The 252008-nt window shown below is 39.2% G+C and overlaps 1 protein-coding gene across 1 annotated transcript; it reads right to left on the reverse strand.

Moving 5' to 3' along the window:
- Window positions 1-4302: 4302 nt before the first annotated feature.
- Window positions 4303-215075, reverse strand: LOC118850956 (contactin-associated protein-like 2). Its single transcript, XM_036760566.1, has 6 exons — window positions 214853-215075; window positions 203590-203723; window positions 146831-146924; window positions 35345-35575; window positions 9265-9339; window positions 4303-7232 (listed from the first exon to the last, which is right to left on the reverse strand). Exons 1-6 carry the CDS (start codon window positions 215055-215057, stop codon window positions 7033-7035), a joined length of 939 nt encoding a protein of 312 aa, XP_036616461.1. The 5' UTR covers window positions 215058-215075; the 3' UTR covers window positions 4303-7032.
- Window positions 215076-252008: the final 36933 nt, after the last annotated feature.

Raw genomic sequence — 252008 nt, forward strand, 5'->3', positions numbered from 1 at the left:
CATATAAGAAATGATTCCTAGAGATTATGTTGACCAAGCCCCTCCTTTTTCTAGATAAAGAAAAACTGAAACCCAGAAATGTTGTTGTCACTTGCCGAAAGTTGGACAGCTAGTAAGATGCAGACTGGGGACTAGAGCCCAAGTCTGTGAGTTCCTATCTAGTAGTTTCTGTACTACACATAGGTGCTTCCCTCTTGCCCTTATTTGTGTTGTCTTCTTAATGAACTTTTTATAGTTGTAGTTTCTTTTTAATGAGAGGCATTACCCCCTAGCGAATCGTGTATATAAAGGTATAAATCCCAATATAGTATGGCTCTGGAGGACTTAATTGAGGCAGACAAATATAGTTATGGTTCAGAAATTTCATTTATTCTGCACATTCAAAAAATATCTAGAGTTGATTAAAAAGAAACCACTAGCAATGTAAGGCTATAAAAAGATTTTGGAATGAAACTAGTTTTCTAGACTCTTGTGTGTCTACTGAAAAATGCCCTCTTCCATACTCTAAATAAAGGGCAGAGGTTTCTATGGACATTACCCAACCCTGTGTAACCAACATTTTAATAAGCAGAGTATAAAAGAATCAAATTTAGAAACCCAATTGCCTTTAAAGCACATAAAGAAAGTGAGAAAAGATTATCCAAAGAGTTCCAAACAGCCAAGAGGGAAGAAGGATAATAACCATTGTTGGCTCCAAATGAGATATGAATTTCCCACCTTTTGATGTAACCTTTGGTGAGCAGATAGATCTCTGTTTCTTTTCAAAGGAGAACATTCTCATTAGACGGTGACCTCAGTGATTTGTAATTGATATCCTTTTGCTGAAAGAGAATGGTTTCCCCAGCCTTGTCACCCTCCCTCCCTACGAGATGGTACAAAACACAAAGAGACAGCTCTTAGGATAATTAAAACTATTTTGAATTTTTTTATTTATCAATCTGGTTTCTAATAGAATCTTAGTTAAAATGAAAGACATTCACAAAGAATATCAGGCATAATATAACATACATAATGTCCTTCTTTCCTTCTAGTTTACATGCTGTTGCTTTTAGAGGGTGCAATTATGTGCTGTTTCACTAGGATGGAACCCCCCAATTGCCTGCCTTTTTTTTCAGAACTAGAATTTAGCTCAGCTTTCCAAAATTGTAACCCCCGCTGTCACCATGCTCATTACAAAATAAGAAAATGAAAAAAAAACCTTCCCAACTCAATGGAACTTGGAAATGGTGATGCTTTTGAGCTGAAACCTTGGTAGAACTGAGAAAAGAGACCTCTTTGTTTTCCCAGAGCTAGATTCTGGGTAATCTATAAATTAACTGAGATTGTGTCAGTTTGAGATGTAGATGAGGTGAGCTCATTTGCTTCTAAGGGGAACTTTTACCTAAATGTCAAGCTGGAAAATACCACGTTCTTTGGCAGTCTGTGACAAGGAGTCAGCACCCTTTCTTCAGGCTTGGTTGGACAAAAAATTTTGAAATTCCATACGGCTTAGATAGCTGTGGCTGTAAGGGCAATATAACGAGAAAGGTTGGAAATAACAGTGCATGTCAGAGGGGCTCCAGGCTAAGCTAAAATGTTGCATTATTTCATACAGATTCTTCTGAAAGGTTGCATGTCAGGACAGCCAAATATAAAGCGAGGGACCCTGGGATGAGTAGGGAAGAGAAGCAGTAGCAGTCCTAGCCTGGGTTTTCAGTTAAGGGCCTTAATCATCTCACAGGAGATTTAACTTCTCCAACTCTTCTGGGAGGACATCTTGGCATGGTCTCAGCTTTGCCCCTGTGCTCTCTACTGGATCCAATGTTCAGCAGATGCTCAGCCATGTCCCATCAGTTGCCTCTTGACCTATCACCAGAGAGGGAGGAGGCTGCCTCCCACTTGGCCTACATCCTGCACACTGACTAGACATTTGTAAAAGCCTTGTAGTCAATATGCAAGGACACCTCACAATTCCCCTGGGAGGTAGGTAAAATCTGCTCTAGCTAAAAAAAACATGGGAATGGAGACTTAGCCAAGGTCATATAGCACACCGGTGACAGAGAAGAAGTTAGGATTCTGGCTTTCTTAGTCTTCCTCTGTCTGGGTCAGAAGAAGGTAGCATGGAAGCTGTCTTCAATACTAAAATGATGCTTAAGTGATACTGGCATCCCAAGCTAGTGGAATATATCCTTCTGGTTTGTTTTCTCACATTCTATGGAAAGGTTTTTAAGGGTTAGGAAGAGGGGCCACTTATGTTGTTGTTGGGTAGTTTGCTTTTATGTGGTCTAAACTTCTTGGTTGCTAGTCTACTTGCAATCTACTCACCGAGAATACCAAATTAAATGTGCACATTATTGCGGTCATTTGGGAAAATACTTTGTCACTGAAGAAAGGGAAGGACAACCTGAAAAGGTTCCAATTAGAATCCAAATCTTTTGTGGGGCTAACAGGGCTTAACTTGGCCATTTGGACTTAGGCATGTTAAGAGTGGTTTTTAATTTTGGAAAGAGAGGGAGAAAAAAAATTGGTGGGATGAGAGAATGGAACAGATGAGGCCAAGGAAATTAAGCATATTCCTCCTTTTTGGTGATCTACTGCAAGTTTGGATTTTAGCACTCTGTTGTCTTTCTCCTAAGTTACTTTGCCTGCCCCTTCTGATATTGTTTTGCCTCATCTAGTGACCTAGATTAGCCAGAGCAAGGACCAAATGTGGGCCCCATTGATTGTCCTGTGTACAGACGGTTGGTGCTCAATAGATGTTAACTCCTAAGGGCTTACTGTTTGGTTAATGCTTGGGTGGTTAGAGCCTCTTCCTGTTGCGTGTGTGTTCATCGTATGCTTATGGATAGAATCCCAGCAAGGGATAAGCATGATGATGATGATGACAAAGATGCTGATTGCAGCCCTTCCGTGTTAGTGGTAGGACAATTCTGGGCAAGTTTTCCCACAGAGTAAGCCTCTGCTTTCTAAGTGACTTTTTCTCACGAGCAATTGACGGGCTAATGTGAAGGCATGCAGGCCAACAATAAAAAATTGAATTCCCATCAGCACAGGAGGGTTACAGGTCAAGAGCTAGAAGAGACCTTAGTGGCTATCTAGCCCAACCTCCTTAGTTTTCAGAGGATGACATTGAGGCACAAGGAGATTGAGTGATTTGCTTGAACCTAAACCTAGGCAGAATTTGAACTCAGGTCCTCTGCCCCTACTACTTGCTGCTTCCCTTTGTACATACTTCAAAAGGTCTGTCATTTCATCATCAAGCTATTCCCTAAAACAGACTGTGGCCCTTCCTGGTCTTTGTTGAAGGTTTCATGAGCTGCTGTGGTGAGAACAAAATTCATCGCTGTCTGGGCCACCCTTCTGGTGATGAGTCACTCTGTATTTAACCAGACCAGCCATCATCAGCACTTTCATCAGGTCTGTGCTCTGAGCCTTTCAAGCTCGGTGGGACCTGACAGAGTTGGAACTCAGCTGGCATGGCCTTCAAGAGCTTAGGGTTACTTACATGACTGGAGGAAGCATCAGAGGAAGGTTTTAAGGGAAGGCCCTTCATGGTTGCTTTGTACTTAATGAGACACTTAATAAACGTTGAATTCAATATTATCACGAGTTTTGACTGAGAGTAATAAATCTGTTCCAACTTGTTGATCTGCATCACTTCTGGCTTAAAGGAATGTGCTCTTTATAGGTACAGCCTTAGAATGGCACTGATTTACATGCACAAACCAAACAAAGCTATTGAAAACCTCGATTCTCAGGTTATAAGTAATGAACCTTCCTCTCCCATTCCCATGTTTAGCCAAAAAGATTCCTTTTCCTTATTTCTGAAATCTTTAAATTGCCTCTTTGTTATCTGCCCTGGTATTCTTAGGCAAAATAAAAAAAAACCCCATTTTATTTTGTCATCTGGGACCTTTCATGTATCAGTGAGTTTTGTGGATTATAAGGTGGTAAGGTGAGGTTAGGTACTAGAATTGGACCCTGCTCTTCAAGGATGCTTGGGTGATAGGGGGTTCTGTCCTCCTTTCCCCCAAATCAACACATTGCTATTGGGAAATTAATTGACAATGACCTTTAGAAAACACTTGGGAGTTCTCAACTCTACAACGTTGAGAAACCAAGGATTTTTTTAAACTATTCATTTGGCACTTACCTACCCTACTAACTTTGGGTGGTTGCTCGTCTTCTTATGGGTGGGTATGTCCTGAGTATCCAACTAGATTATAAATTCCTCAAGTACAAGAATTGTGTTTTGATGCATTTGTATCTCCTCTACAAAACAGTTACTTGATAAATGTGAACTGATGATGCAGATAAAGGCGAATTCAACTTTCCCATTCATTTAAGATTCATGGCGATTCCCCAGGGTCAAAATATCTGGAGATATTGGTGGAATTCTCTTTTCTGCCTGCTGATATCAGAAGGAGATATGGAGAGGTTAAGGGAAATGAGAAAATTATTTTGCTATTCATTGCTGGTTTGGGCCTTTCTACAACCAAATCCTCTTGGACAGAAGCCTAAGGAGGCAGAGAATTAGGTGTGTGATGAATAGAGCTAAGGAGATGCTGGAAATACTTTTCACATAGGGCATATTATCTGACATTATTTGTCATTAGCAAAACCATACCTTAAAAATAGGTCAGATTTTAAAATACTTCTGTGATTTAAGATCATTTTAAAAAATGTGGTTTTCATGATTTAAAGGGATCCAGTGAAGCAGCCGAGAATAGTAGGCAGAGAACTTTTTAAAGAGACTGATGAATTTAATTGCTGGGTTCTTTTCATAGAGTACTGAAAAATAGTCATTCTTGTTGCATTGTACTTATATGATCTTATGTGAATAATGCTAAATCTTAGTTGACAGACTTGACAGGGAAGCAAGTTGTTTAGGGAAGCAACCTGAAATAAAAATATTCCCTTTAAAAAAAATCTCTCTTCATTCAATGTTTCTTCAGATTTATAGTCCACATCAACTCTTAGTGGTTACATTCTAATACTTAATTACTTGAAATGCAACATTTAGTATATAGCACATATATTCTTGTAATGTGCTATCCTTCACCTTAGATCATCATCTCTGGATAAAATGAATCCAACCACCATGAGCGCACCAGTAGTCTGAAAAAGTTGTCATGGAACCATTTCTGAATACATTTCAATACGCATTTTTTTGAATAGCATCCAACAGAACAGCAGTGTCCTTACTTCTCTACCTTTTTACATCCCCTTTTAGGAAAGAGAGCCAAAGAGTTAACAGGTCTGGCTAAGTGATTCATATTTGAAGTGTATGTCATTAGCAGAGGCTATGTGGGAGAGGGCTACTTCACAATGATCCTAGATGTTGGGATGTAATTCTGGAAATAATCTCTATGCCAACCTTTTGGATGCATGGTAAATGTCTTAGTCAAAATATGTAATTATAGTTTGCTATAAAACTTCTATGAAAGGTTAATTTTATTAGGCAGAAGGAAACTAGTTCTAGGCAATCACATCTCTTCTTGTCATCAACTAGCTTTCATGCCACATTCCAAATAATTATCCACTGAGTCTATGGATGGGAACTCCTAGCTATTATGTTTGTGACAAATGCAAGGTTCAATTGTATTTGAGCCTGTGTAATTCCTGAATTACTTACTGGGCAGTGTGTTTGCTTTGGCCGGAAGATTGCTTGGATGACTTTAAAAAGAAGATGGTGTTTTCCAAATGATTCTTATGTATGGACGTGAGTCAATAACTGAAGTGAATTTTCATAGACATCGTTTTAATCCCAAACACACTCACCACATCTTCCTTACCATGAAACCCAGTGCTCACCTTTTCTGCAAGAGAGAGCTGGCCATGTATTTGTTCATACTTCTGAAACACAGAATTTTTAATTCACTTCAATGATTGGCTCACCCTCATAGCAAAAAGGAACCAGGATCCAGTAGGATGAGTATTGGAAGGGCATAGCCATTTGGGCAGGTGTTTGTTGGCTTCAAAAGAGGAAGGGCCTGTTAAGGACAGTGACCTACTCTACGCATTCACTAGGCAACATGACAGGATTGCTACTTTTACTACCATCTATAAAAGAAATAGAAGCAAACAAACCACAGCATCTGGCTCTAATTCCCTACTATGATGCTTATGCCTACATACAGAATATGCCAATGTATCACAGGAAGAGTGGAGCATAAATTCATAAGTGACATCATAGCCAAAGAGAGAGAAACAGAATAGAGCTAAGACTATGTACTTGGAACAATATTATTTCTCAGTGCTTAATGAAAAAATCAAAATCACTTCTCATAGTTCAGAATACTTCCCTCCCCCCAACAGTGGTAACAATGACGACGCGGTTTTACATCACTGCTAAGTTGTACAGTCTTGTCCTTCAACAGCCTGTGTCACATGACAGCCCTCAAAGTGTGGGCACAGGTACATGAACCTGTGGACACTGGCAAAAAGTGAGTTGTTTCCCTATGCCCCTTTGTTCTCCTCCCAACTCCCAATTTACAAGACGCCAAATGAAATGTGATGTAAACAAGCTCTAGATACAACAATAACCCATTAAGAATTGACTAAATATGAAAAAAGATTCATTGGAGGCCATATATGTATATATATTTGTCAGTAGTTCTCAAGACAGAAATATCCAAATTCTAAGGGCTCCTAAAAATGTAGAAAATGGGCCCTGTTGCCATGGGTATTTAGAACACCTCTAAACACACACAAAAAAAGACAGGTATTACTGACAGATTTTAACCATGTGGAAACTCTAAAAGCATTTTCTTCTCATTGTTTTGTTTGGATACAGAAGGAGAGACAGATCTGTGAATGAATATTAAAAAGTTCTCATGTTTAAACACCTTTTTGTTTTCCAGTCCCAAGGATTCTGTCTGTCCCTTGCTTCCCCGAGTTGTGCTGATCTTTTAAAGATGTGCTCAAGAGTCTGAAGCAGAGTGCTTTCCCCCTTCTTTGAGGTCCCCCTTGTGCCCTCTTCCCTGCTTAGCCCCGCTTTCCTTCCCTCTCCCCTCCTCCCCCCACCCCATTGCCAAGCCCTAGCTCTCTCCTTCAGATAAGCCACTCTTTTTTGCTCTCATCAATGGTCTCCGTGAAGTTTGGGTCATGGTTCATGATGGCGGCATCGGCGCTCTCAGCAGACTCTGCTCCCTTGGCTTCATTGGTGTGGTAGGTGCCCTTGTGACGGAACATGTAGCGAATGAGGAACACCAAGGTGCAGAGGATGGTGAAGATCACCACAGCAATGACCCCTGTTGGAAAGAGGAATGGTGGCAGAGGTTACATAAACCCTAAACATTCTCTACTACCTCTGGCCCATCCATCTTCCCGATTCCTCCCCAACTCCACCTCAAAAAAGAAAAGAAAAACAATCATCATAGGGTCATAGAATTAGAGCTAGAAAGAATCTTAGAGATCCCAGAGTCCAATCTCCTCACATTATGGAAAAAATAACAACTGAGGCCTAGACAGAGAAAGCGACTTGTTCATGGTTCTACAGGTGGTGAGAAACAGACCCAAGACTTGACCCAGGCTCCCAATTCAGTACTCCTTCTCCTACACACCTTGCCTTCTAGTCTTTATTGGATTTTATTTTGTGCAAAGAGAGCCAGAGGCAATAGTATTTGATATGGCTGAAACATCACACATAAAAGATCATAGTCTCAATCGTGTTTTCATATAGATTTCTCACAGTTTCTCCCTCTTGATTAGGAAAATAAAAAAAAAACCCAATTGCTGATAATAGAGAAGTTAATTGGCTAAAGACCAGGGTAATAACCTTGATTCAGCCAAAGATCCTCAGAGAACAGAATAGTCTTTACAGGAAGGGTTTGAGGGAGAGTTATTCCTAGTGGTACAATAATATCTTGGATTTACGTAGCCCTTTAAGGTTTGCCAAGTGCTTTATGAATATCATTTTGTTTTATTCTCACAACAATCCTACTAGAAAATCCTATTTATTATGCCCACTTTAGAAATGGGGAAACTGAGTTAGACAGAGGTTAAGTGCCTTGATCAGGTCACACAACCAGTAAATGTCGGAACTCAGGGCTTCTTGAGTCTAAGCTCAACCAGTAAACATTGGAACTCAGGGCTTCTTGAGTCTAAGCTCAATGGTCTATCCACTGTACCACCTAACTGCCTTGATACAAAGCAATTAAATGACTTTATAAGGCATCCTTAATCTATATGTGACTTCTTCTTTAGATACTTGGGAAAGTCGACGAATTGAAATGGAAAAAAACTTGGTTTTCCGGGACTAGAGGATGGGAGGAGCCTGACAGCAAGTAATTGTATGTGGGAACCTGATTCGAGAGAATTAAACTGACCTGCCAGTCAAAGCCGGAAAATAATTGTTTTAGGACTGGTTTACTGTAAGCTTCTGGATGTCTGCTGTTAGACCAGCATATCTGAAAGTTGTAAGTTTTTTCATTGCAATTGCTGCAGCCAGCGCAGTCCAATGGGGAAGCAACTGCGGGCTGATCGGCGTTGAAAATAAGGTGACGGGGATGCTGTGAGCAGGTCAAACAACAGGGCCGTTTATTCAGTGGGAGACAGGGTCTAATATACTAAAGTAAAAACATTACATACATTGGAATGTACTGGGGCCCCTAAGTCTTTGCACATCAGCCAAGATCCTGTTTTTCCGAGATAACTAGAGAAAAACACAAGGTCTGCAAATATTTGAGCAAAGGTCAGCTTGACCCTGAGAAAATCTTGCAGACTGTGGTAAGGAAAATAACAGGTGTCAAGGCAACAGCCACGGGCCATGGGGAGGGGAACTCAGGGGCCCGTAAAAGGCCAAAGGTTCTCTTCATGCAATAACTCTTCTAATGCATATGATTTCCCCACTTTTCATTGTGTGCCACCTAAAGGAAACTCACTCCTGAAGAGCCAGAAGAGGTGTATACATGCCACTGTTAATGTTTTCTCCTCATCTGTCTATACCCCATACTGCTTTAGGGTTAGCTCAAAATTTTTAAACTACTTCTCACCCCTTATACAGATCAAAAAGGAATGAAACCGTTATTCTACATTGGTCAACCAGTGAAAAGTATTTCTTATATTGAGAATTGGTTGACTGAATTCAGTAGGTTGGTTTTAGAGGAATGTCCAAAGCTCAGAAAGAGACGTGCCTATGGTCACACAGCTGGAAAGTGTCAGAATTGGGATTCAGATGCAAGTCTTCCTGACTCCAAGTGAAGCATCATATTCACTATCCTATTCCACTTCTTGAATTGCTGAGGAGATGGTTTGTGAGATCGTCCAACATGTTATACCTACCTCCAATAATTGCCGAATTTCTGTTAACTCCATCTCTTATAGCTTGTCCTGCATTGTACGGAAAGTCAGCACTGGCTGTAAAAGGAAAAAAAAAGACAAATTTAAGTTTAAGCATAACCTGGGAAGAAAAATCTGCCAAAGTCTTATAATTAACACCAAATAATTTGTGACACAGATTTCTTTGTGCAACTGGTCTCGGTCTTCCTTTCCAATCTTGCCTTCTACTACTTGCCCACATGACACCTGTGCACAGGACTGCCAGCATGGCCTACCTGCATCAAAGAAGGCACTGTGCTCTATAAGCAAAGCAGAATTGCAGTAGATCAAAAGAAACGTGAAATGTGCAACTTTAGAGACATCTCCACTCAAAATATTCATATGGACTATTTGTGCCCAACATGTGGTAGAGTCTTCTGAGCTTCTTTTAGTTTTCCTAGTCACAGTTGGACACACTGTACCTTGACCCTAACATAATGATGCCATTTTGGTCCTCTTTGTGAGTGAAGGACAACAACCAACCAACACGATACCTATGTTCCAGGCAAAGGAATAGCTTCTACCATTCTTAAACTGTACTACAGTCATTCTCACCCCTGTACTTTTGCCCTGGTTGCTCCCCTGAGCCCTTTGTAGTCTCTCTGTCTTTTTTTTTTGACTCTGGTAATTCAAAACCTACACTTTCTATGTGGCCAAGTTCAAGTTTCACAGTCTTAAGGCATTCTATAGCAAATTCACCTAGTCCAATATCGATGCCCTTGTTGGAATGGAATCTTTAAATGACTATTTCCAATAAGAGATAATACAAACTCCTCAATCTGGCTATTAAGGCCTTCCAAAATCTGGCTCCCACCTACCTTTCTAGGCTTCCTTCACATTATCCCCTCTTGCACAATTTATGTTCTGGCCTCCGTCCTACCTCTGGGCGTATGCTGTCCCTCAGGCCTGGAGAAGACCACTCCCAAAAGCCTCATCTTCCTTCAAGGCTTAGCTAAGGTGCCATTGCTGATGAAGCTATTCACTCCATCATAGAGCACTTGGTCAGTATCTCTTCCACAGCAAGCTCTGTATTAACACTTCCCTGTGCACATATTCATCTCTTTCCTTCCCCTCTCCCCTTTATGTTGTAATCTCCTTCAAGGTAAAGATAGTTTTTCTTATCTTTGTATCCTAGGCATGTAGTGTGGAGTCTTACACTCGGTGCTTAATGTGCTTTTGTGGGGGGTGGTGGTGGTGGTGGTGTCATATTTGATTAGTTCTCATTGGAAGCAAGTTCTTTATATTGACCTTCCAGTCTTTCTGAAACTCCCACAGATTCGATTGTGAGCACCTTGAGGGCAGGGACTGCTTTTTGCATCTCTGGCACTTAGCACAGTGACTGGCACATAGTAGGGACTTGATAAATGTTTACTGATTGACTGACTATATACAGGCTTGTTCTCCAGAATAACCTAAAACATATCTAGTCACTCTTTCAAAGTACTTTTCTGATATTTACATGCGACCATCATGCCCCCCCAAATTCATAGGCTTTTAGAATAGAAGAGATGATTGAGCATCTAATCAACATCCTCATCTTTACAGATGAGGAAAATGAGGCCCTGATAGGTACAGTGGGATGGTCAAAGTCATACAGCTAGCAAATAGAAGAACCTAGAGATTCCAAGCTTATCATACTTTGCACTATCCCTGTTGCAGCCTCTTCACCAGGCTAAACTGTAATTTCCTTAACCATTCCTCAGACTACTTGCTTTCAGGATCTCTCCCTGTGTTGGCTGCCTTCTTCTCAAGGCTCTCCAATTTGTCAATCTTTTTTTTTTTTTAAAGTGGCATTCAGTACTGGACACATTACTTCAGATTTTATCTAACAAACAGTAATAATTTAACTTTCAAAAAGTATTTTTAACTTCTCTGTTTCAGCCTGGCCCCTACAGTCATCACTGAAAAGAACAATCCTTGTGGAGAAATGCCTGCTGTCCCCACCACCGCCAACAGATATGCATAAGAACCCAAGCAAGAGCCGTGCCCCTCAACCACCAGCCCTGCTTCCATCCTGACCCTGGCAGCCATCATCTAGGGGAGTAATGCTTGTGGAGTAGGTGACCTCCATCCCTGTTACCACCAACTGCCAACCAACTGTCACCAACAGCTCAGGCAAGCCAGCCAGGCTGGAGTATCAAAGTGTGCTGAGCGATCAGGGACAGAAAGGAAATAGGGGAAAAAGAAGAGACGTAGCAGGTAGAACTGGTGGAATTTAACCCCGTTCAAGAAAGAAAACATTATGACCACAGAGAAGCTTATGAGGAGAATAAGCATCATCCCAGAGGGAGTGTCTAGTGTCTAGTGTCAACCTCTTAATGGGGGCCAGTGAAGACTCATTATAATGATGGCTTTTCTATGCACTAGTGAAGGAAGGAAGGACTTTAACCATCTTAGCATACTTACCACTAGTTATTGTTTCTGTTGTAATATTAAAGTACAGTTGTGTTTAAAAAATACAGTCAAGAAAAAAGTCAATAATACAAGATGCTGACTTTGCAATTTGTAATCAGTATGCAAACATAGTTGAATATTTTTAATTATTTCCTTATGGTAAAGAAATCCCCAGGCATTTTTTCCAGGCCTCGAACTTTTCTGTTACAACGTACACATATGCAGTAGCTTACACTGGGGTTTGATTTTTAATTGACTAAGTGTACATGAGCAATCATAACATTTATAAATAAAAATTATAGAAATTATGATATTGCTCATCCCACCCACTCACTTTTCCTGTTTCTAGATTGATCCCCAGAGACCAACACAGAGGTGCAGGGTAATCCTCGAAGAGAACAGGCTCCACATCCCTACTACCACAGATCACTGGACCAGCCGCTAATGATGGGCAGTAAGTCTAAGCACCCTAGATCTGGTAGTGCCCTCCCAGACCACCAGCCCTAGGCTATATCCTGCAGCCATCATCAGGAGAAGCAATCCTTGTGGAAATGTAACCAGGCAACTACCTCTGCAAGTGGAAGCTATAACTACAAAAGACCAGAAAAGAACCTTCTCATACTCGAAGTCCTGGAGAACTGTTAAACAGTTCAACATCAGGGATGGAGACAGTTTTTATTAGTGATCATGACTCTGAGGATATTGGTCAATATTATCTGCTTTGCCTTTGTACCCTCTTTTTCTATCACTTGTCTCTTCTTAAAATGCATGTGGATTCTTACTCCCTATTACTCAACCTAAAGTATGCTGATAGGGGAAACAGAAGTTGTTATGAGAGAGATATTTCAAATGATTCCACTTTAGCAGTATGTTCTTGCTTACTGACAGCGTTCATAGAATTGCAGAATCTCTGAGTTGAAAAGGACCTTAGAGATCTTATAGTCAAAACCCCCTCATCTTTTAGGGTGGGAAACTGAAGTGCAGAGAGGGGAAGTAACGTGGCCCACCTCTATTCCCCCCAAACGTCTAGATTAGATTCTCTAGAAGACAGTCTTCTCTCCATTCAAATGAATTTGTCCTTGGTGCCTGAATTCTTAGGTACTGCTGTATCTAAATCATTGTATTCACAGATCTATATATAGATGCATAGAATTATGTTTATGTATTCTATTTTGTGTGTTCTTTGGCCTTTTTTCACATGTGCTTGCCCTAGCTCTTCCATTAAGCTGTAAACCTGTAGAGGACAGAAGTCTCTATGTCTAGTCTTTCTTAGTTCTTTTCCAAGAGTAGGTACCCAATCAATATTATTGGCTGACTGCCACTGGTCAGGTCATGGTCTTTTCCTCTCCGAGTCTGCATACAAACAGCCCCAGCAAAGGCTAAAACCAGTCACATACACATTCGTTAAACCTGTGATCATTCATGTGGCCACATGCTTGCCCTTCTTTCATTCTGTTTTCTATGGAAAGCTTGTGAGGAGATTTTGACCTTCTAAAGCTTAATATAATCTATAAAAATACCTTGCCATTGTTAAGAATGTTTAAAAAAACAAAATAAGACCTTCTATGAGTTTTCAAAGATGAAATAGTCCATCAAACCACCAATGGTGGTGGATTAAACTACAAATTGTTCCCACAAAGCTCTTTGGGGAATAATTTAGAATGGGCTTAATCAGATTACCAACAGTTGACCAACTAATTGCATTTGCTATCTGAGTGGATCATCCAGTCAGCATGGTGGCACCTGAAGTCACCTTGGTTTTGCACAGAATAGAGAGGGAAATGTGGGCAAGGCTGGTTTCTGGAAGTTCAGTGAAAAATCTGTTTTCCATAACAAAAGGTAAGTTCTAGTTGGTGGAAGTAAGATGTCACTTTGACTAAATTCAGCTCCTGGGAGACCAGAACACACAGAGTATCCCAATAATAATCACTATAATGGGCTTGTATTAGCAATAAAAGTATTCACTCAGTAGAGATGACTTAGTGAGTTACGCTGACCTAGAAGTAGGTGACTCATCAAGTGGTTAGGCAATCATGAATGGTGCCAGTTATGCTGAATAATTTTTTTTTCTTTTTTCAATGAAAATTTCATTTATCTTTGGAGAATGTGAAAAATCACAGAAAATGTTGTAAGGACAAGTCTGAATCAATTGCATATTACAGAAGGCAGTTTATACAGTACAATTTTATCGAAGCCTAAAAGTGCACCAAGACTTTTGGGACACTCCGTGCTAATGAATCTGTGAACAGACTGGCTAGAATTCCCTTGTTCCTTTTTGCCTTATTTTGACTATAAAGAGGAAAAATGAAAACAATTTCTCACTGAAGGAGAGGAAATGGATTTTCTGTGTGTCCATGTGTTGAGACATTCTTCTTATTTGTTGTATAAATCTTAAAAATGTATAAAATTCTTGTCTTTAACTTGCTTCATAAAGCAAGCAAAAACCAAACAGGCATCAAGAAAATATGAGAAGACAAAGACTATTTAATATTTGAACAATGTAAAATGCCACAAGAATATTAGTTGTAGACTGTGGTGAGTCAGCTCAGACAGGATATTGTGCTTATCTCCCTTGAGAAAGTTTTTCTGCATAAACTGTTCTATCTTTAGCATCTGATGCAATAAGATGAGAATCTTAAAAAACAAAACAAAACAAAGTAACTGCTCTCTTCGTTATAATTTCATTTTAGGATCATAAGAATTTAGGGATCATTATGAGACCAGCCAGACCCAAGCCCCTTACTTTATAGATTGCTGAGAAGTTGAGACCTTGGCACGGTTAAGCAGCTTGCTAAAGATGACATATTGGTACAGGTGGGACACAATACAATGCATTAGGACTTCAAATCTTGTGCCCCTTCTAGTCTGTGATGAAAGTTTTATGGTTTAGGTGTGTCTGTATTGGTCCGGAGGCCCTTCTCATGGCAATACTTCAGAAGGTTCTTTGTCAAATGCAGGTTCAGCCTGACGTGTATGATCAAAAAAGGCTTTTCTCAAATGACTTGTTTGGAAAATTCACCTCTGACTCTTGTGTGAGACATACATAGCACCTTGGAGCTGGGACTGTAGACAGAAATGCTCTAGGCAACGCCTGACAAGAAACAATCGACATTTGTGGCAGGTGCTCACCCAGCTTGTGGTGTAGGACTTCCAGGGCCAGGGAACTTCAGTGTCTTATTAGGTAACCAATCCCTACCTCTTTTAGATAGCTTCAAGTGTTAGGAAGCTTTTCCTTATGTCAAACTGAGATCTTCTACCCCACTGTCCTCATTTGACCTTTGCAGAAGAAAGTACCTGTATGTGACCTTTATTTTCTTTTCTTCCAAATTGTCTATGTTGTAGACATGCCAAAATATCAAATATTTATAAATCTTGCCTACAAATTGTCTCTTCCCTTTAATAGTTGTTAAAACAAAACCTTCCACAAACTATGATTTAATCCTCACAGTCTAATTATTAGCCTTTTAAAAAACAAAAAAAATTCTCTAAAAGAATATTAGTTATCAATAAAAATTCCAAGTGCTTGCATTTAGTTATCAATAAGAGTAAAATTGAAAACCTTGAAAAGTTTATAGAAATTAGATTTCTCTCCAAAGATATTGTGTATGTGTATGTGTACACACATGTGTGTTCTCAAATTGTATGGGTTTGGGGTTAGGTGGAATGAGAGTAAGGGGAAATTGTCCTTTTCATATCTAATCTTTCACACTATTATGTTCCCCTTGGTTTCTGGAGTGGGCTAGCCAGTCAGCTAGAGTTGGATCGTAAATAGAGAATAGATCCGGCTACGTGTACTTAAGCAGATGTGCTTTATAGGGATGGGGAAAGTTATGTGGGAAACTATGCATGAGGGTTAAGTCAATAGGTCAAAAGCATTTATTAAGAACTTGCTATGTGCCAGGCACTATGCTAAGTGCTGGAGCTACAGATCCAAATCCAAAAGATAGTCAGACCTTGAACTCAAGGAGTTTACATTCTAGAGGAGAAAGATAACACATAAAAAGGAACTGATGAGGTGGTGGGAGGAAGGTGGCCACAGTGGATAGAGCACTGGGCTTAGAATCAGGAAGCCTCATCTTCCTGAGTTCAAATCTGGCCTTAGACGTTTACTGGCTGTGTGACCCTAGGCAAGTCACTCAACCCTGTTTGCCTCAGTTTCGTCATCTGTAAAATGAGCTGGATGAGGAAATGGCAAAGCACTCCAGTATCTCTGCCAAGAAAAGCTCAAATGAGTTCATGGGTCAAGGACAGCTGATCTGGGCCCTTCACCAATGTGGAAGTATCAGGAAGAGAGGGAAGGAAGGAGAAGGGAACTTGCTGTGTTAACAAACAAGATTTTTGTAGTGGTGAACTAGCTATTTGGTCTTGATCAAGTCTTAGAGGGAAAAAATGATAGAAATGAGGTCAAATCTGAATATATAACTACCTTAGGTCCACGTGGAATAATATAACTCTGAGACTTTTGGTGAAGATTGAGAGAGTGTTGTCCCACACGGTAGCTGCTGCTAGGTGGTGATTAGATGATCTTAACTGTTCAAGCTTTTGCTTGGGTCCCTGGATCATCTTTTCCACTTTGTGTGTCCCTTCCAGACTAGGTTACCGAACTTTATTCTCAAGGGAGACATGTTTGGCCTTGGAGGTGATCTTTTGAACTCAAAATGTTTGGAGGTTCTAGATTCACTGGGCAGAGCAGTGAAGGGAGTTTCTTCATAGGAGAAAATGACCAGTCAGGAGGATTAACCAAGCCATGGATTGGATAAGCAAAAGACACCCACCAGGAGTTGTTTGGATAGTACAGAGTTGAGATGAAATGTGGGATGCCATTCCAGTAACCCATAAACTGCTTCATGTTTATGATGCAGCCTCTCAGCAGAATCTTATAGTAATGATTATTATAAGTTGCTCATAAATATATTAATATTTCAATAATTAATTTATTAATATTATGTACAAATCATTGATATATATATTGTGAGTCTTTTGTGTTCTTTAGCATTTCTTTCATATGTGGGAAATAAATATCCATCCCATACCTGATTTATAGTGTAGAATGAGTACCTTTCTATTCTCAGCTTTGGGGATACTCTTGCTGGAGCCCATACCAAAAAGCCTTAAGCAATTTTCCCCTGGGATGCCAGGGTGGGAGTTGAAATGAACCAGAGTTTGAGAAGAAGGAATACAGGTCCACACTCACTTGAGGCAGGCCATATGTGTGGGTCCAGAGCAGATGAATCTCAGTAGAAAGGGGATGGGCAGAGAGCGTGTGTTCTCTGAGATTAATTGTAAAACAACTCTATGAGTTGCTTGGTTTATTTCATTCTATTCAGAGAGTTATATTTTATTCACTCTCTTGGTTAATCGTTTGACTTCTCACAACTACCATTCAGAAAGAGATACACATTTATTCTGTAGCTATATTGTCCTTCTTATTTTTGATCTCTCTGAGTAAGTGCAAATAAGTGTTTTCATCAGTATTGACTGACCTGCAATAGTCTCACAGGATCACAGCAGTGTACAGTATAAGACACACCCATGCCATCTTATTATTTCTAAGTTGGGGAAACCACTTATTTTTTTCCTGTTTGGTCAGTAACTTATCTTAAAATCTATAGGGAAAGATTTTGGGTGGAAAAGTTAGACATTTATAAATGCGGGTGTGTTGGTAGATGTTTAACAACCAGCCCCTCCTCCCCAAAGCATGACATTTTAAAATTTAATCTGCATGATTAACATTTTCTCTATCACTTTTGTAAGTCTAGACAGTCAACAAAACAATAAATCAAATCCTGGTTTATAGTGTTTGCTGATTTCTGATATGTTAATGCTCACACTGAAAATGAAACAGTTGTGAGCCAGTAGGAGCTAGCTCCAGCATGACCCTATTTATAGACTATAAATTATTAGTCTTAGAAAGGACCTGAGTTCAATCCCCTAATTTTATAAATGAAAAAATGAAGACCCAGAGACCTTAAATGACATGATCCCTACTTGCCAGGATCTTATATGCCAATGTGGAAGACAAGTACATATGAAAACATATGGAGCATAAGTATCAAGTGAATCTATGCTAATAAATGCAAAGCAGTTAAATACACAGTAGTTTAGAAGGGAAGGAAACAGTATTTGGGGTAACTGGGAAAGAAAGGTTTCATGTAGAAAATGGCGCTTGAGCTGACAATCTTAAAAGAAGAGAGGGACGTCAGGGGGCAAACGTAAGGAGAGAGTGCCTTCTGGGCATGTGGGCAGCCAATGCAAGAGCACAGAGATAGGAGTTTGGGTGTGAGGAACACAGAGGAGGCCAGTTTGGCTGGATTGCAGAGTACAGGAGGGGAGGAAAGTCCAATGAGGCTGAAAATGAGCATGAGGTCAGGCTGTGAAGGGCTTCACTGGCAGATAACAGCGGAGCTTAGGAGCGGTGTATCCGTTATCTCTTATTCTTGCCGCTGGCCCATCTTCTCTTTCAAAGGCTTATAGAACAAGAGCTAGAAAGGGCACACTTCCTGGGTGACCTCCTTTGTTCTAGTTCTTTGTGGCTCCTTACAGCCAGTGTCCCCCCTGCCATGTATCTCCCTACTGCCTGCTGAATCATACTTTTAATTATCTGGAGACTCACAGACATGTGGTACCACCAGAAGAAGAGTGGTATTAAAATTATAGACCTTTGTCTCTGGGACAAATATAGGGTTATTAAAGGAGCCCTTTCTCCTTCTCCTATTCAATTCTGAGACCAACTCATTGTCTTTTAGCAGAGTCTATCCAAGATATACACACTGATGGGTTAGCTCTTTATATTACTATTTTTTGGGGGTATGAGGGTGGAACCAGACTTGTCATTTCGTTGGTATAAAGAGCACCAGGTGAGGAAACTACTTCTAAATGCTGCAGATCTGCAACTTAATGCCTTTGGGAATTGCTTAAAGTACTGAGGCATTAAATGTTTTACCCAGGGTAACACAGCTTAAACTCAGATTTTCCTGCCTGCCAGGCCAGCTTTCTATACATTATGCCACACTGCCTTTCACATTAGATTCCTTTCTTTCTTTTCCTTTTTTTCTTTCACTCTCCCATGGCTTCCTCCTAAATACACAACACAAAGAAAAATAAAGTCCTTATCAAAGATGTTCGTAGTGCTGCAAAACAAATTCCCACATTGGCCACGCTCAAAAAAATATGAATTTATGCATTTTAACTTCATCATCTCTGGCAAAACAAAACAAAAACAAATGGCATTATATGCATTAAAAATGTGTCCTGAAGTTGAAGGGGAAGAAAAAATGGAGAAGTCCTCAATTGGGAAAACAACAAGTATTTTAGAAAACACATTCCGATACTTCCAACAAAGAAAACGCTCTGCTTCCCCTCACATCTTTTCCAGATTGTGCCCAGCAAGAGCAACATTCCCCTAACAGGGCCTGTCACTTTCAATTTGGAGCAAGGCACTGGAATTGGGAAGGGAAAGGACCATCCAGGTATGGAAGTGATGAGCTCCATGACCTTGGGCAAGACACTCCATTTCTTCTGTTTTTTTGTCTTTCCTCTTTGCACCTCGCAGAGTTCTAACTTTGCTTTTCTGTTGTTGCACGGAGTGGATGGGAAATAGGAAGTATTCCTGAACAGATTTCGGTGTGGTCTCGCTGAGCCTACTGATGGCTCCACAGTCCCCAGTTTCAAAAAACATGGTGAATGAGGGGGGATTGGAATGATTTCCTCTGAGAGCCCTTACTCTATTACTGTTGAATCATTTGTGTCCTAGCAATTATTTGCATGCTGGGATGCCTGTGAATGGCACTGTCCTCACCATATTTCTCCACTGATGTAGGGTCTATAATAAAAGTCGGAATTACATATGTTCATTCTTTCCAGTACATTCAGGGGATTTGTTCTGTGAAGTCTGGATTTAGTCAAAGAGCCAGACTTGAGGACCTAGAGGGCCCCCTGTGGCCTCAAGGCCACAGGTTCCCCACCCCTGGTAGGCCCTGCAACGACATAGTGCATGGGCAAGAGCAGCACAAGATGGGCAGGCATGGATAGGTTATGACTGAGATCATTGGAAGAAACACTCAACTTGCTTAGTCATTCCCTAGGCAGTTATTAAGCATGTATAAAGTGCCAGGCACTGTGCGAGGCAGTGAAGAAACAAAAACAATGAAATAATCCTATTCACTAGGAAATTACATTCTACTGGGGGGAAGGAGGATAGTATGTACATACACGGATGGAAAAAATAGTAAATGAAATACAGGGAGGGAGGGCACTAGTTGATTAGATCATAGACACATTTGAATATAACCAAAAAGTGGTCACAGTTCCAACTTACACATAATGGGCTGGTAGTGGAATTTTTATATTGCTATAATTTCCAAATACATTTCTATGCAAATGCATTTGTATTTCTTAGTATTTGAGGCAATGGACCAAGAGTCAGGCACTATGAATAAATTTCTATCGCTGAAAATTGTCTTTGGTTTCCAAGGAGAGTGTGATTAAGGAAAAAAGTTGTGTCAGGAAGAAGAGAAAGCCACCTTTGTGAAAAAAATCAAATCTATCCACTTGTAAAGACTTCCCCTTAACCGCTTCATGATCACATTGTCTCATGGTTGTTGCTAGGGCCTGAAATAGTCTCTGAACCCGAATCTCTCCAGGGGTGCTATTCTCTTCATTTTCAGACTCCTCTCTTGTAAGAGCATCATTGGAATTCCACAGAGCATTATATGACTCTCTGGAAATGCTTTAAACTTTCAGAAATTATAGCTTGGGGGTAAGGTGAACGCCAACACCCTAATACCTCAACAGGAGATGAATGTGGAACTGTTTGTGAGAAGGAAAAGTTGTGCATAAATGGCTTGAGGAAAGTGGAGAGGGTGAAAGGGTCTCCTTTTACTCTATCAGTATAAATTTATAGGCTACCTGTAAAGCAGTTGGATACTCTTGGGTCGTAGGTAGATGTTCTCTTTAATCATCAAGCTTCTTCCAGGGCAGAAAAATGAATAATATAATAATTTTATGAATCTTTTCATCTTCCACTACATCATCGATATTTCAACTTGCAGACAATTTTATCCTCAGATTTAGAGTCTGGATACCTCATCGGGTGACGGGCTGTAGGAATACAGCCTCCTGCCTGTGAGCGGGGCCTGTCAGGGTTTTGAGATGACTTTCTTCCTGCAGGTAAGGGCTGACACTGGTTCTGTCGATGTCTGGTTTTTCAGAGGCCATTGGACGAAGAAAGTCCCTGTGACCAAAGAAGAGCGTCCTTGAATCTTACGCTGATGATAGGATGATCTCGTGTCTTCTGTGTGGTACGTTCACCAGGGAGTACGAGGAAACCTAAAGTGTTTTTAAAAATTAATTCTCTGTGTATTTTAAGTCTCTTGATAGATAACCAATGGGGCACTTAGTTGTGAAACGCTCTTTTCAGCTGCATTTGCAGAAAATGTTAAGTTGCCAACTTGAATCCCAAGACAATGTCTTTTCCTCCGAGAGGTCAGACTTCAGAAAACTTAACAAGAAGGCCGTCGAATGAATATTCGGGCTGTCTTTTGAACTTTTCTGCATTTGAATTAACCTTTGGCAAAACAGGATTTCAAAAGACAACTTGCTTTGCTTTCAGGTGGAATGGCTAATGGCCATCAGAGAGCACTCTGGGAGGCCAATTATCCTTTACTCATGATAATTTTCTGGTGCTGTTCAGAAAGGAGATTCCCAGATGTTGACATTAATTAAAAGGAGCTACATGGTATACTGAATAGAATACTGAATTTGGAGTCAGAAAGATGAGTTCAAATCCTACCTCAGATACTTATTTGCTTTGTGGCCCTGGCCAAATTGCTGAACCTCTCTGGTCCTCAGTTTCTTCATCTGTAAAATGAAGGATGTGGACTCAATGGCCTCTATGATCCTTTCTAGCTCTGTCTAAAATTAATTTATAATCCTATAGAGTTTCTTTGGAAAAAAATGATTATCTATTTTTAGTTCCAACAATGTAAAAATCCTTTTGTTGTTTCATGTTATCAGAACTTTGATCCTCCTAATAGCCTGGCAGATAATTGTGTTTAGCTCAAAACCTGAAAAAAATATATTTTCCTATCGAGGATTTTGCATGTATACAGGACATATAGCTTTCTTTGTTAGTTATTTACTTTTTTTTAAATGACATAAGATGGTAAAACATAAGATAATCCCCATATCCTTAACCTGAAATAAACTTACTGCTCAAGTTAAAAAGAGAGATTCTAAGAGAGGAAAATACTTTCTTTGAAAGTGGCAGCCTTAGAGAGTCTGATCTTGGTCTTGCCACTATCTGTTTCAACCTGGCCTTCTCGATTTAGAGCAGGAAGAGACTTTGGAAGTCAGCAATACAGTGCCCTTACTTCACAAATGAAGAACCTGCTGTTCCTAGAGTTTAAATGGATTGACTAAAGTCACTCAGATCTTAAGTGGGATGGTCAGCAAGTGTGCCTTCTACACAGCAGGCATGCAATTAGTGTATGACCAATGTTGTTGTTGTTGTTTGTCCTTTGTTCACGAAGTGGACTGTGATATCAGGAAAATGATGCCATGACTTACAAGTGAATTGGATTTAATGAGGCAGGGCTGTGCAAAGTCACCAGCCTCACTTTCTACTCCAGCGCCATCTGGGTTGAGTGGCAAGATATAGATCAAGACAACAAGATGTGGCCCTGGATGCAGTGGGGGACCTTGGCCTTTTAAAACTAAGGTCTTTCCCAAGTCTCAGTTTGTCCGAGGCAATGCCCATTCAGTAATTAAAGGCTAGGCAAGAAATGCGGCAAAAATAGCCTCTTTTACCTGGTCAAAAAAAAAAATCAGTCTGGGAGAAGACCCTCAGCATTTCTGGCCAAAACAGAAACAATTGCTATTTACATTTGCTCTGAGCAATCAGAGGGCTCCAATTGACTTGGGTTGGGACCTATTGGTGGCCAATCAATGAGAGCTAGAGGTGTTTGGGTTTAAGGCATAGTTCTTAAGAAAGAAATCTAGCTGTAAACCCCAAGGTATCTTGAGAGATTTCAATGATCAAAATTTACATCCCTTTTGGCAGAGAGGCACCGTAGGAAGATGGTTGCATTCTAGGACATAGAGGATCCCAAATCCTCACCAAACATGAGAGTTCAGGTTTAAAAATGCACCAAATTCTATTTTTTAATGAAAAGAACCAGTTATAAATTCCTGTATCCAATAAAAAGCTACATAAAAGGAAAACTCCCAGGAGCCTAAACATAAACAAGTCTCAATAAAAGGAAGGTATAGCACAAAGCAGACCTCTGAAATGGGAGAAAATCCCACATCAAAGCATCAAGGTCTCATGGCAGAGTGGCCCCGGGGCTTTGGCCACAGCCGAAGAAAGGCCCTAAGCAGAATTCAGGCAGCCTCAACCCTATCCAGGATCCAAACAATCTGGACCTGAGCCAGATGACCAATGAATGAATGAATAAATGAACGAATGAATGAATTTCACCTCTCTAGATCTTAGCTTTTTTATTTGCAAAGAGGATTAATCCGAGCAAACTGGCAAGAGGCCATTGGGTTTGTACCCTAGGGTTCTGGTTTCTGGAGGGGTCACACCATCTTATGGTCATCATGCTGGGACTACCACAGGTGCAGAACCTCACTGGGTGGGAAGTGTATAATCCCTCATATTGGTGCTCTGAAGGGAGGAAGCTGACACCTTTTCCCCTACTCTTGCTCTGGACCAGCCTTAGCTCTTCTATATCTCTCTATCCAATACCGCAGATACCATAAACGATAAAAGTGATATATACATACATATATGTATATTATGAAAAGGAATAATCTTTAAATCAGTTAGTAGTGATTACTTTGATTTATTTTTAGTTTTATTGAAGAATTCAGTTCCCTTCTTCAAGAAAAGTTAGTCTTAATAGCTAAGGCAATAGACATTTCCTTTAGCTTGAATAATACCTATAGATTTAGGGAAAAGATAGATTGACTTTATCATTTAATAGAGTAAGTAAAATATCTTTATAGGAATAGAATAATAATAAGTTAAATAATACAAACTTCTAAGGTTAAGTTTCCCTTTCTGGCAGCTGGAGGATGGGGGTTGACTGCTGGTTTACCAACCACAAACCACAAGTTTCTCTTAGTGGGTAAGTTAACTAAAGGTGAAGTTTCTCTTTCCCAGTCTTCCCATCCCCCTTTTCCTGACAGCTGGGAGGCAAAGATTTCTAAGGCAATCTCACTTTGACAGACAAGCTGATAGGCACAGGCCCTAATCCAATTGAATATCAGTTTTGATAACCACAATCCAAATGTTGCCAACAGTATGAATTTGGGTTAAGAAAGCCCGGGAGAAGTGAACCAGTCAGATAACCTGCCTTGTCTCACTGAATTATGTTCAAAACAAGTTTCCTAAGATTGCTGTAATTTTAACTCCTCTTTTCTGTTATAAAAATAAGCTCTGTAAATCACTCCTTTGTCTCTGACCTCTGAGGAGTCCCATTACCAGATTTTATTGGCAATAGTTGACCTTGCTAACTCAAATCATTATACTCGGAAATACGGTGCCTCAGATGTTCCTATTTCAGATAATTTTTACAACTATAGATATACTATTTATCACTATATGCTATATAGTGATACTATATATCCCTTTTGCATATATTACAAATAAAACCACTATTCCAACCCATTACAGTGAAAAAATGCACAAGATATAATTCAGGCACCTAAGGGGCACAGTGGATTGCTTGCTGGATCTCCAGTCAGGGAGACCTGTGTTCAAATCCAGTTTTCAGCACTTACTACCCATAAAACCTTGGACAAGTCACTCAACCTCTATTCAGTCATGGTTTGTGAGATTGTGAGGATAAAATGGGAAAATGTTTTTTAAGTACTTTGTAACCCTTTAAGTGCTACAGGAATGTTAGCTATTCTTATTTTTACTACAATGTGTAGAACTACTTTGAGAAATTAATGGTGATATAGTACAATGGTACTATGATTATTTTTGTCCATTTTATCCTTTCTGGTTTAGTGATTAAAATGACAAAATGACAATTGCAAATCTACTGATTTAAGTCACAAAGTTTAAATGTGCTGCTACATTTCTGGAAAAAATTTCAGAATGTGAAGGGCAAATAGTTTTTGAGATAACATACCTTGTTCTTCATTCTTTTTGAAAGGCTGTAAGCTATGTTTAAAAGAATATTTACAAATTCACATTGAAGAGTTAAATTTATGCTCATTTTAAAGCCTCCCATTTAAAAATGATTTATTAATAATCATTAACATAAACAACAAAACTAGCTTGGCAACTATTTACATTTTAATTAATGAATATTAGTGGCTAAAATGTTATAACTTTTCAGTGCTAAACATCAGATTTCTTTGACTGGTTCTTCATTCACACTGACTTTTCATTTCCTGTGGTCACAATATATATTCTGTTCTGATTCTGCTTTTTTCTGTTTGCTTTATTTTATAACTTTTCTTCTAGATGTCTTTACATTCCTCATACTTATCCATCATACTTACATTATAGTGCTCTGCTGTATTAGGGTACCACAATTTATTTATTCTCCTATTGTTAGACATTTAGATTACTTCTAGTTTTTTTTCTTTTAATACGAATAATGCTGCTATAGAAATCTTTGAACTGATAGTTCTTTCTTCCCTTTTGGTAACTTTCAAATTCCCAACAATGGAATCACAGGATCAAAGGGTTTTATGATTTTTATGCCTTTTACTGTTCATTGCCTGACTGCTTTCTAAAAAGAGTTTACAAGATTGCAATTCTACCATCAACAAAATGGGTGTACTTATTTCTTCACAACTCACTAACACTGAGTCTTATTGCTTTAAACTATTTTTGCCCATCTGGTGGGTATGAGCTGGCATGCCAGAGATATTTTGATTTGTATCACTTTGATCACTTGTGAAATTGAACATTATTTCAAGTGGTAATTAACCATTTATGTTCCTTCTTTCCTGAACAGTCTTCATATTCCTTTTACATTTCTCCCCTAGGGAATGGGCTTTGTTTTTAAGGATTCTCACAAATATATTTTAGATCTCAAGTTTCTATCTTTTATATTTTCCATATTTTGTACAATTTGTTCTTTTTCTTTTCATTATATTATTTAAGTTTAAAAACAATTTAAAAAATTTTAAGTAATGAAGGACAACTATCCTATTCCTAACAGTTGCTTTTTGGGGAAGTACAAGTCTGCCTTACTCAGTATTTTTTCCGTCCGTGTGTTTTCTTGCACTCTAGTCTCTAGAAATAGTTCAATATTTAATTTTTTCTAGGAATACTTCTAGAAATATTTAATTCTGATATATACAGCTCTTTGAAGAAAAACCTGGGTATTTTTATTCATACTGTAATAAATCTGTAAATTAATTTTGGTAGCACTGCCAATTTTATGATATTGACTTGATACATCAATGAATTTCTAATGTCCTTCCAATCATTGAAGTCTTCCTTTATTTTAATCATTATAACTTTACTTTTGTCCTAAAATAGGTCATATATGTATTTTTGTATAAATTACCAATTATTTGATAATTACATTGTGGTTAAGTTACATTCATCCTGTATATCATAGATATGCATCGTATGTGAGCAGATAGGCACATATATGCATATGTGTTGTATACACACATGCATACATTGTACACTCACATATGTATGTATGAATTTAGATAGATAGATGCACAGTCTCTCCCCAATTAGATATAAGCTTGTTGAGAGCAGAGCTTGTTTCATCTTCAATCTTTGTGTCTCTAGTGCTTAGCATACGGCATGGGACTTAGTAGGTGCTTAATAAATCCTTGCTGATTGGTTAGTTGATTATTAATAAAATCTTAGGTATTTAAGGTTTACAACTGGTGAGGTCGGTGCTATCGTAATCCCTATTTTACAAATTAGGAAACCGAGGCTACCAAAGTTTAAGTGACTTGTCCAAGGCCACACAATCTCTACGTGTCTGGAGTTGCATTTGAAGCTAGCTCTTCCTGACTCATGACCCCTGGCTGACTGTATAATAATATTTTTTTTCACCTCTTTATTTTCAATGTTAATCTCTTAAATATCTTTTCCCTATGTCATTACAAATGGAAGCTTTCCCAACACTGGGTCAAATATGAGTTGTGAACGTTGGCATTCTTGTTCTGTGCCTGTTTTTAGTGGCAATGGGTACTGTGTTTCTCCATTGCACATTGTGTTGGCTCTTTGCTTAAGATAGATTTTTACAAATCATGTTGAAGAAGAGTGTTCTATTTATTGTATTTATCAGGAACACAGTTCAACTTTTGCAAAGACTTTTTCTGCATCTATTGATATGACCACATGGTCTAAGTCAGTGCTGTCCAACCTCAGGTTTTTATTGAAACAATAGACAATATATTTTGATTTGCTATTTTAGTGAGAGCTCTGTGGTAGCTGGGCTTTGTTTACTAAAGCATTTATGTAAATTTCTATGCTTGTATGTGGGCCCCATAAATTGCACTGTGGGGCTGCATGCAGCATTTTGAATAGCCCTGATCTAAGTTTTAATTTATATGATATGTTGATTTTTCTGAGATTGAACTAGCTTCACATATGTGGTATGAACCACATATCTAGTTATGATGAATATTTTTTCCCTATGTTGCTATATTGTTAGTAAAACCCCATATTCTACCTTATACTTAATTGTTAAATTATATATGAGAAGACCAACGGTGGAAAGTGTGGTGAACCTGGAGTAAGAGCTGTTGTTTAGTTGTTTTTTAGTTGGGTCCAACTCTTCAAGACCCTATTTGAGGATAAAGATACTGGAGTCATTTGCCATTTCCTTTTCCAGTTCATTTACAGATAAGAAGACTGAGGCAAATAGGGTTAAGTGACTTGCCCAGGGTTACACAGCTAGTGAGTGTCTGAGGCAGGATTTGAACTCAGGTCTTCCTGACTCCAGGGCTAGCTCTCTATCCACTCACTGTGCCACTTCGCTGCTCCTGTAGTCAAGACCTTCGTGCAAATCCCAGGTCTTGCTTGTGTTAGGTACTTGAGCTTGGAGAAGTTATTTAATCCCTGAATCTGTTTCCTAACAAAAAAAAATGGGGGAAATAACATTTGTACTAACTCCGTCACAGGGTTGTTGTAGTAAAAGCATTTAATAAACTTGGTCATTCCCCTTGTAAACTCATTGAAGGCAAAGGACTACACATCTTTGTATGCCTAGTGTCCAGAATGGTGCCTCTCACATAAGTAATAAACAGGTACTAAACAGATATTTATTTAGTTGAAATGAATCTGCTCTAATCTGGGCATCTAGGTGGTGCAGTGGATAGAGCCCTGGGCTTAGAACAGGAAACCTCATCTTCATGAGTTCAAACCTGACCTCAGACACTATAGCTGTGTGATCCTGCACAAGTCACTAAACCCTGTTTGCCTCAGTTTCCTCATCTGGAAAATGAGCTGGAGAAGGAAATGGCCAACCCCTCCAGCATCTTTGCCAAGAAAACCTCAACCGGGGTCACGAAGAGTCGGACATGGCTGAAATGACTGAAAAAACAGCAATGGTGTCTAGAGCCTGGAACGGCGCCTCTCACGCAAGTAACGAACAGGCACTAAATAAATACTCCTTTAGTTAAAATAGATCTCATCTAATTTCAGTTGCTGAGCAGGGTTGGGCTTGATTAGCACTGAGCTGGGAAAATGACTGTCAATAACCAGGGTCTGGTGTGGTACAACAAGGTACCAGCTGAAGAAGCCGGTCGACAATTCTTATTACATCCTGACTGTGCCAGGCAAGGATTGAGCTCAGTCCCTTGATAGGCAAATTCCTCTGTTTGGCGTTTAAAGAATTGTACAGCCCGACTTCATCCTGCCTTTCTGATCTTATCACCCACAAATCCCTGATACACCATGCACAGTCCATTCCTACTGGCCTTGGTGTTTTTCATCACACAGGATACTTCTATCCGGCCCCTCCCTCATCTCTGGAATGCCCTCTTTAGAATCCCTGGTTTCCTGCACACTACCACTTGCACGTGGCTTTTCCTGCTCCAAGGTTATTTTGTATCTGCATTGTGTGCACTTTGTACGGACCTCTATTTTTTTGCATGTTGTCTTCTCTTCTGAGGGCAGGGACTGTCTTTGTGTCCTTGGCATCTAGCACAGTGCCTGGCACATAGATTCCATTAGACTGTAAGCTCCTGGAAGGTGAGGAGTGTCTTTTGCCTTTCTTTGTTTCCCTGGAGCTTAGCACAGTGCCTGGAAGATAGTAGGTGTTTGATAAATGCTTATTGACTGACTAACATTGGAAGTACTCGATAAATGCTTGTTGATTGACCAACTGCATAACTTGAGTAAGCCACTGAACTTATTTGGGCTTCAGCAGCTTCTTCCTTGTTTATAAAATAAAGGGCTTGAATTAGATGATTTGAGATCTGCTCAAGCACTAACAATTTATGATTCTCTAGCCATAGAATAATGGGCTTTGAATCAACTAAGGACTTTAATAAAACTAAATGTCACAGCAGGAGTAATTGGTCATTTATTTATCATTTGAATTCACATACTGCCTTTCCTATGAAGGGCTCAGGGCTCTCTGTCAAATCATTTATATGCGCAAAATCCTTCCAGCCTTCCAGATTACGGGGAGGGAGCTAAGGGTAAGGAACAAAAGATCTCTATTTGACAGTATCACGGCCACTGTTATTTCTGCTGGTGTCCCACTCCACCTGGGCAAGGATTTGGATTGAACCACAATTCTACTTAGAAATTCACATCCAGCAAATGCACAAATAGGGTTACAAAAGGGCCATTCTTTAGGAAAGTCTCTATATAGGAGAATGCCTCAATTCTGCCATGGCACAACAAAAGAGTGATGGTTTTAGTATTTCTCCTGCCTAGCACGGTGGCCCACTTGCTCACCTGTCAGTGCCTCATGGACAAGCTAAGACATTTCTAGCTCAGGATGCCTACTTGTCATCCAAATGCAACCTTCCCCTGAGGATGGCAGTGGGGAAGAGGGGTCATGTGAAGGGACTGACAGGTGACAAGGGAGGGGCACAGCCTTTGGATCAGCTCACAGAGCAATGATTTATTTCAATCTCATTGAGTCTCCTTCCATCACATTCCTGTTACACATGAGGCCACAGTGAACAATGGGACTTGTTGGAGATAGCTGCTCTGTCATCAGCTGAAAGTCACCATAGCAACTGGAAGGGTCTGGATTACACAAACACTTAGCAGGCTACAAATGAGAGTAGGCAATAGTTTAAGGTGAAATCAGGGACAGAACTAGGGAAAAATGTATGCCTAACTGAACTCTCTTTCTCTGGCAGCCAGGCTCATCCCTTCAGTCCCTCCATAAGCCCCTGACCTCTACCAATGTCCTCCTGGAAGAGTTTACCCACCTAATCCATTCACAGGATGTGGTACCTCCCAAGGGCTTGTCTGCTCTTCATTAGACACAGAGCACCTACTTCTTTCTCTACCCTTTGCTTCCTCCCTCCCACAACCAGTATAAAATTAATAACAGTGGTCATGGTGGTAGCAGGAAGAAGTGGTAGAAATCCTGGGCTTTTGAAATCAAGAGTTTGGGCTCACGTTGATGGGTGTCATGGTAACCTATAAATGTCACACTGTAAGTGGGAGTTTACTCCTCCTATGGTGCGGCTAACTCTCATTTAAAAGCACTAGCAATGTGATGACATTTCTTTTTAAAAGGTCATTTTGCTAAGACTGAATTTTCTGATTTACATTTGTCTTCAATTCCATTTTTGCTATCTTGACTTTTAGTGTCCTGATCATAGGGTTTAGAGCTAGAAGGGACCTTAATAAATACCAATTAAATGAAGCTGGGGTATCAAAATTATCTTTACAAAGAGCATTTAGTTCAAGGGGGTGTTGGAGGCAGCTCAAACCAGCTTGTGAAACATTGCTAAATTTTCAGTGTAAGTATTTATACTTTGGAAATTGGCAACTATTACAGCTCAGGGCTCAGTTTATTGTTTTGTTGATTGTCTAGACTTAAGAAAATGTAATAATGCAAATTAAATTTAAAGCATTGGTCCCAAGAATGCAGTTGCTAAACATTTCCCAGTATATCTCTGTCACTGCTCAATTAACATTGCTTGAGCTCAGAATGAGTATAGTAGAAGGCTCAGGGAATGAAGTCATTACCAGACTGGAGGTCTAGTAACAGCAGACTAATAATAGTAATCAGCAGCATTTCTACGACACTTTAAAGTTTGCAAAGCGCCATCCACCCAGTATCTCATTGGAGCCTCATAACACCTGTGATCTAGCCTAAACTTTTCATTTTACAGATGAATTGAAACCTAGAGATTTGCCCAAGGTCAAGGTCACATAGATAGTATTTAAAATCCAGATCTTCTTACTCTAAATCTAGTACTCTTTCTGCCTTACCACTTTGGTCTTTTATTTTATAATATTATTTTTATTTTTATATGGCAAAAATATCTCAATATGTCCTTTTCCCCTTTGGGCAGCTAGGTGGCTCAGGGCATAGAGGGTCCAGCCTGAAGTCAGGCAGGGTCATCTTCCTGAGTCCAAATCTGGCCTCACAGCCTACTAGCTGTGTGACCCTGTGAAAATCACTTAACCCTGTTTGCCTCAGTTTCCTCATCTGTAAAATGAGCTGGAGAAGGGAATGGCAAACCACTTCAGTATCTTCACCAAGAAAACCCCAAATGGGGTCATGAAGAGTAGGATATAATTGAAAATCTTTTTCCCCTTTCCAAAGATGAACTCTTCATTGTAACAAAGAAAAGAAGCAATTAAGCCCAACCAAATGATACCAGGTAACATGTAGATTGCATTTTGAACTCAAAATCCCCACCTACCTCCTAAGAGGAGGGAGGGTACCACGGGTCTTCCATAAGCCATAATGGCTAGTGTTCCCTACCATGGCAACATCAGCATGAATGTGTATGTGTTTTGGTGGGCAAAACATTTTGCTTTTGAATCAAGTAATAAGAATTCTATGCTTCTCTAACTATGCAACTCCATTATTATCCAGTCTTTAATAGAATAATTGAGGAAAACCAAACAAAATTACTTTTCCCAAATCAGAATTCAATTGGACAATCTTATCCTTCTAGAAGTCAGAGCATAATCTCTGATCCATAGAAGGTAGCTATGGGAAACTTCCTGAATTTGTGCTATACTTTTTCTCCTTTCCCATGTTTCTATGTACCAAAAAAGAAGAAAAAAAAAATCTATCATGTTACCAAACAACCACCTGACTCAATGACTGTCAAATAAATATCTCCTGTCTCATTGACCTTTCAGAAGAGGCATCGTGTGGTCTAGGGGAAAGACCACCACTGTATTTGGAGTCAGGATGACTTGGGTTCCAATCCTGTCAAAGATACTTACTGTATGGCCCTGGGAAAATCACTTAACCATTCTGAGTTTGTTTCTTCATCAAGGGTTGTTTTGAGGATCTAACAAGATAATGTATTTAATGCATCAACTTTAAAACATTATATAAATGAGCTGTCATTGACAACAACCACAAAAATAATATTAATGAAAAGAAAACGCCAAGGATAATTTTGAATTCTGACCTGTGACTTTTGTTTCACATGCCTCTACTTTTGTCTTTTGCTGTCTTACCTTCTCAGTACGAAAACTTCCCTAAATTGAAACCCGGAGATCATATATAATTCTGGCAATTGCACTGATTAGATTGTAGGAACAGGAGTGGAACATGTTTGATAAGTACTCAGAAAGTTAAAAAACAAAGAAACAGGTTAATACATTTTTTTGGGGGCGATCACACTTGATCAATGCTGAGCTAAGAATGGGGGCAGGTAGTGGGAGTTAATGAGATAACATATAAAGCACTTTGTAAACCACAAATCACTACATATATTTTGTCAGTCACCTTCATGGTTAATAACTGTGCATTTGAGCAGGGGTTATTTGCCCCTTTGCAAACAGGTAAACTTCAGGTGATCTTTGAATTTGGGAAGGACTGATAGATAGTTCTATCTGCAAGTAGGTATTTTTTTTTACATAGGAGCCATAACTTAAACATTAGCACAATGTGTATTGTATAACCTTAGTCCGATCCATATCTGGCTATAGCATGTTGAACTGTATATTTGAACATCACAAAGAAGTTTTTCCTTCGTAAGTCTTTGTTATTATCAATAAAGATAATTGAAACATGCTTTGTATAAAATATAAACTTTTCTGAAAAGACATGAAATTAACCTGTATTGATGTAGTAACAATTTGGATTTGACAATCTTTCCCACCCATTGATAGGCCATGCAACTTGCTTACATCACAGGAAGCCTAGGACACATGTGGTGGGAGGAGCTTCCTGATAGGAAAAGGAAGTTATATTATAGGAAATGCCGAGAGAGAGAGAGAGAGAGAGAGAGAGAGAGAGAGAGAGAGAGAGAGAGAGAGAGCGCAGTTATGGCTGCTAATGGCCACCCTCATGATTGTTAGAACCGAACAGGCTGACCTAGCTGTACTATGAGTTTGTTTTGGAGAAGACCCCGGAAGGGGGTTGGAGAGGTTTTGGGATGGCCAGGCTCCAGGTTGTTATATTGTGTATTCAATGTTTTGGGTTCCTTGCTGTTACGATGAAGGCGATAAATGCTTGTGGGATATGGTTCTCTGGTGTCTGAGTAAATGGTTTACTTCTTGTAAAGGTATGTGGAGAGTCTATGATCTATGAGTCTATGATCTATGTGGAGAGTCTCATATACTTTGTGATACAGAACTACATAGGCATTTTGACATTTGTCATCTATATTGTTATTATTGCCTTACTGTTACAAATGATAACCTCAATTTGTATCTCACAAGCATTGAAAACAAATAATTCATGAAGGAAGTTATAATAAAGAGGGGCAAACTCAACTTTCTCTCTCATAACTGAAGAGGGACTTCTGCGTCAGATGCTTTAAGAAGTTAGTTTCTTGGCAGCCATTGTAGCAATGTTTATGGTCTTGCGCCCACTGCCTTCTGTTAGTCTTTCACATGAACAGCAGGAGTTAACATCTGTGTATTTCAAAAGACTATTAATTGTTTCCTCTTTTATCCAGTCTGGTAATGGAAGACACTTAATCTGAGGATCCCTTCTAATTTTGATTCATGGCTTCCCGCATTTCACTTATTTCTAGTTTTATATATTTTTGTCCCAACTTCTCAGGATGAGAACTTTCCTAGGTTTAAACCAGTTAATGGAGCAAAGTCAACCCTGCTGACCCTGTTGTATCAACCTAATAACATTGTTAAAAGAGCAAGTGTTTATTAATGCCCATTAGCATTATATGGAATGCTTAAATGGAATATTTTTTATGATGTTATGTGAATCTAAAGGTGAGGGACAAAGAGAAATACTCTGTCTCATGCTAGAAGGGGAGGGAGGAAGACCTGAATTAAAATCCTGCCCCTGACACTTGCCAAATGACCCTGGGTAAGTCTCTTAATCTTTCTGGGCCTCATTTTCTCTTCTGTAAAATGAATAGATTGAGCTCAATGACCTCTATGGCCTTTTCCAACTCTAAATTTATGAACCTATAATTCATGGCCTACAAATTGGCTTTTCTGAAAATAAGAAACAAACTGGTTCCTTTCTCAGCTTCACTCTCCATGACTGAACTTAATGGGATGAAGTTAATAAATGCTAGGAGAGGTCTGGTATGTGGTTAAAGAAATTAAATGCACATTGTTGTTACTAATAAAACTATCAATTATGTCTCATTAAAGCAATGAATTTTTCTGGATATTTAAGCTGTGTAATGAAGCATGATCTGATTGTCCCATCTCAAGCTTTGTAAGATCGGGGAAGGAAAGGCAGACACGTAATGTTTCAGTGTCGAGGACATACTACAACAATGGAATTCTTTTGCCTTTAAACATTGAGCATTTGAATGCATTTAAAGTATGGTTTTATTTTAAAGCTGTGCTTTGAGGTTGACTATGTTATGATTCATCAGCCACAGTGCTGACTTGGAGAAGAATCCCCTTATTCTCCCAAGGACAACCTTGGTTATGAAAACAGGCTGGGCTTTCTCTGAGCTGGTTTTCGTGAAAGAAGAAGCTATGGGCAAGGTTCAACACTGCTCTATATCGAACTAATTCTTTTAATACTGGCACATATACCATCTGACTACAAACCAGCATAAGGAAAAAGGAAAAAAAAGACGAGGAAGCCAATTTATTCAGATCATCTGAAAGCCTAAAATAGGGGTCCTTAACTTTGGATCTGTTGACTTCGTTTTTTTTGGATTTTGATAAGCACATTTCAAACTTTGCATAGTGGATAGAGCACTGGGCTTAGAATCAGGAACGCTTATTTTCCTGATTTCAAATGTGACCTCAGACACTGTGTGACCCTGGGCAAGTCACTTAATCCTGTTTGCCTCATTTTTCTCCTTTATAAAATGAGCTGGAGAAGGAAATGACAAACCACTCCAGTATCTTTGCCAAGAAAACCCCAAATGGGGTAACGAAAAGTTGAACGTAACTGAAATGACCGAACAGATATTTCAATATAATTAATGTTTCTTTATGCTAACGAAATCATGGGTTTGGATAAAAAAAAACCAGAAATTATCATTGTTTTTGTTGTTTAGTATTGTTATTACCAGTAAAAGTAGTAGTATCAAATATTTCCTAAGACTTTACCTGAATCTAAGTGCCAAGGATCAGTGGCAGCAGACATGGGTGGGATGGTCAGCGGGGAAGCTCCGCAGTTGGACTCCACCAGCTCCCCTTGAATATGGACTTGAGAAGAGGCGTTTGTTGGCCTCAAGGCTGCCTTGAGAGGAGCAATTTGGTTGAACTGTACTCTGGAGAGACACCCAGTGAATCCTGGTGTGTTGTACTTGTGTATTTCTTGATCGATCTTCCCTGTTTCTAGAAGCAAGAGAAAACAAGAGAAATTAAGAATAGTAGCCCAATTTATTATATTGGTAGACTACGCATTTCTGTCCTATATTTATTTCCCCAAATTCATGTTCTTTACAATGCAACACTAATAACTTAATATGACTGAGGAAAAGATATATGTTTTCAGAACAGCTTATTAGAGTATGTGGTGCGATGGGAAGATCCCAACCTGCCTGAAAACTAGTTTCCAAAGAAGTAACAGCAAGCAGGATTGAATAAATCTTTCCTTTGAAATCTGATTTATAGATTCCTGATATTGCAGTATGACATAGATGTGAATAAATTCCCCCTTTATCCTGATGGTTTTCTGTCCTTTTCTTGGTGTTTGCCTCTGAAACATGTTTATTGAAGAAATTCTTACAATTTAGCCATTGGTTAATTTCCCATTTCTTTATGTGCTTATGTACTTCCCTCCTTAAAGATTTTTGGTTTAAAAACAGCAAGCTTTCCAACCTACAATAGAACATTTCCTTCCTCATAACCCTGAGAAATTTGGAGTATGAACGAATGAATCCTGAGAGGTACCCATTGGCAGAAGGCAAATCTTCCCAACTGAGCTACCTTGTTTTGCATGGGATTATGAACCACCCTCACATTTTCCTCTACTTTGTTGATATCTCTGTATATGACCATTTGAACTTGGCACAGTGAAGATTGGGAACCTATAGGCAGGAAGGGGCCTTAGTGAATATCTAGACCAATCTTTGATTTTACAGATGAGAAAACTGAGGCCCAGAGAGGTTAAGCGACTTTCCCAAGGTCACACAGCTAGTTAAGTGGCAGAACTGGGAAGTGAATCTAGGTCTCTTGATTCCCAATCCATCATTTTTTCCACTATATCATGATTAACGGTATATAAAACCTAATGTTCCTACTAATATGACAGCTGTTAGTTTAACTCTGTGTTGTTCAGCTGAATGCAGAGAACAGGTGGGTATCCACCTGATGCACTGCCATGCTGGCCCCCAAGGCCCAGTTACCCAGGAGGAATCAGTCTTAGATGAACCCTGAAGGCTTCAAAGAGCCCAGATGTCATTTTGCTCCTTATTCTAGATCAGCACAAGATAGGTAAGTGACATCTCAGACATTTATCATCTCCATTTGGATTCTAGTCAGGTATATTATATTAGCAAGGTGATTATCATTGAAAGGTATTATAGCTATTTGGAGTATTACATTTGCATTTCATCAAAGGATGAAGCTATAAGCTAATTCTTTTCCCACTTGAACTGAATAGATCAAGTGCTGTGCAGCACAGCAGGATAACTACATATTTACATGTGTAATTCAGAGCAGGTGATGTTGCCTACTGGGGAATGGATATTGGTAAAGCTATACAAGGCTTAATGCAGTCTCTTTTCTTTCTTTGTTTCTTTCTCTCTTTCTTCTCCTTTCTTTCTTCCTTTCTTCCTTCCTTTGTTCGTTTCTTCCTTCCTTTCTTCCTTCCTTCCTTCCCTTCCCTCTCAATCTCTCCCTTCCTTCCTTTCCTCTTTTTTCTTCCTTGTTTCTTTTCCTCTCTTTTCCTTGCTTCCTACTTTCAATGAGAGTCAGAACATCTACTCCTTTGGGACAAGAGAAAGAGAAATATTCATCATTGAATGAACTAAAGTTGTAAAACAGATGTTGGTCTCCACTGGTAGAGGAAAATTCCTCACTGAGAGTTCCCTACAATGAAGACATCACAAGTCCAGACACCTCCACCCCACAAACATGCTTCCAGGTAGTAAAAGAGATAGGGTGCCACAAGAAGCAATAGAGTACCAGAAATCTTTTGAAAACAAGATGTGTTCACAGGTGTGAATATCTTTGGGAAGAAAAACAATGATGCAGATCAAAGGATAATAGATCTGGAGCTGGAAGGAATTTTTCAGCTTATTCCAGGTCACTGATAACACAAAAAGTCATGAGGGAAGGGATCTAGGCCATCTAGTCCAACAACCTATAGTTTAAAAATGAAGAATTAAGTCCAGAGAGGTTAAGTGAGTTGCTCCATGTCACACAGGCTGTGTCAGAGGGGGGTTTTGAACCTAGGTCCTCTAACTCTAGAACAAACTCTCTTTCTATTGTATAAAGATGGTAGAAGTGAAAATAGGTAGGCACTGTAAACTTAAGACAAAAACGAAAGTTGAATTTGGAAGCAATGGGCCAGCAGAACCCTTGAGATTCTGTTGAGGCCTGTGATCTCTTTACACCTTTTGGCCTATGCTGTCTTGTGGCTGTTGGTAAACAAGCAGTGAGATTAGAAGGTTTGTGGCTACCATGTCTAACAGCTCTACTACCAGAAGGTGAGGGTCCTGCATGAGCCCTCATGGGCCTCTTGGACACAGGACCGATCCTGAAGCCTTGAAGTAGCCCAGGTAGAAGACATCATTTTATAGAACTTTGCCTTAAAACAACTGGGGACAGGATTCCAGTTTTCAAGGGTTTGAAGCAGATTGGGATATGACTTATTCTGCTTGGTCCCAGAGGGTACAACTAGGAGCAATGGGTAGAAGCTGTAAAGAGACAAATCGAGGCTTGACATATAGAAAGCTTACAGCCTAACAGCCAGGGCTTTCTAAAAGCCAAACGTCTGCTTTAGAAGGTGGTGAGTTTTCCCTTAGTGGAGCTCTTAATGCTGAGACTGGATGACCATTTGCTGAAACATTGTAGGAGGGATTTTTTTAATCAAGTACATTTTGGACTAGATGAGTCTCTGAGGTCTTTTCCAGCTTTTAAATTTTATGTTTCTGTGCTGTCTCTGAGTGCCTCTTGGCTAATTAACTGTTGGTTTATCAGATTGCTAATCTCAGGACCTTGATTCATTTCTAGTCTGTGCCTTGCAGATTTGACATCTTAGTGGGACAGGCCTGCTACCAAAGGAGGTGGAGTCTGCCTGCCAATGGTAACTGAGCAGCTCTGCAGTTCGTCCAGAGACACGGTCTATACATAAATAACTATAATATAAAATAATCCATAAGCGAATGAGGGTGCAAACTGCTCTGTGAAATCTAAGGGGTAGAAAGGTCTCTCTCCCTTTCTCTCTCTTACCCCAGATTCCTCTTCTTTTATTAGCCATAATATGGAACTGAAGAGTTCATTAAAATGTTTTCTTTTGTGTTCACTGAATAAAGTTTTAAGTTTCTTGTTCTTTATGTTAAAAACACAGTCTCTGGATGATTTTTATTTCTCTCACTCTCAGTCCTCTGTGGTATCACCCTCTGTGCCTACCCCTCCCCTGCCAAACCCTAACTCACTAATAAACAAACAATAAGCAAACAATTAAATTAAATTTCATTTTATTTGCATTTTACTATCAAATGACTTTTCTCTATGGGCCAGTGACTCCATGGAAAAAAAAAGAATCTCTACCCCCTACCCAACGGATTGCCGGCATAGAGATGAGTTTAAAGCCATCTACCCCACTTCATTAATGACCCAGATAATAACAGAGCCCTAGAAAATGTGGAAAGCTAATTCGAAAGCAAGATTGGCAATATCACTTACAGGAGCTCCATGGTTGGGCTTATTCCTGTTGGGGGGGAGGGAGGCGAAGGGTGGGTAATCCATATACAAGTACATCTAACAACTAATTGTACCATGGATAATCATCTCTGTATATCTGAATTCATTATGAGTAAATCATGTTAATCTTTAAAATGGTTTAGGTTATTTCCATACTAAGCTTAAATATTAAATGTCATTTTACTCCAAGTAAATACTTTGGGCATCAGATATATTGTGCAAAGAATTTTTTTTTTTTTGGTGGGGCATGGGATGAGGAGGAATTTCTGTTCTATAGAATACAAATCAAAACTACATTACAACGCCAGCTTAATTTACATGTTCAAGCTACAATTAGGGAGTTAATGCTTTCTATTCATATTGCTGTGTACCACAGAAAGAAAAGAACTCAATTCAAACAAATAGTGACAAGGTTACAGGTGAAAAAAAATATCTTAAAATGAAATGCTGATGACAATCCTTTTAAGAAGTTGCCAGTTCTATCATCAGTACATTAGCAGCCCTTCCCCGCTTCTTCTATTCAGTTGTTGAATGCCAAGTGACAGGCATGAACGCTAGGAGCAAAGAAAATGAAAAAAAAAAAAGAAGCAGCTTTTTAACAAGAAATGCTAAGATGATAAAGTCAGCTCCATTAATGACATAATGGCGCAAGAAGCCTCATGTAAATTTATGAGCATTTATTCAGAGATCTTATAAACATTTAGAGAAGCTGACTCCTCAAAATGAGGTGTTTTATCTTTGGGGCTATTTAAACCTATCTGTATTTTCTTGCTTAGTATCCCAGGGGATACATTCGTCTGAGGCTTGCTGACATGAGGCTGGTGCACTCTGTCTCCCAACTCTAAGGTTTATGATCAAGATTGCTTTTGGAACAGAATTTCTGGGGTGGGATACAAACAGCAGCACGTCTTCATCAGCAGTCCCGTTTATTTTATAAATGTTAGAGAAGAGAGCGTACACCAGAGGGGCTGGAATCTTACAGAGTTTAAGGGATGTAGAAGTTATCTAATCTATTCTAGAGCCTAAGGAAGCCCCCTCTGCAACATCCCAAACAGGATGACCTCAAGTGGTCATCCTGCTTCTGAGAGAACACTTTCATGAAGCTGGGAATTCTCTGGCTAACCAGGTCCCCTGCTTCATTTTTAGATTGTCCTATGCAGGGAGATCTTCTTTCTATTGAAATGGAATATGCCTCTCTATAGCTTCTAACCTCAATGATCCTAATTCTGTTCTTTGGGGCCAACAAAGGGTCATTTCCACAAGATGGCCCTTCAACTATATGAAAACGGACATGTCCCCCTTAAGTTTTCTCTATTGTTTAGGCAAAATGTCCCTAGGTTCTTGAGCTAACACAATATCTACCTACAAGGATTAGAGGACCATAGATTTAAAAATGGAATGGGCCTTCAGAATTATTAGGGTAGCTAGGTGGTACAGCAGATAGAATGGCAGGCCTGGAGTTAGGAAGACTCATCTTTCTGAGTTAAAATCTGGCCTCAGACATGTACTAGCTGCATGACCCTGAGCAAATCACTTTGTCTGCCTCAGTTTCCTCTATAAATGAGCTGGAGAAGGAAATGGCAATCCACTCCAGTGTCTTTGCCAAGAAAACCCCAAATGGGGTCATAGAGAATTGGACACAACTGAAAACAATGGAATAACCAGTTCAAAATCATTTTGTCCAACCCTCTTATTTTATAGATGAGGAAATTGTGACCCAGATAGGTTCATTGACTTGACTCAGGTCAGACAGTAAGTGGAAGGTCAGAAACGGAGCCCAGCTCCTCAGACTTCAATGCCAGGGCTTTTGCCACTGGATCACATCTTCTCCCAGCTTACAATCTCTTTACAGAAGTAACTCATACACATACACATGTGTACCTAACTACATGAAAGAATAGGAAACCAGTAGGAAGGTATAATTAAGGGCTAGATTGTAGTACTTCACAGGGTTAAGGGTTACAGGAATTCAGAAACCAGAAAGTCCACAGTCAGCCTGGGTTGGTTTTGAAAGTCTTATAGGTGGGTTTTTATGAAGAGGCAGGATGCTTGATTGTAAAAAAAGGAGGGGCACAAAATAGCATGTTAATATTTGGGTACCAGGAGAACATCTATTAACTTGAGTTGGAAAGTTACCTTGAAAAACCCAATCATCTTATATAATATGGCCATGTTTGAAAATGCTGTTCTTTTCCTTTTTTCTTGATATAATCATTTCCAGAGCCCAATGTAATACCCTAGAACCCCTCCAGATATTCCCCAAGAGTCCCACCCCAAAACCACTTGCCAAAGTTCGATCTCCCCTTCTCCATAGCCTATTCTAAGGATCCCTTGGCCTTACAATCAGCCCTGTCCCTGTATCTTAAGAACCAACTGGACCTTTCCATCCACCTTGGTATATACGCATTGGCTTCCCCAATTAAAATGTGAGTTCCTTGAGACCGAGGGACATCTGGCTTTTAATTTGCATTCCCAGGCAAACACATAGTAAGTGCTGTACGCTTACTTTTCCACTTCATTTTTTCATTCCATAACTGCCTCCACTCCCTAAGATCTCCAAACACAAATCAGGTTTCTTATCAAATATGGGGATCAACATTGGAACAGACTGGAGCAACTGATGGGCTTAAATCCTCTGGTGATTCTTAGAAAAGCCAGTCTGAAATCAAAAGGTCCACATAAGTTACAGGACCACAGAAAACCAAATGCATGCCTGAAAAATCTGACCAGTTTGCCAGGACAGTGCTCGTCTTAAATGGAGGCTAGTGAGCGGTGAGAAGAAAGAGCTGTGGTGAATTGAACTGACACAGTTTATATTATGGTCTGATTTGTCCAATTCTCTTGATCCAGTTGGAAGTGACCTCCAAAGCTGGCTAATTCAATCTGTGCCACATGATCTCTGAGGTCATTCCTCTCCTCCACTTTTCTCTCTTTGACCTCTTTATAATACACTCTCCCTCTGAGTTCACAAACTTGTTAGTCCTGGGGCTCCCGGAGAGACTGGCAGTGGGATACAGTGGACAAAGCATTGTGTTTAGAATCTGAGGAGCGGGGTTCAAACCTTTCCTCTGGTGCTTACTACATGAGTGATCTTGGGCAAGTCATTAAACTTCCAGGGGCCAAAGTTTCCTCATCTATAAAATGTAGGGGTTTGACTAAGCCTCTGAGGTCCCCTCCAGATCTATCTGGAATTGAACGTGGCATCTGAGATGTAAAAAGCTAAGGTCCAAAAACAGTGAACTACAAAGTAAGATCCAATGAGATGATAACATAGGTAAAGGCCTTTGCAAACCTTAAAATGCTATATAAATGCTAGATATCAGAAAAAAATTAGACCAGGAAAATATATATATATATATATATAAAATACGTTTATATATATTATATGTAGTTATATAGTTTCTTTATATTTAGATCACCCAGTACAACATTATAATTATGTGATGCCAAAATTACCTGAATAAAATAATGAAATATTCAATTATCCAGATATTTCTAAGCATCAAAATATTTAGCATCATGTTGAATATATCTGAACTTCTTATGTTTTTACCTGCACATTTGATATCATGCGGACAAAAAGAGGTCAGATTGGAGCCAAGAAATGTTTTAGCGCCCTTCTGGGGCAAGGGCTCCGCAAAGATTCTCTAGTCTCCCGTAGGGTTATGAATGAATGGGGCATGCTGGAACTAACAAAGGCACTCCAAAAATTCACTGCGCCTGCCAGTCAAACAGCACAAATTGCTGAGTCCTTGGCTTTTGTTTTCTCGCTTTAGAAAGGAAATTCTGGGCAGACCTCACCAGTTTTTATGCTAAATGCTTTCTTCTCTTCATATTTCCAAGTGCAAGTCAATTTAACTATATGCCTCAGCTGTTTGCTTTATGAAAATAGGTGCATTAAATACAGAGGCCCGGGAAGAAAACTACTTTCTTCTCACTCACTGGATTTCACTCAGCCTTCTCTCATTGCATTTTAATTTGCTTGCTGTGTAAATGGAATACAACACACAAACATTCCCAAACTGGTTGAGTGTAGTATACTTAATTTCTTCTGTGTGTGCACTTCTGTAAAAACAAGTCAATTTAAAAAAAAATTAGTCTTTGGAACAACGTAATAAACTGTGGCCGAGACCATTAGGAATCTGTCAGGAAGTCCAGCTGTTTTCCTAGGTTCCTTTTTAATGCATTGAGTTGGATTCCAGAAAAGTGCAGCAGAAAGCTTTGAGGCTTATCTCTCAAGAAAGGTATAGAAGTGTGTGCGTGTGTGTGTGTGTGTGTGTGTGTGTGTGTGTGTATGTGTGTGTGTGTCTATTTGTTTCTGTATATAAATGTGCACACACAGAGATACACACACACAGACACACAGACACATAGACACACACACACACACACCTACACATACACACCTAAAAAGAAATAGGGATAGAACTTCCAGATCAGAAAATTCTTTACTAATGAAGATTGGTCCTTTCTTATCAACTTACAGCCTTAGAGAACTGCCTAATGCAATGAGAAGCTCAGTGAGTCGTCTTCCGTCACATCCAGGACCTAAACCCAGCTCTTCTTGGCTTCAAGGCCTCTCTATTTTCTTTCTCTCTGTATGTATGAGAATAATAACAGCTAACATTTATGTAGCATGTACTATGTGCTGGGCACTGCGATGAACACTGTATAATTATGATTTCATTTGATCTACAAAAGACAATGACGACCACAACCACAATCTGATCCTCACAAGAGCCCTGAGAGGTGGGTGCTATTATGATCCCCATTTTAAGGTGAGGAAACTGAGACATAGGTTAAGTGACTTGCTCAGGGTCAAACAGCTAGTGTCTGAGTCTGGATTTGAACTCTGTATATGTATATGGACATACACACTTACATACACACATAGATACATACACACATAGACATTATGGGCAGCTAGGAGCGCTGGACCTAGAATCAGGAAGACTTCCTCTTCCTGAGTTCAAATCTGACCTCACACACTTACTAGCTGTGATTCTGGGCAAACTTTGTTTGCCTCAGTTTCCTCATCTATAAAATGAGCTGGAGGAGGAAGTGGCAAACCGCTGAGTAACTTTGCCAAGAAAACCCCAAATAGGGTCAAAAATAGGGTCATGACTGAAACAACTAAATAATACCATATATATTATAACAAAATATTATCAACTGAGAGAAATGATTATTTCTCTTTTATATTAACCAAGTATTGAATTAGGATTAAGGTTTTTCCTTCCTGTTTCCTTATTCAATCAGTCTCAGAAGGACATTGCTGATAAATAAGATTGCCCAAATCCTCTGGGTACATGCTTCTCAATCTTGCGTGGGACCCCACCCAACTAGAAGACCTTATAAACAGAATTAGGTTTACACAAGTTCTTGCCCTTAGTAAATAAGCTCCTGTCTTTGGAAACTTGCATTAGAATTTAGGATGACCTAGCCTATAAGGGGAAAACCAGTCTGGGTAGAGATGGATTTTTTTGTCCAGGTTGCTGGAGGCAGCTGAATCTCATGATAGGGTCACATTCCTAGCAAGAGAAACTGAAGACTTTTTGCCCGCCTTCTCATTAATATATTTACTCCCTCACTGATTGTTAACCAATCAGAGTTGACTTTTACCCTTAGGTACAGCCCCTTTTCCAAAGGCTTTTTAAGCATTCAGTGTTCTCCAGGGGGCATCTTTGGCTTCTGAGAGGGCCACTGACCTCATTTTATTGATTATTTGCTAGCCATAATTGGCAAATTTATTATTAATTACCTAGAAACTATATTTCTCAGACTTTTCGTTTGTCACATCAACATACCATTATGTACACATATTTGTATATGTGTAGATATACGAACATATGTGTGCTTATATATGAATATATATGAACGTATGTATGCATAAACAGGCATGTATATGGTGTGATGTATGCATGTGTGAATGCACACATCCTAATAACAATACACACTTGTATATATACTGCACATACATTTTACATATATATACTTTACATATATGTGTATGTATATGCACACACGTATACTTTTTTTGGGCAAGGATAGGGAGGATTTTGTGCGTGTGTTTATGGGGACAGGGAAACCATAATCCAAGAAGAGAAAAGACTGCTGATCTCATTTATTTTATTAGCATTGTGAGGGGAAAATGTGGTCTGGAGACAAAGATGAGTGGGTAAACTTTTTATATATATTCATAAGATGGAATGAAATGATTCAGCAAAATAGGAAAATGGAAACGTGATTTTCCTCTTCGTTCTCACATCTCTAGAAATTTCTTACTTCAGGAGTTCTTTAAAATTATTCTACCCAGGGAGAAAGAAGTCTTTGAGATCTTTAGACTGTCAAAGGGCTCACACATTAAAGGAATAGGAAATAGAGGTTAGGGAGGGACCCGAGGGAAAGGAGATTTTCTTTAGTGTGATTAGGGCTGGTGAGCAAATATGTACAACTAAAAGAAAATGGTGAGAACTATTATTTAAAAAGTAAATCAGGTGGTTCTCTGAATTTCCTCCCTTGCTTTTTTGAAATTAACATGAGAAAGGACTCAGACTCTGGGACCCTGGCATCTGCAGTAATGTTCAGAAGGCAATACATGAATAGAAACCGAATCTGAAGCTTGAGTGGATTATCAGTAAAATTTGAGCATTAGGATTTTAACCATCATAGAATGATTGGTTAACAAAGAAACCAACTGAATCTCGAGACTGGCTCTTCACAGGTACAAGTACACACACACACACACACACACACACACGCTTTTTTTCTAAGCTATTTTCATTGATAGACATCTAAAATTCATTTTAACATTTGAAATTGACAACCAGTTCACCAAGTTTGGGTTTTATTTTCTAGTCTTTCTAGAGGTGGTATCTGAGAGCTAATTACAAGAATCCAGCAGCCAGCACTTTGCCTTGAAACAGGTTTGTATTCATTCTGGAAGGTTCTCTAGTGAAAATAAAGAAGCATAAGGCCTCAAGGTCCTGAAGTCTTAGACCTCAAGGAACTTTCAAAATCATTGGTGAGACAAAAGGTAAAGGTAAAATGAGAGCTGACGTTCATCTGGTGCTTTAAAGAATACTGGCTTTGAAATTGGAGGATCTGTCTTTGGATCATGGTCTTGCTACTAACTGGCTATATGACCTTGGGATGGTCACCTCACTTTTCTAGGTTTGTAAAATGCTGGGTTTGGACTCAATGGCCCTTAAGGTCTCTTCCAGCTCTAAGGTCTAGCTCAATTACAGAGAGCTCAAATCTTCTCTAGTTACCAATGAGGAAACTGAGGCTCAGAGAGGTAGGTAATACTGTTTGTCCAAGGTCACACAAGTAGTAAGAGATAGAGGCCAAATTTGAACTCAGGTCTTCTGACCCCAAAGCCTATGATCTTTTTCATTTACCAGTCTGTCTCTCTAGATGACTCTAGGTTCCTTCTAGCTCTAAATCTACAATTCTAAGGTTTGCAAAGGTTTACATTTTCTCATTTTAGCCTCCAAACAGCTCTGGAAGAAAGGCATGCAGTTACCATCATCATCTCCAATTTACAGATGAGGAAACTGAGGCCTGTTCTTTTTAAATAAAGCGTATGACCTCTATAGCCTTCTCTTAGACAAGTGTTTCACCCCATCAAACCTCAGTAATATTTACGAAGTCAAATTTATATGCTTGCATTACATTATTTGGCTCAATTTATTACCTTTACTTTGTGAATCTGGGAGGATGTGAGGCTCTGAGTTTTACTGCAGTTTTCTTTTCTTGTAAAATATTTCTTCTGAAGTACTTAGTTTTTTAGTTGTGTTGGACTCCTTCATGACCCCATTTGGGGTTCTATTGGCAAAGATGCTGCAGTGGTTTGTCATTTCCTTCTCCAGGTCATTTACAGATGAGGAAACTGAGGCACATGGGGTTAAGTGACTTGCCTAAGGTCACACAGCTGGTAAGTGTCTGGGGCCAGATTTGAACTCAGAAAGAAGAGTCTTCCTGACTCCAGGCCTGGCGCTCGATCCACTGTGCCACCTAGCTGCCCACAGTATTCCTCACATACACTGCCCAAAGTGCTCCTCACATAGACTAAGTTCTTATACTAGCTGAACTAGTCCTTGCTTTGCCCCTAACTTATGTGATACTAAACCTTTCTAAGCTTAATTTCTTTATTTTTAATACAGTGATGGGGTGTGACTAAACAATCACTCAGATTCCTTCCAGCTTAAGGAAAAAAATCTGTTTTTAGGAGTCTATACTCAGTACATCAGTTAGATGCCACCAGCATCATGTTGCTGGTCAGATTTAATTTCCTTTTAATATAGCTTCATCAGCTAATCCTCAAGGGAGGATATATTGCCATTAGATCAAAACAAATTCATATTTAATATGGCTAGGTTCTTTGACCACCACTATGGGCATGTCTGAGGAAAGACAATGGCCTCGGGGAAGTCAGCAAAGCACCAAGATGTCATACCTGAAAAGCAAGACACCTGCAGGCCCCAAAGCCCAGAGACATTCTGCCTCCCTCAACGTGGAGCACAGGGTTCTGCTCTCTTTTCTTCTCCTAATACTATTTGCTCTGTTTCAACAGAATCACGAGGTCAAGTTTCAGGGCAATACCAGTGACTTAGGATTGCTCCTCAATGTTTAAGGATCCAGATAAATTGCTGGCAGAGGTGGAGGGGAAGGATCAATATTTCCTTGCACAGTAACCACTCCTTCTGCCTTCTCTGTCTTGAAGGTCAACTGCCCTCTGGTTACAGTTTTGTTAAAACATACCTTTAAAAAACTCAAGATATTTCAAAACAGGGTGACGTTGTGAAATAGCTGTAAATGTTTTGGAGGATTATTTGGCCCATTTGCAGGTAGGATTGGGGACTTGATACACATGTATTTAGAAAAAGTAGAATTTTGCTTTCTAAGCAGCTGAATTTATACTGCATTTGGTTATTATATACACACTGAAAAATGCAACTCATAGGAAAGTGACTGTGAGACATTCCATTTACAAGAACTTGGCACTGTTAGAGAAGTGACCGACAAGAGAACTGGTCTCTACCTGAACAGAAATTTGATTATCCTGTTTATTTCAGATCTGAGATAATAGTTTTTAATGGCTTTGGATGCCAAAAGAGCTTCCTCCAATGAGGACTGTCTCCTATATGGGTTATAACATATAAGATGATTGTAAAGTAATGAACCTGATTCTATAAGGCACACAGGAAAAACACACTCATTATTTATAGGTACAAATATACACATGGGGGGGGGAGAGAGAGAGAGAGAGAGAGAGAGAGAGTGTATCACGTTGGCATAAAGTAATTTTCCTGTTTCCCTTTTTTTGTCCACCTTTATAAGGTCTTTGGGGGTGGGGAGAATATTTCAAATCAATGACATATTGAGGAAATGTAAACGTGTGGAAATTAGTCAATGAACTAAGCTAATATTCATGTTAACAAGAAATGAAGGAATAGGGGTAAGCCGTTTTAGTTCCCACCTCAATTTGTGCACAGTCTTGTTTTATCAGTCCAGGAGGCATCTCTAAAGGTGTAAAGCACTCATTAACACCCTGTCTGTTAGTGGGATGGAAAACCACTGAATGGAAACCACTCATCATTCTAAATTGTTGTCCATTTCTGAAGATGAAATTGCTGATGGTGATCACTACCTGTACGTTTAATGGGATTGCAAAGATCTTTTCACAGAGTCTTGGATTCAGTCCTTAATGAGGCTCTTTAAGGCATTTTGTTCTTCAGGAATGATTTCACACAAAAGACAAACAATGGGGACATTTCCCCAAGCATTTTTTTTGAAATGAAATGTATACAAGTAAAATAAAATCAGTATTATACTTCATTTACATAGGAAATTTAAGAGGGCCTCTACAAGGTTTAAATTGTAAGAAAATGTAAATTGGGATACTATATATAAGTGCACATATATATACACGTACAAAATTGTCCTTTATATTCAAAGATCACATTGCTGGCAGTGATTGTTGCCTCTGATCCCAATTCAGAATCACCTTTCACTGGTATTATCTTTATATCACTGGGATACTTAAAGAGATAATGGTGTCTTAGACCTGTACCCAGTGCTATCCCTATACAGGCTTATAAAAGCCATAATAAGGATTATAGTATAGATAGGTTTGCTCCTGGGATTATAGATGGTCTGTGACATGATTCTATCACTTCTGCTCACCTTTGAGCATGCAATTAGTGCTGCATGGTATATCATCTTTATGAATTTCAAATCTTAATATATATTTTTTCCTTGAAGTAAATCCAGATCAGTTTATTTTGATTAGCAACAATCCAAGGGTTGCTAAAGGGACTCATTAAAATTGGATCAGTTGTTAAATGTTAGGGATTCCTATCACTAATGGGACCCTGGATGTTTTGACTTGGTTTACCTTACATAAGTAAAATCAAGCAATTTATACAACTAACTTATAGCTAAATAAATAGTTGCCTGGACAACCTGCTTATTCTTATTTCAATCCCTTCACTCTTGAGCTAGACAGCTAGGCGGTGCAGTGGATAGGGCGCTGAGCCTTGAGGCAGGAAACCTCGAGTTCAAATTTGACCCCAGACGTTCCACATTAGCTGCGTAATCTTGAGAAAGTCACTTTACTCTGTTTGCCTCAGTTTCCCCATCTGTAAAATAGAGATAATAACAGGATCTAACTTTACAAGGTGGTGAGGATAAAAATATAATCTTGGCGAAAATACTTTTACAGTGCCTGGGACATAGTGGATGCAATACGAATGCTTATTTCATTCTACTTTTCCCATCTTCTCCTGCCCTATGCTTTGTATTGTTGTTAAAATAATCTAGGGGCAAAGGCCTGACCACACCACTCCTTTGCTCAAAAAAACTTTTTGTCTCCCTGTTCCCCAAGGCTTAAAATACAAACTCTAGCTTGGCATGGAAGACACACCACAATCTGGCTGCGACTATCTCTAGGGATGACTTTATATTACTGTCCTTTTCACACCCTATATTCTATTCAATCCTGGAGAGTCAGCCATTCTCCCATCCTGTCCTGCATTCTTTTGCATTCAGCCTTCACACAGGTTATATCCCCCACGCCTGGAGTGCCCTCCTTCCGTGCTGCTATCTTTGAAAAAATCCTTTTCTTGCTTCAACACCAGCTCAGGTGGCATTTCCTCTATGATTCCTTCCACTGAGATTCCCTCCCTCATCAGATTTCCCTGGGGCAGCTTGTCTTAATTTTTACTCTGCCCAAGTACATCTGACCTTTTAATTCACTTATTTGTGTAATAATGATAATGATGATAGCTAGCATTTATATCGTGCTTTAAAGTTTGCAAAGATTCTCTCATTTGATCCTTCCAACCACCCTGGGAGGTTGGCGCTCTTATTAACTCCATTTTGCAGATGAGGAGACAGAAGTTAAGTGACTTGTCCAGGGTCATACAACTAGTATCGAAGGCCAGATTTGGACCACGTCCATCACTTTATCCACTGTTCCACCTAGTTGCTACTGTGTACACTACACGTTCCCCTACTAGATTATATGCTGCTTGAAGGTAGGGGTTTCATTTAATTATCAGTACAGAACTTAATTCCTTACACACAGCAGACACTTAATAAGTGTTTATTGAATTGATTTGGAATGAATTTAGGTCAAGGAAGAATAGGAGCTCAGAGGGTAAGTGTATGATATGAAATTGGGAAGCCACAAGGCTCTTAAAGCAACTAAGGCCAATTCGCTGGTTTTTAAAACCAGATTTGGGGCAGGAAGAATTCCTCTCTATGGGAAAGAGCCATAAGAGATGGAATAATAACTTTTGCATGGATGTCAATGCTAAAATAAAATGGCCCACTTCCAGAACTCAGAATGTTGGTTATTTTGTTCCTTTGACAGGCGTGGGATCTCATTTATGTGTGTATTCTGTCCCCCAGCACAGATGACAAACCTCCCATGCCTCCTGGTTCTGTGGGATTATTTTCCATGCTTTGCTATAAATTCTCCAAAGAGCATCTACTCAATGTAGCTCTGGAGCTCTTCTACCTGATGCTTTACTAAGCCAGGGGCCCTCTTCTCCCACCTAGTCTGTCTAGTTTCACTTTCTTGGAGAGATGGCCAGCTCACTCCTCTTCTCAATAATTCATGCCATAAATAATGTTTCTTATAACTCTTCTCACATTAACTCATCTTGGGGAATATATTATAAGCCCACTTATGCCCACCATGCTTCTTTTCACTGCTCTGTTAATTATTTCTAATTTTGTTGCTGTTGTTTGTCCTTTGTTCTCCAAGAGGACCATGACATCATGGAGGTGATGCCATCACATGCAAATGATTTGGATTTTAGTGATGGAAGACTGTGCAAAGTCATCAGCCTCACTTTCTGCTCCGGAGCCATCTGGGTCCAGTGGCCAAATTTAATTTTAATTCTTCTGAGATAGCATAGTATTTCAGCACAGGATTGCAGGAAGAGACATCGCCTATCTGGTCTCAACCCTTCATTTCCTAGATAGGAAACTGAGGCGTATACAAGAGCAATGACTCTGCCTCAGTTTTCACAAGTAGTAAATAGCAGGAAATCCACATCCTCTAACACCTGTTCCAGGGCTATTTCCAATGTGCCATCTTGTTTCCCAATGTCAGAAAAAATTTTTGAGGATAAATTTTCAAGAAAGTGAATATTCTAGGATAGCCAAGACTCTTGTACTTTTGGGGAACTCATGGCAATGAACACATACTTCCCTTATGACAAGCTCTGGTATTGCGAATGAGAGGCAATGTGGCCTAGGTAATAAGGAGCTGGCCTCAGGGACTAGAAGACCTGGGTTCAAGACTTATATTGACACGATGGCTATGTGACTGCTGGCCAAGTCCCTTCAGCACTTAGTGCCCAGGCAATGTTCTAAGTCTACAAGTATCAGGTGTTGAGTTGTATTCATGGAGGGAATGAAATCATAGATCTGGTCCCCAAAATATTATAAACAGTAAAAGAGAAAATGGGGTGTAATAAAGTCATAGAATATTTTAAGATAAAAGTTTATTAGTAGGAAGACGTGGGTTTCGGGAAGAGAGATCAATTTGGTATTTAGGTCTAATGTCAGCAAGTTTTTAGAAATAGCATAGCTTCTCTCAGCACCTAAGACCTGTCCTCCCTGGAACAACCCTCTGCCTCTCCTCCTTCTTTTTTCAATTGTTGAATTCCTCCTCGGGCCTCCATTTTGCGGATGGCCATTGCATTTCTGGATGATTCTGCTTTTAACTCTCAGGATTCGGATTCCTCTGGGATTTCCCCTCATCCCTGTCCTTTTGTGCTGCCTTCCCTCTTTGAGGACTCTTTTTCTTTTTGCTCATATTTGCATCTCCTGTACTTAACATAATGTCTAGCACATAGCACTAAATATATGCTCATTGTCTTGCCTGTTGCCTACTGTGTCACATCTTAATTTAGCTCCTCAAATTGATGGTTTTATGTGTCAGTATTACTGTCCTTCATATCATTGTAGATCTGGACTCTCTGTTAGCCCGGGAATAGGGCAAGTGAAGCGAAGCTAATGTTTGTCCAGAAAGGATAATGAAATTTCACTAACGGAGACCTGGCTTCTGGTCAAACAGGTGAGTTGATAATACTGAGGTAAGAATGCATTTTTAGGGAAATGGGAATAGTTTAGTGAGTCCAGAAGTGGGAGAAGATAGGGAGAAACTAGGAAAAGCAATTTAGGGGAGGTGACCCTCAGGGGCAGAGGTCCAGGAAAGAGGGAGGAAGTACTTTGTCTTCCCTCTGTTCCTTCCTTTTGGATGGCCCCAGGCTTCTCTTCTTTCTGAGTTCTGATGACAGCTCATTTCGAGGATATGGCTGTAGCTCTCCAGGAGGTCCAGCTGTGCAGATCTCTAGGGGGGGCCAGGTGTGTAATTCAGCACTATTTCCCACTCTTAATTGGATAAAAGATGTGCATAATCACTAAACTCCTCTCACATGCTACCAGTGGCATGCTGCTGCTAGACTGTGAACTCATATTCTGCATCCCCAAGTATTCATACATGACTGATATTGTAAATAGCAATAATTAGGTAGGTAAAACAATGCTGGGTTATTTTAGTCACCAAAAGGAACCACAAAATTATACGCCAGGCATGTGCTCAGAGAGTTATAGATTTAGAACTGGAAGGGAATTTAAAAGTCATTGAGTCTAATCCCCTCATTTTACAGAGGAGGAAACTGAGGTGCTTAGAGGCTAAGTGACCTGCCGAATATGACAAAGCTAACTAGTGTCCAAGGCAGGATTCAAAGCCTGCTCTTCCCAGCTCCAACTTTAGTGCTCTATCCCGGAGGTGTCCAACTTACAGCCTGACCCCAAGACAAAACTCTGGGATCAAAATGTATTTGGGAAATATTTAACAAAATAAAAATGCAACGGATGTAGATAATGTTATTTTATGGTTTTCTAGGTAGATATTGTCTATTTGAGTTTGACAACACTGACTACCATGCTGTCTCCACAGATCTTAGATTTGGAGCTAGAATGGACCTTAGAGGTCATTAGGTCCATCCCTCTTATTTTGCAGATGAAGAAACTGAAGCATTGAGGTTAAGTGACTTGTCCAGGGACGCAAAGCTAGTAAGTGTATGTGTGTGTGTGTGTGCATACACGTGCACAGCAGGGGGAGAGGAGATGTATGCTGCATTTTCGGATAACAGCATTTGTGGGCAAGGAGCCAAAACATATTTCATTTTGCTTCAGTATATTAAAAATTGATAATAGATGTGAGATTAGTTCTTCAGTTTATCACCTCTCAAGGTTTTTCCCTGAAAGATTTGATTTACTGGGTTTATCTGGGTCATTTTAAATTGCACATGTCTCCTACCAGTCTTACCATCTTGTTATTCTGAAACACATATTACTTTATTTGAAAATAGGAAGGTATTTCCTAGCTTAAAAAAACGTCACCACAAAGTAAGTTTCTGGTTCTCTTTCTTCTAATCACTAAAGCTAATATTATAGTCCTCAGAAAACAACCCCCCAACCCCAACACATTCCCCAAAGTCTAGACAAATGGAAACAAACAAAACCAAATCAACAACAACAACAAAAACCCAATGAAACTGGAAAGTAGAGTATTTTTTTCAATTTCTAATTTGTTTCATGAATTTCCAGCGACAATGAAAGTATGTCAAAGAATTTCTTCCTAGAGTGAATGTGTCTTCAAGTTAATTACATTCGACTCCTAAGTAGTACCATAACTACATAAGAAAAAGCAGTAAAACAATGTAAAATATCTTACTGGAAACTCATAGAAATGCAAATAGATTTTCTTGTTTTGCTCAACATTTTTATTAATGTACATATGATTTATAATATCAAAACATTCTTTTGAGGTCCCTTTTGAGAGGGAGTACTTTAAAGGCAATGTAGCCAAATTTAATGCTTAATAGCCAGTGGTATGATTTTTTCCTAAATCTACAATTTAGCATAATTAAATACTAAAAGGTGATTGATGGAAACACGTATATGACATTAATAACATGCCCATTTCCCTCTAACTTTTTCCTTCTCTTCCTTTCTGCCTTGAAATTTTTCTTTGAGTTGAGATCATTGTAGGTTCAATCTTAGAAGAAGCCACACTATTCCTCACAGATTACCCTGGGGTGGGGAAGAAAATTCTTTTTTAGTGTAACCCATTAACGCTCTTTGCTCAGAAAACAATCACCACCCACCTGTGTTCTGATGGCTGTTCCTGACCTCCCAGTGAGGGCCACCAAGCTGTCGAGTGTGGCTGACACATCCCAGGCATCTCCCTACCGCTCAGATGGATTCATCTACACCTCATAATTATTGTTACTATTGCTTGTCACTCTGTAGACTATCTTCTTTTAGCTTCCAAACATTTTAGAGAACTGTAAATTATATGCCTTCAGAGAAAATGTCACATCATCCACCTCTGGATTTTGGCCAGCTCTATTGGAGCCTTAGAACAGTATCACAACAGGTCTGGAAATGCTATAGAGTGGTTTTAGAGAAAGAATTTTGTGGGGGGACAGGGGAGGAGGGGGAAGGAAGGGATGGATACCTAATCCAAGACAAGTAAAATGGCAGTGAAATTTTAAGAAGGTAAAAATCTTTAGCAGGGCAGGCTTATAATAGTGAAATGTGGTACAAGTAGCTCTTGACCGTGCATCAGAAGACATGGGCTCTCCTTTTGGCTTTGCTATTACTGAGCTTAGGTCCTGGGCAAATAAGTTCATTGTTCAAAGCTTCACTTTTCTGCTTTGTAAAATGAGGGGGTTAGGTGAGATAATCTCTAAGACACCTTGCACCTCTCACATTCTATGGTTCTATCCTATTGGTTAATTCAATTGAAGAAGCTTTTATTAGGTGCCTATAATGTGCAAAAATACAGCAGAATCTATCTCCCCCAGAGTACTTTAAAACATTATTTATATCAGATGAGCACTGCATGATCCAAAAACAAATGAAAGAGTAGCAAACTCTTAATCTAGCAGCAAAATCATGACCTGAAGACCATAAAAGAAATTTTGGAGACTTAATGAATTATGGATGGTCTGGATCCTTTGAAGTGTCTTCCCTAAAATATGCTTATTAAGGAGATTACACAGATAGCAATAGTTTTCAATGAATTACCCCAAAGAAACACTGAGTTGCCATTAGCTTTTTTTCCTTTAAATGTGAGGACCCCCCCCCCCAAAACTAAGGTCATAAATAGAAAATGAAATTCAATTCACCAAAAATCTAATATGTCTCTGCTATGCATAAAGCCCCACTATGTGCCGGAGAATATGAAGGTAGAAAATGACACAGATTTGCTTTCAAAGAGTTTGTACTTAACAGTAAGTACTTCTCTTTTGGCCAGGAACCCTGAGGGTCTTTCCCTCCCAGTTTGATTTTTCTTTTGAGTTTTGATTAAAGGGGCCATCCCTTGATTAACTTCTTAAAGAGGCCTATTCACTGAATAGGCTTTACCTCACTCAAAGTGAGAACCTGAAAAGACCTTAGCCTGAAAGGGCCAGGGTCTCCCAATGCATCCTGGGCCATCTCCAGTCTTGCTGGTGAATATCAGGCCACTGGACCCAGATAGCTCTGGAGGAGAAAGTGAGGCTGGTGACCTTGCACAGCCCTCCCTCACTCAAATCAAAGTCAACTGCAGGTCATGTCATCATTTCCCTGATGTCATGGTCCTCTTTGAGAACGAAGGACAAACACAACAACAACTCTAACAGAGGGAGAAGACACACAAATACAAGGGAGAGGAAGAACAAAGATAAGAGGCAAAGAAGAAATGCAAGTAAAGTGCTATGAGAAAGTGGTGGAAAGAAAATAGGGTTGGTTGTTAGGCAAGGACCAGATCATGGAAGAAGTCCTTTAGCTGGATCTATAAGAAAATGGAGGGCGTTCAACAAATGGAGAGGGGGTGTTTATGGGGCTGGGGGAAAATATATTTTTGGTATGAGGGATAGCATAAGCCAAGTCAATGCAACAGGAAAGAGCCAGATGAGGAGAGGGGACAAAGTTGTCCAGTTTGGCTGGAATGTAGAGTACCTGATGCAGGGTCATATGAAAGACAAAGCTGGAGTAGTAGGTTGGAATTAGACTGTGGTACGGCTTGGAAGTCTCATAAGTTCATACAGCCAGGTCACGATAAGAGAAGAATAAGAAATCTTCTGAAGTGCATGTGTGTATTTGTATTTGAATTTGCACTATTTTAAGTTATAATTATGTCAAATACGGTAATTGGTTCTGGCCCAATGGAAATAGGCAATGTGAATTTCAATAATGGGACAACCTCAGGGGATTACTCATTTCCACTAATTTCGACTTTATAGGGAGCCAGTAAAGTGTTTTTGAGTAAAGGAGTGACACGATCAGAGATCCCACTAAAACCCTGCTTCTTAAAATGCCCCCTAAAGCAAACAAAGCAACATTTCTAAGTTTCTCCTGCTTTTTTGGGTGATATAGAACTGGTAAATCTATTAGTCACATTTATGCTGTGAAGCATATAGATGGGAGAGCTTTTTCTGAGGCACTTGGCAAATATATCCAAGAATAAAGCATTTATAATTACAAACCTTGCTTAGCATCTGCGGTCAAAGGGATAAGACATAGATAGAGAACCTGAAGAGCAGCCTGACCACACTATTGAAAACAAATCTGTGTGTGTGTGAGAGAGTTAAATTCTGTTAATGCAAAGAGAGCCCTGACATGAGATAGATTTTATATCTGTTAGGACTCTATAATTCATTTATGACTTTTCTACTTTTATTTCTGAAATAAGATCTCTCAGCCTCTGTGAGGAATTTAGCTAAAGTATATTTTGGGGCTGTATCTACCCAGTATTGGAGCAATGGATTGACCTTTGAGCCTAAAATGACTTAGAGGTCTGAATGACTAATTTGTGTGAATGCTTCTGTTTGTGGACTAGGTGCCTGAATTAGTTTGGTAATCGTTGATCCCATGCACAAATCTCTCTGTTTTATACACACATATGTGTGTGCATATATGGACACATGTGCACATATCTATCTGTATCTTATCACTTTGACCCCAGATTCTAAGCAAGGTTTGTAATTATGAATACTTATTCTTGAATGTATTTGCCAAGTGCTTCAGAAAAAGCTTCCCCATCTATGTGCTTCAGAGCATTTTATATATATGTACACACACACACACACACACACAGATGCTCCCCCCCCACATATACCATTTCACATACCTGATATAATTAATACATATAAAAGTCCCTTATGTGCTGTGGAACGTTATACATAAGAAGTAGCTATCTAATTTTGTCAGGCCTTGAATGCTAGGCCAAGGAATTTCAATTTTATATTGTTGGCAATAGGGATCCATTGCAGATTTAGGGGCAGGAGACTGATATACTAACCTGCACGTTCAGTTCAATAAATGCTACTAAAGTGCCTATTATTTGCAAAGTATTGATAAAGAATGTAAGTCTGGTAGCAGTACAAAAATGGATTGGAAGGGGTAGAGAAAAGAAAAAGGAAGACCTGTTAGAAAGCCATTGCTTTCCAGAAGGGTCATAATGAAAAGCATATGTGATGGCAGCCTGTGAATTAGAGAGGGGAGGAAACTGAAAGACACTGAGGAGATATTAACGGGACTCCTAGTAATGGTAAGATTATAGTAGACATGCTGGAGGAGAGAGATGCAAGAATGAAAGATAATGAGAAAGGTACTGAACAGGAGATATTGGGTGAGTTGTGGTGCCACAGATAAAGAGAGGTTGCAAGAATGGCAGGTCAGCTCAGTGAGGGACCTAGGTGATTGGCAGGGCGGGTGCGGCTGGCCAGTGGAGGCGTCCTGTGGACAACTGCAAATGCCGTTCTCACTTTTATATTGCTCTTCCCAGAGCCTAGCACCATGCCTGGCCTGGCCCGGAGTAAATGCTTAATAATCTTTGGTGACTGACTGACTTAATGAGGAGCAGTGTATAGTTGAGAAGAAGCAGTATACTTATAAGAAGGTTGATTTTGAAGTCAGAAAAGCCAGGTTTGCAAGTCCTGTCTCTAATTATTACTAGGTGTGTGACAATTAGACAATGGACTTCAGGATCACTCTGCTTCATTTTCCTCAGGTGCAAAATGGGAATAAAAATCCCCCAAACAGGAATAACCATCCTTTAGTGATGAAAGAGGCATTTTTTTTCACATGGGGCAAAATCTGTGTGTGTGTGTGTGTGTGTGTGTGTGTACATGTGTGCGAACATGCCCACATGTGCATTTGTGTAGCAGGACTGAGTAAATCAAGGGGATGGATGGAGCATCAATGGTAGAGGGGATCCTCTGATCATATGGGCAGCTGTGGCAGGGGAGAGGGGCAACATCATATAGGGTTTAGGGGGAAAAAGTGATCTGGGAGAAGGGTGCTGCAGCGAGGGCTCCCAGGCGGGTGCCGCTGTGTTAGTGGAGGATCATGAGGCAAGGCCTGGGGACAGTGGTCTAGATGGGGTGGGAGATTCCCCAACTCTGATGAGCCATCAGTGCCTGGGGGCAAAGCCCAGTTTACCCCACGATCATTATGTCTCTGCTTACCTCACAGGAAAACTGTGAGTAAAGTGCTTGGCAGACCTTAAAACACTATATAATTGTAAGCTATTCTTTAAATTGTCTCTAATAGAAGGTCTGGGCTGGGAAATGAACTAGCCACATCTTTCTGCTTGGTTCACCTTGTGACTAATTGCATACATTTGCAAGATGGATGCCTGGGGAAGCATTTTTTCTCTATATGAATCATTTTGTCAGTGTATATAGAGTTGTAGACATCTGAATATGTGAAAATAAATTAATTGCTGAGCTGAAAAAAATATTTTCAGACTTATCAAGCCAGATAGCTTTATCAACTGGCAACAACAGAGAGAGACTCATAAGTTTACTCAGTAACAGATGCACTGAGAAATATGGAAAGAAATAACTTTGGGAATGAAGTTTAGATTAAACCTCCAAAATGTCATGTTTGTAATAACTAGAAAAAAATAACTCACTTTCTAAAGAAGGCTCACTTACTCATGGGAAGTATTTGACCAGGGAAGACTCTGTACTCACTTTTTTTTAATCATTCTAGGATGACAAACAATCCAGTTCAAATGCCCCTTCTCCTTTACATGTTCCTGCCAGAAATCAGACTCTCTCTCTCTCTCTCTCTCTCTCTCTCTCTCTCTCTCTTCTCCCCCCCCCCCCATTTCTCTCTTGGGCTCTCTCTTTGTCTCTCTCATTAAGTGATTAGAGTTCTTTAGTGCTGAGGGGGCACAATTAGGTAATATGACTAAAGTTTCCACTTTTCAATTAGTTTTGCTTTCATGCAGCTACTTAAAAAGTGGCGTCTAAGATGTTAATTTCTCCCATTTCTAATCATTTGGACTGCTCCATTTTAAGCTCTGCTCCCTGGTTTATATTATCTGCCCCTGAAAGCCTTAATGAGGCATTTTTGTACTGTCTTCAGGAATTGATGTTCTCTCTCTCTCCCAGTGTCTCTCTCACCCTCTCCTTCTCGCTCTTCCCCCCTCCCCTTTCTTCCCACTCTCTCCCCCTTTCTTTCTCTTTCCTTTTTCTTTCTCCCTCCCCTTTTCCTCTCTCTTTCTCTCTCAGAACCGGGATATATATGTGGGATAATGACACTACCTGGACTCTGCTTCTTTAAATGGTCATGTAATTTGAAAAGTGATTCAGAAATATTAGCTTTTCATTTTCAAATCATGTCGAATAAGAATCACTGCAACATATCCTCATTGAAAAAATTAAAGACACAATATATAGTAGGAAAATTATTGTTATTTTTCACAAGAAAATAAAAAGCAAATAGAAGTATATTTATAATAGAAGTGCTGAAATCTCTAAACCTTTAAGAAAAACACACATACAAACCAGATGCACAAGGGGTCTTGAAAATTCTTTAGCTGGAATACACAATCAGTAGTTTTTCAGAGATTCTTGGTATTGTTTAAACCTTCTTCAGGGAAGACTAAGTGAATACAATATTCATCATAGAATCTACAATGTGCAGAGCCAGAAAGGGTCATTTTGGTGCCTAGGAAGCAGCATGTCTGGGGCAAGTAACTTGCAAATGCTTACAAATCAATTCTGTAATTTAAGATGTGAAAATAATGAAAGTAATTAAGACAAATTGAGTTGAGCAGGTGGGGGGATTAACTAATAGTTACTAGGTTAATTATTCTTCAAACCCTCTAAATTTCAGCACCCTAGGGAAAAATCCCACTCAATGTACCCTAGTTATGCTTTTGCATATGCTTTCTGAGTGATCACAATGAAAAGGGAAAAACCAAGTTTCTACATCCATCCATAATACAGAACACAGCATGTAACACTGATGTTTGAGCCACTGAAGCTAATGGATAGGTAAAGAAATAAGCTAGTATGTGGAAGAGTAACAGAGTAATGAGAGCGAAATATTAGATAATGACATCTGGTACACAGTTCTTTCAAGACTTCACATGTTATTTATGAAGTCCTTTTACATTTAAAACAATCTCTTACCCATTTATCACCATGCTATACCTCTATGTATATCATTGACATCACCATATTCTGCCTCTCAGGGAGACAGTGTGGCATAGTAGAAAGGGGACAGGGTTTGGAGTCAAAGTACTTCAGTTTGATTCCTTACTTTGCCACTTACTGACTGTGATTTGGGGCAAGTTTTTAACCTCTCTGGGCCTCGGTTTTTTTCATCTGTACAATGAGGGAGATGGATTTGATGACCTCTGATATTCCTATGAGCCTGTGAATTCATGAGATGTAACTGATGAGGTTAGGGGTAAAGGCTAGGGTGCAAGGCTTCATAACCTGACTCTAGGATGCAGAATAGCCTTTCAAGTCTCCCTTGGGATCATATAAAATAAGATGGGAAATAATTCTCAAAGACGTTGTATAGATATACATCTTACCCACGGGCTAGATGGTTGAGTGACTCTCTCTCACTTGGTAGTTAGGTGGCACAGAAGATAAAGTGTTGGACTTAGAGTCAGGAAGACCTGGGTTTGAATCGTGCCTCAGATGCTTACTAGCTGTGTGAATCTGGACAAGTCACTTAACTGTTTACAGCCTCCATTTCCTCATCTGTAAAATGGGGATAATAATAGTACCTACCACACAAGCCGGTTGTTAGAACCAAATGAGGGAATAGCCCGGGTGTCCCCAAAGTCTTAGAGTAGTTTTAAGCTTAAAAATGCAATAAGGCTTTGGGGACAATCCTGGATGTTCACTCATTGGGTCCTCAAATAGGTTATTAAAGCTTAACACTGTGCAAAGACCAAAGTCAAGACAACTTATATGTAAAGTACTTTGTAAACCATAAAGTGTTAGCTCAATACTACTATTGCTGTTACTACTACCACCACCACCACCACCACCATGATGACCATCATCACCAGCACTACCACTACTAGTACTTTCACTTTTCCCCTTAACTATTCTGCATGAGGCTTCTTTCATACTCTTTTATTGGGGTTAACTCATTGATTAGAATTTAACCTTTGAACATACAACATGCTGTTGCAACAGGGAAGTGTACAATTTATTGCGCCGCCTACAGTGGACCTCATTTCTTAGGTAATATGCCTTTATATCCGAAACTTCACTGATCTGGGGAGACTAAGTGAGTTAAAACCCAGCTCATGCCTCTATCTTAAGATTTAGCTGGCTTTAAAACCTACATCCATCTCTCTTCTTCTCTCCCGGTTCTTTGGGGTTCAATAATGTGTCTCTTTAGAAGTACAGAGGAGATAAAACTGTCCCTGCCCAGCTTCTGTGAAGAGTTACTTCCGAGACACACAAATTGTCTGTCTCCCTATGTGGAAGGTGCCCGGAAGTCTATCCTTTAATCCACAAACAGGAGAAGTGAATGAGAGTGAAGTCAAATGCTTGCCCCTCGCTGGCTGGCAGCAACTTGGTATATTGTACAATTCCCATGACCTTTCCCCAAACTCCCTGTATTGATAATCTCCTTCTAAGATACTCTCTTAGCTGAGTTTCGTCTATTCATGATTGCTTACTAAGGAAGTCTGGGAAATAGCTTCAGGGTTCAAAGTCATGGGATAGGACTCCCTATTTATATAATAGTATTGGCTGACAGGTTAAAAAAAAAGAAATACATTCCCTTTGGATCATTCTAATGTCATTATTATAACATTTTAATTAGAGTGGATGTAGTTAGGAGGCAACATTACAGTGAAAGACTGAAGGGGGTGGGGATAATGGATACATATATTTCTAATTGGAGATCAGGACAATTTCAAATCTATCAGATAATATGCCCCCCTCTGTGCTACTGACTATTATTTCTAAAGGATCAGAGCTCAGTTTATATGGCATGTGCACAGAATCCCCGGATCTGCTGTCTTTGTGGATTGGACGAGGAGCTGCAGTTTTGAAGTATTATGAAAAAAAGAATTAAAAAACCTGTCCAGTTTCATCATCTGTTAATAAACAAAGTCTAACTAGATCATCTCTAAGGTCTCTTCCAAATCTTTAGAAACAAAAAAACCCCCAATAAAACTGGTTCAGTGGTTATGGAAAAAACAGAAGAGATATTGGAAGAATAGATAATACATCACTTTCTTTTCTTTTCTCTACCCACACCTACCAACGCACATATATACATGCACATACATACACACATACATATATATGTGTATATATGTATACACAGAGACACACACAGACACAAAGGAAAACACACACACACATACACACACACACATACACATATGCTTCACAAAAGCTTTTTGGATGCATGCTGAAATAATGCAGGAAATAATTCAGGCCTTACCTATGGTTTGTCAACAATAGAATTCCTTGCCTTTTCTAATCTGTCTAAATTGGCAATGCCATTATTTGAGTTTATAAATTCACAGTAAAAAATAAATGTCCTTTTGATCAGCTAACTTTTGTATGTCAATACATGATGCCAGAACCTAGCAAAGCTGATTGACTGTCATAGTCCTGTTCTACAGGTGATGTTCAGGTATTCTCAACTGTAATAAACGACCAACCATTGTATCCTCTGGAGGCTGCCCCTGAAATTCAGACAATGTTGAGCCACAAGCAAAGTCCTATAAACTGGTTGCCAAAAAATGAGGAGAAATCAAAACCTCTTCACGCTGACCAAGCAATGTTCCAAGTTTAAAGAGCTAAAGAAAAGGCAGAGCATTTAATTTCATTTTCAATCAGATGAATTGAATTAAACAGAACCATTAATTTCTGATTGAATATACAATGTGAGCACTATTAAAACCTACCATTCATCAGCATGTTAATTGCAAGCTCATTATTCAATGCATTTTTGTGCCTAATATTTTTCCTTTTTTCTTTTCTTTTTAAAAATGAAAATATTAAGGGGAAATTGAAACTCTATCCATCTATTAGGGGAAAGTTACATAGTCTATTCCTCTGTGATTTCCTGTTTTCATTTTTTGTATTTATTATAGGGAATCCCAATTCACCACTCTTCTTATTAGCATACTTGTCATAATAACCAAACAAACAGATCTGGTCTAATTAGAAGTGGGAAGTCTTCTTCTGAAGTGAGTCTTGAAAATCCTGCTAACACATTTGACAGCTAATACTATCTACGTTTCAGCTTTGCTTTCCCTGAAGACACATGAAGGGAGATGGTCTACTTTGCCAGATGCATCTAGGTTTCCTTTACTTTCTCCTCCACTCTGAGCTTGGAGGATGCTATATTTTGCCCAGTTCCACAGCCAACTGAAACAGTACAATTTTAGTTATTAAACCTACTCCTGTCAGAACAAGGTTGTCCAGAGTCCCTATGTAAAGGCAATTCTTGCAGTAGATTCACTTTTATATGGTAGAATAAAATCCAGCCCTGGTGAGTACCCCAGCTTATCACATGGACATCACACACACACGCAGCACAGCACTCTCACTCATTCCGGTCTTTGATTCAGTGATTGGGAAACTATGAGAAACACGGGTCCCAAAGGGACAACAGCATTTCAGAGTAACCCCCGGGTCTGTATTACCTGCTCCTTCCTGTTAGCCCTGGCTCAGGTATGCCCCCTTTCCTTTGTGATGCAGGTGGATTGACAACTGGCTGAGGCAGACTTCAGAACCTCTAGGATCGTTCTTTGTCGGCACAGGCAGCTGGAATTCCTGCTCTCTGCTTTTAACCAATAGTGTATGGGACCAAACCCTGGACTACACAGAGATGCAGGTGAAGGAAGGATGGAAAATACGGAGTGGAGCCTTAGGCTGGCGTCAGCAGTAGTTTATTCTACATGCAGGAAGCAGCACGAAAAATATATATGAGGAAAAGTGGAATCTATGGACTGGAGTTTTTATTTAACCAGCAGGCTCATCGTGCACATTAAGAGAACACACAGAAAACGGGGAACCTCTGTTTCCTTGACTCTTTCAAATGACATTCCTGAAATCTAGTAAAGCCACAGAATCACAGACTTTTAGAGCTGGGGAAAGGACTGTGGAGACTCCTCAGGGACTCCTCACTTTCCTCACCAGCACAATGGTGGCACCGAACTAGACAATCTTTAAGATCTCCTCCCAATCCAAATTCATGTGATTTATAGCTGACTAATTGAACTCCTTCATTTTACAGAGGAGGGAATTGAGTCACATGGAAGTTAAGGGATTTGTCTGAGGTTATAAAGGTATTTAGTGCATATCCTAACTCCTCATTCAGGAATTTCCCCACTAAGACAAACTTTCATGAAAACTTGGTGATGCATCATAGAATACTTTGCAAACTTCATTTTGGGCAAACCACTTTCCACATTTCATAGTTCTATGCCCATGACAATCATAAATTTTCTTAGTGTAGTTCTTACAGAAGAAGAGAGGAAGCAAGCCATAATGCAGAAAAAACTGGACGTGGATAATGAAAAACTGTATCCACGTTCCACTTCTGATATATACAAACACATATATACACCATACTCCTGTACATATAAACACAGTGCATTCCTATACAAACACACACACACACACACACATATATATCTATATATCTATATATATCTATATATACATACACATATACATACACACATACATACATACACACATATATTATGTTACTATATGACCATAGGCTGGTCACGAAATTTCTGGGTCCCAACAAATTCTCTGAGACTCTCAATTACAGACAAATTGATGATCTGTATAGATGGAAGGTCTTTGCACATAGAAAAATTACAGATCCAGACTTACCCATTCCCCTTTGCCACCAAAACAAAACCCAAACCAAAGAAAGACTAAAAAGAGTAGACAGAAGACTTCATTGATTGTTTCATAAAGCAAAGAAGAAATGATTGCTTCCTACTTACGAAGCACAGAGGCAACATGTGACCTTGGGCAAGTCACTTAAATTCTTTGGGACTCAGGAGCCAAGATGGTGACTAGAAAGCATGAATGTGCCTAGAGCTCTCCCCCAGGACCCTCCAAACACCTATAAAAATGACTCTGAACAAATTCTAGAACTGCGGAAACCACAAAATAGCAGAGGGAAGCAGAGCTCCAGCCCAGGACAGCCTGGATAGTCTCTGGGTAAGGTCTATCGCACGGAGCTGGGAACAGAGCAGAGCCCAGCATGGGCTGCACCTGGACCAACCAGACCTAGTGCCCTGAATCAGTGAGCTGTGGCAGTTACCAGACTTCTTAAACACCAAAGGACAGCAGAGAAGGTTAGTGGGACAAGTTGTGAGGACAGAGTGAAAGGAGTTCATGGTTTGGCACTGCCCCAGGGGGGCAGTGGAGGTGGTGTCACTACAGAACTACAGCTGCATTTGCTTCAGGCCCCAGGCCCACCTGGTGGGAGGAATTGAGTGGCGGATCAGAGCAGAAGTGCAGAGCCTGCTCAGATCTGAGTCGAGGTCCTGGTTGGCGGTTCTTCAGGTAGGAAGAGCACTGGTGTGGCAGAGCTTGCTGTGTAGAAAAAGCTCTGAAAGCAACAGCACAGCCCCTCAAGCTTGGGACAAAGTACTCTCTACTCTACAAGCAGTCATATCCTGACGAAAAACTCAAGGGTCAAGTAGTTGGCTGGGAACATGAACAGGCAGTGAAAACAGACTCAGATTCAGCTTCAGACTTTGGAATCTTTCTTTGGTGACAAAGAAGACCAAAACCTACAGCCAGAAGAAGTCAACAAAGTCAAAGAGCCTACATCAAAAGCTTCCAAGAAAAACATGAACTGGTCTCAGGCCATGGAAGAGCTCTAGAAGGATTCGGAAAAACAAGTTAGAGAAGTAGAGGAAAAATTGGGAAGAGAAATGAGAGTGATGCGAGAAAACCATGAAAAACAAGTCAATGACTTGCTAAAGGAGACCCAAAAAAATAGTGGAAAAAAATAACACCTGAAAGAATAGAGTAACCTGAATGTCAAAAGAGCTCCAAAAAGCCAATGAGGAGAAGAATGCCTTGAAAGGCAGAATTAGCCAAATGGAAAAGGAGGTCCAAAAGACCACAGAAGAAGATACTACTTTAAAAATTAGATTGGAGCAAGTGGAAGCTAGTGACTTTATGAGAAATCAAGATATCATAAAACAGAACCAAAAGAATGAAAAAATGGAAGACAATGTGAAATATCTCATTGGAAAAACCACTGACCTGGAAAATAGATCCAGGAGAGATAATTTAAAAATTATTGGACTACCTGAAAGCCATGATCAAAAAAAGAGCCTAGATAACATCTTTCAAGAAATTATCAAGGAGAACTGCCCTGATATTCTTGAGCCAGAGGGTAAAATAGAAATTGAAAGAATCCACCGATTACCTCCTCAAAAAGATCCCAAAAAGAAAATTCCTAGGAATATTGTCACCAAATTCCAGAGCTCCCAGATCAAGGAGAAAATACTGCAAGCAGTCAGAAAGAAACAATTTGAATGTTGTGGAAACACCATCAGGATAACACAAGATCTAGCAGCTTCTACATTAAGGGATCAAAGGGCTTGCAATATGATATTCTGGAGGTCAATGGAGCTAGGATTAAAACCAAGAATCACCTACCCAGCAAAACTGAGTATCATGCTCCAAGGCAAAATATGGATTTTCAATAAAATAGAGGACTTTCAAGCTTTCTCAGTGAAAAGACCAGAGCTGCATAGAACATTTGACTTTCAAACACAAGAATCAAGAGAAGCACGAAAAGGTAAACAAGAAAGAGAAATCATGAGGGACTTACTAAAGTTGAACTGTTTTGTTTACATTCCTACATGGAAAGATGATGTGTGTAATTCATGAGACCTCAGTATTAGGGTAGCTGAAGGGAATATATCTATATATATATATATAGACAGAGGGCACAGGGTGAGTTAAATATGAAGGGATGATACCTAAAAAAAATCAAATTAAGGGATGAGAGAGGAATATATTGAGAGAGAGAGAGAAAGAGAAAGATAGAATGGCATAAATTATCTTGCATAAAAGTGGTAAGCAAAAGCAGCTCTGTAGGAAGGGAAGAGGGGGCAGATGAAGGGAAATGAGTGAATCTTGCTCTCATCAGATTTGACCTGAGGAGGGAATACCATACACACTAATTGGGTATCTTACCCCACAGGAAAGAAGGAGGAAGGAGATAAAAAAGGGGGAATGAGAGAAGGGAGGGCAGATAGGGGGAGGAGGTAATCAAAAGCAAACACTTTCAGAAAGGAACAGGGTCAAGGGAGAAAATTGAATAAAGGGGGATAGGATAGGAAGGAGCAAAATATGGTTAGTCTTTCACAACATTAGTATCGTGGAAGGATTTTACATAATGATACTCATGTGGCCTATGTTGAATTGCTTGCCTTCTTAGGGAGGGTGGGTGGGGAGGGAAGAGGGGAGAGAATTTGTAACTCAAAATTTTAAAAGCAGATGTTAAAAAAAGTTTTTGCATGCAACTAGGAAATAAGATATACAGGCAATGGGACATAGAAATCTATCTTGCCCTACAAGAAAGTAAGGGAAAAGGGGATGGGGGAGTGGGGTGACAGAAGGGATGGGACTGGGGAATGGAGCAATCAAAATATATGCCATCTTGGAGTGGGGGGAGGGTAGAAATGGGGAGAAAATTTGTAGCTCAAACTCTTGTGAAAATCAATGCTGAAAACTGAAAAATTAAATAAATGAATAAAGAAAGAAAGAAAAAAAGAAAAGGGAAAAAAGGAAAGAAAAAAAGTGAAAAAATTCTTTAGGACTCATTTTCCTCTTTTGCAAAATGAGAAGGCTAAACTGGATGGCCTCTAAGGTCACTTTCAGCTTGAAATCTCTGACCTAAACATTTTGGTTTCAATTAATTCTAAATGGAAAAGTTTAATGTTTTGGCTTTTATCTGTTGGGAAAGTAAATGGGTCTCATTTTCCTCACTCAACACTTGTCTGTTCTCTACTTAACTTTGCTAAAGGGTTGACTGTCCTTTTTTTCCTTTATTTTCCTTTCCAGCTTTCCTTCAGAACAAGCTAGCACATGTCCCTGCCATGTGGCTAAGTATGGTGTTGGTATGATGCTAGCAGAAACAGCAGCACCTGCTTTAGCCTGACTTGTCCTCTCTCCTCCCAGGGGTAGAATGAGCATTGTTCAGGATGACTGTAGAAGAGGTCTAATTTCCCATGAAATCAGATATTTTTCTTCAACACAGAAGGGTGTTCCTTTACAAAAAGCAAGAGAGAGAAGAAAGGATCAGGGAGGGAAGGCAGTTTTCTGATCCGACTGTTTAGCTGAGATAATAGAGATTGTGGCAAGTGGGGGAGTAAAGGTTGCTGGTACCACCCTTCCAGCCATTCGTGACACACTCCCTCCCCCAATGAAGTTATTTTAGCCCCTATCAGAAGCAGGAACAGCAAAGGCAGAGGGCACAGTAAGAGATGAGAAACTGCAGCTTGATCTGTAAGAAGTATTTCCATGTTCTTCTACATTTTCTTGGCTGGGGATACACAATGGTTACTTTATCTTGATTTTTCTAATAGATCACATTTACTGCAGAAAGGATTAAACAAACCACAAAAAAGAAATGAAATCAGATGATAAATGATAGAACATCAAGAAACCAATAAAGAATGTTGTACTCTCTTTCAATATGCTTGACCTAAAAAAAAATGTCTCGGTCATGACCTCCAAAAGGAAGGCACTTATTTTTTTCTTAGTTATTTTGATCCCCTCCCTAACAACAGTCTTGAGCTATGAGAGCAGTGTAGGAGAGAATGACGAAGAGATTATTAACTGTGAGGAAATAATAGACATGAGCTGGGAATTGATCAGTAATGCGTCCTCAGAGCTTAATGTACTGTGTATTCTATGTGATAAAAAAGTCTAGAGCTAGTAAGGAATATATGAAAATATATTCCTCCTCTTCTTTCTCCTCTTTCCCTTCCCACTCTTCTTATAGTAAACAGAATTATAGATTTCAAGCTGGAAGGGAGCTTAGAAGGTTTGTAGTACAACCCTCTCATTTTACAGATGTGGAAAAGAAGGCACAGAAAGGTTAAGTGATTTGCCCAAGGTCGTACAGGTAGTAAATGCCAGAGGTAGAAAACAAATACAGGTCCTCTGACTGCAGAGCCAGCACACATTCTGCCACAGTATACAGCTCCCCCTCCTTTGCTGAGGCAGAGTGTCAGTGGGTTTTTTTTTTAACCTGGAAGAGTAACAACTGGGATAGGAAGAAGAAAAATTGGGTCAGAGAAGAGCTAGATCACAGGTACAACTGTAGCAGGAGATGGGTAGCTCTTACCCCAGGAGGATTTAGGGAAGGTGATAGGACCTGGGAGTGGCACACCGCATTGTGGGATGGACTGGCAAAGGACCAAGATACAAGGTATGGGGACAATGGTCGGTCACCAGCAGGAGGCAGTACCACCCCCTCCACAGTCACAGATACTTTGCTCTGGTGCAAAGCCTCATTCATTTACTTAATGCTAGTTACTTTCTACTGGAAAGAACTAGCAGCAAACAAGCTTTGGCAATAAAAGGGAAAGGTAGATAAGAAAGGCAACAGAAGGAAAGCCCAAGGCAACAAAGGGAAAGGACAAGAAGAAAGGGGGTGCAATTGAACATAATGAGTATCCTAGATAATCTTTTTGGATTAGAGAAGCAGTGTGGCATGATAGAAATAACATTCAATGTGGCTTCAGAAGACTTGGGTTTCAGTCTTATCTCCCCCACTTTCTAGTTAGAAGATCATAGATTTAGAACCAAAAAGGATTTGAGCAGTTAGCATTGGAGATTTGGAGTTAGAAGGGTCATCAGTAATCTAGTCCAGCCCTTACAGATTAGGAAACGGAGGCCAGAAATGTAAAGTGACTTGCTGAGAGTTATATAGCTAGAGACTCGAACTTGGGTGTTTTGACTCTAAATCAAATATTCCTTCCACTGCAAGCCAATGAATAGTTACAGCTAACACTTATCTACCACTTGACTGTTTATAAAAGATGATTTAAAATATCCCTGGGAAGGAGGCAGTTTAGCTAAAGAAAGCGGCAGAACCATGGCTAAGGCTTCTGCCTCCAAGACTAGGGTTCTTTCTACCAAAGCACATTGCTTCTCACTCCTGATCCTCAGTTTCCTCATAGGTATAATATTCACTACCTACCTTGCATGGTTAATGTGAGTAAGTGCAGCAGTGTGGAGAAAACTACTGGGGAAGGGTGGAGTAGTGCCAGAGCAAATAACTGGGTAAGCATCAAGGAATGTTTGGTTGGGTGAGAAAGGTATCTTGGATAAAGTACTAAAAATGGACTAGGAGATCAAGAGATGAAAAAAAAAGAAAACTTAAAAGGGTTTCTATCAATTGCTGGGAGGCAACATGACCAAATGGATAAAGTGCCAGACTTGGAGTCAGAAAAGCCTGGGGTTAAAGTTTGCCTCCAAATCTACTAGGTGGGTGATCAAGGGCAAGCCACTTAAATTTTCAGAGATTCAGTTTCTTAATCTGCCAAAGAAGGATAATAATAGTGCCTAACTTTCACAGGGTTTTGTGAGTATCAAGTGTTATAATTTATGTAAAGCCCTTCGCAACAGTGCAATATGTGTGAACTCTTATTAATGCTTCTCATCTTCATGTTTGGTGGAATTTAAACAGAAATGGTCTGGGATTTATTATAATACTACATCAGTGGTGTCAAACTCAAACAGAAATAGAGGCCACTAAACTGTACATGAGGATCCCCACAGCTGCACATTGACTTAGAAAACTACACATTAACATTACTTATGTTGTATTGTAGTTTTATTTATTCTATTAAATATTAACCCATTACATTTTAATCTGGTTTGGGTTGTACTTGGGGGTATCCTAGGCTGCAGTTAGCCTGTGTGGCATGTGCTGGGCACCTTTGTCCTCTCTATAGGGCATTATAGTTTAGAAGCAGTGTAGTGGTTGGATCACTGGACTAGGAGTCAGGAAGAAAAGAGTTTGAATCTTGCCTTAGACATTTGCAGTAGAGGAGCACAGATCTTGTGTCGGCAGGGACCCAAGAGGTGATTAAGTCCAATCATCTCTTTTTATAAATGAGGAAATGTCAGAGATGTTAAGCAGGGGAAAGAGAAGGGAATACGTATTTACATGGCACCTACCACATGCCAGGCACTGTGTTGAGCACTTTACAAATATTATCTCATTTGATCTTCATGATCCTACCCTGGAAGGTAGGTGCTGTTATGACCCCCATTTTCAGTTGTGGAAACTGAGGAGGTAAAGGGACTTGCCTAGGGTCACACAGCTAGTAAAGTGTCTGAGTCCATATCTGAACTCAGGTCTTCCTGATTCCAGACCCCATGCTCTATCCATTGTGCCACCTAGTTACCTCTAGGAGACTTGTCCAAGGTCATTAAGGCAGTAAGCATCAGAGACAAGCTTTGAAACCAATTCCTTTGACTCTAGAACTAGTACTCTTTTTAGTGAGCTATGCTACCTCCCCTGCTGGTCATGTGATCTATTGCAAGTAAGTTAATCTCTCTGGTACTCAGTTTCCTTATCTGTAAAATGAGTGGCATGGACCAGATCTATAAGTTCCTTAGTGGCTCTAAATCTCTAGTGCTATGATCCCTATGTTAGGAAGAAGTGAATAAAGGCAAATCAATGAGCAGAAAACAGATATTCACAGCTTTTCAAGGACTATGTGGACTATTTGTAGACCACAGAAATATATGGGAGGATGGATATAAGTGTAATGGCAAATGCAACCACCTTCAAATGCATTCTTACATGGGGCCAGTCTCTTTCAGACAGCAACACCAGACAATTATTTTCTACCTTTCAATACTAGGACAAGGAAGGATGGCCCTGAGTTTTATGTTAGTTCTCCCTTAGCTATCCATGGGCAGGTTGGCAGCCTTTTATTATTTATCAGCATTTTATTTCCTCCATTCTTCATCCCCACCCATTTCTTTGTTTCTCTAGTTCTACTGTTACGCACCGCACCATTACATTAATGCTGCAGTCATGTTGTTAGAACATCAGGGTTCTGCTGATTTGCATAAAATTGGGCATAAATTTACATACTGAGTTCAAGAAGTCCCAATTCTAATATGTAAAATACAATGCATCACGCAAGCCCTCTGACACTGAGCCCGAGCTTCTTACTTAGGTTATGACATTTGGTTAAGAAAGAAAAATAAATTTTTAAGTGAAACAATTTAGTGTACATACATAATCATAGCTCACGTTTAGGTTCTACACTTCCCTTTACAAAGCATTTTTTTTCCTGATAGTTCTGTGACATAGTAAAAATCTTGTCATTCCCATTTTATAGAATAAGAACACAAGATTTAGAAGAGTTAACCTATTTTTGCAAGACTAGTAAGTGGAAAAGCCCAGATTCAGTCTAATCCCTTCAGATGCCAAGACTACTGGTTTTTTTTTAAATGTCATAGGCTGGTGGGGAAATGAGGATCAATCAACTGAAAAGCATTTCTTAAAAATCTACTATAAGAGAGACACAAAATTCCTGTCCTCAGGAATCTTCCACTGTGGGGCTGGAGGGGATAGAAACACACTTAGGGTGGCTGTGAGATCTTAGGTTGAAGCGGCATAGTAAAGTGCGTAGGGGCTTCAAAATTTTTCTTCCCCAGTTCCCCACTCCTATTACATTTATAACCTCCCTGAATACTAGTTTCTAGCAAAGAAAGGCTAAAGCATATTTCTTGACTAAAACTTTCTCTTCCAAGTAAATTTAGGTTTGTCTATGTTTAAGGATTAGGGAAAGTATGAGGTGGATGCTGGAAAGTGTTGAAAGCTGTTATTTCATAAAATCTGCAAACCTCAGGCAATGGTCTCCAAATAAAATCAGTTATTAGAGAGAAAAAAAAGACCAATTAAATGCACTAGAAGGCAGAAAATCTCAGTGCCTTTTCCATGATCCCCCAGGGACAGGTTGAGGCAGAGCCCTCATGTTGTGTCTCTTAGCGATTACTAATTCCAGCCCAACCCTTGATATCTGGTGCCTTATTAGGACCTAGATGTGGATTCCTAACAGCCAATTTAACTTGCTTGATAACAGATGAGGTTTTGCCATATCTCTGAGAAGATGCCATATTATCTGAGCTGAGTAAATCATTTCTCTTTTGAGCTGTGGAACTAGCTGAAGAGTGTCCAATCCCCGAATGGCAGAAGCTACAGGATTCAGGAGCAGGAAAGAGGAAGGGAATCTCTGCCAAAATATTCTACTTCTTGACAGCAACCTCTGCACATTGCCTCTACACACCCCAGGTTTCATTACCTCCCTTTCCCTTTTAATTAATCATAGAATCACAGCCATCAGAGAGAAGAGATTGCAGGTTTGGAGGGGAGTGCTCTTTTCTTGGTCATCACTGTAAACCCTTTCCTTCCTGAATTTTCCCAAGGGCTCTGCTGCATCTACTAGTTGGCTTAATATTTTTTTTAAGCTGGCAGAACACAAATAAGCCTAGTCATGATTTTCTTTTCTATATACAGTGTCTCCTCTGGGCCTCATCTCCCTCATCTGTGAATGTTTCCTGCCCCATCTCAGCCTCTAAACCTTGAAGAGATAAGTGATGATAAGTGAATGTAGCTTGTAAATTGCAAATAAAATATTACATATTAAAAGTGGAAAATGAAGGGAAATGTATTTATTAGCAGGACTACTGCTATCTAGAACAGAAATGGGTTCACTGTGCCATAACTTCATGAACTCCACGAAAAGCCATGCTAAGAAACTTAAAAAATATATCTGTAACATTAAGGGCACTTGTAATGTTATTGCTATTAGTTGTTATCATTATTGTAATAGTTATAATTATTGTCATTAGTGGTGTGCAAATCTTAAAGCACTATATGTCTTACTCATTATTGTTGTTAATTAATTTATTTATTACTCAAGGCTTGTACCTTAATCTTTGCTTTTCCCCCTCTATCCTCTGTCCTGCAACAGATAGATTCACTTTTGCCCCAGATTTGCCAGGAAAATGATAATTGCTTACAGCAGGGAGAGAAGGTAGAACAGCATCTTAGAAGGACCAAAGGATAATAGATCTTGAGCCAAAAGGGACTTCAGAAGGCATTTAGTCCAAACCCTTCATTTTATGGAGGAGGAAACTGAGGCCCTTGAACTTTGCCCCAGGTCAATCACATAGGCAGTGAAAGAGTCAGGATTGGAACCCAAGGAGCCTGGGTTCTAATACTGAGTCTGTGATGAATGTTCACTTATCTCTTTTGGTTTTAGTTTCCTGGTCTATAAACTGAGGTGGCTGTAGTAGAAGGTATCTGAAGTTCTTAAAATTATTTGAGATCAAGGACTGTTTCATTTTTGTCATGCCAATTATCAATAGTCAGTATCTATTAAGTTCTTGCTATGTGCCGCTTTGCTAAGCACTGGAATACATATGAGAGACAGGCCCTGCCCTCAAGAATCTCACAATCTAAAAGGAGAAGACCACCCACAAAAGGATGATTAAAAAAAAGTGTGTGTGTGTGTGTGTGTGTGTGTGTGTGTGTGTGTGTGTGTAAACGAGCACCAGAAGGGTACCCCATGGTAGGGTGGAGGTTTTGAGAGAAGTTGATTGCTCTGCCTTTGTAATATTAGTGGAATAGAAAGATCTTCCCTGTCCATAAATAGGTCTATGTGACCACATGTGTTCAATCACAAATGTCTTATTGCTTTGAGCTATGCCCTAGCTGTGATACATCCTGAGTCACATAGAGCCCATTGGGGGAGGAACTTGCTTAAAGGGGAAGCTTGCTTGCAGGAAGGCTTTCACACCTTTTGGTACTAAGCTAATTAGGCACTGAGTCGTGAGAGTTGTGATGCCTTCTGGCTCTGAGACGTGTATATGTATTCTGAGGTTGGTATTTTGCTTTGGGGATTTGCTTATGAGAAGGACTTTTTGATTCCCTGAATGGGACTCTGAGTAGCCATCTGTTCAGAGCCCCTTGACTACTCAGATGTCTGTGCTCTCTTGATCCAGTGGTTGTAGTTTGTATGTAGTTGGTTGTATTACTTTATTTAAACAGTTAGAGCCCTGCCTGTTGATTTTTGTGCTAATTTCTCTGCTTGTATTTTCTCCATGTTTAGGGGGCTGATCTTTCCCCTGAACTAGTGAATGTAATTAGAGTAAGATTGTTGACCCCTTTAAAAAGTTGTCTTTCCTTTAAAAGCAGACCAAAGAACCTGTGCTAGCAGGCCACCATGGGTGTGTCAGGGTGCTTGCTGTTACAGCCTTCTAGCCCTCCAATCAGAAAGAAGAAGAAACTGAAGGTAACGGGGGAGGTGAGTACTAAAACTGAATCAGGCTCCAAGATGATGGTATTTCAGGTATTGAGCTTATCCTGGGAGAAGAATGATATCCCTGGAGTTGGAATCTGAGTAGAGCAGCTGATGGAAAATGAAGTGTATCTTTGTATCCCCTTTGCATCATTTAGATCTATGCGTTGTCTTTGTAGCTATTGTCCTAAGAAACAGTCAGTGACTAGCTGATGACCCCAATTCTTGGATTCTACAGTCTAGGATTCCTCTGTAGTATTCAGTTTATTCCATAGGAGGCCCTAGAAGGTCTATATACTGCATTGTTCTACTTTTTTTTTTTTACTAGATCATAACCTCCCCAAAGATAGCATTTTTATTTAGACTTTGTATCTCCTCCATCACCTGGCACAGTGCTCTGCAAACCATACATACTTAATTTATATTTAGTGAAAGTATTGCAGCAGAATTGAATGTCTATGAAAAATGAACCAAACAGTATTTTGTTTTTAGGCCCTAGATCTATATTTTTGAGTTCTATCTGCTTTAAGCATTTAAAAACGTCTATTTAGTTATTGTCAGGGTTCCACTCATCACATCTTGCTGCTATTAATACACCATGATCTAGTACCCACCTTCTAACCTCTTCTAATTTGCTGCTTCTAACTTATAATGGCCCTGGAAAGCAAAGAAGCAAAACTATTAGAATTGTGCCCAAAGTAAGAGTCAAAATGCTCTGAGTAATAGTGAGCAGACTTTGATGACATCTATTTTGTTGAAAGGCATTAAATTTTTTTTTGCTTCCCTCTGAGGTCTTGGTTGTTTTCTAGATAGTAGAGGATCCCACTTAGGGGATGTTTTGTGAGTCACAGAAATGAGCTAGCATTGTGCAATGGAAAGAACACTGAATGTGGAGTCTCTGTTCTGCTGCTCACTTGCCGTATGGCTTTGGAGCAGTTGCTTAAGATCCCTAGGATTCGAATTCTTTACTTGTAAAATGAAGGGGCTGGATTATATGTTCTCCAAGGTCTTTTTAGCTCTGGACCACATGATAAATTCTACTGACAGACAGTCCTAATTTGCCCTAACCCCCAATTTTCTAATACAGAATGCTGAAGCTTCATTCATAAAAGACAGATACACTGAGAGGTAGATAAATTGATGGTCTGGTCTAATTTTAAATGACTTGAGTAATGTTGCTTCTCTGACTTCCCTGGAGAACCCATTTTACTGGCTGACTGACACTAATGTTAGAAAATGTTCTTATTTTGCAGGGAGGAGAGGTTCATTTCAGTATAGAGAACATAACCATGTGTCTTGCTGTCAGCCAAGTTCAGTTTTTAATTTCCTAGCATAGAGAATGCATATTGTGGGAATGCACATGAGTCCAACTAGGCTAACAGAGAGATTTTAATAGAACAAAGGGAAACGGGTGTCCTTTCTCTGAAATATCCAAAGGCACCACCTGGCCCCTCCCTCTCAACCTTTGAGTCAGAAGCAATGCTCATTCTATTTTTTTTAAAGAAGTGAGCAGACAACCATCCCATATAAGTGGCAAACTATAAAGTCTGAGCAAATGTGGACAGAGATGAAGTCTTGCTCACACAAAACTTCCATAAATTAATCTGACATGCTTAATGATATGCATGTTTGCCACTATGTTGCATGGTAATTAGATATAAATGCCAGCAGCTGATAGAAATGATCAGAATTAATATTATTTTTACAAAGACAAACCAGACTTTTAGTTTTTTTCTTATCTTTGATGATTAAAAACAAGCGACTTGGTGATTTGCAAAGCAATTTACAATACAATATTTCAGTTGATTCTCACAATAACCCTATGAGGTCCATGATGCAGGTATTACTATTTTCATTTGATAGACAAGGAAACTGAAAAGGGTAAGTGATTTCTTAAAGGTCACACAATAAGTGATGGAGCCCCACTCAAACCCAGGTCTTGTGATTCCTGTTTTTTCAATTATACCACAACTGCTTGCTTGTTACTTCTCCAGCATTAGCACTTCTTTTGTTATCATACATGTACATGGTAACTGTAAACTGTAGTTTAATCCCTAGCATACATGTACTCCAGTCCACCCTCACTTACAAACTTGATTTAAAAGTCTGGATCCAGCCCCTCAATAGATGGGTTTCCCATTGCTTCACCTCTGTCTTTCCCACGGCTGAGGCTGAGATTTCTGTGGTTCACCCATATCCTCTGTCTCACCCGAGAATCTGAGAAGTAGCATTTGGCTATATTTGACTGTCTCCTCAGATGCAGTTGTGAAGAATGGAAAATCTTCTCAACAGTTATAACTGATCCAAAGTGGAATGTGCTGCCTCCAAGTGAGTTCCCCATCCCTGAAAGTTTTCAAGCAGAAACTGGATGACCACTTCTTTGTGATTCTCAGGCACACGTTGGACCAGATGTCTTCTAATGCGCTTTCCAGTTCTGAGATTTTGTGATTCTGAGGGTGTGAGCGGAGCTGGGGACAAGTGGGTGGGATTGAAGGCTGGGGAAACTCTGAGGCCCCAAATTTGGCCTCTTGAGTGGGCAAGAACATGATTCCCATGCTACAAAAATAGGATAGGGTAGTGAGTGATGTGGAGAAGAGAATAGGAAGCTAGGTGGAACAGTGTATAGAATGCTAGGCCTGGAGTCAGCAAGGCCTGAATTAAAATCCAACTTTAGACACTTACCAGCAGTGTGACCCTGATCAAGGTATTTTAATCTCTTTCTACCTCAGTCTTCTCAACTGTGAAATGGGAATAATGGTAACACCTACCTCCCATGGTTATTGTGAACCTCAAGTGAGATAACATTTGTAAAGTGCTTAGCACAGTACCTGACACATAGTAGGTGCTTTCTACATGTTTGCTTCTTTCCTTCCATGGTGAGAATGAGATCTGGGAGTGCTGGGGAAAAGGGAAAGGGATGTAGGGGCTGAAAAGGTTGGTGTGCCCAATGTATGCTGAGGCAGAGAAGGAAGAGAAAGGATCAGGGAAGAATCAGGAAGGAAGGAGAGAACTGAGCTAACTATTAAGAAAAGGTAAATTCTAGTTCCAAGAACTGTGACTGAAAACAGCAGACACAAGACAGACCTTTCTTCTCTCTAGCTCCCTCCCACCCGCCCCTAGCTTTAACCCCAAGTCCCAGCAGCCCTAGGAAATACAGCCTCATAGCGCAGTAAAGGAGTTTCATTCTTTCAGGTGAACATGTGTGTTTGTGGTCGTATAGGGTGGAGACTTCCAAAAGCAGTATGAGGGCATGGGTGTCACTTACAGTAGAGACCAAGGGAATAGTCTGGCAGAGAAGATAAGCAAAAGCAGACACAATCCAATTTAGATTTAGACCTCCAAGGGACCTTAGAAATATTCTGGTCCAAGAGTTCGTATCCTTTTTTGTGTCACAGATTCCTGTGGTAGTTTGGTAAATCCTATGGACTCCTTATCAGAATAATGGTTTTAAATACATACAATTAAAAAAAACCCCATAGGCTTACGAGGGAAATTGATTATATTGAAATACAACTATCAAAATATTGAAATTTGTATCCCCTATGTTAAGGCACTTTGTTCACTTTACGGATGGAAGGAAGGTAACAAACACTTAGTAAGCACTTATTATGTACCAGGTACTACATTAAGTACTTTACAAATATGGTCTCATTTGATCCTCACAGAAGCCCTAGGGGGTAGGTGTTATTATCCTCATTGTATAGTTGAGGAAACCTAGGAAGACAGAGGTTGAATGATTTGCCCAAGGCCACACAGCTAGTAAGTGTCTAAGGATGGATTTGAACTCAGGTCTTCCTGACTTCAGTCTCAGCACTCTATGATTTCACCTTGGTGCTCAGGTGAGTATATAAGGGAGATGCCTCATTCAAGGTCACATAAACTTAATTACTCTTGTCACTACACCTTAACTCCCAGAAGCTGGATCATATGCCAGATCAGAGCCTGGAGAAGCCAAGTCCAAAAGCTAGAATGGCACTGACCCAGTGGATACCATAAAGAAGCAGTCAGAACCTCTGTCAAACCTCTTTTCTCTCTAAATGGCCCAAGAATGAGCAGGTTAGACTAATGGTATTAAAAACAGATTTCAATATGAAAACCAAAAAGTAGAAGGTACATGAGTGAGTGCAGGAAATATCTTTCCTTGGAACAGCCCCAAATATTGAAGCAACTCTACATGTAATAGAAGAACCAGCTGTTCCCAACTTGTGTAAACTCCAGATTTTGTTTGAAAAGTTTGGAACCAAGTTTGTTGGATCAAACTGTTTGGAACTCACAATGTAATTCCCCATAGGAAAACACTCTTTGGAATGGCAATTAGGTTCTTAGTCTAGCCCATGGAAGACTATTTAACACATTTCTTGTCGTTCAGTTGTTTCAGTCATGTCCAACTTTTTGTGACCCCATTTGGGGTTTTCTTGGCAAAGATACTAGAATGGTTTGTCATTTCCTTCTCCAGGTCAATGGAGACAAACAGGGTTATGCGCCTTGCCCAGGGTCACACAATTTGTAAGTGTCTGAGGCCAGATTTGGATTCAGGAAGAGCAGTGAGTCTTCCTGACTCCAGGGTGGGCGCTCTTTTACCTGTGCCACCTAGCTGCCTATTTAATACATAAGATACTAGAATTAAATCACTATTGAACCAATCCATAATGTGTAAATATGTTTCCATAGGAAAATATATTCAGAATCTTAACTTAAATTTCCAGAAACATATTTTACCCTAAGATAAACGTGGTAGTAGAATTTGGGACCACCTCTTCCTGCATGATGTACCTGATGCAATGGGCATTTTTGTTGCTGTTCAGTTGCTTTTCAGTTGTTAGAGTGCTTCTGTCCTAGAATTGGACCTGGTTTGAATGGAGAATCTGAGAAGGTTTTTCCCCTTCACATTTTCCGCAGTGCTCTACAAATAACAAGGAAGAATCTGGACCAATCTTCCCTAGCACTGAATGGTGATCCTAAACCGGAAAGTCAAAAAAAAAATCCCAAACCTGATGGTTTCTAGAAGCTTGGGTCAAGCCCGATATTGTCTGCTTCTGAAAGTCACCTAGCCACAGATGCCCATCACTTCCTCCTAGGCTAGGGCATCAATCTTGTAGCGCCCTTTTTATTTAGCTGTTCTTATTGAACAGGCCCTGAGACAGTGAAGAGGAGCAGATACTTAAGACTCTGCCTTTGAAGTACCACCATTCCCTTGTAGTGCTCCTGAGGCTCCACAGTGATTGAGTGAGATGTCAGAGAAAAGGAAGAACAGAAAGACATTCCATCCATTCATTTTAGAAGAAAGATCTGCATTTGCTCTGTCCCTGTCATTAATTGGTACCATATATATTATATATGTATGTATGCATATATGTATTTGTATATACACGTATATAAATATATGTACATATACACACAGATATAAACACACAAACATATATATGCATGTATATGTGTGTGTGTGTATGTACACTTTGGCCACACAATGAGAAGACCAGACTCGTTGGAAAAGACTGATGTTGGGAAAGATTGAAGACAAAAGGAAAAGAGGATGAGATGGATAGATAGTATCATAGAAACAATGAACATGAAATTGGGTGGGTTTTGAGAGATAAGAGAGGATACAAAGGCCTGGCATGTTATGGTTCATAGAGTCAGACACCACTGAATAACAACAACAAAATATGTATATATGTATACACACATGTATATATGATATATCTATTTTAGAAGTTGCTTATGTAACAAAGCAATAATTATTTAGAAACATATATTCTCACCTAGACCAGGGATTCTTAAACTTTTTCCACTGGTGACCCCTTTTCACCCAAGAAATTTTTACACAACCCTGGGTATATACTAGGTATATAAAACAGGTATACAAATCAAACATTTACTGATAATAAGTCATAAAGAAATTGATTTTAAAACAATTCTTTGGTATATATATATGTGTATATATATTATATATAATTTTACCATTTATTAAAGACAAAGGCAAGTTTGTATACTAATGAGATGGATGTGCTTGTTTATTTTTATATGAAGAATTAAATCTTGGCAGAATATTTGATACTGCAGGAGGTAGAGCATCTTCAACATTTTTCAGAGTTGATCGATATTTTGATTTTATAATTGTCAATGCTGAGAATGCCGCTTCGGATAAATGCATAGTACAAAATGGCAGAAATATATTTAGGGCCATTTCAGAAATTGTTGGAAATTCTGTCCTAATCCCAAGCCAAAATTCATTTAACGATTTTGTATGTACAGTAAAAATACTGCAATTCATAACATATAATATTCTTGAATCTGAGCCGAGGTGTTTCTGGCAGCGTTTGTTGGTATTGCGCGGCGTGACGGCATATGTGTTACAAAGTATTCTTGTTGTGTGTTCAGAACCAAGACTGCAGTGAAGTTGCATGATGCAACTTCAGCAAGCACTGCCAGAAATACTTTGGATTCATTATGCGTTTGATTTTGAATTAATTTTTGGTCATTGTGTGTTCAGAAACCTTTTACTATTACCAAATTTTTCATGACCCCCACATTCAGTTATGTGACCCCTTATGGGGTTGAGACCCAGTTCTAGAAGCTTGATCTAGAAGGATAGTGTTTTAGTAACATACAACCAAATGATAAGAATCCCAAATATTTTGTCTTCCGCTTCTTAGTCTAGGGGAAAGGATTATGGACCCAACAAGCAATTCCCTATTTCTACTCCCTTCTTCCAATCCATCCTTCATGCAGCTGCTGGACTAATCTTCCTTATGCATGAAATTGTTTGTGATGCTCTTCTGCCGAAAAACTTCGAGTGGTTCCCTACTGTCCACAAGCATAGCTAGGTGGTATAGTGAATAAAGTAGTAGCCCTGGAGTCAGGAGGACCTGAGTTCAAATGCAGCCTCAGACACTACCTGTGTGACCCTGTTTGCTCAGCTTCCTCATCGATAAAATGAGCTGGAGAAGGAAATGGCAAACCACTCTAGTATCTTTGCCCAGAAAATTCCAGATGGGGTTGTGAAGAGTCAGACATGACTTAAGTGACTCACCAATAGCAACAAGAACAACAAAGACAACACTGCCCACAAAGGCAAGTTCTAACTCCTTTGTTTGGTGTTCAAGGCTGCTTAAATTCATACCACCATAATTCTCAGCCTCATTTCTTGTTATCCTCTGTCATATACTCTGAAGCGTAGCCAAACTGAACTTTCTGTCCCTCCAAATATGCTCTGTGCTTTTCTGCCTCTGCGCCTTTGTTCCTGTTGTTTCCTGGTATTTCTTCATTCTCTATCTCCACTTCATGAACTCCTACCCATAGTCCCAATACCATCTCCTCTAGGAATCCTTCCCTGGTTTTCCTCTTAGTAACAGTCTTTCCTTGCTCATACTTTGACTTGCATTTCTCTTATGTAAATAGTTTGTGTTTTTTTCCCTATACCGATATTTATGTCTATGTCTTTATCTATATCCATCTTAGTGTCTTATTGTCTTCCCCTATTGAATGTAAGCCCTTTAAGGGCAGGGACTGTTTCATTTTTCTCTTTGCGACTCTAGTATGCAGATCAGTGTCTGGCAAATAGTAGGCACTTAATAAATGCACATTAATCAACTGAGTTATAATGTAACATTATAATTATCTGTTTATGTGACTTATCTCTAAATGGATTAAAAACTCCATGAAGGGAAAGCTCATAACTTATCTAAACTTTTTATTCTCCTTTCTCCGTACCTAGAATAGTATTCTTTAGGCAGTAGGAATTTAATAAATACTTGTTGAATTAAATTGAGTAAACCTCTCAGTCATCTGTCTACATCACATTCTCTTGTGGCTCCCCTTCATTCCCCAGGTTATTCCTAGTCAGCTGCTATTTCTCTAAGAAATTCCCCAGATTCACCTTGTCGTCTCTTGACCTGGTTGCCTTTCCTTGAGTCAGAAAAAAAGATGCTTCAAATGCCATTTCCTTTGCTCCCCTCATTGGATAGGTATAGCAGCTGCACAGTGTGTATTCCCCGAGGATGAGGGTGTGAAATGTTGCAGCCTGAAATATCCACCAACAAAGGGTTTCTAAAAAAATTTAAATAAGACTATGTCTGTTCCAGGCATGACCAATAGATGAGTTGAGGAAATCAGTGGCTAGCCTAGTGTCACAGACTTTTTAATGCTCCATTTTACCCCTTCTGTCAATGATGCTGACAGAGGAGTCAATGAAAGAGACAACCCTAGAAAAACCACTCCACTGTGAAGTTTTTTTCTACCTTTACATAGTGTTGTCCTTATGAAAAAAGGTGATGTGGTATAGTAAGTAGATCAAGGGCTAGCCTTGTGGTCAAATGAACTGAGTTCAAATTCTGCCTCTGACGTAGACCAGGTATGTGATCATGGGCAAGTCACTTAATCTCACAGTACCCAAGTAAATTTCTTAAGACCACATGTTAGTGAAGAGTTGCTGATTTGGATCTGTTGTAGGCAGGGAGTTTCCTTTTCTTTTTAGGTATAGCAGGTAATATAGTGCTTAATGAGTACTTGTTGATTTGCTTGAGTGGAAAATGATAAAATCTCAGGTCTAGACCAAAAACATTCCAAATTAAAGCAAAATCAAACCCACCACAAACCCATTCAGGTACATTTGAATGTGATTCTTTATTACCCTACAAAGCAGTAGAAAAATAATTCAACATAGAATAGAAAGCACTGAGGTGAACTGCTACTTGCTCCATGCCCTTCTTCCCAACCTTTGGAAAGGTGCTTTGGTTCCATCTGACCTCAAGGTTTGGCCTGGGAAAAGGTGAGAAGGACCATTCTGTCTCAAAGTGATTTCTGTTGTGTCTGATCCATGCTGGACCTGGAGGTCACTGGGGGAGGGGGTACAATCTGAAGATTGGTTGGGAATTAATGACTGTAATAAAGTGAATTGCCATGAAGAAAGGTTTAATCTGATGCCTTGGAGGGAACTTCACTTCCTGTTTAACTTTAGAATTTTACCAGCCTGCCAACTGGGCATGACATTTTCTATCTATTTATTTCACACATTTTATTCCTCATCGTCTACAGTTAGGGCTGAATGTCTCTGCAGCCCAGGGGGGATGTCTGAGTTAGCAAGAAGCACAGAAGACCCTGTTCATAACCACATCTGTCTTTAAATGTCAGGCAGGAAGAAAAGGAAGCAAGCAGCTATAATAAAAGAAATGCTGCAGCTGAATCAGCAAATGGTAAAATTCACTTGCTCTCCTTACATTTTGGTTTTCTGGTTTTAGCCACTCTTGCCATTCATCAGAGGGAGTGTGGAATAAGAAACAGAGCACTGTACCTGGAATCAGGAAAACATTAGTTTCAAATCCTGGCTCAGTCACTGTTCCTGGGCAAGTCCCTTCACCTCTATGCCTCAGTTTCCTTATCTGTAAAATGAAGAGTTTGGACTTGATGGTATTTAAGACCCCTTCCAGTTCTAAATCTACAGTGCCTTGGTCATCTCAGTACCTTGTATGCATGCAGAAGATACCCTGCTGTAGCCCAAACTGTCTTTTCAGGTTTTGCTTGCTGTCCTTCCACCTTCTACACTGCTTCTTCTTCCAAAATTATAGATCACTTGCCCAGAGTTTTGCCAAATCATGGGCATATCCTGACCTTAACATGAGTAGGAAACAGCAGGGGTAGAGAGATGTTTTTATTTTTCAGATGGGGAGGCATAGAGGCTATAGACCTGTGCAGAGTTAAAGAGTCTTTGAAGGTGTTGAAGAAAATTTGGTTGGTCATGTCTTACCCAGCTGGGCTAACTTATAAACCATGTCAAGTGATCCTAACAAAGTTCAAATGAATGTGCAAATCTGAAATCAAATAAGATAACATATGTAAAAAGTGGGGCGGAGCCAAGATGGCGGCTGGTAAGCACGGACTAGAGTGAGCTCCGTACCCGAGTCCCTCCAAAAACCTATAAAAATGGCTCTGAACCAATTCTAGAACGGCAGAACCCACAGAACAGCAGAGGGAAGCAGGGCTCCAGCCCAGGACAGCCCGGATAGTCTCTGGGTGAGCTCTATTCCACACGGAGCTGGGAGCTGGGAGCTGGGAACGGAGTGGAGCAGAGCCCAGCCTGAGCGGCGTGGACGATCCAGAGCAGAAGCCGGGCGGAGGGGGCCCTAGCGCCCTGAATACGTGAGCAGTTACCAGACCCCTCGACCCACAAACACCAAAGACTGCGGAGAAGGTTAGTGGGAAAAGCTGCGGGAGTGGAAGGAGTTCGCGGTTCGGCTTCCAGCCCCGGGGGCAGCAGAGGTGGGGCAGCTACAGCTGTTGTTACTTCCGGCTCCAGGCCCACCTGGTGGGGGGAATTAAGTGGCGGATCACAGCAGGGGTGCACAGCCTGCCGAAGATCTGAGCCCAGTCTGGACTGGGGGTCCTTGGGGAAGGAGGAGTGCGGCTCTGACAGAGCTGGCACCTCCCCCCCAAACGTAGAACATAGAACTCTGTAATCTACAAGCAGTCATACCCCACTGAAAAACTCAAGGGTCAAGTTAGTTGGTTGGGAATATGGCCAGGACGCGAAAACGCGCCCAGATTCAGTCTCAGACTTTGGATTCTTTCTTTGGTGACAAAGAAGACCAAAACATACAGCCTAAAGAAGACAGCAAAGTCATAGAGCCTACAACCAAAGCCTCCAAGAAAAACATGAACTGGCCCCAGACCATAGAAGAACTCAAAAAGGATTTGGAAAAGCAAGTTAGAGAAGTAGAGGAAAAATTGGGAAGAGAAATAAGAAGGATGCGAGAAAACCATGAAAAACAAGTCAATGACTTGCTAAAGGAGACCCAAAAAAATACTGAAAAATACACTGAAGAAAACAACACCTTACAAAATAGACTAACTCAAATGGCAAAAGAGCTCCAAAAAGCCAATGAGGAGAAGAATTCCTTGAAAGGCAGAATTAGCCAAATGGAAAAGGAGGTCCAAAAGACCACTGAAGAAAATACTACTTTAAAAATTAGATTGGAGCAAGTGGAAGCTAGTGACTTTATGAGAAATCAGGATATTATAAAACAGAACCAGAGGAATGAAAAAATGGAAGACAATGTGAAATATCTCCTTGGAAAAACCACTGACCTGGAAAATAGATCCAGGAGAGATAATTTAAAAATTATTGGACTACCTGAAAGCCATGATCAAAAAAAGAGCCTAGATACCATCTTTCAGGAAATTATCAAGGAGAACTGCCCTGATATTCTAGAGCCACAGGGCAAAATAGAAATTGAAAGAATCCATCGATCGCCTCCGCAAATAGATCCCAAAAAGAAATCTCCTAGGAATATTGTTGCCAAATTCCAGAGCTCCCAGATCAAGGAGAAAATACTGCAAGCAGCCAGAAAGAAACAATTTGAATATTGTGGAATCCCAATCAGAATAACCCAAGATCTGGCAGCTTCTACATTAAGAGATCGAAGGGCTTGGAATGCGATATTCCGGAGGTCAATGGAGCTAGGATTAAAACCTAGAATCACCTACCCAGCAAAACTAAGTATCATGTTCCAAGGCAAAATATGGACTTTCAATAAAATGGAGGACTTTCAAGCTTTCTCAGTGAAAAGACCAGAACTGAATAGAAAATTTGACTTTCAAACACAAGAATCAAGAGAAGCATGAAAAGGTAATCAAGAAACGGAAATTGCAAGGGACTTACTAAAGTTGAACTGTTTTGTTTACATTCCTACATGGAAAGATGATGAGTATGATTCATGAGACCTCAGCATTAGGGTAGTTGAAGGGAATATGCATATATATATGCATATATATATGTTTATGTATATATATAAGTGAATGTGTATGTATGCATGTATCTATGTGTATATGTATGTATGTGTATGTATGTGTATATATATATATATGTAAAAGAGAGAGAGCAGACACAGGGTGAGTTGAGGATGAAGGGAAGATAGCTAAAAGAAACATATGTAAAAAGTATTGTAAACAAAGATACTAACTTATATGAATGCCATTCCCATTAGATATTACTGTTGCTGTGATAAGTCTAACAGCTCCTTGTAATGCCCTTTGTATGACCTTGTCTGAGCACTTAAAGAATTGCGTTTTTTTTATTAGAACTGGGATGAAATGCAAGGGTACCCACTAATGGATGATTCTTTACATTTTTTACTGGTTTTATCTGTTGTCATTACTCAAGTAATAAAATGGAACTCCTATCTTTGAGGGAGGAGCAGTGTACCATAAGACCAGATATCAATGACAACTAACCTGGTTAGTTGTTATTTTATGGATAAAGAGGAAGAGAATGACACTGGGGCCCACAGGGAATCATCTAGGTAATAAAAACAAAAACAAACCACTTCAATTAGTCAAAAGACTACTGCTCATAGGATCACAGATAAGAAGTTGACAGGAACCTTAGAGATCACTGGTATAATCCCTTTATATTTAGGATTCCATAGGTAATAATCTGAGTGATATATAAAAAAAGAAACTACTGAACTTAGAGTCAAAAGATTAGGCTTTGTAATATGATAGATTGAGAATTGGAAGGAACCTTAGAGATGATTGGTCCAATCTCTTTGTTTTGAAGATGAGGAAACTGGGCACCACAGACGTAAAGGTGTTTGTTTGCTCAACATCTTATAGGAGGTAAGTGGAAGAGCTGAGGTTTTAATCCATTTCCTATGACTCTAAAAGTCAACTCTTTCCACTACATCTGTCAAACCATAGTTCTAAAACTTATATGTTATGTAACTTTAGGCCAGTGATAACTTTTCCTCATTCTTTTCATGTGGAAAATGGGAATGATACCTGTATAACTTCCTACCTCACCATGCTAGACTGGAGGTTCACATGAGATAATGGAAATGAAACTTTGAAGTCCCTGAAAACCTATGCAAATGCTAGCTTTTGCTTAACTCGATTACACAGAAGGCTCCATTTGATTCTGTGACTATTATTATGACAGCATTTCAATGAATTTCAACAAGTATTTATTGAGTACCTACTGTGTGCTCTGCATTGTACCAGGTGCAGAGAGAGGTGAGGAGAAAGGAAAGAAGAACACATCATAATCCAAAGGCTTGATGCTCTGCATACACTAGACATATAATAAATGCTTGTTGAAAGAATGGATTTCTGTACTCAAGAACATTATGTTCTATTTGATAAAAGGCAGAAAATGATTAAATGACAAACTGGATGGTGCTTAGAATAAGAATTCAAAGAAGATAAAAATGAATATTGATACTGAAAGTCCTGAAAAGAATGTATAATGAAGGAAGAGGAGGCAGCATTTGCCTTGTCTCTCAAATGGTGGTAAAGGTTTGGCTGAGGGAGTGGACAAAGGAAAGATATTTCAGACAGGTGGAAAAGATTTGGAGATGGGAAAGAACAAGGCTTGCTCAGGGGGCAGTGAGAAGACCAGCCTGGCTAAAGTATAGGGTATATATAAAGAGTGATAGGAAATTCGTCTGGCTTGGCAGGGCAGTTCTATAGAATAGAAAGCCCTGGGAGTCAGGAAGACATGAGTTCAAATCTGGTTTGCCTCAGTTTTCTCAACTGGATAATAACAGCATGTACCTTGCAGGGTATGAGAATTAAATGAGATTATATTTCTAAAAAGTGCTTAGCACAGGGTCTGGCACATTGGAAGTGCTTAATAAATGCTTATTTCCTTCCCGTTCCCCTTCAATGCCAGGCAGAGATTGGACTTCAGCCAAATAAGTCTTAGTAAAAGCAAATTCCAGCAGGTTTAAGCCATAGCAACAATACTGAGTCATGGGTCCCAGATATAGCTCCAAACTTTCCCTGGGAGCTTAGTCATCTCTGGTTTACCAGTCAAGGTGCTATGCATGGCTGTCTGTCACTTAATAGCCTTCTCAGACAGCTTTTAATAGATCTGAGAGCTGTACAATTATAATCTGGAAAGAGGCCATTTCCTTTGGCACCCTGCTATCAGAGAAGTAATGGAAATTCATCAAAGACACAATAGTTTTTATTGATGTTGGGAAACTGGCATCTGAGTGTGGGCACCTATAAATGTATGCCTATCCATGGCCAATACTGGAGGAGCCTCAGAACTTGATGGATGATGATGACTGCTAGGCTGGGAGGAGGAATGTAACTGATTTTCATCTTCAGATTTCTCCCCCAAACTTATGGGTTGAAATGCTTTGCATTACAGTTTTGACATATATTCAATATTACAAATGAAGGGAGAGCAGATAAAATCAAAAGTCCTTGAGGCTACCCTTAGTGGCTCTCCTGACAGGATAGGATTCTTAACAATGGGCCTTATATTCTGGTTCAGTTCAAAAGTGATCATACCTTACATTTTTTTTCTCCCCCTCCTCTTTACTCCCTAATCTTTAATTTCCTTCAAGAGCTGAGATTATTTGGTGATGTTAACCTTTTCATTGCTGAATTCATGATACCACCATAATGTTCCTTGTCATCAATGACCTTCAAGTTAATTATGCAATGGAAAGGCTAAAAATTCTCCAATATCTGAAAGATATCTGAAAGTAGGTACTTTTTCATTCCATCAATTTTTTTATAAGACTGGGTCTCCCCATCTCCACCAGCTTGGAGGCACTCAAAGGTCAGGTCATACTCTGATCAGCAAGGAAGTCTTGATCCACTCCATTTTCCTACCCAGGCTTGTTTGACCTTCTCTAGGCAATTTCATTCTGGGGTCACAAGTATGTCAGACTTAGTGTGGATACCTGATCAGTTTAGTTTGCTGCAGCTCAGAATTCCTAAACTCGAGAAAGTCATCAGCCTCAGCTTCCTAATTAGCAGGGACCACTGGCCTAAGCTCTTCTTCTTTTCCTTTTTTTTCCATTTTTAACTAGAACACACAGTGAAGACTAATGACAAGCCTTAGCGTGTCACATTTTTGTTTTAAAGATTAAGAAAATTGCTAGAAGGTCTACCTTTCACATGAAGTCTTTCCTGGGCTCTCCAATTACTCCCCATTTAATTTATATTTATTCTTCTCATATTTATTGTGCATATATTTAAACATGTCCTTGTTGCCTCCCTTATTAGAATGTAAGCCATTGTGAGTAAAGATTGTTTTATTCTTTATAAGAGAAAATGAGGCTGTTCCTTAAGTCCAGCTGCCTCTGGATTCATTCAGATAGCAAGTCAACATGCATTTATTAAGTGTCTACTACAGAGGTTCCCAAACTTACTTGGTCTACCACCTCCTTTCCAAAAAAATACTCAGTGTCCCCCCATCTACTTTCCTTAGCCCTTTAAGATTTTTTTTGCAAAATTTCAAAAAATATAAAATATATATATTTTAAAAATGAAGCATCTTAAATTTAATAATTTATTGTAAATTTGTGGGTTTTTTCCTGCATTGAAATTTTGATGATGCAATATTGTGTCATGTAACTGTATTGTAAACAAGCCATCACAGACGCAAATTCCTGCCGATGCATGCTGGACTTCCAAACGATACATGACATACTCATCTGCCAACACTTGCTTGTTAAGACCTGTCAGCAGACTTGACCACTGATTGGTTATAACTTGCATTTTGTGTGTTTATTTGGAAAATAATATAATCACTATGACTTTAACTCTGTTACACAATAGATGAAACGTGTGAATGGTTTTTCAAAATTTTCTTATCTTCTTTCCTTACGCTTCCACTGCTCCCTCATTTTTATTCATGACCCCCAACTGCACTCAATGCTACTATCAACCCCCCCGGATCATTCCAGCACCCCCTCGGGGGTGGTATCGTTCACTATGGGAACCTCTGGGTACCAAGCACTGTGCTAAGCACTAGGGATACAAAGGAAGACAAAAGACAGTTCTTGTCCTTAAGGATTTCACAGTTTAACAGGGGAGACAACATGAACAAAAATTATGTACAAACAAGATATGGGGGCAGCTTGGTGGCACAGTGGATATAATACTTGGCTGGGAACCAAGAAGACTCATCTTCCTGCATTCAAATCCAGCCTTAGACGTTTACTAGCTGTGTGACTCTAGGCAAGTCACTTTATCCTGTTTGCCTCAGTTTTCTCATCTGTAAAAATAAGCTAGAGAAGGTAATAACAAACCACTCCAGTATCCATGTCAAGAAGGTCACAGAGAGTCGGACATTACTAAGAAATGACTGAACAACAACAACAAAGAAGCTATGGATGGGATAAATTGGGAAGGCATCAGCATAAAGGGGGTGATATGTAAGCAAATTCTAATTTTACTCATAATTCTCAGGAGTTCTGTTCCTGCTAGTTTGTTTAGGAATTGTGTTACTCTTTTTAGAAATGTCAGCATTGGATACATCCTTAAATAAATGTGTTCCCTCCACCTCAGCAGTTTTAAAGAAAAAAGAATGTGTATCCTTACTCTTAAGGGAATAGGCTATGGCTAATAGACTTAGTTCTCAGGAAGTTAGGAAAAAAATGTAGTCTTCGGAAGGGACCCTAGAAGTCATCTAGTCTAGCCTCTCATCTTACATATAAGTATCTGAGGCTTAGAGGGACTGTCAGGTCCACGGTGGGGAACCTGTGTCCTTGAGGCCACATGGGGCCCTCTAGGTCCTCGAGTGTGGCCCTGTCATGGAATCTAAACCCCAAACAACATTCTGTGATTCAGTCAAAAGGTCGCACATGAGCACCTAGAGGGCTCCATGTGGCCTTGAGGACACAGGTTCCCAACTCCTGATCTAGCTCAAGGCCAAACAGGTAGTTAAATGGGGGTTCAGATCCTTACCAGCTATGTGATCTTGGACAAGTCTGTTAACTTCTTTAGCCTCAGTTGTGTCATCTGTACTAAGTGGTTGGTAATAGCTCTTCACTCACAGGTTGTAGTAAGGATCATAAGGGATTAAATATGCAAAACATTTTGCAAACCCTAAAGTCCTATAAAGATGATAAATGTTGTTTTTATTATAGAGTTGTAAACTTTTTAAAAAGGAAAATAAGAATGTGGTAGGGAAAGCCTAAGTAAAAACTTTTTTTCCCCTCAAAATGTTTGGGATAATAATAGCTAACATTTATACGACACTTGGATTTGCAAAACACTTTACACACATTATTTCATTTTATCCTCACAATAACCCTGGGAGACAGGTGCTATTATTATCCTGATTTTACAGACGAGGAAACTGAGAAAAACAGAGGTTAAGTGACTTGTCTAGGGTTACAGAGCTAGTAAGCATCTGAGGCAGGATTTGAACTCAGTTCTTCCTGACTCCAGGTCCAACACTGTGACATTTAGCTATAATAACAATAGTATTTACATAATGCATAAGTTTTCAGCCATTTGACCAACAAGACAAAGGACTAGACATTTTCTCTGATCCTTGACTTCTTGAACTTGTTCAGAACAGAAGTTATGCAGCAAAGATAAAGAAATTCAGCTCTCTCCATGATCTAGGACAATAATACCCAAACGAAGCTATAAAAACAAAAAACCAAAATGATCTTATTCCTACTCTGAGCTCCTACATCATCTCCTCTCCTACTGCCCACTAGGCTACTGGCAGTGAAGCTACACTTACCTACCCAAGGACCCAGTCCACAGTCTTGCAACAAAACCCCACTGCATACTCCTGTCTCCTTTCCTATTTCGAGTGCTGGGGAGATACGGGCTCCAGGATATGGAAATTTACCAGGGCTTCAGTGGCCAGGATGGAGGCAGCAAGATGAGTGTGGCCAAAGATTTCTTCAAGAGACAGAGAAACAGAGATAGGGGCAGATCACACTTGTCTATGGCTCAGCCTCACACCCTGATTCTTCCCTATCCTTCCAGAGCCTCAGAGACCCAAACTCCAAGTGGCACAACTCATTTCAGGCTGCGGTAGCAACAGTGTGAAAGTTAGTGCTATGAACTTGGGCTTGAGAACTAAGGGACAGTGTGAGTGGGACAGGACATTGGGACAGCATACCATGTGTGTAGGGAGCTATGTGGTACTTCACTAAACCTGAGGGAGCGATCTGACCCCATTATCTACCTGGGGCCAGTTCTATCCATTCAAAAGTTACAGGGGGCAGAGACCTAGGCTGACAAATTGCCCAGTATGGGAAGAAGCTGAGAACAGGGAAAAAAATTAACAGCAAAAGGAAAAAGAATCTTCAGCTCTAGTAAACAAGTTCAGGAACCTATGAATAAATACTGTAGAATGAAGTAAAATGATCCAACTTTCGATGAGATGGAGGATCCTGTGGAATTTGAATACTATCTTACAAAGAGGACAAAGATTTTTATTAGAAAGCTGCGACTAACAAAAAATAAAGACATTGAGAAGAGGTCATCTCTGAAACTATTAGGTTTTCTTGACTAATCACTGAATTAGAAATAACCTGGAAAATGCATTTGTCCATTATACACAGAATTGAGCTACCATTTTCCCCAATATATTCTTTATTCCCTAGTACTGTATTATTGCTCAGTGAAAGAAGAATATCCAACCTCGCTCCCTACTCTCACCCACTTCACTATATCATCCCTAATATAAATCTTTTTTTCTCATCTGCAGTTCCTAACACCAAAGTAGAATGCTGAATCTTGATGATTAAGTGACTTCTAATAGCTAGAAAAATACAATTAGCTATTCAAGCCACGGAGTCCATTGGCAAAGGTTAACCTTGTTTGTGCAACTTCCATGATGTGCCATCTGTTTTCTTTAAAAATGAGTTTAATTTGAAAGCTATGTGGCAGGCAGGCGGCACTCCAAGGTCTCAAATGTCTGAACACCTTAGTCCAAACTTTTTTTTTTTTTACTGTACTTTAGATTGTTCCCAGTTCCAAAAGATTTGCAAAATACTATATGAACCCTTCCCTGTTGATTTCCACAAGTGCTTCAAATAGGCAGTTTTCTCTTCTCATTTGTTTACTGCTTGTCAGAAGGTTTATTGGAAATAAATTCAGATGAGCTACACAGATGGGTTATATTCATTAACACCCATCACATTTGCACAGAGAAGTGTGAATATTCAAGTTACTGGTGAAATAGGGATTATCGGGTAAATCTATAAAGTAATCAGCAGTAGAGCTGTATCAGAAGAGAAGAATAGTACTTGTGCCTGACAGAACAGCTTAAGGCATAATTAAGTTCAACTCAATAAGCATTTATCATTCATTGATTGATTTGTTCATTTATCAAGAATTTAATAAGCACTAATTTACATCAGGCACAATGCTATGTGCTAGAGATGACAAAGACAAAAAATAGCCAAATTTTCCCAAATCTCATGGAGTTTATGTTCTGTTAGGGGAAAATAGTATGTATGCAGAAAATTAAACATCAAATTTTGTACAAAGTGATTTATGGCAAGAGATTACTAGGAATGATCTGTGGGAGTGATTAAGATAAGCTTCCCACATGAAGAACTTCAAAACAGCCACCTGTTTCTGTATCTTTGGGAGATGAGGGTTCTACATAACTGAATTTTCCCTGAAAATTAAAGCTTGCCCATTTCATAACACAAAAATCCTCTTGCATTAACTCTCTGTGTAATCAAGTTGACAATGAAAAAATATATATCCAACATCTATGCCTCTGAACATGCTGGACTATATTATATATATATATGTGTGTGTGTGTGTGTGTGTATACATACATATATATATGTATGTATGTATGTGTATATATACCTCCTTGACCTCCACTTCTTGGAATCCATAGCTTCCTTCCAAGACCCAGCTCAGGAGCCACCTCAGGAGAGAAGCCTTTCTTGATTTCCCCCCACTTGTTACTTCTTTCTCCTTCCTCAAATTATATTTTACTTATTTAGCTGTCTAAATATAATATTCTTCCAGTAGAATGTAAACTCCTTGAGGACCAGACACTTTTTTTTGTTTTAACCTTCTATCCCTGGCATCTAGGACAGTGTCTTGTAGTATCGTTTTTTCTTGTCTGGATCGGTGATTTCATTCATATAGGGAGTTCCTAAGGAGGGAATTGTGTTTAGCAATTCTGATCAGTAATTATTTTGTGACTTCTAGTCTTAGGGCAGGGGCAGCTAGGTGGTGCAGTGGATAGAGTGCTGGCCCTTGAGTCAGTAGGATCTGAGTTCAAATCTGGCCTTAGACACTTACTAGCTGTGTGACCCTGGGAAAGTCACTGAACTCTACTTCAGTTTCCTCATCTGTAAAATGAGTTGGAGAAGGAAATGGTAAACCACTCCAGTGTCTTTGCCAAGAAAACTCCAAATGAGGTCATGAAGAGTCAAACATGACTGAAAAATGACTGGATTATGGAGAAAACAAGAGAATTCCAGAAAAACATTTACTTCTCCTTCATTGAGTACAGTAAAGCCTTTGACTGTGTGGATAACAACAAAACTTGGCAAGTCCTCAAAGAGATCATCTCAAGTCTTCTCTTACTTATCTTCTGAGGAACCTGTATACAGGCCAAGAAGCAACAGTTAGAACTGAACATGGAACAACTAATTGGTTTAAGATAGGCAAAAGAAGATGATAAGACTGCACATTGTCACTTTATTTGTTTAATTTATATGCAGGGTACATCATATAAAATGCCACACTGGAAGAATCAAAAGCTGGAATTATGGTTGTCAGGAAAAATATTAACAATCTCAGGATATGTAGATGATATCACTCTAATGGCAGAAAGTGAAGAGGAATTAAGAAACTTCTTCATGAGGGTGAAAGGAGAGAATTTAAAAGTTGGCTTGAAGCTTAATATAAAAAAACAACAACAACCTAATATCTTGGCAACTGGTCCCATCACTTCCTGACAAATAGAGGGAGAAGAAATGGAAGCGCTCTCAGATTTTATATTTCCAGGCTCAAAGATCACTGCAGATGGTGACTACAACTATGAAATTAAAAGAAATTTGCTCCTTGAAGGAAAGCTATGGCAAATCTGGACAGCATACTGAAAAACAGAGATATCACCTTGTTGCCAAAGGTCCGTATAGTTAAAGCTATGGTTGTTCCAGGAGCAATGGATGGCTGTGAGAGTTGGACTATGAGGACAGCTGAGCACTGCAGAATGGATGCTTTCTAGTTGTGGTGCTAGAGAAGACTTTTGGGAGGCCCTTGGACAGCAAGGAGGTCAAATCAGTTAATATTTAAAGAAATGAAATCAGGCTTTTTACTGAAAGGTCAAATACTAAAGCTGAAGCTTAAATGCTTTGGTCATATAATGAGAAGACAGGATTCATTGGAAAAGACCCTGACATTGGGAAAGATTGAAGGCAAAAGGAAAAAGCGATGATAGAGGATGAGATGGATGAGATGCTACGAGATAGTATCATGGAGACAACGAACATGAACCTGGACAGGCTTGGAGAGACAGCGGAGGATAGAAGGGATTGGAAGGCTATGGTCCTAGTGTCATGAAGAGACAGAAACAACTGGATGGCTGAACAACAGCAACAAGAGTAAATGGGCTCTAAGTGAGGGCTTACGGAAGCTCATCTATGAGGAAAGCTTTTATGCATGGACGCATTTAGTGCAGAGACATATTTTGGTTTGTAAGGGAAATTCCTAGATTCCCTTCAGAGTCTTAGCACAGCTATGAAAAGTTGATGCTGTTTAAGTAACATCTGGAGCAGAGGAACTACTGCATTGAAAAGCCAGGGATATTTCCTACCAATAAGAAATAGGGATCCATATCAGCTTTGGAAATGGTTCTCAAAATCACTTCAATCTTCTTTCATGGCTTGACTGGATAGTATTGAATATAAAATCTAAGAAAACTTTTGGGACCTATAACAACATTTGTATGGTGCTTTAAGGTATACTAAGTGATATATATATATATATATATATGTACATGTACATATATGTATGTATGTACATATATATTTATGTGAAATTTTATTTGATTCTCACAAGCCTGTTAGGTAGATGCTCTTAATTTATGCCCATTTTGTAGGTGAAGTAACCAAGGCTGAAAGAAATGAAGTGACTTGTCTAGGTTCTCACATCTTTTAAATGTCTGAGGTAAGATTTGAACTCAGGTTTTCCTGATTCCAAGTCCAGTACTCTATTTCCTTATTTTTATTTAAATAAATATATTTATTAATATATATATACACAATATACATTAAATATTTGCTATGTGTAATAGATACAACAAGAAAAGAAATCCATAAGAAGCTCAATTTCATGAAGAATAAATAATCATATCTGTCAAGGGACTCACATGGCTAAGCCAAAGACTGATTCAGTCATTGTATTTTCTGTGCTGTGGCCTCTTACTGACTGACTGTGTTTCTTCTGATGCGTCACGGAATCTCTGGATTATGTGGCTTTAACTATATAAAACGGACAGAGTAATTCACGTGAGGAGAAAGAGGTATAATGGATGGAGGGCTAGCCAAACCTTGCTTTTGATGTATACTAGCTGTGACTCCGGGCAAATTGTGTAACCTCTCAGGACTGTAGACAACTCTCTAAGACCACAAATTAAAGAGATGTTGCTGATCTTCATTCCACACTAGGAACTCCCCTTGTAGATGAAAATCATAGGTCTACATTAGTAATTGCCTTGTAATTCTTTGATATAATTAATTCATGAGCATAATAATTTAATCAGTAGATATAAACAGTTATGTAAATTTCACACATGCATTCTTTCAACAAAGGCAAAGCTGCTCAATGTGTATTTTGCTTCTCTTTTCTCTACCAGTAAGAAAGACCTATGGACTGGGAAAGCGTCAGTGTCATTTGGTCTGGACTTGTGATTTCACTGATGGCATGAGGAAACTCCTTACACAAAAGCAGAATGGCAACCTATATAATGTATACTATTCCAGAGTTGCTTGGGGCACTGGGGATCAAGTAATTTGCCCAGGATCACACAGCCAGTATGTATCAGACTTGAGTCCAGGTTTTCCTGACTCAAGTCCAGCTCTCTATCCATAGGAAATGACAGAGCTTACAGAAAGGCTAATAAGGGATTGGTACTCAAGATAAGAAGGAAATAGTAAGAGAACATCTAGCTTCCCTTAAAAAACTGGATGAACTATTTCCTCTGGGACTAAAGAAAATGGCATAGGGGCAGCTAGGTGGCACAGTCACTGGCCCTGGAGTCAGGAGGATCTCAGTTCAAATCCGGCCTCAGACAGTTGACACATTTACTAGCTGTGTGACCTTGGGCAAGTCTCTTAACCCCAATTGCCCTGCCTTCCCCTTTCAAAAAAAATAAAATAAAATAAAATGGCAGATGAGATTGCTGAGCTATTGTCATTGACAGGTAAAAGACCATGGAGAATGTGGGATGTACCGGATGGCCAAAGAAGGACATTTTCTTTGTTTTGATTTTCATAAAAGTAAAGGAGAACAGAATCTGCAAGCTAGCGGTCAGTGAACTTGACTTTGGTTTCTAGCAAAATTCCAAATGGATTATTAAAGTGACAGTAAACATCTAGACAATGAAGAGATGATCACAAAAGGATTTCATCAAGAACAGGTCATATCAGACTAATTTTCTTTCTGTTTTTGAAAGGGTAAGTAAGCTGGTAGATCTGAGGAATGCTATAGATTCAGTTCACCTAGGTTTTAGCAAAGGTTTGTGAAGAATTTTATCCTGTTCTTGAGGAAAAGACTGAAAGGAAAAAATACTAGATGATTAAACAAATAGATGGATTTATAATCAGTTGGCTAGCAAAGCTCCGTTAGGATCCATTTCATGGTTCAATGTCAATTTTGAAGGAGGTATCCAGTGGAATGTCCTGGAGACCTGTGCTTGACCTTGTGCTATTTAACATTGTATCAAGTGACTTGGATAAAGGCAAAGAATGGCACCATCACCTAATCTTCAGATGATATTGAATAGGGAGGAACAACTAACACATTAGATAAGAGTCAGAATTTAATAATTTGAAATTTAATAGGGATAAATGTAAAGTCTTATATGAGAGTTCAAGAAATCCACTTCACAATTTTAAAATGTGAGATATATGGCTAGATAGCAGTTAATCTGAAAAAAAAAGATTTGGAAGTTCTCATGGATCACAAACTCAATAGTGCAAAATGGGAGTCAAAAAAGTTAATGCCATCTTAGGCAGCATTACAAGAGGCACAATTTCTAGGAATAAGGAAGGGATAGGTCCCCTGTACTCTTTCCTGGTTGGACCACATTTGGAGCATCGTGTAAGATTTTAGACATCACAACTTAGGAAGGCCATTGATGATGTGGAGTGTGGCCAGAGGGGGGCAACCAGGATGAGTGTACGCATTATGAAAACTAGTTGAAGGACCTTGAGCTATTTAAGGGAGAAGAGAAGATTCAGGAAGGGGCATGATAGGTATCTTCAAGTATTTCAAGGGCTCTCATGTGGAAGAATTAGACTTATTCTGTTTGGCTCCAATGGGTAGAACTAGGAACAATGGGTTGAGTCAGCTTGGTATAGTGGAAAGAATACTCAACCAGGAGTTATGGGTGCTGAGTTCAAAACTACCAATAAACTTTGTGTGATATTGAGCAAATCACAACTTCTTTGGACCTCAGTTTCTTCATCTGTAAAATGTAGGTATTAAACCAGATTACCTCTAATGTCCCTAACTGTTTTGACCTTAGGATCCAAAGAAGTAAATTAGTCTTGAAGTAAGGAGACACTTCCTAACAATTAGAACTATTCAAGAGGGCAATGCATTACCTCATCGAAGTAGGTTCCTTTCTACTTGAGGCCATCAGGAAAATGTTGATTGACCCCTTGTTAGGAATATTGTAGTAATATTTTTTTCATGTATGGGTTGGACTTCATGGCCGGCAAGGTCCCTTCCAACCCTGAAATTCTGTAATGCATCACCCTTTTAACTTAATTTTGACATAGAATGGGAGTTTCACTGTGTACATGACTAAAATTTTGTTATAGTTTTTTAGCAAAGAAAATCAATGACATGAAATCAATTACATTGCAAAATAAAAATACAATGTTAAAACAAATACAAATCTTGAAAAAGTTATAAGAGAAAAATGAGAAAGGAGGTGTTTTTTTTCTTTTCTCTTCAGTCACCTTAGATTCCCCAAGGAAATAGATAACTAAATTTAGGGACATTTGGCATGCAGAGTCTAGACTTCATTTAAAATAATAAGTAATTTAATTTCATGTGGGTTTTTGCTGTCTCAATTTGACTGCATAAAAGAACGGGCTTTTTTTTAGATAGGAGTTTCTGGTTTGCTGGGCCTGCATTAATTTCTATTACATTAAGTACTGAATCAATACTGCAAAGGAGACAAAATAATGAAAAATATGTTTATTACTTTTTAAATTTATGGTTAAGGTGATGGGGTAGTTTTATAGCTTTTACACAGGGAAAGAACTGAGAGAAAACAAGATTTCATTTGGATGTTATTTCAATGTACACTGACCAAATGAAAAAGTTAAATTCTAGAAATAAATGTCATAGCTAAGATGCCCACTATGGATGCCAACTAAGACCTTGTCTATATGACAACTGGTTGAAAAATGAAAAATTCAATTAACCAGTTAACACACATTTAAACAACTAATCATGTGTTTGATCTGTAATCATTTTGCATTTCGTTTTTACAGATCAGAGAAAATTTAGATTGTAAGGGACCTTAGTAGAATATCTGGCTTTTCATTTAACAGATAAAGAAACTCAGGCAAATTTTGTGACTATAGTCACATAGATGGTAGTAGAGCTGAAATGATTAGAATCTAGCTCTCCTGACTCTTAAATTCAGGGTTCCTTTCCCACTATACTAGGTTGCCTCCTGATTTATTTTTCTTTACTGGATTAGCTAAATTAAATAGTTCATAAGATTATAGATAATGAGCTCAAAAGAAGTTTTTGTTTCATTTCTTTTTTATTATTTTTTCTTTTAGATTGGGTCTCCCCACATTGCCCATGCTGAAAGTATTGAGATTAGGCCCACTTACAACCCAGATCCCCAAACCAGTGGGCATAGAAACTTTAATGTGCTCAGTTATCTTCATAGAACTGGTCAGGTTCATCCTTCCTTAGGCAACCTAATGGCCTTCTGTACCCAGGGGCTAACCAAACTGGTACCAGACTTAGTGCACACATCCCCATCAACTTCAGTGGTACTACAGCTCAGAATTACCAAACTGGAGCCATCCACCAAAGTCAGACTCCCCAGCACCAGGGTCAACAGGCATAGGCCATTAGATGAAAGGAAACTATTTTAGTATCTTGTAGAAACAGCCAGAAAAAGTAAATGAAAATGCAAATGACAATTTCCCTGATCTAAACAAAGTACAATATAAATTGATTGTGAAAATGGTAAAGGAATTCATTCACATCTACTCATTTTGTATATATAAACTCCAGAAGACCTTTTATCTTTTCCTTAAGACCAAATATGAATTAACAGTTAGCAAATTCAATGTGTTATGTTTCAGTTTGTACCTAAAACTTCAGAAGCCTTGTCTCAGCTTGTAATGTTTGTGCCCTGCTCATAGGTTTTTTTTACCTGACATAATTTACCTTGGTTGGCTCTCTCCTATGCATTATATGAGTGTAAACTCCTCTGTATTTTTAGTTATGAACAATATCTGTATATAGTTTCTTGTCTATGCACCATACATTAACGAAACAAATAAGTAGCTTATTTGAATGGTAGATGGCGATCCATGAATTTGCAAATTATGTTTCATTGCTATGGATAATAGCCTCCACTGTATCTACAACCAAAGCCTAGTTTTTCAAATGTATTTGCTATGTCAATGGGAAGGTTTGGATTGACTAGGATGATTTCTCAATTTAAAACCTACAATATTAGGTAGTCCTCAGTTCAAGGGGGACAAGAAGATTGCTGAATTTTCAGTGGTAATTGTGTTCGATGATCAAATTTGTGTGCCAGAGATTTTCCATTTTTAGTAAAAAAAAAACCGAAACCAAAAACCCTACATTATCAACAACTACAAGTCTTTACTCTTCCTCACACATGACAACCCACTGTCTGTTTCTGAACCCTTTGTACTGGCTGCCCCCCTGCCTAGAATGCACTCCTTTCTCACTCAGCCTTTTTGAATCTCTTGTTTCTTTCCAAACTCAACTCTAGCTTGATCTCCTACATAAGGTCTCTCCTGATTACCCTAGTTGCTAGTGCCTCTCCTCCTCCCCCAAAACTATGTTGGATTTAATTTATATATATTTCCTACCTGTTTCTGTTGAGAGAAAAGCATATTTTCCCCACTATTAATATGTTCTTTTTTGTGTAACTATATATTTTTTCAGTTTCTACTTTTTAAAAACCTCTTCAGAAAATTTAAATACTTAAATACTAGATAGTCAATAGTCATTTATTAAATTTCTACCATGTGCCAGGCACTGAGCTAAGGGCTGGAGATAGAAAGAAAGGCCATAACAACCCAACTAAAACACTAGATAGTCAATTGTTGTGTTTGTCCTTCATTTTTGGAGAGGACCATAACGTCAGGGAAATGATGACATGATTTGCAGTTGACTTTGATTTGAGTAAGGGAGGGCTGTGCAAAGGCACCAGCCTCACTTTCTCCTCCAGAGTCATCTGGATCCAGTGACCAGATATTCATCAGGATGAGTGGAGATGACCCGGGATGCAATGGGAGATCCTGGCCCTTTTAGGCTAAGGCCTTTTCATGCACTCAGAGTGAGGTAATGCCCATTCAGTGAACAGGCCCCTTTAAGGAATGGTCCCTTTAATTAGAAAAAAAAAAGAAAAAAAATCAAGCTGGGAGGGGAAGACCCTCAGCTTTGCCGTTCCAAAGAAAAACAGTTACCATTGACATTGACTCTAAGGCAGGAGGGCCAAAATACAGCCATTAAGTGGAGCTTGAGCAGGGACCTATTGTGGTCCAATCTATGAGCTTCAGAGTGACCTGGGAAGAAAGAAAGAAAGAGAAAGAAAGGAAGAAAGGAAGACAGGAAGGATGGAAGGACGGAAGGAAGGAAGAAAAGAAGGAAAGAAAGAAATCTAGCTAGTAAACCCCAAGTTAAGGGAGCAGCTTCTGGCCATCAGAATTTACCTTCCTTTGGAGAGGAGAAGGAAAAGGAGAGGGAGAGGACAAGCTGAGTCAATAAGCATTTATCAAATGCTTATCATGCACCAGGCACTGAGCTAAGGGCTGGAGATACAAACAAAAGCCATAACAACCCAACCAAAACCTTATTATCACCTAATTTCCTTTTTGAAATCAACTTTCCTCTCCTTTGCTCTTTCAACTTTGTGAAGAAGTGATTTGCAACTGAAGTAGAAAGTTTAAATGATTCTCCTAAACTATGAATTTATTTGAGGCCAAAGTCTTGGCAGGTCTGTGGTTTCCTGAACAATTTAAATGAACAGGATAAATGCAAACAGACTGCCTTACTTAGCCAAAAAGAATCTGGAATTTTCTTCAAACCTGAACTCATTTCTTTTAAAAGGCTTCAGCAGAGACTCCTACATTCACATTGATCTAAAGTGGTGACACATTTCCTTCCTAATGTAATTCTGAGATGGTATACCATCCATAATTAATCTGAAGGTTAGTCATCGTGTACACTAACTGGGTTTCCAGTTTAGCAATACTTGTATTTTTTTCTGGCCATTGTAAAGGTCAAGTTTCATATTTCCATTGTGTTGAAATAGAAATTAATGACACCTCCTGGAAAACGTGCTGCTCCCATGCAGTAACGTCTAATAACATGCTGATGATATACTCTAGGCATGTTTGTGACCCTCTCCCTTCTGGTCCTAGCTCTCGCTAGGAGACACTTAGATCAATATTTATGACTTTAGTCAGCAGAAATGGAAGCTGAGCAGGTGCCAGACATTTAGGCTTACAGACTCAGGAGGGCTCAGCATGCCCTGAAAGTCAGTCTGATCTGGAGTCATCCAGACAGAACCCAAAATGGAAAAGTGCTAGCTCAATTGATTCACACAGAGTGTGTCAACAGCCCAGCTCCTCCTCATCTCTGGCCAGGTCATTTCATTTAACATTACTCATCAAGATTTTGATGAAAGCCTATTATCTGCCTTAGACCAACTGCTTTTGGCCCTGAGAAGTATGATGGATGATTGCCTTATAAGCTATTTTGGAGAGGTAAACTATGAAATAACACAAAACAGTATGACAATAATTTTGATAATATTTAAATGGTATTTAAGATACATAATGAACTTTCTTTCCAATAGCCCAGGGGGATAGGTAGTACAAATATTAGAATTTCCATTTCATGGATTAGGAAAACGAGATCCAGAGAGATTATGTGATTTCCTTGAGGTCATTAGGCTACCAAAGGCATTTTCCAAGATTTTGTTCTTGGCCCTCTTTTTGCTTTATGTTGTCCTCCTCAGAAATCTCATTCACTCCCCATGATTTCACCAAAACAGAAATCTGTATCTCTAGCTGTGACCCCTTTCTCTAGCTCTAGATCAGTTCCCAAATAACTACAAAAGGCATATGAAGGAAGATGCTATCTGCATCCAGAGAAAGAAATGATAAATAGAAGGATGTATAACACAATTTGATGTGTGAGTATGTATATGTATATATATATGTATATGTATATGTATATATATTTGTGTCTAATGGTAGCTATCTCCAGGGAAGAGAAGGGGGAAGGGAAGAAAAAATAAATTTATATGATAACTTTATTATATATTTAAAAGAGATAAGTTGTACATAATGGATTTGCCATTTCATGTGTAATTATCTTTTTTTAAAAAATTATACTATGTTATGGAAAAGCTTGTTTTATTCCATAAATTAAAAATAAATAAAAATTTGAAAAAGGACACCTGCTCCTACGTAGATGTCTTACTCATCCCTCAAATCAACTAAAATCCAGCTTTTTCATCTGAAAACAGCTCCTTCTTTCAATTTCACTATTTTTCTTAGTGGCACCATTACTTACCCCGTCTCCCTCATGTTTGAAACTTCAGTAATCTTTGATTCTTCTTTCTCTTACATCTCTCTACATCCTACGTCATCCTACATCTCTCAAATTCTCTTAGTCCCCATCTTCTTTCCCCAACATCTTTCACATCAGCCTCTCCTCTCTATTCTTACTGACATCCTCCTGATACGGATCCTCGTTAGTGCCTGCTGGGACTATTGAAATTGAATTCTAGCAGATCTTTCTGCATTCACAGTCTCCCCACTCCAGTTGATCCTTCATATCATTACAAGATGGATCTTCTATAGATATAGGTATGATCCTATTCCCTCTCTGCTCAAAACCCTTCAATGGCTCCCCATTGCCTACTACGTAAAGTTCCAAAACAACCTGGCATTTAAAACCCCTTAGAACCTGCAGGTAGGTGGCTCTGTGGATAAAGTGCTAGGCCTAAAGTCAAGAAGACTCATTTTGCTGAATTCAAATCTGGCCTCGGACACTTTGTAGCTGTGTAATCCTTGGTGAGTCATTTAACCTTGTTTGCCTCTGTTTGTTCATTTGCAAAATGAGCTGGAGAAGGAAATAGCAAACCACTCCAATCTTTGCCGAGAAAACCCCAAATGGAGTCACAAAGAGTTGCACACGACTGAAAATGAATGAACAAAAATAACCCGGCATTTCTCTATTTTTCCTGTCTTATATTACTGTTGTCTGTTCACTTGACCATATTGTAGTCAAAATGATTTTATATGATCTCCATATCTTTCTCCTGCCCCTCTTCCCCAGCACATTGCCTGGCATTTAATAGATGTTGAATAAATTCCTGTAGATGACTCATTGATTAATTGATACCCTACCTGGGTCTGGAAAGTAGATTTCGAAAAAAACAGTGTATCAATATTTGCCTAATAATGACTAGGGCCTTCTATATGTATGTCTGTGATAAGTTAATATATAGTGATGAAAAAACAGTTTCTGAAATGCAGAGATGGGAAATGTTCATAAAAAGCTTTTTACTTTTGAAACGACTGACTCTACATCATTAAATTCATCAAACCTTTAGTACATCTCAATTGTGCCAGGTACTGAGGACACAGATAGAACTGAAACAGTCTAGTTCACATTCCACTATATTGGAGTGTGCTGTGGAATACAATATGTGCACAGCTAAGTAGATAGAATGTCTCTACAAATTTAGAAAAAGTAATTTAAAGAACTAACATCTGGGGGAAATCATCCATCTAACGACTAACAACAATCCATGGGTACTCAAAAGTTGGGGTAAAAATGGAAGAAATTAAGATATTAATGAAAAGAATAAAGAGCTACATGTTTTAATTTCACAAACACTGTTCATTAGACCAATATTTAGTAAGCTCCTGCTATGAATAAGCTCTAGGAGCTATACAAAATGCCACGAAATATCAGAGATGATCCTCATCCTTGGCTACGAAGGGCAATCAATGACCAGACACATAAATGTGTAAAAAGTTAAATAGAAATCAATTGGATGGGAAACATCACAAGATACGACATGATTAAGTGCTAAATGAATGGTATACACTTTTTTTTGCTGTGAGTTTAGATGAAACAGAGATCGCTGAGCTGGGAAAGGCTTCATGGAGAAGACTGGATTTAAGTAGAGCCTTGAAGTTCGGGCAAGATCTAGATTCAAAGAGAAGGATTTGGGGTTAACCTTTCCTAGAATGGGACTGTGGGAGCAAAATTGACAACTGATAATAGTCTGTCTGTGATTATCCCTGACAAAGAACTGCCTGGAGAAAGAAGTGTGAAATTAATTCAGGGAAAGAGACCAACACAGAGTTAAATAACCCAGAACTAAGCAGCCGTTACTTGCCAGTGACTGACTTTCTCTGTCTTTTCCGTTGACATCTATTAGCAACCAAATACAAGGAAAGAGTGCTGTGGTCAAAACTAAATGCTTTCTCCTCGAGGACATAGCACTTGACCCCTGTGAGATATTGTTTTTTTTTTCTTTTGACATGTCAGGGCTTGGGTTGGCTCAGAAAGATCAAGGGCAGGAAAAGTTGCGCCCTGGAGGAATGAACAGCCTGGGAAAGTTCAGACAGGTATCATAGCCTAGTCCAATGCCATCCAATAAATATTTATCAAGCACCTACTATGTGCCTGTTCCAGGCACTGTGCTAAGCACTGGGGATACAATTAATGAAAAGAAAGACAGTTCCTGTCCATGAGGGGCTTACAATCTAAAGGGGAGACAACACACAAAAGGAGGCCGGAAAGCAGAGGTGGGGTGGGGGCATCAAGGGTTACCCAGCATGGGGGCATGTTGTTCTATGGAGTTAAATCCAGGCAGAGCAGAGGATCCAATGTGGAATGAGCTGGAGGTTAGGTTTCTGCCCTCTATTAAGGAAGGCTCTGGGAGGAGTTTGGTACTCTGCCCTCCAGACCTCCAATCAGAGGAATGAGGAGGCTGAGGGAGGTGGTATCCAAGGCTTGAGTTAGCAACATGGTGGTGAGATTAGAAATGATTCACTTATCTTGGGAGGGGTAAATAAGGCAAAATGCTCAGTGTAGGGGAGTTGGAAAGGCAGAATGGTCCCACCTTTAAGTACAACTGGAGTGCAAGAAGGGGAGAGATCAGTGTGGCCTGAGGTAGTCAGAGAGTACTTCATGGAGGACATGAGATTTGAACTGTGCCTTAAAGGAAGAATAAAATTTGGATAGACAGAGAGATCACATTTGTATAATCCAGTGCATTAAAGTTTGCAATGTACTTTATTATTCTGCATCTGGACAGCTCTGATTGTTAGGAAGTTTTCCTTAAAATACGCCCAAATCTGCCTCTTTGCAATTTCCACATAACCCTCTGAGGCCAAGCAGAACAGATCTAAGTCCTCTTCCACATGCTGTCCCTACAAGTACCTGAATGATATCTGTCCTGGAAGTTTTTTTCTTTTATTCCCTTCTAGGCCAAACACTCTCAGTTCCCCATCTTGATCCTCATCTGGCAAGGTTTCCATTCTTCTCACCATCTTGTTCATCTTCTTCCAGACCTGCTCTGATCTATCCATATCCTTCCTAAAGTGTTTTCTCAGGACTGAATATAATACTATGGATATTCTCTGACCAACCCAGAGTGCAGTACCACAATTATCTTCCTTATCATTGATGCTATTAACTATGGTTTAGGGGCAAGCAAATAGTGAGCTGGCTTCCACTTTAGGAAGACTTGGGTTCAAGTCAAGTTCCTCATAAGAAATGCCAGTGAAATTGCAAGTCTAAGTCAAGAGATCAAACCAAACCAAATACACAAATAAAAAATGTAGCCCAAGGCCATGTTAACAGCTAGATCACAGTTGGGACATACCGAACTTGTAGTCCACTAAAACATTCAGATCTTTTTAAATGAAGTGTCTTTTAATTCCAAAAGGCTCATGATGGAAAATGCTATCCACATCCAGAGAAAGAACTATGGAGTCTGAATGCAGATAGAAGCAGACTATTTTCACTTTGCTTTTTTTGTGGCCTTTCCCTTTTGGATAGGGTGCCAGACCTGGAATCAGGAAGACTCAGCTCCCTGAGTTCTAATCTGACCTCACACATTTACTAGTCGGGTAACCCTACGTAAGTCACTTAATTCTGTTTGCCTCAGTTTCCTCATCCATAAAATGAGCCAGACAAGGAAAATGGCAAACCTCTCCAGCGTCTGCCAAGACAACTCCAAATGGGTTGGTTCACGAGGATTCAGACACTACTGAAAAACGACCGAAACGGTAACGATCCTTTAGAATGCTGCTCTGATCCGTTAGACCAAGAAGGTGATTCAGCAAAATGGAAGCAGTACATTTTCCTTTGTGTTTAACCCTCTCATCCTCCCGCTCTACAGTCATGCATCTCTGAAAGGCACCCTTATTTATGTGCAGCCCACTCAAGAGAAATTCAAGGACCCAGGGCTTTCAAGGGAAAGACTAAATATGAAGGGGAAATGTTTTCTTTATAGCAACATGAACACTTAGCCCATTCATTTGGTTGTTATTGCCATTTAGTACCGCATTTCCAGAGTGCTTTTAAATCATCTTAATTAGTTGGTATTAATATGCAAAAATGTTCCTTTCCAAACTGCTTGCTCTGTATTTTGCTGCTTAGGAATGGCTCAGAATTATGAGGAGCCCATTTAACTAAAAATTGCAGGCCAAATACTAATGATTAGCCAGTATATTTGTAAAGCACTTTATATTTTTCTAATCAAGTTTGCACGCGTTCTTTAGTTGATTCTTACAACCTCAAAGAACATTATATCATCTTGGTTTGACTGATGGAAAGACGGGGACACAAAGAGTTCGCATGACATGAACAAGATCACACAGTCCACTGCTGGAGTCAGGGCGAGGCTATGGCTTTGGAGTCCTACTCTGGTTCTCTTTCTACTATGCCAACCACCCTTTCAATATAAATGTGCAAAATTCCTCTGTGTCAAAAGATGATATTTATTATGTTTGATAACAGCCTGTCTCATAGTGAAATACCTCACTGATTCATGATTGTGAACTGGTTTTTCACTGATGCGGATCATAATTCCTTGCCACGTTAGGTCAAGGTTTAACAAATTGCTGTTTCCAAGAAAAATTAGCACCTTGTGGCCAATCCTGTGGTGCTAAGATGCTTTGCCATTAGGTGGTATAGTGGATAGAGCACAGGACTTGAAGTCCGGCAGACCTGAGTTTGAATCTAGCTTTGGACACTTACTGTTGTATGACCCTGGGCCTTGTCTCAGTTTCCTCAGCTGTAAAATGGGGATCATAAAAGCTTACGTTCCATGGTTGTTGTGAAGATAACAACCACCATAATATGCATAGTAGTAAATAGCATTTATAAAGGGCCTACTATGTGCCAGGTACTGTGCTAAGTGCCTCATAATTATTATCTTATTTGATCCTCACAACAACCCTGGGAGATAGGTGTTATTAATACCTCCATTTTACAGATGAGAAAATTGAGGCAAATAGAAGTTAAGTGACTTGCTCAAGGTCACACAGCTTTTAAGCGTCTAAGGCTACATTTGAACACAGGTCTTCTTGACTCTAGGCCCAGAGCTCTATCTATCTACTGAGCCCCTTGGTTGCCTAAGATAAGACAAAATAATATTTGGAAACCACTTTTTAAACCTAAAAATGCTATTGAAATGCTAGATGTAATAATAATGATAATCTTCAATTTACCAGTATGGTCCTTGGGCAAAAGACAGAGTTCATCATTGAAGTGCATGCTCAAAGCTTTTCTAAATATGTTGTTGGCCCAGCCTTTGAAAACCCAAGGCTATTTCCTTGACATAATGAGACATATGGTGGATGTGGAAGAAACATACCAATTAAAATGATTTAAAAACACTTTGGAAATGGAACACTAAATAGCAGCAACAACTCGATTAATTGGCACAGCATCCTTGTTGATATAGGGAGGAAAATTTTCTTTTTTTATATTTAATCTTCTCATTGAAAGGCCTACGTCCTTGAACTTCCTTCGAGGGACTTATGCAAACAAAAAAGAGGCCCTTTCAGAGACAGGCACAACAAGAGTATGAGGGGGAAGAAGGAGAAGCCGCTACTTCTGTTTCCCTGAATCACTTTCTTTGCCCAATGGATCAGAGAAACCTTGTAAGGGATATGAGACAGCAAAGCCTACACATTTGAGTATTATAAAGAAATATGCCACAGGGCCTCAATCTTACATATGTTGGTAACTCTGTCCTAGAAGCCCATTCTTTGTCTTCATTCTGTCCTTCATCCTTCATCCTTGTTCTGGACACATACTCCTCCCTTCCCAAACTCAATCCCTTAGTGATCCCTATGTTCTTCTCCACTCTGGAATTACTTGCTTCCTTATCCTGCCACAGCTTAGGTCTTGCTAAGGCCTTCGATGAATTGTCATGCCTTTTTTATTCTCTCCACATGCCATTTCCTCAAGTAAGACTGAATGGAGCGAAAGGAAATCATGGATCCATTCCTGTCTTTTCTGACCTTACCCATCACCAGTTCCTTTATCCATTCATTACATGACATTTTCTCCAGACCACCCATCATCCTGTGCTGACTGGGTCCACTACAAATGCATAAATGGCTGAATAAGCATTTATTAAGTGCTCACAAGGTGTGAAGCACTGTTTTAAATGCTGGGGCTACACATACAGACTTCAGCTGGTCCCTGCCTCGAAGGAGTTTACATTCAAATAGGGAGACAGTCTATATTGGGGCATTGTGTATGGGGGGGATGGGGTTTGAATTAGAAAGTCACAGGGATGGCGAATGAAGGCATAGGGAAGCAGAATGACACACTTATTCCAGTTACAAAGACAGCATCGCTATAATCTCAAATGGGCCCTCACTGCAGGAAGATGATCCTTTTACCTCCCTTATGATTCTTCATTCCATTCCCCACAATGGCCGTTCCAAATCTTCTCTTCTCAAGCTAATCACAGAAACCCCTCTTCCCAGTGTCTCAACAGAGGACTTCACTTCATACTTCACTGATAAAAGTCAAAGGTATGTGCCTCAAACTCTTTTTTCTTCCCTCCTCCTCATCACACACCCTTTAGAAATTGCCACCCTTCCCTTACCCCTTCTATTTCCCCTTTACACCCATCTTTGATGAAGAGATGATCCTCCCCTGCATCAAAATCAATCCATCTATATGTACCCTTGGTCCCATCTCTTCCTGGCTTCTCCAGTAGATTTGCACCACTATTATCTCCCTCTTTTCTCCTCAGTTTTCAGTCTTTCCCTATCTACTGACTTCTCTACTCCTTTGAAGGTGCCCAGATCTTCCCCATCCTTAAAATCCTATACTAGACCCTATTGCCTTATAAGCTATTGTCCTGTATCTTACTTTCTTGAAAGAACTGTCTCCAGTGACTCTACTTTCTCTCCTCTCACTCTCATCTAAATCCTACTGAAACCGCTCTCTTCAAAGTTACCAGTGAAATTGCTAACCCTTATGGCCTTTTCTCAGTCCTCATCTTTGTTGACATTTTTTTTGTAGGGGGGCAGAAGGCAGGGCAGTTGGGGTTAAGTGACTTGCCCAAGGTCACACAGCTAGTAGATATGTCAAGTGTCTGAGGTCGGATTTGAACTGAGGTCCTCCTGACTCCAGGGCTGGTGCTCTACTCACTTCACCACCTAGCTGCCCCCCTTGTTGAGCTTTTTGAAGCACATGACAAAACTGACCACCTCCTCTCTCCACTTTAGGATTTTGTGGTACTGCTCAATTGGGTCTGTGCTTATTTTATCACTTCTCAGTCTCCTTCGATAAATCATCATGTATAACTCGCCCTTATGGTCAAAGCCATATCTGTCTGTGCTTTGTCCTATGGGTTGCTGAATGAAATCATGAAGCCAACAATCTGGATTTGGAGGAGGTAATGGTCCATTCCGATTCACAACAAACACTGTTTTTTCTACTCACTTATCAGCAGCTCAGGAGGAGCCGATGTAGTTTGCAAAGCCTGGGACCTTTCATTTCCACTTTTTAGCTCAAATAGAAAGTGGCAGAGCCAGGATTCAAGCCCAGAATTTCTTTCTCTAAGTCCGGGGTTCTTTTTATTATGCTATACTAAATTAATGGCTCTGTAACTACTGTGAAATTTCTTTTTTCCTTAATTTTTTTCAATTTATTGACATGTATCAAGAAAATATTGAAATATTTTAGAAATTCACATTTTAACTTTGTCTTCTCATAAAGGAGAAAATTATCATCTTATTTCTACTTCTGGTTTCATTTTTGAAACCAGAGGTAATGGAGAGATAAATGCTCATTTCACTGTGGAGGGTAATGACAGTATCACACATGAAAGTTTTGAGATATAAATGTATAAAAGGCAATGGGTAATGAGTCATCTTGTATTACCTCCTTAAAAGATAACTGACCCTTATTTTTTAGTCAATGACCTAATTTCCTTCTCTACTCCTGTTCCAACAATGTTGAGCATCATTGGAGGAGCTTTTCAGGCACTACAAATTGATGGCTTCCGGGCTAGATGACCTATGAGTTCCCTTTCAAGTGTGACATTCTATGAGGTCTTCCTCCTCCTCATTAAGGCTAATCCTTGTACTTAGGCTCTTGATCACATTTCTTCCTGCTGCAAAGACCTTGCTCCAGCCATCTTCCACTGTCTCTCATGAACCTTCAGTCACTCAGTAGCCTCACTGGAGGCTTCTTACCTGCCTATGAACATACTCAGGTTTCCCAAGAATGAGTATTAGACACAGAGTCAGAAAGGTGAGAGTTCAAATCCTGCTTCCGTTATCTACTAGATATATGACTAAGTCACTTAAATTCTCATTTTCAATTTCTTCTGTAAAATGGGAATAATGCCACGTGAATTCTGGTCATCTTCCTCCTTCTCCTTCTCCTATCAGAACTCAAACTCTGTACCTGGGATATTAGGTTTGGATTTCTTGTCTAGAGACCAGGCTGCCATGTCTCTTCTTGGCCATTTCCAAACCAGGTAGCCTCATGCATACTCTCCTTGCTTCTAGTCCCACTTTTTGTGTGATTTTTCTCCATTTGAATGTCAGTTCCTTGATGGCAAGGTCTGTCTTGTTTGTATTTGTATCCCCTGTACTCAGGACAGTGACTGACACATTTTAAGAGCTTAATAAATACTTTGTCATTCATTCATTCTTTTTTTGTGGTTTGTTTGTTTTTGTTTTTTTTTTGGCAGGGCAATTGGGGTTAAGTGACTTGCCCAAGGTCACACAAGTGTCAAGTGCATGAGGTCGGCTTTGAACTCAGTTCCTCCTGACTCCAGGGCCAAGGTGCTCTACTCACTGCGCCACCTAGCTGCCCCCATTCATGCATTCTTAATCTTTCTTGTCTTCCCTTTCACTTCTTGAAAAAGATATCTGATGCCTCTGCTTTCTTACTCTCCTCAAACTCTTGAAATCTGGATTTCATTTCCCACTATTCCACTGAAATTTTTTTTCAAAAGTCATTAATGACTTTCTAATTACCAAACCTAAAGGCTATTTTTAGTCTTTATCTTCCTTAAAGTTTCTACAGATTTTGCTGCTATTGACCATCCTCTTTTCTAATTCTGTATTCTCTTTCTCCCTTTAACTTCAGAGATATCATACCTTCATGATTCTCCCACTATTTTGAAAACTCCTTCTAAATGCCCTTAATGCAGATGATCCTCAGGGCCTGCTTCATCCCTCTTCTGTTCTCTTGTATTCTCTCTTGGTTAACTCGTTTACCCTATGGCTTCAACTACGACATTATTTAGATGATTCCCAACCCATTCTAGCCCTGATGTCTCTCATAGCCTTACAGAGTTAAAGTTGGAAGGGAGCTCAAAGGTCATTTAGTCCAACCACTCATCTACTAAAGGAATACCTTCCACAACAACCCTAAAAAGTGACCATCAAAACTCTTTTTGAATATTGCCAACAATAATGAACTAACTAGTAATGGTGCAAGCAGTCCATTCTGTTGTTGGACAGCTCAATTTGTTGTAAATGTGCTCCTTCTATTGAAACACTATCTGCTTTCCTTTAGCTTTTCATTCATCTCTCATAGCTATGTTCTCTAGTACAAAGGAGAAAAGTCTTTCAGACAATAGCTCTTCAAATACTTAAAGATGGCACTCGTTTTCTCTCTTCTCTTTTCTGGACTAACCATGCCCAATTCCTTTAACCATTCATTATATGACATTTCCTCCAGACCATCCATCATCCTGGTTGCACTCCTCTAGGTACACTCTAATTTATCTATACTCCTCTTAGAATGAAATGTGGCACCTAGAACTGATCACAATACTTCAGGTGGCAACTAATCATGGCAAATAATGACAGAGCTCTTCCTTTTTTTCTTCACTTCACTCTCTAAAGCCAATTTCCTTTTAAATCCATCCAAAACTGGCTTTGGCTTCAACAATATTATGGGAACTGCCTCCACAGGTAACCAATGGCTTCCTTTCTAGCTCAACTCAATGACTTTTTTTCATTCTTTGTTCTCCTTGACTTTTCAGTAGTATTAGATGATATTAGCATTTATTTTTGGTTCTGTATTTATATTGTGCATAATGACAATATAATCTCACAAATCTTTTTCTCCTCTCTTCTCCTTCTTTCTCCATTGCTAGCTCATCTTTTCCCCAACCCCTAAGTGAGATTCCTCTAAACTAAATCCTCTGACATCAGCCCTTTTCTTTACGTCCATTCTCTTGGTGAGCTAATTCATTTTTATTGCTTTAATTTCTTTAATGACATGTCTTTGATGATATCAATTCTACCACTTTTCCTTACTAATTCCTTTCACATACCCTTCAAACTGCTCCCACATAGCATGGATCTCTCCACTGTGTGTATGATCCTCATATTCCTTTTTTTAAGAGATTAAGATGTTCCATTACTTACAGTCATACAAAAACATCAGAAGAATAGTGACATTAAAAAGACAGATTTTTGTTTCAGAGATAAGGTTGGTATTATTAAGGCAAACAACAACAAAACCCTCCATAAAGGGCAATTTCCTGAAGGCAATCCAGTATCATTCAATTCTAGTCATAATTCACTGTTTGTCTCCTGCTTCTGTCCAAGATATCTATATCTACCTCCATATCCATGTATGTTTATATATTCAAACAAATACATATATGCACAGATGGATGAGCTCTATAGATTGCCTATTCAATGGTGTATCATACTCTAAAAATGGGCAGTCATTCTCCATTTGTTTTTTTTTTCTGTGTGGATAGTTAGACCAAACTCTTTAAAGCGATTAAAAATCTACTTCAAGAGGCGTTAAAATGCTCTGGGATTAAGGACAATGAGTACAATACTGTTTTCAAACAGTAGCATCTCAAGGACCTCATCGTCTATAAGGAATATCTTCTTGAATTGGACTGCTACCTCGTCCATGATAATGCTAAGTAGATTTTGGCTTATTTTATGCTTCATTTAATATTTTTATAGAAGGCCATTGATCAAAGACATTTCTGTTGTTATACATTTCAAGAAACCTTGCATTATTTTTACTGAGGTTTCATCATAGCTACGTATGATTGAAAAAATATGGGCTGGCCATACGGTAAATGTGAGGACAACCGATGGACAGCACGTGAACTCTACTGGTTGCCTTGTGATGCCAAGAGAAATTGAATGCATCAGGTAGACCCTCTGTGGTGTATGTGTGTAAGAATGTGGACAAGAGACAAGCAGGATAGGCAGACATAGACAAATTTCAACTTGTATCATTAGAGGTAATACCCATACTGATGAGATTACAGTTTGAGTATTTGAAATTTAATTATCACTTGGTTTTCCTAAACTACTCCACTTCCAAATAATTTTAACTGTTTTCCCTATCTTTAGTCAATGACTGGTTTAATTCATCCTTAAAGAACTATATAAAGGCTAGCTATTATTAAATATAACATTCCAAATGGGAATATATTCTAAATGTGAATCATTTAATTTTACTGATGATAATTAATACTGTGTTGTATTTTATGGCATATAAGGTTTGTCCAGAAGAATAGAAAAGTAGAGAAATTAGAATAAAATATCTGTATTTTAAAATTTTGCTTGTAGGAACACTTTTCTGAAGAATGTTTTTATAAATATTTTAAACTATCCAAGTGTGGTGGTAATGGAGAAGGGGGTTGGGCATACACCTCAACAGAGAGGTGGATCCTGGTATGTTCTCTTAGACACAGTAAGTGGGAGAAGTAAGAATATCTTGCATAGGAACCTTTTGTCATGCTCTGAGCATCAGGCTGAGATGAGGTAGAAGACTGTGAGATGGCATGGCCCTGGGGGAGTTAAGAACTGTGTCTTGTGACAATACTGTCACCTGCCTCATTTACTGCATGTTGTTACTATACTTACCAGTATATTTCCCATTTTATATTTCATTCCACATGTATTTTCAGGGGGAAAAAAGCAAGAAAATGCTTTCATACACAACCACTGCCTACTTTCATTGTTTTGTCTGTTCTGAAACAGCAATGAGTGCTGCTAACAGAGAATTTTTAAGGCTGAAAGTGTTTTGTTCTTCTCAACACAGACAAAAGGTTAAATTAAAAGAGAAGCCAACACTCCAGCAATAACTTTCCCTGGGGAAGTGGAAACAAGTAAATATTCAGTCTTCTATTAAGAAGACTCCCTTCTTCCCCAAGTGTGGGAGTGCTGAGTATTTTCCTGTCCTTTGTCCCATCTCCACAGTCATCGAACTTTTAATCTGGACCAGAGGTGTTTAAGCTTGAAATCAGAAAGGAAAGAAATCTCAAAGCTAAAGATTCTCTTTTGAATATTTTGCAAACTATATCTCTCTTTCTCTTTAAAGTTCAACAGATTCTTTAAGCTTTTGATCAGAGTGTAACACATTGGGCACATGAAGAATTAGTGAAGGGAGGAAAATAAATTAGGAAAGCTAGATCCCTATTACCTTTACTATTGATTGCTTTATAACTATGGTCTCTAGAAAATTCAGCGAGACTCACCAATTAATCTAATCTGGCCAAAGAATAGAATTATATGCTTGTAAAACTGTCTTTCTGCAAGCTTCAGAGTACGGAAGAGTGTAGGGAGATTACAGGGATAAAGTATTAAAACAATTATTGGCCCAAATTAATTCAAGTTGATAAAGCAAAGGGAACCATTTTTGCTTTCTAACAGCTATCATTCCTGCTGTCAGTATCTTCCCACAGGTGCCATGCCATAAAGCTATCACCCCTTCCATAATTTAATATTGGGGGATAAAAATTGTGGAATGGAGTTTTGTATGTGAAAATTAAAGATACTTTGCCAGTGTAACTAGCTCAGGCAAATACAACCATCTGCTACATTTGGAGCAATCATTTTCCATCTGTTAGATGATTTTGAACAACCAAATAAAAGAAATACTGATGGAGTGTAGACCGTGTCTAAGAGGTGGGGGTCAGTGGGGAGGGAGGAGGAGGGAATGGGATGAGTAGGAGAACATTTATTTTTTTTTAAATCAAATGCTTGTCCACTGATTTTTTTTTCCTCTCTACTCATGACCTTCAACTTAAAAGATCTGCTGCTGTCTGCTGAGCTAGGCTGGTTCTGTGTCAAATGAGATTCAGTTTTATGAACTGAGATGACTATAAAAGATGTTAATCAACACCAGTACAGAGTTTGAGTCTGTCAGTAGCTGCCTTCTCTCTTCTCCACCTTTAAGGTATTTAATTTTTTCCTTCCTTTGTTCAATCCACTCTCTATGTTGCATTATGTTGCAAGAATATGTCGCATTCACTACTTCAGTCTGCTTTGAGCATTGTGAGTGAAGCCAGATCCTACTGCTATGATCACAACTGTAATCTGGGTGATGTGTTCTCCTTGAGCTATAGTATTTAGTAGCCATATTTCTTTTCTTAGATAGTTTTCAGTTCCAAACAAAGCTTAAGAATTTGAATAGCATGCATTTTACTAATATGTGTACTACTAAAGACTCCATCTTTCTTAGAAAAGGAAGCTTACTTGAAATAACTCTGTCCTATTCCTCAGCAAACGGTAACCTTTGTTTTATTCCGAATTTAAGACAGTGTTCACAATATGCATTCATCAGTGAGGAGAAAAACCTGTCTTCCAGTTCTCAAATCTGTGTCAATTTCTGCTTTGAAAAGGTATTGGCATCCAGACAACAAAGATATTCACTGATATGTTGGTTTCTCTGTCACATCAAAGGCTTAACTAGCTTGGGACAAATAGGGCTATTCCCTAGTGTGCCAATATCCAAAGGGTGTGATTTCTTCCTGGGACAACCACAGACCTCATGGTCCCTTAGCTAGCCCTTAACGCCATGTGCCCTGTAACCATATTCCACAACTGACCGAAATCCCTAGGTTTCTGTTTCCATGGCAGCACTTTCCTGGAATCTGAAACTTTTCTCAGACATTATGAGGGTGAAGGCTAGATTTCCTGGGAAGTGGCCTACCTCCTCTCTTGTCATAACTATTCCAACAGTACTGCCCTGATCCCTACTGGACTGGCTATGTTCTAGGTTATTATTCCTCCTCACCTCATTGGATTGTCCTTTGTACTGCCGACCCCTCCTAGTGGACTAGCTTCTTGTGTTGCCATTCTATTCTTCCCCAATGTACTGTCCATGGTACTTCTGCCATGCTCTCTGCTCCCATCCCAACTCGTTTGCTGCTTCTTTATAACTTGGTTCCTTCCTACTTTCCAGCCTTCTTATACCATATTCCCTTCCTGTCCTCTATGCTCTAGCTACATTAGCCTTCCTGTAGTTCTGAGAACACATCATTCTATCTCTCAAGTCCATTCCCTTGCATTTGCTGTGCCCCATACCTGAAATCTCTTCCCCTTTACTTCCACTTTTAAATTTTCCTGACTTCCTTCAAGGCTCAGCTCAGATCCCATCTTCTGCAGGAGACCTTTCCCAGTTCCCTGGCTGCTAATGCCTTCCCTTCTCCATATATATCTTATATGTACCTACTAATTTATATTAGGTCTTCTTATTATAATATATAAATTCCTTAGGATCAAGGACCATATTTTTGCCTTATTTTGTATTTCTATCACTTAGCACAGTACCTGGTATATAGTAAGCACTTAGGAATACTTGTTAACTGACAGGTGAAAAAAATTCCTCATTATAGCTCTGGCAGTCTAGACTATCTCATGATGCATTTCCCTTTATTCAGTTCCATGATATCTTCTCTTTCTGGTTTTTTAAAATATTTCAGGATTGTTAAAAGAAACATCAACCTCGCTGCTGTCTTCTGTTAATAACTGTCAGTAGGTAGGCATCTAATAAATACTGCTTGATTTGAAGTGAACCGAATTAGATTCAGATCTTTTCTTGATTAAGAACTCCATTTGCTATCATATTTGATGCTGTTGTTCGGGAACAGACAACTGTGTTCATGTGATGGTGGAATCTGGTTTCTATTCCTTTTCTCTGTGGAATGGAGACAGAAAGGCAGCAAGGAGGAAAGAATGCCACTGTCAATGATGACTATTTAAAATTACCATGCTCTTGAATATAAAGGCTAATGTGGGCTTATAGCATCATAGATCTAGATCAGGGCAGCTAAGTGGCATAGTGGATAGAGCACTGCGCCTGGACCCAGAAAGACTCCTTTTCTTGAGTTCAAATCTGGCCTCGGACATTTACTAGCTGTATGACCCTATTTGCCTCCTTTTTCTCATCTGTAAAATGAACTGGAGAAAGAAAAGTATCTTTGTTAAGAAAAACCCCAAATGGGGTCACAAAGAGGGGGACGCAGCTGAAAAGACTGAACGCCAATGAAAAGATCTGGACTGTAAGACACCTAATTTTTGCCCCACCCCATTTTACAAATTGGGAAGTTGAGACTCAAACAGATAGATACTTGTCCAATATCACACAGGTTCTAAGTGGCAGAGTCAAGATTTGAATCCAGGTCCTCTGGCTCTAAGTGCAGTGCTCTTTTCACTGTGCAAGTGTTTTTCTGGGCATAAGCAGGAAATGAATGCCAGAGAGAATTTATAGAATAGAGCAGAATAAAAAGGCATTGATTGTTCTCAAATGGGTCTATAAATAGGAAGGCCCCTGACAATACAAAGACACATTGATCATATATACATATATAGGTGAGCTGGCCCCAGAGCACAGCTTTATGTAAAATAATGGCCTGAATTCTGTTTTGAATGATGAGTGTGACACAGAAGACTGAAATGAGAGCCCTAATTATAGTTGTCAGTGAACAATTGGTTTAATGAATCTAGAGAGATAATGTGGTGTAGTAGGTGCCATCAGCATGCAGGATAAAAAGAATATAATGGGGTTGTCTATTTCATGCACCTGTGGAATGCATTATTTAAAAACTGATCCATCCTCATTTCAAAATGAGAGCTTAAACATTGTTCCATTCATTAAAAAATGATAGAGAACAAATAATAGGAACTGCTCCTCATCTTTGGAAAATTGATCTAGTTTTCAGGTCCTTTCCTTCTCCATGGAGATCAAAATAAAGGAATTTTTTAATTATAAGAAAATAAAGGTCTTAGAGATTAATTTTCTGCCTCAAAAGCAATACAGACTTGGGTCATGGCCTTACACTCTGCATATAGAACAGTTCCATCAACTGGGCTTGCTTTGCAAATCATTCTTTAACAGTAGCAGATGGCTGGGCTCTGGTTTCTAATAGTGCAGGTGAAAATGTTATGTGGAAATTTTTTTCGATGTCAAGAAAATATTCTTATGTTTGGCATTTATATCATCTCATGCAATTCTTTCCCAATCCTTCATTTTTAAACTTAAGCCTCCCAAATATTAACTCCCTTTAAAGAATTAAAACTAGCCCTCCTAAGGAAATGGGATTATCACATTATGCCTTCATTAAAATAAGACCTGGAGTGACGTGATGCTCCAAAATGACATCAACTGACAATTTGGTGAGTAAAGAAATATAATTACATACTGCAAATACTAATGATAATTGCTGATGATTGCAATTTGTATTGCAAATGCTCATTTACTTCACCTTCTGGATTCTAGCTACTAGTGAGGTTGTCATCAGAAATGTAAGACATGGTTTGTTATCATCAGGAAGAAATATCATTAAAAGGAATAGCTATCATCTCAGGGAAAGAGAAGGGGGTTCATTATAAGCAGATGTTGGTAATGATAACACCATGAGTGAAGTAGGGAGAGAGATGGGGAGAGCTCTCCGTTTATCATGTCACTTAACAATGTGGGTATGAGATATGTCTTTTGAAAGCAAACAAAAACCTCCATAGAAACACAGTAAATGGCTTTTTTTAAAAAGGAAAGGAAAAGTAAATCTTCCCAAAGTAGTCTTTGGGAGAAAATTAAAATTGCCATTATTGGGGGGTACACGTTTTTCCCCAATAGAAGAAAAGCTTATCAAGAGCAATTGCTATTTTGTTCTTTGTATCTGTTGTGTAGTAGTAGTTCTCAAACTTATTGATCTCAAAACTCCTTTACATTTTTTCAAATGATTGGGGAATCCTCTGCTCCCAAGAGCTTTTGTTTATGTGAGTTATATCTACCAGCATTTACTATGTTCATTTCAATTCGCTAAACATTTATTAGGTACCTTCTTTGTTCCAGAAATTAAAATATCTTGGTACTATTATGAAGAGTTTTGATCTAGCAGACCCCCTGAAAAGTTCTCAGGGATCCTCTTGAGAACTACTGCCTTGGTAGTTCACTTAGTGAGCAATTTAAAAATCATCTTCTGGTTTTTGTTATTATATTATTTGTACTGGTATTTGCTTTACCTGGTATTTCTTCCTTCTTCTTCTTTATCTTTGGATTTCTTCTCTTCTTTCAGAGTTTAACTGAAATGTCATCTTTTAAATTTTCCTATTGTTCTTTGCCATGAATAACTATTGACCCTTGGAACTCACACAGATCTGTTTTGCACTTCTGCAATGCACTTGGGTGTTATACTGTATTATACTTAAGTACTATGCCCCCTGTAGACTGTCAGCTCCATTAGGGAAAGGACCATATCTTATCCAAATCTGTATCTTTCATAGAGCAGCAGTTCGCACATAGTAAATATTTGGTAATTTTTTTGATTGAATTGAATTGTCTCAGTTGTACCCACAGAATTGGGGAACAACGACTTCCTTGGACTTTCTAGTAAACCTACTTCAACAGATGAGTTGTGAATATTCTGCTTCCTAAATCTCCAGCAGAGGTTTTACTAGTACACGTCTATAAACAGGTTGTCAACATGTTAAATTATATAATCAGGACCCCAAAAGATTGCAATGAGTTGGAACTAATTTTAAAAAGTTGATACAGATAAACGTAAAAATCTATATTGGTTATAAAAAGTAAACTGTACAACTGTAGCATGGGGAGCGGGGTGGTTTATGGCTGGACAACAGTTCCTATTTTTAAAAAAAAGGCCTAGGGGTTTTCATGGATACCAAGCTCAATGGAGTCAGAATAGTTTTATCTGGGGGTATTTAAAGAGAAGTTATATGACCACTTGCAAACAAGTTGTAGAAAGGATGGGTATCAATTGGACCAGATGACCTTTGAGATCCAAATCCTTTTTGATTCCGACATTCTAGGAATGGATTTAAAATTTAATTAATATTAGACAAACAACATTTGGTGGGGGGGGGGGAGGGGGGAAGCAATAAGAGTTAGGTGACTTGCCCGGGGTCATCCAGCTAGTATCTGAGGTCAAATTTAAACTCCGGTCCTACTGACTTCAGGGTCAGCACTCTATCCATGGCACCACTTAGCTGCTCCTGAACATTTGTTGAGAAAAAAACCACTCACATGAAGCTGCTTGCATCTCATGTAACAATTTTGTTGTAGAAGACAAAGGAGATAGAAAAATATGGCAAAGAACCTGAAAAGACCCTCTAAAATAAAATCAATATGTACTAATATTCAATGACTTCAGTGAAAAGGTGAGGACATAGAGATTTCGGAAAATTTGGCTTAGGAGTAAGAAATGAAAGAACCCAGAGGCATACAGACTACATGGAAACTTATCTATAAGAACAGTCAGTTCTGCTACAACACATTTCAAAAATGCAAATTTGTTCCAACACGACTTACATATTAGGGAACATTTTGAATATGACATTAATTTTGAGTTCTCTTTTATGTGATTTCTTCCTTGAGGAAGAGCAAGAACACAAAAAAACTGTAACATTTTACAATAATGAACAGGCTCCAACCCTTCTGATGGCCACTTCCACAAGCAAACACGAGGTCTTTGTCTAGGTAGTGTCTTACTTATTGAATGTCTTCTAGGAACTCTGAGCAGAGAGAGGACTGGTCCATACTAACCCTGCCCTCACCTACCAGGAGTTTCTGCCTGCCTGAACTTGCTTCTGCAGCCCTGGATGCAGGCTCAGTAGCAGCCCAAGGCCATAGACAAAGCCACTAATTACTCTAGTATCTATGTATTTCTTAACAATCTGTCATGAAACAAAGCCGTGCTACCATTTTTGTTAGGTTCCCAGTTTTTTACATGTCACTGCCAAAGTGTTTTCTTTTTTAGCGTTGTGCCTCTATCCCCATTTTCCTCACAAGCTCCGTGGTTTTTATTATGATATTTCACTTAGCATTGTGCTTTTGGGGAACACAATTATGGCAGAATTGACATGTGTCTCCCTTTCAGGAGAAAGTTGGGAAGAATGAACATGTGAGTTCCAAATGACATAACAACAAGTAACAACAAAACTATTATATTTTAAAAGATAAGAAATGACTAGTTACCGATGGATCAACTTCTAAATTAGCTATGATGGTATACTCAGGGCATTAACTTGTGAGAGAAAAGATTAAAGTAAGCACAAAATTAGAAGAATAAAAACAAGATACATAGAATATGATTATATCTCTAGGCTGACCTATTTAAATGAGTTCTTGACAGTAAAAATAGGAATAAAAGAACAACCGTTAAGTAAGACTATTACTATTTCCTATGGAAGTAGAACTGATATAAATCAATTGCCACAATGAGGAAGTCAAAGAATCTAGAAAATACCTTAGCCAACAAAATTCTGATCTCTTTGCCAAGAGAAAAGAGTTTGGCAGTCAAGGACAACACTTATTTAGAAAAAAACTTGTTCTTTAGGGAAAATATAGAAGGTTATGAGCAGTTAGGTTTTAAAACACAAAAAAGTGGTGGAGGGAACAATATGCTAAAAGAGGGATTTTTAACCCACGGGTTAAGGATCCCCTAAAGGGTCTGTGGATATATTTCAGGGAGTCCATTAACTTAGTTGGGAAAAAGTACATCTTTAATCTCCACTATCTCTAACTTAAATTTAGCAATTTTTTCCAGTTGTAAATGCAGGCAATAAACCACAGTAGTTTTAAGTTTCACCAGATTGCTAAAGGATTCTATAACACAAAAAGGTTATGAACTCTTGCATTACAGAAATTATGGTAAGAAACTCAATTGACTATATAGGTTTTCTTAAAATGGAAATTTATTGATGTATATTTTGTATCCTCTCATGTTCTGCTGTGCACATGGCAATGTTTTTTGTTCTTATTTTCTATTTAAGTTTATGTCTCTTTTTCTTTTCTTATTGTCTATTTAAGCTTTAGTATTTAAGTTTAAACTAAATGAATTTTTAAAAAAAGAAACCCAACTGATTTAAGATGAGTGAGCATGAGTGACTCCTAGTCTGATGAACCTGAGGGTTAGGCAGGACCCCAGAAAACAGCTGATCTAATCCTTGATGTAACCCTGGATCCCTTCTTTCCCCATATTTGCCAAAGGTCATCCAACTTGTGTCTCAGGACTTGGAATAAAGAGGAATCTTCCATGTCAACCTATTTTAATTAACAGACAGCTCTGTTAGAAAATTTTAACTTATGTCAAGCTCACAAAATGACATTTAACTAAATGCCTACTTTTGAAGTGAAATCAACTCAAAATCTTTGTGATATTTCACACTGCACAAACAGGAAGGAACCTGTTGCAATTGTGCTGAATAAGAGAGTGTACTTATTCCTAATAACCTGGCCATATGGCTATTTGTGGCTGGAATCTCATAAAGAGAGAACAAACATTTTTAGCTTTGGAAAGCTCCATTATGCTGCTAGAGACAACAGAAAAAGAGTTTTCATGGTCGTGTGTGTGTCCTTTAGACAAAGAGGTATTAAACATGAAACCCACAACACTTCTGAGTGCCACAGAAACAAGAATAAAATGTAATTGGGAAAGAGTTAACAAAATAAATAAAAATACAATAAAACATAGATAACACAACATTTTAAAACTAAGTCAATATGCAGCCCCCAGAGATCCTTATGATATAGAGTAGTGGCCCGTATTTCTATCGGATTTTGATGTCACTTACCTAGGCTATATTCATTTGTTATTATGAATGGAACAAGATACTAAAGATAGTGTCTACTGGTGGGCATTATCCAGCATTCCCTGACTCAACTGTCCTATGTAGCTGCTCTGACACTGTAACAGCCTGGGACCCTCTGAATGACCATTTACCCTCTCCAGTTGTTAAGGAAGAAGGAAGGAGAATATAATCTGCTGAAGAGGAAGGTGTGGAGTGAAAGGCAAACTCATCAGATGGGAATGAGTATACTTGGGGCCCCAATAAATCCGCCACGGTAACTATTGCCACCATAGGTAATATAGCAAGGGAGGGAAGCTGAGTCACCAAGACAAGGATACAGGCTGTGTGAGAGCCCACATGGAACAGGCTCGGAGGTGCTGAATCACTCACTGTTGCTAAGAACAGATTTGATGATTCCCCACTTTTCTGTCCTTTGCTTCATTTATACTATCTTGCACTCTGGAAAGACAGGCAAGCCTGCCCTACAAACTGTTTCCTAAGAGCTTGCTGTGATTTCCATACTGCTGTTGTTTTCGAGTGGGTTTTTCTGAGATAAAGGAGGTAATAGTCGCATTGTCATTCTACATGTTTCAGTACTCAGATTCAAACAATAGCTGGAGACATGCTTGGTGATGAGAGCAGAAGGGGGAGAAGGGAAGTAGAAATGGAGAGGAGGAAAGACAAAGGAGAGACAGAGGAATAGAAACAGAGAGAGAGAAAGAGGGAGGGGGAGAGGGAAAGATAGAAGAAAAGGGAAAGAGAGAGGGGAAAGAGAAAGAGGGAGAGGGGGAAATGGTGAAAGAGAAAAAGAGGAAGAGAGAGAGGGAGGGAGGGGGAGAGAGAGAAAGAGACAGAGTGAGACAGAGACAGAGATACAGAGAGACAGAGGGAGAAAGCGAGAGGCAGAGGGAGAAAGGGAGAGACAGCGGGAGGAAGACAGAGGGAGGGAGACAGAGAGAGGGAGAGGGAAAAAAGGATAGGGGGAAGGGGAAGGAGAGTGAGAGTGAGTTACAATTGTTTTTTGGCTTTTTTGTTTTGACCTGGGCAGGTTTGGGGATGGTGTATTAATTCACTTCATTATTTCTAGTCCCAGTGGTGAATGGGCCTTCATTTTGGTAAAGGGCTAAGGCCAGATATGCTTCATTCAACCCTCCTTCCTCCCAACTCTGTGCTTCTGATTTTCTAAACTTAGCCACCATGCCCCTGCTCACCTCCTCTGCCCCCTCCCCCACCCCACTTTTAAGCTCCTTTTGATGTATGATCTTTCCCCATTAGAATGTAAGCTCCTTAAGAACTTCAACTTTCTCTCTTTTTGCTTGTATTTGTGTCCCCCCCAGCACTTAGCACGGGCACTGGCACACAGAAATGCTTAATAAATGCTTGCTGCTTGCCTGCCAGTCAAAATAATATAACCCAAAAAAGTGCCATTGTTCTGTCTTGACCTTTACCTCTTCTGTAGCACATAGTAAGCATTTAGCAAATACTTGTGGAACTGAAATGGGATAATGTTTGTAGAGTGCTTTGAAAATTTTAAAGAGCTAAATAAATGCTAGCTATTATTAACTGAGTTAAAGGAGAGCTTATTTGCCAATTAATGCTGTTATTTCTGGGATCAGACAGTACTCAGAAGTCTTATTCTTTAAGTTGGCAGAAGACTTGCTGATGATGTCATTAATGAAGAGGAAGTAGGCCCTCCTTCCATGTGTTCCCTCAGAACAGGTGTACTGGCAATAAGCTGGTCATCATTTCAAGGGAAGCAAAGGAAATTAATATCTTTTCTTTTGCACTTAATAGTACTTATTTTTTCCAATTACATGCAAAGATAGTTTTCAACATTCATTTTTGTAAGATTTTGAGTTCCAAATTTTCTCCCTCCTTCCCTTCTCTTCTCCCTCCCCAAGACAGCTAGCAATCTGATACAGGTTATATACATACAATCATGTTAAACAAATTTCCACATTAGTCATGTTGTGAAAGAAGAATCAGAACAAAAGGGAAAAACCACAAAGAAAAAAAACAATTAACAACAACAAAACTGAAAATAGTATGCTTGGATTTGCATTCAAACTCCATAGTTTTTCAGTAATGAGTTTTTGGAAATTGTCTTGAATCACTGTATTGCTGAAAAGAGCTAGGTCTATCATAGTTGATCAGTTGACATCTTTAATATATATATATATATACATGGATGGATGGATGGATGGATGGATGGATGGATGGATGTAGACCAGGAGCTTGAGAGACTTGATTGAAAACAATGGAAACCAGCAGCTGTCCTTGAATTAATAACTGATTGCCTCTCTGATTGGAGGATAGGGTCATGAACTCCAAGCCTCCATTTAAGGACACAGCTCAGTTCAGACATCTGCTCATTTCTCTCCAAGCTGTACTACTTTGGGACTTCTCTACCATGCCCCAAAGTTGGATAGCTTCTCTTCCATCCCGCTTTCAGTTTTGTGTATGTTGTATTTGCTCTTTCCCCATTAGATTGTAAGCTCCTTGAGGTCAAGGACTGTTTTTTTTCCTCTATTTGTAACCCTAATGTTTAGGACAGTGCCTGGCACACAGATGCTTAATAAGTGTTTCTTGACTATTAACCATTGAGAAACATAGATGAAAATAATGTATACCAATTATTTACCTTGAGTCTGCCACTGACGTGATCCAGTTATTATTCTATGCTCTCTTAGTACTGTTGTGTTTACATGGGGTGGGGATACCACACTGAAATGTTAGTTTTCTTTCTTTTTTTGTTCCTAAGTGCTTGAGCATAAGTTGAAGCAACTTAAACAATGATTGTTTATTGAAGCCTATCTGGCCATTTTCAGGGGATTAGAATGTAACTTCACCTATTTCTAACCCAACTTTATAGATTTGTTGAACACTATCCCCCTGGGCGGCTGTGAAGTGTGGTGGATAGTGTGCTGGTGTTGGAGCCAGAAAGAATGAGTTCAAATCTTGGCTTAGATACTTACTAGCAGTAACTTAATCTTTACTCAGGGTTGCAAGGAGGCATAGTGGACAGAATGCCAGGCCTGTAGTTAGGAAGACGCATCTTCCTGTGTTCAAATCCAGTCTCAGACACTTACTAGCTGTGTGACCCTGGGCAAGCCACTTAACCCTGTTTGCCTCAGTTTCCTCATCTGCAAAATGAACTGGAGAAAGAAATGGCAAACCACTTCAGTATCTTTGCCATGAAAACCCCAAATAGGATTACAAAGGGTCAGACATGACTGAAAAAAATGACTCAAAACCTAATCTCCACTGCAGCTTCCTCACCTGTGAAATTGAGATACTAAGAGCATCTACCTCCCAGGGTTGTTGTGAGGATAAAATGATACAGTATTTGTAAAGGTCCTTGCAAACCTTAAGATGTTATGTAAATGCTCACTCTTATTATACTGGCTATTATTAGCCTTTAAGCACAGTACATTAGAGCTAAACTGGACTGCAGCTGTTCGTTGAATTGCTCCTGGCGTCTCCTGCCTCCATGGATTTCCTCAAGCAGCCACCTCTTCGGTGCACGATGCCCTTTCTGCACCACTCCCTCTCTGAGAATGGTTCTGTCCCCCAAAGGCTCAGTTCAGGGGCCTCCTTCACTTGGAAGTCTTTTTCTACTCCCCTAGTTGTGAATGTTCCCTCCTTCTCCTTGAGTTACTGCTTTTATACTTATTTGTGCACATACTGAAGCCTTCTTCCCCCTAGACTGTAAGCTCTGTGAGCTTGGGAATATTTCGTTTTTATTGAACCGAATTTGAAGTTACCTGTCAATCAATTAAGAAATTATTTGTTATGGAGCTAATCTGTTCTATGCCTGGTACTATATTAGGTGTTAAGTAGACAAAGAGAAAAATGAAACAGTCCTTGGTCCTTACAGGTAGTATATCTTCCAACAGGGGAAACAATATATACTCATATAAGTCTACCAGTGGTGGGGAACCTGCGCCCTCCCTCCAGGTCCTCAAGTTTGGCCCTTTGACTGAATCCAAACTCCACAGAACAAATGCCCTTAATAAAAGGATTTGTTCTATAAAACTCGGACTCAGTCTAAAGCTGCACTCAAAGACCTGGAAGGACACATGTAGCCTTGAGGCCACAGGTTCCCCACCCTTGCATCAAAATATACGAAAAATGAAGACAAAGTACTTTGGGGTGGGAGTGTACTAGCAGTTAAAGGAATCAGGAAAGACTTCATGTAGGAGGAGGCATGAGCTGAACTTTGAAGGAAACTAGCAATTCTAAGGGCAGCTAGATGGTGCCGTGGATAGAGTGCTGGGCCTGGAGTCAGGAAGACTCATCTTGATTTCAAAGCTGGCCTCAGACACTTACTAGCTGTGTGACCCTGGGCAAAGACACTTAATATGCCTCAATTTCCTCAACTGTAAAATGAGCTGGAAGAAAATGGCAAACCACTCTAGTATCTTTTCTAAGAAAACCCCAAATGGGGTAACGAAGAGTCAGACATGACTGAAATGACTGAATGACAACATTTAAGGTAGGTAGGTAGCCTCAGACAGTTACTAGCTGTGTGACCCTGGGCAAGTCACTTAACTCTCTTTGCCTCAGTTTCCTCATCTGTAAAATGAGCTGGAGAAGGAAATGGCAATCACTTCAGTACCTTCACCAAGAAAACCTCAAGTGGGGTCACGAAGAGTCGGACATGACTGAACAACAACATTTTAGGGCAGCTGTGTGACCTGGGGCACATCATTTAAACCTCTCTGTCTCTGTTTCTTCATCTGTAAAGCTTCCTCATCTGGAGAAGGAAATGGCAAAGCACTCTGACATCTTTGCCAGAGAAGCCCCAGACCCTGGGGTCACAAGAATCAGACGCGACTGAGGGATAGCAATTGTAAGCTGTGGGAGTACATTCCAGCATGTAGGACGCCCTGTACAAAGACGCAGCGACGAGAGATAGAATTTCATATTTGAAGAAGAGCAAGAAGGTCAAATTGACTACATAGTGTGTGAAGAGGAATAATATGCAATAATCCAGGAAAGGTAGGCTGGAACCAGGCTGTCAAGGACCTTAAATGTCAGAGATGTTTACATTTGGGCCACGAGGTCTACAACAATGTGGAACCTTGGAGAAAATAAATATATCAAATTATGAATGTACCTCTGTGCCTTCTTAAATGCCATCAGGATGCCTTCTGAATATCCTTGTGTCAGCTAATATTAGTATCGCCCACTTTATAATTTTAGAGGATTTTAAATGACCATTTTAACTTTACTATTAACATCCAAAACAATCTTCTGAGAACAAATTATCTTTTACTTTACAAGTCCGAGGGACAGGATAACAAATATACTACTTCTTGGTCTAGCAGAGCTCAGTATAGAGAAGCATATATATTTATATTCAAATGTAAATGTATTGGTGGTATATAGGTGGTACAGTGGATAAAGCAGTAGGCTTGGAGTCAGGAAGACCTGAGTTAAAATTCAGCCTCAGGCACTGACTAACTGTGTGACCCTGGGTGAGTCACTTAGCCTCATTTGCCTCAGTTTCATCATCTGCATAATGGGGATACTTATAGCACCTACCTCTTAGGGTTGTTGTGAGGGTCAAATGAGAGAATAATTGTAAAGCCCTCAGCACAGTGCCTGGCACATAGAAAGCTCTATATAAATGTTAGCTATTATTAGCTCTTATTACTTATATTATTTCTATCAATGCAGGGATCAACAGCTTCACCAGATTGCCCAAGGGGTCCATGATACAAATGCTAATTAGTCCTGCTTTAGAACAATTAAAAGTGACACTGAGGAGGCTCTGCTGGGTTTTAGGACTGGAGATTATCAGCACAAAATGGTTCATTAATGGGAACATCAGCAGACATTCTCCATCAACAGGGAATTCTTCCCTGATCTGGACTCCTCGACGGGCCTCTTCCATGGGTCTTTATGAAAATTTTTAAATTGGATCCTTGATTATTCCAAAAATTTATTTTGTTAGACTGTATAGTATCATAGCATGTTTTCTCTTGGTTTTCTCAAAATGACTTCAGGAGGAATAATTTATCCCCTTTCCCAATTCATAAACCGAGGCTCTCTTAGAAGAAGACAAAAGGATTATTTTTTACAAGGGGACCCTGGAGCGATCAACGCATTTTTCTTTATTCTGTGCCTCTGTGAACACAGACATTAAATGCTAATTTCTTGTGTGTGATAAAGAGAGTACAGCCATTTTATTTCAGGGAGTATATGTTTTGCAAATGTACCGAGTTATGGCTTAGTAACTAATTCAGAGTTTCTTTTTGAAGGTTAGAATCCTGAGATACTCATTTTCAGGGAAGGAGACATGTAGTGGTGGTGGTTTAATATAATTGGACAGTCACACAAATATAGTCTTATTAATAGAAGTATTTAAAGACATTAAAAAAAACCCCAACCATTATCTCTGCCACAGAGTCTCTTTCCCTTCCCAAGCATGGAGATGCCACATCCAAGACTCTGCAAAGGCTTTCTGCCAGAAAACAGCACTTACAAGAAATATCTGTTGTAAACTTTTAATGCCTTTTTTATAGCAGAATTATTCACACACTATGGATTCTTAAAAGATTAAATAACTCTTCCAAGCAAACATTTATTTTTCTATGGTGGGAGAACTCTCCCTTTAAACTGTTGGTGATAAATCCCAGGTGAAGCTGGGCTACTCAAAGCTATGCATGACTCTGCAAGAGGAACTTTGATAGCATCAGCCAAGACTGACTCATTGAGGCCCATGTGGCCACTACCATGAGGGAAAACTCAAACTCAGGCCTTCCCGACTTTGAGTCCAGTGCTCTATCTAGTTTATGACGCTGCCTCTTGTTGTTGTCATTTTTCAATCATTTTCAACTCTTCATGACCCTGTTTGGGGTTTTCTTGGCAAAGATACTGGAGTGGTTTGCCATTTCCTGCTCCAGTTCATTTTACAGATGAGGAAACTGAGTCAAACAAGGTTAAGTGACTTACCCAGGGTCACAAAGCTAGTAAATGTCTGAGTCCAGATTTAAACTCAGGAAGATGAGTCTTCGTGACTCCAGGCTCAGCACTCTATCTACTGTGCCACCTACTGCCCAATGCTACCTCTACATCCATTCAAACTGAAAGGGGACATGATTTCTTTACATGCCGGTGTGTTAGTTCCCAAAGTCTCAGTGCAGTAACAAATTTTATAATACTATGACCCAAGGAAAATTCTGCAAAGGGGCCTCTTTCATCCTACTCTTCCTCCCCTTCAAATACCCGTCTGTGCCTTTTGCTGGTCTCTAAGCGCCACAGGGTATCTACTTTCAAATTAATTTTTAAAAATATAATGAGTGTCTGTTTCATTCACTAAGGAGCTACCAAGATGCTGTACTGTGAGACAGATGGGACAGGGGTTTTTGAAGATTATGACAGTGGAGTATAAGTTCTAGGAGGTCAAACCAAGCTGGAAAGGCTATGTGTTTATCACTGAGGGATCAGCCTTGGGTATGTTTATCAAAAGAGATGTGTCTACCAGGTGATCAAATTTTGGCCTCAGTTACTTAAGAACAGTTAACTGGGCCACAGAAGGGTGGCTCTCTGACCGAGTCCAGATAGTATCTACCTCTGTGAGATGATGAATCCTTGGAATTTTTAAGGGTGTTCAAAGTGAGGTGCCAGGAGAGACAAGATAAATATAAAAGACATCTTCCATGTTATAATGGATCTTACAAAGCAATAGGGGTCCACAGTCTATTCACAAGTGACAGGTAAAAAATAAATAATGAAAAGTATACAAGACAAAGCATGAACACAATATCAATGATTGGGAAGATTATTTCTGACTGGGAGTGAGGGTGAGGATGAACTATTTTAATTCAGTCATGGTGGCAGTAGTCATAACTGTATATTTCTGCTATATTGTTGGGAATTAAATGGCTGATGTCTTCTAGAGTGCTTCTGCAAATTTCATTAAGAGGAAATCTCATTTTAAAGTCAAATAATAACTTTCTTATTTGGAAAGAGAGGTATAGTGGCATAATAAATATGGAACTAGCCTCAGAGCCAATAAGCTCCAGGTCTAACTCTTGCCTCTGACACATTCTGGCTGTGTGATCTCTGACCTTCTGAGCACTCTGGGCACCTGGCTTTGAGTCTAAGCTGCAGAGGAGGTGCCAGACCTGCACTGGCAGAGGGAGTTGCCTTATCTGAGAATTTTCTTTGCCAATGAAACCAGAGGTCTAGTCCCTATTCCTTATCTCCAAGAGAGAACTGCTGATACACACATAATTATTTGTTACTTGGAAAAAGGCAAAAAGAAAAAGTATGGAATAAGGAGATCATAGGTCCCTGCTCTAGATTCCAGGAACCCTTGATGCAATAACAAGGAACACTAACAGAAAGCCAGAACTCGGAGCTGCCCTTCTCACCTTAACCAACAGGGGAGTTTATTTTTCTTGATTCTTCATAGTTGTTATGAGGGTTTTGATTTTTAGTTTTAATTATTTTTTGGAGCGGGGTGGGGGGCACGGAATAGAGAAGAAGAACAAATAAATGCTTATTAATTGAAAAAAATAAAATAACCAAAAACTTAGTTATGAGGCTTCTCCGTGTTCATGAAAACAGCCCACTTTTGGAAAAGAGGGGCAAAAAGAATGGAACATTCTCATGGGTTGCCATGTCCAAAAAGGGTCATTGCTCTGTAGCCAACCTTTCCGGCGGTGAGCATCTCCTTCTTGAGCTGTGTTGATATTAGAAAACAGACACGATCTACAACTGGGGCTGGTAGTTTAAGCTTTTACATCTTGAGAGGTCCTTCCCAGGACCTTATAAGGTTTATACTTCCTGGAATGATCAGAACTCAGGGTCTGCAAATATCCCCCATTGTCAAATAACTCACCAGCTGGCAAAGATTATGACATCACAAATAAAAGCATAGCAGCTGGTGAGTTATTTAGGAATGAATATTTAAATTATACAATTTTTAAAATTAACCAGTTTACAGCAAGAGAACCAGGATACTATGACTAAAATGTTTCTAAATAGACTTTCCAACATATCAAATCTGATATTAGCTTTCCTTAAAATGACATAAGTAAAAATATTTCCTAGACAAGAGAAAAATGCAGAACTTTCCTCAGCGCACAAAATGCTGTCTCTCTCCACACCCCCCCCCCACCCCCCAGCAAAGCTTACAGAGAATTCCACTTCTGTTTTTCATTGCCTCAAATAAGTGAAAAATAAAAAGGAAAAAGTGTAAAACTTGATTAGATAGAATCTAACTAGAAACGTTAATTAAGAAGATTTCCCTCCCCCCTGCAATTACCTTTTAGGAGAAAAAGACAAATCACAAAGAAACAAGCTGCTATCAAGCAGGGATTTTCTTCAAAACTTCTAAGGGTTTCAGATTCAACCCACTCTCCTATATCTTCTGCCTTTTACAACTATACCAATGTATACATCAGCAACAAAAGTTCAGCTTAATAAATATTTACGAAGTGTTTATAAATGCTCAAGGCAAGGTCCTGTCATAAGTGATTTACTTAATGAAGGTCCTGAAGCCCAGTAGAATCTTGAATCATCAAAGGAGATCCAGTTTTCATATGTTCACTATAATGTACTAATGCCGGAAATGTTCATTTACATTTATATTGAAATAGAAAGATTTTCTAGTTAATTCTCTGTTAAACAGAACATTCCATTCCCTAAAGCTTTACAGTTTAATTATCTTTCTATTCTGCCTTTTTCACACTGAACATTTTAAGTGGAATAAATAATTCCTAGATTTGGTTAGATGCTTAAAAATAAGTGTTTGTTTTTGTGTCAGTAACGCAATCTACTGTCCCCTCCCCGCTCCCCCCCCCCAACTCCTTGTCAGTTTCCATCTACTCTTGGGAAGGGAGGTGGCTTTAGAAGATGGAATGATGAACTTTGAGTTTAGAAGACCTGAGTGTGAATTCTCCCTTAAACACTTGCCAGCTGTGTGATCTCTAGCTGGTCAATTGACATCTCTCAGCTTCGGTTTCCCCATCTATAAAATAGTAATATAATAGCATGTATCTTACATTGCTGTTGTGATGACCAAATACTCATTATAAAGGCTATTATTGTCGTAAGTCTAAAAGTATTACTTAAATGCCATTATTATTATCATCATATGGACCCATGATGTCCTCAGTATAGGATCTCCTTCCACCAGTGCTGATTACAACCTCACCAGACCTTTTCATCCTATCTAATTCTTCTGTTTGTCTCTCCACAAATCCTCCACAGCAGACTCACACCATGGGCACTGGAAGTCTTTCTCCAATTCTTTTGACACATGGCAATGGGGAAGCGGGGGATGATACCAGGGTGGCACTCCAGCTATCTCTCTCTCATCTCATACTCAGTCTACATGACCCACCCAAACAATTTCTACATCATACATACATATCCTTTACATTCTTTTTTTCCTTTTATATCAGCTTCCCCCCCTCATGTAGAAATCTTCACACTGCAACCTACTTATTTATACTAATTATATCTTTTCATTTTCCTTATGTTCCCCACTGACTCTTCTGATTCTTCTGAGATCTTATGCTCATGATTTGTAGCCATATAAAAACGCTGAGAAAATAATAGTGCGAATGCCCCTATTTACTGCTATGTTAGAAGGTCCCGAAGAAATAGAAATTTCTAGAAGGTAATACAGTGATGAGTTCTATAGGAAAAAAAAGGCAAGATGCTCTGTATCACTTGTCATTCTTAACACTGGAGAGATCTTGAGGCGACTACTCATGGTCCTTCTGAGCTGTAGTGTGTAAAGGCGCTTTGGCATATCTGGGTATATCCTGGCATCAGTATGCCTTTCAAGCTACATTCAATACAAATGAAAGACAGTTAATCTTGACTTCTCCCACAGGCCCCCTCTTGGAATCTTCACTAATAACTATAAAGGGAAGTTGATCAATGACAACAGTTCACAAGGGAACAATTAAATTGTATCAATAAGCCAGTCTCTCCTCATATAGTTTCTCACACTGACCCAGTAGAACCTTTCTTTGTCTTTGTTTTATATGGTATTCACATTTTACTGTAATAACAACAATAAATGAACAGTTAGAACAAACTGACAGAATAAGGAACTGTATCAGAGCCAGATAATCCCCAATTACGATGAATATTGCTAATTAAAAAGTGATGAACAAATATGAATTTTAGAATAATGTAATATATTTCTATGCAAGATATATATGCTATATACACACATATGATTTTAATATATATATATATATATTATACATACACACACATGCGGTTAGCAGAGAAGGGAAGGCAATTGATCTGTAGAAGTAGGAAGGCAGCATCTATGACTAATATTCCAGAGAAGGGCATAAGCCTTCCTTTCATGCTGCAGCTACATTCAGCGAGCACACATAATAAGCAGAACTTTCATTGTGGATTTTTGGAAACCAGCTCTCTTCACACTGCCTTAAAAAGCATTAGTAGTCTAGTGAAAACAATAGAGCTCTTCTCAGAATAGGGTTTTTACATGCATAAAATAAAACACAGATGATTACAGAGGAAATCAATTATACTGAAATACTGTTATAATTTTTTAAAGTACATGAATTCTAGTTTAAGAAATCCTGTATAGCACTTCTTAAACTGTGGATCATGACCCCATGGGGTTATGAAAATTTTGGTAGCAGTAAAAGGTTTCTGGATACATAATGACCAAAAATTAACTAAAAAATCCAATGTGTAATGAATCCAAGGTGTTTCTGACAGCGCTTGCCTGTGTTGCATCGTGCAACTTCACTGCAACCTTGATTTTGAACACAGCATTGCACTTTGCACTGTGTATGCCCTCAGGCCACACAACGCCAACAAATGTTTCTGAAAAGCAAAACGGGGTCTCAGATGGAAAAAGTTAAAGCAGCCCTGGTTTAGAAGACTTTATCCTAGTGCATTAGTTTAGCTTGGCTCTGGGTACCAAATATTCGTAGGGGCTTATCTCTGCATTTGTTGGTATGTTTTACTTCTTCCATGAGTTTTCTTACAAGGGATTTTGTGTGCTTGGCTATGTTGCCAAAAGTCCTAATGTCTTCATGCATGGAGAGAGTCAACGGGATGTGATCATGGACAACCTGAGTCATAAACAGAGGAAAAAAGTGCTTTCCTTGACAGTATTTTCTGAATCATTACCTCTTCTCTAGAGTGTGCCTACGTCAGAGGTCGGGGATCCAGATACACATGGAAAATAGCAAGAATATTTAACTTGATTATCCCATTTCTACTAAACAATGGACTTTTCCTAGAGAGGACTTAAGTGCCTTCTTTAATTAAATCCAGAATTCTTTACTTGGGTGACAAAGAAAATTATTAAGAATCATAAAATCTCAGATTTGGAAGTAACTCTAGTGTCCATACAGCATCCCTTTCATTCAAAGAACTCATTACCTCTATAATATACAGGGCAAATGCTTGACCCATCCTCAATTCAAACACTCCAAGTGACTGAGTGGTGCATTGTCTCACAATGCATATCATTTTCCTTTTGGACACCTTTACTATTAGAAAATTCTTTCTAAGAATGACTCTGTATAATTTTTCCTTATGGGTTTTAATGCTATACTCTGGAAATTACATAGAATACATTTATTTTCAGTTCTGATTGATAGCCCTTCAAATATCTGAGGAGTTACTGCATTCTTGCCAAGTCGTCTATCTTCCAGCATGAATGCCATTTATTTGTTCACAATTCTTTATATTGTTTGATTCCCAGATCTTTCATCATCCTATCCTTGACATGCTCCAGTGTGTCAATATCCAAGTGCTGATGTGGAGAGAACATCTGACACATAGTCAGAGGCCTTGGGCTCAGATGTCAACGCTGACATTTATGAGCTATGAGATTGGTTAAGTAACTTCATCTCTCTGATCCTCAGTTTCCTTTTTTTGTAAAATGGAGATGATGATAATTATTAGCTATCTCTGCTTTGTAAAACTTAAAAATGCTGTACCTGAGATAGCAATTATTATTCAAATGTGCCGCTCAGAAGTGAACGCAATACACATGCTGTATCAGTTAGGCAATAATAACAGCGTAGACGATAATTGTCAAAATGCCTATGTGGTTCTGCATCACAAAGTATATGAGACTCTCCACACAGAAGGTAGAAGAAGTAAACCATTTATTCAGACACCAGGGAACCACATCCCACAAGCCATTTATCCAGTCTAGCACAGCAGTAAAACATTCCACACGCAATATCACAGCATGGAGCCTGGCCATCCCAAAACCTCTCTGACCCCCTGCTGGGGTCTCCCCAAAGACAAACTGACAGTACAGCTAAGTCAGCCTGTTCAGTTCTAACAATCACGAGGGCGGCCATTATCAGCCATAACTGCGTTCTCTCTCTCTCTCTCTCTCTCTCTCTCTCTCTCTCTCTCTCTCTCTCTCTCTCTCTCTCTCGGCATTTTCCTGTGACATAACTTCCTTTTCCTGTCAGGAAGCTCCTCCCACCACATGTAACTTAGGCTTCCTATGATGTAAGGAGGTCACATGGCTTATTAATGGGTGGGAAAGATCTTCAAATCTAGATTGCTACTACACATGCACACTGCAGTGAGATTATCTTATCTCTTCATCTGGCCACCACATTTCTATTAATTTCCCCTGAGCTTACACTGACGTTTTTGATGACCATGCAAAAGGGATGGTTCTGATCACAGTCAATTATAATCCATGGATTTCTCCCGCTTTGAAACCAAGCTCCTCCCTCACCAATGACTCCTGTCAGGACTTTCTCCTTCTGTATGTGGATGATGCTGATACTTGGAACTTAAGTAGAAGAATGATAATTTATCACTATTAAGCATCATCTTGTTAGTTTGGGCTCACTGGTCCAGACTGTCAAGACCAGTTTTAGAGGTCGATTTAGTTCTTTATTATATTAGCTTTTCTTTCAAAATTTGTATAACTTTTAACTCTGATAAGCATTCCTTTTTATTTATTTGTCCAGAATGATAAAGCTTAACAGGACAGAACCAAGGTTGGAGCTCTGTAGCAGGTGAATGAAGACCTCCTTCATAACTGACATCAGTTTAGTAGAACGAGGTAATGCCCATTCAGTGAATAGGCCTCTTTAAGAAGTGAGTCAAGGAATGGCTCCTTTAATTAGAAAAAAAGATTTAAAAATATCAAGCTGGGAGGGGAAGGCCCTCAGGGTTGCTGTTCCAAAGAGAAACAGTTACCACTGACATTGACTCTAAAGGACCTATTGTGGTGCAATCTAAGAGCTTCATAGTGAACTGGGTTTAAGGTGTTGTGAAAGAGGAAAGAGAGAGAGAGAGAAAGAGAGAGAGAGCGGGAGGAAGAAATCTAGCCAGTAAACCCCAAGTTAAGTGGACAGCTTCTGGCCATCAAAATTTACCTTCCTTTGGAGAGGAGGAGTGGGAGGGGAGGGGGAGAGGGAGGGGGAGAGGATGAGCTGAGTTACCCAACTAGCTGGGTCCCCTTTCAGGCAATTTAGTAGTCAATAATCTTGGGAAATGGCCCTCCAATGAGCTTGCAGGTTCACTTAATTGCAGTAAATTTACTATGAAGCTCATAACATAAAGCATGCGAAGTCCTCTGCAAACCACAACACACCACAACGTATCCATTACTAGTAGCAGTGTTTTTGCTGTCTTCGTCCTTTACACTCCTCTCTCTCCTCCATGACCTTTTGTTAGCTGTCCTCCATGCCTAGAACGTGCTTCCTCTTCACCTCTTCCTCAAAGATCCCTTACATTCTTTGAAATTTAGCGCAAGCCCTCTCTCGCACATGGAGTCTTTCTTGATCCTCCCACTGCTAGAGCTCTTCATCCCAAACTACTCTATTCATTTTCTAAGCAGTTGTGCCTTATCTCCCTGTTAGAAAGGAAACACCTTGGCAACAATTGACAGCTTCATCGCTGTCTTTGTATTTCCAGTGCTCCAGGTTGCTGATTGATTGGCTGATCAATTCCTATTAGCTGGCTCATGTTTCTCCAATAGTTCCTTAAGGATATAATGAAGGGCTTTGGTAGGGGTGTTGAAATTAGGACGCACTGTCTCTATCAAACAGAGAATTAGAATTTTAGAGCAGAAAGGGATGCTAGAGAGACTTGTCAGCCGTATACTTCATTTTAGGTGGTGACAACGATAAAGATAATAGCTAACGTTTATATAATACTTTGAGATGCATAAAATGGGGAGAATAGAGAAAGGAGGAAGAGAAAAAGCATTTATACGGTACCTACTATGTGCCAGGAACTGGGCTAAGTTCTGAGATGATTTTATATCTCATTTGATCCTTGCAACAGCGCTGTGAGGCAAATGCTATTGTCATCTCCATTTTACGGTTGGGGAAATGGAGGCAAACAGAATTTATTTGACTTGCTTAGGGTCACACATTTACAGGTAGTAAATGTCAAAGGCTGGATCTGAACTCGGGTCTTCCTGATTCCAGGCTCAGCACTTTATCTATGATGCCACCTTACTAAGCGTAAAAGTTATCTTATATCCTTACAACTTTACAAAGTATGTGCTATTATCACCCTCATTTCACAGAAGAGGAAACTGAGATTGAGAGAAATTAAATGACTTGTCCAAGGTCACAAGCTAGGCAGCATCTGGGGCAGGATTTGAACTCAGGTCTTCTTGATTCCAAGTATAATTATCCACTACACCATCTACCCCCTCTTACAATAAGTAAAATTGGTGCAGAGAGATTGAGTTAGTTGCCTAGAGACACCCATCTAGCTAGTGATGGAGTGCAGACTAGAACTCATATCTCCTGACATTTAGGGCAGTAATCTTTCCCATTACACCACACTTGCTAACTTATAGCTTCCCCTTCTCCTCTGTGCCCTATCCTTCCACTGGTCAACCTTCTATTCATTTTCGTGGGGGGGCGGGGGAGTCTCTTTTTAATTTCTGGTATCCTTCCTTGATTATTTATTCCTTCTGTTTAGGAAGTCTTTATTCTCTCCGATAAGCCAGAGGACAAAGAGAGGTTCCCTCAACCCTTTCTCATTCTGTCCTGGTGGGGAGACTATGCTGCATTTATGGCATCCATAATGATGAGTGCTTCAGCCAGCAAATGCATATCCATCTTCACTCTGCATGTCATTACTATACCTCACCAGATTCTTGAAGCAAATTACATGACTTTGTGATTTCCTCTGGAACCAAAATGCCTGTTCACCACTGGATTCTTAAAGCAGTTTCTCCTAGAACTAGTCTTAACAGCAGAGTTCCTGGCAGACACTATGTTTCACCCATACTTAAAAAACAAACAGAAGTAGCTAGACTCCCCACTGCCCCTTTCTGCAAACACTGGGAGTTTTGAGAATGGCAGATTCCCTTTCTTGTCTTCTTTCTTTGCCCTGGAGAATGCCCCTTTATTGGGACGTTAGCTGGGAAAGCTCAGGACCGTATGCAAGGCAGTGTTTGGGTCAGGATCTGGGGGGTAGGAGGAGAAGGACTGATGCTGACCTTTCCCAGCATCAAGAAACTGCAGTTATGACAAAGGAAACTTTCCAATAACAACTTTTGGGGAAGATGACCACAGGAGAGAAAGGTTTCTTTAAAATAAAGCAATGCAACTACGTAAGTACAGTGATATAGCCATTTTTCATAGGATCCTTTTCTGTTTTTATCTTGACCCCTGATAGCTGTGGCATTGTACTTTCATTTATTTATGAGATGAAATAGGACTACAGGATCTCATCTCATCTGATGTTAGATCTCAGATTTCCTCTTCATGGCTACCACCCAAGGGAGAGAGGAGAGGATGATTTCTTCATAAAAACTCTGCTCTCCACCCTACAAACTTTTGACCTTTCATTGAATCGTGTTCTCTGACTTCATTGGTGGTCTCCTTTTCTCTCATGTCAACTGCAATCTGATCTACACAACTTGTTTAAGTACACAACTAAATTTTATTATGAGAGGAAAACTCGGGCTACAGACCTTATACAGTTAAGGCTGAATACAGATATGGTTCATGTTACTCACTTTGCTTTACACAGATTTAAAATACCAAATGGTCGTTTCTATGCACACCCTATTATGATTCCTTTTTTAAGTCATAGGCTCCTTTAGAGGGTGATCTGTCGTTAGCACTTTTCCTTGTAGCTAACCCAAATTATAGTTATCCCTTCCACATTATGGGGGCTAGGGGTGGTGGTGCCCTCCGCCCCCACATCCGTGATCTGGAAAATCTGCATAAAATATTTTAGCTCTCCCTTCGTACCAGAGAAAAAGAAGTCTGAATTTTTCTTTTTCTTTTATGGGTTGTTTACAATACCTTATTGTAAAATTTGGGTTGATATTATACAATACCATATATATATATATACACATATAAAATGCAATACTATATATATATTATACAATATTATATATATTATGCATTTCTGAATTTCTAAACTTTTTCTGAGTCATCTGCTGGTGTTCGCATGTTGTCTGAGGCTTCTGCAAAACTCCCCCAAATTTCCCATTTAGTTTTTTATGCCAACCCACCATATATTGAAACTGTGATGGGGAAAGTTGCGATGTGGAAGGGATACCTGTACTTCTACCTAAAAGCCCTTTTGGTTTCTAAAAGAGTATAGGAAATAACTTTACTCTTTTAGAAACCAAAAGGGCTTTTAGTATATACCTAGGTGACTTCTGATTGAAACCACAATCTAAGCATGACTGCTTTCCTATACAGCTAAGCTATTGTTTCCCACCTTCTTTCTAAAGAGATCATGGTTTCTCCATCTCCTCTATCTGTGTTGTGAAACAGGACTTTTTGTCCACCTCTGCACTTTGGATCTTCTGTGAATGTCCTTCCTTTCCCCTCTCTCAGGCTATTCTCTCACAGTGCTGTCCCATTATGTGTCTCTCTACTTGGTCCAGGTGGGGATTCTCTTTTTCCTCAGTCAGGAATTATCTCCTTTTATAACAACTTCTACTCATGGATTCATGGGGGATGTTAACATCCTTATTGGCTTCCAATAAGCCTTTTAAAATGCTCATTCACATTTTAACACTGCCAGATCCTTGTCTGAGAGTGGAGCCATCCTTAAGTTAACAACCATATTTGGGGGGAGAAGATATTTCACTCCAATTTTTGTAGATTTGTTGCCCTTTGATTATTACCAAATACGTGAAACTTTAAAAAATGAAAGTAGAAGGGGAGAAACTTTTCTTATAGGCACCACCAAAAGAAAACTCATAAAGGAGAATAAACCAAATACACTCAAACAAGGAGCTACTGAATAGAAATCCAATTTAACCTATTGGCCATTATTGTATGACACTCAAAATATTCCCCCTTTTAAACCATTACTGAGGTAATACATGATATCCAAAAAGTCTTAGTGCATCTTAAACCTTATTAAATCTTAAATTAAATAAGCTTATACAGGCATTTTTAAGCTTATGAGATCTTAAAGTTGCACTAAAACTTTTGGGATACTGTAATTTCATAGAATTATAAAAATCACAGATGTGTAAGGGACCTCAGAGTCCAATCTGTCCAATCCACAAGTGAACAAGAAAACAAGAATCTCCTTTATTGCAATAATGTCAGACCCATGGACTGACTTAGAAAACTACAAATTAATACTATCTATGTTTTACTATATTTTTATTTATTTTGCTAAATATTTCTCAAATGGTGATATGAAGGGTAGAGCACCGGGCCTGGAGTTAGGAATATCTGAGTTCAAATCTAGCTTCCATCACTTACTAGTTGTGTCATCCTGAGCAAGTCTTTCAACCTGTGTCACTTCAAATTTCCTCATCTGTAAAATGGGGATAATAATAGCACCTACCTCCCTGGTTTGTTGTGAGGATCAAATGAGATATATTTGTCAAGTGTTTAGGACACTAAGAGATGAAGATGATATTTTTAACGAGCTGGCACAAAGTAAGCACTATATAAATGTTAGCTCCTGTTATTAATCTGCTTTGGCAGCCCTCGAGAGTGTTGGAAGCCATGTGCTTGCTTGGCCATGTGTTTGACACCTCTGCTCAATAGCACACCCAATAATTGGTCATTCAGCCTCTTGCAAAAGGTATTCAACGAAGGGGAACCCATGACCTCCTGAGGCAGCCTGTTCCACATTTAGATATTGCCGCTTAGGAATTTTTTTCCTTCATCAAGCCTGGATTTTCTTTCCTACAACTTCTACCCATTGATCCTACTTCTCCCTCCTGAGGCCAAGCCCAAAATAGCACTTCCCTTCAAATACTTGAAGCAAGGCATCATGTGCCCCATCTACAGCTTCTTCCCCAGTTTCCTTTACCTGATCCTCATATGGCATGATGAGGACTCTTTACCATCCTAGTTTTTCTATGATAGACACCTTCTGCTTGATCAATATCCTTTCAGAACTGAACATACCATATCCAGATGTGGTCTGACAGTCCTGCCATATTCTTGCCTGATTACCTTCCTCTTTTTAGTCATGCCCAAGACTACATTCACCTTTTTGACTTCCATAGCATCCTGCTGATTCACAGAAAGTTTACAATCCACTCCATCTTTTCTCCCTTTCAATTCACTTAAAAGGAAACAAAATAGGTAATGGCGCAAAAAAAAAATGGCAACGACGTTTTGCTACTCTGGGGAAAAGAGGGGAAGTTCCACATTTTTGTCAGTACAGAACTTTTTGACCCAGAAATTTCTATTACAAGCCAAAATCTAAGCTACTATTGGCTAAAGAAAAGGGGTGTGGGGGGGGGAAATCATGTAGCAGACATAACCAATGAGGTCACAACATATCTTCTCTTTTGTACCATGGGGCACACCATGGAAGACTTAATACATTTTCTTACTGTGGTAAAGACATGATTTTTTTAGTCTCTGAGAAAAAGAACATAAAACTTTTCCAATCCAAATTTGGTATTGTGAGCCTTGTCTATAACAACCATTTTATTCTTAATATTTTTTAAAAAAATTCTTAAATAAACAGAAGACTTACCTATCACTTTTCCTAGAAAGAGAGACTTAGGAGAATTGAACAGCGTGTCGGATGAACTTGGCAGGCTGTAGCTCACTGGAGAGTAATGATCAAGCTGTGGTAAAAGAAGAAAAAAAAGAAAGTTTTAAAAGAGTGTGTGGTTATCTTGCTCTGGAATCAAGTCTTCCTGTGGGGATTACATCACTGTTTCAACCTTGGAAACCGGATGCTCTCATTTCACCTGTGGCTACCAATGTATCTCCTTGAGATTGGAGGTCACACTATTGTTTTGCCTGGGTAAATCAAAAAAGGCTTTGATTTACTAATTATCTATCCCCAGACTTGGCAGATAACTTCCTTCCTCACTAGTTTCTGGCACTTGCTCTTGTCAGTAGGGTTAGGCTAGATTGATGAAGTGTCTAATAGTTGGTTCTGAGACAGAAAATGCTTTGCCTACAGTGTTGGAGACATGGTCTTCTTTTAGGAACTTTGCCAAATGTGGTTCCCTTTGGCTTTTTCATATCATTAGCATTCAAAGTATTCCCTATCTTTAGGCCTAATACTTGTTTTCAAGTGTTTAGCTTCATAGAGAGAGAGGAGCTGGGAAACATGTTCTTGGTAATGAAAACTGGAGTGATGCAATTTTCTAGGACATAACATGGTAGGGGTGGGGAAATGGAGAAGAAAAGGAGTCATTTCCCCTCTACTTGGCCTTGCTATTTTGGTAGCAGGAGTAGATTAAAGGCCAAGAAGGAGAAAAAAAATGGAAAACCCAACCTTAGGGAGAAGAAGATAAACAAAAATTCCCCCTGGGAAATCATTTATATCTTCCAATGAAAAATTCAGTTGCTGTTATCATTGGATCAAAGGATGACATCTTTCATTGTACCAATCACTGGACACATCATATATGACCTCCTTTTGCTAGTTATCCTTTTATATGTAAATGCCTTGCCTCATATAGCTCCCAGAGGCAGATATGATATCTTACATTTTTCATCTGTTTGTGGAAAACATGAAATAGGACAGTTGCTCTTTTGCCTACTAGTTGGAGGCTTTTTGGCAAGTCACTGTCTCTCTGGGACTCAGTTTCCTCATCTGCAAAATGAGAGGGCTAGAGTATATGGCCTCCATGGCCCCTTCCAGTTCTAGATCTACGAATTTATGATTTTGTTTTATTCTTAAATTTATGGTTTTATATATGTTAGCTAAGATAAAGAAGAGGTTTTGATCATAAGGATGATGTTTTCAGGACATTAATTGACCTTTTCCTCCATCAAGTTCTTCATAAAAGAAGGTAAATCTGGACTCCCTGAGGGCTTAGCCATGGAGCTCAGGCAGGTCTTAACAGTTAGGAGCAGGATGGGGTGGGGCGGAGGATAAGTGGTAAATTCTTTGTTCATAGCAACTTATGAAACAAAGAAAGATATTAATGACCTTCAGTCCTGGGTGGTCCCTACTGATTTCTACAGTGGAAGTGCCAGGGTGGTAGAAAAGGGGCAAGAGAGGATTAAGATTCACAACTTTTAGACTACTTTAAAACTTTCATTGGGCTGCCAATGCTCTAAATGTGAACTCCTTGTCTAATTACCAATAAATGGATATATACTACTAAAATGTGTCCCAGACCATTTTGTCAGACTGGTGTATGAAGTCTGTGGATCCCTTCTGAAAAATCATGATTTTTAATGCACAAATAAAATACACAGATTTACAAAGGCAAATAATTTTTATTGAAATATCAATAAATATCAGTGAAAAATCAAAATAAAAAAAACAACTTCCCAGATCTCTTGAAGCCTATCTACAAACCCTTGGGAATCTGTGGACTCCAGGTTAATAAACCCTGTACTGGAAGAACAAATCATATCAATCTTGACATTCTTGCTATAAATAAAAACAGAAGAAGCAAGTTGAAACTAAATTGAAGAATGCCTCTCAGGTTCTCCTTGGAGAGAAAAACAAAGGAAGTGGCAGGAAGGGTTTTATTGTATGCTCAAAGGCAACACCAAAAATCATTTGATGTTATATTCGATAATTTTGTATTTTAGTGCTCAAGATACCCCAGATGGACTTGGGTATATCCCTGAAGGACACTGTGACACTGAATGCTGTATGTAGGGAAAGAGACAAGACTCCTAAGTGCCAAGAGACTTTGGAGATTTTAGCAGAGGCTGTACCCAAGGCTGTAGGACACCATATATACATAGAGCAAGAGAACTAAACCCAGAAGCAATGCCTTTCTTTGCTAGAATTGCTACTCTAGAGGCCTGACTTACTAGCTGTGTACCCCTGGACAAGGCACTTAACTACTGCCTGCCTCAGTTTCCCTACCTGTAAAATGTGAATAATAATAACACCCATTGTAATGGTGAGCTAAATGCGACTTTTTGCTGCCCTTTCTTTTGGAATGCTTCTCAGCACTAAGGCAATCAAGTGCCTTTGATGAGCCTTGGCTTTGTTTGAATCAAGAGTCATTGATTGGAAACAATATATATGATGTGGTCTTAGTCATGATTAAAGATCTTTCCCACACTTTTTTGCTTAGTAGATGTTAAGCCTTAGGCCTACGCCCTTTTGCTAAGTAGGTGCTAAACCCCGGAGCCCTAAAGAGGGCATGTATGCTCTGAAGTTAGCATTTTGCTTTTGGGGCTCACTCATTGAAAGAGTGTGTGGAGACTCTGGGTAGTCATTAAGGAGCCCCCCTGCTTTGAAAACCCAGATGTTGGTGCCTCTCTCTCTGGTAACTATGAATGTAATGTCTTGGTCAGGCAGCTAGAAGCCTGTCGTTGATTTGTGTTATTTGCTGTGTTTATATAATTTCTGCTTATAATTTGTTTGTGTTTTCTCTGAAGTTCAGGGTGCTGACTTTTTCCCCTGATCTAAGTGAATCATATATGCATGTTTAATTAAAGTGAGATTGTAAACTCTTAAAGTTGTGTTCCTTAGAAAAGCAAATCAAAGAACCTGTGCTAGCAGCCCTCCTGTGTGCTGGTGTTATTACTCTTACATCCCCCACAGGAGCTGCTGGCAACATTGTTGTTACACCTACCTCACAATGTTGTTGTGAAGATAAAATGAGTATTTGTAGAGCTCTTTGCAAACCTTAAGGTGTTACATAAATGCTAGTTATTGTTATTATACATACAACCCATAAAGCAGAAATATACTGACAGCCAAACTGTCCCTGATGTCAGCCTAGATTTAGATAAATAAATCTATAAGGCTCCTACTGACTGAGGATAGGGGCAGAGATTAGACTGTGATAAAGGAGCTGGACCCATCAGAAAAGTCACTAACTTATGTTACTATAGGTGATCCTGAAGAATAGTTACATTTGTATTCAGGGGACAAGTTCAGAACTCAACAAGCATTTTTGAGTCTCCTACTATGTGCCAAGTACTGTTCTGAGAGCTGGAAATACAAAGAAAGGCAAAAAATAGTTCTAAAAGGGGGAGATGGCATGAAAACTATTTTGCACACATAGGAAATATACATGGTATTTCATATAATTTCTGAGGGAAGGCACTAAGATTAAGGCGGATGAGGAAAGGCTTGTTGAAGAAGATGGAATGTTAGCTGAGACTTGAAGGAAGTCAGGGGAGCCGGGAGGTAGAGACGAGGAGTGAGAACATTTCCAGGTCTGTAGGAACAGCCAGTGAAAAGGCAGAGTGCAGAGACGGGGTGTCTTTTGTGAGGAAAATTAAGGAGGCCAGCACCACCAGATCATAGAGTACGTGGAGGGAAGCAGGTGCACTTAGATTGTAAAGATAGGAGGAGACCAGGTTGTAAAGGCCTTTAAAACCCAAATAGAGGTGTGCCTTGTAGCCAGCTGTATATACTGCTGTGCATGTTAAAATTACTGTGTTTGAGCATACTTACTCTTTTTTTTTTTTGCTACGTCAATTTGATTATATACTATGCTATGCTTATGCAGTGACAATGTCTGCTTTGTTCATTGTTTCTGAGTGATAGGCTAAAGTTAATAGTTACACTGTATATTTTATACAGGCCTATGGATAGTATTGTTATTACAGCTAGTTGGCTTGGCTTTGTTAGCTGTCCATGCTTTGTTTGCTCTGGCATTTGTAATTATTTGCTTTATACTCTAGATGTGAAAGTACACTTGAGGGGTTCTTGTACTATGTCTTACATGCATCTTAGGCAGATTGTCACAGAAGGGCTGTCTCAGACGATGCTTTGTTAAGTGCCATGTCTATTGCAGTACTGCTAATGCACATTTGTTTTCTTTTTGTAGGTTGGTTACCTCGGACACCAGGAAGATCAGCTTTGTTGTTCAAAATGCTGATGTATTCCTGTGGCAGAGTTATGTTATCCTAGCTGATTTTTGCAAGGAGGTGCAAAAAAGCTTCAGCCCAGGGGAGGAATATAGCCTCACCCCTGCCCAAGGGCAGTGGGGAGGTTGGGTGGTTCCCAGAACAATTTTCAGAAGGACCTACTGTATGCTGTATATATGGAGAGAGATGTGACTTTTAATTGGTGGAGAGAGTCCAAGAAGACTGCTAAAAGGGAGAAGATTGGAGAGGACAAGAGGCAAGGCAAAGACTGAATAACTAATGGAAACTCCCAGAGACACATGAATGTAGAAAATGCTGATACCCCAACATGTCCCCTGAATCCCAGCACCTGCTTCTAAAAGGAGAGTTCTTGGGTAAGAGATTTCTCTCCTTGCTTGAGTTAAGACTTCATTTCACTTCCAAGTCATAGACCTTCCCCTACCTTGACATTTACCAAATGGAGAAAGATGAAAGACAATTGAAACATGGGTTTAGACTATAAATTAATTTCTAAAATCTTATAAAGAAGGAATGTCACTTCAGAGAGAAGCCACCTAAAAGAAAGCTTAGCAAGAGCTCATCCTGAGGGCTATTAAGGATGAAAATGGAAGGACTTAAACAAATAGAAGAAAAATGGAAAACATCTGCAAAGATATTTATAATCATTTTCACCATCAAGGAAAATAGAACCATATTACATGGATTCTAACAACACAGTCCTGGAAGGTCCTTTTAGATGAAGGTAAAATGTCACTAAAGAGAAAAGATAGCCAAAAAAGGGTGAATTAGACCAAGTATGCAGAGAAGAGGAGTAAGCTAGTGCCCAAAGCATCTCAGATCTTACTAACACAAAAAAGGAGACCAAGAGAATATCGACAACTATTTTATATACTTACTTAGCCATCTATACACATTCTTATGAGAATGATCTATACATACATTTAGGGGATCCTCAGTGAGGTCATTAGTAGGAAACAGGCAGACTTTTACAAGTGATCTTCCTCATTAAATCAAAATTTTATTATCACTCTATTGATTGAAAATGGCAGCTAGGTGGCACAGTGGACCGAGTGTTAGGCCTGGAGTCAGGAAGACTCATCTTCCTGAGTTCAAATCTAGCCTCAGGCACTTACTAGCTGTGTGAATTTGGGTAAGTCACTTAGTCACATTTGCCTCAGTTTCCTCACCTGCAAGATGAGCTGGAGAAGGAAATGGCAAACCACATCAGTATCCTTGCCAAGAAAACCTCAAATGAGGTCACAAAGAGTCAGACACAACTCAAAACAAATGGAAAAGATTGATTGAAAAGTAGGCAAAATCCCATTGTTTTTCTTGTATGTGATAAGAAAACATTTGATTTGCTGGAACAAAATATGTTTTCCAACAATAAATCTGCCATCATATATAAAAATTCTTCAAGATTCACTGAAAGACATAACAGATCATGTTGTTTCACCACTCCGATTATAAATATCAGTGAAAGCACACAACAAGGAGACATCTGCTCACTGAAGGTACTTGTACCTCTGGGATGAAGAAGATCCAAGGCTCTTGCGAGGAATTCTCTATGGATGGGAAGGTGTTTGTAGATGATATCATACTGGTTAGTTACATCAAGCTCTAGAACATTTCAAAGCCTCTTGGGAAATATCTGTAACTATTCAAATGAGTATGATGTAACCAGTAAGGGAGTAAATGAATGAGTCAACAAGAATTTACTCAGGTCTTATGATATTCTAGCTGCTGTGCTAATCACTGGGGATACAAAGAAATGCAAAAACATGGTTGCCGCCTTCAAATATCTCACATTCTAATTGGGAAGAAAACATATAAAAATTATACCTGTAAGGTATATACAGTATAAATGAAAAGTAATGCCAAGGATAAGGCATTAACACTGTAGGGAGAGGGGGCAAAAGGGAGGACTGGGATAGGATTTATGCCAAGGCTGGGATTTGAACTGCTTCCTGAAACACGTCAGGGAACGAGAGGCAGAGGGGAGGAATGACAACATTCCAGGTGTGGGGAACAGCAAGTGAAGGGGCAGGGCGCAGAATCAGGAGATGGAGTGTGATGTGCAAGGAACAAGAAAGCTAGTGTACCTAGATCGTAGAGTTTATGAAGGGGAATAAAGAGCTAGAAGATGAGAAAGATCAGATTGTAGAGAGGAAATGCAGGTACCAAATGTATACAACTTTCTTACGGAGTTTGTTCCTAAAGGGAAGGAGAATAAAAGATAGTAACTCTTGGGGATGATCAGATCAAGAGAGGGGTTTTTAAGGATGTAGGGGGGTTGAAATGTTTATATGCAGTAGGGAAGCAGCCAGTAGACAGGGAGAGACTGAAGATTATTTAGAGAGTAGGGATGATAGTGTTGGTAATCTACTAGAGAAGATGGGATAGAATTGGATCCCTTGGCAAGTAGAAGGGTTTGTCTTGACAAGAAGAGCCACCTCTTCATGTAGATACTGGTGAAGAAGATAAGGGGGGGGAAGACATCTGAGTGAAATGAGATGAGGAGGAAGGAAGAAAAGGGTCCTCTCAGTGAATAGTTTCAGGTTTTTTTTTCAGGGGCGTATGATGCAAAGTCCTCAGCAGATAGGGGAAGGAAGAAGGAGCGTCATGGTGGGGCGAGGGGACTTGAAGAAGGATGAACAGGGTTGGGATAGCCTTTGTGGTGAGTGATATAGTGAACCAATTATGGAGATGTAAAGGGATTACCTTGCTGTGGAGAGTACCCAGTTAAAATTATGTGACATAAATGTGTATTAGACCCAGTCTATATATACTTTCACTAATTTCTTCAGTTCTGAAAAACCAAGTGGGTGAAGAATATCTATTGATAGGCATTTGGATCAACAACCTGCAGGACTTGTGCATCAGTATAAATATCTGGGTCAGACCATACAAATAGATAATGAAATTGGAACTAGAAATTAATAGGAGGAAAAAAAGCAGACTGTATTGGTCTCAGGAAACTATAAAGCACCTTTAACTATCTCATCTTCTCCCAGACCAAAGGCCTGTATTTTAACAACTAATAAACCTCCACTGCTGTTGCATGGCTATTAATCTTCATATGCTATCATTTCCAAGAATTAAAAGCAGGAATGAAATAGAATGGCACACGGTGGTTCTACATAAGCTGAAATACGTAAAAAATAAAGAATTCTATAGAACACCTGGAATTAAGGATATTATCTGGGCAATATGTGATCAGAAAAGACAATGGGCTGATCACATGAAAAGAGTGTAAGATAGAAACCAGACAACCCAAGAGCTCTATTAGTATACTACTTATGTCCAGGGAATGTAAGGCAGGCCCCCAGAACGCTGGGAGGAGCCCTTATGGTGAATTTATGGGACAACATGGAAAAGAGTTGAAATGTGGTTGTGATATGCATCCTTGGAGGAAATATCCAAATCACTGAGGCTATAGATGCATCTGAGTGTCCATCGTGAAGAAGAGGAACACGTGGGGTGACCTGTCTCTGAAGCTCTCATATCCGCAGAGACTATAAAAAGTACCATTTGTGGACTTGCGGCTAGAGGAGGCGGTCTTTATACTGTGGACTGATTCCCATCAGTATAAGACATCTTCAAGGAGAGGGAGAAAGAGCTTATGAACCGCAGTTAATCCATTATTGAAGGAGGAAGTCCCTTCCTGTTTCTTGCATACTGACAGTCACTGGTTGCTGTGGTTACCCTTGATGTTATGTTTGCCCTGTACTCACTGGCTTCCCTCCAGACTGAATATTCTTTTCACTATGCCTTTTTTGGTTAAAACTCATCCTTCCTGATGCAGAAAACAATTTTAATGTGCTAGCCTTGGTGATATAATAACTTGGGGAACACTGGGTGGGGTGGGGTGGGGAGAGTAGAACTGGTCTGGAATAAATGTGACAGAACATCCAGTACTGGGCTGACTGGAACAGCGTTCTCCACCAGTCTAAGGTTTTAAGAGGAAGAAATAAACTTCAGAGTGGGTAATTTATAAATGAAACTGAATTTTCCCCAAACTAAAATGTCTGTCTCTCTCTTCCTCCTCTCCCTCTCCTCTCCTCCCCCTCCTCTCCTCCTCCTCCTTTTTCTTATCTCTCTTCCCGACTGTCTCTGTTTATGAATCTTTTTATACATACATACATACATACATACACACTACATACTTATATACAGGGTGTCCCAAAAGTCTTGGTGCAATTTTAAGCTTTATAACTTAAAACTGTGCCAAGACTTTTGAAATAGCCTGTATGTATATAATTTTAATGCTCCCAGGAGCAAGGGCAACAGGGAGATTGAGGAGGGGGACTATGCTATGTAGACTTTCCTTGGAGTCCTCTACACTTTTCAGCTGACACTGTGCCACAGTGGAGACTTCACTTGCTTCCCTGGTATTGTGCCCAAATACCAGCAGCAATTTTCTGATTGGCTACACATGGAGAGCTGCCTAATCTACTGCTCCACGAGTATTCTGAGTTTGCCTTTTAGTCGATAAAAGGCCAGAATTGCTCAAATAGTATAAGTGTGAAAATGTTCTCTTGACCAGGGAAGAGACGGGAGGGGAGGAGAGTGGAACAGAGGGAAAACAGAATGTTTGACTTCGTCCTAAACATCAAAGATCTCAGGAATTATCAAGACAACCAGGTCATTGCCAAAACATATTCCAGATTAGATGAAAACAGTCAGACAGATAAGAAAAAAGGGGAAAAATGTGTGCATAGATTGTTGAAGATCAATAGCAGAATGAAAAGATGGAAGCTACATTAACCAATCAATCAATGAATCGACAAACATTTGTTAAGTGTCTACTCGGGTCCAGGTAACTTCACTGGAGATTCAAATTCAAAGAGTGAAACAATTGTTACAGTACATTATGAATACATACAGGACAAACATAAAGAGAATAAATACAAAAAGGTAGAACATATTTGCAAGAGGAGAAGGGAAAAGAATAAACATTTATATCGTACCTACTACGTGCCAGGCATTGTGCTAAGCTCTTTTAAAAAATATGATCTCATTTAATCCTCACAACAACCCCAGGAGGCAGGGGGCGTTATTATCTTCATTTTACAGCTGAGGAAACTGAAGGCACACAGGGTTACACAACTACTGTTTATGACTGGCTTCGAACTCAGGTCTTGCTCTCAATCCAATGAGCGAACGGCTGCCTCTCTTGTATTTAAATATGTGATAGTTTGTGAGGGTGAGCACTCGCAGAGGGGGATAAAGAAAGGTTTCATGCAGAAGGTAGTGCTTAAGCTGCGTCTTAACAGCAGAGAGGAACTTTATGAGGAAAGGACAGAGAGAGTACAATCTAGTACATGAGATGGCCATGTAGGGAAAAGGGAGATGGAGTGCTTTTCTGAGGGACAGATAGAAGGCCAGTCTATCTATATTACAAAGTTTAGGTAAGAAAGATCACTTGGAGTCAGGTTGAGAAGAGCTTCAAAAGGTAAAATTGTCCTACGGGCAATAGAAAAGCCATTAAGGTTGATTGGGGAAGCGAGGTTGTGCAGTGGTTACAATACCAGGCCTGAAGTCAGGAAGACTCATCTTCCTCAGTTCAATTCTGGCCTCAGAAACTTACTAGCTGTGTAACCCTGGGGCAAGTCACTTAATCCTGTTTGCCTCAGTTTCTTCATCTGCAAAAGGAGCTAGAGAAGGAAATGACAAACTATGATGGTATCTTTGCTAAGAAAACCTCAAATGGGGCCATGAAGAATCAGGCATGACTGAAAGGACTGAAAATCAACAGGACTAATTGAACAGGGGAATAACATGGACAGATTTATGCTTAAGGAAAATCACTTTGATAGCACCATTTAGGATGTATGGGAATGATCTCAGATGTCAGGCAGGGATACCAATTAGGAGCACATGGGGATACAAATCTAGGAGTGATAATCTAGGCAAGGCATAATGAAGGCCTGAACTAAAGTAGTAGCTGTGTGAATGGAGAGTAAGGGTTGAATGTGAAAGATCTGGAGGTAGGAAGGATAAGATTTGGTAATATGAGCAAGTGATAAATAGTGTCAAATGGAGCAGACGGGTCAAGAAGGATGAAGAAGGAAAGAAGAACTATCAGATTTTGGAATGATGAGGTCAGTGCTAACTTTGGAGAGAGCAATTTCAGTTATGAGATGAGGTCTGAAGCCACAATGAAAAGGGCTGAGGAGTAAGAAAAGTGGAGTCAGAGATTGCAGAGAACTCTTTAAAGCAGTTTGGCTGAGAAATGGAGGAGAGATATAGGAAGATAGCCTGACAGGATAGTAGAGACTCTATATAGAATATCTTTTTTAAGATTGGAACTTGGGCATTTTTGAAGATAGTAGGGAAGGAATCAGTAGATAGAATTTGAAGATTCAAAAGAGAGGGAACAATTGAGGATGCAGTCTGATGGAAAAGACTGGAAGGAATGGGATCAATACACATGTAGAGAGGTTGATCTTGTCAAAGAGAAGTCCTATCTCTTGCTCAGAGATTGGGAGAATGAAGGAGAGAGTGGGAAATTATGTCAAGGGGTTTTAAGATTAAAACAGTGAGAGAATAATGGATTCACATTGAATTAAACAGTATAATTTCTAAGTTAGGAGGGAAGGAATTATATAGCACAATTTCCATAATGATTAAGTCACTTCATGGAGATAGAAAATAAAGGATACACAGGCATTGAAACTGCACGAATCCAATAGCTGTCCCTGAACACTAGAATTCCTGACTCTAGGTTTTGAAGGAGACTTGTATAGTCATGAATACTCCACAAAAATCTCCATAAAGGTTGGAGGTGACTGATCCAATTCCCCCTAATCCCCCTACCTGACTTGTAATCTCATTAAGGGAAATATACTTATGAGGTTCCAGATCATTGCTAAAGGCAGTAACTGTCCAGTTTGCAAGGGGCCCTTCGGTTAAGTTACATGTCCATCCTCTCCCCATCCCGCCTGTCTGCCTCCTATTAGGTCACTATCTGGCACATTCAATGATCCCTAGGCCAATGAAGACAGGAGGGCTCTTTCCCCTCTTTGTTCTGGGCATCTGGATTTGTATACGCATAAATCAAATCTTGCTACTGTCAAATAACAGGATATAGGGACTATGGCACAGGCTCTAATTGGTACCAGACAACAGGATGCAGGGGACCAAACACATGCCATCCAAACAAGAATTCATGGACTATTTCTTGACTAGGCAGGCATGGGTGTGTCAACAAGTCTGGGCCTGATGTTAGTATACAATGTAGCCTTTCTGAGACAAATCTTCAAGCTTTAAGCCATACTACATGGATGCAAGTCACCCTCACTTCCCAGGACAGATGAGAATAAACTAATTGGAGAAAGAAATACTAATTTTTCAATGAATAGCTCCATAAAATTTCTAAAGAGTCTTAGCTTTAGACAAAGTCAGAGAACATCAGCAGTTATACCTGAATATACGGCAACCAGAGGCAGATTTAAAGAGACAAGTGCAAGAAACCTCTGACCTGAAAACCTTGTTTTTAAAAATTCTTATATGTACTTGAGGGGACATCTGGAAATTCCCCAAGAAATTTTCCCTCCCCACCCCCAAGTAGTCAACAAATCTTCCTCTTAAGATCTACAATAAAACTTTGTATATTTCCTAAGATCATAACAAATCAAAATATAAAGAACCACAGCATTCATCTAGTAGTCTAACCCTCTCATGTACAGATGAGGAGACGGAGGCCCAGAGAGATGAAGCAACTTAAGCAAAATATCAAAGGTAGTAAAAAGCAGAGCTGGGATTCAACCCAGATCCCTCTGATTTTTGATCCAGGACTCTTTCAATCACAATACAATGACTTTTATTTTGTACCATAGTCTGTTTACTGTCCTCTCAGGTGCTACATCCCAGGAGGTAAAAGAAAAATGAAGCCACATTGGATCTTTAGAGTATTGGCAAAATACTGGGAAGCCCTTTTTACATATGCCTAAAGATGTAGATTCCCCAACTGGATTGTAATCTCCCTAAGGTGAAGCAGTCATGTCTTATTCATGTTTGTATCTTTCATAATATCTAGGGCAGAGATTCTTAACATGGTATTGTAGATTTTAAAAAATTGATAACTATGTCACAAGATAATTGGTTTCTTTTGATCCTGTGTATTTTATTTTGTCCTAAAAAATTGCTCTGAGAAGGGATCCGTAGGCTTCCCACCAGACTGCCAGAGGGGGTCCATGGCACACAAAAAAAGTCAAGAACCCTTTTTCTAGGACTTAGTAAATATCTAATGAACTGAACTAAAAAGTTTCTTATAAGAGTGCTTATTTTGAAATCTTATTTTGAAATGCTTACTTTAATTATGAAATACTTTTAAATATTGCTTACAAACTTGTACTTTATTATTTAGAAGGCTGGTCAGATTAAGCGGATGCTGGTGACTGGTGCTTTATTTTTTTTCCCCAATGTCTTCCAAAAATTGATGTAGATCAAACGTTCCTCAGCTACTGAGCATGCCGACACCCTGCTCTGCATGGATATTGATTGTTTGGAGGTGAACCAGGGTGACTGCTGCTGTTCAATTATCTAGTTATATTGTGTTTTATAAAGAGGGACTGTGGCAGAAATGCAAAATAAAGTAACAAGCGTTCCATCACATCCCTACAGCATTGCACACAGTAAGTGCTCAATAAAAATGGATTGAGTGATGGATTCATTCACCTAAAATGTGATAGACCAATCAAGACCTATTTTATTTTTAAACAGCTTTGGAGAAGAATATTTCATAAGATTCCCTGAAAATCCATTGCAGTGTCTGACAATCTTTAATGTCAGGAAGATCTCCATATATTCAAGTTTTATCTCTACTTGACGGCTTCTCAGGTCCCTTTCAGCGCTAAATCTATCATCCTATAATGAATTTTCTATATAGATACCATGACTTCTTTTTGTTTGTACCTATGGAATTTCATTCTGGAGATCTTCCTATCCGTCTTAGGCTAACTTCCTTAAATTATTTTAAGAACCAATAAATTTAAGAAACAGCCTTTTCTGTGAATCCTTTTAAATCTAATCTCCCTAAAACTATGGTGCATTTCAGATTTCCCATGACAATTCTATCATGAGTTCTAAAATTTAGTGATCAGTGCCTTCCAAGGTTCCTCTCATCATTTCTACTTCAACCATTTCATCTGTATTTGTCAAAATCAAGTCTAGAATCACATTTCCTTATTTCTTGAAGAATTAGTAATGTTAGAGTTTCTGGAGCAGGTAGCAGGTATTCATAAATGCTTGTTGAATTAAACAATAAAATCACCATTTAATTTTTGTCTAAACGCTCTCATCATGTTTATGATGTTCAGTTCTTAGATTTCCTTACATGTATAAGAGGCTTTTATTATGCTTATTGTGAAACCTTTTTTCTATTTGTTTTTTAAAATAAGCTATACCTTTCCATACCCAAATTCCTGGCATGAATCCCACTCTATGAAGTATCAATGTCAATACCTGTGATGTCAAATTTTCCTGCATGTATTGGGATCTTTAATTCATTTTGTTTATTATCAATGCTTTGCAATTTGTATTTTGCTGTAGCTACTATTATTATCTTTTTTTACTGGATATGTCTCCCAAGATGATACTGTTTTGTTCCACTGCTTCCTTCCTATGATATACAGCTTGGAAGATAGATGTTAACAGTTTCCCCCTCCCCTTTCTCTGTCATTTAAAGCCCTGTTGCTTAGATCTCCGAGGCACCAGCTACTGTTGGGTGTACTTCATCCCTGGCTAAGGGCCTGTCATTCCTATAGTTTAAGCCGTTATCCACAAACACAAATCCCAATATTAGATACATCTTTTTTTTCCAAATCTGTCTCTTCTTAAGTCCCAACTTTCAGTCAGCCACACTGATAGACCCATCACTAATGCTTATACTTTCCCTGGATCCCATAATTCCTAGAAATGCCTTTTGGGTTACTGCTGCCACTTTTTTATTCACATGAATCACCAGAAAAGGGCAGCAATGATCAGGAGGCTCTCTGTCATATACTGGCTATGTTCCCTAAGTTGACAGCAGGCCTTTCTATTTTTTCGTACATTGGTAGTTATATAGAGGATACTCCTAGCAGGGTGTTATCAACCACCACTACTTGTATCTTCTTCCTCTCACCCTCAGTGGACCAAACCTCTCTCTTAGGAGCATATCATCAATGCCTGCAGCTCAAGAAGCTGTTTTCTTCTAAGAAAGTACAGTTCAAGCCTTTATGGGAAGTACCTATATGACTTAGATGAACCTATGACAACTCCAAGAGCTCAATAGTTTTCCTTCTTCTCTTTCTTTTCTATGTCATGTTATTCCCATTTCTAACCTTTTGATGGGATTCCTTTCTGCCTCTTCAAATCATTTCTCTTTTACTTTTAATCGCTTCTGTACTTTCAAAGAACCTCATTCTCGATGATGACCAATAAGAGAGATGTTCTGCCAACCTTTTGACATTCTTCACTAGGAGAGAGAATTTTATATAGATATAGGAATAAGAGATTGTAGATTTAGAGCTAGAAGGGACTTCAGAGGCCACCGAGTCCAATCTCCTCATTTTACAGAGGAAGAAACTGAGGCCCAGAGATGCACCTACCACATGTGTACCCAATGTTTTCACTTCATAATCTCCAGAAATACCTTCAAGATTACTTCAGGGTCATACAATTAGTGTCTAATACTAGAGTATTAAAACCCAAGTCTTCTTGGCTCCAAGTCCAATGCTCCATCCATTGTACCATATTGCTACATCTAACTATTATTTGTCATTGGCATACGTTTGGTAGATAGCATGGTGTGGTGGAAAGGCCCTGAACCTGGAGTAAAAAGAGACCTGGGTTCAAATGTCATTTCAAAACTTGCTAGTTATGCAACCATGAGAAAATTGCTTAAACTCTCCAAGGCTCAGTTTCCATATCTATAGAGTGGAGATAATAATATTAGCACCTGTAATACCTACTTCATAGGGTTGTCGTTAGCATCAAATGCGATAATGTATAAGATGCTTTGTAAAAAACCATACATCAAGTATTACCATTATATTTACAAGTACTTTCTACAGGTCACTGCAAAATTCCCCTTGACCTCTATATTCCCTGGAAGTGAGAATTTTCAGTTTTTGTAATCCTTTTTCATACCTCTTATGACCAACAGTCATGGAAATCTGCACGTTTAATTCACTCAGTGGAGTCTCCGTTGATAGGGACTTTTGAATTAGACTTCATTCATTTACTTCCCTTTATTAAAGGAAATGGGCACTGATGGACAATTGGCAGCTTCCTGGGAAAGCCAGTGCATAAAGAGAAGTGGTCCATAGCAGTTATCTATGAGGATGTCTTAAGCAGAATTTAATTAACTGAACCTTTTCCTAGCTCACCTAGTTTCCTTTGGTGAGCAGATTTTAGAAGCTTCTTCTTGTCTTTCTGTAGTTTGGTTAATTCTCCTCTACTGAGTCTAGATACTGCCATGATTTGTATTGGTAATGGCGGTGAAGGATAAGCATAGACTCTTGTGACCACACCGTACACTGTTCAGGAATCTTTATTGTCTCACCATTATCTACAGGCTAAAACATAAGCTCCTTACTCTAACCTATTTTTCTAGCTTTAATTCATCCTATGCCCTTTAACTGACAACATTCCAGTACAACTGAATCATTAGCCATTTGCTGAGCTTGTCCTGGCTTCTCCCACTTAAGAGCATTGACTATGCCTGTCAGTCTGTGGAATGGATTTTTTCTACATCATCACTTGTAGAAATTCTTCCTTTCCCTTATGGTCCAGCTCAGAGACTGCATCTTCAATGAAGTCTTCCCCAACCTTCTGAAAATAAAGGGAACCTCTCTCTCCCCAATCTTGCATGCCTCTATTTTTGTTTGATCCATGCTATGTAATTTTTCCTTTAACTAGTATTATATTTAATTGCTCAAATACCTTATTTCCCTTCTAAATTGTAAACTCCTGGAGGGTAGGGTCCTGGCTTTTTATTGTCTTTGTTTTCATTGTTTTCATTGAGTTGAACTAAATCGCAGCTGTGAGCAGAAGCAGATGTTGCTATGATTTCTTTTCACAGAAGGATAACAATCTATGTGTATTGGTTAGAAAATCGAACAATAAAAGTAAAAAGCAAAAAATTGCAGCCAACATTGCAAAAAAATCTTCAAAACTAAAGGACCAAAAAGCTCCATCAGATGGCTCATTTATTTCAGGCAATTCTTGAAACAAAATTCTACTGTAATAAAAGTTTTTATGGAAGTCTTTTGGAATTTGTTACAATGAGTTTTGATTGGTGTCCCAAAACCGAACCAGAATTTATTCTTCTTGTCTTCCTTTCTTATTCACTTCAATAAAATAAAATGAAATTTAAATAAACAGAACAGAAATGAATTTTAAGCTCTTTCCTCTTGTCTCACACAGACTTATGAATCATTGGGGATTGGTGTATAATTATTTTGCAGAAATATATTCCGCTCAATATTTGCACTTTACTGCCATCCAGGGGCTATGGGTGAATGCTTCACTACAACTAATCATCTCATATCGCAGAATTGCCGAAATGCAGAGTGGGGAGGGAGCTCGGAAGTCGTCTAATCCAATCTGTAACTGAACAGAAATTCCCCCATAATATCCCTGACAAGTGATCATCTGTTCTTTGCTGGAATGCCTCCAGTAGAGGAAAAATCAGTATGTCCCAAAGTCCCCCAAATAAATACTTCCCTGTTTCACTTTAGGATAGTTCTAACTTTTAGGAATGTTTTTCTTTACATCTAGTCTAAAGCTATCTCTCTGCAATATCCAAGGAGGAGACTTCCTAGTTCTCTTTGGGGGCAAGAAGAACAAATCAAATGGCTCTTTGACTGTGACATGCCTTTAAAGTGTTGGAGGCATTTATCATGTATTAACCTCTTTATCGCCTTCACCTCTTCAATCAAAACTTCTCTCACTGAGGCTAAACACTCTACTTTCTTCAACAATCTTCCTATGGCGTGGACTTGAGAACCCTCATGGTCTGTTACTCAACTCTGGATGACTGAGTTTGTTAATATTATTCCTAAATCATGGTGTCTAGAACTGAAATCCGTACTCCAAGTATGGTCTAACTATTTTAGAGTACAGAAGTACTACTTATATTTTACACATTATGCCATACCTAATGTAATGTAATATTGGGGGCAATATATTACATTGTTGGTGCATATTGAGCTTACGGTCAACTAAATGCCAATGAGGTAGAGCAGTGGATAGTGTTCTGGACTTGGAGGCAGGAATACTTGCATTCAAATCCTACCTCAGACACTGACTAGCACATCACTTAACTTCTGCTTGCCTCAGTTTACTCATTTGTTAAATGGGCATAACAGAATCTACCCCAAAGGGCTATTATAAGGACCAAATGAGATAACATAGGTAAAGCACTATGAAAACCTATAAATCCTAGTTATTACATTCCTCCCTTCCCCTGCCTAGATCTTGTAAGTCAGTGAAGAAGTCAATAAATAATGAATTACAAATACATCCCAATAAAATTCTCTGAAATCTTCTTGACACAAGATTGACACAAGATAGTATCCTGGTCGTACAATATGCTGTAATTCCATTCTTGAAGCCTTTGCATTTTCACTTTACTTTTAATGGGGCCAATTTCATTATTGTATAATGGGGGACTGGCCAATAAGCCCAGCTCTTATGAAGAGGCATCAATGTGTTCTATTGACACAATCCCCCACATTGAAAAGACTGGAGAATCTGATTCTGGGAAAGCTATGAGGATATATAATGAAAGTACCTTGGAGCAATGTGGAGCATGTGAAGACATTACTGTAACTGGTTCTGGTCTGCTAAGCATGTGGTGAGAAGGAGCCTCTATGGGTACAGAAACTGGAGGTGCGTTCAAAAGGCATTAGCCAACCAGAACCTTATTCTTCTCTTTGGCTCACTTTGTCCTGCCATCAGCACTCTAGTGAAAGAAGAGAAACACGGAAGCAAAGGAAGAGTCCTCAGACTCTCCATTTTATGTCACCATGATGCCCTTTGCTTAGACATTGGGTCTTTCATTTTAGGTGATAGATATTGGAGGTTATGATTGTAGGAGTTTCAAAAGGGAGGAGTTGAGTTCATGCTGGGTTTTATACATAACTGATCCCACTTTGAGGCCCTTAAGACATAGGAGAAACCTTTGGCACTGACAATGATTCAATTAAGTATTTGTTAATTTCTACTATGTGCACAGCCCTGTGCTGCAAACTCAACTGTTCAAAATCAAGTTCGTCATCTTCTCCCAAAGCATTTCACTACCCAGTGACCCAGTTAGTCACTCAATTAGTGAAGAAGAATCTTTTTAAGCATCTGTTCATGCCCCCACTGTGTGAGGGATTCAAACACAGAATCGGAACAGTTCCCACACTAAAGAAACTTACATTCTAATGGGATACCTCATATGCATATATAGAGGCTTATATAAAAGAGATACCAGAAAAAAAATAAAAAATAAAAAAAAACAAATAAAAGAGATACCAGGAAATGATGGAGGGATAAGGGGGTGGGGAGGATGGTGATACTGGCTGCTCAAGGAAGTTGGAAAGGCCTTGATTAGTTTTAAAGAAAACTAGAAATTACGAGGTGGGGTGCTGAGGAGTGCATTATAGCTAGTGCAAAAGCCAGACACAGAAAATGGACTATTTTCTGTATGGAATAGAGAGAAGATCAATTTGGCTGAATCACAGTGTTTGTGAGACAAGTATTGTGTAGTAAAGCACAGTAATGCTGTTTTCCCCATCTCTTCCTGAGATTTATATTTTTCTCTTTTTCCCAGTGTCACCATCATTCTAGTTCAGACCCTTTCTGTCTCCCTTATAGATTTTTTCTATTGCATTTCAACTGGTCACCCAACTCTTTCCCTCTCTGAATCCATGATGTCAAACTTATCACTTATTTTATTTGTTCATCAAATATTTATTAAGCATCTATTATTTTTGGTACATTTGATAGGATCTGGAGGAGGCACAAAGACAAATTATGTCTCTCCTCTACTTAAGAATTTGCCATCAATGCCAAGAATTTGAAAATCTATAGAAATGTGTCATTATAATTTATAAAAATGACAATAAAATAGTAACAACATCATATTGCCTCCTTCATCATACACACATCTGTGCTAAATCTGACCCGGTGAAGGGAGAAATGCAAGAGGATGTGAAAATAAGAAATTTATTATCTTATGATTTATTTACTTGTTTTACCAGGTACTTTTCAGAATAGTGAGTGATCGGGCCCATGCCTTGTTCAAAATGATTTCTTGTGCTATTGGCGTAGGTTATGAAGTAATTTCAAGGTAATTTCTTTTGGGTCCAAGTCACCTATTTCTCTGCACATTTAATTGATGGTCCTTTCACCAACTGTTAATAGGTTGTGTAATATAGCAACATAAAAATTAAATACCATGACTCCCTGTGCCCCAGGACCATCTTAGGGGGGTGAATAACCTACCTGAAATACCAGGTGATCACAGCAAGAGTTCAATTCTATCTCTGATTCAGCCTACTTTATGCCACTAGGTTTAGATGCTGAACTTGTTTGCAGGGATGTTTTTGTGATAAAAATTTATTTCCATTTACAATTACCATTTTCATGGGCAAAGCACTGAAACTATTTCAATGTCCTGTTTAATTGCATAACTCTAATCCCCTCTTCTGCATCTCTTTCTTAGTTTCTTCAGGGCTTCATCCTGGATCCTCTTCTCTTTCCATATAATTTTTTTTCTTGGTGACTTCATCAGCTCACAATGTTTCTCAAATCTATATGTCTAGTCCTAGTCTATCTTCTGAAATTCATTCACACATCACCAATTCAAACTGAATACTGCACAGTCATCTCCAAATCTGTTGATCCTAAACAGAGCTAATTACCATTCACTCCAAATTACTCTTTCTCCTTAACTATCCTATCTCTTTCAAGAGTATCACCATCCTTCCAGTCATCCAGCCTCACAAGCCTGGGGTCACCCTCAGATCTTCACTCTTATTCATCCTTCATTTCCAGTCAATTGCCAAATCTTGTCACTTCTACCTTCACAAAACCCCTTCTCTCCACTCACACAGCCGTCCCACTAGTTCAGACTTTCATCACTTCTTACCTGGACTATTTCACTAGCCTCTAAATCAGTTAATCTGCCTGAAGCCTCTTTCTACAGCTACCAAAGAGATTTCCCTATAGGGTAAGTCTGAGTATGTCACTTTCCCACCCAATAAACTCCAGCAGGTCCCTGTTACTTCTAGGATCAACTCCCCCACTTCCCTCCCCACTCAAAAAGACCCAACCCTCTTCTTATTGGCATTTGAAATTCTTTACAAGCTGGCCCAACATTGCATTTACAGTCTTATTACACATTATTCCCTTTTACATACACTATGGTTAAGTCAAGCAGGCCTTCTTACTGTTCCTCACCCACTAAATTCCGTATCTATATCTATCTATCTATTCAAACACGTAGGCTCCTGTTGCTAGACTTTAAGTTCCTTGAGGACAGAGGCAATTTTGATTTAGTCCTAATGTCATCAGTGCCTAGCACAATGACTATGACATGATAGACACTTAATAAATTTTCTTGATTAACTGACCACATCCTTTTCTGCCTTATTCGTGATGTATGATTATTGTATAGTCATTACATATATATGGTTATATTTTATTGCATCTGCTCAATTGGGAGCTAATAAGAATAAGGACTAAACTGTACCAAATAATGGCTCTCCCCCAATTCGTGTGGAACTCACATTTGGCTCTGGAGTTGAGTTTGTATATAGCAGTCCCTTATACCCCAAGGCAGTCTGGGTCCCTGCCAGGGTTGGTCAACACAGAACAATCTGCCACTTCCTGATCCCTTAGGCTGCCTTCAGTTCAACATAGTTCACATCTCCGTGTGATACCTTTATTCAGGGCCCAGAGCTGAGCACCTATGACTTCATTCATCATATGGATCCTGGGTCCTTATTCAGTCAGGCAATCTATCCCTTCAAGTATTATAAGTGTAACCAATGACCTGCCTGCTAAATAAAACAAATCTACTACATCTAGGCTGATATCCAATCCTAGCATTTACTGTAAAGACTGTTATAAGTGGGAGAGAAAGTATAAAGATGTCCACTGGTTAAGGTAGGGAGAGGATTACAAATTCTGGCCCCTTTTCAGGATGCTGGAGAAGCTCTGGGTAGGGGAGGCATGATCTTACAATGAAAACATTAAAAGTTGGAGAGGAACTTGAAGATGATCTCTGTGATAACACTGTACATCTTTATTTTAAATAGATTACAGCTTTTTCTAGCTCATCACATGGCTACTTATGACCCTTTGCTTGAAATAAAGGCATACCTTTTTTTAAAACAATATTTTTATTCCTGGGTCTGTAGTGAATGGATTGTATTGTATACACCTGGATATCTTCTTGGGCAATTAGTGGATAGAATGCTGGGCCTAGAGTCAGGAAGACTCTTCCTGAGTTCAAATCTGACCTCAGACACCAGCTTGTGACCCTGGGCAAGTCATTTAACCCTGTTTGCCTCAGTTACCTCATCTGTAAAATGAGCTGAAGAAGGAAATAGCAAACTACTCCAGCATCTCTGCCAAGAAAACCCCAAATTGGGTCATGAAGTATTGGACTGAACAACAATAACAAAAGGTGCTGGCCTGTGTAGTCAAAAGGGAGCTTTCTCATCTGGGACTTCTTTATACCAATGGAATCATAATCTAGTCCCTATATGATATGTTTTTACATTAAATAATTTTAAAAGAGGGAGGAGAATCTTTCTATCTTGTTGAATAAGATTAAATGGTGCAGAGGTAAGAGAAAAATAATGTAATTAGTATGAAATCTGGAGAGAGGAAAATAGACTGTTAGTAAAAAACGTTTTGTTGCTGTTGAGAATAAGATTCATATTAAGAAGAATTCTTAGATAAACAGAGGAGGAAATTTCTTAATCTTTCTACTGCAATATCATTTTAAAATATAAAAACCTCTTCTAGAATTTTGGAAACAACTACACTTTGAATTGGCAAAATGCACATTAAGTGTGGTGCTTTGTTATTTGGCTTAGATAGTTCAACAAATTGAATTTGATCGAGCTGCACTTTCAATATTCCACCTGAAGGAAATTTCAAGAATTATTTCAATTCTCAGGGCTTTTTTCTGCTCTCTCTATCTTTTCCTTACCCACCCCCACATGTTTTAGGCCTGGAAAAATAAAAAAGATTGAGGAGAAGGCTCTGTCTTTGATGTAACTGTCTGTTCACAACTTCTCTCCAAGATGTCAGGAGGTTTAATTATGGCTTAATAAGCACTTTGAAAATGAGAAGTATTATAAGCCCTAAGTACTCCTATTACTATTATGCTATCATTATGATGATAATGTAATCAGTTAAATATATCTGCCTCTTAAGCACTAATACAGTTGTAGCTCTGTCATGTCAATGCAAGTGGAAGCCAGCCCACCAAGTGCTTATGGAATGCAAAGAGCCATTCACATAAAATGGTTAAAAAATACTGGGCTGCTTTCTCCAGTCTAACACACCACCTGCTGGAAAAAATACAGTATAACATTTTAAAATAAGCTTTAAAAATGAAGCAAAACAATAAAACAGCTTCAATATTGTCAATTCTTTAACACATTCATCCATGAGAGAAGAAAACCATTTATTCTGTAGCCTATAGAATGCTTACTTTGACATTTCTGGATGGCAGACTCAATAGGAGTCTCAATTTTGGAGAGGCTTAGTGCATCATGTGATATAAACATAGGAATATCATGTATGTACACTGTGGATTTTAGGAATCTTACTTTTCAGGAAGAACTAGGGACTTTGGGTCTTGTGTCTCAAGGGAATTAGATTTTAACCTTGGTCATGCCACCAACTAGGTGTAAGATCTTGGGAAACCCATCAATCAGTCAAGAGGCATGAGTATCAGCTATGTGCCAGGCACTGTGCTAGGTAGGCACCGGGAAAACAAAGACAAAAAATAAAACAAACTCTGCTCTTAAGGAGCTTTTATTCTATCTGAGGGGGCAGGGATGGAAGTCATTTCGAGTCACATGACATCCCCCCTGCAGAGTTAATTTTCTTTGTTTATAAAATGACAGCGTTGAATTTAAATAACTTATGAGAACTCAGGTCTAGCGTTCTATGATTTTTATGATTATTACATTAGAAGACTCCAGAGTTTGTGATCTCAATGGTGTGTTTTTTCTGCTGCTGATACAGAATGCCATCGATCCTGCTTGATTCTTTATACATTTTCCATAGGGTTCCACCCAATCCCTCACATTTTTGTGACATTGCCTAGATCACAGTTGAGCACAAGGGCCCTCCACCAGCTGTCTTTTGTTCTTGATATGTTACTAGTTCACCTTTCTTATCTTTTCTTTTCTGGTCTTATGGCATTTATTACTCCACATCAAAAAAAAAGTTAAAGTACAATTTTAGAATCAATTACTTGACTGTAGCAGAAGGAACACTAGTCTTGAAGTGAAGAGACCAGGGTATGAACTCCAGCTCTAACACTTATTAGTTGTGTTGCTTTGAACGTTCACTAAACCTCTTAGGGTCCCAGTTTCCTAAGCTAGAAAACAAGGCTTGCTGGATCATAGATTTAGAACTGAAAGGGACCTTCGTGGCCTTATGCACCAACCCCTTCATTTTATAGGAGAGTGAGGTCCACAGAGCTTCAGTGAGTTGCCCAAACCTGAAGTCCAGTGCTTTCTCCAAACATACCACTGAGCCGTCTAAACAACCTCCTCAGGATCTTCTAGATCCAACATATTGTTGTTCTCCTTTTGTCAGATCTCCTTTCTGGGGTTCTGACACAAGGCTGGCTTTTGTTTCTGTATAATTAATCACTTAACGTTACTTGAAAACTCATCAGATTTAGTAACTACTTAGTGAGTGGTTTAGATAAAATTACTCCACTTGATGATAATTTAAGTGAAAGACATTTATTTATTAAAACAGCGTATTACTTTTGATCTAGCAATACCATCTTCTAGGTCTCTACTCCAAAGAAATTCAAGTAAGAGGAAAAGGACCCAGGAGTTTAAAATTTCCCCCAGAACTCTTCCTACCTTCAAACTTCCCTCTTTCTGCTGAGAGGACTATTACTTTTTCAGTTACCCAGGACTGCTCCTCAATTGAGGTATTTAAATTCATTAGGTAACTCTCATTGTTATAGATCCAACCTCTCTCCTGAACTCTAGTCTGATATTACCAACTGTCTGTTATACAGATTCACCTTGGTATAGTACACCATAAAAATCTAAAACTCAACCTATTAAGCCATGATGAGAACTCATTATATTTTCCCCCAAATTAATATTTGCTGTCCACCTTATTTATTGCTCTTAGAGCATTATTAACCTTTCAGTTACTCAGGTGGTATCATTTCCTCTCTCTTACCTTTCCCCTATGCCAATCAAGTTCTAAATCCATTGATTTCATCTCTAAAACCTTTCTCACTGTGCCACCTAGCTGCTGTGGAATAGAGGACAGAGTTGAGCTCCAGAAAAATCATTTTCAAAATTGAGTGCAGGATGACACAGAATGAGAAGAAAGCATGAGTGGGTTGTGATTTTACACTGGTGTAAGAAGCACCCAAACTTGTAAGATCAGAGATCCAATTAAACATTTATAATGAGAACACAGACTTTTACCGTTGTGCTAAGGTTAAAGCTAATGATCACCAGATTTCTCTACCCCCCCATACCCTGCCATTTCTAATTTTTGTCTTCCTTAAATATAAAAGGCCTTTATGTATTTGGTCCTAGTCACTGGCTTGGGGTGAGAATAGGGGTAGGTGACTAGATAGAAAGGCACATGGAAGACGGTGAGTTTTTTCTTCTGCCTCAGAAAGATTAACTGGGAGGTTTGAACCACTTTGAGACTGGATCTCTCCCTATCGTTTGGGAGAGTTTAATAGAATTCAATTTTCTTAACTCAGACTGGATGTATCCAGATAATGAAAAATGGTTGTAATACTTCCCTGAGGAAAAGAGAGAAAGTAAGCAGAGGTAGTATAGAATTAGGAGAACAGTAGAAATGGGGAGAAAATTTGTAATTCAAACTGTTGTGAAAATCAATGCTGAAAACCAAATATGTTAAATAAATAAATTTAAATTAAAAAAAAAAGAATTAGGAGAACACCAGCTACTTGGTGACAAGGAGTTCCTGGCCTAAGATGAATATTTTCTAAATCAAGCTGGCAGCTTTAACAACCTGAGTAAGTGTAAGTATATATAGAAAAACAGGTATAATAGGCAAGACTGAGCCCAAGAACCAGGGGAGGCTTGGGAACTGAATCAAAGAGTCATGATGTGGAAGAGCAAACCTGGACCTTGTCTTTCACTGTTACTATGAATCAAATGGACTGTGTAGGTCCTTGGAGGAGGAAGCTGGTCTTCTAGTGGCTCCAAATTCTTTCCCTTCTGGAGTGGTGAGTATGCTGGTGTCTCAACTTCAGGAGATCATAGCACTACAAGTCAAAATACCTGTATAGTTCCTTGGTTGTAGGGGTGGGCTACAATATTAGAGAGAATTTTTCTCTTCCTACCTTCCTTCCTTCCTTCCTTTCTTTCATTTTTTTTTCTTTTTCTTTTTTACTGTCTATGGGTTTGGGTATGAATTCTTTCTATTTTCTTTAAGTAATGAACATATTCTATATTCTTGGCTTTATCACCTTGATGCTTCTAAACTGAAGACCCCTTATGGAAGAGCTAGAGAGTTGCTTGGGGCACTGAGAGGTTAAATGGCTTACCTCCTTTCACACAGCTAGCAAATGGGCGGGGGTGGGGAGGAGGGAGGAAAAAGAAAAGAAGACAAACATTTATCAGGCACCTACAATATGACAGGCATTGTGCTAAGCCTTTTACAAATGTGGCCTCATTTGATCCTCGCAACAATCTTGTGAGATAGGTACTATTAATATCCCTGTTTTACAGTTGAGGAAACTAAGACAGACAGAGGTTAAGTGACTGGCCTAGGATCACACAGCTGGTAAGGGTCAGAGGCAATACTTGAACCCAAATCTGCATCCAGGGTTTGTCCTCCATCCACTATGCAACTCTCAATGTGCATAATGCACAAAGCCAGAAAATATATTTTAAAAAACGACAAAGAAGGTTTGTTTGTTAAACCTATGGAGTGTACAAAGCTTGGTACGAGAACTCACGTGCTGGAAAACAGATTTATGATTCATTAGACTAGGCGGTCCAAACCAAAAGACTAAGATGGAATTTAACAGCCACAAATATAAATTTAACAGTATAAACATGAATAAACAAATTAATCAATTAAACATAAATATCATTAGAACTGGAAAGGATTTAGAAAAACCCCCTTATTTTACAGATTAGTAACTGTAGTCTACAAAGGCCAAGTGAGCTGGCCAAAGTCCAAACGTATACAAGTTAGCGGAGTCCTAAGTTGATGCCAATTCATGAGATAAGGACTTTGGGCTTTGAGATGACCAGAAATTTGCAAACTTTAAAGTACTGGCTATTATTAAAAGCCATTGGTGTGATATAGATGTTAAGACAAAATATATTAATGTAAATATAAATTTATATTAATGAAGTATAGTGTACAGCTCAATGAAAGCAATAATCCCATTGTAATCTGTGTTAGTCAGACCATACCTGGAATGGTGGGTCCAGTTATGGATGTTGCATTTTATGAGGAACGTTGCTAATTTGATAATAACAATAGCATTTGTAGAGTACTTTAAAGTTTGCAAAGCATTTTACATATATTATCTCATTTTACCCTCATGATGACCCTGGGAGGTAGGTGTGATTATTAACCTCATTTTACAGATAAGGAAACTGAGGCAGACAACTGTTAAGTGACTTGGCCAGGGCTTCATGGCTAAATATCTCAGGTTTGCTTTGAATTCAGGTCTTCCTGACTCCAAGTCCATGACCATGTCATGTAAATGGCTGTTGAGAGAATTGGGGCTATTTGGCCTGGAAAAGACGGGTCAGGGGAATTTTGGAATCAGCTCCAAGCCACTTGCAAGAGCTGATTGACAGATTTTCAGTGGCAGTATATATACGCTCACAAAAGTATGTAGCACATGCTATAAATCATGGCTTGATTTACAGTTTTGTTGATTTTCAAAGTGACAGAGAAAATAATGCAGATTAAACTTTAAAGTGTTTTTGTCCTTACTTTTTTTTCAGAGAGCCAGTATACCCCTGGGTCAGAATAACTTGCTTTAAGCATGTGAAGTGATACTGTGTGAAAGAGGCATACTACCTATTTCTGTGTTAAGAGCCTAAGGCTAAAACCAATAATAGCATTTATGTAGTGATTTGAAATTTACAGAATGCTTCACAAATATGATCTCATTTTATCTTCAGAACAACCATGGGGAGGTAGGGTAATTATCATCATTTTATAGACAAGGAAACTGAGGCAGACAAAGGTTAAGTGACTTACCTAGGGTTATACAGCTAGTGAGTATCTGAGGTAGGATTCAAACTCAGGTCTTCCTGACTCCTGGTCCGTTATACCATTTTAATGATTAGAGCTTTCCAAAACAGCATGGATATCCTCAAAAAATAATGAGGTCTCTGACCCAAGAACAGGACAAGCAGAGCCTGTAAGGGCTATTGTGTAAGAGATTTCAGTATTGGAAGAGAGACTGTACTAGGTGTCTAAGATCCATGATTCCAGAGCGCCAGTCCTGGAGTCATGAAGACTCATCTTCCTGAGTTCAAACCCAGCCTCAGACACTTCCTAGCCATGTGACCCTGGCCAAGTCACTTACCCCCATTTGCCTCAGTTTCCTCATCTGTAAAATGAGCTGGAGAAGGAAATGGCAAACCAGTTTAGTTTCTTTGCCAAGAAAACCCCAAATGAGGTCACAAAGAGTGGGACGTGTCTAAAAATGACTCAACAAGGACAACAAATGTAATACTAACATTTTCTCCTGAGGAATTTGGATAGCTTTTGTAGGCCTCATGTAACTTTCCTCTCACCTCCACACAAGCAAGGAGAAGTAGGCATGAGGATCATTTTATAGATGGGAAAAGTAAGGTGGAGAGAATGCTTTGACTGAGGCTGCAGAATTGCGGGAAGACTAAACCAAGTTTCCAGACTCCCTGAGAGGTCATTGCTCTCATACACTGTGGCAGAATGGGATGCTTTTCTGTTATGTGAAAGTGCATTCTAGATATTTAGCTGTGAAGCCCTGGACTGTTTTCTAGCGTAAATGACATTGTGCAATGATTCCTTGTAAGATGATGTTTTAAAATCAGCTATTCTGGGAGAAATTTTCAATGTTATACATCTAATCAGACTAATGTTACAGGCTTTATGGCCCTAGGGCTATTGGATGAAACAACATTTTGCTGCTTTATTAGACAGTCCTCTCTGTTTATAGGTTCACTCAAATTATGGTGGTAGAATAATTCTCATATGTGAAGCATTTAAGTAAAGCAAGCCCAGGTGCTTTTCATTTATTGATTTTTTTAAAATGCAGTGGCCTCACTGTTTAAATGAGCTTGAGGTTTTTTTTAATGGTCTTTCCATAAAATTTAAGTTGATCCTGATTCCCCCCTTACAATCACTACACTGTAATGGCAGAGACAGACTAATGAGAAGAAAAATAAACTAATTGTGTGCAGTTGAAAAGATTACATTTATATTGATTTTAACTGTAACATAGTTAAGACCCTTGATAGTAAAACAAACAAACAAACAAACCAAAACCCATATCCTTCTCAGTGGTAGTTTTGTTCATATTACCAGCCAAGAAGTTTTGGCAACAGCAGTAATACTTGGGATAGAAGCTAAAAACTGCCCAGGATGGAAAGGAAAAGAGGTATGCTAGAATGAGAGTTTAAGTATAGAGTTGATCTCAGGATGAAGCTAAGGTGTCAGGGGCCTATAACCTTAGTTGGCTGTTGTTAGTCATTTTTAATTGTGTCTGACTCTTTGTGAATCCATTTGGGGTTTTCTTGGTAAAGATACTAGGGTGATTTGCTTTTTCCTTTTCCTTCCCTTTCCATTTTACAGATGAAGAAACTGAGGCAATCAGGGTTAAGTGACTTGCCCAGAGTCATATAGCTAATAAACGTCTGAGGCTGGATTTGAACTCAGGAAAATGAATGTTCCTAATTCCAGGCCTGTCACTCCATCCACTGTACCACCTAGCTTCCCAATTGGCTGACCAGGATTTATTTTAAGGCAGTTCTGTGGTCTTAGAAGTGTAACACGGTACAGTGGATAGAGCTGACTTCAGACTCAGGAAGACCTGGGCTCAGGACCCAGACTTGGGTTCAAAATGTACCACTGATACATAGATGCTGTGAGACCTTGGACAAGTCACTTAACCTTTAAATAGACTACCTAACTCTCTAAGCCTATAACTTGCAGAGAAAGTGTTAATCTGCTTTAGTAGAGGGAATTTCTTCACTTGGGAATTCCATATTCCAATGGAGCCACAGGTACTATCTCTATTTTTTTCTACCATCTTATAGGAGCTGTAATCCCAGAAGTACTCAATCCTTTTAACAGGAAATGTGAATTCTCTTGGGAGAGGGGTATGAGAATTTGCAACCAAATTGCATCTATAAAGCAAATTTCAGGTTTGGAAATCACTTCCTTTTCAGGACAGCTAGGCCTGGAGTCAAGAAGACCTGAGTTCAAATCCAACCTCAGACACTTACTGTGTAACCCTGGGCAAGTCACTTAACCCTGTTTGTTCCAGTTTCCTCATCCAAATGAGCTGGAGAAGGAAAGAGCACACTACCTTAGTATCTTTGCCAAGAAACTGGGTCAGGAAGAGTTGGACATGATTGAAATGACTGAATAACAACAACAAAACCTTTACAACAATCCTGGGAGGCTGTTTAGGGTTGTAGTAAGGAAGGCATCTTGTAAACCATAATGTACCATATATCACAAGCATAGAAATTTATATATATGCTTTAGTAAATGAAGCTCAGCTATCACAGAGCTCTCACTAAAATGGCAAATCAAAATATATTGTCTATTGTTTCAATAAAAACCTAAGGTTGGACAGCCCTGTTGTAAACCATAATGTACCATATATCACAAGTATTATATCCCAGTTTTATAGATAAATAAAGTGAAGCTCAGAGAGGTTAATTAAGTGCCTTGTTTAATATCATTCAATTAGTGATTGTTAGAGGCTGGATTCAAATTCAGATCCCTCTTAACTTCAACATTTTTCCTACTGTACTAGATGGTTTCTTTGTCCATTTTTCCTACATCTTGTAGAAATGGACTGGCAAAGGGAGTGTGAGACAAGGAAATGAGGGAAAGAGATAGAGAAACAGAGATGGAAATCAAGAGTGAGGAAGACAAAGCACATTACCATTCTTTTCTCCTCTAGGTTCCCCTTTCCTAGTCATTTTGATTTTGTCTAACTCTGCCAGCTTGTAAGAACTCTAGTTTTAGAGTTAAGGGTTTATATAAACTCCAAGAAAGGCCTAGGTTGATCTGGGTTCCCACATCCTTTTCCTAGGAGGGCTCCAGGATAACTTTAGATATTACTATTATTTCACTTCCAAATCCTACAATACAGTCATGGCTTATTCCTGAAACAAACTGGAAGAGGAGGTAGACTGATTCCCAGTCTTCTAAGTGCATGGAGTGGGCCATTTGAGGGAAAAGGTAGGAATCTCGGGGGATGGGAGGTATATGTGTTTATATGTGTAAAAAGTTAGCTCATAAGAATGTAAGGACTGAAATGAAACTCCTTGTGGGGAGGGAATGTCTTTCTTTTTACTTGTATTTCTACCCCCAATGCTTAGTACGGTATTTGCTCAATAGCAAGTATTTAATAAATGCTTGTTTCTTGCCTACAATGAAAGAAGGAATAATAACTATTTTGGTAGAAGACAGGAAAATGAAAAGAATATGAGAAGAGGGTGAAAAAAGATTCATAGAAAATACACAAAATACATTTTAACTGAGATACTATTAAAGTACAGTGCCTAGCACATCCTTTGTTTCACAGCAGATGCCAAGCAAGCACATTTACTTGAATGACCAAATAAATTAAAGCGTGAAAAACAGAAGCACCAAAGGTGGGCCCAGTTCTATGCATTGTCCTCATCTTTCCTTCTCTTCCTTTTACTATTCCCCTCCAACCCCTCCCAGGCACTGAAACACACATAGTTACTTTGGTCATTTCAGAAATTCAAGGTTACTTTCAGTGTCCATATTTTCATCAGAGAAAACAGCAGCTGCTTTACTACCACTGCTATATTTCTAGAATTTCTGGCCTGCCTGGGTTAAAATGTGTCAGTTTGGGCAGAAGCAGATGGTTCTGATCACTGCCTGTAGCTAACTGCCTCATTTCTACCATTACAGAAAAATGGATTCACATAATGAATCAGTAAACATTTATTAAGCACTTATTATGTGCCAGGCATTGGGCTAAACAGTAGGGGTACAAAAGAGGCAAAAGACAGTTAATTCCTGCCCTCAGGAGGCTTATAATTGAATAGGAGACACAACATGCAAACAAATATAAATGAAGCAAGCTGCAGGAAATAGGAAATAATTAACAGAGGGAAGGTACTAGAATTAAGAGGGGCTAGAGAAGGCTTCCTGTAGAAGGTAAGACTTTAGTTGAGACTTTTTAGCCCATCAATGCCTAGTACAGGACCTTGAATATGGAAATGGACTTGCAGTATATATGGGATGATTGACTCACTGGTGAAGGAAAGCTGGTACAGGGAGGTGTTTTGGGAGTTTGGCCACACAGCCTACGTTCCCTTTGTTTTCCTACTCTTCAGTTTTAACACGCGGCACAGGTGAGGAAGACAAAGGATGCAAAAGTGCAAGTGCGGTGGCATGATTTACCAAACGTCTTTTTTATTCCTTGTCTTCAAGTCTTCTTTTATTACGTTAGCTCAATCTTTCCTTTCATGCTGACATCTGTTTCCTAGTACTTTTTCGGTATCAAAGTCTCTTTCCCTTTTTCCTCCTGCCTCCTGTCCTCCCATGCCCGTACTTCTACCACAATCACTATTTTAGACCTGTTAATATAAGAATTAATTCTTTCTGACCACTAATTGGATAGAAATTGGGTGAACAAAACGCTGGTGACCTGAAATAGTTAATTTGCCCTTACAAGGCAGAATCAAATGCTGTAACATTTAAAGTGCTGTGCAAGACTTAAACCATAATACGAATGCTAGTCATTATGAATATTGTTGTTGCTGTCATCGTTAGGTCAATGATCTACCCATTTATTCAGAAGGAAAGCCAAGTCCTCCCTCTTTGAGTTGGAAGATAGAATTTCCAGGAACAAGTCCTGCTTTATTCCAATCCCTGCAAGGTCTCCTATACATGCTACATAGATAGACCCTGCTTATGTATACATACCGCCAAGGCATGCTGCCTCTATTATTTTTTTTTCCTGGGCAGAGAACAGAAATATCTATTGTAATCACCACATTCTGTTTTATTCAAATTTTGGAAGACAGATAAACCTGCTTTTATTTTTCCCAGCACACCTTTTAGGACTGGTCCTGGCTATTGGCCTCTAGAGGGCATCACAAGCTCAGCTTAGAAGTTATTCCATTCACACTGCCCATCAAGTCCCAAGCTCTGGCCATCAGCAATTAGGAGATCCTGGTTACAATTCTTTCTCATAAGTGGTGATGCTGCACGTGACCTTTCAAGCCTTTGGATTGCATGGGGTGGGGCGGGGGCGGGGGAGGGGAGGGTTACACTCTCTTTTTCCTCCCTAGAGAAAGTATGCTTGGGTGAGATTGGAAATTGTATTCAGTTACCTACTGTTTCCCATGCAAATATTCTTCCTATTGAACTACGGAAATAGCTTTAAGAATTACTACTGTACCTTTGAAGGTGATTTTAGTACAATGCAGGTAGATATATAAAAACTATAATGCATCCTGTATTAGGTTTAAGTTTCCATCCCAAATGAAATAGAAATGAAAAGAAAAACCTTCTTTTCTGAGAGGTCATTTATTCACTTAATGTGCCTGAAAGGGAAAAATGAACTCTCCAACCTTAGGCACATAAGACTTGAAAATGTATTCTGGAGAAGGAAAGAAAGGACTGACATCTCTAGCCCTAAACTGGATTAGATTACCAGCCTGGAAATTGTATTTCAGATACTTTCACACTGAGCTGCAAGAAAAAAATACAGTGAAGCAAATGTGTTTTTCTAGCAATGCAGGGAAAGAGGCAGCTTCTAGCCCTGGAGCGCATAATTTATTAGTGAGTGAAATTGCCTTAGAAGGAGAATGAGAAAACTTCGAAATACTCACTGTTATATTCATTAATACAGTTATTCTGTTTCAGATCAGATGGGTTTGATGGATTGGAGCTTTTTTTTTCAAGTATCAGACAGTGGAGTTCTTAGGTGTGGTGGAAAATCAGATACTACATCATTTCGCTGAATAAAAAAATCATCACAACAGCATACAACTTCTAACGCACTATAGGAAAAATACATCAAGAATTCTCAGGCTCAAGGACTTGCAATAATAATAATAAATAAGCAAACAAAAGAGTCTCTAGTTTCTTTAACCCCTAAAGTGATACACAAGCACAGCTGTTCCACAGCTTGCCTGAAGTGTGCCTAGCATCCTGTATTACAGTCAACTCTAGTATTCGTGTCCTGAATTTTTGCAGCTATTGTTTATACTTTTCTCCTCTGGAAATTAGCTCTTAACTTAAGGGGGGAACACAAGACTGAGACAAATGGTGACTCACAGTGATCCCTTTGGTAACCATCTGATCTTTTGCATACAGTAGGTGTTTAATAACTGCTTGCTGAATTGGACAGGATTTAAGCTCTCAGAGAAAAGAATAAGTTTTCATAGGACATTTAATCTCCCTCTGTCTTAAACAAACTAGGTTTGTTAAAGGCTTCATAATTTTGTCAAAGTAATCAGCTTTTAATTTTATTATTCATTTTTGCTTTACTATCTAATTATATCTTATTTAATTTCCCCCAATCTAAAAAAAAATTTTGTGTTCTGTGCTAATTTTTAAGTTCATTTGTTGAATTTCTAGTTTTTAAAAATTATATACTAAGTTAATAATTCTTTGTTTTTTCTGGTTTTTTTGATAATGTATGTTTTCAGAGTTATAATTTTCCTCTGAGGCTTGCCTTAGCTCTATCCCAGGATTTTAGAATGTGTCTCAGAATATTTTGTCATATATGAAGTCTCCACTTATGACAGCTGTTCTCTTACCATAGCACTGTGCTAGCCAGTGAATAACTGACCTCTCAGAAAAGACGACAAGCTCACTCTACTGCTGTTTCATTTGGTGTGGAAACTTGAACCTGATACGTGATGCATTATAGTTTTTATATATCTACCTGCATTGTACTAAAATCACCTTCAAAGGTATAGTAGTAAGTCTTAAAGCTATTTCCGTAGTTCAATAGGAAGAATATTTGCATGGGAAGCAGTAGGTGACTGAAGACAGTTTCCAATCTCACCTAAGCATACCTTCTTAGTCTATGGAGGAAAAAAAGAGCTTAACACCCCCTGCCCCACCCCATGCAATCCAAAGGCTTGGAAGGTCACATGCAGCATTGTAATACAAGGAAAATTAGGAACCCCTGAGTAACCCCTAGCTACTGACAAGCACCCCCAGAAAGAATGGACTTAGATATCTATGGCATTTAGCAAACCCCCTGAGACTCCTTGGCTCCTTCCTGGAATGTCAATAGATAGGACCATCCCACTGAGAGATAACCTGGCAGATCCTGTCTAGCAGATATCCCTGAGACTCCTTGGTTCCTTCCTGGAATCTCAATAGATAGGACCATCCCACTGAGAGATAACTTGACAGACCCTTCCTGGGAGATATCCCTGGGACTCTGTGACTCCACCAAGGAATGTAAATGAGATTATCCCACTAGTACGATAACCTGCCTGAATCTTTTGATCAGCCAGGACCTTTGTTCCTCTTCCCCCCTACTCTGTACCCCCATATCCTATATAAGCCAAGCCATCACCCCAACACATTTGCCATTGATTTGTGGTGCCGTACCCCGATGGCTGCTGGCTAATAAATTCTCCACTTAAAACTTATACTCTGTGGTGTGTCTTGCTCGCTTCTGGTACAACAGCATCACCACTTATGAGAAAGAACTGTAACAGGATCTCCTAATTGCTGATGGCCAGAGCTTGGGACCTGATGGGCAGTGTGAGTGGAACAACTTTGAAGCCAAGCTTGTGTTTTGCCCTCTAGAGGCCAATAGTCAGGACTGATCCTAAAAGGTGTGATGGGAACACTTACTCGAGCAAAATAAAAGCAGGTTTATCTGTGTTCCAAAATTTGAATAAAACAGAGCGTGGTGGTTACAATAGATGTTTTTGTACCATGCCCAGGAAAAATGTAGAGGCGGCATACCTTGGTGGTGTGTATATAAGCAAGGTCTACCTATTGGAGGCATAGAAGATCTTGCAGGGATTGTAATAAAGCCTGACTTCATTCTAAATATACTAGCTTTCAACTCAGAGAAGGAGAACTTGGCTGTCCTTCTGAATAAATGGGCATTACTGTGGACTCAGAAAAGAATAACCCTATGTAGGATCATTTGTAGAAAAACTGCCAAGTAGGTAAAGTTGATTTCCTCTTCTTTCCCTCATATACCACTCCTACAGACTCTTTCCTGAAGGCTCTAATGTTAATACTATGGTAGATAGAACACTAGGCCTGAAGTTAGCAAGACCTGAGTTCAAATCAGACATTTACTAGCTGTGTGACCCTGGGCAAATTACTTAACCTTAATCAGCCTCAGTTTCCTCAAGTGTAATATGGGGCTAAAAATAGTACCTACCTCACCAGGTCTCAAACAGTGTGACTAGTGATTCTTGGGAAGTGGTTGTATGTATTCTAACTTACAATATTTGAGGTTGTGATTATGTAGAATATGGTAAATGGCTCCAGCCCAACGGAAACATGCAGTATGAATTGACATTATTTGACCACTTCTTAGAAATCATTATTTGTATTAATTAGGACCTCCAGGGTGAACCTTTCATGTTTTGTTTTGACAATGACAGCTACCCTAGGCTGCTTCCCTTCTCTGCACCTCTTATTAAAATTCCAATTTCCTTAGTGAGATAATCTCAATCAGTCCTTAGGAAGCAATTTGACTGGCTTAAATCAATTCACACCAAAATGGGACCATGAGCCTTGCTTGATACATGAATTTTCCTAGGAGCTACCCACTTCTAAGAAGCTGCATTCAGATGTGGGAGGGACCAAGGAGGTAATCCAATCCAAAGTGGAACTCAATAAAACCACCTTCTCTAACAGTACCTAGCATAGAATAGACACTTGGTAAAAAATTGCTGAATGGATGACTGTATGAATGAATGAACATCTCCAACAAGTGAGCATCCAGATTACACTTTAAGGCTACCAGTGAAAGAGAACCAAATGCTTCCTGAAGCAGCCCACTCCACTTTTGAACATTTCTAACAATTAAACAATTTCCCCTTCACTTTGCATGTAAATTTGCCTTTGTGAAACTTTCAACGACTGCTACGTGACTGCCTGAAGGCCAGTCCTAAGCAAAATTATGGAGTATGTCTGTTCTGGGTACCTGCCATCCCCTTTTAAGCAGCCCATTTCAAGCATTCTTTACCTCCATCTCCCCCAAGGTCCCAATTTCATTCAATATAGTTAGTCTTTAGAGTCAGCTTGGGATCAGGCAATGTACTCAGGTCTTTAGGCAGTATAAATCATTCACAAGACCTAGCTCCATCCTCTTATAGTCTCATTGTGGAGACAAGATATTCAAGTTAGAAAACAATATTCAATCTGACAGAAAAATCTGAGGTAAAGAACATAAGCACCAGAGAATTTCAAAGAAAGGAGCAATCACTGGAAAGCTACAGTCTTTGGGGACAGCTTAACAAGAGCCGTAAGACTTTTTTTTTTCCAAACTAGGTCTTTCTATCTTGCCCAGGCTGGAAGGAATGTGGCCACTCACAGGCCCAACTGCATCGCTCATAAGCATAGAAACATTTACCTGTTCTGTTTTTAATGTAGGCCAGTTTGCCTCTCCTTATGCAGCCTAATGGCCCTTTCTCCGGGGAGCTCATAATATTGGTGCCAAACTTAGTGGAGACACCAACCAGTTTTATCCCAATGTAGCTTTACAATTCTCAGACTCAAGTGATTTGCCAGCCTCAGCCTCTCCAGCTGGAGGGACTACAGGCATGCACCACCACACCTGTCAAGGGAGGCAACAGTTTACTGAGTCCTATAGGACTGATAGAATTGAACAGACATCTGAGGGAGTCAGGTAGTAGTGGTTAGAAGTTTCACAAAGGCAAACTTACACGCAAAGTGGGGAAAAATTGTTGAATAGACATTGAGGATTAGGAAAGGGCATTACAAGCTAGAGAAATGCATCAGTAAATATTTAAATCAATCATTCAATAAACATTTATTAACTATCAATGTGCCAGGCATTGTGCTAAGAGCTGGGGATACAAAAAGAGGCAAAATATAGTCCCTGCTCTCAAGGAGCTTTAATCTAAAAGGGGAGACAAAAAGCAAATAAATGTGTGTAGCAGTTAAATAAGGTGAACTGTGGCACACAGTTCCAAGCATGATCAACTTATTAGGAAAGCACTAATTTACTAACAAATTGGATCTTAGCTTCTCCAGTAAGCTAAGACCATGAATGAAGGGGACAGTTTTCTTTTATAGATTTTGGGAAGTATAGAACAAAGACAGAACAGTATAGATGACATCATGGAATTGAGAACAACATGACTGGTTACATAGGTGAGGCATAGGCAACAATATGATTAACTGGAAGTTTGGTAATAAGTGGCTAGCAATGATTACCTTCTTCCCCTGCCCCCCCAACCCCCACCACAGTGACAAAGAAGTTTTCAATGTTTGAAGCCAGATGCAAGGTTAAAAGATAACAGACCACATCTTTTGGATGCAAATCAGACATCCTTAAAGGATTGCATGGTGGGGTTAAGATACTAGTCCAGACTCCTTTATGACAAGTCACCCCCCACCCCAAGATGGCAGAATTTCTTGAGGCAAGAATGGAACAGTGATTGATTTCTAAACTTAACCCATTACAGGTCAGCTGAATCGCTGCACTAAGTTCAGAGACAAAGAACCATGACTTAGGCAGTTATAGGACAAAAATCAATTGATTGTAAACAGGACCAACAAAAAATGATACAGAACCAATCTTGATTATTTCATATATACAAAACAAGCTAGACACCAGATAAATAGGAAATAATTAACAGATGGAAGGCACTGGAATTAAAAGGGGTTAGGGAAGGCTTCCTGCAGAAGGTGGCTTTTCAGTTGGGACTTAAAGGAAGGAGTCAGGGAGATCAGTAGCAGAAGAATTAGCATGGCAAGCTTGGAGGGGGTTGGGAAGGGGAACAGAAAGGAGGTAAGCTTATTGGAGCAGAGAATTTGTGTTGGGTGGGAGGAAATGATCATATTGGATAGATGGAGGAAAGTTAGATTACAGAAGGTCTAAAATGCCAGGATAACAAGTCTAGACTTGATTTTGTAGGTAACTAGCTATAATGACTTTAGAGCAAGGAAGGAAGAGAATGAAAGGCAGATTTCAGAAAGATTAATTTATTGGAAGTGTGTAGGCTAAATGAGTGGATTGCTTGGATTAGGGTGGTGAGAGTAAGAAAGGAAAAATAATGGAGAGGAATTGAATCTGAACTAAATATGAGAGATGTTACAAAGAAAGGCTGGACAAAATTAGAAGAATACTAATTTGGGAAAAGAAGGAGGTCAAAGGTTTTTGAGTTGGGTGTCTAGGTGTTGGGTGTTCTGTTATTGACAGACAATAGGAAGAGGGGGCTGATTTAGGAGGGGAAATGAGTCGTTTCACACAGGTTGGAAATGTCCTGATGATAGTCGGAAATGCAAGACTGCATGTACCAGAAAGAAGGGTTAGAGATACAGATATGGGAATGTGTGACAGGGGAGAGAGTTGGATTCTAGTGAGAAGATGTGCTCCCTGAGGCAAAATAGAAAGCTCTTTGAGGGATTCTAATTGCAGAAAGGACTGGATTGGCCAGACAATCCATCTTGTTTAGTGTTATGGATACTAAAGGAGAACAGGATTTCAAAAGGGCAGGACCATCAACAGTGCTGAGTGTCTAAGAAAGAAAGGACAAGATGACTAAGCTATTTTAGCAAACAAGAGCTATTTTGGCAAAAAGGATGTCAGTAGTTAGTAGTGACTCTCCAGAAAGAAGGTTATTGAACATGTAGTGGGTTCTTGAAAAATCATAATTCTCAATGATGATAAAAGAAACAGAGAGGGAGAGTGATGCCATAGGAAAAGTAACGTACTTGAAGACAGAGGACTTGTTTTGAATCCCAACTTAGCTACTAATTCTCTGTATGAAATCATTTAAACCATTTAGATCTCAGTTTTCTCTTCTGTAAAATGAGGGAGCTGAATTAAGTAACTTCTAAGATCCCTCTCAAGTCTAAATCTATGATTCTTTGTTCTTTGGAAGCCAGACTACCAGGGATAAAAATAAAAATAATCTGTGAATAAATGAAGCTAGTGGATAAGGTGTGCAGTGAATGGAAGAAGAGAAACAAAATCACAGTTTGGGATGGGTGGAAGAGAAAGTAGCTTCCGGAAAGAAAGATAATAGACATGCCAATGGGGAGCAAAAATATGGGAATGAGATCTCAGGCTTCAGAAAGATATGGGACCTCAGCCTAGGGGACTCACTAGCTTTAGGGAAAATGGAGGCAACTCGCCCTAGAGAAAAGGACGAGAAAATAGGTATGAGGGCTAGAAACACCTAGGGCTTATTGGATTTAGGGCTAGAAGGCACCTTAAAAATAATGCAGTGTACTCTCCTCATTTAACAGATAAGGAAACAGAGATTGTGACTTGACCAACCTTGCTCAAGGCCACATAGTAGGTTAGAGAACTAGGATTTAGACCTAGGCCTTCTGATTCCAAACTGGGTGTTCTTTCCATTAAACCATGTTTCTGGAGAACAGAATGGTAGTTGAGGAAGATATTCTGTTGTTTTTGCCAAAATCAATAATTTAGATATTGAATGGAAAGGAATATAAACTGAAATCCTGCTGCAGAATTTTAATAGCTAAGCTTGTATTCTTAACAGAAAAAGGTCCACCCACTTCAGCATGGGCTGAATGCTTCTGAATGAAGTGGACATGATACTCCAGAATAGGTATGAATAGCAGGCATATAACTCTCATACTGGCAATAAGTTAAAAGTCACACTGTAGCTCACAGTAAGTACAGAAACAATTTTTGTTGGCTTACTATGCCATATAACATGGAAAAGAAAACTGTAGTCTAAAATATATTTAGGGCAAGTGTTAGAAGCTATCTCTTCCATTAAAAAAAACCAGCAACAACAAAACAAACTTAAATATGGCTTCAGTAGCACAGTCTTCTTAAGAATTGTATTCCATTGACCTTACTGGGATGAGTTAGCTATGTCCATATCTAAATAAGTGAATGATTTAACTAGCTGAATGAGAATGTTTAGAATTGAGTGTTTAAACACTAGTGACAGTATGGAATAATAGGTATGTGACTGGTCTCAATGTCAGGAAGATCTAGGTCCAAATATTGCCTTGAATATATACTAGATATATGACACTGGGGAAGTCACATAACCTCTCTTTGTTTTAGGCAATTAAGAAAATAAGTTGTGGAGAAAGCATGTTGGTACTCTCCTCCATTGGTAGAGGGAGTCTCTTCACCTATGAGTTTCCCTAAGCCAATTAAATCAGAGGTCCAATTGTTATCCCATTTAAATACCAGAGTCTGCCTATCAAACACATCTGCTTTGGTTTGGATATGGTAAATTCAAAGCTGTGTCTACTGGTAATAATTCAACCAGCAAACTCAGGGGCTTCTTAAAATCTCTCTACCATAATAATATAGTAAGCCATTCCATATAGCACTTTCCCCACAAATTCTGTGTCCATAAGCTATTTTAAAGATGAAAAAAATGAATCTCAGAAGGTTTAAATGACTTGCCTAGGGTCCCATAGGTAGTAAGTATTAAAGCTGGGATTCTATTTCTAATTCCGGTATTCTTTCCATGACACCAGGCTGCTTCTCCTCATTAAGAAGGATCATCAATATAATGGAAGATACTTTTCTTCATCTTTCCTTCGCAGGGGCACACACACCGAATCCTTATAATCTAATAATTGTAACAAGTTGTTCATAAAATGACTGGAAAGTTAAAGGTGCCCTTTAAAGCAGAGCTTGGACCTATGTGAGACTTCCTGCTTACTCTTATTTTTGTTCAAGGTGGTTTGATTCAGGCTCAGAAAAAGCATTAACAGTCTAAATCAAGGTCATAAGCTTTGGTCCACATACAGTTCCTGTCTATTGAATCAAAGGTTGTTAGGTCAATGAACAATGAAAATAGCTTTGAGTTGTTCTTGACAGTTTCTCAGTGAGATGGATCAGGGTATAACTGTGATCAATAGTGGAATTGTTATAAAATTCAGCTTGCCCTTCATATAACATCTTGCTTGGTAAAACTAATCCTACAACTTACTGAGAAGAAAGCTAGTCTGGTGTTTTGAAATGATGTCCAACAGAGCACTAATGAGTCTGTAATAAAGGGTTTTCTCTTTTAAAAGATAGGCCACCCTTTTTATCCATTCAGCAGCAATTGTATAGGCAGAAAGCACTAAAGTCTTAGAATCGAATCTCAATGGTTTACCTGGTCTAACTTCTACCTGAAGCATCAGTTCACTCTGCAATATACTAGACAAGTGGACATTCAGTCTCCTCTTGAATGTCTCCATTGACAGAGAACTCTCTACCTCCCATTCCTGTAGCAACTCATTCTCCTTTCCGAAAGCTTTAATCGTTGGAAGCTTTTCTTTATATTGAGCTGAAATCTACCTCTCCATAGCTTCCACCCACTGGTATCAGTTGTGCCCTACAGGGCCAAGAAAAAGAAGTATAATTATTCTTCAAATGAACTAAACTTTTCTACTTTAACATCTCCAATTACTTCAATCAAGTTCCTTCACCATCTTGGTTGCACTTCTCCTATATGCCAATATTTTTCCTAAAGTACAGAACATATAATTCCATGTTAATATTCCAGATGTAGTTTGACCATGATAAGATACAATGGTTATCTCTTCTCTCATTTTGTATATTATATTACTATTGATGCAGTTTAAGATTGAATCAGCTTTTGTTGGCTGTCATACTTTTGGTTATACTGAACTCCAATTTCAGTTAAATCCAATTTATAGGATCACAATATGATAGATTTAGAAATGGAAGAGGCCTTAAAGACCAGAGAGTTCAACCTCCTCATTTTACAGTGAGGAAACTGAGGCATTGAGAGGTTGGATTGCCCAGGGTCATAGAGTTAGTGTTTAAGGTAGTACTTGAACGCAGGTCTTCTTTTTTCCGGACTCCATATTGAGTGTTCTATCCACTGTTCCCTGTTGCTTATCAATTCAATTGAACAATTAGGTTTGGCAGGATTATATTACTTGTTACATGGAGCAGAGAGCATGCAGGGTGACTCTCTGAGTGACTGAAATTAAAGAGGTTTCTTCTACTGTTGTTGCTACCAAGGCTACTTTGGGAGAAACTACATCAGTGGACAAGATGATTAATATTTTTGTCTAGAAAGAAAGATATTGTATACAATTCTACAGGTGAGATAAGATTCCCAATTAGGAATGACACTCAGAAAGTTTGAGCAGAGGGCTAGGTTTTCGGGACTGTTAGCTGTCAAAGATACTATTAAATGGAGATTGACATAAAATGGATTAATCAATCAACACGCCTGCTACAAGCTAGGTACTGTGCCAAGTCCTGGAACAAAAGACAAAAATGAAGCAGTTCCTATTCACAAAGAGTTTAAATAGAGCTTATAGAATAGTAAATTTATTTTGTGTTATTTCAAGTCAACCTGTATGAGGCTCCTGTTTTCTCTAGAGGTGTGCAAAGGAATTCAAGAGCTTCTCTTCAATTAGTTCCCGATACTTAAGAAACTCCTTCTCTTCAGAGAAAGCTGAAACCTTGACCCCATTATTCAGTCTTTTGGAAGTTTATTCTTGTGCCATTCACAAGAGAAGTTGTTCAGTATAATTGGGCCTCAGCTGACAGATTAAGTTTTTGCTTCTGTGGGATGAATAGTGGGATTCTCAATGGAGAAAGTGGCAGCCTCTGTTTTGACAACAGAGGGAATATATACATCAAGGATGTTTGGAAAGGATCCTAACACCTGGAATATTTTTTGTTTTCTGAATAAGAGAGGAATTGAGGAGTGCTAATTCAAACCAATTCTACAAACAGTTGTTAAGTATCTATTATGTGAAAGGCACTAGAGATACTGTTTCACAATGGTCTTTATTTCCTTAAAGGAGGAGAATTTATATGGATTCCAGAAAATTCCATTTGAAGAAAATGTGGTCTTAGAGAAGAGTTTGTCAGTGACAAGAGTCACTAAGAAAAAGGAAGATGAAAAATTGCGTAGCCCCTGCCCTTAAGGAGCTTATTTTTACTTTTGGGGTGGGGGCAGAGGGATCTATGTAAATAAGTATAATATAAGATCAAATGGGAGAGGGACAAAGGGACAAAATAAAGAGATCCAGGAGTACTCCAGGAAAATTTCAGGAAGGAGAAAATGCTTTCAGTTGGGGCAGTTGGTGGGGGAATGCTATCAGGGAAAGAACTTCATGGTGGAAGTGGCATCTAAGCTAAACCTTGTGTTAAGTAAAGGATTTTAAATAATGGGGGGAGGCAAAGCCGGAGGAGGAGACCATTAGGCCCAATGCTCTATCTACTGCACTACCTAGCTCTGAGAAGAGCTTACGATAGAACTGTGGGAAAGTGGTAGCAAAGTGAAATACTGATGGAATAGAATGGAGTTGTCAAATATCCATTCCTCCCTCACCCCATGCCCCCAACTCCCCGCAGCCTTGAAGCAACAATACTCCCCATGCTGTAGCCCCTACTAGATTAAAAGGAAATTGGGAAATAGTTTTAAAAATAAGATACAACAGAACATAGATAATGTTGATATGTAGTTTTCTAAGTCAATGCGCAGCCCATATGGATCCTTAATGTATGATTTAGCATCTTTCCTCCCCCCACTGCCAATTTGAGTTTGATACCACTGGAATATGGCTACTTAGAAGGCTCACTAAGAAACAGCAGGAAACAAAAAATGCTTCAAAGAAAAAATGACTGGTGTGCAGGTAGAGAAACCACATACTAATGTGGAGTAACAAGCCCTAATCAGAGTCCTACTTAAGCAGGACTATAAATCCTAAAAACCAGGGATCTCTTGGGGAGAGGTGCTGACTAGGGGCCCCATCACAGTCTGTGGGCTCAAACCCAAATCCTTTTTATTTTCATTAACTTATAAACACAATTTTTAAACTTTGTGAGCCTGAGTGTTAGTGTCTCTCCTTGAGGAAGTATTCAATATGGAAATTTCCAGCTCATCCCAGAGAAGTGAAAAGTCCTCAGAGTGTACCCCAACCCTTTATATCGGGAGGGAGTCTCAAAGACTCCCCCAATAGAGTCAAGGTAAATTGGTAAGTATGTATGATGTCAAGAGAATATATAAACTGGTCACCATCATTTTAAATTTTCAGATATTTTCATATAATTCAAGGTAAAAGAAACAGCAGCATTTTCCATTTCCCTGAGTTTACTGCTGAAGTTACTTTGAAACTGCAGCTGGGTCTCAGGCATGACTTGAAGTCTCTCCCTCTCCCAGCCTCTTTTTATGGAATGACCTTTGTAATGAAATCAAAACTAATAAAAAACTGACCCATGTCCTTGACAGTATTAAACAGAATGAGACCAGTAGTCCATTAAAGTGGAAAATAAAATCACTAATATTCTTGCTGAGAATCCCAATAGAGCTACATGGCATGGGAAAATGTCTTAGTCTATCAGGGGTAATAAGAAAAGGAAGCTCAAATAACTTACTGTGTTCACTTTCCTTCAAAAGAACACATTTGCAGTCCTTGACCAAGACACCGAGTTCACTACAGTAAGGAGAAACTAAATTAGCCAGACAGAGAAGTTGCTGTAAATGAAATTTTAAGAGCAGGTCCCAAGGCTAGCTAGGTCAACTTTCTTCATTTGTTTTGACATCACTAAAAAGATTTAATGTTTCCAAAGAGTGTTCTTTTCTTTAATAAAGGCTGGGACAATTTCTGATATTAAAATTGTTCAGGAATGATTAGATCTATATACCTATCAACATTGTTCTTTCACTGATGACAGGAAGGCCAAAGAGAAAGTGAGAGATGGGGTAGGGAACAGTGGTTCTTCTGAAGGAACAGCCTTTTGAGGGTCATCCACTAAGACTGAGCTTTGTTCATGTTAGTAGCTATCATTCAACAAGATACTTAGTAGAATGGGAAAAAAATGGAACTAAAAAACTGAAGAATCATTTTTGTTCTCATATATACTTAGGGTATTCTGGAAAGCTTTTATTGGCATAGGGTAAAGGAGAGGACACTGACTATTCCAGTCTTGGCTTTCTCCATGGAATGAGCTGGATTGCCATGGGCCATTTAGGTGAATCATTTAATGAGCCACAATGGAAAAAGCAACATACACTGAAAATGAGTTCAAGTTCTGTTTCCTGTACTTCCTGTGTTGCTGTGAATAAGTCATTTCTGTCTGGGCTTGAGTCTGACTTTTGTTTGTTTATTTTTGGTCCAAACCTCTGCTTTTTGAAGTGGATGGAACCCAGGTTTGGGAACCCCCTCAGTTGATAGACAGCAGCAACATATCTGTACTTTGTAGTCTGCGAGCGTTGCTGAGGATGTGAGAATTTAAGTCACTTTCCTATGTCATACAGAGGGTATTTTTCAGAGGCAGGACTTTTACCCAGGACTTCCTAGTTCCTAAGGTGATTCTCTTTCCACCTCAATATATTCCTTCTCAGACCTGACTTTCCTTAGTTGTAAAATGGGGTTCCTAGTGTCCCCTACCTTGCAAGATTGTCATGAGAAAGCTCTGTGCAAACTTTCAAGCAATATAGAAATGTAAATTAGTATCAATTTCAGGGAATCTGTTTCTTCATTTGCAAAATGAGGGTGTACACACCAAATACCAAACTATTCCTAGCAGTGATTTTTATGGAATTGGAGAACTGAAATCAAAACATGCCCATAAATTGGGTAATGGCTAAAAAAATTACGGTACATGAATGTAATAGAATATTACTGAGAAGCATGTGAAGATGCGCATGAAATGGTACAGATTGACAAAGACAGAATCAAGAAAACAACAGACATGATGACTGCAGCACTTTAGACATAGAAAGAAAAAAAAGGAACCAGGAGGTGTAATTATCATGACCACATTTGGCCTCAGAGAGGAACTGAGAAAATGCACTTTCCTCCATTCTTTGTAGAGGTGGGGGACTATGAATACAAAATACTGCATATATTTCAGACATGGTGAATATACTGGCTGGTTTTGTTTAACAGCTCCTCAATCCTCTGTCCCCCCACCCCTGTGCCTTGCATTTTGATTCTTTGTAAGGAGGGACTGCTCACTGGGAAGGTGAAAGGGAAGGTCCATATCAGAAAATGGAGATGATATAAATATGGAAGGTAACAATACAAATATTTTTCCATTTATGAAAGTATTTTATTTAGGGAGTAAATTATGAGGACTGACCTAGACGATCACTGAAGTTTCTTCCAGGTCTACTATTAAACAATTTTTGATACTTAGGAACTAATGCTTTGTAATTGTAATGAAATCAATTTGCATTTTCTTATTATACTTTGTAAAGTAATTTTTCCTCTAATGGACTATGTCTTAATTTTAATTTGCAAAAACATGAACACTTGATTGAAAGACATAGGATCATGGAATTTCAAGGTGGATAGAACTCTAGAGATGATCTAATCCAGGGGGCTTTCAATCTGAGGTCTGTGAGCCCTGCAGGAGGTCTTTGAATAGATTTCAGGGCGTCCATAAATGTATATGGGGAAAATACATCTTTATTTTCATGATGCTCTAACTAAAAATCAGCACTTCTTTCAATTATGACTGACAAAAACAAAACGAACTTATTCCAAGAAGGGATCCAGAGGCTTCACCAGAGTGCCAAAAGGGTCCATGACTTTAAAAAAAAATAAGAAAAAACAAAAGAACCCATTAAGAACCCCATATCTAGTGCAATCCCATCATTTTACAAATGAGGAAATCAAGGTCCAGAGAGGTCATGCAATTTGCCCAATAGCACAAAGTTAGTAAGCAACAGTCAGAATTTGAACACTGGTTCTCTGACTCAATCGACTACTTTCTCTACCAAAATACTGTCTCTAGCAATAAATCAACTGTGTATTCTTGTGCAAGTTACTTCATTTCTTCTACAAGAAGGAGGCAATAATTTTCTCCCTTACCATCTTCACAGGACTGTTGTTGCAAACACTAAGATACAGTGTATGGAAGGCACTGGAGACTATGTATTAGACATACCTCAGGTGAAAATGCTTTCGCCTGGCTTTTGTAGCATACTTCCACCTATTTGTATGTGGGCCCTCCTTCATGAATATTCATGGTGGGTGGTTAATTCTTTTTCCCTCAATGCTTTAAACTAAATTGTCACTTACAGACACAGTACAATAAAAGGAGTATTTGTGCTTTAACCAAGATGGCAAGTTCCCATGATATCTGAATTCCATGTTCTAAGACTTCTGTCATGGAAGTAACTATTATTGAATTTGGACATATGTTGTTATTGTTCAGTCATTTTCAGTAGTAGTTGACTATTCATGATCCCATTTTGGGGTTTTCTCAGCAAAGATGCTTGGCATTCCCTTCTCCAGTTGATTTTACAGATAAGAAAACTGAGGCAAACAGGGTTAAGTGACTTGCTCAGAGTCACGCAGCTAGGAAGTGTCTGAGGCTAGATTTGAACTCAGGAATATGAGTCTTCCTGACTCCAGACCTGGCACTCTATTCATTGTGCCACCTAGTTGCCCTATGTATTTTTGAATTTGAACACAGAAACAATATAAGCTCAAACTATTAGTATTCTCTGTGCCTGAGATCTCTGGCTGCTAATAGTAAAAGCCTGGAACTCTGGGCTTGCCAGGAGGGAAGGTGGGAAGGAAGGAAGGTGGGAAGGAAGGAAGGTGGGAACTTGGGAAGGAATAAAGGGAAGAAGGAAGGAAGGAAGAAAGGAGGGTATACAGGAAGGAAAAAAGAAAGGAAAGAAATATTCTCAAAGTCATGCTGTGGTATTTCACAGTTTTCACTTGGCTCTTTCTCTGTCTTCCTCAATCAACTGTGCAACCAGCATATAATGGGTGACCCTGTAAATAAACAACAGTCTGGAGGTTCTAGCTCCCTTTGCTTTTATATGTTATCTATAAGCCAACTCTGCATGGGGGAAGAGCAGTTTCCCTTATCAGCTGCTATCTTCTGAAACCCACAGGTCAACTACCAAAGAAGAACTTATCTTCTTCCCTCCCAGTTGGTTAACTCAGCTCGACCTCTCTCCTTCTCTCTAAATGAAGGTAAATTTTGATGGCTGGAAATTTGGGGTTTACCGGCTAGATTTCTTCCTTCCTTCCTTCCTTCCTTCCTTCTCTCTCTCTCTCTCTCTCTCTCTCTCTCTCTCTCTTTCCCTTTTCTGACCTGTTTCACTCTGAACCTCATAGACTAAACCACAATAGGTCTCTGCCCAAGCTCCACTTAATGGTGATATTTTGGGCCCTCCTGGCTCAGGGTAAATGTCATTTGTAACTGTTTCTCTTCTTAGCAGCAACCCTGAGGGTCTTCCCCTCCCAGTTTGATCATTTTTTTTTTTCTGATTTTGGATTAAAGGGGCCACTTCTTCACTCACTTCTTAAAAAGGCCTATTCACTGAATGGCCAATACCTCACTCAAAGTGAGAACCTGAAAAGGCCTTAGCCTGTGAAAGGGCCAGGGTCTGCCAGTGCATCCTGGGCTATCTCCAGTCATCCTGGTGAACATCAGGCCACTGGTCCCAGATGGCTCTGGAGGAGAAAGTGAGGCTGGTGACCTTGCACAGCCTTCCCTCACTCAAATCAAAGTCAACTGCAAGTCATGTCATCATTTTCCTGATGCCATGGACCTCTTCAAAAACAAAAGACAAACAATAACTGCTTCTAGAATAAAAACCAAGTTCATGAGCCTGGCATTTGAAGCCCTCCATAATCAGGCTCCCACCTTCATTTCCAGCCTTCTTTCATATTATTCCCCCTCACTCACTCTACATTTCAGCTGATCTTCTCTGTTCATTGTTGTCGAAAGTCAACACTGATTTTCCATCTCCGTAGCTTCACAGAGACTAAGTCCTCTGCTTGAGTGCTCTCCCTTCTTCTCTCCTCTCCTCCTATACCCTAGTTTCCTGAAAGGTTCAGCACAGGTGCTACCTCAAATACAAAACCTTTCCAGAAACTCACCTGACATCACCCCACCCCTCTTTGCCATGCTCTCTGATGAAATAATCTTGTATTCACATATCCATGGACATATTGTATCCTGCCTTGGCAACCTCTTGCTCCTTGATGCAGAATTTAGGCTCCTTGTGGGCAGGGAATGTTTGATTCGTGTCTTTGTATCCCTAGCACTCAGCTAGCAATTCAGTTTGGCTAGAATACAGAAATGTATTAAGAAGAGTAATACAGAGTAAGCCAGAATTAAGTTGGAACCAAACTGTTAAGATGGACAAACAGACAAGTGTAAGTTCTCATCCATGTAATAGCTCATCAAATACTTGACAACAGTTGCCATGTCCCCTCTGGGATTTCTCTTCTCCAGGCTAAGTATGTCTAGTTTCTTCAATAACCCATGATTATTTGCCCTCCCTTGAACATTCTCTAGTTTATAAATGGTGCTACTAAACTATGATGCCCAGTATGTGACTCAATAGTCCAATCTGACCAGAGTGGAGTACAGCAAGACGTTTATCTTTTTAACCCTGGAAGCTATGATTCTCTTAATGAAGCCTAAAGATTGCTTTATATTTTTTGTTGCCTCATCATACTACTGACTCATATTGGGTTTTTAGTCCACTAACATGTCTAACCATCCTTTTCCTATATTGTATTTATAAAGTTGATTCTTTGAACCCAAGTAAAACTTCATATTTCCCTCCATTGAACTTTATTTGTCCCAATGTTCTAGCCTATCAAGACTGCTGTAGATGCAATGTACCAGTGTGTTAACTACCTTTCTCAGCTTGAAACTCCTGCCAAGCACAGACTGCTGGGTTTACTCATTCAATCAGTTGACATTCAATCAGTAATGAATGATTGCCCATTGAGTCTTGCCATTCATTCATTCCAAATCCAATTAATTGTACTATCACCTAACCCATGTATACCCATCTTTTCAACAGTATTAAGATGATGCTTGAAGGGATTTGTGACCTCAGCGATATGAGCAGATCACAAACTATTCATGACTTCTTATGCTTCGACTCTTACCCTCTAATTCCAATAAATCCTTCATGAGTGATATATTCATTGTGCTAGAAGCTTTCTCCTATCTCTCCTAAAATTATGCAAATATCAGTAGGGCACATGGGCTGTCCAAAAGTCATCCCTCACTCTTACTAACACGACCAGTCCATTTCCTTTTTTATAGCTATACATCTCCTTGATAACCTCCTGTACTGTTTTTCCATTATAATCCTCCCATGATAATATCTCGTAGCCTACGCACACCCATTATGCACCTCTCAAATGCCCTTTAGGCAACCTGAAACTTCAATTCTTCAGGAACTGCGGTATTTCATGATTTGTAGCCATAAAGCATCCCTGGAAGATGACTGATAGAATTTTGTTTCAGGAAGAAGAGTGTGGTTATTAAAAATAATGAGTGATTAATTTCCCAAAGGCAATCCATATTGTTCTTGTGAAAAGAGTTTAGAATTGATGATGCAGCAACCTTGATTCAAATCTGATTGAAATTTTTTATAATGCATGTAAACCATAAAGGTACCATGGGCAAATGACACAAATTTATTTGTACACTATTTCGCTGAAATTCTGATTACCAAGCAGACATAAAACACTGTCATCCGCTAAAGCCCTAATATGATGATATCTTATGTTTGTAAGGAGTGGGATCTAGGTTCTTGAATAGAACATTAACTCTAGCTGGAAAGGGTTTTGAGTTCTGGCTAGGGGTAAAGAGGAACCAACTCAAATCAGCTCTCAAGAACTGATTGTTAAATTTTCCATGTGAGCAATTAGACCTCAGAAATCATCAAATGCTACAAATCAAGGCTTAATTTATTGTTTTGTTAATTGTCCAGACTTAAGAAAGTAATGGAGAAAATGTTAATAATCCAGATTAAACTTAAAAGTGTGTCATGAGCACTTTCCCCCACCCTGAGATGTTGAGTCTGTGTTTTCTGAGGCCCATCCTAAAATGTTCAGTGTGGTGAGGCTTGCCACTAGGGAGGTTAACTGCCAGGTAATGCTTTTCCTTTGTTTTTGTTATAGCAGCTCATAAAGATCATGCATTAAATCCCACTGGGCTTGTCTATGATCTTCCTTGGGCAGACAGTAAGACATTGATGAAAGCATGCATCTTTTGAGTTCTAAAGAAGTTGGCACAAAAAAAGCCATTCTTGCGGTCTTCTAAAAACCAGCAGCCAGTGATTTCTGACAAGACTGTGAATGAGGAGGACCTACCTGATAGTTCTTCTCTAACTTGTGATTTAGAAATCCCAGAACCTGAAATTTCAATGGTGATCCTAACTTTTAACCCAGCAAGCTATTTTAAAGGATATCTATTTTTGTGTTAGAGGTTGCTTTAAATTTTGACTGTCAGTAAGCCTTAAGCTATTATAACTAATGGAGCTTTGACTATTTATGAACGATGACACTTGAGGGTTGTAATAAGGCTACTTTACGCTACCATCTGGTAATTCAGTACAGTCAGCCTTTGATTATCTGAATGCAGATTATCCACTTTATGGATTTGTTGGTCACAAATTTTTCATCCCAGGTCAGCTTCCCCCAAGTGCCTGGTGCACTCCCAGGCAGTGTGTGCTCAGGAAATGTAAACTAATTTAATAATAGCTTAAGTAAAACGTCAAAAGGCAAACTTGCCTTGGAAGCAGCATATAAATTTATAAACATCACATAATGTATTCCAAAGGTCTTTTTCCAAAATGATTTGCATTCCATAATGATTTCAGATGATTGCATGCTTCATATTATCCATACCCTTGCTCTCCACCATTAGCATGAATTATTGAAAGTTGACTTACACTACTTTGAGATTATTCAAATATCTTTGCCAGTGTGCCCCACTGTAGCCACGGGCTATTACAGCAAGTAGAAGATACAGATGTTTTGAAGATGAATTAGTAAGTATCACCAAGAAAAAATTACTGTTGTATAATGAAGTCATACAGTTGGGTTCCACAGCATCAGGTGGAGGGGAGGGATAGGTTGTAGGATTGAAAAGATACAATAAATAAGAGAATTCACGAGTACCCACAATATAGATGGAGAGGAAAAATTGGCATGGCGGGGGGGGGGGGACCAACATAAGGGATATATGGAGTATGAGATTATGAGTCTGATTTGTTTTTCCTCCACAATAAGCATATTATTCTGTATCTCCTCCCTTCCTTGTCTTATTAGTGGAGGAAGGGTTAAGAGTAATATGGGGAGAGAGTACAATGAAATGGGGAGATTGGATCCAAAGAGCTTGTAATGGTCTGGACTGAGGGGCCTGGACTGAACTTGAGTAGGCTGAGATTTGCAAACTTGCCCTAACACCCCAATTCAGGCATACGAATCTATGACATTTCCTGCTGTTGCCAAGACAGAGATCATTACCAGGGCTTATGCAAAAGTACAAAATAGGGGGCATCTGAACTAGAGCTTCAAGGAAGAGACAGATTTCAACAGAGATGAGGAGGAAATATATTGCAGGCAAATGAGAAAGTTCTATTAGAAAATGGATTTTGAGATGGCTACAGAGAATGTGTTTGAAATCTACTTGTGAGCTGTGTGAACTTAGGCAAGTCACTGAAACTCTCTGGGTCTCCCCTTCTTTGACTGCAAAATGAAGGCATTAGACTAGATGACCTCTAAGGTCTGGTTCTAGCACTAAATTGTATGACTGACTATGAAAATGCAAGGCAAGGGGCAAGAAATAAGTAGGTAAGATGAAGGAAAAGTGAACAGTCTGGTTCCAACGGAATGTGTGGAGAGAAGAGGCAACAATCAGACTGGAAAGGTAGGTTAGAACCAGACTACACAGGACCTTAACTGCTGGGCTAAGGAACCTGCGTTTTATCCTAAAGGCACCAGGGAGCCAATGATGATGCTGATATAGGAGATTAATGTAAAAACTGTACATTAAAAAGCTTGCTTTGGAGGTTGTATGAAAGATGAAAAGAACAGAGGAAATGCAAATAAGGAAGCATGTTAGAAGACTAACACAATAGTCTAAGCCAGAGGCAATGAGACCATGGACTAGGGTAGTAGCAGCTTTTGTGAAGATATCCAGAAGCAGGGGTGGTCAAAAGAGTCAAACAAGTAGAGAGGAAAGTCCTGGAAGATAAAAGACAAGATGGGATCAGGGCACAAATAGAGGGGTTAGCATAAAGGAGGAAGAAGGCCACCTCATTCTCTAAGACTGTTGAAAGTAGAAGAGGAGAAGCCAGGAAAGAAGGCAGTTTTGACAAAGGGGGAGGAAGGAATTGACAATGGATGACCTCAATCATCTAATTAAGCAAAAGTAAAATACAGCATCTACTGAAGGATGCTGATACAGCATCTATCTCTTCCTCCATCTGAATAGCTGAAGATTATTTCTCTTTCTTCTTATTTCTCATGGGGGCAGCTAGATGGCACATTGGATAGAGTGCAGGGCTGCAGTCAGGAAGACTCTTCTTAAATTCAAAATCTGGCCTCAGATCCTTAGTAGCTGTGTGACCCTGGGCAAGTCACTTAACCCTTTTTGCCTCAGTTTCCTCATCTACTAGAGAAGAGAATTCCAAACCACTCCAGTATCTTTGCCAAGAAAACCCCAAATGGGGTCACAAAGTGTCTGACATGACTGCAAAGCCTGAGGAACTACAGCCTATGTCTCACAGCACTTACCTTAAGCCCTTCATTTATACTTATACTATAGTTGTTCATGTAAATGTTTTTCCCCCTTTTGCCCCCATTACCCATACTCATACTGGTATACCTCAACCCTCCTTCCCCTTAGTCTCCACCCATCTCAGTCCTTTTTGGTGTTCCCTGTAACCCTAGTCTATTATTAACAAACTACTCTTTACCCTTGCACTCTTCTTCAAATCCTCTTTCCTTCTGTTGCTAGCTGGAACTTAATTTTCCCTGCCTACACTGTATCTCTCACCATCCACTTCTCTCTCGGACTGCCCAACTCACAGGACCAGGAGGGGTAGGTAATTAGCACACTCCATAGTCTCATCGCCTCTTGTTGGAGGAAGTAGCATGTGAGTTGGACCTTGAAGAAATGGAGAAACTTTTGCAAATGGAAGAACAAGTCAGGGTTAATCCATTCAGGGCATGGGAGACACTTGAAAAAAAGACATAAAAAGACCGAATATGTGAAGGGAAGGATATGCGATAAGACCAGAAAGGTTGGTTGGAGCTAGATGGAGAAGGGCCTCAAATGCTAGTAGGATCAAGAGTTTTTCATTGATTCGGGAGGTAATCCAGTTGCAGAGGAATGACGTGCCTTAAGTGGTACCTAAGTAAGATTTTCCACATAATGATGTGAAGGATGGATTAGAGACAGCAGAGACCAGAGGCAGGAAGAGAAGTAAGGAGACTCTTAGAATAGTCTAGCCAAAAAGATGATGTCTTCAATTAAGGTTTCTTCCGTGGGAAGGAAAGCCCAGGTGGAGAGGTGCTGATGAACAGAACTGTGTGGGGGTGGAGTGGGGTGGAGGGAGAGTGAGGAGGAAGACAGGATCCTAGGCAACTATATGGATGGTTATCCTTTCAAAAGATATAGGGAAATTAGAGGGAGGTGCAGGTTTGGAGAGAATCATATATAATTAAATTAGCAAAAGGAATCTTATGAAGGGGCAGCAAGATGCATTGGATAGAGTGCTGGGCCTGGAGTCAGGAATCCCACCTCAGACACTTACTAGCTCATGTGACCCTGGGCAAGTCACTTAACCCTGTTTGCCTCATTTTCCTCATCTGTAAAATGAGCTGGAGAAGGAAATGCAAACCACTCCAATATCTTTACCAAGAAAACCCCAAATGGGGTCACAAAGAATTGGACACGACTGAAGCATAAATCATATGAAGTCATAGGGTGTGTAATCCTTCACTTATTCATTTCCCCTGTTAAAATTCAAGTTATAGATAAGAATGAATTTTGTCGCTGTCTGGGAAAGTAAGCATGTGTACACTGCAGTTAAAACTTTGGACTGGTCCCAGAAAAAACTGTTAATGCTAGTGTCCACATCTGAGGGAGCATCCCTCCCACAACACTTAACTGTCAAAAGAGGCATGTGGCTGATTAAATCATCCTTGCTACTGAGTTATGCCTTTGACACCCAGCAGATCCTTTAATAGAGAGGCAATAATACCCTCTGCCACTTTTCTACAGTCTGAACTTCCCATCACAGCCAGCCTGAATGTGAATGAGAGCTGAAAGACTGCTGAACTACTGCCAGATGATACCACATTCCTCTGACAAGACAGCATCCCCCGCTGTCCTTTCTCCTGACAGGTATCTATTTTGATCTCCTCCTAGAGAATACAATGACAGCTCCCATCCTTGATCTTTTGGCTTAGTTCCCAAGGAGACCTCCCCTTGTCATGTTTTATTCATGGCGTGTGCAGGTCCACTTCTTTCACCGTAGAAACTACTGGTGGGGTAGGGGCAATAGATGAAGCAGAAATGGTTTGGAAGTTGCATGAGAAAGTCACCACCTCCTTGTGTTCTGGAGCCTGAAGTGGAATCAGAACCTGGGGTGGGGAAGTGAGGTTGTGGTTTTAAGACTAGGGTAAAGGCAGAGAGGGAGAGAAGGAGACAGAGAGAGAAGGAGTCACAGAGAGACATTTGTACGTGCGTGTGAATAATAAAAGAAATGGGCAGCCAAACCCAGAGTAATCCATGCTGGCATTCAGTATAAACTTCAGGAATCTGAGATTATGTATAAGAAAGACAGCATGTTGGATAAAAATAGTGGACCTAGATATAGCTCCATGTTGGGACAGCCAAAACAAAACAAAACAAAACAAAGAGTACCCATTATCAGTCTCCCCACTATACCCATACCCCAATAATATTTTTGCCATCAACTCAGTTATTGCCCTTTCTGCAAGAATTATATATCTATACTTTTACTAGTCATAAAATTGTAAGGGAAGAAATAGCAATAAAAATATGTGTTGCCACATATAAAGAATGTATTATATATAGATATTTTTTTTTACCTGGAGAATTATGTCCTTTTCATTACGGGTGATGTTAACACTGTGAGGCTGTCCATTTGCCATGTTTCGGTGGTCTACATCAATATTATATGGCTCTCTGGTGCCTCCCAGGTTGTATCGAATCTGTAAGTTTCCTGTATAAAAAAGTAGTGGAGAGTCTTAGCAATTTCTTTGCTTTATGCCTCTTACATGCTCATCTTTTGTTTTCCCTTTTAAGTTTCTCCTAAACCCTCTTCCCCATCTTATTCTGCATTAATAATATGGTGGATGAAAACTCTGAGGTACTGCTCTGGAGTCATGCTAATCCTGGAGATCTAAGCTCTAAGGGCAGGCAAGGGTTTGTTATTTGCAAACAAGGAGCCATTGCTGGCCATCGGTTTAATGTCAAAGCAGGAAATTGTGCAAATTATAAAAGTTGGGATAATGCCTAGAATTTATGAGTGTAGCAATATAGCACTATGGAGACTGCTGCAGGCTTCACCAAAAAGTATTGGAAATTAGAAATAAACACAGGGTGTAGGGATGCTTTTATGCTATAAGCCGAGCAGGGCATGTGGCACATAAAATAATCATGAGTATACAATATTAAAGTCAACACAATTTACAAAGGATAAATAGATGAAAATGTTGGTGGCCTCTAAGAAACCATGAACATGGTGATTTTCCTTACTCTATAGGATGCATCAATCCTTATGTAAATAACAGAGGATGAAAGTTTTCAGGCTTTGCCCCTTGCCTCTTCTATATTCAGTTGTTTTTCTCTCTGTCCCTACCTCTTCTCTCTCATTTATCTCTTTCTTATCTTTCTAAAAATGACCAGGGATAATCTATTTACTTAGTGATTTCATTTTATCTGAATAACAGCCATAGATTTTGTTCCTTGTTTATTTATGTTTTTTTTAAAAATCAACGGATTTGTTTTTAAGATGAAAGATCCTGGGATTTAGACCTGGAAGAAAACTTAGAGAGAAATCTCATTCTTTTGTTTGCATGAGGAAAACGAGGCCCAGAAGGATATGACTTTTCAAAGGTCACACAGGTAGTCAGTGGCTGAGGTAGGATTTGAATCAAGTTCTCTGGACTCTGGATTCAACATGCTTTCCATTACTCTGTAGCAGAAGATAGCACAGTATAATGGAGGGAACTCTATATGCAGATTTAGGATACTGGTTCTAGTTGCAGAACTAATTCTAGACTATGAAGTGTGACCTTGGGCAGGCTACTTAATTTAACAAACATTTATTAGTCACTGCCTGTGTGCAGAGCATGGTCAGGGAGAGGCAAGGTTTATGTTAGACAATTAATCTCTCTGAGGCTCCTTGGTGTCCTCATCCATGAGCAGAAGTTGTAAAGATCAAATGAGCACCAGCCTTGGTCAGGAGGACATGAGTTCAAATGTGGCCTCAGACACTAAGCTATGTGACCCTGGGCAAGTCACTTAACTCTGATTGCCTCAAAAAAAAAAAAGACCAAATGAGATCTTGCATGTAAAGCATTTTGTAGCCAGATTATCACAAAAACGTGAATTTAGTTATTCCTTTTCTATTCAGGGTCTGTTCTCTATACCATTAGTGTCTCTTCCAAATTCTCAAACTCAAATTTCATTCCTCTCTGGACCCTCTGACCGTCTGTGAATGGCCATTGTAGGAGGATTTGATGTCCCTTCTGGTTCTGATGTGCTATGATCATTTATGTTATTTATGCTATCATTTCCTTTTTAAGTAATTTAGTATTCTGCTTGCTTGTAAGCAACATAATGACATTGCTACATTGGAAAGCAGGACTGGTAAAAATAAAGAGTTAACTCTATTTCCTGTTTTTTCTTCTCTTTTGTTTCTTAAAACTCTCTCTCTTTATATGTATATACATACATACATACATACATACATATATATATACATATATATATATATATATATATGATAGTTTATGACTTCCTTATTTATGTTCAGCCTCCTGAATTTCTTTATACTTTTGTCTAGGCTTTTTTTTTACACTCATAGGAATGGATTTATTTTATACTCAATCATCCATCTTTAATGGATCCATGATCTCATCCATGTGAGTACTCCCTCCAGAGGAGTAGACTGAAACCTATCAATTCCTGCCTAGACTGCATGTCTTTCCTCTATGATTAGGGGTTGGTCTAATTTGTTGGGATACTTTCTCTAGATCAAGGCTCTTAGCTTGGGGTTGATGTGTAGATTTCAGATGGTCCATAAACTTGGATGGGAAGAATTGTATCTTTATTTCAATATAATTGGTGTTTGTGGAAATCCTATGTATTTTATTTTATGAATTAAAAAATTCTTAAAAGTTGTCCATAGCCTTCACTAGACTGCCAAAAGGATCTATGCCCGCCAAAATGTTAGGAATGCCTGCCTGGATCTCTTGACCTTGTGTGGATATAAATAAAGCACACACAGGGTCCGTCAGCTATCTCTTGTTCTTGCTATATAACCAGGCCATCTTTCTTTCATTTTATGCCTTAGGGAGTAGGGTCTGGAACTGTATTCTTGATATTCTTGGTATAGGAAACTCCCAGGTGAAGAAATCTTTTCCACCAGTACAGTTCTGTACTTTCTCTGTAACTTAAAAGTCTCAGTGAGTTGTATAGATCATTGAGGAGTTAACTTGCTGAAGGTAACACAGCCATTATGTGTCAGGGGCAAATTTAAACTCATTTTCTTCCAAGTCAGCTTGCAAATTGCTGTTCCATGCTGCCTCTTATTCCTCAAACAAGGAACAAATTCCTTAAAAGAATTTATGAGGTTTTTTTTTTGGACACCATGTAGACAACTGACTAAGTGGTTGAAGATTTCATCTGGTCACTTGGAATTTTGCAAACACAGACTTTATTTTATTTTATTTCATTTCATTTTGTTAAAGGAATATCTAACTTTTGGAAAAAATTTTTAATGTGAAATTCAGAAAGTACATTTTCTAGCAGGTTACATGTTAACTGTGGCATCTACTTCCACGTTCTATTTCACTGATCCTGCCATGAAGTGCTGCCTCTCCTAGTTTCTGGAAATCTTACTATTATCTTGCCCTGACAAGCCTCAGCCCTGGAGTACTCCTATCAACTACTGACTTCATTCCTATTTACATGCTACTGAATAAAGCAAGGGAAAATTAGTGTGCTGACTAAATGCACTACAAATTTATGTTATGTAATCTCAACTGCACCCTCACTGCCGCAAGGCAATCCTTTATACCTCCCTAATTGAAACACTTTTCTACTAACTGCAGTGGCTCTTCAAAATTTTCTCTCCCAACTTAAACCTCACATAGCTCCCTTCCACCACCCTTTCAACAGAGAACCTTGCTTCATATTTGATTGAAATTGAGGCCATTGACAGGTGGTCTATATCGACATTGTATGGCTCTGTGGTGCCTCTCAGGTTGTATTAAATCTGTAAGTTTCCTGTATAAAAAGGTAGTGGAGAGTCTTAACAATTTCTTTGCTTTGTGCCTCTTACAAATTCATCTTTTCTCTCCCTTTTCCCCCTGTTTCTCAACTCGCATCTCATAGAAGCCTTCTGTGGTACCGAGATGGCCCTTCTCATTACCAAAGCAAACTTGTAAATATGTACTACTTGCACAAATCATCCCATTCCATCTCATCTCCTATAGCAGATTGTACCTCTCATTCCCAATCTCACTTACCTTTAATCTCTCCTTTTCTATTGGCTGCTTCTCTACTGCCCACAAATGCCCAAGTCTTCCCCATTCTAACTAAACCAAACCAAACCAAACCACACCAAACCAAAAAATCTCTCACCTGATCTTTTCTTTCTCATTCATTATCAAACCATCTGTCTTCTGCCTTTTGTGGCTAAATACGTTGAGAAGGACTTCTACAGTAACTGCCTCTACTCCTTTTCCTCTCATTCTCTTCTTAATTCTATGGTCTGGCTTCTGACATCACTCAATGGAGACCACTTTCTCCAAAGTCATTAGTGATCTCTTAACTGCCAAATCTAATGGCCTTTTCTCAGTCATTGTCCCCTTAAGAATGTCAATAGTAACTTTCTCTTTTGACCAGCAAACCTGACGGTCTTCCCCTCCCAACTTTTGATCTGGTTGATCATCCTTTTCTCCTTGATAACCTCTTTTCTCTAGGTTTCCTGACACTTCTTTATTCTGGTTCTCCTCCTGCTTATCTGGCTACTCCTTCTTAGTTTCCTTTGATGGCTCTTCACTAACCATGGATGTTCCACAAGGTTCTGTGCTGAGCCTTCCTCTTTTCTCCCTCTATACAATTTCAATTGGTGATCTCATCAGCTTCCACTGATTCAGTTCTCATTTCTATGCTGATGATTCTCACATCTACTCATCCAGTTGTAATATCAGTTAAGTTGGATGTCTTTGATTGAGTCTTATTAGGTGCTAAACCCCAGGCCCAAACCCCTATCTACTAGGTGCTAAGCCTATGTGGGCATGAAGCTCTCAGGGTCCTAAGGGCAGTTGCTAAGACCAGAGCCAATAGTAGGAGCCTGAGTTCTGGTTGCTCAGATGACATTTGGTGACAGCTAAAGAGAGAGCAGAGCTATTTGCTTAGGGCTCTCACTCTTGAAGGTGTGTTGATGTGGAGACTCTGGGCAGCTGTAGTTAAGAGCCCTCCAGCTTGTAAACCCGGATGTTTGGACTTTGTTAAACTCTGGTAACTACGAATCCAGATTTGAATCAGACAAGATCTGTCTGTTGATGTTTGTAATTTGTTTGTATTTGCTCTGAAGTTCAGGGTGCTGGATTTTTCCCCTGAACTAAGTGAATGATATTTGTATGCTGGATTAAACTAAGATTCTTAACCCTTTAATGTTGCTTTCCTTAGTAAAGCAGATCAAAAGCACCTATGTTGGCAGCTTTCTGTGTGCTGGTTGTTGGTGGGTCTTACACCCCTTCAGCAGCTGCTAGCAGATTGTTGTAACAAATGGCGTAGTCATGGCAGGATCTGCATTTTAAAAGGAAAGTATGGTGTTTTGGGGTACTGGGTTGGTTGAATGTTTCCCAGTTTTTGGATTGCTCTTTGTACTTGGGGTGGCTATGGTTCTGTGGAGCCCCAGGGGCAAAAGAGGCCTGAAGGAAAACAGGCCAGTGAAAGTGGGGCCCAGAGCAGGAGATAATCCCTTCTTTGAGAGCTTGAGCTGATAAGCCTGGCTCTGGAGGACTGTGCTGAAAGGGTGAATGTTTTGATATTGTATTGTATATGAAGTTTTGAAACAGGAGCAGAGAACTGCCTTCGTATAGACTTGAGAGAAAAATCAGAGAATGGCCTTTATGCAGATTTGGCGGGAGCAGCTGGTGAGGAGAGAGAAGAAGCAGATGGTGGCTGCCTACATATTGACCCAAACAGAGAAGAAGACTGCCTACATGAGAACTTTGGAAAGGTGAGAGCAGTGATCTGCCTTCCAGCCAACTTTGGTGAGGTGAGTGCAAAGATGGAGAACTGCCTACATGGAGATCTGGATTCTGGCAGAAGCCAGGATAGACCAGCCAGAGCTAGAGGACCAGAAACTCAGGGGCTTGGAATTCAGCCCTGGGGCAAGATGTAAACTTTGCAGCAAGGAGATAAGTGTGCCTTTTTGCAGCCTCCCCTTGGGCCTGTTTGGAACTCAGGAGGGAGGGGTGTTTATGGTGGGGTGTGGGAAGTGCCTTGGACCCCCAGGGACCCTACCCTGTTGCCTTTATTGTCCAGCCGCCCCTCAGGACTTGGAAGCGGCAATTGGAACAGCATGGAGAGGACAGACCCCCAAAAGAACTCCTGAACTTCAGAGCAAACACAAACAAATTACAAACATCAACAGACAGATCTTGTCTGATTCAAATCTGGATTCGTAGTTGTCAGAGTTTAATAAAATCCAAACGTCCGGGTTTACAAGCTGGAGGGCTCTTAACTACAGCTGCCCTGAGACTCCACATCAACATACCTTCAAGAGTGAGAGCCCTAAGCAAATAGCTCTGTCCCTCTTTTTATACACTCTTTAGCCATCATCAAATGTCATCTGAGCGACCAGAACTCAGGATCCTACTATTGGCTCTGGTCTTAGCAACTGCCCTTAGGACCCTGAGGGCTTCATGCCCACATAGGCTTAGCACCTAGTAGATAGGGGTTTGGGCTTGGGGTTTAGCACCTAATAAGACTCAATCAAAGACACCCAACTTAATTGATATTACACCAGCCCTAACCTTTCTGTTGACCTCTGGCCTTGCATCTCCAACTATCTACTGGAAATCTCAATGGATGTCCCGCAGATACCTTAAACTCAAAATTGAACTTATTATCCACCCCCCCAAACCTTCCACACTTCCTATTTCCCTATTACTACAGATTGTACCACCTGTCTCTAGGTTTGCAACCTATAGATCATCCTTGACTCCTTACTGTTTTTCACCTCCCGTATCCAGTCTGTTGACAAAGTTTGTCCACTGTACCTCATAACATCTCTCATATATGCCTCATTCTGTCCTCTGACACTGCAACCACCCTGGAACAGGCCCTCACCACTTCATGCTTGGACTATTGCAATATCCTGCTGGTTGGTCTCCTTGTTTCTCTCCTTCAGTCCATCTTCCACTCAGCTGCCAAATTCAACTTCCATAAAACACAGATCTGACCACATCAAACTCTGCCCCACCCCCATTAACCCCCATCAAAAACCACTCTCTAGTGGTTTCCTATTATCTCTATGATTAAATATAAAACCCTCCATGTGGTGTTAAAAGCACTTTAAAACCTGCCCTCACCTTGCCAGTATTCTTATACCTTACACCTCCTTCCCCATTGTACTCTTAAATCTAGTGATACTGAACTTGGCACATTATACTCTAACACCCAACCCTGGGCATTTTTACTTGCTTTCCCCTATGCCTAGAATTCTATCCCTCCTTAGGTCCATTTCTTGGCTTCCTGTAAATCTGGCTGAAATCCCACTTTCTAAAGGAAGGACTTGCTGTTCCCTCTTCATTCCAGTGCCTTCTTTTTGCTGATAATCTCCAACTTATCCTGTATATAGCTTGTTCGTCCATAATTGCTTATATATTGCCTTCTATCTTAGACTGTGAGCTCCTTGAGAGCTGAGATTGTCTTTTGACTTTCTTTGTATTCCCAACACTTAGCACAGTGCCTGGAACACAGGAGGGACTTAATACAATTTTATTGGCTGTCTGCTGCTGAGGTGGGGTAGGGGAGAATTCACATTTATGTCAACATCTAGATGCCTTTACCTTTAAAATCTCCTTTTTATGTATACTTCCATGCTTTCATAACAGTAGTAAAATTGGTTTTAGGTTTATTATATTAATTTTTATGATTTTCTTCCTTTTTCTTTAAAATTTTACACTTTTATGGTTTTATCCTTTAAAAATGACAGAAATAACTTCTTCTGAGGGAGACATGAGAGTTAAGAAGCTAGAATATGGTGAATGGCTCAAAATGGTTATTCAAATACACTTAAGTAATAAATTTCAAATGATGTGTTTAAAATACTTCTGTAAGAGGGTGTCAACATTCCCTGTACAAGGATGTCAATATAACAGTGAGAGGAGTATTGATGTTTAACCATTAAAATATAACATGATGAATAAAGAGAGCTACTTCATTGATCTCCCATTCATCTCCTAAATGAATTAAAACCATCGCATACTATTTCTGTGTGAGGGTCCATAGTAAAAAAATGTACTTAACATTTCTTTTCTCTTGGTTACCGTCATCATGAGCACACATTTATGGACTATAACTGAGTATAGTATGCTGCATAAGTCGTAAAAATCAGGGATGGAACTTGAGTGAGGTGAATGGGACTTTGTCCCTGGGCACCAAAACTTAGGGAGTGTAACAATTTAAAATAACTAAAAGACTGGACCCCATCAAGGAGCCTGTACTCTAGACAGGAAGATCCGACAAATAAGAAAGGGCAATATGAGACAGCCTATACTGAGCACTAAGTGAGGAGTATGTGCTCATACAACTCAGAGGTGGAAGAAACCAGTGTGGACTGGGCCAGTCAGAGGCAGACTTCACAAGGAGGTTTGGAATTTGGAGCTGGGCCTTGGAGCAAAATAGGACTGAAATAAGCAAAAAGAATGATAAAAGGCATTCTAGGAAGCAGAAAGAAGATAAACAAAAGGCTAGGGGCATCTAGGTAGTACCGTGGATACAGAGCCAGATGTGGAGTTCAAATGTGGCCTCAGACTTACTAGCTGTGTGATCCTGGGCAAATCACTAAACTCTGTTTGCCTCAGTTTTTTTTAATGTGGAGAATGGGGATAATAATAGCACCTACCTCCCAAAGGATAAAACGTGATAATAATTATAAAGCACTTAGCACAGTGTCTGGCACATAATAAGCACTATATAAATGTTAGGTATTATTGTTTTTAGGTAGGTGCATGTTGTAGTAGGAGAATAATGAACATACCAGTTTGGCTCAAACAAATGTTTCGTGTACAGGAATGGCAGAAAGAAAGGTGAGGGTGGCATCTAGGGGACAAATTATGAAAGGCCTTGAATTCCAGGTTAAGGAATTAGACTTTATCCCATAGGTCCTGGGGAGCCACTGAAGGTTTTGCATAGGCAAAATAATGCAAAACAGTGTCTTAGGTAGATGAATTTGTCAGAGACTGTGAAGTGCTAAAGGGGGTCATGAGTAGAAAAAGTTTAAGAAGCCTGGATTAGAAACAGGGAAAAACAGAGATGATCACTTTAGTACTAGGGTGAGGTGAGAGGGACTTGGACTAGGGTATTGGTAGAATGAGTGAAAATAAGGGAATAGATGAAAAATATTTCACAAAAGATGCACTTGGTGAATGATTGGTTTGGATTGGTGAAGAAAGGAGAGGGAGGCTGATGGTAGAAGGACTGAGTCTAAGGTGACTGCAAGGTTCTTTTACCTTTGTGACTGGGAAAATGACAGCACCATTGAAAGACATAGGGTTGTATGGAGGGTGGGGAAGCTAGTTTGAGCAGAACACTCCTGAGTGGAGTGAATCTGAAGTAACAGTGGGACATTTGGGTAGACATCCACATATCTTCCAGGGACTTGTTTTACCCCTGCACAAATTTACAGACTTTGTTGCAGCTAAAACAATAACAATGAAGCTGGTATGATGGGGGTGCAGCTTTGTGGCAGTGGGTAGAGCATCAGGCCTTAAGTCAGGAAAACTCATCTTCTTGAGTTCAAACCTAGCCTTAGACACTTACTATATGTGTGACCCTGGGCAAATCACTTAACCCTGTTTGCCTTAGTTTCCTCATCTGTAAAATGAGCTGGAGAAGGAAATGGCAAACCACTCCAGTATCTCTGCCAAGAAAACCCCAAATGGGGTCACAAAGAGTTGGACAGGACTGAAAAACGACTGAACAGCAATAGCAAAGGGGGATAATGGGGAGGTGGGTTATTGGTTGGAAAAGGAAACGTTTCATTCTGGAGATCGTTACTTCAAACAGAACTTTGGTGAAATTCTAGCAAATAAAATGTTAAAATATGCATTTTAAATGGTTCCAAATAAAGCTTGTTTTAAGAAATCTTAAATTTTCAGATCAGTTTGTATATGTGTATGTATGTATGTGCGTATGTGTGTGTGTGTGAATCTAACCATATTACAAGTAATTTAGTTAATGAGGATAAATCAATAAGCATTTACTAAGTACTTGCATACCAGGTACTAGGTTTGTATCCCAGGCAGTTAGTGAGACACTGGGGAGAAAAATACAGAAATGAGACAGTCCCTGCCCTCATGGAGCTTGCTGTCTACTAAAGAAGTCTTATTATTGGGAACAATATTAGACTTTATAGTTTACCTTATAAAGTGCTTAACAAATTGCAGTTTCTCTTTCTATTATATAATTATATAATTCAGATATCTGAGGCTATTTCATTTTGCAATTAAAAAAAATTCTGTTGTTAAATGTTGTTAAACATTGTTGTTAAATGGTGGTGATTTAAACAAACTGATGACATAACATATAGTGGCCATCAGGACCATTAGAGAAAACCCAAAGTGAAGACGGTGATCACATCTGCATTGTGGGGATTTGATGCTTCAGGTAAGTTTGTGGGTGTTTGTTTCATGATCAAAGTAACGTGCTGCTTTCCCCTCTTCACTTGTTGAATTCTTAACCCTCCTTTAAAGTCTAAATCAAATGTCACTTCTTCCACGAAGCTTTGTTAACTTCTGTTTTCCTTAGTTTCATCAGCTATAAAATTTGGATAATAACAGTACCTCACAGGGTTGTTGTGAGCAAGGAGTAAAATAATATTTTTTAAAAGTGCTTGGCACATAATGGGCACTACATAAATGCATATTCTTTTTCCTATATAAGTCACAGAGAGATCAATTGTTACAGCGTATGAGAGCCCACCTTGAAGCCAGGAAGACTCGGGTTCAAATCGACATACTGGCCGTGTGATAGTGGGCAAGCCATTCTGACCTCATGACAACTGTCTAAGACTTTAAGTCATGGAGAAGTTACCAACCTGCATTAATAGAGGGATTTTCCTTGCTGGGGAGTCCCTTATATAAGAGATCACAGACTGAGTTGTTATCCCTATTCCTTGGTCAATCAACAAGCATTTAGTAAACTTTCCAGGCACTGTGCTAAGCGCTGGGGATATGGAGAAGAGCAAAACTACATCTATCTATCTTAGACTGTAAGATCCATAAAATAAAGACCATGCCATCTAAACTTTCATACCCCAGGATGTCCTAGCACAGTGTTCTGCATACAGTAACTGCCTAATTGATGCTTATTGAGTAGAACTGCATTTCTGTCCCTATTTAGAGGCTTATGACTCAGTCAGGGTGTCTGAACCTGAAGTGGGATTCCTTGGCACATCACTGTCAGCAGACCTCTGAGAAGCAGCTTGAACTGGACAAAGCATCAATGACATGATGATACCTGCACTTTAGCTCCTGAAATTCAAGAAGAATCTCTTTTTTTGAGGGGGGGGAGGCAGGGCAATTGGGGTTAAGCGACTTGCCCAAGGTCACACAGCTAGTAAATGTGTTCAAGCAGAATCCCTTAACTCCAAACGCTAAACAGTGTTAGTTCTCTTCTCATCCCAGCTTTCGGGTATTGGCATCAGCTGTTGTCCCTCTGCTACCTGACCCGATCTGGCCTTGAGATTACATATGTTGTGCTCCTCCTTAGAGACTCTCCTCCACTACCCAGGTGAGCACAACCCTTCTCATCCTCTGAGAACTTCTGAAAATTCTAGCCCAGGTGAATCATGACCCAGAGAAGTGTGGAAATCCTTACCTGAGGGTTTAACCAGAACTGCCAGGAAGTCTGTGGTGTGAGAACTGACATAGAGGAGGATGCAGGGAGCCTTGGTGGTGCTGAAGCTAAAACTGAGTTCTTCCTTGTCCAGGTCTGGTGTAGAGTTCTGGGAGTCAGGAGAGTTCCCGCTTCGACTGGCGGCATCCTTGGCCCCTGCTGCTTGGAAGTTATACCGCAGCCACATTCCCTCTTCAAAAAAAGCTCCAACATCTGGGGAATGTTAAAAAAAAAAGAGAAACCTAAACATAATGGAAAGTCACAGAAGGCTATCATGCCATTGGATACCTCCAACTGGGCAGCATAGACTTGAGTAGTTTGTTAGGATGACAGGGTTTCTTTTTTAATTCATGTCCTCTCACTCCAGTGACAGACAGTTGGCTGAACAAGGGTAGACCAAATGAGGGTATCCTGGGTTGCCAGAAGTGGATATTACATATAATGTTGCATAAAATTAGCACTAAATGAAACATTGACATTAGTCCTCCCTGTTGAATTTGGAGATCAACAGCAAGATGTTGATTTTTAAAACTAAAATTAACAGCACTAATTTTGTACAAATTCTATCATGGGTGAACCCTGGTGATAAATCATAAAGGAAAATAAAGTTGGAATCATAAAACAGAGAGTGCAAATTTATTAATAAATTCACAGAAGTATGATGTAAAATTTGAGGAATATAAATCATACCAGAAAAAGGTTTCCTATACAATACTTAGCACAAACTATTCATTTAAGTTGAAGAAATACATTGCATACACAGAGATATTATGAGGTACCCTTCCTGGAACGGCAGCACAATTGCCGAGGACACTCTCGCTCTGTAGACCCCTGGTTGCTTCTTCCTTTGCCTGGGTCTGGCTGTGCGAACAAGGGATTCTAAAAGGCCATGACATCACATAGTTACCCTCTCCAGGGTAGGCCTTTCTAGAACATAATTGCAAAGGACACTATTGACATGATCTGAATCTAAGATCTGTGAGAAAGTTGGAGCTCAGGGCCAGCAGGAGCAGTCTTTGGACCATTTCTAATTAAACTCGGCCCTAGTTTCTAGAGTATCATGATACTATGCTACCTCTTACAGTTTCATCAGTATGCAGAATCATTCAATATGAGAGCAGGGAAGGAATAGATCACCAAGGTTGTAGCCATCTCTAAATCCCACATTCTAATTGATGAAATTGGACTCAGTATTTCCCCAAATTTGGAAGATAAGGCTGTGGGTTCATGGTTTTTTTTTTCCCCTCATGCTCATCAATGCCTAAAATGAAGATATCTGAAAATTCAGATAAATCAGATCTGGCATTAGATCTACTGTCCAAATTTCATAATTATGGCTTTAATCTCTTTTTCATTAAAATTCATGGCAAAAGCTGAAACCATTAAAATCCATTGAGAAGGGTTTTGCTATTTTCAAGAAAAGGGGTAGAGTATATTTTTCCTGTTGAAGAACATGGAGAGACATAATAAAGTGCCCCACAAGTTTAAAAAAACTTAAAAAATATGAAAAATAAAAACACTCTACTAATGCACTTTTTTGAATGAAAAACAGGGGACATATACTATTAGTTAATATTAATTCACTTTATATGACATTTTATGATTTACAAAGTGTTTTTTCCACAACCTTGTAAGATAGGCAATGAAAGTATGATCATTCCCATTTTATAGAGATGAGCAAATTGAGAAGCTGAGTGGCCTATCCATGGCCAATATATTGAGGCATTAATTTTTAAAATCTCATACTTCATTTCTATCTTATGGTTAGTTTAAGAGAATAAGGCAGAAAGAATTTAGAGAAAGAAAGGGCCAGAGACCAATAGGAAAGGGAGGGATATATCAACAGAAAGAAAAATAAAGGAAGATAAGGGAAAAAGAGACACGACCATGTTCTGTCGACAGACTTTTACAGAGCAACATTTCTACATCATGGTCTTTTAGAAAGCTGCCACTAAAGATTTTCAAAGTCATGGTGCATTTTCTCAACTATAGGCACAAGTAGCGATATCTTGTCTTGGTAACTGACATAGAAATCAGGGGAAATTAAGTCAAGGAATAGGTTGAGATCAAAAGGCCAGTTATGATAGCTAATAGCCAGAGAGGCTGAAGGCTTGCCAAAAGCCCGGAGACAGAACCAAAGATGGATTCCAGATCTTTTGCCTGCTGTATCACAATTCTTCTGAAAAGATTCAAACGCCAACATTTAAGCTGCCATCCTCATTGTGAGATCTCTAAATTCTAATTTATTACTAGAATACTAATTTTGATTCATTTTTTCTACCCATACATCCCTATATGAAAAGCTTCTAGTATGGCTCACTATAAAAAGAAGGTGCCTTTCATCCTGGGAGTCTGAGAAAGGTTTAATATGGTTAATTGGGAGGATAATTTAATTACGGAGCCAGTGTGGTACAGGAGAAAGCACCCTTTAAAATCAGAGGACCTGGGTTTTACTGGCTCCGTCACTTACTTTGTGACCTTGGAAAAGTCACTTAACCTCCTCACGACTCTATTTCCTCATCTATAAAGTAAGGAGGTTGGACAAGATGACTTTTAGGATCCCTTCCAACTCTAGATCTTGGATTCTATAATAAGATATTCCTTCTCATTGCTCATAGCTTGGAAATATCATTACTGACGTGAATTTTTAAAGGCGGACTTTAAAAAATCATTTATTTCTGCAATTAGACTAATCAAATCAAAAAAAGGAATGAAATACATTCTAAAGTAGTGAATATTGTGCAGTGATATCTTAATTAACGAAAACTTTGGGAACAAAGCTCTTTTTCCAAGTTAACTGCGGCTCTGTCGAACAAGTATTCATAAATCATGCAATGCAATGTTGATACCAGTTATACGGCACAAAGGCAATGATTTTTTTTTTATTATTATTTTTCAAACTGGGGGCTGGGGTAGGCAGAAAGGATTTCATGAAGGAAGTTGACCTTCGCCGTTGTTGAATTCTTTCAGCTGTGTCAGACTCTTTTTGAGAGTGATTTGCCATCTCCTTCTCCAGTTCATTTTACATGTGAAGAAACTGAGGCAAACAGGGTTAAGCGACTTGCCCAGGATCCCACAGCTAGGAAGTGTTTAAGGCCAGAACTGAACTCAGGAAGATGATTTCAGGATAGGCTCTTTATCCACTGCACGAGTTAGCTGCCCTCAAAGGCAACATTTCCAGCAGACTGCACATCTGCACCAGACAGCCTGGCCTCTGAGATCAGCATTTCTTTGTCTTTACATATCTGAAGATAACCAGGGCTGTTTGGAGGCAAAATGCAAAGTTTAGCCTAAGGCCACTCAGGTAGCAAGTAGCAGAAAAGCGCCTAGGATCACAGTTGGAAGGAAGCTCCAAGGTCATTGAGGTCAATCCTTCATTTTACTGAGGAGGAAATTTAGGCCCAGGGAGGTTACTATGAATTTAAGTTCTCTGACTCAAAATCAAAGGTCTTCCATTACCCCCATGATAGAAGAAGGTGCAGGCTATCGTGGCCTTGAATTGGAAAGGGGTTAAATATTTCATAGTCAAGGGAAGTTAGCTAATGCATGGTGGAATGAATAGAATCATGGACGTAGGCCTGAAAAAGATATAGAGCCTAGGGAAGTCAGGCAACAAGCATCCAAACTAGGCATACAGGGTTAGAGACCTTATGAGAGATCCTGAAAAGATGAAAAGTCAGAACATTGCATTCCAATTCCACATACTTGGTCTGGAAAAGTCGCCATAGCCTCTAAAGCTCTGATTTACTGTCTGAAGTGTAGGCAAAGTGAGCTAGATACTAAGTCTCTGACATTGTGAGCCTGGAAAATCTTTTGGCCTAGGGCAAAAGTGGTCTCAGAGTTATGGACAGACTTGAGCCCTCAGATCCATAGTAACAACATATACCTAGCAGGAAGGAGGGGCCAAGAGAAGGCAGGAAGCCAAGCTATGTGTCCCATATTATGAGTCTGTCATTTTGACTTGTAGTCATTCCAGAGCAGGTGAGCAGAGAAAATTTAGAATGATAAAAAAAAAGAGAGGACAATAAAAGCCAAACTATGCCATGGAGATCACTTTTTCATATGTTTTGGGACCGTCGTTAAAAAGCTTGGTGGATTTCTGTTGGTTTTGCAGGAGCAGAGAGACCACATTTAGAAGTGTTAAGCTGAAATCACATCATAAACCAACTGTTAAAGCACCGGCCTCACATAGCTGTAAATAATTTAAAATCTACAGTGACAGATTTAAAGCTGTCATTCGATCACTTCAAAACCATTTCAGATAAAGTCAAATTCCAGGACTGTAATAATCTTTAGGAGAATAGTCCATACATACTCAGTGAATAAATGATTAAAGTAACATTAATTTATAAGGCTCAAAGTAACTCGGCTTCATACTTCCTTGGGTGACCTTGAATGAACACCACAGAGGCACTGGAGTGGGGGACGACTAATAACACACACTCAGTAAAAACAATCAGGTTACAATCTGATTGCTTGAGGGAAAGAGAAAACACAAAATACTGACTCTAGCTTCCCTGAGACGCAAGAGGGCAGGATCTTTCTTAAATTAGGTCAGGTTTCATAAAACTTTCTAATACCTAGTATATGATTTCTAGTCACAGAAAGCCGCTGGTGACCTTGAGAGGTCATCCAGCCATGGCTGTCTTTAGACAGGCTCGTGGACTTAGAGTTACAGGGGACCACAGAAGTCATCAAATCCAACCCCCTCATTTTATAGATGAGGAAACTGAGGCCCAAGATCTCTTGCCCAAGGTCACACATGTGAGTGATAAGAGTCAGATTTAATCCGGGGTCTTCTTATTCTACAGGAACACATCTTGAGGGCCCGTGACTAATCAGAATCTTCCCAATGGAAAAGACATAGATAAAATCATCCTCACAGTCCTTCTCAGTTTACCAAACCTCTTTCTAATACACGAGCTCTTCTGATCCTCCACCACCATGTGAGATAGAAAGGGTAGGTATTGGCAGGATCACAGATTGAGAGTTAGAAGGAATCTCAGGGGCTCATCTAGGCCAAACCTATTAATTTATAGATGAAGTATCTGAGGCCCAGAGACATGAAATGGTTCGTCTAAGGCCATATGTGTAGGAAGTAGAAGGACCCAGGTCTTCTGATTCCAAATCTGGTTCTCCTTCTACTGGCTTATGTCCTCTGCCTTATCCCACTCGAGTCCTGTATTTAGATGAGAAAATCTAAGTGCATATTAAGTGAACTAAAGGAAGATGTTTTCTGAATGGCTGTCATCTGTCTTTTGAACTTCAGTAGAGATGATCTCCACCTTCTCACCTCTTCTATTCCTCTACATTTCAGCAAAATTGGTTTTCTCTTCTCCTCACCCGTAGCGCTCCATCTCCTCTCTCTGTGCCTTTGGGATGTCTGTCCCCCTTGCCCTGGAAGGCTCTGCCTCCTATTCCTGCTTCACAGAATCCCATACTTCCTTTAAGATTTATCCAAAATATAAGAAGTCCTTTATTCCTCTACCTGCTAGTACCCTCCTTCCTTAACAGCCCTACAGTTAACTACACTGTATCTATTCTGCATACGATAAAAATAAGAATAACTAGTGTTTATGTGGCATTGTAGTTTGCAAAGCGCTTTACGATTATCTCGTGTTATCTCCAAAATACTATTGGGAAGTAGGAACTAAAATTTACTCTGCAGATATTTATGTATGTACATGCTGTCTTCCCTAAGAGAATGCAAACTCATGGAGAGCAGAGAATATTTCATTTTTGCCTTTGTATCCAAGAAAGTGCCTGGCACGTAGTTTTTTGTTTCAGTTATTTTTCAGTCATCTTTGACTCCATATGACCCCATTTGGTATTTGCTTGGCAAAGATACTTGAGTGATTTTCTACCTCCTTCTCCAGCTTATTTTGCAGATGAGGAAACTGAGACAAACCAGGCTAAGTGATTTGTCTAGGGTCGTACAGTTAATAAGTGTCTGAGGTTAGATTTGAACTCAGGAGGATGAGTCTTCTTGACTTCAGGCCCAGCACTCCATCCATGGTGCCACCTAGCTGCCCATAGTTGGCACAGAGCTGGCATTCAGTAAATGCCTGATTGACCGTAACTCCACTAATCAGTCTTGTATTGAGAATTTCACCATCTTTCTTTTTCCATCAGTTTCAAAATGGTATGCTACTTTCAGAAATTACATCATCTACATTTTACACATGAGAAAACTGAAGTTTATACAGAGCAGTTTTGTGACTTGCCAAGGTTCACATAACACATCAGTGGCACAGCTGGGATCAGCCCCTAGGTGTTCTGAGCACCAGCTTAGTGCCTTCTTCTATATGCCATACTGTCTGTAGTCACAGAAATAAATTTCAAAGCAACCTATTTTAAATGTTTAACATTCTCAGAAAAAATCTTTTTAAAAAATTAAACCTTAAAACATAAGAAAAGCAAAAGAAACAAATATACTTAAATGTTGAAACTTAAATATAAAATAAGAAAAGAAAAAAGTTATGTGTACAGCAGAATGCAAGAAAGGATTCAAAATATATCACAATAAATTTCCATTTCAGGAAAGCCTATATATTAAATACTATGTGTTGTGCTGAGAGCAGTCCATCTTTGCTTCCTGGTAGGTTTTCTTTTGTTCTCTGCTGAACATTTTTTACTTTGTTCTCTTTTCCTCCTTCCTCCCCCTCTACCCCTGGGATACATATTATATATAATATATGATATGATATGATTAATATAATATGTATAAAAACATATGCTTTCCCTAACAGATTCTACTCCGAATCTTTGTTTTTATGTTTGTATGTATCCCTCCTGACTCCTCTACTTTACTTCTATTTGCTACCTTGCCCTCCTATTACTTAACCTACCCCCTTCCAATGATCCCTCCCTTATCCTCTCATTCTCATAAAATTAATTACCACTTTACATGCCCCTTTGACCTATTCCCTCACCCTCCCCTCTAAAGATCCTCTCTTATCTTCTGAAGGATCCCTCTCTTATCCCATCCCCATTAATCTAAACACCCTTCTATATCCCTCTTTAACCTATTCCCTCACCCTCTCTTCTAAGGATCCCTCCCTTATCCTCTCCCCACTTTCTATCCCCTTAGTATTTTATTTCTTTCTAAATTTAGAAGACTTTATACTCTTCTAGATGTATATGTATTGTTCCTATCTTAAACCCATTCCAGATGAAAGTAGGTTTCCAGAACTAACAGTCCCCCTCTCCCATGTAATTCCTCTGTACTGGTTCTTTCTTTTGCACCTCATTTCTTATTCCTAACCTAACCCCATATGATCCTTAGATGCCTGGATTCCTCTTTACTTACTCCTAGCTCTTGTCTGTTAAAATTGTTTCTTTTTTATTATGAACTTGACCACCTACAAACATGAACAGTTCAGTGCACAAAGAACAAAAAAAGAGGATTTTACATGAAACTGTGAACTTCTTTCTCTCTTGGAGACCTCATCAGTGCCCATGAGTTTGACAATCCTTTCCATGCAAATAACTCACAGATCTACTAGGCTCTCTCTGAACTTCACCAGTTACCTACATTCAATGTTTCAAACTATATGCCCCAGAGACACCTCTACCCCAACGTATGTGGACCTAAGTTCTGAAAGAGAACTTATTTGTTCTCTCTCTAAATTGACTGCTTTTCCAAACTTTCTTTCTTTTGTTTAAAGGCACCCCATTCTTTCAGCCTCCCAGGTTCATCACCTTGTCATCATTTTTTTTCCTTACTCTCCCTCCGCTGCATATCCAATCATTTGCCAAATCTCACTGTTTCTCCACATTATGTCCTGCAGCACATCTCTTCTCTCAAGTCATACAATCACAGCTTCAGTTCAGTCTCTCATCACTTTTGCCTAGACCAGGATGGTCCAAGCTTATGTTATCTTAGGGCCACATTAAAATAAAATAATTATTTGAGAGCTGCACCAAGAATAAAAAATATAGCACACTAATAGAAAGTGGGGGAATGCACATAATCAATACTACAGGCAAACATGTGAAGCGCTAAAGCAAACACAAAACAGCAAAGTGACAACATAACAATATAAAGGTAGGTTCATACTGACTAGTCTGCATTGTACAGACAGAACACATCCCACAGATCGATTGAAAATTCTGTGCGATATGTTCGGTCTGTAATACCGATTAAAAACACCAAAGAAAATTAACATCAACGAGATTATTTATTAGGGACTGAATTAAAAAATCTAATACGCATTCCATGCAAATTATTACTTTATTTTTTCGCTCATGAAAATCAAAACCCACAGGCGGGCCCCATAAGATCACAATGGGGGCCTCATGCCGCCTTTGGGCCATATTTTGGACAGCCCTGGCCTACATTATTGCAAGAGCTTCCTAATTGGTCTCCTTGCTTCAAGTCTCCCCCCCTTCCAGTTCATCCTTAACACAGCTGCCAAAATGATTTTCCTGAAAGTGAAGATCAGACCATGACACTGCCCTATTCATTATACATCAGTGATCTAGAATTGACTCTAGGAAAAATTAATTCCTTTATTTAGCTTTTAAAACCTCTCAACCTGACTTTGACATATCTTCCCAGCATCATCATCCCTTATTCCTATTCCTGCACCATGATCCGGCTAAACTGATCTTCTCTCTGTTTCTCACATACAATAAATACTTCATCTCCTTTATCCATGCCTTTGTACTAGCTGTTCTTCATACCAGGCATGCACTCCCTCCTCACGTCCACCTAAGAGAATTCCCCTCTTCCAAGACATAGCTTCTCCATGAAGCCCTTCCTGATCCTGGAAACCACTTCCTTTCTCCCAAACCACCTTGAATTGTGCTAAGAAAACAGAGCTTCTCCACCAGTCAGCACCACACCACCCATTCGTAGAACCGTTGATTATAGCAAATGGAGAAATATTGAATGTTGTGGATAAATTCACTTACCTTGGCAGTATACTTTCCAGGGATGTACACATAGATGATGAAATTGATGCATGCACTGCCAGAGCTAGCTCAGTGTTTGGGAAACTCCAAAGGAAAGTGCGGGAGAGAAGAGGTGTTAGACTGTCTACCAAATGGTCTACAAATCCACGGTGCTGACCTCACTGTTGCATGCCTGTGAAACCTGGACAATATACCATGCCAGGAAACTGAATCGCTTCTATTTAAACTGTCTTTGGAATTCTGAAGATCACCTGGCAAGTTAAAGTACTGGACACTGAAGTCCTTTCTTGAGCTAACCTGCCAAGCATTCAAACTCTACTGCAGAGAGCACAACTCCAAATGGGTTGGCCATGTTGTTCAAATGCTGAACGTATGTTTGCCTAAAAAAACTGTTTTATGGAAAATTCACATAAAGCAAGTGCTTGCACAGAAGTCAGAAGTGATACAAGGATACTTTCAAGCCTGAAAAACTATGGAATTGATTGTGACATGAGGGACACTGGCAAAGGACCGCTCAACATGGCATGCCTGCATCAAAGAAGGTGCTGTGCTCAATGAGCAAAGCAGAATCACAGCGGCTCCAAAGAAACATGAGATGCACAGATTTAAACATATTTCCATTCTAAAAGTTCATGTGGACTTTTGGGCCCGACCTGTGATAGAGCTTTCTGAGCTCATACTAGTCTGATCAGCCATAGTCAGACAAACTGTACCTTGACTCCAACATAATGATATCATTTTGGTCCTCTTTTAAGAATGGACAGTAACCAACCAACCTTGTATTTAATGACTTTATATTAATTTCTAATTATTCTTTTTATATTTATTCTTCATACGCTAACATATACATTTGCCGTTTCCCCAATACAACAGCAGAATGAAAACTCCTTGTGAATAGGAATTGTCCTTGTATTTTTTCCCCAGTGTCTAACTCATATGTCCACCACACAGTAGGTCCTTCAAGAATGCTTGTTAATTGGTAGACCACCATACCACCTACTATTTTGTCACCCACATTAACACACATCTCTTTATCATTGTAATCTCTAAAGGCCAAGGCAGTTTCAAGATAATAAGTTAATTAAATGCCTGATTCTATACACAATGATCTAAGAATAAGTATGGTGAACTAGGTTTGAGTTGGAGTTAGTGTTCATGAGACTGACCTGTAAAATATATCAGGGGGAAACAAAATATACACATGTAAGTATATAAAACTACATAAAAATGATTTCAAACTAAATACAAAGCAAGTGGGAGTGGGGAGAGACGCTAATAGTCAGGGAGATCAGGAAAAGCTTCAAGCAGGAGCCTGAATTAAGCATTGGAGGAAACGAGATATTAAGAGGGTGAGGGAAGACAAGATTCTAATTGGGCATGGAAGATGGTCCATGAAAAGACAAAGAGATGAGAAACATAATGGCGTATGTGAGAAACTGACAAGAAGGCCAGTTTGGCTAGACTGTACAGCACAGGAAAAGGAAAGCATAATAAGCCTGGAATGGTAGGCTGGAATCAGGTTGTGAAGGTCTTTAAATGCCACATAGAGGACTTTATATTTGATTTGACATCCTAGACGTCATGCTTATAAGGCTTTTTATGCCTCTTCTTTCTCACAATTCATTGGTGGCAATAAGCAACAGTCAACTTATAATCACTAAGTGTTTTTCCATTGCCCTTTAAGTAATCTGTAATTTTTATTCTTCTGAGATCTTTATCATTACCTCTTAATAAATGGGATTATGAAACATCCATCAGAGCAATATCTCCAAAGAATTAAATGGCTTCTAACTCAATGGGAGCTTTTATTTCCCTTCACACTCTCTATAATGCTGCCTAAACAAATTGCTTCTTATTCACTCATAAACTGAAATGCTTAGCTTCTACAGTGTCCCTTTGGAGAGTGGATGTCTCCACCTCTCCACTGCTGCCCTGCTAAGCCTTAGAGTTTGTACCTGAGATAAGCCTTTGCCTCTATTAAAACTTGAGTTTATTAGTTATTTGGTAGACAGTCTCTAAATTTGGTTATTCTCACCAAGTTTAGAAGATTATTTCCTTCCTGTTCTTCTTTTTAGAACTACAATGCACAGGGAAATATACTGCTTTCTTCTTTGTTCATTTGACCCTTTGGTCCAATCATGAAAACTTTAGAGAACTCAGTTGCTTAGGATCTATAAGCCAACTGGGTGATTTGATTATCACACTAATTTTTGAATTAAAAAAATTATATCTAACTTTGTATTATAGTTATCTGCTTGCATATCTCATCTCCCCTCCTTGAGTGACTAGAGAAAACAAAATCTTATCTGTTTTGGATCATTGTTTCTCCCTCAGTCCCTAGTATAATGCATAATGCATAATAGGGGTTTGCAAGATATTTTCAGCATCTGATCTTTCTGGAATCTTACAGGTGAATTTGTTACAACACTACCACTGATTTCTCATGGAATAAGCATAAGCATTTGTTATGCACCTACTATGTGTCAAACACTATAAGTGCTTTGCAAATATAATCTCATTGCTTCATGACCTATATGTGATCAGACCTGAGCTAGAAGATCTCAGAACAGTTCAGGTCTAATCTGTCCCTGAATAGCAGTCCCTTCCATATCATTTCAGACAAATATTTAACCACTTCCTCTTTGAAGAGATCTAGTGATTTGCAGGTGACTATCACTCAAGGCAGTTCAACATGCTTTTAAACAATATTAATTGTTAGGAAGTTTGTACTTATAGTGAGTCTTATAGTGATATATATATATATGCATATATATATATTCATACTATCCAATATATTTATATTGAATTTCCTCTATGACTTTCATAATTTTTCTGCCCTTAGCAGCAAGCAAACCAAGTTCATTTAATCTCTTAAAAGGAGGCACCACATTACAATTTCCCTTATTAAACTTCCCTTTTTCCTTAGCAAGAAAAAAAATACCTCTAGCCAATTACTAAATTATGGATGTATTTAGGCTCTTATTAAGCTTAAGCATCAGTTTAAATCAGGCATTCTTAACCTAGGGTCCATGAACTTGTTTTCTTAAACTTTTTTTTAATAACTGTAGTTCAATATAATTTGTTTTCTTTGCAATCCTACTTTTTAATGCATTCAAAAACATCATTTTGAGAAGGGACACACAGTTTCCACAGGACTGTCCAAAGGGCCCGTGATCCCCCAAATAGTTATGATCGCCTAGTAAATAATTACTTATACTTTGATTGGAGATGGGAAATATTAAAATACCAAGCTTGAATTTCTATGCAAAATGGAAGAAAGATCTGAAAAATTTAAAGTTGTAAAATCTGCACTCATGTTTATTTACTAATAATCAATAATGGCCATACGGAAATGAAACTTCTTACATACAATAAGATGAAAAAGTGATAACCAGTACCACCTTTTGTACATGTCTTAATTGCCTCACTCATTTGGCTCATGATGTATATATCTGCTAAGTACTGGGGATACAAAGAAAGATAGAGGTAGCCCTTGCCCTCAAGGAACTTATATTTTAATGGAGGAGATGATATGTATACACACACATACATACATATGTATTTACATACCTATCTACATATATATACACACATACCTACATATATATGTGTATATACATATATATGAGATACACTCAGAGTAGGAGGAAGATAACCTATCTGACTATTGTTTTGAAAGTATGCAAATCTGTTAGAAAATTCACATACAAGACTCCAAACTGACTGGCACCAACATTTTATGTTATTCAAACTTTTTTTCCTCTTTTGAGTGTATGCTGCTCTCTGTATGTGAGCTTTAATGTTAATGGGAATATCACAGCTGGAGCCTTGCTCATCAAATGGAAAATATGCTCTTTCATGTTGAACAATTTTGGTAAGTATATAAAAATATAGTGATTTTTAACAAAATTACATCTAGAGCCAGCCTTTTTCTTTCTTTCTTTCTTTGGAGTGAGGTGTTAAAGATGACACAGTTACATGAGAAGTTAATGGCATTTCACCTGAGGCAACTCAAGGACTTGACCATCCTCTGATAAAAGATAGATAGCTAGATTCTCAGGTGATTGCAGATCTCTGAGGAGGCAGGTCACGCTATAGCTCTTGAAAGCTGAGATTTTTCTTGCAAACCACTTTTGATGCCATGCAGAGTCCACAGGGCAGATAGCTTCAAATAAGCCACTGTGTTACCCTGATCATAAGCTGCCATAGCACTGGCCAAGTGATTCAGCAGCTGTGATTTGTTCCATGGCTTAACTCTGAATTTAAAAGAGATGGCAAATGCTGGGGATCCCTTTAAATACCAACATTTTGCTAACTATCTATTACGTACAGGACTGCCTAGGTACTAGAGAAGATATAAAGTTTAGGTGATACACAGAACCTCCCTCAGAGAGCTTAGAGTCTAATAAAGTGATATGCCACACACAAATAACTACAATACAAAATATTATGAGTTTATAAAAGAGGTGCAAGCTGGGAATTTATTTAAAAAAATGCTTACCCCTCCAAAAAAGCAAAAAAAAAGTCATTTCCTAGTAGTCAAAGGATTGAAAGCCCATTTTCAAAAGAAGAAAATGAAGATATTAATAAACATATGAAAAAATGTTTCTAATCACTAATATGATAAAAATTAATACAACTCTCGGGTTCTACCACATACCTTATGCCATCAGATTAGCAAAGATGACAACTAAGAAAATAGCAGTTGGTGGAGGGACTGTGGGAGAACCGGTGTATTGATGGTAGAACTGAATTTGGAAGTTAATTTGGAACTTTCCCCTCAAGGTCACTAAACTGTACCCATCCTTTGACTCAGTGATAGTACTACTAGGCGTAGATCTCAAAGAGTTCAAAGAACGAAGGGAGGAACACAGATGTACAAAGATACTAATAGTAGTACTTTCTATCATAGAAAAGAACTGGAAACAAAAGCCATTTCCCAAATGCTAAGGACTGGCTGAATAAACTACTTGCTTGCTTTTTCTCAAATTCAGCATTCCATCTGCTCTGCCTGTGACCTGTCACCGGCTGAGCCCCATCCCTGGAAAGTTTTCCCTAGACATCTTCACTTCTAAGCATCCTTGGGTTTCTTCAAGAGTCCACTCAAATGCCCCCTTCTACAACAAGTGTTTCCTATACTCCCCTCCTATCCCCAGATTCTCTTATAGATTCCCTTCTTCCTGTTTAGCATATATCTTGTCTTTACCTATTTATCTAAATGCCATCTCCTCCATTAGAATGTAAGATTCTTGAGGGCAGGGGATGTTTTTGTCTTTATTTGTATCCCCAGCACTTAATAGTGTCTGGTACATACTAAGTTCATAATAAATGCTTGTTGGTCCATTGATTTCCTTGGTAAGTGAGTAAAGCTTGAATAGAGTAAAGTAACCAGATCTCTGCATAAGAAACTTTAGTAGGGCAGCAGTATGAAGGATTCAATTAAATGAATATAATGGTTTAGAAGAGAGAGAATGTGGCAGCTGGAAGATCTCTTAGGAAACTGCTATATTAGTTAAGTGGGTAGTAATATATGTCTTTATTGGGTGCTACCAGTGAGAAAAGAGAAAAAAAAACATGGATGGGAGAGACAGTGAGGTAGTAGATTCAAGAGCATTTGGGAATTGATTGATTATGAGAAGTGAGGAAGAAGGAAGAGTCAAATTTAACAATGAGGTATTAGAATGGATAATGATTTCTTTAAAAATAGCTACCAATTGTTTTTGTGGAAAGAAAACTAGGCTTAAAAAGTGCTCCTTATTTGAAAGATAGAAAACAGATAATCAAATTGTATAGGCATACAAAGCTTCCTTTGAAAACTTTTTCCTCCGGTGGCTTAGTATGATATGTAGGTGATGCTAGGTTTGCAAATGTTGACTGGTAAGTATAAATCCTGGTGGGTCTTGTTCATTTGATAGCAAGACTTTGAGCATGAGGCTGGGAGGGACTCTTTGTCTTCCCTCTGAAGATCAGGATGGTAAAATTTGGAGAATTCACTAGAAACCTGGCTACCAGGCAATGATTATCTATAATTTATCTATCTCACATGTATCTATCTATTTTGGGATAGTAATCAATGTAATAAGGCATTAAGAAGGTGCCATCTGTATCAACAGAGGATGTGCCAAACCACTGAAATTCTAGATCTCTTGAAGTAGCAAAATAAGTATATGTTGCTTCAAGGGATTACCAGCTAATGAATTATTCTGTCAGTTTTCAATAAGTTAGAGCCTGCTCAGAGGCAGAATTAAAAGTCCAAAATAGGTAATATTTTTTCCAACATGAAACTGGGATTTGGGGAAAGTATTCATTTGTTTCCTTCCTAAGATACTAAAAGAACAAGAGAAAGACCTTTTTGTTCCCCACAGAAAGCAAAAAAATAAATCCAAAGCAAGGAAGCATCTTCAGTTTAATTCAGTGAGTATTTATTAAGATCCAACCACATGCCAGGGATTGTCCCAGTCATTAACGACACAAAGATAAAATAGAAGCACTCTTTGCCTTTTAGAAGCTTATATTCTAATGAGATAAACAGCTTTCAGGACCTATTGGAATCGAAGACATGTGGGAAGGGACCTCAGAAGCCTCATTGACCAACAAGGTACTGAAAAGAGATGAATATCAGCACTCTGTTCACTGTGTCGCCTTATTTTAACTGACAAATATTTGTTAAGTGCCTACTATGTGTGGGGGAATTTAATAAAGCCTACTTTCAATATAAGAAAAAACTATGAAATAATTTCCCATGTTCCTTCTGAGTTATGAGAGTCATTCCCTCCCCCCTTTATGGAAGCCCAAAACATCCCTCCTGCAAGTCTTTTCCATAGTCCTCAGAATGTCTGTCCAAGAAGGGCTTGTTGCCTAGCAACGTATGGTACCCTCTGACTCCAATGGGAAATGCCAACGTACATTCCTGTGGGAAGCAGCGTAAAGTCGGGGTAGGGTCTAAGGAAGGAGAACAATGCAAAGCACGATATGTGAGAATAAGATCTCTCCATCATAGCTTGTTATCAAAGAAAGCTATATGCTGCTTTTTCAGAGCCTGGGCAAATCTTTCACAGACACAGAAATCTAAAGGTTCTGACTTCTAGTTTTAAAGTTTTCTCATCTTGCTCCTGATATACAGCATCCTAATTCAGAAAAGCACAAGTTGCCCATATCCATCTTACTTATATAGCTTTTCTGCCTGTAACATTTGTCGTCCGAACAGCTTATCAGTGCTACAGATGATATTTCTTTTCAGGGACTTTTGCCTGCTCTTCTTTCTTTTCCCTCTCCCTCTTTCTTAGGGGTGGGTGGGGGAGGGAAGGGGAGCCTTAATAGTAATAGGTTGCTTTAATATTTCTCCTCCCTCCCTCAGTTTCCTTTTCTGGTTTTGAGGGAAGTTGGCTTGCCAGTAAATGTTGATTTAAAATGCATGCTGTAGGCCATCCCTGATTATACTCTAATTGGATCTGACCTCTCAGAGTAAATGGGGAGCCCACTTGCATACAAAACTAGACTCAGCTTGACTAGCTTGCTATGCTGAGTGTGTGGGGAAACTAACCGTGTCTTCAGCATCTGCGTGTCTCTGGCAAAAGGGAAATCTTCAAAGAGAAAAAAATGTTTAATTAGTTCTGGGAGAAAATGAAAGAAAGCAGAGTTTTTGTTGGGGGGTGGGGCGTAATTTAGGAAGAAAGGAAGAGTAAGGCAAAGGGGCTTAGCAGTGTGTTTTTGGTTACTGTATTTTTTTTTTAGGCCTGAGGTCCTGATGCTGGGATACTGGGGAGGTGTTTACATACAAGGTTGCATGGAAGGAAGGACTTCAGGTTGCAGAAGCAGCTGGAGAATGTGAACTCTCACAAATAAAGGAGCTGAAGTGGGACACGTGGCATTTTAAGCAGCTTCTACAGCTTCTTTTTTCTCTTCATGTCTCGGAAATCCTTACTCTTTTCCACGTTCAGTCATGCTATTCGGTTATATTAATAAGAGCTCACGTGTATGCGTTTGCCAAGGGTTTGTCAAGTGCTTTTGCCTACAGGGGATCATATGATAAAAGATTTAGAGTTGTAGGGGACCTTAGAGGCTATCTAATCCAACCCCCTCATTTTGCAATGAGGAAACTGAGGCCCAGAAAAGTTAAATGACTTGCCAAGGTTACAAAGGTAATAATAAGTGGCAGAGCCAGCTAAATCCAACACTGCTTCTACTCTACTACAGGGTGTTCCTAAAGTCTGGACACATAGGCAATTGACGGCAATGTGGAGTTACTGCATCAAGTTCACGTGACTCTTGCAAAGTGTATTAACTTTTGCATCACAAATGAATTGAAGGTGTTATTTGTTAATATTCCAATTAAAAATGTTGTTGAAAATTTCATTCATTTCATTTCTTGAAAATATGCATTTTTGCTTATGTGTCCAGACTTTAGGAACACCCTGTACATTATGTTTGTCACTTGATCTCTACGACAATTTTGAGGTCAGTAGTATGCATGTAGTGGAAAGCAGCTACATGTGGTGCTCATGAATTACTCTAATCTAGATAGACATTGATGTCTGAAACAGTGTAGGACAATGAAAATGGTGATGACTGGGATAATCAATCAATCAATCAATCAATATTTATTATGTACCTACCATGTGCCAGTCACTGTGTTAAGTGTACTCAGGTTGAAATCTGCTTCTGATGCTTACTTACTACCTTACTTACTAAGGGCAAGTCATTCTCAGCTATAAAATGGAAAAAATTGGGCTAGATCAGGAGATCATAACCAGGGATTTGTGGATAGATTTCAGGGAATCTATGAACTTGGATGGAAAAACAAAACAAAACTATATTTGTATTTTCACTAATTTTGAATGGAAATTTAGCATTTCTTTCAATTATTTAAAAACATGATTCTGTCAAAGGGTTCCCATGCTTCATCACACTGCTGAAAGGGGCCATGACAGAAAAAAAGGGTTAAGAAGCCCTGGGCTAGATGGGCTTTGAGGATTCTTCGAGATCCACATCTATGACCCTATGGTCCTGGTGGCCAGATACATAAGAAGAAATTGTGGCTATTGAGGTAAGTATGATAAGCTCAACCCAGGTCAGTTCTCCTGAAGTAGCTCACCTCAACATATTGGGGAGGGGAAGGTCAGTGGGATGGGAAAAGACTTTCATATTTTAACAAACTCTTCTTGTTAACTAGGTAATTAGTTCTGTTGTTTCTATGCTCTAAAAAGACTACAAGTGTAGCTGGACCTTCAAATTCAACAAGTTTTGTTGTGAGAATAAAATGAGATAATTTGTAAGGTACTTTGTAAATTTTAACTGCAGATGAAACAGGACATTCACCTCTTCCAGAGAGGTGATGAACTTAAAATGCTAAAAGATATAGCTTTAAACTTATAATAGGTTATATGTGTGTGCAAATATGTGTATATAAAATCCCAGTACTCTATTTGCCCTTCTGCTATATCAATCTCCATTTCACTTCATAAAGACTTGTCAAGGCTTCTATGCATTCTGAATAAAAGATCCAAGAATGAATAATATGACTTAAGGTATGGCAAGCAGCCCAATCTACTCTTTGGTTTGGGATCCTTGTTTTAGATGTTTTGGGGGTGCTTTAGGTAACATATTTTTGGATGAGGGTGAGCTCAGGGAAGTCCAAAAAGTGGCTGATTCTCTTTGCTAACCTTTCACAACTGAGTCATTAAGGCCATATTTTAGCCTAGTTTCTTTTGCTAGTTTTCATCTCAACACTTATAAAAAAGTTCAATGGATTTGCCTTACAATTGGATCCTTATCTTGAAGGGATCGCTAGTCAATTGACCCTGAAATTAGTGAGGTTAGGTTGAAATTACTCATCCATAAGCATAGAAAGAGGAGGCCTTCTTAGAAGCGCTCCCAAAATACTGTCTGTTTCTTTATCTTCAATTACTGTTGTAAACTTAACATTGACCCAGAACAATCATCAAAACCAAGGTAATTAATTGTGACAGATCAAATGTGAAAACTGGTATATTTTTTCGTACACATTTTTCAACAGCCACCCACACTCTTTAAGTAGGATGCATTTATAAAGACAGGTGCCATTCATGAACTGAATCACATAGAGAATTCTCATCACAGGCATATAGCTCATCTGCTTCAGTGATTTCTGAAAAAAAAGATTCTCAGGTCTTTGGGAAAGGATCTTATTTGAGGCATTTTATTAACTATTTCAAGACATAGCAATTGGTGAACACAACTTAGGAATCAAAATATAAATCAGAATAAATGTTGTGATATTTCAGACCTAAAAGACAATCACAAAATAACAAAATCAACAGAACCTGATCAGAAACAAAAAAAGATCACAGATTCTGGCAGAGGAACCACTCAATACAACTACTGACTTGATTTATCTTCTAGGCTATAACTAGAATTGCGAGGGGGTATGATGATCTCAACTCTACCTGATGGTGTGGCTCCCATCTTTCCTGTATGACTTTATATTTATTTTGTATTGACCTACATATGTACATGTTGTCTCTCCCTCATTAGATTGGAAGATCCTTGCGGTCAGGGACTGCTTCATTCTTTTGTCTTTGTATATTTCCCATACCTAGCACATAGACATGTGTAAAGAACTTGGAATGATTATATGACTTTCTTCAGTATAATTCAGAAGGTTGAGAGCAGGAGAAGAGAAGGATATTTGGGATCCTTAGTGTTTGATGAACACAATTATCTAGATCTACCAGACTGACTGGGGCAAAGAGTTTATGTAGGGAAGTAATGGGAAGTAAGGGTACAGATAGCGAAAGATAGGGAAAAAGACTGAACCGATTATCAGAGACTACTGGAGTAGCAGAAAGGACACCATCAAAAGGCTGGGGTCTTAATTCTAATTCTGCCACTAACTACTCTTTGGAAAATTGGGCAAGTGACTTAGTATCATTTGGGTTCCTTTTCTTTACCTACAAAATGAAAAGGAGGTATTAAATGATCTTGAAGGTTTCTTTGGTGTCTAAAATGAAGATTCTGTTGACTTAACTCAATTATTCAGTGGCTGTTACTTTATGTTTCTGAATCTCAGAGGTTTAGAGTCAAGAAAACTTGGGTTCAAGTCTTATACCCTAACATAGATTAGCTCTGTGACCCTGGGTATGTAACTTAGCCTCTTAGTACCTTTAGGCAACTTTCTGATACTGTAAATTATCTAAGAGTTGCCTATTTGCACTGACAGAAGGAGTTTCTTTATTAGGGTGTTCTTATACCAGTAAAACCATAGGCCTGCACCCAAAATAATCAATCTGCTTGGATGTTTGACTGAAAAAAAAAATGAATCAACTATTAAATTGGTGGTATGGCATTTAGAATTATGCCATCTTCTGACCCCCTGGTACACAGCTAGAGTTTTATACCTGCTTTTACCATGGAGGGAATGTGTTGCTTTTAATCCTCTTTGATCCCCTAGGCAACAGAGAAAGCCCAAACTAAGAGATTTCTGGTCAAAACGATTATTCACATACATATGCATGCAAATGTGTGTGTGTGTGTGTGTAGTATTCAGCGGCTATTAAGGACTTGCCCTCTATCTCCCAGGGATAGTTCTAGAGGGAGAATCTCAAGCCTGAAACGAGCTCCATGGAAGCCCACTATGTGTCGTTGCTATTGTTACTGTGTTTTTAGGACAGGTCACCAGAACTCAGGTCCATTTCAGAGGCATCATGGAATACACAGAAATAGAGAAAAACCTTCCTAGCTTCCTCTAAGCCAACAGGATACAGCATGACAATGGGGTTTCTTTACTCTTAGCAAGAGGATAAATATTTTATTTAGGTAATGTAAGATTATCCTCAGGAGCTCATGCTGTGATCAGAAGATTGGTGAATAAGTAACAGAATCGCTGGAACTGTGCTTAGGCTAAAAAGGGGACCCGGCTATGGATATTAACTATATTTAACGGTGCTTTTTTGAGAGTCAGGATAGTGATATAGAAAGAATGTCACACTTGGCTCCAGGAGACCTGGGCTTGATGGTGAACAAGTTAATAACTTCTCTGAGCCTCAGTTTCCTCATCTGGAAAAATGAGAAAAACAATGTCACGTGATTTGTAAGCCTTAAAGTGCTATGTAAATACTGCTGTTCAGTTACTTTTCAGTCCCGTACAACTCTTTGTGACCCCATTGGGGGCTTTTTTTGGCAAAGATACTGGAGTGCTTTGCTATTTTCTTCTCCAGCTCATTTTACAGATGAGGAAACTGAGACAAATGGAGTTAAGTGACTTGCCCAGGGTCACACAGTTAGTATGCGTCTGAGGGCAGATTTGAACTCCCGAAGACTCCTCTTTGTGACTTCAGGCCCACAGTCTATCCACCTTGCCACTTAGCTGCCCCTTTATAAACATTTACTATTATAATTATGGAATCTCTCGTGATCATTGTTTGACCTTTTCTACTCAATTTGGCAGAAACCTGGCCTTGGAATTAGGAAGATCTGAGTTCAATTCTCCTTTTGACACAATCTGGCTGTGTGAATCTGGGCAAGTCATTTAGGCTTTCAGCGCTCTAGACCACTTTCTAAAAATCTAATGTACTGGTGTGCATTGGCAGAGGGCATTTCCTCATTGAAAAATCCCTTATACGAATGGATTTAAATAACCAATTAAAAAGTGTGTATTTACATGTATAGGCATGTAGCTATTAGTTATCTAATTTAATTTCATCTCATGGTTATCTCATCTAACCCTACCAGATTTTAAGTTCCTTGAGGGAAAAGACTTGTTTTTCAGCTTCTGATTCCCTTGAGCTTAACAAATGCTTTGTACACTATAGGTACTTTAAAAGTGCCTGTTGTATTGAACTGAACGCTCCACATTGAAGACATCCAGGCTACATTCCCTCTTTCCCCTTAGCAAAAGGTGAGCAATAGTTCGAGAATTTCCAATGTTTGTTTGGATACTGTAAAATCCAGTTATCATCAAGGCTTATTTCATGCTGCATTATCTGCCCCAGATCAGAGCAGGGCCATTGCAATTTCTGTGTAGCCATCAATCAGTAATTCAAAGCATGAATTTCATCAATAAGAAAACCCACAGTCCATGACCTATATTTACCCTATAAATCACCTGTTTTGTTATAAATCAGTTGTTAGCAGACTCCAATGTCAGGGGAATTTGGCTAGACTTACTGTATCCCTTGTTTTACTCAGTCTCCTCCCTCTTCCTCCTAAAATAGGTAAATAGAAAATACTTTGCTTCCTTATTATTGCAGCACTATGGATATAGAGTATAAGTAGCACGACCTAAAAATAGAAAGAAAATTCTTGGTATTTGGCATTTGTAGTTAAATACCCAGTATGGTTCAGTTCACATCTGGCTATGATGGTCTTTCCCACTCAATTATACAGAAGGGACATAGGGAAGGATGGAGAAGAGATATAACTTGTTGATGGAATGTAATATATTAAGAAATTTCTCAGAGCACTAAGGAAAAGGGAAAACCTTTAGTGTAGTAACACAATAACAACAAAAAAGCATAATCTGTAGTATGGTATTGATGACATGACTTTCGTTTTTTATACTGTTGGCTGTTCTGAGTTTATTTTCATAATTACTCGAAAGCACCGGGGTAAAGTTATCTCATTATATAGAATGATGATGGAAGTTCCAGAGATGATCAAATGTCTGTCTCCATTATAGCCAACTCAAATACGGTTCCACTGAAGATTAGTACCGGAAAACTCCTTTGTTGTGTTGTTCAGTCGTTTTAGTCACATCTGACTCTTCATGGCCCCTTTTGGGGTTTTCTTGGCAAAGATAGTAGAGTGGTTTGCCATTTCCCCCTGCAGCTCATTTTATAGATGAGGAAACTGAGGCAAATGGGGTTAAGTGACTTACCCAGGGTCACACAGCTAATAAGCATCTGAGGCCAGATTTGAACTCTCAAAGATGAATCTTCCTGACTCCAGGATGCTATCCTGGCTCCAGGCATGCCATCCACTGCACAATTTGGTTGCCCAGGGAAAGCACCTGAGAGATCATCTAAGGTAAGGTTTAGGTTCTTAGCCTTTTTTGTGTCAGGGATGCCTCTGGCAGTGTTGTGAGGTTGAACATTAGGGCCTCCTCAGAATAATGTTTTTAAATGCATAAAATAAAATACATGGGATTATAAAGGAAACCAATTACATTGATATTCCGTTATATAAATGACAGGAGGAAAAAGCGTAAGTTCAAGAGCTACTGGTTTAAGTAAAGTTAAGAAATCTTGATGTAAGTTTAACAATCAGAATTATTCAGAAATAGAATGGGTCACCACAGAGTAATGGCTTCCTCTTCCTAGAGGTCTTCAAGAAAATGGAGGATGACCATTTCTTGGGTATTTTCCAGAGGGAATTCTTGTAAGGATTATAGATTGGAACTCTGAGGGCCTTTCTGAGATGCTATGATTTAAGCCAACCTGCTTATTTTACTTATGGCAAAGTGAGACCCAGAGAACTAAATGGACTTGCTCAAGGTCACTCAAATTGACAGTAGCAGAGTTGGGCCTGGCAACCTGTTCTCTGGCCTTCAAGGCCAGTCCTATTTCATGACCATCACAGTGAGTATAGCCTATTGAATCTCTCTGCTCGTTGGCAAATTGCATTTCCATTTTCCAAAGTCTACAAAAAGCTATTCAGCTAAGATCCCGCTAAGCTCTTAGCATGAAAAGTGAATAAAGCAGAACAAATGTTAAATCAAGACATGGAATGGCATTTGAATGTTAGCACAAAAGCTGAAAATCTGGATCAATGACAAATCTATAAGTCATAGAAAAAACTCTCTCTGAAAATGACTCTTTAATTTTAAATAAAATGTGAAAAATAGTGATAACCAGAACACTGTATGGAATCACAAAAGAGAGCATTTGAAATATTTGAGTCTAGTGAAAGCATTGGATGGTGGGAGGAGGAACCGCAATGAAATCAAAGCACCTGGGTTTGAATCTTGCCTTTGAAACTCACTACCTGCGTGATCTTGGGCAAAACATTTAACCTTCCTCAGTCTCAGTTTCTTCATTTGTGAAATGAGGACTAGAAGGTTTTGGAGCTTACCTCCAGTTCTAGATCTATGGTCAGATGGAAACAGACAAACAAATACACAATAACTAGAAAGTGAGTGAAAAATCATAACCTAGATTAGAGTTTTAATGGGACTACAATGAGTTAGATATATTCTTAAAAAATAAAAAAAAAACCTAACCTTGTAAGATCCAGTTAAAGTTCATATTTATTACATCATTGTAAAGGTAACCTGACTAAAACAGAAATATTTTAAAGAGGTCAAGATCAGTCTACTTTGACCTTAAGGATAGAGTAGTGACTTGTATGCTTTAGGTGAAATACTTTGAATCACCGATTGCATCGCTATTTATTTATTTATTTTTTTGATGGGGACAGCTAGTAGTTGGAGAGCTGGGCCTGGAGTCAGGAAGACTCATCTTCCTGAGTTCAAATATGGCTCCAGACACTTACTAGCTGTGTGACCCTGTGCGAGTCACTTAACCCCATCTATCCCAGTTTCCTCATCTGCAAAATGAGCTAGAGAAGAAAATGGCAAACCACCCCAGTATCTTTGCCAAGAAAACTCCAAATGAGATCATGATCAGACACAACTGAACAATTCTTTTGATATCAAGAGAAAGTGAGGCGAATCTTTAGACTCTGGGTGGATTCCCTGGGTTGGAATTATGAGGGGACATGGAAAGGAATCATAAAGGATATGTGGGCATGGATGGACTGAGTTCTATACTACAGAGCCATTTGATTTTTTTATGAATAGTTGGCATATTCCTATTTCTTTTAAATCTTATTTGAAGTCTGGAGAAAGTTGTCAAATGTGTAGAACAAATTAAGTATTTGTAAATGCTTTTAAATTCCTCCTCATCATAATATTAGGTGATATCTACATAGTACTTTATGAAGGCATAGAAAAGGAGCCAATATTGTTCAATGGAAATGGCATTGGATTCACATCCTAGTTCTGTCACTGACTAGCTATGTGACATCAGGCCTCAACTGTTTTCTTCTGTAATATGGGGAGAAAAAAGCTTGTTGTATTATTTTATGGGTTTTTTGTGCACTATAGTGTAATGCAGGGCTGTCTAACCTTACTTAGGTTTTTATTGAAACAATAGACAATATATTTTGATTTGCCATTTTAGTGAGGGCTCTGCAGTAGCTGGGCTTCATTTACTAAAGCATTTATGTCAATTTCTATGCGTGTAGGCAGCCATATAAATCACACTGCAGGTCGCATGCAGCAGCATTTTGGACAGCCCTGGTGTAGCGGATAGAGGGCAGAACTGGAGTTAGTGATTCTGGGTTCAGGTCACAGCTCTGCTAATTCTATAACCTGGGCCATGTCATTTTTTCTTTCTGAGATCCAGGTTCCTCCTTTGTAAAACAAGTGAAATGGACTCAATGGTCTCTAAGCTTCTTTCTATCTCTAAACTTACCATCCCTAACTACAACAGTGAGTAGAGAAGAATTGTACAATGTAATAATGATATCTGACATTTATTTAGGGCTTTAAGGTTTGGAAAGCACTTAACAAAAGTGATCTCATTTTAGCCTCACAACACCCTAGAAGTAGGGAGCTATTAAAATCTCTATTTTATAGATGAGGAAACTGAGGCAAATAGAGGTTAAGTGACTTGTCCAGGGTCATATAGCTATTAAGTGTCTGAAGCTGAAATCAGGTCTTCAACTCCAAGTCTAGGGCTCTATCCACTGAGCCACTAATTATTATTTAAATGTAATTCTAACATTAAATGACTTTTAATTAATGAATTAAATTAAAACATCTTTTTCACTCCAAGTCCAGGGCTCTATCCAGTTTATCCCCCTAGCTGTCTTTCAGTGGAAAGAGACTTGGATTTGGCATCAGGGGAGCTGAGTCCTTTACACGTATTGTTTCCTTTATCTTTTATAATCACCCTGTCAAGCAGTGTAGTTTTACAGAACAGAGAGTCAAGATGAGAGAGGCTGGTTGTCTTGTTCTAAGGCACATTATTCCAGGTCTCCTGCTTTTTCCACCAAACCAAAACAGGGGACAGAGAAAGAGTGTAGAACTTGGATTAAATGGGGGCATTTCAGAAAAGATTTCTTAAACGTAGCAGTCACTTCATATTTTGTGTGAACTGCTATGCTGGTTAAGATTCCAATATTATTTTAAGTGACTTTAATTACGACCCCAGGGCATGCTTCAGACTCCATCCTTGTTTGAGGCCTGGGCTGATCTGATCCAGGTCCAAATCAGGTCAAATAACTCACGACAATTCCCTGATATGAGCAGGATATTAGCCAAGGTTCATTTTCTTGGTGATTCCATGGACTGACAAGGAGAATATCCCTGAAAGTAACAAAAGGCTAAGTCTAAGGCTTCCAAGCACTTTACAAATGCCAGGCTCAGCAGTAGAGACTCTAGAGGAAGAGCTCATTTAAATAGCCCTAAGGGTACAGCTCCTCTTTGTTTGTAAAGGAACATTTACACTAAATTAACCGGTGGAGGCTGTGCAAAGCTTGATAATGTAGCTCGCCACACAAAGCCTCCAAATGCAGCTCTAACAGGCTGGGGCTGTCCAGTATCTACCTCCTGAACCCTTTGGATCCAGGGGAAGTTAATAACAACACCCAGCACTGACTACATATGACTTTATGCTTTCAAAGGGCTTTCCTATACATTATTTTATAGCATCCTATATTTAGATCTGGGTAGCTAGGTGGCAGACTAGATAGAGTATCATGCCTAGAGTCAGGAAGACTCATCTTCCTGAATTTAAATGCAGTTTCAGATTCTTACTAGCTGTATGACCTTGAGCAGGTCACTTTACCCCATTTCCCTCAGTTCCTCATCTATAAAATGAGCTGGAGAAGGAAATGGCAAACCACTCCAGTATCTTTGCCAAGAAATCCCCAAATGGGGGGTTGGACAGGACTGAAAAATTACTGAAGAACAATATGTAGATGTTCATGGCACTTTAGTGATAAGCTCAATTCTTTTATCTTACAGGAGAGAGAAGCAAGGTCCAGAGAAGGGATATAGTCTTCAGACTTGGGATTTGAACCTGGATTCTCAGATTCCAAATCCAGCATACCTTTCACTATACCATAAAATAAAATTCACAAAGATAAAGTGAAATAAGCAGCACTACTTAAAAACTGCTTGCTGATTGGCTGATAAGGAGGAGATAAGCATGTCTATCTTTCTATCTATCTACACACGCACATATATATCCTATTATCAGCAAAGATCTATGCTAAATGCTTTACAAATATTACCTCATTTGATCTTTACAACAACCCCAAGAGGTTGGTGCTATTTTTATCTCTAATTTATACCTGAGGAAACTGAGGCAAATAGAGGTTAAGTGACTTGCCTCCCTTTCAATATTTGGAATTAGCTCAAGACATCCAAATCTCAAACTGTTTCTTTTTCTTTTTCAATAAAACCCTCTCAGAAAATATCTTCTTTGCAGCACCACAAAGAATGCATTTTACTAAATTTAAACTTAATATAATTGGATTATTATTGTTATTGTTTTGTGGTTAAGAATAATAAAGAATTTACAAATAACAATCCTTAGGAGACCTTCTCATGAAAAAAATTGGAAAATAATGAGCTGCTAATAAAATAACAAATGGTTTAAATGTAAAAAGTTGCATTTAACTTAAGAGAAGTTTGTTCTCTTAAGTAGGTTAAAAATTCCCCCAGCAATTTTATTTGAGCAATTAATTTTCATAACAAGCTGTTTTCATCCTAGCTAGAACAGATAGAAACTTCATTATAGCATATTTCAAAATTTATCACAGTTATGAATTAGTGTACTCTAAATTAATGAGGTCGTACTCTATTTGGCATCTAGACGTGACCTAACTGCCCTAATCCTCTCTTTATCAAAAAGGTATAGGGATTTAAAGGAGACCAACTAGATTAAATCTTTCTCAGTAGCTCTACTTGTCTGAAAACAGTCAGGTTCTGATTTATGAACACTGCATTTATGAATAACCTATATATCTGTGGCCACAAACCCTGTTTTCACTCCCATAACCTCTAAGCCTCACATTTCAGTTTCCATGGGACCTAAAAATTTCATAGCTAGTAGTCCCTGGAGTCCCTGACATTACTGCATCACTGTCAAAATCAGAGCCTAATGGCAGCTACTAAATTTTTTTGCCAGGGAGCTATAGGCTCCAGGACCACGAAGCAGATATGGGGGGTATTTGCTTCCTCTTTAGTCATGAGGAAAGATACCTTCTAAGAAGCTAGGTGGCACAGTGGATGGGGCACTGGACCTGGAATCAGGAAGATCTGCATTCAAATCTGATCTTAGAAAGTTTCAAACATATTAGGAGTACAATCCTACCTTGTTTTAAGAAGTAAATGCATTCTGGAAAAGTTAGGTACAAAGTGAAAACTGACATTAATGATAATGTTAACAATGAATCTGACATGAGAGGGGTTGTGGTCAAATCCTGGCTCAACTCTTTACTATCCATGTGTGCTTGGGCTGGCCAATAGGATGTCCAGGGGTCTTTCCAATTCTAATTGCAAGATCCTTTGACCATATCATCATTTATTTGCATAATATTAGATATGTTAGACCCAGTAGAACATAGACTTCTGGAGGGCAGGGGCTGTTTTTCATCTTCTTCTTTGTAATCCCAATGCCTGGCACAATGGAGGCACTTAATAATAATAGACTGAAATGAATTTTGGTGGCTAAAGTTTTGGTTTCAAGATATTGTTTGTCCTTTGTTCTTGAAGAGGGCCATGACATCAGTGAAGTGAAGCCAAGACATGCCAGTGAATTGAATTTAAGTGCAATCTGAGTCAAATGGCAAGATATAGATCAGGATGACTGGAGATGACTGCAGGATGCCTTTTTAAGCTAAGGTCCTTTCCAGGTGCCCATTTAGCTGTTAAGGCTAGGTGAGAAATGAGGCAAAGAATAGTCTCTTTTATCTAGTAAAAAACCAAAACAAAACAATACAATCTGGGAGGGGAAGACTTTCAGGGTTTCTGGTCAACATAAAAAAAAAAAAATTGCTATTTACATTCACTCCTAGCAATCAGGGTCCAAACAATGACTTCATAGGCTTGGCATGGAATCTATTACTGGCCAATCAATGAAAGCCAGAGTGATCTGGGTTTAAGGCATGGTACTTAAGAAAGAAATCTAGCCCTAAAATTCCAAGACATCTTGAGGGGTTTCAGTGAATAAAATTTACATTTCTTTGGTAGGTGGCATAGTGGACAGACTGCCAAACCTGGAGTCAGGAAGACTCATCTTCCTGAATTCAAATCTGGCCTCAGACACTTTCTAACTGTGTGACCCTGGGCAAGTCACTTAACCTTGTTTGCCTCAATTTCCTCATCTGTAAAATGAGTTGGAGAAGGAAATGGCAAACCACTCCTGTATCTTTGCCAAGAAAACCCCAAAAGGGATCATGAAGAGTTAGACATGACTGAAAATGACTGGTTTCAAGATGTAATAAAAATCTGATGTTAGAGTTCTAAGATTCATTGTAAAGAACATTCTGCCTTCATTAGCACACTAAATAGTAACTATTTCCCTTTTGGTCAGGAACCCTGAGGGTCTTCCCCTCCCAGTTTGATTATTTTTTTTCTGAGTTTTGATTAAAGGGGCTGTCCCTTGATTAACTTCTTAAAGAGGCCTATTCACTGAATGGGCGTTACCTCACTCAAAGTGAGAACCTGAAAAGAATTTAGTCTGAAAGGGCCAGGGTCTCCCAGTGCATCCTAGGCCATCTCCAGTCTTGCTGGTGAATATCAGGCCACTGGACCCAGATAGCTCTGGAGGAGAAAGTGAGGCTGGTGACCTTGCACAGCTCTCCCTCACTCAAATCAAAGTCAACTGCAAGTCATATCATCATTTCCCTGATGTCATGGTCCCCTTCGAAAACAAAAGACAAGCACAACAATGTAAAGAGAGGTTAAGTGACATGGCCAGGGTCACATAGCTATTAAGTGTCTGAGGCTGAATTTGAACTTGTGTCTTCTTGACTCAAGGCCCAGCTCTCTATCCACCGAGCCACCTAATTGCCCCTTTCACTGAGGACATGATTCTATGGCATTAGAATATTTTAGAAACAACCAGTTATTTTGTAAAAGGAACTAAAACTCAAGAAAACTGCTTGGAGATTTTTTTCCCTCGGAAACAGAATTAACTACTTTATTCTTCCTACCAGGATTGACATGAAGCCATCAGCATATGGCCTTCCATTACTTCTGTCACCCCTACCTCTGTTATGTGAAGGAATAGTGGACATAGAACAGTCCAGGCTGCAATCTTGTTAACTTTGAAGGGTCAGGAGAGTAGCCAGACATCTGGGAATCTGAGCGCAGACCAGAGTTTATGACCAGTCAAACCTGTTTCCCCAGCACAAGTCTAAGGAGCAACCAGGACCCAGGTCAATAGTGAACTGACTTTGTAGTAAAATTGTAAGATTCTATAAGGCATGTAGTAGCACTATGACATTTAAAAAGTTTGTGATACATAGTTTCTGGGTAACTTACCATCTTATTAATAATGCTAGCATTTTAAGAAAGAGGTCAGTGGCACTCTTGAATGCCAAAGAATCCTCATGGTGGTGGGCTTACGGTTTATATGCTCTTGGAAGAGTGGGTGTTCCTGAGAGAGGCAATCAATTTTGATCGGTCAGCAAGTAATGAGAGAGAACGAATATTATAATAGGAGGTAGGCTATATTACAACGAGCGTTTTAGGATAGTCACTTGGATCACCCAAATCTTGGTCAAAGAGACTTAACCATTTCCATATTACCTGTCTGAAAAAAGGGAGAATACACATTTCCCCAGACCTGTCTGAGTAAACACAACTAGCAGGAATCCCCCCATTAGCTCAAACTCAGAATTTCTTGTACTGTCTGATTAGATCTTAGTTGGAGTAAGTCTTTGCCCACGATTTCCCACACTAGTTGATTTCTGTTTGAGGAAGTAGAAAAGGGACAAAACCTTGGCCTTGATTCAATAATTAGCTATTAAATACAAAAGAGAAATAATCATTTTTTTTCTCAGCACTATCCATTGGCTAGGATGCATTTGGAAGTCAACTGTATGATGGTTAACTGCCTTGTGGCCTCTGATTTCAATGTGAACCCACTCTCTCCAGGGACTGAAGGGGGAAAAGAGGGAGCATGCCCTCCAGGTATTGGAGGGAAATGATTATACTTTTGTTCTTGTTATCTCCTCTCAGTAAATATTCCTTTGTAAAAGCTAAAATACAAAAACGAAGCAAAAAAAGAAAGGGCAAAATTGATTTTTTTTTGTTGTTGAGGCGTGGGGTAGAGACTTCATACTATCTTCATGGAAAGGGAAGTCGGCAATGAGCTCAATCTCTGATGACTGGTCCACCTATTGGAAATGATATACACATAAAAAATGTTGTCTAGTGGAGAAATTGAATGTCAAAGGCTGGTAGTTATCCCCTGTAGACATGATGAACTGCTCAAGGACAATGTGGTATTTGGTGAACAGGTCTGCCTGCAGGGGCTCAGGAAAGGTGTGTAATTTAAAAGCAAAACATTCTGGACAATTTATGAGACCAGAAGGTTCCTTTTAGAATCATGAGAAAGGAGCAATGTATTAGCAATCTTAGCAGAAATCATACAGCTACGACTTTGGCTCAGATAAAGGAGATTCATGTTGTTGTTTTTTTAATCACACATAGTTTAGAGTTCTGTTTACTGCTAGGGAAGCTGAAGTAAAAAATGTTAGTGAACAACACGCGTGCTAGTTGGAGCTTTGTTTTTTTTTCTTCTCAGAAGTCATCTGTAGCCAAAAAGTCCTGCAACAAAGGTTAATATTATACAAATGTCTCAAACTTGAAGAATGGGTTGTAAGATGTTCTCATTCTCACTGCTTCCCTCTTCCTCCACATTCCTCTTCCGTCCCCACTCCCCAACATTCATTCCCCCAAACAATTCTCCTCTGAGTTAAAGCAAAGGCTCAGTCTCTCCTCCATTTTCTATGCTTTTTTTGTCTTTCTCCCCAAGAAAAATGTTGTAATCCCTAGAAATTCTAGAGCCTAGGGCAAGCACCAAGGAAAGATGGCTTCCAAATCAGCTATTTAAGGCCAATTCAGTAGGAAGAGATTTTTGAGGGGAACTTGAGCGAAATACAATACACTGTCTGACCTTAGGGAAGAAGAAACCCCAGAACAATGGCCCCACGGATGGAGACTCTGCAAAGACAAAAAAAAAAAACAACAACCTGGAATGAGCAGGATGTGACTAAGCTAGGCAGGGAAGGAACTCTTCTGAGGTGAAAAGGGGTTGGAGTGGGGAAAACCAAAGATGAACCATCTGATAAGGTGGTTGTTGTTCAACTACTTCCCACTCTTTGTGATCCCATTTGAGGTTTTCTTAGCAAACAGTGAAGTGGTTTGCCATTTCCTTCTTCAGCTCACTTTACAGATGAGGAAACTGAGGCAAACAGAGTCACACAGCTGTCAAAGGTCACATTTGAACTCAGGAAGATGAGTCTTCCTGATTTTAGGTCTGACACTCTACTATGCCACCTTGTTGCCGCTAGTCTGATATTAATAGTAACTTCTGGTTTCAACTAATTATTCTTACTAAGGAGGTGCTATGCTCAATTTTTTCTACCTGCTGAAGAAAATACATGATGTAAGCACGCATGGATCTGGCATGCTGAAGAAATTTTTTCAGTGTAGCAGCTTTGGTTTCTGGACTACAGAAGAATACCAGGAAGGCTGAGACTCTCATGGGGAAAACTATGGAACTATGCAGATGAACCTTTAATTCTTCCTTCTAACTATAATGCAGAAACTCTGAGACTTGGAAGGAATCTTTATAGGTCAAGTGTTGCAACTCCTCCATTTTTGAGATAAAGCCTCTGTTGCACAAGTTGGGGAGGTGGTTTATACAAACTCAGATTGAGAGATGGATAAAGCATGGGCTAGAACTCAAGTCTCTCAACTTCAAGTCCAGTACACTTTTGGCTTTATCAAGTCATATCATTCTATACTAGAGAATTAAAGATGTAGTCTGATAAATGTGGTCCTGACCCAACTGGGGGGTATGCCTACTGGACAGAGGACATTTTTGGACCATGTATAGATGCACAGCTGGTCTTACTTACAGAGTAGGCAGTGGCCTGCACCTGATTCCTGACTGCCAGGAAGACCTCTCTGACCAACATTCAAATCCACAGATATCCATAGCTGAGTGATTATTATTATTTTTTATCTCAAGGATTCGATCCCCAATAACCCTTGCATCTAGGTGGCACAAAGCAGCTGGCGGCAGAGTGGACAAAGTGGTGGGCCTGGAGTCAGGTAGATCTGAGTTCAAATTTAGCCTCAGACACTTTCTAGCTATATGACCTGAACAAGTCACTTAACCCTGTTTGCTTCAGTTTCCTCATCTATAAAAATGAGCTGGAGAATGAAATGGCAAATCACTCCAGTACGTTTGCCAAGAAAATCTCAAATGATGTCCCAAAGAATCAGATACAACTGAAATGACTGAACAGCAGCAACTCTTGAAAGAGGTTACTTAATAACAAATTAATCTGTTATTCATTATCTTAAAAATGCAGCATTTCCTACCATCCCTCAATCTATCATGCTATATCTCTTATATCTTCTACTCCAGAAAGAGTAATAGATACTCATAGACTTTATCTCAGTACCATTCACTCAAACTCAGTCCTCAAAAATCTGCCTCCGTACTTTGCTGAAATTGCTCCCACCAATGAATTTTTAATTGATAAAACAGACAATCTTGTCTCAGCCTTATCTTCCTCTTATCTTTTCTGAAGAGTTTGACAATGATTTCATCTCCCTCTTCCTGGAGAGTTTCTCCTTCCTTACTATTGAGGACACGTGGCTCTCTCCTACCTACCTGAGCACTCCTTCCCAGTTTCTTTCATTGGTTCATCATATTCCTCCTGCCCTACAAATGTTAGTATCTCCCAAGGTTCTACCCTCAGTCTTCCTCTGTTCTCTCTACTCTCACACTTGGTGATCTTACTTGGGCCAATAGGTTCTCATCAAACCCGTTGTCATGCCAGTGCATTTTTTCCTAAATTGAACTGAATTAGCTATTTCTAGGTTAGGATTGAAATATTTAGATGATATTTTATAAGGTAGATGGAGGGATACAGGATGAAGAAAACAGGTGACCAAGGTTGTGGACTGGCATGCGTAAAGTCTCAAGGTACAGAAAGTTTCTACTAATTTTTTGTCCAGGCCTGGTCTTGGTCATGGACAATCGGTAACATGGAGATGGATAATTAGGAATCAACTGTGCTTCTGCACTACTCCTTAGCTGAGGAAGGTGATTTCAGATTTGAAGGTGACAGATGATTATCAGAACTGGAAAAGATGAAGATAGTAATGCCTTAAGGTCATACAGCTAATTAGTGATGGGGCTGAGATTTGAACTCAAGTCTCCCACACTCAGGGCTCATCTAATGTTCTCTCTTCTGTATTACCCTCTTGATGCCATTATCCTTGCTGCAAAGTAAATCCTTGTTATTCATCATGGAAACCTTCCTGATGAGAGAAGAACAAAGGAATCAAAACAAGAGAATGAAGAGATTCCTTTAGCAATAGGGAGAAAGAATAAGCCTCTTAAGGCAGGCTAGAACCCTCAGAGATCAGGCTTAGTTTCAATGGATCACTGAAGGAGTCTTTTTTTCCTAGAATGGTCTGTTATCCACAGAAATAACAAACAGTGAGACCATTAACAAAGAGCCTACTGTAAAAAGATGGTCAAAAAGATCTAGAATGAGTTTCATAGATTCATACAATCTCAGAAGAAGAAAGGTTTTCTACATCCGAGGTATCAAATTTACAGCTACAAGTGTGTGCAAACCTCCCAAGTGCTGCTTGAACTAGATTAAAAAATAACTGGGAACTGCTTAACAAAATAAATAAAACTATAACATAGATAATATTAATTTGTGGTTTTCTAATTCAACATATGGTCTGTAGGGATCTGTTTCTATTTGACTGTGACACCACTGCCCCACACCAATCTATACCTGAGCAGAGTATCCTAAGGTCCATGACGAACAATTATCCATCTTTTCCACTGATGGACAACTTACGGTGCCACCAAACGGGCAGTTGCTCTCTTGGATAGATTTAATGATTGTTTTTCCTTGTATTAAGCCCAAATTTTCCTCTCTTCAACTTTTGATCATTGGTCCTAGTTCCAAATTCTGGAGCTAAGTAAATCTAACCTGTTGTACACAACAGCCTTTTAGTTACTGGAAGACAACTATCATGTCTTTTCTAAGTCTTTTCTTTTCTTGGCTAAATGTTTGTAGTACCTTCAATCTAACTTCAGGACATGGTTTTAAGTCCTCTTGCCATGTAGAATTTATCCTATTGTCAATAACTAGAGTGACAGTTCTGGGACCCTGAGCCTGCACTGGAATTGGTGAAGAGTGAGAATGAGTGGGGATGAGTGACCTGGGGGTAGCTAGAGAAAACGCCAAGATGGTAGCTGAAACTCTTTGGAGTGCCCCTACTTGCCCCGATGAAAGATGCCAAGGCTCTTTGCCTTGGTTCAAGTGTTACTATTTTCAATTGCTACCTCCTTTTTTGGTCTGGGGCTTACTGCTGTTTTCCCAAGTCAGCAGCTGTCTTCATCTGAGACCTTAGGGTGACCACAAACCCGCTTCTGCTAAGTTTTGCATTTTTTTCTCCTAATAGGATCAGACTGAAAATCATCGTGCTCAGAAATGATTTTAAAAGGGTGTTTAGGTGTATGTTAGATAAGCTCTTTGAACCAATGAGGAAAGAAATGAAACAAACCTGATTTACCTTTATATTTAACAGTGATGCAAACTTAAGGATAGATATCTCTGTCTTGGCATTTAGGCATAATATTTATTAACCCTCAGGGGTTTTGTAGGAGCCTCTGTATTTAACCTAAATCTCTAGAAATACCAGGACTGTGATTTTCTTTAAATTGGTACTTATGTAGTGGAGTCTTTCAAGCATTAGCGTTTACTTGATTGCTTTCAGACATTACTTTGGCAATAGAATGACTACAGTGAAATTAGCATCAAGCACAATGAACGGTAATGGCAAGACTGTCATTTCTACAAGTGCAAAATTAATGCAATCCACAAGCCCATCCCAATTGTGTGCCACAAGGAAAGTACAGAATTCCTGTTGTTTGGAACAGAAAGATACTCTATAATAATGCTGTTAATGTGAAATAGTCTTCTTCAATTGATTCCTTTCCCACTTTTGTTGCTATTTGGTACTTTTCTTTCATACCCATCTAACATCGTTTATATTACCATATTAAAAGCAATGCCAGATGTAGCCTGGATGTATAGAGGATATTTTCCAATAATGCATCCTCTCTGGGTGGCATTGTATAAGACTAATGCTAGTATAAACAACTCTTCATGTATTCATCATGGCACAGACCCTATGAATGGGGTGTTTATGTAAAGCTTCTTATTAAGAGATACAACAATCATTCACGGAAGACTTCACCCAAAAGCTTTACATTCCTTTACAAGGCAAATAGGGATTTAACTCATATTTAAATCACAAACCAGGAAAGTGGAAACTCTCCCTCCTTGCCCTTTCTTTTTTCTTCTAATTTTAGGTACAGGAAAATTAAGTAATCAGTAAATTACATGAATTTTCCAGATCATATACTAACACAGGGTTTATGAAAAGATTATACTGTTGGGTTCCTAAAGTCAACTGCAACAACAACAAATGCCATTTATCAAGCACCTGTTGTGAATTGAGAATTGTACTGGATGCAAAAATTAGGTAATCTATGGTTCCTGCCCTAAATGGCAGATGACACCAGTGCAGAGAGTTATAACACCTAATATAGGATATGTGCCTTCAGAGAAGCTGCAAAACAAAGTCTCCTGTCATCTGAAGGGGAAGGTCATGGCTGTCTGGGGGAGAAGGGGTAGGAGGTGATGTGAGTTGGCCTTTAAGGAACATACTCAACAAGTCTGGAGGGAGGAGGAGGAGGGGGATGGAGGGATCCTAGGTAAAAATGAATACATGCAAAGATGAGCAGATGTGAACACAAGCGTGTGTTTGTGGGATAGAGAGTAACTCAGTTTGCCTGGAATACAGATGGAAGATGTATGAGATAAGACTGGAAAGACAGGGTAATGCCATATTTTATAATGCCTTGAATGTCAAAAAAAGGAAGCTGAATTTTTCTCC

Source organism: Trichosurus vulpecula, chromosome 5, assembly GCF_011100635.1.
Source record: "Trichosurus vulpecula isolate mTriVul1 chromosome 5, mTriVul1.pri, whole genome shotgun sequence".
NCBI classification, from domain to species: domain Eukaryota; kingdom Metazoa; phylum Chordata; class Mammalia; order Diprotodontia; family Phalangeridae; genus Trichosurus; species Trichosurus vulpecula.

Excerpts from the sequence above, each read along its gene's own strand:
- LOC118850956 (XM_036760566.1), bottom strand. The coding sequence starts at position 215,057 with ATGTGGCTGCGGTATAACTTCCAAGCAGCAGGGGCCAAGGATGCCGCC. Across the intron at positions 35,576-146,830 it reads CTTTCTAGGAAAAGTGATAG|AAACAGGGAAGATCGATCAA; the intron begins GTAAGTCTTCTG and ends TCTTGCTTCTAG. Across the intron at positions 9,340-35,344 it reads TCCTTGGCACTTAGATTCAG|CCAGTGCTGACTTTCCGTAC; the intron begins GTAAAGTCTTAG and ends TTCCTTTTACAG.